Here is a 288,358-nt window from a genome sequence, read left to right on the forward strand (position 1 = left end):
TGCTAAATATCCTTTGTTTCAGAGTTTAAGTATTGAGTTTAGTCTCCAGATTTTGCACTGTGACTTTACAGAACAACTGATTTCAGAGTAACAGCCGTGTTAGTCTGTATTCGCAAAAAGAAAAGGAGTACTAGTGGCACCTTAGAGACTAACCAATTTATTTGAGCATAAGCTTTCGTGAGCTACAGCTCACTTCATTGGATGCAGTTTTTCTGGGGGAAAATATGGAGTAGCTTTTGCAGTGGAAACATTTTTAAATTCTCCCTTTCTGAAATTTTGCACGGCTTTCCTCATAATCTCTTTAGAACATGTCAGTGTTGCAAAGGCTTCGCATTTCACCCAGTGAGTCGTCTTTACTATCTCTCAAACACTGGCTACTGGTAGGTATATGAACATGAAAATCACATTTAAAAGTTATAGCTATAATCTGTCACGGCCAAAATGAGTTTTGCCATGACATGTGAAATCTGGGCCTCATCAAAGTTAATGAGAGTTTTGCTATTGACTTTGGTTGGGGAAAGTGGGGCGGGGCAGGAAGAGGAGGCATTATTTCACACCAGAAGTTTAGTTCAGTATTAATATTCTCCAATGCCACTAGCTGGAGTAGTTCTGCAGTCTTACAAAACTTTACTGTTACATCAGACTGTTTTAACTAGTGTTGGTGGTAAGATTATTTGTTATGCGTATGATTACAGGAGAACAATGCGGGGTGTGTGTGTGGGGGGGGTCACATGCTGAAATAGTTCAGTTTTCTCGCAACAAAGTAGGAAGGAGCTGTTGACAGTTCGTCAGGAATGTGAATCTTCCTGTCCTAGGAAATTAGAAGTCTACGTAAATGTGACCATAGATACAAAGGTGTAAGTTCCACTGCTAGGCTAGGAATAGAGAGAGCATGAAGAGACACATCAGATATTTCTAAAAACAATTTTAATATGGAGTACGGATTTTAAAAGGCAAATGGAAGACGTGTCACAGAGTAATATGAACCAAACCCCAAAGCTATGAACATTAATGCATTAGTGTGTGTCTGCTGTTAATTACAAGAACATAACAGTAAAAAGTAATAGCAGAAACATTTATGTAGGCTCCTTTGATTCTTTAATTTCATCTGAACAGTATCACGGCATATAACCACCTTTTGACTTAAAATAGCAACTGGCAGAACTATATTAGATAAGAGCTCCTGGACTTTCAGTAGTCTGCTGGTCCCTGTGGTAGTGGGATGTATTATGGATACAGGCAGACAGTTACTCAGGCACATAATAAAACAATAATTCTCTGTTCCCTCTAAATAGATACTTCCTATTCTTTGCGGTAACTTCCAGAAGTTACTAGGCTAACATTCTCTGTATTGTCTCTGCTGTGCCACAGGGATGATTCTGATGTTGTAGCCACGCTTTCTAATCTGACTTCATTTGGATGCAGCCCCTTCCTCGATCAGATCCACTTGCCTCGTTATCTTTTCTTTCTTCTGAGTTTGGTGCAAATTTAACTCGACCCCTGAACGTTATCCACCAATGTCCAAACGCCACTAATTTTAAAGCATATTTTTCGCAAGCATCAAAACCCCGCTTATTTGTCAACTTCTGTGTAGTCTGCAAACCTAGCTACATAGATTTTCACAAAGCAAACATTACATCGTTATTTTACCAAATTATACAACTGCTTCAGAACAAATATAGAACACCGAGCCAAGAATGTTAAAGATCACAGTATTATAGAAAAATAACTTCACATGTTTATACTGATGAGAAAAAAAAATCAAAGAGCTTAGCACCAATATTCTTCTTTCTTTAATGCCCGCTGTCAGTGTTAACAATGCGCATTTGCGGGAGAGAGTCACAGAAGACGCATGTGTGTTGTGACAGTGACAGTTGAGTATACCTAAGACAAATAACAGATGTAATGTAAAGGTAGCAGGAGGAGGAACTTAACAGGTGATCTCCTTGATTTTTTTTAGAAATGATAGTCCCTGTAACAGTTCCTCCCAATTTCCAACCCCCTTGTCTGCACTCTACCATTAATTGCTCTCTGCCGGGAGTGTCATGTCATAATTCTAAGCCTCTGAGCAGCTTCAAACAGCTGCCATTTTAAAAAAATACGCCCCCCCCCCCCCTCCCTCCTCACCTCTGGCATGGAATGTCTTCCCAGTTCACACTGATCCAAGGTTCTGGTTGAGCATCATTCAGTTGTGGACTCGTGGCAGGTTTATGGTCCAATATATTGCAATCTAAGAGAACTAGAAAGCCAATCCTTGTAAAGTGTGATATCTCAGACCTTGTTATTGGGACACCATCAAATATTTTAGGCCATTTTTTAAACAGGGACTTCTAAAATGTATGGGTTACATTAAGGCCTGTGCAGTTGCACTCCTGGGAGGAGCTGGGCTTTAGATTTGGGAGTAGCAGAGGAGGACAGTCATTCCAACAACATTTTTAAAAAATTCTACACATTTTTATATAGTTTCAAGTGAAATGTCACACAAACAAGAAACAAATACCATACGTATTTTTTTTTTTAAATTCACATTTGGGATGACTTCCATACCTAGCTCATGAGTAACGCAACCAGCCCCAACCCATACTAGTAACATTTTGTATACCACACCACAGCATTATGAATTCTCTCTCTACATTGGAGTCACTCTCAAACCAGTCATTTTATCCATAGGCTGAAACTTGCCATCACTTAGTCCAATACCTCAGAAAGCACTCATTGAATTAACTCACCAAAGGAATAACTATATTATTTTGCATTGTACTCCAATAGACGCAACAGACATCCAGTAACTTCAAATGCAGGGTGGTTTTATTTCACGATCCTCTTACCTGTTAGAGCAACAGAAGTTTGAGTGGCATTCCTGGTTTCCATTCCATCTTTTAGAAGCAGTCACATTCCTGAGGCTGTTAGATTCCTTCTCTAGCATTTAGACCTGTTTCTTTTTCCCTTCTTGGGATCTGAGAATCCTAACTACTAGAAGAAGGTCACTTAATAGCTACTCTGTGACAGTACAATCATCCCAGTATTTGCCTAATTTTTCATACAGATTTTTGTTGAGCTGGTTACAAGAAATCTTCCTTCTCAATATGGAGCACTGATTAATGCTTAGCGCATGGGAGCCAGGCGTTCTGTGATCTATTTCCAGGTCTTCCACTGTGTGATCTTGGCAGCTGAACATGGCTGTGACTTTCCCTCATCTGTATGATGGGAATAATACCTACTTCCCAGGGGATCCGTTAATTAGTATCTATAAAATGCTTTAAGAGCTTCCTGGGAAAGTCATTATATAAATCCAAAAACATTATGCTACATTTTTTTTGTGTTGTGCTATTGTTGTGTTGTGGTAGTGTTTTGTTTTTTGTTTTGTTAATTAATGGTCAGGAAAATATCAAGGATTTTTCTGGACTCTCCTGGGCTTCTGTCTAGACCTGGTATGGGTACAGCTATTTTGTCTCCCCTCTTTAACATGACCAACATTTTCAATCTGATGTTACGCCATAATTCTTTCCGCTTGCTCTTGATCAGTACATGCAAGATTTCTATGTGTGGGGGGTTAGAGAGGTAAGCGCCTTTGTACCCAAATGCCAAACACAATTAGACAGAAAAGCACCAAAACTGCCAGAAGGCCTCTCCGGGTACAGTATTGTTGTTCTTTGTCCAAAAGAAGAAACTGGTAAAGGAAAGGTTTAAACAAAAAAACCCACGGGGCCTTGTTTTAATTTTTTAAGCTGATTTGGCCTCAGTCCAATCTTCTTTGGCAAGGAGTTCCACGGCTGAGATCACACTTTTCCCTGCACCTGAGAGTCTTTACACCCTGGGCCTGCCTCACTCCATTTCTCTCTGGGAAGCACAGCAGATGGTTGTGTTTTGAAATAGCCTGTTTTCAATCCATCAATGACATCTCAGATTAGACCAGCACTTTGAATAGTGTGGAAATGAATGGGGAGCAAGCAGAGTTTGGTGAGCACCCATCTAATGAGCTCACAGGGAGCTGTCTAGTGCATAAGATGAGCTGAGTGGTGTCCCAGATACAGTCTCTATTTGGTGGTTTACATTCAACCACAAGTAGAATGATTAGCAGGAGTCCAGCCTGGAGGTGACAAAAGTATGAGTGACAGTCCATGTCTCGGAGGAAAGGGTGCAGTCTCCTGGCCAGAAGAAGTTTGAAGCCAGCTTTCCTCTTCTGTTTGTCCAGGAGCAGTGAGGAATTCAGCATGAGCCCTGGGCTTTATACCACTTTGACACTCTGTGGTCTGATGCTGTTGGATGATGGGGAGGTTAGAATATGGCCATGGTCCTCTAAGCATTTCCCCTTCCTCACCAATATCACCCTTATCTTTCCCGGACTGAACACGAGCCAACTGCTTTTCAGTGATCTGCTCACGCCATCCAGGTATTGGGGAATCTTAGCGACAGCAGAGGCTGCGTTAGCAGGGAGCGATGGGTAGTTGAGTGTGATCTGCATACTGATGGTGCAGGGGTACATGGCATTTCATGATTTCTGAATGGATAGATCAGCATTGAAGAAGGATGAGTACTGAGCCCTATTGAACGGCACAGGACAGGGATTTAGATGCAGCCATAGGAAATCTCTTGGATCTATCTGAAGGGAATGATCCTCTCAGGATCAAATGGATCATTTTATAATACAAGTATTGGGGGTAGCCGTGTTAGTCTGTATCCACAAAAATAACAAGGAGGCTGGTGGCACCTTAAAGATTAACAGAGTTATTTGGGCATAAGCTTTCGTGGATAAAAAAAACCCCACTTCTTCAGATGCATGGAGTGAAAATTACAGATGCAGGCATTATGTAATGACACATGAAGAGAAGGGAGTTACCTCACAAGTGGAGAACCAGTGTTGACAGGTTCTGTCAGTGTCAGTGTCACTGTCAGAACCAGTGTTACCTCACAAGTGGAGAACCAGTGTTAACCAATTCGATCAGGGGGATGTAGTCCACTCCCAATAATAGATGAGGAGGTGTCAATTCCAGGAGCAGCAAAGCTGCTTTTGTAGCGAGCCAGCCACTCCCAGTCCTTATACAAGCCCAAGTTAAGGGTGTTAAATTTGCAAACGAATTTTAGTTCTGCTGTTTCTCTTTGAAGTCTGTTTCTGAAGTTTTTTGTTCAAGTATAGCTACTTTTAAATCTGTTATAGAACGTCCAGGAAGATTGAAGTGTTCTCCCACTGGCTTTCACGTGTTACCGTTCCTGATGTCCGATTTGTGTCCATTTATTCTTTTACGTAGGGATTGTCCAGTTTGGCAAATGTACGTGGCCGAGGGGCATTGCTGGCACATGGCATATATCACATTAGTAGATGTGCAGGTGAACGAGTCTCTGATAGTGTGGCTGAGGTGGTTGGGTGCTCTGATGGAGGATAGAATAGGTATGGGGACAGAATAGGCAGTGAGGTTTGCTACAGGGATTGGTTCCTGGGTTAGTGTTTCTGTGGTGTTGTATGTAGTTGCTGGTGAGTATTTGCTTCAGGTTGTGGGGCTGTCTGTAAGCTAGGACTGGCCTGGCCCCCTCCCCCCAAGGTCTGTGAGAGTGAGGGATCGTTTTCCAGGATAGGTTGTAGATAGTTGATAATGTGTTGGAGAGGTTTTAGTTGGGGGCTGTATGTGATGGCCAGGGGTGTTCGATTATTTTTCTTGTTGGGCCTGTCCTGTAGTAGGTGATTTCTGGTACCTGTCTCGCTCTGTCAATCTGTTTCCTCACTTCCCCAGGTGGGTATTGTAGTTTTAAGAACGCTTGATAAAGATCTTGTAGGTGTTTGTCTCTGTCTGAGGGATTGGAGCAAATTCGGTTGTATTTTAGGACTTGGCTGTAGACAATGGATCATGTGATGTGTCCTGGGTGGAAGCTGGAGGCATGGAGGTTAGTATAGCGGTCAGTAGTTTCCGGTATTGAAACCTCCTCATCTATTATTGGGAGTGGACTACATCCACCCTGATCGAATTGGCCCTGTCAACACTGGTTCTCCACTTGTGAGGTAACTCCCTTCTCTTCATGTGTCATTATATAATGCCTGCATCTGTAATTTTCACTCCATGTATCTGAAGAAGTGGTTTTTTACCCACAAAAGCTTATGCCCAAATAAATCTGTTAGTCTTTAAGGTGCCACCGGACTCCTTATTGTTTTTATAATACAAGAATCACTACTCTGTAGTTTGACCAATTGCCCAATTTCATATATAGCTGTTGAGGCACCCTGGTTTTAATCACAATCTTATTCAGTCACTCGCCCTCCAAAGTTAAATAGTCATTTGATTAGCTGGACATTTCAACCATTTGATCAAATAGCTTGTTTGAGAAAACTGCTAACCTGTATATGCACACACAATTGCATTCAATGAGATCTTGTTCTGCTTCTTTCCCTACTCCAGTTCGCCACCTAAAGGAAACATCTCTATATACATTCCACCGCCACTGATGCTTGAAGAAAACAGATGTAATCAGACGTTTTCTAGGTGCCCCTAAATGCCATCAGTGGCCACACAAATATATTGCTGAAGTGATATTCATGTGATTGGGGGTAGGGGAAGGACTCAAAAGAAAGACTGTCCACCTAATGTACATTAATCTGAATTGGAGCTGTTGCCTGTACACAATACACTTCCATTCCAACCGCTTTATTTTTCTGCATTATTAAATGAAAGACTTTCCTTTTGGAGTAGGTGGCCGAACGCATCCTCTGAATTGCTAATGAGCAATTTAGAAGATCACGGATTAAACCTGAAACTTCTTCAGCGGAAAGGAGGAGCGAACAGTCCATGCCACCTTCTGTTTAAATACCGACAGCTATCTACTAACCATGGCTTTTTACAGAATAATTTGCCTGGAAAGACAATTATATGTACAATTGTTGGGCTGCTATTGGCAAGTGTTTCAATTAGTCACATCTAATTATTATGAATTTGTAACAAATTGATGGTTTCTCTCCTACTGTACATTGCTCCCAGACCTAACAGCGAATACTATGCTGTTCTATTCAGGTTTTGACACCACGCCCATCACCAGAGTATCTGAGTGCTTTCCAGTAGTGCATTCATGTGACTAAACACCTGCCACATGTTGTTTCTCATCCTCTCTCCAGTGGGAGAAAAGTGTGCAGTGGAATGTCCTGTGCTGGTAATTTTTTTAAAAACATACCTGTTGCTGTATGCTCATGCTAGAGAAGGCAAGGTCAAAGAAATGCACCTTCTTCTTGGAAGGGAAAATGGTGAGGTTTGTAACGGCCTTCTCTGCATTGCACAGCATCTGTGTCCTCCTTGCGAGTGTCTTGAGGAACTTTCCACCTCTTTTTGCACAAAGGGAACATTGTCTACCCACTGATCAACCTGGAAGGATTTTACCTCTCTACTTACGTGGTCCCACAAATGTTTGTCTCTGCCTGAGCTGCATTGCCTGCTCCTCTTAACACTCACTTCCAATGTCGTATTTAGCGCCATTCTCTTAGGAGTAATGCAGTTTTTAGAAAACACAAAGTAGGTGAGTAGTGTATGCTCAAAGAAGGTCAACAATCCATAAGAAACATGCCACAACAGAAAATTTGAGACTTGTTTGAAAAAAAAAAAAAAAGAATTGGAAGACACCTGTAAAATTGAATATGTAACATGAACGTAGACCTCACTGGCCCACATGTACATTGGATCGCTGGCCTGAGTAGTGATGCAAGGATCTGAGCTGTGGTATTCCATCATTACAACACAAATATCCCAGATGAGAAAGAGATCACCCAGAATCCAGGTGAGTTTGTGGGGCTTGAAGTTAGAAAAATCACCTTTTTACTTACAAATGGAGCAAATGGAATACAGAAAATCAGCCACACAGAGTGACTATAGTACCTCACAATCTGTTTTTTCAATCATTTTTTAGGGTAGAACCACACTAAGTAAGAGGGGCTTCTGTATGGGAACTGACCCTGAGTTAGAAGAAGTCTGTGGCTACTAATTTATTGCCATTAATGCACAAATGTTAGATATGAGCTCCTGTGAACTCCAAATGCCTGAAAACCAGAACCCGTTGGAAGCAATATGAAATCTAGTCACGCGCGTCGCTCGTGTGTGTGTGTGTGTGTGTATGTGTATATATCTGGGCCATTGCTCTCAACTAGCTGAAATTATTTTGTGGTTGTCACTTTCTAGTGGTTGACTCTCAAAGAACATTAACCCACTGTGACGGAGCTGGTCAAAAGCTGAACAAAATTATTAGTGAAATTGCATCATTATTTCCGATTCTTCCAGGGTTAGAAATTGACCTGTTTTTCATTTTTTTCAAAATTATTGAGTCTTTTTAGAACAACTATTTTTGAAAAAAAAAAATCCATGAAAAAAGTTTGAAAAAATTCAGCCAGTTTTAGTGCTGTAACTAAAGCTTGGAGCTTTCCTTTAGCTCCGAGTGGTTGAAGTTGGGGTTTGGAAGAGAGGGTCCCCAAGTTCTACCCATGCTGATGATTGAAGCCTATGTTACTACAATTTGAAGATCTCTGATATTTCCTTAGAATAAAAAAAAAAAAATTCTAATGTTCTTTCCAGAGTTTACATGTGTTTCCTTTTTGTATGGTCTCAGCTTGGAAAGTGAAGCCAGTCCTGTTTACTCAGATTCACTTTCTGGGTTTCATATAGAAGCACCAGGCTGTTGTGCTGGGATTTCCAACACTGCAAGGGAATACTTTAAAAGTTTTATTTAAAACATTTGTTTTAAGATTTTGTAAATCTATTAACCAAACAAATTGGAGCCTAATTACTTGACTATCTCTTTAAGCAACCAGGAAAAATTTCACTCACCTATAAATGGTGTTTCTCCAGTGAAGCAAGCTCAGTCCACAACTTAATGTGTTTTTGCTTAAGTCATACTTGATCAGGCACATGCAGCAAATGAAATGGCAGAATTACTCAGCTGTCCTCTGCCATCTCAAGTGCCCAGACATAGCATTCAATTAGCACACTTACAATCTGTGAAGGAGACAAAACGACTGGATGAACATTAAAGATCAGCCAAGGAAGAACTCCACCCTAAGCAAACAAGCACAAAAGTGAGCATTATACGCCATAGTAAGCAGGGACACATATACATATAAAGGATAAAGCTGAAACTAGGAAAAGTAAAATAGATGTATGTGCTTATGTGGGTCCCTCACCAGAGTATTTTAGCACTTTAAAAATATTAATGCATTTATCTTCTGAGGTAGTTGGCTTTGTCCTGTTTCAGATAGGAAATTGGTGCTCAGAGAGATTAAGGCCCAGATCTTCCAAGTATTTAGGTGCCTAACTCTCACTGAAGAGAATGGAGCATCTGGGCTTAAGTGACTAACCCAAGATCACAAAAATTCTGTGGTGAGCTAGGAACTGGATCCCATAACCACAAGTCCCAGTCCAGTGGCGTAACCAGAAATGTATCCTTCTTGTCTGCAAATAAATCAGTGATGTGCTACCAATATCCTACATGGAATCTCCACAATGTTTTTCTACATTAGCCTGTGATAAAGTCAGGATCCGAGGGCTGCTCTTGTTGCAAAGAGGAAGGCAGAGGCTATTACATTGTCTTTGCATTTCAGCAAAATCTCTCAACCCATAGCTAAGGTGGAAACCAGTACCACTTGGCACGTTTGCAGGAAATGTTTATAATTTGCTCCCCAAATCATATTGAGTATTGCTAGCGTAGAAAAGTTTGGGAAACCTGAAGTACAGGCTGGGGAGTGAGGCACTTGGGGTGTTGGGTAGCATCCTCTAGGCCAGTGGTTTCCAAACGTTTTGGCTCGTGCACCCCCAGGGTGACCTGCAGCAGACGTGCCGCCGACGGAAGACCGGAAGACCTGCCGCAGGCGGGCCGCCGGAGGGGAACACCAGCCCAGGCCGTGCAGAGTTGCCGCCAAAGAAAAAAAACAGTGGAGTGCCGTCCGGCCGCGCTACTGCTGCCGGGCACCCCCCGGGGTCATCTCGTGCACCCCCGGGGTGCGCACCCCCCTGTTTGGAGACCACTGCTCTAGGCCAGGGGTGGGCAAACTTTTTGGCCCGAGGGTCACATCTGGGAATAGAAATTGTATGGCGGGCCCTGAATGCTCACAAAATTGGGGTTGGGGTGCAGGTGGGGGTGCGTGCTCTGGTTGGGGGTGCAGGCTCCAGGGCGGGGCCAGAAATGAGTTCAGGGTGCAGCAGGGGGCTCCAGCCTGGGATTGTGGGGGTGAGGGCTCTGGGGGGGGGAATGGGGGGGGCTGGGGATGAGGAATTTGGGGTGTAGGAGGGTGCTCTGGGCTGGGACCAAGGGGTTTGGAGGGTGGGAGGGGGATGAGGGCTTTGGGGTACAGGAGGATACTCTGGGCTGGGACTGAGGGGTTCGGAGGATGGGAGAGGGATCAGGGCTGGGGCAGGGGTGGGGGCTCCGGCTGGAGGTGCAGGCTCTGGGGTGGAGCTGGGGATGAGAGGTTTGGGGTGCAGGAGGGTGCTCTGGGCTTGGACCAAGGGGTTTGGAGGGTGTCAGGGGGTTGGGACGTGAGGGGAGGTTCAGGGATGCTCCTGTATGGAGGCACAGCCAGGAGGCTCTGCGCACTGCCCCATCCACAGGCACCGCCCCTGCAGCTCCCATTGGGCGCGGTTCCCGGCCAATGGGAGCTGTGGGGGCGGTGCTTGGGGCAGGAGCAGCATGCAGAGCAGAGCCCCCTGACTACCCCTATGTGTAGGAGCTGGAGGAGGGCCATGCTGCTGCTTCCGGGAGCCACATAGAGCAACCCCAAACCCCGCTCCCCAGCAGGAGATCAAGCGCTGCATTAAAATAGCTGTCAAGCCGTAGTTTTCCCACCCCTGTTCTAGGCTCTGAAAACAACCATCCTTCCACTGTTATCAACTGCTCTATGCCAAAACCCAAATGTGCTCTTCAGCAGTATTTGATGAGCCACAGGGATAAGTCCTCTCTGAAAAAGGAATGCTTCAACAGTAGCCAAAGGAAGGAGTAAACGCCATCCAGTATGAGGCAAATTACTCGAGAGCTCCCATCCATTTAGTGATAAGATTTTCAACCAGAGGCTCCTGGGAGCAGCCAAAAGATTCCTCCAGCTCATACCTGAACTATGTTTTTTGTCACCATTGCAACTGTGCATTCGATTTCACTAGCCTCCTTCTAGGCTTTAGCTGCTACAAAGATTAGAGCTAGCATGCTTGGAAAAGTTAACAGAAAAGCAGGAAGAACAGGAGCCCCTAAGGCAACTGCACCTCAGGTATCATCTTGGCCTACTTACCACAGGCAAACTAAAAAGGTGGGCTCCCTCATAAAACCATGTGCTGGAGAGAAGCCAGCCTTTTCACTACCTCAGACCACTAAGGATGGCAGTTCAGAGGTATGGCATAATAGGTGAAGACGGCAGAGAACTAGAGTTGTATTGCCTTGCCACTACAGGAACATCTGAGTTTTCCTCCTGGCTTTTTCACATTTGTCAGCAAATAGTCTTCATGATACTTCTCCAAAACCACCTCCCCCTCTGGAGGCCCCCTGGGAGAATTTAACCTAGAGCAATCTCTGAAACAAGAAGAGAAAGCTCAGTGCCATACAAGGGGACGGGGGGGAGGAGAAGACAGGTGCTTAGGCCACCTGGTGTGCTGCGAAGCTTCTGTGATTTCATTGGTCATCCGAGCTGAAGTGGGTAAAGAGGACCACCTGTTGAGCAGCGGCCTGTGCTGTCTCACTTGGATAAAGTTATTTAGTCCATAGCTTTGCCAAGGACTGCGCAAATCAAATAATCGTGGGAATAATGTTGGTTCCAGAACCATCAGGTGTTTGTCTCACTCTGTTCAAATCATTCAAAAGTTTTGGGGAAGAAAAAAAAATAAAAATATCTTTTCTGCACTCTAAATACTGCCCCTCAAGTCATTTTCACAGAGCATGTCAAACACTGGCATATAAGCCAGACTTCTAAAAAGAATGTTTTGATCTGCAACTAGTTAAAGGAGTAGGAGAAGATGCCAAGAGCCACAGCTGAATATTTCATGAGAGGAATGGCAGTGCTGCGTTTGGAGAAAAACAGTAAGAGGCAACACTGCAGAAGCACTCAACGCTCAGACTTCACACACACAGGGATAACACACCCCATGGCTGGCTTCAGTCAGCAGACTCAGGCTTGCAGGATCTGGGGCTGAAAAAATTCTGTAGCTGTTTGGGCTCAGGTGGAACCCAAGTTCTGGGACCCTGCCAGGGTAGGGGGGCCTGAGCCCCAACATCTATGCAGAAATGTTTAGCTCCACAGTCTGAGCCCAGTGTGCAAAAGGGGCAGCAGGCCCCGGCAATTTAAAAGGGCCCGTGGCAGCAGCCGGAGCCCTGGGTGGCGCAGGCCAGCCAGCGCAGAAGGGCTGGCTGGGGGAGGCTGATGCCCATCCCCGGTACATCTTCTATGTTACTTTCACCCCTGAATATTTCACATGGGAAACAACTAGGCAGAGCAATCGATTACCTAGGATGCATAACTAAAGACCTTGGACATCAAAGAAGATTTCTATATTGGATTGCTTAATTTATCAGTTGAAGATATGGGAGGGAACCACAAATTTGTAATCTAGTTATTCCCAGATTCAGACCCAGGAAGTTTTTCTAATTAGATTAAATACAACTGGATAAAATTAAAGTATTAACTAATAGCACAGGCCACGTCATATACTGCAACAAAACTTGCAGCTATAAACAAACATCTACCAGCCGTTTCAACACAATTCCCTCCCACCTCCCAGTTTGATAGATTTATTTAGCTGGATGTTGAGTAAGATTCCCAGACTTAAGTTTAGGAGAAGGCTGGTTGTAAGTTCAAATTTAAATTTTAAACCAAATGATTTTATAAGTTAAAAAAAATCAATTGAAATAAACAATCTGAATAAAAACCAGTTTTTAAAAGCTGTTTTACAATGAATAAAGAGCCAAACACTTTAGCCACTGATGGGATCTGCTGACTTCTTATAAAGAATGGGGAAAATATTATGAAAAGCTATCTAGTGTTCAGAATTCCTCAATAATACTTTATTATATTGTTTCTGAGTAAGTGTGGCAAAAGTTAATGGCATGCCAATCAGTAAAACAAGATGCGTGTCCAGTGCCACAAAAAACCTGCTCTATTTTAAATGAGTTTACTTGTTCTGAAGTTGTTAATAAATAAAATGGATAGTTTTAATATAAACTAAATAATTCAAAATATTACAATGTATTTAATGAAAAGCCACATCTAGTACTAGATATTGAAGAAATTTGCTCCTGATAGGCAAAGAAGAATATCAGCATATGGTGTACCAGACTAGAATCTCCAACTTTTGGTCAAACCATACCCATTTTGGGAAAGTTGCAGGACAAGTTTAGACACATGTATTAACCCATACTTTTGGAAAGATAGCAATTGGAACTGGTTGAAAATTTTCCAGTGGAACAGTTTTCTTTTGGAAAATGCTGATTTGACAGATTGAAGAGCTTTGTTTCATCTTTATAATGTAGTCAACACAAAACACTTCAATACGTTTGTTTTATCATTTCCTAAATGATTTTTGCACAAATTTCATTTTTGCGGGATATGATTTTCTTTCCGATTCGGGACAAAAGGAAATGTTCAAATGTTGGAATTTCCCAGCAGCTGACTAGCTTTAAGAGCAATATTCAAACAGAGCAACAGTCAGTCAAAGTTACTAGTCCTCTATAATTCAGATAATTATTCTTTTTTTTTTTTTTTTTGGCAATACACGCATCAGAAGAGGCTCATGTTCTACAAAGTGTGTCTTGGGGGAAAAATTGGGACAGCATGAAGAAGCTTTACATGTATTACAATACAAAGGGTCTTGCAATTCAGATTGCTTAAAGGAAAGCTACACCCATTTTGCAGAGAACAGGATTCTAAATGTTAACATTGCAAGAAGTCACGTGTCATGTTCAAAGTGAATGATAAAAATAACTCAAATTCAAATGGATTCTTGAGCCCTGTTCTGGGTGTGGCTGAGTGAGTGCCACTGACACCAAGAAAAGGGAAATCCTGTGCAAAACCAAACTGGAATAGAAGGCAAAATGACTACTGGATAATACAAGTGACCTTTGTGCAAGCAATTAACATGAATAAATAAAAATTTATTAAATCAATACAATAAACTGGAAATTGGTTTACCAGTCTCATTGCTGGCTACACATGTTCATTTTCAGTAAAATGCATGGAAGTCAAATTGGAGGCAAAAGGTCAGTTGTAATTAAACCATTTGCAAATACATTTCAGTGTGTGTGTCATGAGTTTTCTAATCATTCTGGTTAAGAGGAATGCAGTAGTCAGAATGTCACATGAAAAAATACTCTTAGTGAGGCTCTGCAGCTAACAATGGAAAACTTCTTATCCCAAATCAGGACTAAAATCATTTCACAGTAACGTGTCTGGTTAAGCAAATTGTCTTTAGGATTCTCTTCCCTCATTAAAAAAGTCCCTTCAGGTAACACCTGTTTCCTGCAATGTAGAATAATTTGGGAAATATGCTGCCATTTTGTTTTTGTTTTTTTTTTAAATGTCAACACAAATCTTTCAATTCTTTTGCTTCTATAATGGCAAATAAAGCTTAGTACACTCTCCTGTGTAAAGTTCAAGCATTTTACAAGCTACATGCCACCTTCCCAGCTACCAAGTTCAGTTTTCAGTTTGACTTGCTTTCATTTTTAACAAACAGAGGAGAAATCCCAGAGGCTACAGCCATCTCATAGTACCATTAATAACCATGAACACTTCAAACTTCTGGATGGAGTAATGGAGACTACCCATGGAAAATATCAGAAAAGGTGTCTGAACACCTTACTATTTTGGACCATACAAAAAATGCATGAAAAGTTGGTGCCCTCTTCTGGATAAGAAGCTTTTAGTTTGCAGTTTCAGGGCACAATCAATCATGTATAGTACTCAGCAACCTAAATGTGATTTATTAGGTCAATAACCCACAGATTGAATGCACTTGTCCACCCCTTAAACTGGGAACCTGATATCTAGACAGACTAAATGCAAAGTTAATTTTTATATCTAAGCATGGTTACACTGAAATATTTCCCATAGTGAGTACTTTGTTATACAATTCCTTGAAAGCGTATCACACATCAGCAGGTTACATCACAACATTGTTTATTATGTGACTTTTTACAATACAAACAAAAATACAGAAATGCAGTATATGAATACAGCTAAATGCAAAATGGTGACTTTTTCTCAAGAGGCCATGATTCCCATTTCTAGTAAAATAAAGAAAGACTGCACACAGGTAGAAACAGGTTGGTAGTTAACTCCACAATTTTGCCTAAAAATGACCTATAAATGCATTTTCCTGCTACTTACCATAAAATGTAAAAAGGGAGTTAAAGGAAAGATTTACTCACTGGTTCCTACCGTATGAAAGAAGCTACATTCTATTTAGCAGGGCCAATATATGGAAAAATATCTAAATTAAATGTTATTACAAAAATGAAGCAGTAATGAAATTCTTCTGGCTAAAGAAGTTAGTAAATGAGGATAGTATATATTTAAAGAATCCAAAACAAAGAAGGGTTGTTATAAAAAGCTTTAGGTGCACTGTAAGCCTATAAGTTTGTTTTTCCATGTGTATTTTTAAACAATGGAAGTGTCAAAAAATAGGGTCAACTGTGTTAGACTAAATTACATTATTGTATATGCTGCACTGAATGGAATTCTTGTATTATAATAGAGAAGCATAGTTTGTATCATATTATGGCAATTTATCCTCACTGAAAACCTTCCAGAGTCCTTGTATTTTGGAATATCCTGTAAACAAAAAACCACCAGAACATGATTGTACAACAGTAAAATGTTTTCTTTTGCGTTAAATGACATCTGTTTTAAAAAGAAAAAAAGGAAAGGGTACTTAGAGCTGTTATTTTTCCAAGTACACAACATCCTAGACAATTCAAGGCATCTCAATCTCCATCAAAATTAACAAAAAATTTGTCATGCTGTTAAATCCATCGTTATGGATACAACTGGTGCAAAATTGGTCAAACGGATCCAACGAACACTGATGTCCAGGCTGGCATATTGGCAACTAATACAGAACTGGTGGTCAATAGATGTATTTAAAAGATCTTCCCTTTCTTCTTGTTCTTTTCCAAGGTTCTGAGAAAATAAAAACATTTTAAAATAAAAACATTTTATGGACGAACAATTCAGCACATTATGTATATATTTTTAAAATATGCAATTTTCAGCTGTCCTAGTTTAGACACAGGAAGGAGTTTTCCTTGGCATACTATGCGCACAGCACTGACATAGCGATAATTTTGTCATTACACTCCTACTTCCAGGAAATGGAAGATCTGATCGCTTTCAGTCAGATGTTTGTGTTCCCAGCCCTTAAATAAAAGCCGAAGAAATGTAAGTAAAATTAAATCAGCCTTCAAATTCTAATAAAGTTTTCCTACAGTGATGAATGGTACCTGTTGAGGTTAGTTGTCTTTAGGAAGTACTGAACATGTGTGCCTGCTATGGAAGCTAGGGTTCTCCCCGTTTCCAAAATATGCTCATATATACCAAAAAGCAGTGTGACATTTTGAGCTGGCCAAGCAAAAATTTTGATGGTCAAGCTGTGTAGAGATGTATTAAGATGATCAAATTTTCTTTTAATAATTATTATTACAGAACATGTGGAACATTAGATACAAACAACTTTAGCAAAAATCCTACTTACCTGGAAGAATTCTGTTGTTCCAAAATACGCTGTTGAGTTTCCCAGTTTGCTTTCTCATCCTCAAACTGGCGGCGCTTTTCCTCTAATTCTTTGTGCTGCGCCTCCAAATTCTTTTTCATTTGCTCATGGCGTCGTTGGAGCTAAGAAATTGAGGCACAGTATATAGTCAAAAACTGCACAAACACCGCAACATTAGAAACAAGATTAGGAGTTGTACTGTACAGTGTGCCACATCAGCTACTGTAACAAAGCGAGGACCCGGGTTAGAGACCAAAACTGTTGATTCCACTCTTTACCGCTTCTAACCCATCTTCCCTCCAAACTTCTTGAGCATGTGGACGCTACCTCCTGCCTTTATAATCTATAATGCTCTAATGCCTCAAAGCCATAATCCTATTATACAATCATAAAAGTGATGGTCCCTGGCACAGAGAGTTTACAATCCAAGCAGAAGACTAGAAACAAACAGCTGGAGACAACAGACAGGAGGAGCACAACGCAACAAGAGGATTAGAACAGCATTAAGCATTGATCATAGCCAACCAGCCACCTAGCCAATCACAATCAATAGAAGAGTCTCTTCAGTTTCATGCTAGATCTACAGCTTTTGAAGCAGACCACTCCCCTCCTCAGGATTTTCTGACTGATCACCTGTTCTATAATGTCCCTCTGGAGGTGGGGAAAGCATAGGGTCAAGGTGTTAAAACCTCTCTCTACTAGCTGCCATGTGGTATTTAAAAACCATGTTAAAACGTGTTAGCTAACATGTTGTAAAACACCACTTTTCCACCTAGTTTAAATAGGGCCTAAATGACTGACATCCTCTGGACACGTCACTGGCAATAGCTGTTCATCTTCCCTTTCCCTCCACTCCCCTCTCAATTAAAAAGTCCACCATACTCCCCCGCATACTAACCCCACAGTGCAGACTGAGCCTACACGCAAAACAGGGGTTTCTCAATCGCTGTAGAAACTCCACCTCCTCCAGTGACATTGGCTATGTCAACAAACATTTTTCCATTCACCTAGCTGTGTTTACACTGGGGACTAGGTTGGCAAAGCTATGGGTCTCAGAGGTGAGAATTTTTCACACCTCTGAGCACTGTAGCTATGTCAACCTAAATAATAAGTGTAGACCAGGCCTGACTCCCTTCACTGGTTTCCGCTCCCCTTTGGTATCAGATACAAGCTTTTAATTCTTACTTTCAAAGCTGTGCACAACCCAATCTATATTTACATTGCTGCTCTTATTTTCTCCTACCCTTCACCTGCTGTCTGTGCTCCTCTCAAGCCTCCTTCCTGAATGCCCCTTGCATTTGTCTCGTCTTGCCTTCACACTTGATTTCATTTCAGAACTCCCTTCCTCTATTTGTTTGCCAAACAATCTCTCAGCATTCAATCTCACTGAAAACAGAGGCGCTTCAGAACTTCATTTAAATAAAGCATTGCAGCCTTGATCTTTAAGCTATATTATATCCCACATACAACACTTGAACAAAGTTATGGTTGCTAATGTACTATCAACAGAGCCATCTAGAGTGCACACGCCTCTCACAATTCACAATCTTTAAGTTAAGATATCTTTGCTGACCGAATGTAAAAGCATATCTAAGTACATAACATGAATTCTTCCCAAACTGAAATAAAAGTTAAGGTTAAGGCTGTGTTTTGAACATGCCTATTAGGAATTAGACACGTGTGTTGTGGGCAGCTGTATGTAAAACAGAGGCCAGGAACATCTGGATATTATGGTATAGGTGGTAAAATGCAAACTGTGGTTGGTTTACATATCAATACTGATGTAACAGGTGATTTTCTTGATTCTACATGACAAGCAACCATAACTATGTTAAAAATGTTGTGGGGGGGATTTCCAGGACTATTAGCAAAAGTTAAAATGTAACTGTGATATAATAATATATGTTCTGATAAGGCCTTTGAAAGTCCAACATAGTAAAACAGCCAATCTCTGCAGGGCTCTCTCCTCTGAAGACTTTGTGGTGATCTGTAGGAGGGTCTGTGCTTTTATCCATGTTGAAAGTGTAACAATGTGTGAAAAGTTTAACATGAATAAAGCATACACCCCTTGTCACTCTTATGTTTGTCTCCTTTTACGTCAGCCCATGTTCTCTGTAACCCTCCAACCTCTTCCACACACGTCCAGTACAGTTTTCTTCATGCTCCAGTTCTTCTACACCCCTTCCCTCCATGACCTGTGTCCTGAAAGACATGTTTTCATGCACCAGACCCATAGCACACTCATCCTAAAGTACTCAGACATACTCCCTGAACCCAATTCAAATCTCCCTGTCTATACCCCCTCTGCTGTCTTTGAACTTGTACAACTTAATTTTGTAGATGTTTACAACTTCAATAGGGAGCAGAACGCATACACTGGGAAGGCAATATGGTTCAAGAGAGGTTATGGAAGCAGACTTTAGTAGACTGGTTATGTAGTAGAAGAGAGTTTAGGTAATGGGGGAGAGCAGCAGGGCTGGACAGTGAAGAGTAGCAGGGTATCACTGTTCACTTCTCTCCCATTGTCCCGCCTGCCTCCATGGCTCCTCCCAGAGTGACTGGCAGGGGTTCTGTTAGTGCTTCTATTATTCCAAGCTTCCTGTAGGTGTGCAAAGATTTTTTTAATTTGCAGCCATGGTTGTTGCACCAGGCCTCTTTTGAGAAGCTGCCTCCCTAGCAGAGCTACAAAATCCACTTGTTTGATTTGTTTTACAATTGTGCCCATAGGTCCCAACCAGGATCAGAACCCCACTGTGTTAAAAACTGAATAAACTGTAATGGCCCAGGTCTACACTACAAAGTTTTGCCAGCATAGCTGTGTCAGTAAGCTGTGTGGTTAAAAAAAAACATGTCCCCTCACAGACAGATAGCTATATCGGCAAAAACATCTGTGTAGGCACAGCTTATACTGGCAAAACAGTCAGTATGCCAATATATGCTGTCTCTCCAGGAGCTGGATTTGCTGGTATAGCTATATTGGCAAAGCCGTTGTACGACAGACTAGCCCAACCTGCTCTGAAGAGTTTACAATCCAAGACAACTGACATACAAAGGGACATGAGAGGTGAGTCAAATTATACAATTTTTATAGAGCTTTGCAATTTTTAAAAGTTACAAAACTTGAAACAGTTGCAAGCCATACCTGTCTACTCCTTAAGCTAACCATCATGAACTGGTTGATTTGTTACAGGCATTACAGGCAGAGTAGTTGAAGGATTTCAAGAAAGGGCTTTATTATTGTTAACAGATTCACATTAGCTAATTTATGCACTATATAAAGTCTAAAGCAGTGGTTCCCAAACTTTAGCAGCCCACGAAGCCCTTTCACTAAATTGTGAAATCTTGTGAACCCCCTCCTAAAAATGAATATTTCCAGGGATTTAAGTTTAAATTTCCTCCCCACTCCATGGGGCTCCTGCTGCTGGACCCTGTTGATTGCCCTGGTCAACTGAGCTCAGGCTGCAGGTCCCGCTGACTGCCGGGGCTCAGGCTGCCAGCCCCAACTGCCTGGTCCCACTCTCCCTGGGGCTTGGGCTGCCAGCTCCCCTGCTCACAGGGACAGGTCTCGGGCTGCCAGCCCCAATTGCCCAGCCCTGCTCTCCCTGGGGCTCGGACTGTCTGCCCTGCAACCGGGTCCACCTGCTGCCTCCAATGCCCGGGGTCCTCTGGCGCCATTAGTGACATTTTTCTGGCGAACCCCCTGTAACGTTCTGCAAACCCCCAGGGGTTCGGGAACCCCAGTTTGGGAACCACGGGTCTAAAGTAACATTTTAGGGCATCAAAGAAAGACATGAGACTAGAAGAGAGATTTTTAGCATGCCATGATTACGGAAGTAAAATTAGGGGACGTTTAAATGTGAAAGTTACCTTGAAAATACATGCTTGCCTCCTTTATTTAAATAGTGTAACTTGGGTAATTATTAGTGAGAGTTTCATTTAAATTCTAATGTAAGGTTATATTCTTAACTATGGAGCCATGAGGGAACCTCCAGAACACGTGTATGTTACAGTGTCCTTGAGGAAAGGACTCCCTCCCCATTGGTCAGCACTGAGCACGTTATTGGCACTTAATACACATTTTGGTTACCTCAGCTTCAGAGTCCTTCAGTTTCTGAACTTTTTCTTTGACCTTCATCTCAAAGACCTGCTCCATTTCCATCTCCATTTTTTTCATTTTGGCCACATGCTCTCTTCTCTCTTCTTCCATCTGTGCCAGAGGGCTCCTGCCATAAACCCAGAGCAGGTTAATCAATCTTTTTTGCAATACAAGATGACATTGAAAAGCAAGGCAAGCAAAAAAAAAAAAAAAAAAAAAAGGACTAATGTGTCTGCATGTGCCTTTATCTTACATTAAATTTTCATAATTTCAGAAAACTGCATATGTTCGATCAAACCAATGTTAAACTATGGAAAGAGAATTTATTTCATAGTGTAAACATCTTACATTTTTTATATTTAAATTTAAGTTAAATATAATGCAGTCATATGTTGAGAATTCTTTACTTTCTACCTTGAACAGAACCGCTAGGGCAGTGATTCTAAACCTGTGGGCCACGGGCTGCTTTCAGCCCAATCAGCACAGAGCTGCGGCCCATGTGACATCTTCAGGGCAACAGAGGTAGTACTGGATGCAGCCCACAGTGGTAACTAGGTTGAGAACCACAGTGTTTGGGGAAAGTCAAATCATGGAAAATTCAGTAACAAAAACTCAAAAATAAAAGTGGCATTTTCCTAGTGATCTTCCAACACTACAGCCCGTCCAATCACCAAAATACTCGTGCACACAAAAATGGAAAGATGGCCTTAAACTAGAACAGAGCAAGAGAAAAAGAAAGTGTTGCAGGTAGAGAGAAACTGATTTTTAAATATTAATTTCTAAGGGAATTATCAAATAAATCTAAGTTCATAATTTCAGCTTTGTGGTAAATACAATCTTTTCCTATGCTGATTCTTCTGAACACACAGCAATTTTGAGAGGTTTTTGAGCAGCTGGACTTCAGATATAGTTGTGAAAGTGTTATTAGCATGGGATATTTTGCTTTGTAAAATGTTCCTAATTCAAATAAATGTTTTTAATTTTTTCCAGACACTTTCAGGCAACTGATTTACTAATCTTGCTATTCAGTTTAAAATATCATTTTAGAAATGTTATAGTCTTCGATGTTCTGTAAAATCCAGCATAGACTCATCATATATCCCACTCATTTTACTCTTTTATGGTTAATGGTTAGATAATGTATACAGTCAGTCCCTTGAAAGAGTAATATTTTTGGTACTCAAACATTAAGAACAACTGGAACAAATTAATTTCAGCCTGAACGTGTAAGTTTTTCAAAAACATTTGAAAAAAATGAGCTCTAACTAGCATATGGATGTAATAATGCAAACAGATGTATGCATATATTTATTATATCATCACTCTCGGATATTTACATACACACAAAACAAAAATGATAAACGAGCAGGGAATGTCTATCCATCTAAGATGGTCCAACCTTCATCTAAGAAAGCAAACTATTTGGAGTTGCTAGGTGTGATTACATCAAAAATAAAGTATTTGCTTTTTGTGCTTGAATGTGTTTTATGCTTTCAGAATTCTCCTAAAAGTATCTGAGGTAGAGTAAAGCATTTCTAATATGCAGTGCCCCTTTCAATTCAAAACTTGCAACTCATTCTTTTAGAAGAGGGAAACCAGGTTTAAAATGTGTAGTCAGTGCAATGGAGTGTGTGTCAAATATGTCAGAATTATTTTGACTATTCATAGCTCATTTTATACATAACTCAGCTATATGAAATTGCCACTAATGAAGTGAAAATGAAATGCATCCTATGAAATCAAGGCCAACTGAACAGTTTTTATATTCCATTATTTTCAAATATGTGCTTCAAAAGGTGACAATTTTAGGTATTTTTGAGATGTATCTGAACTGATTTGCAAAATTTAGAGCAGCAGACCAAATGTTAGCAGAATACTAGATTTCAAATGGAAACTGATCCTACTCTAAATGCAGGATTTACTTTTACTGTGCAAAGGTTGATTGTTAGCATCTGTACCTTTTGTTGATGAAAATAGCATGTAAGTTGGTGTATTGTTCGATTACAAGCCCAGTACCATAATACATAAAACCAATTTATGAGAGGAGTGTGCAACATCAGTTGTAATGTTTTAGAGAATTTGAGTAGTAGTGTTTCTGTGTAAACAAACACATTGTCAAAACATTACAAAATTTAACTTCCTGAAGATATTAACATACCTCTCTTTGAGAGATATGCAAAGTTTTAAAGTGTCAATTCTATGTAAAGAACTATTGACCTAGAGGCCTAGGTCCTACTGCCACTGAAGTCACTGCCAAGACCCCCATTGACTTCAAATGGGAACAGAACTGGCTCCCCAACAGCACCAGAACCTAAGAATTTAGATAGGTCTACCAAGTCATATTTTCAAGGAAATTCTTCAGATTTCCCCCAAAATGTCAAGTTTTAGCTTCCCTGGAGAGTTCAGTAAGTTAGCAGGCTAATATCCACTATGGAGTTCTTTACGAGTGGATCGGTACACAGTTCTCATTCTGATAAGCAATGTCTAGAGAAATCAATGAGGTTTAAGCACGAAGGAAAAGGGAAGTCCAAGAAAGCATCAGGAACACTCCCACTCTCCCCATATAAAATAATATACATGTGTAACGTTAAGCTCTCTCTAAACCTTAGAGTTATGTTATTCTATGTATACAAAAAGTAGAACCTCTGCAAGCCATTTGTATGATAAAACCATAGTCAAATGAATTTGACTACACTAACAAGTTTGCCAGTTTAACCCCTCCTTAAACAGCTGTAAATCTAGAGACAAGTTATGAAAATTCCACAAATTCTCAATAAGCACTAATATAACTATTACTCTGGAACTAATGAGAAACTGCAGAGCCAATCTGGGTGAATTACATAATTTACATATATCTTCAACCATTATAGTGCTCTTGTAGTCTGTTATTCTCATGGAATTTGACTAAAATCTTTCAAAAGTAAGTGGGAGTGTTCTATGAAGAATATTTGTCACTGAAAATATTTATAACTTTTAATCTAAAATGTTAGAGCAGTTTTAGAACAAAAAGCACTAAAGTAAAAACAGATGCCAGAAGCTGAACAACAGGAAAACTTAAATTTTGAAACACTTAACATTAAAGGTCTTATGTGTTTTGTCTGAAGTCTTTGGAAAAATTTAAACAACCACTTACATGCCTTCAACTGTGTCAAATCTAAAAAACAAAAAATACAGAGGCTTAGCATGCTTAAATAAAACCACAAAAACTAAAAAGCAGTAATTAAAAAAGCAAATTCATTATAGATTCCTAAAGCTAATTAAAATTTGTCGTCCCCCCCCCAAAAAAACAAATTTTCCACAGTAAAATGAAAGACTGTTAGTTAAAGCTGGTTATGTTTATTTCAAAACTCAGTTAGTCAATCACTACACCATGTAAATATTAATGCAGATTTGATGTGCAGAGGTATTTCAGAGACAGTTTTTACCTACAGTGGTGTGACTAAAGCGCGCCCGCTTTTAAAGTGATTTTACATATTTTAGTGACATTAACTTAACTACTTGCTCTAAGTAAGCTTTCTGAAACCACACCAATCCATCTCTGGGCTTATTTGCCTTATAAAATTTGTCACCTAATGAAGGTCACTATATTCGAAGTGAATGACGGATGTTATATTTAAAGAGAAAGACTGTTCAGGTGCTATAGAAACAGCACTTAACTTTACTGGCCAGCAGAGGTCTCACAGGAGGCTATGCTCAACAGCACTAAAAAGCACACAATGTAATTAAGTTTACATGGAGTATGGCATCTTAATTTGAGCTTGTGTTGTGTTAGCATCTCACTGACAGTAGTAAAATCAGAAGAAAAGATCAGCCTTCAGGAACTGGTATTTTTACATTAAATAATTTGCAACAAAGTATGAAGCCATTCATACTATTAGGACTGCTCCCTAGAATTTCCTGTTCTGTCTATAGGAAGCGTAGAATCTTGAGTGTGTGGCAAGGTTATTAGGAACACAGTCAAAAGGAGTTAGAAGCAGTCTATGCTACGAAGCAGTTAAAAGGATCTACACGTTGCATATTTTGTTACTCTGTGTGACAGTTTATTGAACATATCTGCAGCCAGATAAGGCTTATCTTTATGTCATTTATACAAATATATTCCTTTTGATAATAAAAACATGGTTTATTTTTAACCTCACTGAAAATGTTTATTTCACATCAAAAAGTGAATATAGGACTTCTCAAATTAAGAATTTTTGGTTTCAATTTTAATATATGCCACACAGTGCACGTGTACAGTTACACTATTTGCATAGTGTGAAGAGACAAGTTATCCATATACCTGAAAGTTACCCTTTGACATAATATTTTTTAGAGATGGGATGATGTTGAAAATGTGAAGGAATCAGACACTAAACCTAAAATACAAAAAGGCTACGTAATCATGGAAAAAACATGCTTTGGATTTCTCTTAAGCTAATGTGTTATTTGTAGAACAGCTGATTATAATATCAGCCAAGCAAGGAAGGAATTCAAGGGAGTCAAAAGGCAAGAAAAATTTTGTTTTGGTGCATTTGGACAATACAGAATATATCTTGTAGCACACATTACTAATTCTGTTTTCATAGTCAATCACTGTATTTTGTTCAAAGAAATGAGCTAACATTTACTCAAGGAACAGAGCTGCAAAGGTTAATTAATATGTTGACATTACCACCAGGAGCAGAGAGAGAGAGAGAGTGTGTGTCCGTGTCCCTGTGTGTGTGTCCGTGTCCCGAATAAACAACATTTAATACAAAATATTTGACATCTAACAGAGTAAGAGGTTAGTGTGCAATATGGATATAGAACATACATTTTGGTCAGCTAGTAAAATGCAAGAGAAAATGGTCAAACCAAATGTTGCAAACCCACTCTCTTTCTCTTGGAGCACATTTAAATGTTTTTGGACAAACTTGTCTACCTAAAACAGAGCCGGAATCAGAGGCTAACTACATTCCCACCTTACCAGGCTCAATCATGGCAACTTAGACAATGGTTTCCCTCCTCACTTACTTGGTCCTACAGGAAAGATGACATTCACTATGCAAGATTTTCCTGCTCTCTAGGAGTTCCCTCTTGAGCCCTGCTGTGGGACTGGGATCCCATGGGTCCTGCAGGACCTGCTGTCATAATAGCGGGAGTAGGTGTGGGTATTGGAGGATGAGACAGGAGCAAGATTAAAAATAGTCCCGCATAGGGCTCTAGTTCCCTTGTCTATTTCTCCAGTCTGATTCTCACCTAATCTGAGAGAAATCCATTAGCCTACTCTAACTTGCTCAAACAGACAAGCTTCTTGTCAAGACCAGAGCTTAGTAAGGCAGAAATCGCTGTGGTCTTCAAAGCCACAGAAGAGAGAGATTAGACAGTAAATGAGAATAAAATGCCTATGACTCAGAATGCAGCTTCACACACTGAATTCTGTATAGTAGTAGCCTATGAGAAGACTGTCTAGGGAGGAAGAACAAGATACTCTAGGATCCTGAAAGAGAGGGAAGAGATAGAAGGAGAACTTCTCACTATCTTATGGAAGCACTGCTCTCAGCAGTTTACTGTCAAAGGCTGCATTCGCAGACACCTGCGCATTTAACTGACATAGCACGTTAAAGAGTGCACGGAATGCCATATGGAACTTTGCAAAGCATGCCAACTGACATCTCCTTGACCCAGGCCAGGAGTTAGCCATGCTGTAGTTGAGAGAGCATTAAGTCTCAATGGATAGGCAACCTGAGGCTTCGTATGCTTCCTGGACACAGGACCTGATAATTTGGTCAGGACAAAAATCCCTTCCAGTGCATCACAGTCTGGGTCAGGTCACCCTATTGGAGATGCCTAAATTCATGACTGCCCTAATGTAAACCAATTATGGACCACGTGGGAGTCTGGAGGCATTACTGGGCCCTGCTGACGGTGGTCTTGATTTTAACAGAGGAATTGTTAGCACTTGGGCGAGCATCAGCAGGTCTGTATGCCTCCTATCATCTTGCCCAATCAGAGCAATTAACACTAAAAGTGTCTTATGGAGAGCAGTTTTTTTCTTTCAGACCCTCCATATGAGGGGGAGGAAATGATAAAGCCATTGAAACGTGTATGGTACACACAACATTAATAGGTCTAGGTACCTGCTCCCCAAAACAGGAAACTTAATTTTGTTTTGGACAAGTCTACAGTGAGGATTCCCCAATTCTTGAAGAATCTGCTGGAATACATCTGCTTTTTCAACTCTCTCCTGGAAGAATCCAATTGGCTTAACCAACTGTATTTTAACCAAAAGTACCGTCTGTACTTTAAGATGATCTGAATACATTTCTTGTGCCACCCAGGTGGTTCAAGTATACAACTACCACTATGCCATCATATTTAGGATGGGCTTTTCCCAAATGTGTCCTCTGAATGCTAAATTGGCTAATCAGATGGCCCACAGTTTCCTGGGTGCTTATGTGAACTTTACTTTCCCTTGTGGACTAAGTTCTTTGAGCTGGGAAGGCATCTATATGAGTGCCCCACCCTGGCAGACTTGAATACATATGAGTTCTGGAGATGGAATTAGAGTGCTTTTATGACTCTATATGGTTCTCTTCAATCTAGTGAATCTAACAAGTGTTTCCCATACCACTTGGGTGCCTGGTGCTGAGAGTATGCCCAAGCAAACCAGCTGTCCAAAGAAATCACCACCAAATTTTGGAAGCCTGCTGCCGTGACCATTTATATAAATGGGTACAGCAGCCCTCCAAAGTGTGTGTGTAACTATTATTTCTGTTTCTATCTACCTATCTATATAAATGAAATGAGAACACATGCTAGCCTTAGGATAGAGGCCAGGCCAAATTGACAGCTGTCAAATATGACCCATAGGTACTTTTGATAGAGATGCTCCATTGATGTCAGTAAATCTCTGATTAATCACTAGCAAGGTGAATGCAAGGTTTCTGAAGTTTTATGAATGGGCTCACCCACTTCAAGTCCTTTCCTAGACAGCCACAAAAGTTCTGAAGTAAGCCAGAACCACAAACTCTAGGTGTCAGACACTTTGCAGAAAGAAGGGACTGCTCTTGTTGGTCACAGCACAAGAAAAATGGCTCAAGCATTGCCTCAGTCCACTCCTGCCTTTACCTTCACTGGTGAGCTATTATCCCACCCTTAGGAAATCTGAAAGGTTGGTTTTGTCTGTCACAGCCCCAGAAATCACATCAGCCACAGAGAGTAGAGGTTTCTTGGTGAGAGCAAAAATAAGTCTAAGACTCCTGAGGGGAGGCACAAATGAAGTGTATTTGTTTTCTTTCCCCCCTTTCTATGAAAGAATACACATGGCAGCCAGATGTGGCTACAGAGATCATCTTCCTATATGTTGCTCTAAATCTGGCAGGAATCAAAACTAGAGAAGCACAGTGAGGCAGCTCTAGAGTGGGAGAATGTGGGTGGTGACCGGTTATCCTGCCTGTGAGAATGAGCAAGGAATCCAATGTCTGCGCTGTCAGAGTCAAACAGGAGTTATGCTGTAAACCCAAGTAGCTCCAGAAAGTTAATCTGCATTAAACAGCTGTGTTGCATTAATTACATTCTTTTCAAATCAATCCCTTGGAATGTATGGTTACTGCTCTAACCTACAAATCTATACATCTTGTACTCTTATTGATGACTGTCCATAATTCTAAAAGTGCCCCAAAATAAAGGAAAATACTCTATTAAAACTGTTACTGAAGTGTACAGTTTCATAAAAACTGTATATAATTTGACTCCATTCTCTTTGCTCTTCTTTTCCTTTATTAAAGAGTTATTGGATACAAATATAGACCCTTAAAGATGGTCAGTGTTTCAATTTGTAGCATGACAATACTTATAACACAGATGCTGTGGCTCAAAAGTTCATATGGTTGAGGCAACTGTTCAGTGAGAACAGTGACAGCCGATTTTTAATTAATATAAAAATCTGAAATGTTTGTGTTTTTCAAAAAAGGGCAAGGTAAGAATTTACAACAGGAGCAAACAATTTGATGCGAAGTAGTGGTGTGTGTGTACTTATAAGATACTGGAGAGGTAGGAGGCAAAATGACAGTAAGCAAACTCAGTTTTCTCTATTTGAAAAAGGAGGCAGGAATCTGAGTGAGACTAAAACTTAATAAGGAAGGAACTGGGGTGCTGAAAGGTTATGGGCCTCTAGTCTAGGATCTGGGTTCAATCATTAGTTCTTTCAAAATCTGCAAGAAAATCTTTTTGGTTGTCTCCAAGGACTGAATCAGATATTTGTAGATAACAGTAGCTCCATGATGAATGGAACCGAGGGCTCAAGCTGCCAACTAGCATATAAATTTACTCTTTATTTACCTCAGCTATGCACTAATGAAGTGCTATGAGTCTTAACAGGATCCTAAACTGAAGAGATTTGCTACAGAGAAATATGTTCAGAAGGGCATCTTTTACTTTAACAAATACATCCAGCCCCAAAGGCCAAACCAGGTGGGACTGTAGTAAAGTTACTCGGATGGTTTTGGTGGCAGGAGGTAAAATAATGAGCTATGCTTCTGAAAGAGAAGACCACAACATCAGTACTAATCCAGACACTCATGAGAACTAAAAGCACAGGCAACACTTGCTCTGAATACAAAAGTCTTAGTGATAAATAAGGCTATGTTTTAGTCATGGGTATTTTTAGTAAAAGTCATGGACAGGTCATGGGCAGTAAACAAAAATTCACGGCCCGCGACCAGCCCATGACTTGTTGCTGGGGGGTGCGTGGTGTGCGCACCTGGGACCCCTGCTGCTTCTGGGAGGGAGGTGGCAGCTGGCAGGCTCCTTACCTGGCTTTGTGCGGTTCCCAGAAGCAGCTGGCACGTCCCCCCGGAGATAAGCGCTGCCCAGAGCCATCACCCCATCCCGTACCCCAACCCCCTGCCTCAGCCCTGAGCACCCTCCCACACTCAAACTCCTGCTGCTGTTGGGGGTGGTGGCCTGAGACTGCCCCAGCCGCACCTGCCACTGTAGAAGTCCTGGAAAGTCACGGAATTCGCAACAGACTCGCAGCCTTAGTGATAAATGATAAGTGCAGGAAATGTAACATTGGTTTTGGAACCTCTGAATATTGTACACAAAATCGGTATCAAGCAGCACACAAAGTTTTCAATATTAAGAACAAAGAATGCAATTGTATATTGCATTTTAAGGATTTACAGTGTTCGGACTACATAACATATGAAAGAGTTTGGGTTTGGAGGCACAGACAAGTAGAAATCTGCTGATGAGGGACAAAATTGAAGTAAGGGTAAAGGTGTGAGATCAACAAAAGTAAAACTTTGGAAGTCAAAGCACATGTAGTGTTTTCCCCTTACTTGACCCTTATTGTAAAAGCAATGGTATTAACTCCAAAATTACGTAACAAAATAAGTGTGATCAGTTTCTTTTGTTTTTGTTGCAACTTTACATGTCATCCACAATCTAACGAGCTTTATAAATCCCATGGAGAAGGCAGAATTTATCAGTCCAGGATATTATTACCACTTCAAAGAGAAAGCACCCTCAAGATTTTGCACTTAACTATATTCTTTTCTCCTCTCACCCTGCTACATGCCCAATTCAAATATCAAATCAAACTTTTACATCTCTCCCTTCTTCCCCAATTCTCTTCATAATCACTCTACCCCATGAGGTATTTTCTCACTAAAATTACCTGAGGGATCTGAGGGATGAGAAGAGGAGGTATTATTGGACTCTTGTCTGCACAATCAATCATGCTATGCTATTGTCAGCAATGCAGAGAAACTTTAAAAAGAAATTTTAAATCTCTCTCTGTGAGCACTCAAGAGCCTCAAAGGATGTGGAGCAGGATGTTGTGACAACAGGTTGGGCAAGGTGAGAAACTCTGTCGTGTGTGTAACAACGTGACTAGTCAAAGTACAGATGCAGTTCTACTTTGGAATTCTCTTCACTCCAAAATTTTACTGTGTTTGAACTTGGTTGTGAAAAGCTGATTTGGTGACATGATTCTATTACATGGCAGTCAATGTAGCAGGGGGCACAAGTTTAGCATTGTGCCAGCTAACTCATTCCTTCAGAACCATATTCAAACAGTAAAAATTTTTAGTGTGGACAAGCCCTTAGTGTGAAACAGCCATACCATTCAGACTGCGACCTGCCCCTGCCAGAGATCAGGGATACCACTCGCTGAGAAATAGCTGTACAATTGCGAGACAGTCACTGTATAGCACCCCTGCACTCGGATACTATATTGGAATGCTGTTCTCAGTCTATCAAGGAAATAATTATACCATTCATGACTAACTTGCCTCAAGAATAATTTTTTAAAACAAATACCTGAATATAATTTGACACTAGCTCCCTCAGACACATTATGTCTTCACTATTACATAGATGAATATACAAAATTTTAAAATGTGAACTGATATCTAACAATTCTTGAAAATAGCCAACTTATTTGTTATATAAACAGAATAGGAAGAATAAACAGAATTTATATTTTATGCTTCCATAATTTAAAATTAACTAGAATAGCATGCAAAGTGCAACCATAAAAGGGGACCAAAGTTTTTAGTTCTTTGTTCCTGCACCAGCTGGGGTTGAAATACTGCCCTAGCAGCTTCCCTCTCACAAAGGTATGGAGATGGAAAGATTGCTATGTGTTACTAACAAGCTTTCTACCACGATGAGAGGCTTTGAAAAATACTGAGCAGAGTCCACTGAAGATGGGGAAGAGAATGTGTGATTTTATTCTTAAAGTTACTAAACACAAAGATAATTAAATCCACTCTTCCGCAAAAACAAAGCACTGAGCACCGTCAGCAAGAGAAACCACAAAAGCCAAGAGCAAGTTGTGCCCAGAAATAGAAACCTTGATGTCCAAAAACTCTCAAAATGATTAATATGCTTTGAAGAATCACAATGAACATTAAACTTCTTGCTTGTTTACACACAGCAATTGTATAGGTTTAGCAAACATGTTGACTAAATAATTTTAGTGCTCTATTGTGTTTAGATGAGGCCTTCATAACTTGAGGTAAATGACTGAAATTAAGTAGAAAATATAGAATGGTGACATCAAATGTTGATACAAATTTAACAAGCACTTACTTAGTTAGCTGCCCTTTGTTTTTGTTGTTGTCAACTCCATTGTACGTAACAGCTGCCAGTTTTCTGCTCCTGTAGTTCTCATAGTGTACGTTGTTAGTGACATCCTTCAGGTCCTGCATGTGAGTTCTGTCAATAGAAGTACAGGCTATCAGCAGAGTTCATTCTTCATGAATATCAAACATGATCTGAAAATCAGATTAGATCACCTTCATTTTGCAGATTTAATAATCCAATCAAATTTATTCTGTCCTATCGAAACAATGAGAATTGGAGAACTTTTTTTTTTTTTTAATATTCTTGTTCCTGGGAGCAACAATATAAATGCCTTCATTTCAAACTTAATGAATGATGGTAGGGTCACAGAAAGGACAGCATATTTTGCACAGAATAGCATTTCAAAATCGAGAGCTTACTCACCTGCTAAAGTAACTAGAGTTCTTCGAAATGCATCACCTGATGGGTGCTCCAGTTCTGGTGTGCCTGTGCCTTTGAATATAGATTTTTGATAGCAGAGATTTTGGGCCAGCAGCAGCAGTTTGGGTGTGTGGTACGGTGCTCAGGGCTAGGGGCAGGGGATTGGGGGTGCTTACCTTGGGATGGGGGGCTCCCACTAGCATCATCCTGCAGCTCCTAGGCGGTGGAGGGGTTGGGGAGGCTCCGCCATGAGCTACCCACAGGCTCCGCCCCTGCAGCTCCCATTGGCTGCGGTTCTGTGGGGAGCACGAGGATGTGTGGGGCACATGTGCAGGCTGGACACTTCTACCAAAAATCTCCAATCAAAGGCACTGGCACACCTGAAGTGGAGCACCCACAGGAACACTACTCCAAGAACTGCAGCATTCCAAACGTTAATATTACAAGTTTTACAAATATAATATATTTTGTAGGTGAACTTGTAAATGAGGAGGACCAATATGAAATATAGCTCTATAGTCTTGTAATAATGCTACATTAGTCCCATCTAAACATTTGTCAGGCAATAAGTTAGAGTTCCAAGCACAAACTTGACTTGAGCTTCCACATTTCAAGCTTAGAAGTAGTACTTCTTGTGTGTCCAAGGTAAAGGTCAAGTACCAACTATTCACAATATCCATTCAGCAGCTCAAAGAAAATCCTCTGGAGTGAAGCTAAGCTGCCAAACAGCAATTGTTATAAGAGATTGGGAAATAAATCTAAAATTGCCCATGATAAAAAAGGCAGAGAGACTCAATCACCTTTTAACACAGGGAATACATCAAATCCTACTTTGGAAAACACCCATCCTGGAAGTACGAAACTAAATGCCTAGACAGCATTACATCAGTACGAACAGAACTTCAATTGTCTGTTGGTTTATCAATTTTCAGGAAAAAATAACCACACACAGGGTGGGCAGGCAATACATCAACATTGCCACTCGCTCAGGATTTGTTTAAACAAAATTATGCCCAAGAGTATGTCTACGTATGTTACATACAATAAAAAAAAAACAACAAAACAAAAACACACACCCCACAGGAATTAGAAAAAACTACCTAATCTAGCCCTCTCCATTACAAGATCTTTGTGTTAAATGTAGCTAATACTTTGCCGAGCCTTTTTGAGTCGATCCCTTTACATATCTTCCATTATTTCCCCTGAAAATTTTATAATCAGTGTTTGGTTTACTGTCAAGTCTAAATTTTCCTTTGCTCAACTTCATGCTAATTAAACTTTGTTCTTCTAGGACAGCATGGTTGAATTTGTATTGTACTGGGTTTTGTTGGGTTAGAAGAAATTTGGGAGTGGCCTACTTTTTTTAAATTATTCCTTGTCATATTGCATAACTAAGGTTTTACTTTGGAACAAAGGACTAATATGTTAAAAAGCAACCAGTTTATTCCACAAGTACTCTCTGTAGTAAGACAGTATAGAAGTATTAAGCAATTATCAAACTCTTGTTCAAGCCTAACTTACTATGATTCAAAGTCTGCCCTCACACACATCCACAATTTCTAGTAACTTCAGCAGGAGTTGCATATTTTGAGTCACAGGTGACAGAACTTAGGCCTTGTACTTTAATTGGAAAAAAAAACTGAAAAGCAATAGAAAAGCTTGCTTTTAATCCAAATTTCCCTTACTGCCATTCTTTCCCATAGGCTTGTTACATTTTAGCAAACTTTTAAAAAGTTGAAAAGTATTATGTACTAAGAGGGCTTCTATTTTGTCCCTCTGCATTTCTGTTTTCATTTCCTGCATATTTCACTGTCATTGATGTTAGGATAGAAACAAGGTTATTGGTCCAGCAAGTTCTAATCCATACTATTTAATGTCAGGAGCACTAGCTGCTCAATCTTTACCTATTCAAATAAATCTTATAAATATGTAAGGGACAAAGACAAAACTTCCATTGCCAATTAGAGAGGAAAAAATATATTCTGGAGGCTGTGTCAGATAGCCGCATTTCATTGATTGTGATTGATGAACAAGTTATGACATGTTATGAGACTATTATTCTTGTATAATGAAGCAAGAGGTCTTGGAATTATAAAGTAAATATTCTGCACTTTTACTTGAAGTAGAAAGCAGATCAATATTCAACATTTGCAGAGGAGTGAAAGATGTCCTTAAAAAAGAATATACAATATAAGGAGGTAGAGAACATAAGTTTCCTTCTCTTATATTCAACTGAACTCCTTTCACAATAGGTGTGCAATGTTCCACATAAACTACTTACCTTATCAACATGTTCCTTAGAATTGTGAAGTCACAGTGTTCACCATTTTCAACTGTGGGGAAGAAGGTAAAATGTAAGTTAAGACAGTGTAACCAAAACTTGTGCCATACATAAGGTAGAGGGAGATGTTGAGATTGAATATATTTGAGTATTAATGTTTTCCTATGTATAAACCTCCTGTTTCTCTACATGTGCCCCCATATTTTTTTCCCAGAGCGAATTTTATACTTTTCATTCCAGATTACATAAAAAAGCTTAACAGACACATATGCAAAACATATCACTCAACCTACCACTGAAATGTAGTAGCTGTTGGACAGTACATAACAATTCAAAAGCTCAGGGCAGAGAGTGAAGAATAATTTCCAAATGAAACAGGTGAATTTAAAGTGACACCAAATTTTAAAGAAGTGTGTTAATTTTTTCAACTATATTGTTACAAATAGCATCTAAGATTACTATAACAAAGACGAGAGAGTTCTAAATTTTAGTGTACACTCAAATGAAACTAACTAAATAATGGCTGTTTAATGTACTGCTTCCTCTACATGGCGAAGTCTCCCAACTTGTGTAAATCTCAGTGCAACAGAGAGAAAAACATTTAAGATATATCATAACAAAATATGATTGTAAAATAAATTAGTAGGGGAATTCAGGGACAAATGTAGTACTTTAAATTACACTTAAAAAGCTGATTAGATTTCAAGTTGACAGTGTCTCCATGCAACTAGAAAGCAATAATCCCAATTGCATTTAATCACGATTCTGGAAGAGACATCTATATATATATGTTTGCAAAGAGCCACTGAACTCTATACTATATATCTGAGACAAATTCCATATAGGATATGTTATAAATTTTGGATTGCCATGTTACCACATAAAAATACAAAATCAATTTTACAAGTGAAGTGACATCAAATTTGGTACCAGGTAAATTCTACCAATTGAACAGATACAGTAGTTAATTTTTGGAAGCTAAAATACCTGAACTTCATAGTACTGGAAGCAGACACAAATGAACAGTTTTATTCATCAACTTTTAAAATATTTACATACGAGTAAAGGTATTTGAACAATCCAGGAACTTTAAGACTATATGTTGACTTCGCCAGAGAGCAAGGGTAAGGCAATCAGCACATAACTGACTAAACTCATTTTCCTAGTCCCCAGTGTCCTGATTTGCCAACTTCTTCCCCAAATAAGGCTCCAACACACCAAGCCAGGTGCCATCACACCCACCAAGTTAGCTCTCCTGAGAACAAAGTCTACCAGGATCAGGAAAATCCTGTTTTTAAAATGTTGGGTGTATTATGTATATTTACTTCAGAAAGACCAAATCAATTTTTAATTACACCCAATTAATCAAAAGTTCTTGAATTAAAAAGGAACTATGTAATCAGACAAAGAATCCTACAGTAAAAGAAAAATGTAGTACAATATATTGACAGCAAATCCCCTTTCAAAAATTTGCCAGTTTACTAAAATCCCAAATATACCAATGCACTCCTGATTTCCAAAGAGAAATTAAATCAAAGTGCACAAATACCCACTGAATTTCATGCTAAAATTGATGGTTCTATTTTAATTGCTAATTTACACAGAGTTTGAAAATCAGGAGCCTGTTAACTATTTATAGACATTTATATAGATGAACACTAACCCAGAAGATGTAGGCCATTACATCACTGCTCAAGTGTATGAGACTGATAAGTGACTAAAATGGAAATTACATGTAGTTCTTTGCTTGTGAATCTGAAGTGTAGCTTTATTTACAGAATACAATATCTGGTGAGTTTGTGTTTATAGATGGGATGGCAATGTAAACCATGGGAGAATTCCAACAGGACTGGAATTCCAGCAGATCTACATAATGACCTTAGTGTCCACTGTTAATGGTCCCAGAATCATTAGCAAACACTGAATCAGATCAGAGTTGTTATTGATGCTCACCCTCTTCCCCCCACCCCCCAAACCACCACTCGGATCTGCACATTTAATGGATTCAGGTTAATTCTACACTTGCACTGTGGTCAGACTAACTGAGCAGACAATATTATCAAAGACCAGGACATAAACATAACTTTACTGAGAACAGTTCACTGCAAAAGAATATTCTGCAAAATTGCACCCCACTGATGATCTTTGTAAGACATCAAGTTCCTTGTTTCACCTTTATTTAGTATGTATTTAAATACACAGTGGCTGAGCAAATCGAGGCCATGCACTCGACCCAATGTATTTGCTTATAGATCAAAGAACTGTGAAAGACACCGTGAATGATTTCTCCACCAGACTGAAAGATAAGTAGTAAGAATAGTAGGAGGAATGGGGGAAGAATGGGAGACAATGGTATGGAGAAGGGGACATGGCAGACAGAGCCCCTGGCATATGGGGAGACAAAGACTCTGGCATCTGGGAAAGGGGATCACAGAGTCCTGGCATTGGGAGGATGTGAACAGGGAGCTTGCGGAGGGGAATGGAGGAATGCAAGGAGCCCCTGGTGTGTGCTATCTAAGCTCAGCCTAGAAAAGCAACAAGGCTTGTGACCCTCTAATACAAATTCATGCAACAGCTATACTCTGCAGTTATTTTACTCCAAATAATTTTAATTTCTGCTTTGACATTCCATTTATATAACATGTGAAATCATACTCCCAATAAAGTATGATTTCTCTGATCATTCTATCAATAGGTGGTATATTCTCATGAGATAGATCAAGGAGACAAGTCTCAAATGAGAGTTATAAAAGTTTGTTTTTAAAGTAAAAACGGTAGCACCATTTAATATTTCAAATGTCTAAACCAAGAGCCTGCCCCCTCCCCCCTCCCAATGTTCTACTGCAGCTGGTTTATACTCTACACCAAAACCCATTTCCTGTCAGACATGCACTTCAAAGAACTACAGCACTTCCTTTAACATATTTGTAAAATATGCTGTTTTGTTTAGTGTTGCATTAACTTGGTTCACAGTTAAGCTGCTTTAAAAAAAATTTGCTTCATAAAGTTTATAGATAAGAATTATTGTGGTAAACACAATGTAAAACAATCTATGGTGGTCACTCCAACGTATGTTGCAGTTGGGTGCATACATATGCAAACCAAAGATAGAATAAAACTTCACTTCGCAAAGGCAGCTGTTGAAGGCTCGGTGTTTGGGTTTTCATGTACCATATTTATCACGCATGCAAAGAGGTAATGAATGGTATGTAGCAGGCAAATAATATTAAATAATAATCGTTATCTCATAAAAACAGTTATCTTCAAATCTATACTAAAGCAGCAAACTACACCTATTTCCACTTACAACGGGTACAAAAAGCAAATATCAAACTTTAATTAGACTTTACATATCGGAGAATGGCATTTGGGTTGTTAAATGAAAATGTATCTTTGAACTCAATGCGAGACGAAAACTTTCAGTATGCTCAACTCTAAGGTCAATGGCTTTAGGAAAAACAACAATTTATTATAGTCTAGTGAAAATAAGATGATCTCCCAGGAATTTTAAATTGTATTTATTCTAGCCTAGATGATCAAACAAACATCCCTAATGCGAAAGCCCCTGGAAACAAGAGACAAGGAAACTGATCGTTTATGTAATAAACCATATGGACATTTCTGCAACACTGAAGTGGAAATATTATGAGCACTAGTAAACAGCTGAACATCAAGCATAATCTTGTTTATGTAATGAAGTATGAACTGAAATTAAAGTAAGATACTGCAGTTTAATTACAGTTCACTGGAAGATACCTCCATGGGTCTTGACCAGATGATTCACAAGCAAAAAACTTAAGTATATCTTTTATAGAACATTTAACTTTGGCAAGACTGCATTTGTTCTGAGGCTGGAAAAAGGATGCTTTACACAAATTGTAGCATTGCTGAACAAAATCTGCAGGTTTTATTAAGTTTTCAGTTGCAAATACTTTAATGTAAGTTCAAATGTTTGAAGCAAAGACTGCAGATTTATTTATAACCCAATGCACTTACATTACAATAGAAAAGCTACAAATACTGAAAAAAGTTTACCTTCTGCAACACCCCAAGGATATTGCCTTCCTCTGACTCTCTTGCCATTGACTTCAATGATCGTATTACTTCCTACCACAGCAAGAGGTAAACGGTCCTAAAAGATAAAAAACAGTATGATTTTTCAATACCAATGTGTGTCTTCTGCCTAAAGATATTGAAATAAAGCATAAGTATAAACTTAATACAAAACAAAGTAGGGTTTTATTATTCTGTAATCCAGCTCACCAAAAGTTCAGGGAAGCTTGTACTATTACTGATATGTACCAGTTACAGGAGATTTATCCAGCTTTGAAATTCCCTGTATTCTGACTGGTCTGTAAGTCTGATTTAAAAATAACCACACAGTTATTTTATAGGCCATAGAGCATGCAAACCATGTACTGACTAACAAGGACTGTCAGCCAGTCCGAATACAGGCTTTTGATCACTGGTTATTTCTCAACCTTTACAGTGATTATGCAATTAACTATTCTTAATGGCTACTATAATGTTTGCTTTGACTGAATCTTGTACTCATAACTTTTGAGTTTATTGCCATCAAAAATGGCTGCCTTGGCTGATGCAGAACTCAATTTTACACACAAGAAAAGCTGTCAATTACTTGAAAGCAACATCTTACAAAGTTAACCCCATCTCTCCCCTATCTCTATTCTGCTTTTCACTCTACAGCAGAGGTGGGCAAACTACAGCCCGCAGGCCACATCCGGCCTGCGGGACTGTCCTGCCTGGCCCCTGAGCTCCCAACCGGGGAGGCTTGCCCCTGCTGTTCCCCTCCCCTGTAGCCTCACCTTGCCATGCCACCAGCGCTCTGGCCCGCTACTCCTGCCGGGCAGTGCGGCGGTGTGGCTGCAAGCTCCTGCTGCTCTGAGTGGCATGGTAAAGGGGCGGGGGGCAGTTGGATAGACGTGGGAGTCCCGGGGGGGGGGGGGGTTGGGGGTGCAGTTAGGGGACAGGGAATGGGGGTGTTGGATAGGGGTGGGAGTCCCGAGGGGTGGACAGGGGTCGGAGCAGTCAGGGGACAGGGAGCAGGGGAGACTGGATAGGAGGCAGGGTCCCAGGGGGCAGTTAGGGGCGGGGGGTCCCAGGAGGGGGCCGTCAGGGGACAAGGAGCGGGGGGGGGGGCGGGGGGAATTGGATGGGTCGGGAGTTCTGAGGGGGGCAATCAGGGGGCAGGAAGTGAGAGGGGACAGATGGGGGCGGGGGCCAGGCTGTTTGGGGAGGCACAGCCTTCCCTTTCCTGCCCTCCATACAGTTTTGGAATCCCGATGTAGCCCTTGGGCCAAAAAGTTTGCCCACCCCTGCTCTACAGGCTAGCAAGATTCATCACCAGATCAACTCCTATATCTGTTTGTGTTTATGCTGGGAGAACCCTAGGTCTTCCCCATTCCAATTCTTTTCAATACACAACGCAAACAAAAATATTACATCTTTTCTAGGAAAAAGAACCTTGTTAAACCATTGGGAATAAAAAGAAATACAGCTGGGGAAAGTGACCGAGGGAAACAAAATATGATGGAATGAAGTATGAGAGAAGGACCAAGGGTTTTCAATTGTTTAAAAGTTTGAGCTTTTCACACTTTGAGGGCCCTTTTCGGTTTTCTGCTGCTTTTCTCCTCAATTGCAGTTTTAGCATACCAATCACGAGAGGGTGCTTCTATTTAACTCTGTAGTAAGCATACCCTGTGCTGTTGCATACCTATGCTTCGGGCCTCCAAGTTTATTCCTTATTTAAAAAAACCAAAACCCTATCAATTATTCTACAGCACTGGTTCAAAACACAAGAGTGTTACTGAAGTGTTCTCTACCACTGATTAATATTTTTAAAGAAGGGATTGAGCACAGGATATAGTTACTACATTCTATAGGAAATGCTTTTAAATAAATTATTTGTATTATGGCAGCACTCAGGACCCCCAAACAAAGTTCAAGGACCCACTATGCTACGCACAGTACAGACAAGATAGAATACAGCCATAGTTCACAAATGTACAGGTGGATGACATGAACAATGGTGACAGATTGGAAGGATAAGGAGGTAATAAACCATCATATAAGAGTTAAATGTATATTGACTATAGTTTTCATTCTAAAATTTATTTTTAAGTAGGGTTGTTGATTAATTGCAGTAATTCACATGATTAACTAAAAAATTAATCGCGATTAAAAAAATTACTCATGATGAATTGCTGTTTTAATTACACTGTTAAAGAATAGAATACCAATTGAAATTTATTAAATATTTTGAATGTTTTTCTACATTTTCAAATATATTGATTTCAATTACAACACAGAATAGAAAGTGTACAGTCACTTTATATTATTGTTATTAAAATATCTGCACTGTAAAAGTTAAACAAAACAGTATTTTTCAATTCACCTCATAAAAGTACTGTAGTGCAATCTCTTTATTGTGAAAGTGCAAATGTAGATTTTTTTTTTGTTACATAACTGCACTCAAAAACAAAACAATGTAAAACTTTAGAGCCTACAAGTCCACTCAGTCCTACTTCTTTTTCAGCCAATCGCTAAGACAAACAAGTCTGTTTACATTTCCATGCTGATGATGCTCATTAAAAAAATAATGTGTCATTTAAATTTGTGACTGAACTCCTTGGGGGAGAACTGTATGTCCCCTGCTCTGTGTTTTACCCACATTCTGCCATATATTTCATCTTAAAGCAGTCTTGGATGATGACCCAGCATGTTGTTTGTTTGAAGAACACTTTCACTGCAGATTTGACAAAATGCAAAGAATGTACTAATGTGAGATTTCTAAAGATAGCTGCAGCACTTGACCCAAGGTTTAAGAATCGGAAGTGCCTTCCAAAATCTGAGAGGGACGAGGTGTGAAGCATGCTTTCAGAAGTCTTAAAAGAGCAACAGTCCAATGCAGGAACTACAGAACCCGAACCACCAAAACAGAAAATCAACCTTCTGCTGGTGACAGCTGACTCAGATGGAGAAAATGAACATGCGTCAGTCTGCACCATTTTAGATGGTTATCGAGCAGAACCCATCATCATCATGGATGCATGTCCTCTGGAATGGTGGTTGAAGCATGAAGGGACATACAAATCTTTAGCACATCTGGCATGTAAATATCTTGCGACACCGGCTCCAACAGTGCCATGAGAACATTTGTCCTCACTTTCAGGTGACATTGTAAACAAGAAGCGGGCAGTATTGTTTCCAGCACATGTAAACAAATTTGTTCGAGCGACTGGCTAAACACGAAATAGGACTGAGTGGACATGTAGGTTCTAAAGTTTGATGTTTTATTTTTGAATGCAGTAATTTTTGTGCATAATTCTAAATTTGTAAGTTCAACTTTCATTATAAAGAGATTGCACTACAGTACTCATATTAAGTGAATTGAAAAATACTGTTTTATTTTTACAGTGCAAATATTTAAAAATAAAGTGAGCACTGTGCACTTTGTATTCTGCATTGAAATTGAAATCAATATATTTGAAAATGTGGAAAACATCCAAAAAATTTTAAATAAATGGTATTCTATTATAGTTTAACAGCACGATTAATTTTTTTAATCACTTGACAGCCCTACTTTTAAGCAGGGTGTTAGATTATTCAAAAGCTCATTAAAATGGTCTCTAAAAAAAGGAAAAAGTCATTAATTCCAACAAAATTGCCATCTGCAGGCTTGAGTGAAGTTTCTGTGTGGTCTATTTGGGGAGGATGGGGCCTGAGTTTAGTGGCCTGCTAAGCAAGGGTAAGAATTTCCTAACAAGGCTCTAGCCAGCCATCCTTCGTTCCCTACTACCTTTAGCATCCCTTGACAAGGAGGTGGGTCTAATTTAGGGAGAACAGAAGTTTAAAAAGCCAGCTCGCAAGCAGAGGAGCTAGTGAACAGGAGCAGCAAACAGGGGAGTTCAGTGAGGGAGTTCTCCAGGTGAAGGAGGAGTGAGTACGTGATCCTTGGGGTGAGTTTGTTGTGTGCTTGCTTGCCATATGCCTGCTTGATTGAAGTTTATAGTTTGGTCTGTGTGTTGAGCCTAGGCTGAGAGTTTCCTAAAAAGTTTCTAGCCTGCTATCCTTTTATACTTAGAATCTCTTGACAAGGGGGCAGGGCTAACTCAAGGAGAACAGGGGTTTAAAAAGCCAGCTTGTAATTGACCAGATGAGCTAGTGAACAGGGGACTTTTGCTAGAGAGTTCAGAGAGGGAGCGAGAGAGCCAGAGACACCTAATAAATATTCTCTAACTTAGGCCAATAATCACCCCACTCAAAAAAAATATACACACAGAGAACAAACAAACAACCCTGCAAGATTAAAAATAATCAAGGCAGAAGTCGAGCAACAGAGTTGGGGGCTATCCAGTTTATTGCACTGAATGCAGCATATATGTTTACCTGCCTTGTGGGGAGGTGGCATGTTTGTGCATTTGGTGCAAGCAACTCATGGCCCTCAGAGACAGAGTACGGGCTCTTGAAACCAGAGTGACTGAACTGGAGATAGAGAGAGACAAAGTGGTAGACAGACGAGACTTTCCGGGACACAGCAGAACAGTCCCATCCCAGTCTGACAGCCTTTATGCTGCTGAGGAGGATGGAAGTCTTGAGGAAGGAGAACATCAAGCTGGAGTGGAGAAAAATGATCCCTTAGTTGGAACCCTTCTTCCAGATGATGCCATGGCATCCTCTCGCACTGAGGATACCTCTCCAGGGGAGGGGATCCCTGTTATTAGGAAGGGACAGGCAATAGTAATGGGGGATTTGATTATTATAAACATAGAGCTGGGTTTATGATGTCCAGGAGAAGTGCATGGTGAATTGCCTGATGAGCGTGAAGGTTATAGATCTCAAGACATGTAGACAGACTTATGTGCAGTACTGGGGAGGAGCTGGTGGTCGTGGTACATGTAGGTGGTACACTCGTTGAGGGTGGATTAAATTATGTTGACAGGAGGGCTCTCTCCTGTCAGCACAGAGCAGCTATACAAGAGATCTTACAGTGGTGCAGCTGCATCAGTACAGATGTGACACCATATGTTCTCTAGTGTAGACATAGCCTTAGGCTTCTTGGTAGCAGTCTCGGTAGCGCTTTCAGTTCCACACGCAGAGACAGACAGACAGGCTGAACTGCAGGGTATCAATGAACGGATGAGATAGTGTTCAGAGGAGGGGTTTAGGTTTATCAGGAACTGGGGAACCTTTTGGGAAAGGAGGAGCCTACATAGGAAAGATGGGCTATACCTAAACCACCACAGAACCAGACTTTTTAAAGCATATAAAATTTAAAAAGTCAAGGGAGTTTTTAAACTAAGGATCGGAGGAATGATCACAGGTGCAGAGAAGCACATGGTTCAGACAGACACATCCTGTAGTGGAGGATTTATTAAAGGGGATACTCTATATTCTAATAAAGAGGAGAGGATATAACTTACTAAATACAGGTAGGAACTGAAGAGAAGCAGTCAAACAAAGAAGTCCCATTCCATCACATCACATGAAGGCAGACAACTAAAGACTGACAAATTTATAAGTGCTATGGTTGAAGTCTAAATACTAAGATAGGTGAACTTGAATGCCTGGTATTAAATGAGAATATTGACATAACAGGCAACACAGGAACTTGGTGCAATGATGATAACCAATGGGACACAGTAATACCAGGCTACAAAATATACAGGAATGGCAGAGTAGGTCGGGGAGTGGCAGTATACATGCAAGTCAGCAGAGTAAATATCTTAAATGAATCAAACAGTATCACAGAATTTCTATGGATAGAAATTCCACGATTGAATAATAAGAGTATAGCAGTAGGAGTATGCTACCAGTCACTCTACTGGTGACTGTGAAATGCTCAGGGAAATTAGAGAGGCTACAAAAACAGAAAACCTAATAATAATGGTGACTTTCAGCTATCCCCATGTTGTCTGAGAACATGTGGGCTCAGGATGGGATGCAGAGATAAAATTCCTAGACACCATTAATGTCTGCTTCTTGGAGCAGCTAGTCCTGGAGCCCTCAAAAAGGGCAAGATCTTCCCTTGCCCCTAAAATGAAATTATCTAGTGGTGAACAATATGTTGCAAAATGCAAAAATTATCTACCTTTATCTTTTTAACCAGCTTATTCTCTTCTTCATCATCTGTTTCTGGAAATTCGTATATTTTAATTTTGTGTTCTTGGATTTCTTTCATAATCTAAAAGAGAAAACATTGAGTTACTAACAGTCAAACAATCAGTAAAATTATTACTGAAGCATGCATTATTTACTTGCTGTTACCTGGTCATTCTACTCCCTCCATTTGGCATTGGGGAATTCTCTTTTTTAAACTGACTTCTGCAATGAAGTTAATGCCTCAGATGACTGCTAGTGTATGTGAAAGATAGGTGTAGTATGCTCAGCAAATCCCCCAATAATCTAATTTTTGGAAACTTGCCTGAAATTTAACCTTGGAATTTTCCATTTATTGCACATAATCTAAACAAACTGTTCTTTCAATAAAACTTTTTTTTTTCACAAAAGTTTAAATGATTTTCAAGCATAGCTAAATAATACAAGTTCCTACTGTAGTTACTGTTGTCACTCCTACTTCTGTTCACCTCCAGCTCAGCTGAATTGGCACTGCTTGAAGCAGTGTCACCTGCCTGTCCCTCCCAGCAGAATTTGAGGCAGGTGGACTGACTCCAGTGGCAAGCATAGAACAAAAATGAAAATGTTAGTGAAAATTTAAGAGCAGCTGAGTGTCTTAAAAAATTAAGACACTCACTCTCCTAATTTCTAAATTACCTATTTGCAAGTTATTTTTAATAAATCTGATTTCAGTTGTCCAGAATTTTGGAATAGGAAAGGGCTATACCATTTAAAGACAGACATTGCTGTGGCTAGAGGATGTAGTGTTTGGTATATCATTTTGCAGCTTGAGAGAGGTTTCTAGTATGCAACTCTAGTGCAAGGTTTTATTTTCAAGAGAAATTGAAGAATGGCAACAAAAATATACAACATATTAAACAAGTTGCATACTTATTACCAATAAGCAACAACATTCTGCCACCTTCCTCCTATCCTTGTACATGAAGTTTTACATCAGAAAAATATCACAAAATGGAGTTCATGTCTGCTCTCCCATCGAGACCAGGAGTTGCATTCCCTTTATAGTCCCAAACCCAATTTTTTCACCATGCTGTCTACCTAACTTATATTACAACTGTCTTTTCAGAAGCTGGATCCTCTAGAAACTTGCACTAGAAACAGTACAAAAAAAAAACTTGCCTCTTCACTTTCCCATCCTGTCTCCCCACACTCCCCCAAAAAGAACAAATTATGCCACTGCGATTATTCACTCTGTAGCCACTGAGGAGATGAATCTTAAGCCCACTCTACAAATCTAATGCATTTAGAACAATTTTGCAGCCACACCTATATTACAATATCACTACCTTTAAAATTTAAATACTGGAGTTCTGATAAGAAGCTTAAGATTAACTGTCACATATAATGTCCTTTAGCTAGCTACTTGCTCTTCTTTAGTCTTGATGGTTTCATGCACTTAATTTGTTACCATTTCCATACAACTAATGAGACTGGTAAAACAGGCATTATTTCACACTCCGTTCTATAACTCTCTCAACTTTGAAAGCTCTCTTTCATGCTGTCACTGTTAAAAGACAAATTCAGTGAACATATTTTACTCATCAAGAATCCCACAGCACTTTTAATATTTCTCCCCCAAGGATAAGATCATTCCACCAATATATTCAAAACTAGTGGTATATGTTACTCAGTTTTGCAGCTTTGAGGTACTGCTTCGGGGTTTAATCTTAACTGTATGAAAAATTAAAACTAGCCACATGGAAACCAAAGCGCTAAATCAGGCTATGTTGTAAACATAGATGAATCTTTCAACTCACCTGTTTTTTAAATTGTTGGCATTCCTCAGGTGTAAGTGTGTCTGCTTTGGCAATAAGTGGAATGATATTGACTTTTTCATGCAGGCGCTTCATAAACTCAATATCCAAAGGCTTAAGTCTGAAAAACAACATTAAGGTCTTGTAATTTAAATTCTTTAAGCACTGAACATTAGATCCCCTAAAAAAATATGCTGTTTTCCACAGCATTTATCAAACTTAAGACTGTAAGAACAGCCATACTGGGTCAGACAAAAGGTCCATCTAGTCCAGTATCCTGTCTTCCGACAGTGGCCAATGCCAGGTGCCCCAGAGGGAATGAACAGAACAGGTATTCATCAAGTGATCCATCCCCTGTCGCCCATTCTTTTGAAAACTCCCCTCCTTGAGGAAAATGCAACCAATTTTAATCCACTTCAACTCTCATGTAGTGTTTAAGGCTAAACTCTTTCAATGTACAGCTCATATGCGCCCGACAGGCAGTCCTGCCTGCGCTTTGGAAACGCTGACTTACTGGAAGTAAAATGGATGAGTGCACTTGTTACTGCATAAGTCTCTTTAATAGTAGCAATAGGATATTGTTCACTTTAATGATATGACGCTTGAAAGAAAGTTCTGGAGACAAGAAGAAGGTGGAATACCACTGAACATTTATATAATGTGGGCTATAGGTTTCTTGATAATGCTACAGGAGAGTGATTAACTGGAGCATGAACTCCAGGTCTGTCAATTTTAAAGTGTTCAATTTTATTCTTTGCAAAATAATTTTCAAGTTATTTCTCCTGACAGACTGAGAAGCCACAGGGCTGACTAAAATAAAAAGCAAGCTTCCTTACATAGCACTACCAAAAATCTTCACATGTGACATTCAGAAATACCCTTGTTTATTCCAAGCCTGGGCCCCTCAAACAGGGAGACCACCAACTATGGTTACGTAATATGGACAAGTATCCACTAGGATGATATCAAACTCATTTTCATTTGTTTCTCCATGCCTGATGGTAAGACCATCATCAAGACTACAGTCATGGGAAGAGATGATCTTGTTAGTGATGGACATGGGACACTTCAGACATGATTCACAACTTTGTCTAGCATTTCTGTCTGCTCAGGTTAAAGCAGTTCTATTGTACAAAAGCTGTAAGTTTTTCCCCAGAGCTCTAAAAATTGGCAGTCTCCCTACACTTCATTCTCGTGCATTTTTTCCTAATTTTATCATGGCAGGAATTCATTAATGCCATCCACCATTCTTTAAACCAAAAGACCTAAATAATCTAAATACTCAAACTTCTTAAACCTTGCCTACCATAAGGATGCACAATTAGATAATTTGCTGTATAGTGCTAAACCTTCCATCAATCCTGTGAAACAACCGGACGTTCCCAATACAGTTTGTTGTAAAAGCACTTAAGTAGTGTTCTGAACCATCATAATGTGAGAGAAATTCAGATGCAGCTGACCCGTGAAGCAGCTAACCTTGTTAAGCATACTTTTCCAACTTCCTAAGCCCTGAGATTATGACTCTCCATGCAGTAAATCAGCCTTTGTGGTTGCCACATCTCAAAAAAAGATATATTGGAATTGGAAAGGTTCAAAAAAAGAAACAAAAATAATTAGGGATTTGGAACAGCTTCCATATTAGGAGAGATTAATAAGACTAGGACTTTTCAGCTTGGAAAAGAGATGACTAAGGGGGGATATGACAGAGGTCTATAAAATCATGACTGGTATGGAGGAAGTAAATAAGGAAGTGTTATTTATTCCCTCTCATAACACAAGAACTAGGGGTCACCAAATGAAATTAATAGGCAGCAGGTTTAAAACAAAGGGAAGTATTTCTTCACACAACAGACAGTCAAAAAAGGACTAGATAAATTCATGGAGGATAGCTCCGACAATGGCTATTAGCCAGGATGGGCAGGGATGGTGTCCCTAGCCTCTGATTGCCAGAAGCTCAGAATGGGCAACGGAATGGATCACTTGATGATTACCTGTTCTTTTCATTCCCTCTGGTGTTGGCCACTGTCAGAAGATAGGATATTGGGCTAGATGGACCTTTGGTCTGACCCAGTATGGCCATTCCTATGTTATGTTTGATATGACCCATCAAGAACATGATCTGAAAAGAAAGCCAATTCCTATCTCTATACAAATAAACTTCATGGTGCAGCAGTTTCCCATGGAGCTGACCTCTGTTCAGAACTTGTCAAGGCCACCCCTATAGTCTAAGGCAGTGGTTCCCAAAATTTTCGGGGTCACACCCCCCCTTACCCTTGTCCGACCCTCCCCCACCAAAGCTGGAGTCAGGAGCAGGGTGGGCGGCTCCTGGGGGATGGGTAGGAGAACATGGACAAGGTTAAAGGGGGGCAAGGCTGGGGCCACACCTGTGGCCAGGGCCTCAACGAGGCCGCAATCAGGGACCGAGGCTGGTTATGGAGCTGTGGTCAGGGTCCAAGGCTGGGGCCAGTTGCAGAGCCGGGGCCATGGCCAGAGCTGAGCGGGGCTGGGTTGTGCTCCCCCCCCGTCCCCCATGAGGGCTAGCTCGGGCCCCCCCAAATGTTCCTCCACACTCCCCATAGTTTGGGGACCTCTGGTGTAAGGGCTAAGTTTGATAAGAAAGCAACAGAAGTGAATCTATCTCCCCTTTGACAAGAGATACCTAGCAGTGTGGTCAACCCCCTTTTGCTTAGAGAATAATAGCTCAAATTCAGAGTCTGTTCTCTTGCCTGCCAATAACAACACTAGGCCACTTGAATGGTTCTCTCCTCTTATTTATTTGGAACAGAGCACAAATTGCAAGATTTAATTAAAATGTACTCTACAGTTACAACTGTTTCCCAGTTTAAACTGAAACTGACCTACATTTAATTCAATATTCTGAAAAGAGCGAAGAACTTTGAGTGTCAAATGTCAACAGTACAGTGGCACATTCTTCACCTAGATGATTGTTCGATAAAGTAGAATAACCATTTGGGTATCAATAAGGAATAAAGTTTGTTACTTTCATTTGTTTCTTAGATTCTGTGCTTTGATATTCTAATATTTTAAATGTAAGATGTATTAGACAAATATAGAGTTGAGGCATTATGACAAAACAGCTAGACCTCCAAGACTAATAGTCCAGGAATGTATCTTGGAAACGTGCTACTCTGATATAACATGTACAGATATGACTTCAATAAAAAGCTACATTATAAAAAAAAAGTTTATACTGGGATTAGATCAGGCCACTGTCAACAGATTTGACTTTGTTTATATTTATACTAGCTTCTCATTTAAATTTCTCCCCCACACTTGAATTTAGTACAGGACTGTTCAGGCCAGATTGCCAGAACTGGAGGTTTTTCGCCTTCCTCTGTAGCATGGGTCATGGGTCACTTGCTGGAGGATTCTCTTCTCCTTGAAGTCTTTAAACCATGATTTGAGGACTTCAATAGCTCAGATATAGGTGAGAGGTTTATCGCAGGAATGGGTGGGTGAGATTCTGTGGCCTGCATTATGCAGGAGGTCAGACTAGATGATCATAATGGTCCCTTCTGACCTTAATATCTATGAATGGATACTACATTTGCAGGGGCAACACAAGCTTCCGCATTCCACCAAAATAACCTACTCCTGGTCTAAAGGACAAACCCTATGGCTGAGAATTCTGTTCAGCTTCCATGCTGATTAAGTTATCTGAAGGGCCAAGACAGTTAACAAGACTGGCAATTGCATGAAGAGGTCCACCATGAGTGGATTTATTCAGTTTATTTCACTTAAGCAGCTGGGAAACTGGATTCAAATCAGCAAAAGGCGGTGTACACTTCAACTCATCTTGTACTTTTAAAATCTATGAGAAATAGAGATTGTTTGTTCCCATAGACAAATACTGGAATCTTATTTATACAGTGCTATCGAACCCAGACGGGCTGGCAAAGGCTAAAATTTTCTAAAATGCTACATGCACCTGAATTTCTTTAAATAATATTTATAAGGATTCAAAGCTGTAATCCAATAAAACCTTGTGGAAAGATACTTAATTCCACATATACAGTAGCTAGTGGTAAGTGTTAACTTTTCAACTATAGTTAAAAATCAAAACTTCCATTAAGCATCAAAAACAATGCATATTAAATTTGTTAAGAAAATCTGTTTGGCGATGTGATCCCATTTTACCATGTCCAGGCCAAAAGCTTCAAAAATTAACACAAATCGGAGGGGGGGAAATACTGAAGCAGAGAAGTATTTCACAATGTCATCTGCTGTTGTAAACAGAAGTACTGGAGCTAACAGCCTCATAAATAAAAAGGGAGGGGATAATGCCAGGGAGTTTTCCGTGAGAGATCCAATCCTGGAACTCAATCCCAATTCTGGGTGACTACAACCCAGTTTGTTAATCTACTGGGCATGCTATCAGGTTCACTTAATTTCTCAAGCTATTGCTGAGGGTGTGCATGGTCTTCAGTGGAAAGGAGTTTGCTGTCCTTATGTGTATTTTTCAGTGGTTGGGGCAGTCTTTCTGGATTTAATGTGATTATTTTTCATGAACATACAAGTGCTAACACTTCAGTTCAATTTTATTTTATGAAAATATTTAAGAATTTTAAAACCAAGAGGGCAAAGAAAAGACACCTACTCTACACATATTTTTGCCCATTGTAAATGGAGTTTTATTTTATTCAGAATAGAGAGAAAGATGTGTTTCACTTGACAATGACAATTATATAGGCCACAGTGAGCCCTGGAGACAAGATCAGACCATGTAACACCATAAAAAACAGGTAGGAAATGAGTAATATTCTTTACAGATAAGGCAACATCTTTAAGAGAAAAAAAACGAAAAAATGGTAACTAGGCCTCGGTCACTTTATGTTCCCTGAGTACACTTAAGTGTTCGTGATTCAATGGTATTTTGGGGCAGTGTCACATTCTGGGGTGCGATCCAGACCAGCAAAGGGCTGTGTCATAACCCTGCCCCATAACCATGGGTGCCTCACAATGCTTTGCTATTGGAGCTTCCAATCTAAGGTACTCACAACTAGCCTGCCAGTATGCAAGTCACACCCTGAGTATCCGTGTGCTAGACAACACTGGTTCAGCAGCTCTGACTTCAGCAGCCTACCTACAGCCCTACCCTGGCTTCCACCAGCCTTGGTTACTACTTTGCAGGGTGGCCCTTGCTTTCCATTTCTAGTTTTTAAGGTACAAATGTAACAAGCAGAGAAAGTCACTCACAAATTAATCAAAGTTGTAATACCACAATAAACTGCTGTACACCTCCAATATCAGATCAACATGGCCCAAGATCAAGTACTTCAAAAGTGCAATTTTCTGTCTCCCCCACTAGAGAGAAGTCTGACCAAGTTAAAAGTGAGATGGAGTGGAAAGTGGAAAGTTTGCATAATAGTGAAATCTGTGAATTAAAGTAGAATTTCAGTATCAGGAGTTTTCAATTCACTGAACGAAAGCCATGCTAAGTTCCAATATGAATTTATGGCAAATGAGCTACTTAAATATATAGGTACATTTCCCCTCCCTTTTGAGTTATCATTTGAGTTCAAAGAAAGTTTAAAATTTGTTGGCTGAGTTCTGGGAGCATCTTCTACAGTTCAAATTTTTAATAAATTGCGTGATAATTAATACAGAAGTGGCATTAGGGGAATGAAAGACATACGAATGTTCACAAATGGGATAAACTGACAATTTTTTTCTTGGTAACTAATCCTATTTCTTGGTATTCTGATTTATTACAGGTCTGGTTTGTTAGTGTTTGAGAAGCCAAATTAAATTATCCCATGAAATTAACCATAGCCTGAGTCTATAGGTTGAATAATCCTGACCTGGAATTTTGCATATTTTAGGAATGCAAAAGTTTGAAGGTGCATTTGAGATAGAATTAGGGGGGAAAGGCACATTAAAGTATTAAGATACTAACCCATGTCCTGAAGGAGCAATGAAGTACAAACAACACTGCACCCTATTATCTGGCATCTGACGTCGATTCACACGAGATTCTGCATTCAGGTAGTCTTCAAACTTACTGTCAATGTAGTCAATAACAGGTTGCCAACTACAGAGTGTACATAAATAAAAACCTGTAAGACCAGTTATACATATCACATATGCATTAAACATCAATTTATGAGATACACATACTGTTTGTCTGTTTTCAGCAGTCAGTGTATGTACAGTATTGCTAGAGTATCTAGTTTAAAAATACTGAGATATTTAAATGTAGGAGGAGAGATGGACAAATTATAGTCTAAACCACTTAAAATAACAAAACTTTATTTTTAACTTGAAATGTTAACCAATACATTCCTAAATCCTAGAAACTTAGATTAAGAGCTGCTCTTATAGTCAACAGAATTTTGAACTGTAATTATGTGCATTGCAAGTAAATATGAATTGTTATTACAATATAAACTCAAATATGCTAAGTAGTGCACAAAGTAAAAGGGAAAGAATAAAGGATTAAATGTTAAAAAAAGACAAATAGCACCATAGCTTTAAGACAACAGTCCACATGCCCACTGAAAAGCCCTTTAAACACAACTATCCACTGTAATGGTATTAAACTGAACACTTACGAACAGTAACTAAAGGAATACTCTTTGCAGGATATCAAAGGATTCTAATCCTGTGATATCATAGAAATAATTAGTTTCAGCTTCTTGGGAGCAATGATAATGCACAAAAGGCTGAAGATTCTGTTCACATTCGAGCTAGTTAGAGAGAAGCTGAAAGCATTTTAACCAAATTAAAATAGCAATAGGCAAATCAGCTTTTAAAATAAAATTTCTGGCTAATAGAGAAATATTGCCCATACAAATGTATAAAAGTTTAAAGAAGTAAACCTTATGATTTAAAAGAAAAACTGGCATCTTTAAAAATGAGTTTTGATACTAAATGATCACAAGGACAATATTATGCAAATTTACTTTGGGAGATAAGAAAGTAATTTCTTACCAATTGCTATTATCCACTGCATCTCCAAATCCTGGTGTGTCAACTATTGTGAGTAGTAACTGAACACCACCTTCTTTGATTAAAACTTTTGACTGTTCAACCTATAAGATTAAAAGGATTTAAATTCTCATATAGTAATTATAAAAACAACAATGATTTTATGTCACTTATTTCAATGCAAAAAACCCACAGACTCAATGTGTCTAGACAGCCATTAGAATACAAATCATATATCAACAATTACAGACTTGGGGAACTTCACAGTTCAGAATGGAAGCTGCAAAGACTCATTCTGCCTATGTCATCTGACTTTTTATTTAAGCTTTAAGACAAAGTGAGGAAAACTGGATACTATCAATGTTAGAAAATCTATTTGTAAAGTATGTGGAGAGGAGCTTAATATTTTCAATAGCTGATAGTACTATCTAATATTTTCACTGGTCGGCAGCATTATTTTAATAAGTTCCAATTTTATGCAGTTTTAGAACTCACTTATTTAGAAAAACAAAGTGACCAATACTGATAGAAATTTAGCAAAAAGATCCCAAAGCTTGCACAGTCCATGCAACAAGATGTAGTAAGTCAGTATACATATTCCTATATCCATACATGTCGAAGATCATACTAAGAAATTACTCCACTTTATTCCCTTTAAAGGAAGTGACTATCCTTTTTAAAAAAATTGAATAAAGCCTATGATCCCTACTATTTCTATACATTTTGTTTAAAAGTATAATTGTTTTAGAAAATTTAGTGTTTGGTAAAAATCAGTCCCAGAACGCAAAGTCTTCCACTATAAGTGTTTAGGATTTTATTTCTCAGTTTTAAAAGCAAATAAGCTTCCCCACTTTCCTTTCCCTAAACATATACTGATCCTTATGAATAGTTAGCAACATTAGTGTTGGTTTCTTGGGCAGAGACAACATATAGCTTTTTAAAAACCCAGCTGGAGCTAGTTTTGCCAATATCTGTACTACATCATCATCCAATCAGGTTTTGGTTATGTACGCAAAGTCCCTCATCCCACCACGACGTTATCTGTACTAGCCACCAACTTTGCATTAAATTTGAAGCTAAAATGTGGACCCCCTTCTTCATGAAGGCTTATCACGGTTAGACAAAACCAAAGGAAACAAGATTATTAATTTTGGCCTTTGTCTCTGTCTTTTGCAGTAGTCTATGCAGATTGTTTTTATACCCTATGGTAGAATGAGAGGCTCAAGTCCTCACAACCACCTTTCCTTGGGGCATCAATCATATTCCAAGAATGCAGCAGCACTGTTCAATCCTAGGCCACCTTAAGGTGGCAACTGAAGGAATGCACATAATATGCACAGTACTTTCCAAAGAGTAATGTTCCCTACTTCATGGAGTAGCATGGCTAGCAGGACTTTGCTCCAGGACTTATTTAGCTATGTAAGATCAGTGACTAACTATAGGAATGAAAGCTTTTTCACGCACGTTAACTCTTTAGCCTCTCAAAGTGCCAAGAAGTTTGGTGGTGGTTTTCCTGATGTTGACTAAGACAACCAATTAAGATCTAGCAAGTTAAATGATCACTGTTTCCTAGACCTAGACTCAAAGAGATGTCCTAACGTTAAGAAGCTCAGTACCTTATTACTAATCTTGTAAACCATGCAGTCCTGCAGTCATGTTCATTTGAGTGAGCACATAAAGGCTACAGTTTTAGAACACTATTCCTATATATCTGTTTTCTGTATAAAATACTCCCCAGTCTGGGGCCCTTTCAATTTTAGTTCTTATGACAACTTTCAAGTGGAGTACCACTTTCACAAAAGCCTCAATGACAGACATGACTAAAAGCCCTAACTTTTACAAACAATTTCAGTTATTTGGATGGACTTCCTGACCAATCACGATATAATACAATTTTGCTATTTTAGGGTACAGAGTATGTCAGTGATGCAAAGCTGTTTCTTACACATACATAGCTAATTGCAGAACACAGTGAAATCACCACACTTGAAGTCAGCTGCAAGACACTTGCAACCATTTGCCACATGATCCAACTTAAAGTGAGTCACTAACAAATGGATAAGCACCTTTAATAAAACAATAAATCTAGAATATAAACTTTGTAGAAATAATGAGAAAATGAAACAGTCTTGCTGAGACAAGACACTGAACATCATTCAAATAAGAGCAAAGAAAGCCAAGTTGCTGAGGAAGATTCAATGTTTAATCCTAAGAATGACTTTTTAGTCTCCTCTGCACCTTCAAAAATATCAGAAAAAGTGTGAATTAATGTATGCAATAAACATAACCTTCTCCACACCTGAATCATATTGGCTACCAAAAGGACGGATTTTAGATACCCTCACCTGTGCTTAAACTGAAAAAAATATCACTGGCATGGCTAGCCTTAAGTGTAAGCAACAAACACTATTGCTTGGAACCTTACATAGATTCCACAATGTATGGTCTGATACCCTGACAAATGAATTAAGAGAGGAGGTACACAAACCTGGATTCTCCCACCCCACCCTCCAAAGGTGGAACTAGACAACGCCCAATCACCGAGTGCTTGCTTAGGACCCTGCAGACTGTGCACATATTTTGCAAATGGTTCTGGATTAGTTGGGATTTATCTTCAGAACACTATTAAATGTTACATGAAAATCAGTGTACAATCGTTCACTCTTCACTTGTCTGAGGTTTCCTGTTGCTTAAAAAGAGTAGCTTTTGTTGATGGGGTGAATTATACATTTCCCTTCCAATACTGAAAAGGATTTTCAAACTAAAATCCTGAGTAGGCTTAACGAACATCTTTGCAAACATGATGAGTGGCCCTAACAATATCCACAGTGCTTAAGTTACCTATTTTCCAAATCCACTTCTGCAGCAGCCAGTGCCTATCCAAAAGTAAATTTTACACTTACTACTAGTATATAAGCCTTCCGAGTTCTATTTCGAAATTGGACATGTGTATCTTTTGTACATCCTGCCTTACACAATTTTCGAAACCTTGGAATATTGAAATTCTATACACAGGTGGGATACTCAAACCTTGTCCTCCACAGCACAATAAATCAGATTACTTTTCTTAATGTCAATTAGAGATCGATATTAAGAACTTGTGCCATGCAGCCTGTTTAAGTTATTTTTCTTTTGTGAACTAAGTGAATTTGTGTCCATACATGGCCAAAATCTCAGAACGCAGCTACATCTGGAACCGATCCAGACAACTGTAAACTAGTGTCATTCACAGTTAGAATCCAACTGTATCCTATCATCTGGTTTTACAAGTATTCCCGAGAGATTCACGGAAAACAAATTAGTTCAAGTCCTGGAATTTAAAACTTTTCTTAACAAATCCATTCCAAATGACCATTTTCCCATGCACTTTAGTTAAGCAGGTCAGATTGGTCTATTTTACATTATTACACTGGATCCTATCAAACTGAGTACAAGTCTTAGTCTCACTACAGTAGATGCTTATTTGCGGCAACACTTTGTAAGAGCAACCACTGCTTACGAGAAGCATTTGCCCTGGGAACACTTTCCCTACTGTGAATTGTCAACACTCCCCATAACAGCAACAGCCACTGAGGCCTGGTCTACACTGGGGGCGGGGCGGGGCGGGGCGGGGGGGGGGGGGGGAAATCAATCTAAGATACGCAACTTCAGCTACGAGAATAGCATAGCTGAAGTCGACGTATCTTAGATCGACTTAGAACCACTTACTTAGCGTCCTTGCAGCGCGGGATCCACGGCCACTGCTCCCCCGTCGACTCCGCTGCCGCCTCTCACCCTGGTGGAGTTCCGGAGTCGACAGCAGAGCGATCGGGGATTGATCGCTACCCGCCAATCGGTGGGTATTGTAGACGTGGTCTTAGGAGCAACATAGCAAAAGGGCACTGATATGTTGCTACTAATGAGCGTCTACTGTTTTACTATTGGATCAAGCATTCCTATATCATACACAGCATTTAAAATATTTAACTGATGATCAAATGAAGTGTATTTCACATAAGATCACTTACTTTATAGCTTCTTTTGAATTCACCTACCTGAAAACACTCTGCATAATCTTTGAAAAACATTGCCAAAGTCCTGACTGATGTAAGTTGCAAAGTGGAAACTGGAAATCTTTGTGTTTGTTTAAAAGAATCCTTAGTTTTATTTTAAAAAAAAATGAAAAATAAGTTTCATTCTATCACCCATAATCTGCCTCATGATTATCAAGCACTGCCAAAATTACAGTTCATACTTATGCAGTTAAACTTCTCTATTTTAATCACCTTAACTCCTACTCAATAAATGTTTTTTACATGATACAGAGGAGCAGGAAAAAAAGTATAATTTCTATTAAGAATGTTTCAATCCACATGAACAAGGCTCAGGTATAGGTATTAACTGGGAATGATAAACCGTAGAGCCCCTAAACATGCTGAATTTCAATTCACTATTTAAATCTACCCCAAGAGCACCCAGCATAAGCATGAATATGGACACATGCTGGTGACATGATATTAATAGATCAAGAACCTTCTCTACCTAGATATAATATTTGAATTGGAATCACAATTAAATATCAGCCACAGGAGTCTCTAATACATAGAACATTTAAGGTTACAATTCTAATATTTTCCACTATTTACCTACATGACATTTGAATTAAGAGACAATACTTGTTGATTTTTCAGCCATCACAAGATAGTTGTACATGAAAAAGCAGACTGCCAGATAAGGGTAGCAATGACTCCTAAATGGATGAATGCCCTTCATACCAATACAATATAAATTTGTCATCCTAATGACTCCTAATTTAAATGTATGAACAGAGACTGAACAAAGTTAAACAAGTGTGGTACTGTAGTGAGGAGGACTAATTACTTCCAAACCATATCCAGTTTCCATTTGTGTTTCAATTTGTATGAACATAAATCAAGTTAGAACCCTCTTCAACCACAAGATACTTGATTTCACTGAATTCTTATTGGTGGAGCAAGGAAGCAGCATAGTTTTCATGTATAAGGTTAGCAGATTTTAAGGCCAAAAGGGACCATTTTGATAATCTAGTCTGACCTCCTGCATAACAGGACAAAAGAACCTCATCCAGTAATTTCTGTATCAAGCCCATAAATTCTGTTTTGCGCTACAGCACATCTTTTAGAAAGATATCCAATCTTGATTTAAAGACTTGAAGTGATTGAGAATCCACCTTGCCACGTTCCAATAGTTAATTACCCTCACTGTTACAAATTTGCACCTTATTTTGTCTGAATTTATCTAGCTTCTGTTTCCAACCACAGGATTTCATTATAATTTGTTCTGCTAGATTAAAAGCCATATACGAAAATCTGTACTCCATGTATGTACTTGTAGACAGTGACAAAGTCATCTTAGTCTTCTCTTGAAAAAAATAAAATTGGACTTCAGTCTCATTATAAATATATGTTTTCCAGATCCTGAATCATTCTTTTTTAAACCCTTTCCAGTGTGTCAACATCCTTTATGAAGCATGAACACCAGACCGGGCTACTGTATTCCAATAACTGTCTCACTAATGCTGTATTCAGAGGTAATACCACCTCCCTACCCATCCTTCATATTCCTCTGTTTATACATTCAAGGATTGTGTTTGCCCTCTTAGGTACAGCTTTGCAATGGGAGCTCGTGTTCAGTTGACTATCCATGATTAACTCAGAGTCCTTTTCATTGCCACTGCATTCCAGCATACTGTTTCCCATCTTGTAAGCATAACCTATTTTGGTTCCTAAATGCATGACATTGCATTTGGCTGTACAGGTGAGTCGCATCATAAGTGCATTTAACTTACGCAAATTCAACTATACACGCTTGGCAAAAAACACCACCACCATCTGTAAATAGTGAGGGTGATTCCGCCGACAATTCCACTCAATGAGTGTGAATGAGTGTGAGATGGGAGATGTGAATCTGCTGTTCTCTCAGTTGGTCTCAGTTCCCGCGTGCCTCTCATAGTGTGAGCATCTCACTGTGCTGAGTGTGATTCTAGTGTTTAAAGATAAGTATTTTTCATACAACATGGCCCCTAAACGCAAGCCAACTACTTCATCTGGTGCTTAACAGAAGAAACAGCGATCTGTTCCAACGCTGGAGGAAAAACTGGCTGTGTTGGACTTGAGAGATGGTATGTCGGTCTCCAACGTGGCGCGTAAATATGGCCGCAACGAATCTAGCATCAGTGCCATCAAGATTCGAGAGAGAGAAATTCGTCAAGCTGTGGTATTAAGTGCTCCAATAACTGCTAAGGGTGACGAGCCAGATGCATGATAAGATTTTAGTGAAGACTGAAAAGGCATTAAATTTATGGCTGGAAGACATGAACCGTAAACGTGTGCCTATCTATGGCAACACACTGCGAGAAAAGGCTCTTAGCCTCTATGCGCTGTTCAAACCTCCCACCGAAGAGGGACAGCCTTCTGATGAGAAGGAATTCAAAGCCAGCCAAGGTTAGCTTAACGGTTTTAGAAACAGTTGTTTTGTGGCAATGCGGCTGGGCATTTAATAAAGCTGGGCTTGCTCTACAGGGCTGCAAATCCCTGAGCCCTAAAAAGAAAGAACAAAAATCTCCTGCCTGTGTTCTGGCAATCAAAAACGCTTGGGTGACGGCAGCATTATTTCTGGATTGGTTCCACAAGTGTTTTATTCCGAAGGTCAAGCGATACCTCGAAGAGAAAGGACTTGACTTTAAAGTGTTGCTGATTGTAGACAATGCTCCTGGCCACGCCGAGGCACTCCGGTTTGCGCATAATGATGGTGAAGTCTTCCTTCCCCCCCTCAATACCACCTCCATCCTCCAACCTCTCAACCAAGGTGTGATTCACTGTTTCAAGGCCACGTACACGAGGCTTACATTCTCCCGGATATGTAGCGCTATGGATGCTGATCCCAATCTTAATGTGATTGAGTGTTGGAAGTCCTCCAACATTGCTGATTGCATCACTTATATCATTGGATGCAAACAAGCCTGAAACAGTCAATGCATTTTGGCGAAACCTATGGAAAGAATGTGTGAATTATTTTAAGGGTTTCCCAACCATTGACAAAGAAGTGAAACGTACTGTTCAGGTGGCCAGGCAAGTGGGTGGTGATGGCTTCGTCGACATCCTTAAGGAAGAAATTGAACATTTAATTGAGAGCCATAGAGAACACCGACTAACGAAGTGTTAGAGGAACTGATAAAATCGTCTACAGAAGACGAAGATGATGAAGACGAACAGGAAGAACTAGCAAGTTGGAATCTTCATAAATTTGCTGAAGTGTTCCAAACAGCGAAACACTTGAATGATTTAATTTCTGAATATGATCCCTCTATGGAACGAGGCCTCAAAATCACACATAGTATTACGGACGATTTGAGACCGTATCAATAAATGTTTGCGCAGCTCAAGAGACAACAGTGACAGTTGCCAATCACCATGTTTTTCAAGGAAAAACAAGCAGCAGCAGATGAGCCTATGCAATCAACTTCCTGAGCTGAACCAGAGCCAACCACTTAGTCTATGACTCGCTCTCCATCACCCAAGCTCTCCGTCACCTCCGTCTCCTGGATCAATATCAAGCCCTGACGACCCCCTGTAATTACCCCCATAATTAAAAATACAGTACTGTAAAATTATATTTTACATATATACTCTATTATATACTGTACATTACTGTATATATTAATACATATTACTGTACAGGGTTGTACAGTGTACACAAAACCATGTATAGTATACTGTACTTTAAGGGCAATTTAAGGGATTTTCAACAGTAATTTTGACTACACGAGATTTTCGCTTTACACTCTGACTTTAGAACCTAACCCCCGCGTAAGATGCGACTCCATTATATTAACATGTACACTGTTCAAGTGAGCCCACTTTACCAGCTGATCAAGATGTATTTTAATAACTGACCTGTCCTCATTATTCACCACTGAGCCAATTTGTGCATTAATTTCTGGCAAAATTTGCAGCTTTTTTATACTAATTTTCCACACTGCTGATAAATATACCGAATAACCTTGGTCCCAGAAACACGTCCATTTACAATTACTTTAAGGTGAGCTAATCAGTATTTAATCCATTTAATATGGGATACATTGATTTTGTATAGTGCTTTTTACGCAGAATATCCTAGGGGACTAAGGGCTTGTCTACATGGTGGGGTAACATGCCATATGAAGGTATAATTTTGGAAACACATTAACATGTTTCACATTAATTGGTCCATGTAGACCGTGCTGTGCACACTAAAGGTTCACTAGTGCTCTTTAACATAGTGCTGTTTCAAACATGGGCATGTTAGCGTGCTTTAAAAATTACATGCTTGCAGGCTGCATTGCTACTCTGTGTAGACAAGCCTGAAGTCTTTACAGAATTCTAGATATATTATGTCAACAGTATCTTTACCAACCAGATTTGTGATCTCAAGGAATAATATCTAGTCTGACAAGATCTATTTTCCAAGGTCACCTTGACTGGCATAAATTATACTACCCTCCTTTAATTCCTTACGAATTGCATCATAAGAATGGCCCTACTGGGTCAGACCAAAGGTCCATCCAGCCCAGTATCCTGTCTTCCAACTGGCCAGTGCCAGGTGCCCCAGAGGGAATGAACAGAACAGGGAAACATCAAGTGATCCATCCCTTCATTCACTGTCAGCTTCTGGCAAACACAGGCTAGGGATACCGTTCCTGCCCATCCGGGCTAATAGCCCTTGATGGACCTATCCTTCATTAATTTATCTAGTTCTTTTTTGAACCCTGTTATGGTCTTGGCCTTCACAATATCCTCTGGAAAGGAGTTCCACAGGTTGACTGTGCATTGTGTGAAGAAATACTTCCTTCTATTTGTTTTAAACCTGCTTCCTATTAATTTCATTTGGTGACCCCCTTGTTCTTGTGTTATGAGAAGTATTAAACACCACTTTCTCTACACCAGTCATGGTTTTATAGACCTAAATCATATCTCCCCTTAGCTGTCTCTTTTCCAAGCTGAAAAGTCCCAGTCTTATTAATCTCTCCTCATACAGAAGCCATTCCATACCTCTAATCATTTTTGTTGCCCTTTTCTAAATCGTTTCCAATATATTTTTTTTGAGATGGGGCGACCACTACTTCACACAGTATTCAAGATGTGGGCATACCATGGATTTATATAGAGGCAACATGATATTTTCTGTCCTATTATCTATCCCTTTCTTAATTATTCTCAGCATTCTGTTTGTTTTTTTGACTGCCGCTGCACATTGAGTGGATGTTTTCAGAGAATTAACAGCTAATTTAGACCCCATCATTTTACATGTGTAGTTGGGATTATGCTTTCCAATGTGCATTACTTGGCATTTATCAACATTAAATTTCATCTACCATTTTGTTGCCCAGTCACCCAGTTTTGAGAGATCCTTTTATAGCTCTTCGCAGTCTGCCTGGGTCTTAACTATCTTTAGTAATTTTGTATCATCTGCAAATTTTGCTACCTCACTGTTTACCCCTTTTTCCAGATCATTTAGGAATATGTTAAATAGGACTGGTGCCAGAACAGACCCCTGGGGGACACCACTATTTACCTCTCTCCATTCTGAAAAGTGACCAGTTATACCTACCCTTTGTTTCCTATCTTTTAACCAGTTACCAATCCACAAGAGCACCTTCCTTCTTATCCTGTGGCAGCTTACTTTGCGTAAGAGCCTTTGATGTGGGACCTTGTCAAAGGCTTTCTGAAAATTTAAGTTCACTATATCCACTGGGTCCCTTTGGTCCACATGCTTGTTGACCCCCCGCAAAGAATTCTAGTAGATTGGTGAGGCATGATTTCCCTTTACTAAAACCATGTTGACTCTTCCTCAACAAATTATGTTCATCTATATGTCTGACAAACCACTGATGACATACTTTCTCTAAGGGAGGAGGAAGCAGCTGCACTGCTCTCTTTACAGTAACTGCTGGTTGATTTACAAAGCCATCCTAGAATTCAGAATAAAAGACTGGCAAAAAATCCTAGAAGTAATATTGCAAGTAAAAAGCTATTACCAATAACCTGCCTCATGATTGTCAAGCACTATTAGCTTTTCCAAGATATTTTCCTAAGATTGGGGTCATGCTAACTGGCCTAAAATTACTGGGGTCATCTCATTTACATGTCTCCTTTTAAATACTGGCATAACATGAACTTTTCTCCCAATCCTCTGGAACTTCCCCAGTGTTCCAAGATTTGTTAAGTCAAAATTAGTGGATCAGAGAGCTACTCTTGTTAGCGTTAAGTTATCCAGTCCTCCTATCCTAATCTTTTTTTTTAAATCAGAAGTCACTGTTTAACATCCTCCCTAGTTATTGAGGGAATAGAAAGGTTTTAATTTTATTAATTAGCACTATAAGATATGCATACATCATCCTGTTTCTTTTCAAGACTACTATTAGCCAATCATGGTTTTAAGCATATTCTTATATTGCACACATTACATAATTTAAATTCATGTTACATCATTCGAATTTGATTATTGGTGTAAACACACTAGCTGACATTTGCCTTGCATTAGTCTTTCAGATTTAGTAAACCTAAATGTTATTTTTAAGAGTTGATAAAATTCAAAGACAAATGTGATTTAAATTATGGTATCACTTTAAAGCATGATCAATCACTAGCAATATAATACAAAGAAAATAGCATACAAAAATTAGGAATTTTTGGTCATCATCTTTGGTCTGAAATATTTAAATTTACTCACTCACTGGTAACATTTCTTCTGCCTGAATATAACTTCCCAGTTTTTAAATTTGCTAACTGCACTTTGTTATCTGGGATTCTATTACAGCATGACACAAGCCCTTAAACAAAACAGTATGAAACCCTACACAATTTATATGGCCAAAACTATTACAAGAAAGGATATAAATTGAAGAACGGGACTGTATAACTTAATTCAATGCAATGCATTTGAAGAAGCGTTCAGTTCCCCTTAAAAAGGCTCCGACTATCCTGCCTTGGTCAGTTAGATCTTTTGGCATATATTTAACTTTTTCCACAACAATGCAAAAAGTCTTAGTTACTGTTAAAAGGGTGTCTTGCTTTTCAACATGTATGCCTATCATGTTTTGTACACTGCACCTGAATTCTGCAACAAGTGTTTCACCCCAGCTCCCACATTTCAACAACACTAAATTCTACAGCACTGTAACATTTTGATGTAATAAGATACAGAGGAACATAGCTTCTTGAATAGTTTTATAAGAATGACTGCAATTTCAGTTTGTCCAAGATTATCATCTTAACAAGACAACAGCACTCTGATGGCACAAAGAGGAGAAAAGGATTGGGCTGGATGGTTTGGAATTTGGAATGCGGAGAGGTCAGAAGACAGAGAGGGCTTTTTAAAAAAGCAACTGGAAAAGAGGAAAGGCATTTAGGACATTTAACTTTGGAGATTAATAAAAACATGAACCTAAAGCGTTTATTGAATCTATACTGAAAAAGCCATGTATTTACAAAGCAATAGCTTCACTTCTACAGAGATTTTCCTGCCTCTGAACAGAAACAACTGGAATGACTGAAGGATCAGGGACCTACAGTGAGATTGGTGGCCACCAGTCAGATAACAGAGATTTAAACCACATCACTGGCAATGGCGGCAACCACACAATAGAAAAATAGCTTATTTATACATGCAAGTTATTGATTGTAAAGAAAAAATATAGACAGAAATATGAACAAAGCTTATTGTACGAGCCAGGCTTCTCTTTGGGACACTAACTTCAAAACACTATCTTAAACTATTGTCAGTTTGCAAATTACAAGACAAAAAAACAAGCTACACACATACCTGTACAGTCTTTTTAATTCTATGTGAAGGACCTGGATAGTCTGGGGAATACAAGTCTGTTAAGAATAATGAGTTGATTAATGTTGATTTTCCCAATCCAGATTCACCTAGAAGAAAGGGTAAAGTATTAGGCCATACAATTAAAATCATCACATACAGTACGCACTTTTTATACTCTCACATTTTAAAATTTGGTATGTAAAAAAACCTTTCCTAGCTACAAACATATGCTCAGAGGAAACAAACAGCTATTTTACACTGCAAAATGAGACTTCCATTGCTAAGTTTACAAGCATCTACTTTTCACATTGAATCCCATGACAGTCATTAAGTGCTGAATGCACTTTGCTACTTTTCCTCCCCAGTCTTTGCCCCGGTCACAAAATACACACACACAAGTCGTTGCCATGTAAAATTCTAAACAGGCTACCTATTCAGAACTGGAAGTATTGTGTACTAGTGGAAATACCTTATTTAAAGTTTTATGCAATGGGTTTATTATAACAAAAGATTGTTATTTTGGTGTAGCTCTTGCGGTTCTAAGTAATTAGAGTGGAGTTCCAAATGTACAGGGTTTGCATGGGAATTATTTTTGCAATTTGCTCATAAGTGACAATAATGCAGGCACTACTAACCTATTTTAGAATTAATTGCCAATTCAAATGAAATTACAAACCCCATAAAAATTCTGCCTATTTATAGATCCACAGAAGCAGGGTATGAGGTACATCAACCACTAAAACATTTTATAAATTAAGTCCTTGTCTTTACAACAGCCAAAAAATTAAAACTAACCACTTAAGAAACTATTACAACATTCACTCACTGGTATGTGAACAGAAAAAAAAGCGTGTTAGTCAGGTTTGCGGCATGCTTCAAGTCTTGTTACACTGTGCTACTCAAGGGGGGTACTGAAGCAAAGGTGATGACAGAGAAATTTGCTCCTAAGCCAATAAAGACTGGATTCAAACCACTGATGACTTTCAAACCACTTTCTCTAAGGGAGGAGTAACCAGCTGCACTTCTCTCTTTACAGTAACTGCTGGTTGATTTACAAAGCCATCCTAGAAAAATTTCAGAGTAAAATATTCTTGGCAAAAAATCCTAGAATATTCCAAGTAACTGAGTATGAAAATCATCAAAACAAAAGCTCACATTGCTTATTACTATTATGAATTGCAGCAGACAAGGGCTTGTCTTCACAGCAAGTTAGGCTAGTCTGAGTGGAGTAGCCAGAGATCCAGGGCCAGATTATGACGTTCTGAGGCCTTAACCTATGTCAAGTGTAAGAGGCCCCATACCATTAAAAAAATTAATTATTTTCACAAAAAGGACATTGAATATATAAACATGAAAGCTTTAGATCTGCATATATACAAAGGCAAAGAATAATAATCTAACTAAAACACGTCTTGCAATATGCCTGTTTGAAATTAACATTTTCATCTATGATTTCTTAATTAGTAGATATGAAAACTTTATATCTACAGCAACACAAAAGCAGTTACAATTACACAGATCAGCTTACTTAATGGAAGTAAAGACAACCTGCAGTATGTCTGTTTTCACATCACATTAATTTTAACACTGAAATTTAAAACATTTTCTTTGGTGATTTTTGGAAAGTAGAGTAATTGATGATGTCCTCAAATGATAAACTACAGAGTTTGTCACTTTTGATTCACAGAATGCTCAGGGCAGATAGTTTGTCTTGCAGCATTTTCTAGGCAGACATGTCTCTTCGCATTTGCTTCTCTCTCCCCCAGGGCCACTAATTATTCTCGAGTAAACACCTCAGACACACAGAGCGACAACAAGCTATATGCGTGGAAGAGAGAAAGAATTTACCAGAAAACAGACTGGTAATCTCTAGACAGGCATTGAGAAAGTGAGAAAAACTAGCCTATATTCAAGCAAATATAATGACTATTATAGGCTTTAATAGCCTATATATCATATGTGCACATAGTCTGAAATAACTTGCTCACCAAGTACTCAGAATATTTTGGTGTATATATACATACATACATACACACACACACACACACACCTTCCTTCCTTTATCTCAAAACCCTCTATCTTTTCATCAGCACTCTGATATTTACTGTGAAGGTTCCCGAAACTGAAGGGAGGGAAGCCGCCACAAATTTATCCTTATCAAGTTCCACTTGACCCCAGCCCATAGGATGATCACCTGCAAACTCAGTCACGTGAAGCCTGGATAGCGCATGAAGCAGAAAGCAGCATGCACACTAAAATACACAATTGTACATATGTACGGATCAAAAGAAGAATGAACCCACTAACACTTAAGAAAATGAAAAAAATCAGGAGTGAAGGCACTATACGACTTAGCATGCTGGACCATAAAGAAAAGATGGCTGCCTTCTGGCTATTACCAGCCAAGGGGGATGCTATACATGACATCACTCCTGGGACAAGTCCCATATGAGTATAAGCTTGGCAGGATTGCTTCACAACACTGCTGTCTCCGACCTCACATTTTACCCAATGTCATCGGCAGTGAGATTATTTATTTAAATAAGTTACGAAGGCATGGTCAGAATTTTACCAGTAGCAACTGGCCAACAAAACGCTGCCTTAGAAGCCTGACAGACTTACTTGTAGAAATACTAATTTTACAACTACAATTTTCCTTTTTCCCCCCCTCAGCCCTGGCCTCCTGCCTATCAATGATCAACAATTAGTGAAGGGTAAGGATATGGTAAGGGTATTTGTGTAGCCAGATGTATATACTTTTGTCATATCTGAATGAAAATGTCTGTTTAGAATCTTTTTTCCCCATATCTCCTTTATTTTTATCAACCGATTTTGATAAAATTTGAAATGGAGTCAGTTTTTTCTTTTTTAGAGGCCCCTCATATTGTGAGGCCCTAAACTGTAGTTTAGTTAGTTTATGCCTTAATCTGGCCCTGCAGAGCTCACTATTTTAAGCTAACTTGAGTGAGCACTTGCCTTTACAGAGCAGCAATGTGCCCTATGGGGTGTGATTTCTAAAGCACACCTACATGTTATGCATGAGTTGATCCATATAGACCGGGGTAGTCAACAGGCAGACTGTGGGCCAAATCCAGACTGCCAATTTTGAATGGCCCCTGACATTTTTTTAATTTAATTATCATTGGTTCTTTGTTTTTCTTCCTCAGGACTCTGGACCTTGACAACAAATAATTGATTATCCCTGGTATAGACCCTACTGGTGTGTACTACAGGTTCCCTAGCGTGCATTAAAGTACTACTGTTTGAAATAGCATTGAGAGCACACTCGGGAATATTTAGTGTGCACCAGCAGGGTCTATACAGACCAATTAATGTCCAACCCTTTTGTGCCCTTTAGAAATCACAACCCGTATAGGTCACATTATCTCACCACAGACAGGCCACACAAATTACAGATCAGCCACACTGAACCTACAGTCGTGCTACCCAGTAACTGGATTAGCAGCTGAGAAGTAGTAACTTGAGCTTCAACCCACAGCCCCTGATGGATCAACTAGCTCAAGTTTATTAAAGCACCACTTAATTTGAGCTATAGATCTGTGTGTGGAGACAGGAGTTGGGTTAGGGGCAAAACTCAGGTTCTATTTAGAGCTAACATTGCAGTGAAGTTCGTAAACTATCCATAAAAACTGAAGTCTGGCAGGCAAAGCAAGTCTTAATGATAGGCTAAATCACTGAAGATAGCGATGAGACAGGGTTTTTTTGGGTTGGGGGGGGGGGTGGTCAAGTTTGTTGTGCATGCAGCACTGTTCTGGTAACTACTGTGCTTGCAAATAAGTATTTTCTACTAGACACGTACTTGTACCCTTCCACTTACAAGGTTTTTAGTACAAGAATAAGTTGCTCAAATTCTTTCTTACTCATTTTGCAACAAACAGGTGGGCTTTGATCGCCAGATCTGAAGCTGTGATCAAAATCTGAGCTGAAGTCAGAATGTTGCTCATTGTATAACATACAATCAGGTATACAAGGAAAGTTGAGGAGTTCTGTTCTCCCTTTTGGCTTCTCTCTACAAAAGAACACCACTTCACCTTCTGACGTATAACTACTTTGAATGTTATACCTCTAGGTCACTGGAAGAATCTCAAAATGCTTTGTTCTTTAACAAATAGAGATTGCATGGGTTGCAGAAAGATGTTGGTATGCTATATTCTGGGATCCCTTCAGAGTCAATCATATTTTTTTTTAAGGTTAGTCAAAATGTACTGCTGTTCTAAATGCCTCAACAGCTTTTTTTTAAATGGGAACATTCAACAGAAATCTTTGCTAAACTATTTGCCTTGGCTTGCCAGGTCAACGTGAGACTGAACATGTGGAAATAAGATTCTGAAGTTTTAAGGGATCTGATGGGACACCACAAGCTCACCCTATATATGGTAACGTTCTCTGAACTTCCGCTCCTCAGTTACTAAAGCTTTAGGTCCCTGCAGGTCTGGTCTTTCCATTACTGGAGCAGGGCTGAGGAAAAGGTTTCTTGAGTTGAAGCTGCTGGAAAAATAAGTCGGCTGACATCATTTGTGCACCACCCAGTTTTTCTATATACCTTTGTTCTTCACTAGATGGTAGACTTGGGTAGAGAGAGGAGCCAGGGAAAGGCGTGAATAATAGAGTTAGCTAGCCCTGGCCACAAAGCAGAATGGATAAAGACAAAAAATAAAAATAAAAAAAATAATAATGGGATAAATTAGGAAGAGATTACAAGAATACATGATAAAGTAAGATCATTAACATCTGACAACTTTGTCACAGGCTTGGAATCACTGACAATTGTATTTCTGACTGCTTACTTCCTCGTACCACCCCTTTCATTTAGGGATTCTGATTACATCATCAGCACCTCTCTGGGATGAGAAAAAGTACAGTAGACCACCCTGCTTCCCCAGCAATTAAAGAGAATCAATACAAGAGTTAGAAGCATGTTTAGTCTGCAAGCTACCAGCTAGCCCACCCATAATATATACTCTCCCGCTCACCACTCGCCTTCTTCAATACTGCTCATTGAGAAGCCCCTCCGTGAAAGGGAAGCAACATTGTTTTTCTAAGTAGAAAACAAAGGATCCAAGAATATGAAAGTGTAGTAAAAAGTGAAACTACAACGATGTCAGGAAAGAGGTTATACAGTTAAGATGTGAAATTTCAACCAGAATTTTTTATTCTGGAAGGGGTTTTTTGTTTTCATTAAAATCAAGACAGATCAGTTAAGGTGCAATGGTTTTTGCCATGGCTAGCTGATGCTCTGCTACATTAGTGGCTAGAAACAAGGTAATATTCTTTTTATGACTTAAATCTTGAATATTCTAGGTTACACTAAAAATGCTGGCTGGGATTTTCAAATGCATACAGGGCTGGTCTACACTAACACTGTAAATCGATCTCAGTTATGTTAGTTCCATTATGCAAGTTACGCAACTGAAGTTGATGTACCTTAGGTCGACTTACAGCGATGTCTACACTGCACTGTGTCAACAAGAGACGCCTTCCCATCGACTTAGCGAATCTTCACCAGACCCACTAAATCGACACCGATGCATCTATCGCAGCGGTGCCAATTTAGCCGGTAGTTTAGACATGGCCTTGGTGTTGTCCTAACTATGCCTCTATTTTAGTCAGTGGTAAAACTCCCATTGCCTTCAATGGGATCAGTTAGTTCAGCTCCTAGCACTACTGAGAATTCCAGCCGTTATTTCCCTACTTTACCAAATAGCTTCAGTACACCTTGGAATTTTATTCAGTATTGCAGCCTTTCATGAAAGCCAGTCTCAGTCCAATTTCTAGTAAAACTTAGAACAGAACATTTGTTATAGCCTGTCAAGGTTCCTTCCCCACTCTGAACTCTAGGGTACAGATGTGGGGACCTGCATGAAAGACCCCCTAAGCATATTCTTACCAGCTAAGGTTAAAAACTTCCCCAGGGTACAAACTTTGCCTTGTCCTTGAACCGTATGCTGCCACCACTAAGCGTGTTAAACAAAGAACAGGGAAAAGAGCCCACTTGGAGACGTCTTCCTCCAAAATATCCCCCCAAGCCCTACACTCCCTTTCCTGGGGAAGGCTTGATAAGAGTCCTCACCAATTTGTACAGGTGAACACAGACCCAAACCCTTGGATTTTAAGAACAATGAAAAAGCAATCAGGTTCTTCAAAGAAGAATTTTAATTAAAGTAAAGAATCACTTCTGTAAAATCAGGATGGTAAATACCTTACAGGGTAATCAGATTCAAAACAGAGAATCCCTCTAGACAAAACCTTAAGTTACAAAAAAGACAAAAAAACAGGTACATACATTCCATCCAGCACAGCTTATTTTACCAGCCATTAACAAAAAGGAAATGTAACGCATTTCTAGCTAGATTACTTACTAACTTAACAGGAGTTGTAAGCTGCATTCCTGATCTGTTCTCGGCAAAAGCATCACACAGACCGACCGACCAACACTTTGTTCCCCCCCTTCAAGATGTGAAAGTATCTTGTCCTCTCATTGGTCATTTTGGGTCAGGTGCCAGCTAGGCTACCTTAGATTCTTAACCCTTTACGGGTGAAAGGGTTTTGCCTCTGGCCAGGAGGGATTTTATAGCACTGTATATAGAAAGGTGGTTACCCTTCCCTTTATATTTATGACATAGCCACTCACTGTTTACTACCGGATTAGTGCTATTGACTTTTTTTTTTTAAATGACTGACGTAAACTCAATGTCACACTTCAGAAAGATTCAGTTTTGCATACAGAAGGGAGTACAACTTAAGTTTGACAAAACAGGAGTCACTATTGAGATTTTTGAAATTGTGTTCTAAGACTTTTCAATGGTCTTCAAATACCTCAATCATAGTAAACAAGGGGTTCTCTAACTGGGGATTGGGACCCCTCAGGGGGTCGCAGGCTGTCAGCCTCCACCCCAAACCCTGCTTTGCCTCCAGCATTTATAATGGTGTTAAATATATTAAAAGGTGTTTTTAACTTATAAGTGTGGGGGGCAGGGTGTCACACTCAGAGGCTTGTTATGTGAAAGCGGTCACCGGTACAAAAGTTTGAGAACTACTGTAGTAAACCAAGAGAACTTAGATCACTATAACTTAAAGAAAGTTAATCCTTAATATAACTTAATCCTCCTTTGGGGATTATTACTGAATGAAAGCATCTTAAGGGAGAGAGGGAGAAGAGTTTACACGCTTTAATTTATGCTCACTGACTTTAACAGATTCATCTTAACTTTGAGTGCTCATGTAGACATGCCCTTAGAAATTTCAAGTGGAGAATACACCACATCTACTGGTACATAGTTCCAATGAGTACGCTGTTGTGTGTGTATATAAATTCACATTTGAATGTCAGCTTCAACTTCCAGCCTTTGAATTTTTGTTTTGCCTTGATCTGCTATATTACAGATCTCTCCTACTATATCTTCTCCTTCGGTAGGTCCCTATAGATTAATCAAGTAATTTTTAAAGTTTCCCTTCAAAAAGTTAAACTGATTGCACACTTTAAGTCTCATTGTGAAGTCATTTTTATGACTTCTCTGAACTCTCCCCAATTTTTCAACATTCTTGTGGCAGCATGGATACAAGAACTGGACACAATACTTCAGTAGGGTTCCCACCAGTGGTGCAGTATACAGCAGTAATATAACCTCCGTACCTTAGTTTATACATCACATAAGGCCTTTTGGCTACAGTATCACATAGGGAATATATGTTCTGTTGGTTAATCACCATCACTCCTAAGACCTTCATATGAGTCACTGCTTTCTATAGTTCCCTGTCCTGTAAGTATGGCCTATATTCTTTATGCTCAGATATAAGACCTTGAATTTGACCATAATAAAACACATTTGATTGCATCCACCTTATAAAGTGAAGCAGATCACTAAGGCCTGGTCTACACTAGAGGGGGGGGGGGATCGATCTAAGTAATGCAACTTCAGCTACGTGAATAATGTAGCTGAAGTTGATGTACTTAGACCTACTCACCGCAGTGTTTTCACTGCGGTTAGTCGACTGCTACCACTCCCCCGTCAACTCTGCCTGCGCCTCTCGCATCAGCGGAGTACAGGAGTCGACGGGAGAGCGCTCAGGGGTCAATTTATCGCGTCTACACTAGACGCGATAAATCGACCCCCACTGGAGTGATCGATTGCTACCTGCCGATCCGGCGGGTAGTACAGACATACCCTAAGTGACGTATCATTAACCCCACTCCAATGTGTCATCTGCCAACTATTAGCAAATATACATTTTTTAACCATATCATTCGTATTAAATAGTGTTGGGTCAAAGAACTGAATCCCGCAAATTCCATGAGAAATTCATTTAATGATTCCCCACTAAAAGTTATTGTTTGAGATCAGGTAACCAGTTTAATTCATAGACTATATGCTATACTGATTTTGTATGACATTACTTGCTGTACAGCTGGTCTTAAAATTCTAATATATGAATGACATTAAAATTGCTTTTTCAGTTCCAAGTAGTACTAGAAAATTGGCTAGGAGCTACTCATCCCCATAAAAAGGGTGTTTTGTTTTGTTTTTGCAAGCACTGGCATTTAAGCTTCTATAATCAAAATATAAAATAAGTTAGGGTTTGATTTTTTTAAAAAGGTATAAATTAGGTAGTCCCACTAAAAATAGCGACTAATTTGAACCACACTGTCCAATCTAGAATGATTGGAAATACAGGTTCAAAAACATTTAAATTCCTCCTGTCCATTGCAGTATTTAACGTTTAACTTATTAGCTTTTATTTCACAATGGCCACCATTTTGTAATACTAACCTACTGGAGATAAAAGTTTATTATGAATGCTACAGAGCAATGTTATACTCATTTTCCACAAAATGTGCAATTTTATCAAAGCACACCACCACATTTTGAGCAGAGAACTGTATTTAGACCTAGCTGAATTTTAGTTAGATTGTTTTTTAGTAAAATGCTTTAAAATTATAGGGATGGTAGGAGCAGCTCACTTTCATAAATCTCTTTTCTCAATGCTGTAAAGCAGATAATTTTGCTTAGTGCATTTCATAATTTTGGTATGGTGTGTATTTGGTGCTATTACGAAGCAATACAAATCCACCGAATATACTTTCTGCTAACGTGTCTTTAAAATCAGCTGTATGTGTTCCATTTTTGGCAGGTGTCACTATATTTTCTTAGTTTTTTGTGGATAAGTTTTCCATTAGACAATGTTTTTACATGAGAGATTCCCCATCAATATAAAACTGGTACTTATAAGCCACAGGAAAAAAAAATTTTATCAGCCTGTCAGACTGTATAAAAAATTATGTATTTCGTGTCTTTTCATCCTTACGCAACTCACCGTACATGTATGCACACAGTACCTGCAGCTGTATGGAAATGCCTGATGTCTTGAATAATGGCTCTGACACAGCTGCAGCACACAGCAGGTAGTTTTACACAGGAATGAAGCTGCACGCATAGGTAAAAGTTCAGTAGGAGATGCTACATTAATTTTTTGGTGTAGGTTCTAAAGCAGATGAGAAGCAGAAGAGACTGAATAGGTACCAAAAGATAGGATAGAACAAGCCACCTCAAATAGGTGGTAAATGGTGCTATGGTAAGCAAACCAAGCCACTATAGGGGACGGCAGGGTAAGACTGCAAGACCCTTTCCATTCCAAGACTTATTCTGGAACCTCTCCACAGAGATTCATTCATGTTCACAAATACATTTTAAAAGACACAGGAATACATACGTTGATGTCACTGTACTGGTAAATTTGAGTAAGATAATTTGGACTTAAATAATGTGACTACAAACAACAAAGGATCAGGCAGTGCCACATTTTAGAGTTTCCCCCATACATAGTTCCATACAGAACACAGGGCCTTGTAAAAAGCCTTGCAGCATTTTAGATTAACATTCTATAAAAATATATAAAAAGGGCAAGAACAATCTAAACCTTCATTTAGTGATCTTTGTTCTTAAATTAACAGTTTCAGAGAAATCACTTCACCTGGAGCCAGGATTCCATGAACAATTTTCTGGTACAACACAACAGCAGGGAAGCCTACGGCAGATGAACTTTGCTTTTGCCTATGGGCAGCCACATTGCCAACATCAAGGTTCTGACATTCAGTGCACACTGAACACTTCTATCAACCTCTTCCAGAGCACAAAACTTAACTTCAAATTCAAAGCAAGGCTGCTGTTAGACACTTGGAAGTCACTGTAACCATAAATACCATTTAAATAATTCAGAGAATCCATGAAGCGGTGAGGGTTGGTTAGCGAAATCTCTTTAGCAGCCATTAGGATAGCGTTTTAAAAACGGATATTGCTCTCTCCATAGTAAAGATTGAAACAGGACTTTCATTTTACAGACCAATTTTGACATATACCTTTGCCAAACTAACCAATCTGTCTGAAGTTTTGCAGATGTAATCTTAGGCTGGAATAGAATATTTTATGTAACAGCTGAGGCAAACCAGACAAGGCTTTTCCATACAGAAAACTTCAGTCTTCCAAAGAAGAAGGGAAACTGAAGCCTTAGGTGATTTCTCTTTACCTTATTCTTGGCTCAAGTGCCAGGTTTCAACGGCATATGAACACTATTTGTCTAGTGCACAAAAAAGGTGTCAATGCTAACCTGTAAGCAAGTAAAAACTAAAAAAAACCCCCAAAACTTACCTGTGAAGTATTTTAGGTTTTAAACTGGATATGGGATAATCACTATCTTAGCATTCTGCATTATCTATATAGAAAAATCCCTTAGTAAGCATTGTCCCTACGATCCTACTCTTGGCTTTTCACCAGCAGTAATGCAGAGAGAATAAATTCAATAGAAGCTTACCTATGGGAGTTGGAAAAGAGAAGGGAATGGGCCAAAAGGAAAAAGAGTAAATCAATCCAGAAAAGGGTAAAAATACAGAAGGAAGGGCCCTTCCCAGAGGTTTAAGAGCTTATCTGATCTGGGACAACTGCTGCCTGAGTTGAAGGAATTAGGAACCTAAAAAGAGTAAGCAGCAGAGTTCAAACTTCCTTTTCCCTGTGCAAATGGTAGTATTGAATGCAGATACTTTAACTGCCTGCACAGAGTGAATTAGAGAGAAAAAAAGCGACAAGAAATGTGGTCACAAAATCCTCCTCAATTCTAGGGCACCCTTCTTATGTTTCCTGGTTACAGGGATGTAAAAATATTAAAAAAAAAGACTAGAATTTACAATAACTTTACAGTCTTTCCCGTACATTCAGTCATTCCGAAAGAATGCAGAAAGATTCAAGATGGCTGTACCTGAATTTACAATTTGTAAATCAAATGAAATTATAAGTCATAGATGGAGGTCCATATTGTCCACTCAACACTACTACTGTCTGACAGCTGTGAAAACCTGAAGAAATACAGGTCCATGAATACTATGTCCTTTCGGTTATTCGTGACGTTAAAGAGGAAGCAGCAGTAAAACTTAGACTTTGTCTAACTTTCCCATGTTTACAGTCTCTTGCTATAATTATACAGATATAACAGAATGTATCCAGGCTACTTTGCCATGCTTTGGCTACTTCCCTTGTGAATCACAGCATTCACACAGCACTGGACTCTTTCACAATAAGAACGTAGCATTCTGGGCAAGTATCCCAAAATGTAATATTCTGGTGCTAGGCTCAATGCATTATGAGTTTATTGTTGTGGATTGTGGGATACCTACTGGAATTCTGGGACTTGGGGGTCAAAATCCCATGGATATATGGGATATAGGTATATATGTACGTATGTTAGCCAGCACCATTTTCAAGGGAGTGCTGCCAATCCAAGGTGACCAGCAGTGACTGCAGAACTTCAGGATGTGGAAGGCCACTTTCCTGGAAATCTGCAGAGCTCACCCTGGAGCTGCAATACGGCCCATCATGGGACACCCCCTCAAAGTGGAGAAGCATGTGGATGCTGCCATCTGGTAGCTTACCACCCTGCATGGCTACCACCAGTAGCAGTTTAGTTTGGTGTTGGTAGATCAACTGTTGGGGCTGTTACCCCAGATCCTCAAACTCAGTTACTGACTTCTGTGAACACCTGTTTTCCCCAAATTGTATAGGGGCAATTGTTTGTCACCATCCGCTGCAGGTCTGAGCTAGCCAAAACAAACAAGTATTTCTCCATTGTCATGCAAGTCCTGGTTGATCAGGTTCACTAAAACTAACGTGCACTGGTTTGGTAAGGTGCACGATGCCAGGATCATTCCATTTTGTGCAACAACAAAAAAAATGTTAGTTTTGTTCACAAAACTAACCATAGACAATGGTGTGGTTCCAGCTGTTATTCTGGAAGGCCCAGGTTACCATCTGCTTCCTAGCATATTAAACCTTACTTGAAGCTTGGATAAAAGATGGGAGCTGTTTAACTATACCTTGTGTAGTTGCAGGAGGACTGCAGCAGGTATATTTGCAAAACAAAGAAAAGTGGAGTTGTCTCCTGACAAGACTGGAGGCTTCCGAGAGATCTTCCTGGTGCTATTGGCACTTGCTGTGTTTTGCAAGACATCAGAATGCAAAGGAGAGAACCTCAGCACTGGGTGGGAATTGGAGGTGAAGAGACCCTGGAGCACTGACAGCCAGAAATAGGGACATTTAATAGAGGCACCATGGGACAGGAAACCAGAGTTAGGAAAGCATTTTGCTTGTACTAAGAGCATGATATAGGAAAGGGAAATGAATATACTGTAACGAATTAAATGAATTTAGATGAATACAACATAATACACATGCTTGGTGAGTTGAATTTTTTTTTAGGAATGTGTTAGAGCTGTAAATGAAATTTTTCAACCATGTGCAGTTGTAAATAATGTATTTGACAAGCTAGTGCAAACTTAAAACTAAAATGGTGAAGAAATACCCGAAGTATAGCATGAACAAGTTTGTGCAAATGGGGGGGCACAAAAACATGCAGGTGGGAATGTAGCTGTTCTTGTCTTGGGGGTGAAATGGCATGGGAACTGTCTGTCCCTTGCAGTTAGGGGAGAGAAAGGGGGTTCCCAGTATCCTATGGTCTCAAGAGGCTGCAGGACAGAGTTAGGTTGGGGTGTTAGACATAAGCACTACTCTTTCTACATTACGTCAAACATCCTTTCCTGCATGCGCCATTCTCTGTCCAATCAGTCCTTACACTCCCTTAACTTCTCAGCATGCTCCCGGTCTTCTCTCATTCTTGCCTAGAGGGCCCCAATCAGGATTTGGCCTTGTTGTGCTAGATACTCCACAGACTTAGACATGAAAACTCATCCCTTTAAAAAAAAAAAAAAAAAAAAAAAGCATGGAGTCCTAGCACTTTCTACACCAAGGGTTAGGCTGACTTAACTACATTGCTCAGGGGGCTGTGGACTTTTCACCCCCCTCAGCAACGTAGCTGTATTGACTGAACTTTACTGTAGGCCTGGTCTAAGACATGCAACAGACAATTGACAGTGCTCTAAATTGGTTGTTACACACAGAGTAGCACTACTTATCTTGGTATACAACTATGCTAAGGTTAAATGATCCCATAGAAAATCAATTGGAATACTGTGGAAAAAGGTTTTAGGCAAAATGTTTTCCTCTCAGCTACATTAAATTGACATTATAAAATACATCAATAAGCCTTTTGACTTCTCTAGAATAACCCTTCCAAAAATATACTCGCCATAAATCTGAATCCTAATGCTATGTGGCCTCCTTTAAACGTACATTTTAAGTCAACGTAAACTACATGTGACTCTGAATTGAGAGTTTCATGCGCACCTATAGTATTGACTTTAGTTACATGCTAAGCTTGATTTTCTGTTACCTTAGAAACCATTGCTACTGGACAGAAAGAAAAGAAAATGGTTCCTCTATTTGGAACTAAACAAGTTGCATCTAAATTGCTTCAGATGTGGTTCAGGTAATAAAGTAAGAATGATTTACAGATGTAAGAAAGTAAATTGGTCATTTTTAAAAATCCTGCTGAATGATGCTTATTAGCCAGAGACAGATTAAGTAGAATAGGAGTCTTCCACTAGAAGGTCACAGGGCAACACACTGATGAGAAGCCTATCCACAATATAACAATCTGCTAGGGAGAGCTGCAGTTTCTACCGCAGTGCTACATTAATATCTTGCTTGGGAGTGCTGTGTTTCAATCAAACAGCTGGCTATCAGGTGTGATAAATTTGAGAAATACCTAGCCACACCCACACTCCCAATCCTTTTAACTGCTGGAAGACAAAGAGGAGCTCTTTCCTTCAGAGTCACCTGACTGCTATAATTTCCTCCCCAGCCTTTATTTTAGAGTGTAACTAAGGGCATGGCTACACTTGCAGATGTAGAGCGCTTTTGAGTTAAACCAGCCTTCGTAGAGCACAGTAGGGAAAGCGCTGCAGTCTGTCCACACGGACAGCTTCAAGCGTACCGGTGTGGCCACATTTGCGGCACTTGCAGCGGCACCGGGAGCGGTGCATTATGGGCAGCTATCCCAGCATGCAAGTAGCTGCAATGTGCTTTTCAAATGGGGGGTGAGGTGGAGTGTGACAGGGAGTGTGTTGTATGTACGTGGGGGGAGAGAGGGTGAGTTTTTGGGGGGCTCAGAGCATGTCAGCATGCTGTCCTGTAAGTTCAGATAGCCGCAGACCTCCCTTCTTCCTCCCCCCGCCTCTTGCTCTCTCACACACAGCATTTCACACGAATGGTTGTTTTATCTCGGAGCAGATAAGCAGCCGGCTGTCAGAAACGGAGCTTTCAAAGCGCATTTCCGCATTCCTACAGCCAATTCCAAACAATGTCAAGAGTGACCACTTGACTTAAGGGGATTATGGGACGTTTCTGGAGGCTGATCAGAGCGCAGTAAAGCAACACCTCGTCCACAGTGGCGCCATGGTGCTCCAGCGAGGGCGCAGCAAACGTTATTCCACTCGGCGAGGTGGAGTACCAGCAGCGCTGTAGCTGCGGAGTCAGAGCGCTCTATGTGCCTTGCCAGTGTGGACGGGTAGTGACCTAGTGTGCCCGGGGCTCCTTTATTGCGCTGTAACTCGCAAGTGTAGCCAAGCCCTAACACCCTATCACCATCATTGCCTTCCTCTACGTGTAAAAGCTTTCCTAAACAGCAGTATGTAATTAACATGCTTATTGACTGACCAATCTTGCTAAATGCACATTATTTAAAAGAATGTTTATCAGAAATTGTCAAGAGTAGTCAATTTAAGATTTAAATTCAGTGTCCCTTTAAATCCAGTCTTTCCACTACCATTAGCACTGAAGTTCAGCTCCTGTATGACATTCCTTCTATAGTCCCAGTCACAATACCGGGCTGACTGCATTTCCAGAAAATACATGTGGAGACACTTTGGAGTTTTTGTTTAAGAAAAAACCATCCGTCTATTTTGCTGCTGCAAAAAGCTTTACCAAAGTAGGGTAACATCATGCCAAATTTGCCCTTAGTCATACAAATGCTACGATACTGAAGTAAATGAATTTGTACAAGTAAAAATGAGGGCACAGTTTCGCTTTTTCTTCAAGTCACTAATCTTTTGTACTGGTTAGACTTAAACTATGAATTTCATATACACTCATTCTTGTGAGGACCAATTTATTTGTCTTGCATACCATGGGGTTCTATTCCCATACTGGTCTGTAATGAGCGAACATTTGGAACAGTTGCAGATTCTATTCTGGATTTTCCATATTTCCCAAGAGAACTCACTGTGCTACAATGGCCATCTTTAATGGCATGAACAGGAACAAATAGGGAAGATTAAAGACCCACAACCCACAGTGAGGAAAAAGCAGAAGTACTGCTGGTTTTGCATAAGGAAAAAGCAAACAAAACACCTATCTACACTACATGCCTGAATGCTATTGTGTAGCAAGTGTTTCCATATGAAAACTATAATTGTATTACCGGTTTAATTAAGAGCCGAAAGAGCTGCTGCCTGTTACTGCTGACAGACCTGTGAGAATTCTAATTGACAAGCTAATGAATTATTCACTGAGAAATGCTCAAGGAACTATTTTAATCAAGTTCAATCTAGCAGTTTATGTCAGTTACATGAAACTATGGGATACTCAGACTAGTTATCTCCCTCAAACTAAATAGTTTAAGTGGTTTATCCTACAGTTATCATTTAGTGTTGTGACCTCTTGAGAGCTTACAAGACAAGCAGGAATCAGGCCAAGTCAATACTTGGGTGGGACAACTTTAAGAGCCAGAGGAAGAGGTTCAGTAAATGACACTTCCTCTGAAGTTGACACGAAACCAGTGACCATCTTGGCCTTGGGGGTTTGGGGATACTGGGAGGCTGAGTCAATCATAAGAGACTGGTAGAGGTCTTGAATCATTGAAATCATTAATAATTCAAGAGAAAGAAGGTTAACTCATATCCAGCCCACTTTCCAGTTAAGGTAACTGCTCTATCCTCATAAAATTCCTCCTTTTGGTTTCAAAAGATTACTATAGCTAATCATCTTGATTTCCTATGTAGTGTTGCGCATTACTATTGAAATGGTATTTTACTCCCAAGATAGCTGAATGACTGCATGCAGTTAATTACATTGGTAAGGCACTTTGGGATTTTAAGAATTAGAATCACTCTACAAATGGAAGATTCTGAAGTCTGTTTACCAGAACTCACATTCTTTTTAACTTTTCAAGGAGTTAAATATTGACAAACATGGTCTTGCGACAAGTTATAGATTACTTGCTATATGCAAAACATGACAGAAATGGCAAAACTTTGCTCTTACAGTATTATTTCCTATTTAAGAAAAGTTGACAACTATCACTAAGGTCCTATCTACACGAACTGGAACCTTGCTTGTTCAGAATATTGTTCTTGCTAGCAGGATGCTAACATGGGCTTCATGGCAAGTACAAACAGGTATAAAAAGGCTTCTAATAGTTTTACAACTACGTGTGACAAGGTGGAAGACTGAGCTCTCAGTTCCTAATGGAAAGGGGGCAGGAGGGAGAGTGGAATCTTTAGAGACATTTTTTTATCCTGTTTCAGTTACTTGTGTTCAACAGGTGTTAACTAGAAAAGACCACCTTTTAAAGAGTTAAAATAATAATTTTTCATCCCTAATGGGGTCTACTTGCATGATCACTGATTCACTATTCCTACAGTTCTCCAATCATCTGAAGAGTCTTTCAAGATAGAGTAGAAAGGACCTGAATTTTTAATATTAATAGTAAGATCTTTAAGTCTCCAATAGATCACAGAGACGAAAAAATAATGAACTCATCTCATTAGAAAGCTTTAATGCCCTTTTTTGACCAAGGGACAGTGGATCTCTGCACAACCCTCACCCACCAACTCCCCAAAGTTTGCTCTGTCCATCTTTTCCCCAGCCCACATTAACTGTTTGAGGCTCCTATCCCCTTGTACATGTCTCCTATTGCTAGTCTTTGTATTCCTGCTCTCTTTGACCTGCTGCAGCATCTTTGTTTCAGCAACAGCGGAGTAGGGCTTCCAAGCCAATACTTTTCCCTCAGACTGTCTGAAGCTGCTCTCACTAGCCAGAGCCAAGGCAAGGGCGGTCAGCAGACTCTCCTCTCCACTAAAAATTATGTTGCTATAAGTCAATGAAGGAGGCAGACTTTGAAACCTTGGACTCCCAACACAGGGATCAGATCATATCAGCTAAAAAGTTCTACTTAAATTGAAAAATACACAAGTGTTAAACTGGTAACATTCTTAATTCTCAAACAAAAGCACCAAGAAAAAATATTTATGCAATAAGAAATTGCTTGTATTCCACATACTATTCACAATATGCACAGCTGCAATTTATAAAATACTGAAAAGCAGACATTTTATTACATTGTTTTACCTCCTGATAAGCTCTGAGAAAAAGATGTGCTGGGAATTCTATTCTGAAAGGTGAACCAAAATTGTTAGAGCAAGTTTCTCTTGCTGAATCAGTTAGACAAGTCACAGCTACATTCTATAAATGCATATAGTACTCACACAGTCAGTTTTAAGCTCAGTGTAGAAAATGGAAAAAACTTATTCTAAATAGCTTATTGTAACAACCTAGTCATTGTAAATAAAATTCCATTTCTTTGTAATTTAGTGTACCTTGTACTGCATTTCTTTGAATATTCAAACTATCAAATTTAGCCACCAAAGTAGCAGAGTTTCTGACTTACCCAGCAGTAGTCAAAGCACATGCTCACAAGGTTTTATATGTCAAGCCAAGTTTTGTTTACATGAAAGGTCTGGGTCCATTTTTTGTACGGTTATGTAGATAACTGGATACAATAAGAGAATACACAAATTTAAACTAACTGCCAGGAACACATGGGTTTAGAAACTATTGTGTATGTTGCTACAGTAATCAGTTCTTTCCAGTGGTTCTTAACTTGGACTGACTTGAGAAGGAGGAGGAAGAGAACAACATTATGTTCTGCTCTTTCAGAGGATGGATAACTTAAGTCTTTCCCACCTAATTAATATGATAATTTGATCTGAACTGAAAGAGTTTGACTATCTTTTATTCATGTTAGGCCAACATCCTTGCAGGTGTGTCAAATTTAAAAACTGACCCAACTGTCTCAACATGCCAGAAGGCAAGTGTGAGAAAAGTCTTTAGAATAATTGTGCTCAGATATGCTGTGGAGGAATTATAAATGTATCAGAATATTATGGCTCTGCATAACTAAATTTTGTACATATTTTATGGAATCCTCCTTTGGTTGATACGAATCTCAGAAAACATGTTTGACAAAATTACCAATTGAATGGCAGAATCTACCTATATAGTAAATTATGACCAAGGTTAGGGTGGGACAAGGAGGTGCACTTAAGCCTTCAAGATCATACACTCAATAACTTAAGGTGTAGTTCACAGAAGGGAGAAAACCACTAATCTAAAAGTTCTAAAGAAGAGGTTTATAAAGGCAGAACATCCACCCTGCAGGATTTTGCCTAATTTCAAAAGGCCAAGCAGGATATAGACAACTGAATAGAAGTCACAAGGGAAAACTTCTATTTACAAAAACTTCTCCTGCACAAGACTTAACAGATCTGTTTTATGAGAGATGAAGACATCCCTCCTCCCCAAGGCAGGATACCTTGACAAGGACAGAATACTTAGGAGCGAACTACAAATAAAATGTTGCTTTTGCCTTTTAGATATTCCATTTTCCACTCCAATGTTTATGTCTCTGCCTTTTAACATCAGCAGGTCCTCACTTTCCAAAGACAACTTAAAAATCATAACCAAACATTTTAAGAAATGAGCAACTGCATAAATTAGGAACAAAGCTTTTAATATATACATTAACATGCATGTTGCCTTACACCATTTAGTGAAAATATTTAAGAAAGTTACTAGATAATGTTTACAAGTATGTGACAGATTTCAGAGTATCCTTCGATATGAACTAGACAGCTAGCTCCTGGGAGTTTAAGTGACAATGCCAACATGAAATACAATCTGATAATATTTATTAAGGCAGCAATATCAGAGACGTAGCCAGAAATAGAAACAAGAGCACTCTCTCTCTACATCTTATTAGTTATGAAACAGCGTGAGACGTACATGCACTTGAAAGTTGACAAATTCATCTCCCCTCCCCAGAGCACAGTAGTTAAGCTAACTGAACTCCCAGGGCAAATGTGGCTATGTTAACAGAAGAATTTTTCCATCAACCTAGCTGTCACTGTTTGGGGAGGTGGATTACTTACATCGATGGAAACCCCCCTTCCATTGCTGGAGAAAATGGAAGCAGCAGCACCGTAGTTGTTTCCACAGTCGTGCCTATAGTGCAGTTATGTCCTCAGACTCTGATCCTGCAAGCTGAGCCACATGGGTGGAAGTTTGCACCTGTGAGAAGTCTCAGTAGGGATCTGTACAGGAGCAAGGGTCTATTTGCACAGATCAGGGACTAAGCCGGGGCGGGGGGGGGGGGGGGGGGGGGGGGGGGAATAGTTTTACTAAAGAGCATCTGTGGAAATACCACAGACTCTGCATTTCTGGCTGTGACACTGATTTTCCAGTCTGGATACATGTAAGCAACCAGGCAATATGGATGCTTTGTTGCTTCATATTTATATTCATAAGGAATTTTAGTTTAGTAACTGTACACAGAATCAAGAGAAAATAGAAGCTATTATATTCCACTGCAATTTTACTTTAACGGTAGACTATAAATCCTAGGACAGAATTTAAGTTGAATCACAAGTATTGCCACAGTTAAAAGTTCATCAAACAAAACATCTGAATTAGAAGGAATATGCCTGAAGATTCAGTTTAAGAAAGGTGAATGGGTGTATAAAAAAAAGTAAAATCTTATGGCAAGTCTGCAATTAAAATGCTACAGCTGTGCTGCTGCAGTTCTTCAGTGTAGACACTCACTACAGAGATGGCAGAGGTTCTCCTGTTGCTGTACTTAATCCATCTCAGAGATGCAGTACCTAGTGCGGTCTACACTGGGAGTTAGGTCAGCATAGCTGTGTTGTCTCAGGCTTGTGGATTTTTCCACACCCTGAAAGATGTAGCTATGCTGATGTAAGTTTTCAGTATAGACCAGACCTTATTTTATTATAGATAGAATTAGTGAAGTGTTCAGCGTAATATGTGAGTTTACTGGGAAATTGACTTTTTATAGCAGGTATGCCATAAACAAATATTGTGCATGAAAGAAGGCTAGCACTATTCCCAAACTATTCTAGAAACTTTAAAAATTGCAGGAGAGGGGAAAAGAATGAAAAACTGCATTAATTCTAGCATGCCAACTTAAATGTAGTGTTGGCATCACTGTGTGCAGTTTTTCCACCTTTCTGTTGGAGCTACGACTTCAGAACTTTCCTTTTCTGTGCTACTGAAAGGTCTCAGCTCATGACCGGGGGAGTGCTAAGAGCTCAAACTTTTACAATCACATGCCAATTAGAGGATCTCTATAGTAATTTCAGTTTACTGAGTTGAGAGCTCTGCAGAATTTCTTTTTAAAAAAAAAATCTCCTTTCTAGAAACAGCAGTGGCCCAATTTCATAGTATAGCTCCAGAAATTCTGGTTGCCTATAGCTACCAAATCAACAGACAGCCTTATTCTTCTGGAAATAAAAGGTATTTTACACACAAAAAATAGAGGCTGCTGTCTTACAACTTCTCACTGTACAACTGAAGTTCTACAACTAAGAACATATATTCTAATATCCTAGTTTCTAGGTATGAGATCTGAGAGTTAAAGTATTTAATCATTCAGGGAAAAACAAAGTTCTAAAAAGATAAATGAAATTTTATGCACAATAGTGAAGAACTTCACATTCACTGAACTTGTTCTGTAGATTCCCTTCCAAAAGAACAAAGACTAAAACAGAAGAGGATAACTCAGGAAGAGACTGAAGAAGGGATAGAAGGAAAGGAAATAATTTTGCACTCACTTGAGACACTAGTGCATCTATTGTTTTGATTCAGTGAGTTAGGGCATGGCTACACTTGCAGATGTAGAGCGCTTTGAGTTAAACCAGCCTTCGTAGAGCACAGTAGGGAAAGCGCTGCAGTCTGTCCACACGGACAGCTTCAAGCGTACTGGTGTGGCCACATTTGCAGCACTTGCAGCAGCACTGGGAGCAGTGCATTATGGGCAGCTATCCCAGCATGCAAGTGGCTGCAATGTGCTTTTCAGGTGGGGGAGGGGTGGAGTGTGTTGTGTGTATGTGGGGGGAGAGAGGGTGAGTTTCTGGGGGGCTCAGAGCATGTCAGCATGCTGTCCTGTAAGTTCAAACAGCAGCAGACCCCCCTCGCCTTTTGCTCTCTCTCACACAGCATTCCACATGAATGGTTGGTTTGTCTCAGAGCAGATAAGCAGCTGGCTGTCAGAAACGGAGCTTTCAAAGGGCATTTCCGCATTCCTACAACCGACTCCAAACAAGCCACTTGACTTAAGGGGATTATGGGACATTTCTGGAGGCCGATCAGAGTGCAGTAAAGCAACACCTCGTCCACACTGGTGCCGCGGCGCTCCAGCGAGGGCGCAGCAAACGTTATTCCACTCGCCGAGGTGGGGTACCAGCAGAGCGCTCTACATGCCTTGCCAGTGTGGTCAGGTAGTGAGCTAGTGTGCCCGGGGCTCCTTTATTGCGCTGTAACTCACAAGTGTAGCCATGCCCTTAGTTTATAAAGATTTCAAGGCAGGAAAATTTTATCCAGTTCTTACTAGCCTAAGGACTAACTGCAGCTAGCAAGGAATAAAAACACCAGTGCTATCAGAGCTGCTATACCTCCTTTCTACCCCACCCCAAAGCCACAACCCCTTGCTGTACTACCTCATTTCTTTAAATTGAAACTATTTATTGCACATCAGCTTTTTATTTAACACATTTTTAAAATGCTACTTCATAAGGCTGGTCAAATTACAGAAAAGTACTGGCTCAATATATTTGACTAATTCTGCTATTAATGTAATATATTTGCTGATTAATACTGGTTGGCTAGGCAGTTGGTTGAACACCACAAAGCAGTCTTGAGTAAATTTTATAAATATCTGTAAAATATTTGTCAAGTATTTTACCAAGCTACTTTATCCTTTGCCTCTGTAACTTTCTCTTCCTGTCTTCACTCCCTTTCCCAGTAAGATCATTATTTTTCCTCCCAGAGTTTTCAACTGAGCTTCCTCTCTCCATGCTCCCTCTTCCATCTATGTCCACCCTTATTTTCTCTCTTCTATCCTCCGCCCCGCCCCCGCAAAAAAACCCCTTTTCTATAGCATAGCTTTAACTTGACCCTTCAATCATTCCCTCCCTGCCACTGGACCCAACCAAAGGCTTGGGAGTTGCAGCAGATTTCTAATCATCAGAAGGTTAAGAATTAACTACAGACTATGGAAGACAAAGTCTCTACTGCCAAATGTACAGTCAAGCCGTTCCAGCTGCACATATTCTTATTAGGGACCTATTCAGTGGTTCCAGTGTCCATGTCTTTCCTGGCCAGGTTGGATAAATAGAATTAAAAAGATAAATCTGGATTTATTTAAATCAGTTAATACATCTTGCTTTAAAATACAGCTATTTCAAATTAAATTTGAAAGTATGACAAATCATGTTAAGACCTATGTTTACTATAATTTATTAAAATCAGTTAAATTACATAATATTCAAGCAGTACATGTTTGCTGCCAAAGTTTTAAAGAAAGTCAAACCACTGAAATAGTGGGAAGTCATTAACCAACAAACCATGTGAAACCAGGAGTTTGCTGAAGGGCTAAACCAGCTTTTGGACAGCAGTAGCCTCTTCCGCAGGTACAGAAGAAAATATTTTCTTCATTTGTTTACTCAACTGGTTTAGTTCAATGATTTTCATTCAAATTTGAGAAACCAGCTAGGAGTTGGAAAAGGAAGAGCTTTCCTGCTTTTCTCTATGAATAAAAATGCGGTGCAAAGATGAGATCTACTTCTTGTAAAATCTTGAAGATCATAGTGACCAGAAACAATCAGTTCAATTCACTAACTACAGATAACACTTCAATTATTTTTAAATGCAAAACATATTGTGACTTACGCAAGGAAAAAAGTATCCAGCACATTTAAGGTACATTTAATTTTTTTATTTGTTGTCTGTGCATTAATTGAACTCCAATTTTCATTCAAATGCAGTAAATTTCAGTTAATTTACTGAAGAAAATCATTCATCATTTTCTAAAATGTAAAAATTAAGAATCTGACCAGTATATGATAGGCTACAATTGCTTTAAAAAAATGGGTAGTGATAATGTATCTTCCTGGTTATCAACAAGCAGTACCAACTTATATAAACCATTGAGTATCAACCTTTCTTTAGGGAAGCGGTTCTCAACCTTTTTCTTTCTGAGGCCCCCCAACATGCTATAAAAACTCCACAGCCCAGTTGGGCCACAACAACTGTTTTTCTGCACATAAAAACCAGGGCTGGTGTTAGGGGGGTAGTAAGAAGGGCAATTGCCCAGGACCCCCTCACACCACAGGGAACACTGCAAAGCTAACTTGCTCAGGCCCTGGGTGGTGGGGCTTGGGGCCCCAGGCTGCAGTCCCATGTGGTGGGACTTCCACTTTCTGCCCTGGGCCCTAGCAAGTCTAATGCCAGCCATGCTTGGCGGACCCTCTGAAACCAGCTCACGGCCCCCCCGGACCCCTGGTTGAGAACCACTACTTTAGGGAAATAACTAAAAAGTACAAACGCAAAAGAAAATTAAAATAGACCATTTAAACCAAGGTTTTCTGCTTGCTCATTTAAAACATGATTAAAATCACTGTTTTAAATTCAATCCACCCCTGTATCTGGCTAGGTTTCTGATTTACTTGAAGTTCTTGAGACTAGCTGTCCAAAAAGCAAGAAGAAAAACCCAAACCCCAAAAAACGCTGAACTGCATTGATGTTTTCCAGCCTGTTGGTTCAGGAATATTTTAGCATTCTTTACAAACCGTTAGAGTTGGAACATAATGTCTTGTGCTCTTTGAAAGTTTTGATTCCAAGCTTATACCTCTAGAATTTCTTGAAAGGGAAATTGACAAGTCAGAAATTTCACATGGTCAAGAGAAAGCTACACAACGAAATTACTAAAGTCCAACATCTCAAACAGTTAATGAAGTCCCAGTTTTCAAATGGTGTAAATTATTTCTAGTCCAGGTAGTTCATGAGATATTTAGATTACAAAAATCAAAATACCCTTTTGCTGGCACATCAGTCTAGTTGTGCTTTTTTGGCACAAGTTCAGGATTCATACAAGTACCAGACTACAGCAAACAATATTTTTTCTTCTTGCAATAGATAGGTACACTGGACAAAAATATTGCATGTCCATGAGCAATAAAGAAATGGTGTAAATGTAATACAAAGTATGTGTCAAGTGAGCTTCAAGAAAACATTAAATGAGCTACCCTGGAGATTTTCAGACTGATCTATGGCACAGTTACTGAGGACTCATGGAGAGCTGGTTGTTCATGTAATGACAGCTTATTTACAACTACCAAATCATTAAAAAACCTAATATAATTCTACTACTTTTCCACAGAAATGCTGATGTAATTACAAAACAAATGTTATATTGTGAGGAAAATGGGGGTCCATGAAACAGCCAGCAGAAAATGTGGTCTGTACTAGTAAAAGTAGCAATTTGGTTGAACAAAGCTACTATGTAAACAATGCAAAAGGTCTGACTGCCCAAGTTAGTACCATTCACATGACAATGAACATTATTTTTCCTTTAAAATTTACTTACCAAAAAACAGATCCCATTTCAAACCATTATCTAGTACCAGTTTGTTTACACTGTACAAAGTTTTAGGCCAGCACTGGTCAATACAGGGTGGATAAATCTGATTTTTAAAAGATCAGTTATTTTAAATCAGTTTATTTAAATTAAAATTAGGTTTAATTTTTAAAAATTAAGTCTATTTAAAATTAAAATTGAAATTATGACAATGTTAAGCCCTAAACTTACTCTCATCTTTTAGACCTTTTAAATTGAAGAATAAAATATTTAACAGTGTATGTTTGTTGCCAAAGTTTTAAAGTCAAACCACTGAACTGGTGGAAGCCACTGGCTAAGCACCTGGAACCAGAATTTGTTGAAGTGTTGAACCTGATATTGATAGCAGTAGCCTCTTCTGCATATACAGAGAGAATATTTTCTTCATTTCAGTTTATTCAACTATTTCAGTTTAATGACTAATTCATTCAAAGTTAAGAAGCCAATGGGGAGCTCAACAAGCTGAAAATCTTTGAATAAAAGCTGGGTGTGAGAGGATGAGATCTATTAGTTCTAAAATCTTGAGGGACACTGTGGCCAGAAATAATCCATTCACTAATTACAGATAAGGCGGCGAATCTTTCCCAGAGGTCACGGATTCCATGACTTTCCAGGACCTCCATGACTTCCACAGCTGCAGCGGCTGACCCCAGGGCCACCCCGGCAGCTGGGATGGCCCCAAGCAACTAGTCCCGGGCACTTCCCCGGAGCAACGGTCCAGGAACAGTGGTGGGGCCCCGGACTGCTCCCCCGGCTCGGAGCAGTCGTAGCAGGGCCGCGCCTCCCCCTACCCTCCCCCAGGAAGCAGCAGTGGTGGCAGGACCCCAGGCACCCCCACACCCGAGCAGCAGTGTCCACTGGAGCACTGTACATCCCCCCCCCCGCCCCTCCCCCCACGTAAGATTTAGTTAGGGGTATTTTTAGTAAACGTCACGGACAGGCCACTGGCCACGACTTTCTGGTTACTGTCCGTGACGTTTACTAAAAATATCCGTGACTAAATCATAGCCTTAATTACAGATAATGCTTCCATAACTTAATAAGATTTAAATGTAAAATATTGATAAACATACTTGTGTGCAACACATTTGCCAGTTATTTAATAACTAAAATGCTTTGTGAATTTTTAATTGTTTGACTATCCATCCAATTATAGCTTTACACAAATAAAAATTAAAGAAATGCAGCATTCACTATCACTAAAAGTAAAAATCTGAATAATGTAAGTTACATAATTGCTTAAATGTGCATAAATGTATTCTCCTGGTTAGCAAAAAAGCACCAGATTTAGTGCAAAGGCTATATTTGGTGGAAAATCATCATGCGTTAATGGTTACCAACCAGTGAAAATCAACCTTTCTTTAGGAAAATAACTAAAACATCTGAATGCAAAACACGATTAAAATAGATGTAAATCAAAGTTTACTGCTTGTTGAATTATCCAGAAAAGCCACTAACAGTAGTACATCTCCAGGGCGCAGGGATACACAATGGAAGCTGCCTAGGAGCACAATGCCCACACTTCTTCAGCTATTCACAAGTTTATATTACTTTTTTTTATAACCTTAAAGTTGGTCCTCTCCTGGATTTCTGGACTTTCCTTTTTATTTTTTCTACTTTTAATGCCACTTCCCTTCCCATAGCATTCTCTATTTGTTGGGGTTTTTTTCTTCAATTCTGCTAGATGCTTCACTCATTTGCCCTGCCTACCTCTCTACTTGGATTTTCCTTTTGAATCTTGTATCCAACATATTAAAGTTCAAAATAAAGGCTCTTGAACTTGCATAAAAACACTGTACAGGAAACATACAATTAATCCCAAATTTTTTGCTAGAGTTCTTAGGCACATCTGACACACCCTGTATCTTATATTAAAGTAGTAATAATGGGTATGGAAATGTCACACCTCTGCAGACTGGCACCAATAGACAAATATGAATCAAAGCTACAAGATGAGAATCAGGAGTGCTGCTATTTTTCTAGCATTCCTCCCTCTCTTCCATGTTACTTTAGCTATTAATCGGCTAAGTGGATATAGCAAAAAAAATAGGATTTCATTTTCTTTCCAAATACAGTATAAAGGATAATCACGTCTACCATATCTCAAAACACACTGATAAGCACATATGCTTTCAAGAGTAGTTGCAACAACATTTTAAACAGGCTCTAAGAGTATCTTACTTCTAACAAACTCTGCAGATAACAAGTATCTTTCTAGCAAAAAGCCATATAAATACAGATCTTTAAAAAGATGTATCACTTTGTCTAGCTAGTATATGCAAAGCCTTTGTGGCAGAGTTGGCTTACTGTCAGAAGCAAATTGGTTACATAGTTTTCTGTGTTTTAGACAGGTACACTTTCATCTTCTCTAATTGTACAGTGGTATAAGATGCATTGTAATTACTCTAATCAACTATGCTTATGCAGACACTTTACAACTTTCTATTACGTGTACTTCTAAAATTAGTTTCTTCTAGTAAGTTACAAGTTAAGCCTTAAGACTCCTTTTTAAAAAAAAGTATGCTTAGCAACAGTTGCAAAATGCCCTCCTGAGCCAACTCTCCTCAATTATCTTAACATTTGAATTTAATTGCTTCTGAGGGCTTATGTCAGACGACAGAGTTGAGGATAAAAACCTCAGCAGACGCTATCCTTAATTCACACCACAGTGCAATAGCACATATGGTACACAGGATCACATACACAGATCCCTGTACTAAGTAGGAAAAACTGTGATAATTTAAGACTGGATTATCAGACCAGATTTTAGCCTCAACTCCAAATTTCCTTGCTTTTGTGGGTTCACCATATGCACAGCTATTTTTAGTAACTTTATTAAAGATACACAACTGTTGACATTGTGAATACATACAGTGAGCAGTAAAAAGAAATCTAAATTCAACTGCATAAAAGTTACACATTACAGAAAGCATAGCCTAATGAATTATGTTAATGATTTATTTTCAACCATTTCACCCCATTTGGTCCATCTTTAATCAAATGAATCAGTTAATCTCATTATGAAGGAAAATATAATAATGGATGTAATGTGTACGGAAAAGTAATAAATTCAATTTTAAATTCTTGTCAAATGTATTGATAAAATTCATCACTGGCTGCCGTCACTAGAACAGATATTTTTGTTCAGCTTCAGCTAATTAGAACATTTCTCTACCCTGAGAAGGGAGAAGAGAGAACATATCCTTGAAATAATTCTGTTTCAATCCAGAAGTTTAACAGTCTTGGGCATTCCCAAGACATGAGCCCCTTTATCATAGTGTTTCCTTGAGCATTTTGCATTTATCATTTTGAGACTGCCATGTGACAATAGTTTTCCATTTGTATTCTATCCATTCGCAAGAGGCAGTAGGAGAAGAGAGAGACAGAGATGCTTACTATAGTCTACACTAGGTTTACTTTAGTTGACCGTCTGTTACTTTAAGTTAGCTAACATTTGTACGTGCTGGTCTGAACACTCCACAAATCATTGTGGCAGGACACAAATTGTGTTTCTAGATTGAGTTCTGCATTTGCTAAATTGTGTTAGCTGGCAAAGTTTTATACTCAGTGGTTAGCATTGTTTCAAGCTGTATTTCTTTCAATATAGAGAAGATCATACTATGTGAATTGTCCTTGGGACTTTCAGAATGATGAATAATGAAAAATTTGATGTGTCAATAGAAAAACTTCATAATTCAGAGCTGTGAGCAAGGAAAGGGAAGAGAGGTTATTCAAAAGCTAAAACAATTCACAGAAAAATGGAACACAATGGAAATTCTTAACACTTTAGGTCAGGGTTAGTCAATAGGTGGATCACAGGCCAAATCTGGACTGCCAGATGCTTTTGAATGGACCAAGAAATTTTTATTTACTTATAATTATTGTTATTGCAGTACGAAAAATGTTTTTCTGGAGTCTGGACCTTGACTATACATTGACCAAGAAATCTGGACCTTAACAAAATACAATTGACTATCCCTGTTTTAGGCAAATCTGGAGATGTTCTGAGATTATGTTCTGCCACTGTGATTCTAAGGGCTTGTCCACACTTACACGGCTGCAGCAGCGCAGCTGCATCAGGGCAGCTGTGCCATTGTAGCACTTAGTGAAGACCCTACCCATGCTGATGGGAGCGCTTCCCCAAAGGGGGGGGGGTTAGTTATGTCAATGGGAGACACCATCCCCTTGACATAACACTGTCTACAGAGGTGGTAGGACAGTAAATCTGTATCACTCAGGAGTATGGATTTACCACATTCCTGAGCGACAGAGTTATACCAATACAAGTTGGTAGCGTAGACCAAGCCTTAAAAGCTTAACAATGAAGTCTCCTTAAAAAGAGTTTCATTACAGTTTATCGTAAGTCGGTGAGCTGAGGAGAGGAGGAAAATATACACTAAGATAAAGGGTAGATGGCATTATTTAAAAAACAAAACAAAAAAACAAACACAAACCACACCAAAAAAACCCACCAAAAACTAAAGTGACAGTCTCAGTGAAGATTTTAAAAAGCAAACTCAATTTAAAGTTCCTCTTCAAATCCTTATTTGTAGAATCTATCATAATGGCCAATGAAAACTTTTGACTTTCAAGTCTGCTGTTTATACTTCAGGATAATAGCTGACGTGGTCAAAGGGCATTGGGAGTGGGCTGCTTAATGTCTTCTGGAAAAACAGCTCCACACCTATGAACATCGAATGCAACTGCTGAATCAGGAATATACTGACAAAAGATAAGAGATGTGAGTAACAGGAAACGTGCTGCAACATTCTGGTTCAGTTCTGTAAAACTAGTAGAAGGGTGAGAAAGCACTGACTTCCAAGTCAAATTCAAGATGAACACTTGGCTAGTTTGATGTAAATTACCAATGATACTCTGAATCCAAACCAACCCCCTTTTTATTTCAGGTAGTTTTTCATTGAAGTCTTACAAACTCCACTCTTAACTCTCTTCTCTAGGGAGGTGAAGTGTCTGTATTGCAGTTGAAATACTTTGAACACCGGTTCATTTGACAGTTTACCACTTGAAAGTGGTACTTGAAAGCTGAATAAGACACTACCAAGTCTTGTTCTATAAGCATGTCTGTGAATGTTTTCAAAAAGTCTTTTGAAAAAAACAATAACTCTGTTGAAGTTCATGTCATCAGGACTAGAAAGAGAGCCTCAACTCCAGCACTGGTACACAAATTTAAAATATTCCTGTCTACCCATGTATTCGTTTCATGATTGGAGATTGCAACTATTTTTAAAAAGCATTTCAGTTCACAATTAGAGAGTGTAGATCTGGGAATGCTTCAGATTCTTTTCAAATAAGTAGGTTGTCACCAGATACGAAACACAGCCCTGTTCCACGTGCACACGGAAGTAAAAACCACAAGCATGCAAATGTACCTCCTATGACTAGCACATGCTCTTAAAATGAATTACCATACTTTCTGTAAAAAGAAAAGGAGGACTTGTGGCACCTTAGAGACTAACAAATTTGAGCATAAGCTTTCGCGAGCTACAGCTCACTTCATCGGATGCATTCATTTTCCACTGAATGCATCCGATGAAGTGAGCTGTAGCTCGCGAAAGCTTATGCTCAAATAAATTTGTTAGTCTCTAAAGTGCCACAAGTCCTCCTTTTCTTTTTGCGTATACAGACTAACACAGCTGCTACTCTGAAACCATACTTTGTGTTTTACTTGTTTAATTCTATCCTATAATTTGTCTTTCTGAAAAGTTCTGATGGTTTAATAAATTGTCCCAGGTCCTATGCTTTTTTCACTCTTCTGAAGAACAGTCTGTCCTTGTGAAGTCTGCAGTGTTGCTGCAGCCATGTTCGTTCGTCCCATGATGTTAGAGAGAGAAGGTGGGTGAGGTAACATCTTTTACTGGACCAACTTCTGTTGCTGAAAGAGACAAGCTTTTGAGCTACACCTGGGAAGGTACCTTTCCTTTCCCAGACCTGAAAATAACCTCTGTGTAGCTCGAAAGCTTGTCTTTCCATCACCAGTAGTTGGTCCAATACCAGATATTCCCTCACCCAGATTGTCTCTCTAATAGCCTTGCGAAGAGCATTCAGTCATGTGCCTCACAGCACAATTTTATCAAAATCATGACAGATGGATATTTAGGATCAGATCCTTAATTATGTAAATTGGAACAGTGTTAGTGACTCCTTCGGAGCTATGCTGACATACAGCAAGTGAATTTGGCCCATGAAATATTGTCAAAGTAAGGAGGAAGGTTAAACTTTAAATTCACCAAAAGAAGCCAAACTGACTTACTACATTCAAACTCACAAATTATTAGAAATCTTGTTTCCAGTAACCTAAAATTAAGACACTATTACACATGGAGTAACTTCACCCAATAAAGCGTATATATACACACTCCTATTTATCAAGGGATGAGTCAGGAGATATTTGCAAGAATTCTTTTAAAAAGAACTGTCAAGGATACAAGTGTTGCAGAATTATCTGCTGCAAAGAAGATGGGCCAAGGGGTAGGTCGGCAAGAGATGAACATGGAGAAAGGAGATGTCGAGAAAAGCAAGAAAGCAGCCAGCAGCTATAGCGAGACTGGAGCAAGGTTCTTCCCAACTGCTGGGAAATCTGCATGTTTTGAGAGAATGTTTTCTCCCTCTGCATAATGCAACCAAAGAGACAGAGGGGGTCATGAAGGGAAATGGAAAAATTACTAAAATTAAAGTTGACATGCATATTCTTCTAAAAAAGGATTTAAGACTAAAAACTTGTCGCGTTTCCCAGGACTTATCTGGGATATTCCTTAATGTAGATATCAGACTTCCTACTGTAATCTAAGGTGCCAGTATTTATGCTCAAACCCCAATATATTGAGAAGACTATCCAGAAGCACTGAAATGAGAAAAATTCATGTTCCTGCAGCATATTGAAGGGACACCAAGATAGAGATATTAGTTTCTTTTTGTGTGAGCTAACCTATGTAGGAGAGAAGAGAAAGCAGGGCAGATGAGCGATATTCAACGAGAGCACTGAATGGATTCACAGTTTAGATCAATTTGCACTGCCAGTGTTACATAGGGGAGAAGCATCTGCTTATTGAATCAGAGGCATCGGTCATATTTAAGAGGTCAACGTGACTTTACTACAACAGAAAGGTTAGATCACAAACAGTCCCTCCATGAATATCAAACCAGGATACAGAATAATCTATTCTACGGGTTGGCAACCTTTCAGAAGTGGTGTGCCGAGTCTTCATTTATTCGCTCTAATTTAAGGTTTCGCGTGCTAGTAATACATTTTAATGTTTTTAGGTCTCTTTCTGTAAATCTTTAATATATAAAACTAAACTATTGTTGTATGTAAAGTAAATAAGGTTTTTAAAATGTTTAAGAAGCTTCATTTAAAATTAAATTAAAATGCAGAGCCCCCCGGACTGGTGGCCAGGACCTGGGCAGTGAGAGTGCCACTGAAAATCAGCTCGTGTGCTGCCTTTGGCACATGTGCCATAGGTTGCCTACCCCTGATCTATTCTAACTATGCAGTTTTGTTTATTAACATTCCTTGACACTGTTTCTATCAAATCTGCAACAAGCTTGTTTCCTAGCACTTTAAGAAAGGGGACTACAAAATCGGCTTTCAGACCCATGAATGTTTGTGGGTAAAATGTGACAGCAACATCAGACTCTGGAGTTCGGCAAATAGGAACAAGAAGCACAAGAATGTTTCTGGTGTGCAACCAGCCAGCAAGTTGCACAAACAGAAAATAAACACATAAAAGACACCTCCTAGTTAAGCATCTGCTTTAAGATGTATGTTGTTTATAGACTAGTGGTTCTCAAAAACTTTCCAGACCACTGTACCCCTTCCAGGAATCTGAAGCCTGAGCCCCCCAGCTGAAGCATGTAACTTAGCTTCATGGGGCCCTGGACAACTGCCTTGCTTGCCACCCCCTAATGCCAGACCTGCACTTGCAACCCCCCCGGGGGGGAGGGGGGGGATGGAGGGGAGGGGGAAGGTCACAACACCCAGGTTGACTGATCTAGATGAGTTCATGTACCCCCCCCGGAAAATCTCTGTGTACCCCTAGGGGTACTCATATCCCAGTGGTTCTCAAGCAGGGATACGGCATTAAAAACATAAGAACGGCCCTACTGGGTCAGACCAAAGGTCCATCTAGCCCAGTATCCTGTCTCGACAGTGGCCAGTGCCAGGTGCCCCAGAGGGAATGAACAGGTAATCAAGTGATCCATCCCTGTTGCTCATTCCCAGCTTCTGGCAAACAGAGGCTAGGGACACCATCCCTGCCTATCCTGGCTAATAGCCATTGATGGACCTATCCACCATGAATTTATCTAGTTCTTTTTTGAACCCTGTTATGGTCTTGGCCTTCACAACTTCCTCTGGAAAGGAGTTCCACAGGTTGACTGTGCATGGTGTGAAGAAATACTTCCTTCTATTTGTTTTAAACCTGCCGCCTATTCACTTCACTTGGTGATCCCTAGTTCTTGTGTTATGAGAAGTAGTAAACACCACTTTCTCTACACCAGTCATGATTTTATAGACCTCAAACATATCTCCCCTTAGGTGTCTCTTTTCCAAGCTGAAAAGTCCCAGTCTTATTAATCTCTCCTCAGACGGAAGCTGTTCCATACCCCTAATCATTTTTGTTGTCCTTTTCTGAACCTTTTCCAATTCCAATAAATATATCTTTTTTGAGATGAGACCACATCTGCACACAGTATTCCAGATTAATCAATTTGGTGTCTGAGTACCTCCCATTGATGCTTGAAATGATGTGATCAATCGGTTACATATGGGGAATGGCTTTCCATTAGATATTATTATGTCTGGCTGTGCTATAGTTACTTGGTAGGTTGTTCAGTTTTGGAAAAGAGAAACGTGAAAAAAATCTTTAAAACAATTTGGAAAGAATCCTTGGCCTTCAGTCATGGAGCTGTACAGTATGAAATGCATTAGCTAGTCACTAGCCAAACGTGGATCAAAAAAACACACCGTGGCTGTTGACATTTTTAACGGACATTGAAATAAAGCATCTGTAACCATGTATCCAAAAGGAACTGATGCCAGATTCAAATAATTGTTTTATCATAGCAACCAAAAGCACACTGTGTGTTCATTACCAACCAGTATAGACAACACATCCTCCTTTCTTGTGTTATTTCATCTAACAGTTCACTCAACGATTCATTAGTGAGCTAGCTCAGGAGGACCATGTAGGAAATCATATACTTACACAGGGGAAAGTGGTACAGTATAAACTACTGCACTGAAGACAGCAGGTATTGTTTAGTAACATTGCTGATGTTCAAACTACAATTTTATAGGTAAAAGTACAAAACTAGTTGTGTTAAATATTGGGGCGCGTGGAGAAGGATAATAAACACCACCTAACCACATTATGTAGGGTTTAATATTTTATGACATCGCTTTCTGTGACTCTCCCTGAATCAGTTCTCCAATTCAAAATCTGCAAAAAGGTGAGGCAATTTATGCTGCTTCTCATGAGGCCAGTGAGAATGAATGCAGTCAGAGTTGACAAGTCAAGTGGACAAAGCAACAAAACGGGTTTTAAAAAGGAGAACATTTTCACTTGTTTTCCACCTGAACTGAAAACCAAGTGAATTACAAGTAGCTTGCTGCCAACATTTCAATTAACTACCGTTAGTTTGCAGCCATGGAGGTTAGTGTCAATTTATGTATTGCAAACCCATTGCTAAGAAGCCTGACAAAAAGGTATATTTAAAATTTAGAAAACTGGAAATACTGTATGATCTCAAAAGAAGTTATATTAAAAAAGTAGTAGTTATATCAATTAGGGGGAGTTTAATATCAACCCAAACTTTTAAAACCCCTTTTTCATCTTCCCCTTAAGTTATCCATACAATATTTATATACAATACTTACACACAGCTATATACTTCAAGTTCACTGTAGTTATCTAGAATTAGGACATAGGATACATAAATTTGCGTCCAGATGACAGGGAGTTTACCACAGATTTTTGCCTCCTTACTCTGATGATGTGTTAGCAAGAAGAGATACTGTAGTTCACTCTTTATATACACTTCCTTATAAGTCTGATATCCGTATAAAAGTTAAAAATGCATGTCTATTAAAGAAAGTTTTGAGAAAGCACTAAAGCCCAACTATAACATTTATAGGAAGTTACCTGAAAGTAATGAAACACTGAGCATTGAAATCAAATCTATTTCAAGCCACACTAAAGCCAATTTTTAAAACTTCCATCTTAAAATGGAGAGTTAAAAAAATTGGGTTTTGGAACTAAAGAAAAATGTCTCATTCCCTCGAAACTACAAAATCTAAATGAATGTTATTTTCTCCTATGCAGGCTAAACATTTTCTCCTTAGGCACAGCTGTTAGAGTAGATTCACTTCATTTATTCAATTTTTTTGCCTACATCTGGATGACTGAAAATGCAGGAAGTTTCCACCCACACCAGAGAAGCCTAAAAAGATAAGAACCAAGAAAAACTACTAACTATTGAATGAATGTGAATTAACAGTTTTTACCTAAACGAATCTCAATCAAGGCAAGGGGACGATAGAAGTCAGATTAAGTCTGACATGAAGAGGCAGGAAGTCTTGACTTTTCTGTGTAAGTAGTAAACATAAGTTAAAGGACCAAATATACATGCACAGATCCAGAAGATAACTGTGGGCAGAATGAGGCTGTTTATTTTTATAATTAGGAGGTATACCTAATCCTTTACTGCAGCAGCATATAGAAAGCCAGCATGTATTTTAGTGATGCTATGAAATATAAAACCTCAGTTTAGAAAACAGTAAAAGATTACTCATTTCTTCTGTTAGGAAAATATTTTATGTATGTATTTTTAAATGCCTTTGTTATATTGTTAACGTATACCTTTTGTTTTCAGTCTTTAAATATTTCTGAATTTGAATACTGAAATTTTTGCATTAGGGTATGTCTAAGCTTTCGCAGATGTAGCGACAGAGCTGCAGTGTAGGTGGTGACAGGGAAGTGAGCTTGAATTTTAAAATAGAACACGGTGGAACAAAGTGAAAAGGGAAGTCCATTCTTTCAAGTGGCACATTCACTTTTTAAAATAGAGTCAGCCTGGCAAGAAGAAATGGAGACAATCTTGAGTTTATATGGACTACTAATCCAATTAACTAGGACATTTGACTGACATCTGAAAACTCAAACACCCATCCTAAAATTCTCTTCTTGCACCATCCTTTGGATTTTGCACAATTCTCTTTCCCCAGAACTCCCAAACAGAATGAAAGAGGACTTAAGGAAAAATTCACAGTAGCAGAAAGGAGGCTAAGTCCCTTACTGCTTCCTTTTTCAGATAGGGATGTCTTCCAAGTTCATTTGTTCTTCCCCCTCAGAGAATCTATACCACAGCACTACCTCCTGCAAAAAGGCAACGGTGTTCCTTTAGTCAGATGTAACTAAAGCAAAACAGGGTCCTTCCAAGGGTATGTGGTACCTCCACAGTCCTCCCAAGCACAGAGAGAAGACTAAACTGCGTCTCTACTAGTCAATATAGTAGAGTCACTACTGTAAGTCTATTTTGGACTCTAGCTTCCTCCTGTCTCCCTTCCCTTTGCAAAAAGAAAAGGAGTACTTGTGGCACCTTAGAGACTAACCAATTTATTTGAGCATACGCTTTCGTGAGCTACAGCTCACTTCATCGGATGCATACTGTGGAAAGTACAGAAGATCTTTTTATATACACACAAAGCATGAAAAAATACCTCCTCCCACCCCACTCTCCTGCTGGTAATAGCTTATCTAAAGCGATCACTCTCCTTACAATGTGTATGATAATCAAGGTGGGCCATTTCCAGCACAAATCCAGGGTTTAACAAGAACGTTGGGGGGGGGGGGGGAGGGGGTAGGAAAAAACAAGGGGAAATAGGTTACCTTGCATAATGACTTAGCCACTCCCAGTCTCTATTCAAGCCTAAGTTAATTGTATCCAATTTGCAAATTCCAATTCAGTTTCTCGCTGGAGTCTGGATTTGAAGTTTTTTTGTTGTAATATAGCAACTTTCATGTCTGTAATCGCGTGACCAGAGAGATTGAAGTGTTCTCCGACTGGTTTATGAATGTTATAATTCTTGACATCTGATTTGTGTCCATTTATTCTTTTACGTAGAGACTGTCCAGTTTGACCAAATGTACATGGCAGAGGGGCATTGCTGGCACATGATGGCATATATCACATTGGTGGATGTGCAGGTGAACGAGCCTCTGATAGTGTGGCTGATGTTATTAGGCCCTGTGATGGTGTCCAGGATCTACAACTTATCCAGAAGGATGACCCAACACTCTCACAAATCTTGGGAGACAGGCCAGTCCTTGCCTACAGACAGCCCCCCAACCTGAAGCAAATACTCACCAGCAACCACATACCACACAACAGAACCACTAACCCAGGAACCTATCCTTGCAACAAAGCCCGTTGCCAACTGTGCCCACATATCTATTCAGGGGACACCATCACAGGGCCTAATAACATCAGTAGCAAGAGTCAGAAGTGGAATATGAAGAGAGCAATGAACATCTCTCCCTCAAAAGCCAGGATCTCTTTGGGATTAAGGACAGCGAGAAACCCAGCTCAGGATTTAGGAAGCAGATCCTATCAAGGGAACCTCAGTGTGCAAGTATCTAACTTTACTATTTACTGTGCTAACTTCTCTTCCAGGTGCCCCACTACTGCAGCCATCTTTGGCAGATATGAGCTTGGAGACTAAGGGGTTGTCTACACTTGAAACGCTACAGCGGTGCTGCCCTCGCGCCTCAGGGTGTAGACACCCACTATGGCAGGGTTCTCAGACTGGGGGTCGGGACCCCTCAGTGGGTCGCGAAGTTTTACAGGGGGTGTCACGAGCCTCCACCCCAAACCATGCTTTGCCTCCAGTATTTATAATGGTGTTAAGTGTGTGTTTAATTTATATGGGGGGGGGGGGGGGGGGTCGCAATCAGAGGCTTTCTATGTGAAAGGGGTCACCAGTACAAAAGTTTGAGAACCACTGCACTATGATGACAGGAGGGGTTCTTCCACTACCATCGCTAGTGCGGTCTGTGCCGGGGGTTCGGTCACTCAGGAGCGCGCGTTTTTCAGCCACAGCCGGCTTGGCTTAACTTGAGTATAGACCTAGGAAAGGTCCCCAATTCCTGCCTCCCTTGGGTCCATGCTGTCCCACCTTGATTCACTTCCTGCCCCCAGCAGATATTTTCACAATGGTGTCTTGAACAGCTGGGCAATCAGCTTCTGTCTCATGCTAAAGCCCCAACCATCAATTGTTTATAAGCCCCTGCCATGGAGGACAAACACCCATCTATGTACCTATTTCCCTTTCACCTCCCTGCATCTCTCCAGCTTGCCAAATGTCATCCCCACGTCCCAAAAAATTATTCACCTGCTCAAGAGGGTATACGGCACCAAGGCACAGCTGCAACCTCTACCCCACCTGCCCACTCGCAGCACATTTGAATAATGAAAAAACATTTAGTTGCGCTAAATTCAATTGTTTATTGAGGCAGTAGTTACAGGAAAAGTTTGGTTAGTATTCTCAGTTTATATGAAGTAGACATGGACATTGATTGCCCATAAAGAGACTAAGGCTACAGCTGAAGCATACATGCCCTGTAGCACCCATTTGTACATGAAAAGATGTTCACTTTAAGGATAGAAGAGCCATACAGCTCTTAATGGCTTTTCAGAGACTTACACAGAAAAACTGGGTGCAGTTAAGGCTTTAAATAACCAGTGCAGAACCCTATCTTTCTCTGCACTTTCAGCACATCTGCAGAGAAGATAAAGAACGTAAGACTGAGAAATTGCTTGATTTTGGTATAAACATTATGTGGGATAGCTGCACAGTCACTGCCCTAGTATAGCTCACAATTCACTCCTGCTGCATTTCAGGGAGTACCAGCTTGATGAATAACTTCACAGCATCTCTCGTCTGCAGTTTGCCTTTTTAAATAAGGCCATTCTCCACCTCCTAGTCACTTGCATCAATGTAATGTCATCGAAAGTCAGGACGGCGCAAAGTGGATGTTGAGGGGATTACTTTACAGCTCACCCCAGGTGCCTTCCACTAACCTCTCCAACCTCATATAAGTACATTCCAAGGCACATCAAAACTGCAAAGGCAGACCAGTAACACAATTCCCAGCACCAGACAGTCTGCCAGGCACCACTGCACACCCAAACAGCATAAAGTACACACAGAGTGCCCTAATGCAATTTATGGCCTCCCTGCATGCAAAAAATCAATAGCAACCTTTAAAACTCAGTGCAACAGTACCTAATGCAGGGGTTCTAAGGAAAAAAAATTTGGTGGCCACACTTTACAGCCACCAACTCTTGTTAGTGGCTGCTCTCACACTTTTCCCTAAAATATGTAATTAGCTTTAGGAAAAACAAATAAATGTGCATATATACATGTCCAAATCATTGTAATTCATTTGTTGCTAACTAGTAAGTCTGCTGTGAAAAGTGATATTAAACATACAAGTATCACTTTTCACAGCAGACTTACTCAGCCCTGACAAGCCTGGGGACAAATTAAGCTCTGGATGGTGGATCTGGGGAGTCAGCAGAGGGCTGGAGCCTGGAGCCCCGCGGCTAGAGCCCAAAGCCTTGCATCCAGAGCCTGGGGCCTGCCGCTGCACAGCTGATGCCTGGGGATGAAGTCTGAAGTCCCTCGGCCAGAGCCTCCCACCCCAGAGCTGAAGCCCAAAGCCTGAGCCCCACTGCCCCTGGGAAGGCGGGGAACTCCCACTTTGTGCCCCAGGTGTCTCCAGAGGTGGGCAGGACCCAACCCTTGCTGGTGGTCCCAGCAACCAACACCAAGGCAGTGCATCCAGGAACAGGGAGAGGGAAGGGCTGCTACTTTGTCCCCTTCCCCCAATCACAGCCCAGAAGGTTGTGGCCACAAGAAAAGCCTCTGGTGGCCTCATGCGGCCATGGTAGCCACATCTGAGGAACACAGAGTCCTAATACATGGCATCACACATGGGCATGGCTACAGACCAGTAACATTCGGGAGTGGCCAGCTTCCAGATGGCAAGGATGACCCACTTCTCCACAGATATGGGGCACTGCATGTTGGCATGCTACCATTACAGCTCCAGGGCTAGTTCAGCACACATCTCAAGAAAGGTTGTCTTCACCTTCCTGAAGTTCTCTCGCAACAGCTGATCACCCCAGGTCTGCAGAATGATCCTTTCCCACCAATTAATGCTAATTTTCTGAGCCCAGAAACAGTGCTGCACTGTTTGAAGCTGATACACGAATAGCTCCTGCAGTAGCAGTTGCATGGTATTATCCTCCTTTTCCTCCCTCTGCTGCTGCTGCCTCATCTGCTTGGTGGTGCAGTGGGTGAAGTTCAAAACCAAAGGCACTTGGCTCCAAGAACTCAAAGCCCAAACAGACTCTGCTTATTTACAGTTGCAAAACACAGCAGCGCAGAGCATTGTTGGGTCCATGCTGGCTGATAGCAATTTAAAAAATGGCAGTAGTTCCCCTCTCCCCGCAAAAAGAGAAGGATAAGCGTGGTCACACTGGATCAGACCAATGGTGCATCTAGCCCACTCTCCTGTCTTCCAACATTGGTTGTGCCTCATGCTTCAAAGATCATGAACAGAACAGAGCAGTTATCAAATGATTCCTTTCTTATCATTCAGTCACAGCTTCTGGCAGTCAGAGGTTTAGGGACACCTGGAGCATAGGGTTGTGTCCCTGACCAGCATGGGATGGAGAGAGCAGAGTCATGGGATTTTTAAAATATAAAAATTGACCAAGATCTAGAATTCCACTAGCTTCCATCTGACTTCCACTATATATGCCACAGCATGCAGTGAGAAAAAAATCCAGAATACACACTGTTCAGTATCAAAGCAAAGGCCCATAGGATACGGTCCCAGAATGACATGTGCCTAGTGTGCCCCAGCTCTATTGTGTACACACGAGGGCACAGCTGAGTCATGTGCATGCAATTATTACAACTTAATACTGTGCACCAACTAGTGGGTGTCACAGTGCAAATTTAATGCCCTACGTAGACAGGGGGCAAGGTAACAACACATTGGTGCAGGGACTAATGTAACTAAAATAAAGTGTTCTCAAGCAAGAAAATATGGAATCAGTTCTGATACCTTCCTTATATATTCAATAAAACTTGTATGTAAATATTTAAATTTTTGCTTTTATTTTTATTGCAGTAGGGTCCAGAGGCCTCCAAACAAGAGTCCCATTGTGTTAGGCATGTACATATACTAAGAATCCCTGCCCTAAAGAGTCTAAACCAGTCTAGACCAAAAAGCCTAAACTTTACAGTCTAAACCAGAGGTGAGCAAACTACGGCCCGTGGGACCGTTCTGCCAGGCCCCTGAGCTCCTGAGGCTTGCCCCCGGCCCCTCCCCTGCTGTTCCCTTTCCCTGCAGCCTCAGCTCACCGCGCTGGTGCAATGTTCTGGGCGGTGGGGCTGTGAGCTCCTGGGGCAGCGCAGTTGCAGCGCCCAGCCTGGACCCAGTGCTCTGACCTGTACAGTGGCATGGCTGGCTCCAGCCGGGCGGTGCAGCTGTAGCACCGCTAGCCACCAGTGCTCCAGGGAGCGCAATAAGGGGGCAGGGAGCGGGGGGGGGGGGGGGGGGGGGTGTTGGATAGAGGACAGGGGAGTTCGGGGGGGTGGTCAGGGGTATGGATAGGTGTCGGTCAGAGGGCAGGGAACAAGGGGGTTGAATGGGTCTGGGGGGAGGAGTCAGGAAGGAGGGGGGGTTGGATGGGGTGGCAGGGGGTACTCGGGGCAGAGGTTCTGGGGACAGGGAGAAGGGGCGGTTGGATGGGGCAGGGGTCCTGCGGGGGCAGTCAGGGGACAGGGAGCAGGGGGGCAAGAAGCGGGGCAGGAGCCGGGCCACGCCTGGCTGTTTGGGGAGGCACAGCCTCCCCTAACCAGCTCTCCATACAATTTCTGAAACCCGATGCAGCCCTCAGGCCGAGAACTTTGCCCGCCCCTAGTCTACACCAGAAAAACAGAGAAAGGATGGGAGGGGAGAAGAGCATGGAGGGATGCTCAGATACTATAGTGATGGGTGGTGTCAAGGTTCCTCCCCCACTCTGAACTCTAGGGTACAGATGTGGGGACCTGCATGAAAAACCTCCTAAGCTTATCTTTACCAGCTTAGGTCAAAACTTCCCCAAGGTACAAAATATTCCACCCTTTGTCCTTGGATTGGCCGCTACCACCACCAAACTAATACTGGTTACTGGGGAAGAGTTGTTTGGACACGTCTTTCCCCCCAAAATACTTCCCAAAACCTTGCACCCCACTTCCTGGACAAGGTTTGGTAAAAAGCCTCACCAGTTTGCCTAGGTGACTACAGACCCAGACCCTTGGATCTTAAGAACAATGAACAATCCTCCCAACACTTGCACCCCCCCTTTCCTGGGAAATGTTGGATAAAAAGCCTCACCAATTTGCATAGGTGACCACAGACCCAAACCCTTGGATCTGAAAACAATGAAAAAGCATTCAGTTTTCTTACAAGAAGACTTAATAAAAATAGAAGTAAATAGAGATAAAGAAATCCCCCCTGTAAAATCAGGATGGTAGATACCTTACAGGGTAATTAGATTCAAAACATAGAGAACCCCTCCAGGCAAAACCTTAAGTTACAAAAAAGATACACAGACAGAAATAGTTATTCTATTCAGCACAGTTCTTTTCTCAGCCATTTAAAGAAATCATAATCTAACACGTACCTAGCTAGATTACTTACTAAAAGTTCTAAGACTCCATTCCTGGTCTATCCCCGGCAAAGACAGAATATAGACAGACACACAGACCCTTTGTTTCTCTCCCTCCTCCCAGCTTTTGAAAGTATCTTGTCTCCTCATTGGTCATTTTGGTCAGGTGTCAGCGAGGTTACCTTTAGCTTCTTAACCCTTTACAGGTGAGAGGAGCTTTCCCCTGGCCAGGAGGGATTTCAAAGGGGTTTACCCTTCCCTTTATATTTATGACAGGTGGCGACACAAACCCCAAGGAAGACAGAAGTGGAGTGACTTGCCCAAAGTCACAGCAGGTCAGTGGCAGAGGTGGGAACAGAACCCCCAATCCAGTGCCCTGTCCACTACTATCCTCTTCATAGACTATTTTCCCACATGATTAATCCCCCTGACCATCCCCAGAAATGTTTTTAATGGTTTTGTTTCTAGATTTAGAATTATTCTATGTGGGCATCAACAACACAACAGTAGCAGAAAACCAGCAGAAGCATCTCAATCCTCCATTTCTTCCAGCTCTGATGTATCAAGCAGAAGTCCCGATCACATGAGCCTAGATGTAGGCTGTGGCAGTGACTGTCTTTGTTGTGTGCGTTTGTAAAGCACCTACCACAACAGGATCCTGCCCCAGGACTAAAGCTGCTACAACAGCACAAATAGGAAGACCAAAAACTTTCAGTCCTAGATAACTATTTCCCATCCACTTATTCCCAAACAAGCTCAATTAAGCTCTTCACACTGGGCCTTTAACACAGTTAGCAGAACCATTTTAAAACCTGGTTTTTAAAAGTATTTTAAAGTGGTCAAGTGTTAGAGATTTGGTGTAGACAGGCATGGAAAGTGAATTAATTTCAATGTAAATTTTTTAAAATACTATGAAATGAATAATCAACAGCTACTTTTAAAAGAATATTTCAGCAATTTAAAGATGTTTTATTTAAAACACCCTGAAGGTGACTAGCCAAGCTAAAGCCTGATCAGTGTTGAAATGACAAGCTGAACCAAATTTAAATAGACAAGTTAAAATTTAAAATTCTTATTAACTGGGCTTAGCTTAAGACCTTTGTTATACTCATCTCTTGGTATAATATTATTGCTCCTTTGATACACTTGCTGCCTTCCATTAAGAAATTGTTCACCTTGGTGTGTAGCTTCAAGAGGGCAATTCTAACCAAAATATGGACAGGTACCAGAAGAACCTAACTAAATTTACAGCAACTTTATGCATCTTCCATTAAAAAGACACTTTAAATTACAAGTGTGCTGTTTTAAAAATCAAGACTGTACTTTGGCTCTTTTCAAGCCTTATACAAAAGAACATGTGCAGAGTCCAAGCCTAAAATAGTCAAATTTAAGTTTGTGACTTTGAACTTCATTTAATTTTTAAGTATATTCAATACCCACAGTATGGGGTACATCATCTTTCCCACAAGCTGGAACCCAAAAATTATCTACAGAGCTAGGATAAACACAAATGCAAAGTAATACAAGAGGCAGATACATAGGATGAGATTTGAAGTGAGTGTTCAGAGTCATTAGACAAAAGCTACAGAAAACCTATTCAGGAAACAGGAACTGCAGAGAAAGCACTTGCAGCAAGTCACATGACTGTACGCAGAAAGCAATTTACAACACATATGCTGGTAGCTGCAAAGATATGTAAGAGCCCTAGCCACAAGCCATCCAAACTCACCAAGTCTGAACATCTAACATTTACAATTGTACATATAACTAAACCAGAGGACAAGACAAAAGTCATAATGAAACTAAGCAAAAGGTTTCAGAGTAGCAGCCGTGTAAGGTGCCACAAGTACTCCTTTTCTTTCTAAGCAAAAGGTGTTTCTAGCACTGGAAAGAACTATGAAGCCAAGATTTTGTTGCTCATCATAGGTACAACTAAAAGGAAAATATACTGCAATTAGGGCTGTCGATTAATCGCAGTTAACTCATGCGATCAATCAGGATTAATTTTTTTGAGTTAAAAAAATTATGTACTGTTAAACAATAGAATACCAATTGAAATTTATTAAATATTTTGGATGTTTTTCTACATTTTCAAATATATTGATTTCTATTACAACACAGAATACAAAGTGTACAGTGCTCACTTTATATTTTTATTACAAGTATTTTCACTGTAAAGAACAAAAGATAGTATTTTTCAATTCACCTAATACAAGTACTGTAGTGCAATCTCTATCATGAAAATTGAACTTACAAATGTAGAATTATGTACAAAAAGTAATTGTATTCAAAAATAAAACAATGTAAAAAACTTTAGAACCTACATGTCCACTCAGATCTACTTTAGCCATTGGGAGGAAAAAGAAATCTTGCTACAAACAAACAGTCAGAGAAAACTGGAAGCAGAATTCAGTAACAGCCTGTAGATTATATTAGATAATGGCAAACTTGTGGTGATACCAGACAACCGGTCTAAGGCCATGTCTACACTACCCGTCGGATAGCGATCTGTCTATTGGAGATCGCTCTGCCGTCGACTCTGGAACTCCACCACGGCGAGAGGCGGAAGCGGAGTCAATGGGGGAGCGGCGGCCATCGATCCCACGCCGCGAGGACGCGAAGTAAGTGATTCTAAGTCTATCTAAGATACATCGACTTCAGTTACGCTATTCTTGTAGCTGAAGTTGCGTATCTTAGATCGATCCCTCCCCCACCATGTAGACCAGGCCTAAGGCAATGCTAGTCTCAGAGAATCTAAGAATGGTCTTTGAGCTGGATACACTTTTCTCAGAAGACCGTGATCAGGTCTTGAAGCCATGTGCCATGGTTATTGGTCAAATCTGAAAATATCCAAAAATGATCCACCATGGCCTCCACAACCAGAGAGGCTTGAAAATGATTACACCCCAATGCCAGAATATCACAGACTTCAAAATGGATTTAACAGGGAACACAAAAGAGCACACCATGTTCATAAATTCAAAGACTCATCCCGTCCTTTCCCCTAAGATTATATATATATGCCGTTGGTGGAGGTGTGCAGAAACCTGCCAAGCAAACCGTCACCAGGGTAAGTGAAATACCTCACAGGCAACGAGATACTTAACCAACTAGGTTATGGGATATCCTATAGTTTGCTGGAGGAAAATGGACATTGCCATTCGTCTACAGAAATTGGCTAATGAGGACAAGGCAGATGTGGCAATACCATCCAATGTTCTGTCCTGCATCCCCACCTTTGGAATATAACATCAACAGACTTGGAGACACTCAGTAGTGCAGGGACATCACACAGAATAAATGGTATTGCAGTGCAGACTCAGGTACCAACTACTGGACAACCCAATAAGCTTACACATGCAGAGAAAGTATAAAACAAAACAAAAACAAAAATCACAGCATCACTCCCTCCACCACTAATGCTTCCTCCTGATAACATCTGTAACCAAGCTGGCCCTCCTGGGATGGAACCAGTGGGCACAAACTATGAAGAGCCCATTCACAATGCTCAAATTAAGAACCAAGTATGGTCTCTGGTCAGGCAAACAAATGTAAGTGACCAGATGGTCAGCTCCTGGACTGGCTTAACATCCATGCATGCGCAGTGAGACTCAGTTCAGTGTTGGTTATTTGAGAACCAGTAATGTGCCAGCAATGGAGATGTCTATGGTGTATGAAATCCTGAAGACTGAAAACACTGGAAAAATTTGACTTGAAAGATATAAACGTGTGCCTCACCAGGCACTGTATGCCAGGGCTGCAGAAATACTGTGGAAGGATGACAAACTCAAGTCCATAATCAGAATGGGAACATTTCACACATATGCAATATGTCTCTGATCATTGGGAAAAGATTTCAGGATGTTGGTGCCACAGTTGAGTGCAGTATTACTGCTGAAGGTTCCATCAGCAGTGTACTGGAGGGACAAAAGTACAATTGAGCTGTCAGACTACATAAATCAGTGTACGAGGCCCTGCTTTTATATCTGTATGAACACCACCTGGTTCACTTAAAGCCTCAATGACAATAATCCAGATGGAGAAGTTGTGCAGCAACACTACACGGCAACAGCTGAATGATGTCCAAACACAGGACAGATGTTTGATCATCTTTCAGCTTTCAACACACACCTGAACTTCTTGAAGCATGAAAATGGCAAGATATTAGCATTTTGGATGAACTACACTGATACGGTTGAGGTGGCTCTTGGGCCTATTTGTGCATCCAGAGAAGGTGACTGGCTTCTTCACCTAGCAATGGTAAGAGCAATGACACCCTAGTGCTTTGCTTAAGACAAGCAGAATTATGCAAGATATCTGTTAGTATACTACATAGAAATGACATGGCTGAAATAGAACATCCTGACGTGTATGATAATTTTTTAAAAATGGAGGCTTCTCGATACAGATGAGGTTATCAAACCACTGTGGATCAAGCAATTGAAGAGACTGTCAATAAGTGCACACAGACAGTGGGCGAAACCAAAGGATTCAGTCTTACACCTGGGGCAGGGTGCAGAAGTACTTGTCTGAGGAAACTAAGACAAATGATCAAGGTCTAGACACCTGGCATATCTCATGCAAAACCATCAGGCATACAGAGAAATGAAAAAGATGTGCAGTCACGGACGGATACACTGGAGAAGACTGGGTCAATCCCTGTTCAGAGACAAATGAATCAGGCTGTCTCCACTGATAACTGTAGCTCCTGCAGCCATTTGAGAGGATCTGTTACATGCAAACGAGAAAGGAGAAGGTGCATACACAGCATTGACATGTAACTGGCTAGAAACAGTGCAGCCAACCCAGAACATCTATGACAGTCTGCCAAAGCAAAAACTGAAGACATGCAATGATACAGAAATACAGTAAAACAAAAACCTCAGAGAAGGTTATATTAAAGGCGGATCACATGGGTTTTTTGGCCATATGCTTTTGGTAGCAGCAAGGAGAAATCTGGACACGAGGGAAGTGTTGCAACACCCCTTAGGACAACTGCCCTGGGCTCTCCAACTTTGACAGCACCATGAGGAAGACAAAGCAACCTTGGCAAGGAATCTTGAGGCGGAAAAAAGAGTAACAGCTGACAATAACTAGTCATTCTGCCTGCATCATAAATGGAATGGCTCTTGTACAGAAAATAAATGTTGAGAACAAAACATACAGTGATCTGTCAGAGCAAGTCTGTCAGTCTTGAAGACTGGAAGTGACAACAACAGCATAGATATTATCTTTGATGTGTACAATAACAACTCCATTAAAAATTCAGGGAGGAAAAACAAAAGGTCTGGCCCTGGAGGACTACTGAACAACATTATATCTGGTTACAAGATCCAACAACGGAGGCACAGCATCCTTGGAAGTTATACCAGCAAGACTGCTCTCATCAAGTTCTTATGTGATGAACTGAAAAAGCCCCATTTCCTGGAGAAACTAGATGAGAAAACAGTGTGACATGCAAGAAAGATTGTAACAAGTTTAACCAGAGAAGGGGCAGCAAACCTTCTGAATTTATAGTCTTCACTAGAAGAGAGAGACACTGATTATGTTACATGCAAAGTGTTCATCAAAGAATCATGAATGAGTTGTTATTGTATCTGAGGACACTGATGTGGTAATTCTTACTCTTCCTCTCTTCAGGGACATCAGCAAAATCTACATAAGATGTGGTATCAAAAAAAGTGCATGAAGTATATAGAAGCAAGCAACCTAGACACACTAGAATGTCTGAACACCCATGTTAGGAATGCATGCATTCACTGGATGTGATTCCGTTAGCACATTTTGCAGAATGTGGGGGAGGTGACTGGCCTAGAGCTGATCACCAGAGAAGAGACTCTTTCAGAGAGCACTGGCAGAGCTAGGGCAACACTGGGTCTTGTCTGCAGATCTCTCTCTTCTTCAAAAATTCACCTACAGAACATATGCAGCTTGGTCAAATATCACAGAGGGGAATGAGTTAAGATACCAGCTGTTCCATACTCAGAAGGGAGATGCTGAATCCGGCTAGCTACCTCCATGGAAAGACTTCCACTAACTTCACGTTTTATGTGCCAATTACCAGGCTGCTGTCTGGTGCAGGAGCTAGAGAAGTATCCTGTCATACCCAGCCCTGAAACAGGGCATGGCTGGGTCATGGAGGAGTGTGAACTGATAACAGAATGGATGAAAGACCCACCTGCCCCAAGGCAGTGTTGCAGCTGATAGCTTGTAAATGCAATATAGAATACAAACTCCCTGTTTTCCAGTGCCTTGCAAATAGACTCAAATGCTCTCCAGCATGTAGGCTACAAATAAATGAGAACATGAATGAGAAGGATACGAAAGTTAGTATGGAGGACAACTGAGATGATGACATTCCAGTCAGATGTGGAACACTGGATTGTTAATAGGTTACCCATTTTGTAGGCTTGATATGTCACTCAATGTTATGGTAGAACATACAACGTTAGTAGCACTGAAAAAGCTTTAAAAAACCATTGTGTGGCATTTAGATGGCAGAAGTGGTTTAATTATATATTTTGTAGATTTAGATTTGAAATTAATGTCTAACATGATACCAAAATACTTTTTCTTATTAATGAACAATGCGTCAAATAAAATATAATCAAAGTAAGTTTCCTTTCATTTAAATTATATAACAAAAATTTGCATATAAGGAATTTTTCCAACAAAAAAAATAGGCTCAGTTCTATCACTAATCTACTCTGCAGCAAGCTCCACCGTAATTTTATCATCTATTGACATGGAACTATCCAAAACTCAGGATGAGATTTTGCCCACCTAGTGATACCAATGGACTTTTTTTTTTTAGGGTTTAGCTTGTGGACTATTGAAAGCATATGGGACTTCTGAAGATTGGGGTCTGCAGAGACGGCGGGTATTGTTCAGATTTTTACACTTGTGTGCCTCAGTTTGTGGAATGCTTTTATTCCTGACATTAGACGTAACCCTTCTGAAACAGTATTTATAAACCTTGATTTCAAAGACATCCAGCACAGAACATTAATTTGATTATGAGTTTACATTTCTGTTTTTAATATGCTTTAAGTCTTAGGCCTAAGGGATAAATGATGGATGTCTAATTACTTTTGTTGTTCCACACTGAACTGAAATGTAACATCATTTCAGTTACATAACCTTGCAGGATTGGAACAGGATAGCACAGAGATCACCTCAATTTTTTTTTTTCTAGTTTTCCATGCAGATGCTTTAACTTCAGAAAAAATTTCAAATGCAAGTGGTAAATTAAGGAGAACAATTTGGCTTACTTTTGTCTAGCTTACAGTTAAATGTTTTTAGAGCTACTCTAAAAGGAAACAAATGCAATTGTACTTACTGGGAAAATACAGGTAAGTTTCAAATAACTTGTCAACCACCTAGATATTAATGTTAAAGGCCAAATACAATTTAAAAAATTAGTGACTTCCTGAAAGTATATAATAATTCTACTTTAATTTTAAAATGTTACTAAAAACAGTAGAATATGAAAAGCTTACACAGACCCTACTTTCTAATCATATATACTTCATAGTAAAAATTACCATTTGTGGGATGAAGTTATTCTCAGTTACTGCACAGTTACATATTTTAATGCAATATTTTCTGTAACCTTAAAGAAACTGATTCCACACTTACAGAGTTTGAAATTTTTTTTAACACCAAGATGCCCAATGATTAAACCCACTCTCCTAGCTGAAATACACCAGTGTCCTAAGTCACGTCCCTCCCAATTTACATCTACCCAGTCAAGTATGTCCTGCTGATTGGGCCTAAAGCCCTCACTCTCCTGTCATTAGACACTCAAGGTTTGTAAGCCCCAAACGACCTACTTTATATCCTTGTGTCTGTTTGGCAAGTCCACACTGCGTTTTTCACTCAAGAACAAATGGATAATACACTGACTTTTAAGCACCTATAAATAAAATATAGCCAGCAGGCCAGCACTTATGTGCAACCCCACTGTAACAAATCAGCATGCATTCATGAGGGAGGAAAAAATTAGGAAATATTTTAGTTAAGCTTCCAAAGGGCCATTCTAAACAATAAGACAACATTATGCAGCATATAGAATATCTTTTCCAAATGTATCAGCTAACACTTGGCCACAAACGAATCTAAATATATGCGAGTTGCTCAAGTTTCAGAATCTCATATTAGTCCAACATATTCCATGGATAGATTTTCTTCTTTACTAGTAATCATTTACAGTGTGGTAGTGACTAGATGCTTCAAATAAAGTCAGTGCTCCCCTGTACTAGACAATCCGTATTTCAAGATTATTGGAGTCTGTCATAGTTGAGTTATAAAACAAAATGAGATGTTGCAATGGATTCATAATCATCTTTATGTTTAAAACAGATACTTGGAATCCTTCATATTTGGAAGATCCAGAGGAATTTCTCTCAAATCAAAAGCTTTCCAAATGCATTGCTTGGAAATCTCAGAATGAATTCCTCTCCACCTCATATTCTATTTAAAAGGCTTAATACATTTCATAATTGTTACTATACTTCTTAAAGCAGTTAAGTATTCCTAATTTTATTTGTGACTAGAACTGTTTGCGGGGGGGGGGGGGGGGGGGGAGCTTTACCTTTCTACTACCACTTGTCTAAAAACCTCCTATTCTATTATTAAAAAAATTAAAACACATTCTGTTTCAGCAGTCTCTCTTTTAAAAGGCTCTAATGGTCTTCTACTACACTGAGTCAAACATGGCAGGAAAAGTGGAAAATATGTTGTAGCTGTGACATACGGATGTGTGTACTATTACACATTAAATACTGACCTAGTGTTATAAGGAATACGTTCATCCAATCAAAGACTAACTTCTGACATTCAGACTAAATTAAGTCTATGAAACAACTGGTAATTTTTTTAAAATGACCTCTCATCAAGGAAATAATTCAAATGTTCAGAGAGTACTTATGCTCTGTGTACAATAATGTATTAACTTCCTGCCAATGGAAGTTCTGATCATTTGCCAGAAAGGAATGTGAGTCCATACTAGGAAGTACTAAGATTTGATACTAAAAACAAAGCCAGTAATTGCAAGGCTTCACTTCTTAGTTTTCAGGTCAACCTCCAATTGCAAATCCAATTTTTAGATTAAAGTTTCCTAACTAACCACCAATATTTTTTTTAGCACTCCTCTGAATGCATCTGCACTGAAAACTGCTTTAGATGAAGATTTCGAGACATGAGGAACAGACAGATACTAACAAAGTACAGCTTGCGGTTCTTAGAGATTTGTTTTCCATGAGATTTAAAAGTTATAGTTTTAAAATAGTGACTACAGAATAAGCATATCCCATTTTGTTAAATGAATTTGCCAATTTTCACCTCTCAGCAACTACAAACTTATGAAGACAGTCTCTGTATAGCGTGATTATTTTCTGAACTCGTCCTCGTTTAAGGACAGCATGATTCCTAACTTTACATGTTGAAAAATGAATAATTTTTGGTTGGTAAAAGGTTAAGACCAAATGGGGTTTTGTGCTTCATGACAAGTTATGCAGCTGAGTGCATATTTATAATGGAACTTTTAAATAAGCCCCAAACTCAAATTATTTTATTCCAACTCACATTCTTCATTTCCCTGAACAGTGATTTGTAATGAGTTAGACCCAATTTGATCTAGATTTGTAACTCAACCAATGGGTACTATACTTGTGCATAGTCTCTTGTAGGGACACAATGATTACACAACCTATCAGTTCAATTGATTACATAATACTTAGACACTTATTGGTTAATCAAGCTACAAGTTAGATAGAAGTATTGATGAACAAGGACAGTTGACTATTACAGGATGTGCCTATTTGAAAATTTCTAATCATTACATTGTTCATCACAAAGTTACAAAAACATGAGCAAAATTCAAGCAAGCTAAGTAGTTTTTGATCCACTTCAGGATTTCAAGTTCAAGGAATGAGGGCAGGACTGAACAGCTAGCTGTCACTAAAGCATACTTTTTTTTTTTTTTTTTTTAAATGTACCTGCCCTGTTAACTCAGTTAAGAGAGCAATTTAATTCAAATCTAAACAGCAAAAAAGTAACACTATCTTCCATCAAATTAACAAAGGAAGGGGGCCTGGCCAATGGTTTCTGTAGAAAACCACCTGTTGTGAGACAGCTTCATTTAAATTCACAAGCTGGGATTTTTATATAAACATTAAAATATAATCAGTACAGAACTCCTGGTTTTATTTATTTTGATAATTAAAAAAAACAAAAAAAAACCCCGCTTTACACTAGCCCAGAGGTGGGCAAACAATGGCCCGCGGGACCATCCTGCCTGGCCATTGAGCTCCCAGCCAGGGAGGCTAGCCCCCGGCTCCTCCCCTGCTGTCGCCCCTCCCCCGCAGCCTCAGCACACCATACCACCAGCACAAGAGGGTGCTGCACTGCGTGGGCAGGGGAGAGCAGGAAGGGAGGCTCACCTGCAGCCTCAGGGGAGAAGGTGGGCGGTGCGGGTGGCAGGAGTGCGGCGAACGACCCAGGAGGAGCACCGGGCAGCCGCGCAGCTGGCCAGAGAGAAGCGGCGCTTTGAAGGGGAAACCGCCGCTTCTCTCCAGCTGCGCAGCTGCCCCTCCTGAGTCCTCTGCTCATGTTCGCAGGGCCACATTCCGAAAGGGGCTTTAGAGGGTGGGTTGGATAGGGGGTGGGGTCCCGGGGGGGCCTGTCAGGGGTGGGAGTGTGGATAGGGGTCAGAGCAGTCAGGGAGCAGGGGGGATTGGATAGGGGGTGGAGTCCCAGGGGGACAGTTAGTGGCAGGGGGTCCCAAGAGGGGTGGTCAGGGGTTCTGAGGGGGGCAGTCAGGGGGCGGGAAGTGGGAGGGGGCAGATAGGGTTAGGGTTTGGGGAGGCGCAGCCTTCCCTACCCGGCCCTCCATACAGTTTTTGAACCCCAATGAGGCCCTCAGGCCAAAAAGTTTGCAGACCCCTACACTAGCCTCATATTTAGTTTCCAAGAAACTGCAGATTTTTCACTTTGATCACACAGCTACATCATACATGTAGTCAGGGGGAAAATGAAAGTTTGACACCCAAACAGCATGGATAGTAATTTAGCATTATGGGATAAACTCATTAGCAGAAACATTCATCTAAAAGTGACCAACACAAAGTTAACTCGTATGCCTAACAACCACCATTAATTTTAACATCCCAGTGTAATGAGCAGGATTAGTCACACATCTGTGGTTGTTTCAAGATCTCTGAAGTCACTGGAAAAAACACTACATCTGCTTATACAGTATTTGTTTTTGTTTGCCATCATACAAACTATAAATGTTTCTTTACATGAAGGCTTGGATTCTGTAGCAAAATTTTGGTGCCACAAACACACGATACACAGGGTCCTGATTACTGATGTGCAAGAAGGAAAAATCCAACTAGACCAGGGATTGGCAAACTTTGGCATGCAGCCCGCCACGGTAAGCCCCCTGGCAGGCCGAGCCAGTTTGTTTACCTGCCACGTCCGCAGGTTCGGCTGATTACCTGCGAACCACGGCCATTGGGACTGCAAACAAACCGGCCCGGCTCGCCAGGGGGCCTACCCTGGCAGGCTGCGTGCCAAACGTTGCTGATCCCTGAACTAGACTTTCAGATCCCCAGCTGAAACTGTTCCATTGACAACTACAAAACATTTTTACTTGTAGACTGAACACGATGCTGAGCTCTAGACCTCAATGACTTCCACTACATCATTTTTGCAGTCACTTTTCAGTAGATCTACATTAATGTTTCTTCATGGCCTAGCACAACACCCCCTCTCTGCTGAAGGCTCTTTATCTTCCCCATTTTCTATCCCTATTCATCCGCCTATGTAACAGAAGACAAAAAATGAATGTCCAACTGAACTGTATGCCCTAAAAACACACTTTAGAATTATATAACATTTTAAAAAACAAAAATGGTAAGTAAATATATGTTCTTACTAGCTTACACAAATGAGGCAAACACATTAAAAGCTAAAACTTCAGTTACTCCAAATTCTTTTAGCGAAGGTGAATCACCAATTAAATGCATAAAGAAAAACAACTCACCTACTACCATGAGTGTGAATTCAAACCCTCTCTTCACTGACTTTCTGTAAACTTGATTTGGGAGATTTGCAAACCCCACATATCCTTCAAGGTTCTTCTGTTGCTAATACAAAAACAAAAAGACATTTAAATAGTCAAAAGAAATGCTTGTAATTTTCTAATACACTTCAGACTAATCTTTGTTAGCTTTTAACATCTGTACAACTGTTATGCCACTCCTGATTAAGTCAAGATGTTTATTCATTAAATTGTAGACAATTTAGTAAACTGCAGCAACAGGCAGAAAACTGGAGTGGGGGATAGCCAGCCATTGTCTACAATGGGATTTTGCATAAGTATAGTTGTACCATTGTGGTGGTATTGGTGCAAACTCCAAGTATGCATGGCATTGCAACAATGTAAAAAGTGACTTAGGCCACGTCAGCACTATAGACTTCTGCCAGCACGCTATGTTGACAGAGTGTGAAGAGGTGTGATCCCTGACTGAAATAACTTTGTCAACAGAAGTCCCTACTGTGGATGCAGTTATACCAGAAAAGATGCACTTTTAATGGTACAAAATATTTGCTTGCGGGGGGTGGTTTGATACTGGCAAAACTGCACTTTGCATCAGTATATCTGCATCCATAATACCAGCACTTTGCTGATATACTTTACCTGTATTCCTATAAACAAGGAAAGCACTCCTAGTATAGACATGCCTTGTGCTGGCACAACTTAACCCAATCTGAAACGGAGGCAAGTCACACAAATGCACCACTTCTACATGGAATTGTCACTAGTGCAGCTAGTTCAGTGTGAGTATACTGGTACAAAAAAAACCTACCGTAGAAGTGACATGAGTCTCCTTTTCCTCACTAATAGTTCAGAAGGATGCCTTTTGTGGGGAGAGTTGGGAAGGATGTGGGTTTTGTCAGTGCCTATTTTGTCACTCATTAATAAAGGCTTTTGCAGGTGCTTAATCCTACCCCTTCTTCAAACTAGAACAGTGGTTTTCAATCCACAGGCCACTTGCAGCCCAATCAGCACACAGCTGTGGCCCATGAGACATCCTCAGTGCCATACAGGTAATATATATATTGTATGGATGCGGCCCACGTAACAGAGAGAGCTGCACAGGAGGCCCACAATGGTAAAAAGGTTGAGAACCACTGATCTAGACCCAGTAATACCCACATTGCTGGTAAGCAGTGGCATCATGTGCTACCTCCTGCTATTGCTTTAAGGGAACCTTAGGCTTGTCCACTTCAGATGCGTGCGGGGTGGGGCTTGTTTTTAAATGGATAGAAAGTTTAGTTTATTCCTTTATGGCAATGGTTTTAAACTGTTTCTCTCATTGGGGGGGTTGAGGGGAGGTGCACGCAGGCTGAGAGCCTGTTTCATCACTCTGTGCTGGGGTATTACACTTTGATGGTAAGCTGCTGCGTCCACCCCTATGGTATACTGTAGAGGAGAAGTTGCTTGATCCCCACTCCCACTGGGACCAGGGTAAATATAGCTTCTACATGCCACACAGTGGAAAAAGTCTTTGACAGCCCTGTTGCTATGAAGAAACCCTAGGTGGAACAGTAATTTCCCATAGAGAGTGGAGGAATCCTGTGCTGCCCCAAAATAATTAAGAAAAATTAAAAACCAACCTATACTCGACTATTACCGACTACCACTTTTCTGAATCACCAGTGGGTCAGAGAGTAATATTGTCTTCAATACCTGAGAACAACAACAACTAGTAAAGTGAATATGTGCAGTGTTTCAGAGTATTCAAGCACAGAACTTCCAGATTTAAATGGGAAGAAGCTCGTGATGGATTTTTCAGTGACAAGTCCTCAAATACTGGATCCCACTTCCCCATTTGATCCAAGGGAACCCAGATCTGTTGATTTCAGGTCATGCTGCAAGGGTTATTTTTTCAGTTTCCCTTTCCCCTTTTGAGCCATAAATCCACAATTAAATTGCGTGAAACAATAGGATCTAGCCCAAATCTACATTATCTTGCAAGTATACTGTGCACAATATTTTTTACCAACAGTTGCAAATTAATGTAGTTCAGAACAGTTCTAGGTTATTAGCGTTGCCATGCTTTTGCAGTAAGACCCTAGGCTAAAAATCTTTAGTTGCTGGAAGAATGCCTCAGTGCATGTGCTGCAGACATTTTGTAAAACAACATTATGGGTGTGTTTTGGTTTTTGTAAACTGAAGTGGTTAAAGCAGTAGGCATTATCATCAGTTTTTATTTTAGGAAAATGCTTTTTATAGATATATTTTAAAGAGAACATAAGTTAAAAGCTTTGCTATAGTGCATTTCACACTTGTATCTTTTCATTAGTACTGTCTATACTCAGTAAAAGTGTTGCTGTGATAATCATTCCTGTAACAAGAAACAAAAAAAACTTACCTCATACACATCCTGAACCTCTGGAGGAATAAATTACTTTAAAAAGCCAGTTACTCTACAAGCTTTGCTTAGATGCTGTGTTGTCTTTTTAATTAGGGTGGATAAAGAGTTTTTTAAAAATAAACCTGTTCATAACCTATTACAATCATTTAAAGATATGCTGCATCAATGAAACCTCTCTTTTTAATGAATTAAACAGCTTTTAATGAATGAATTAAATTATGAATTAAATGCTGCTTTTTTCATTACACAAAGAATGGAGGGAAGGGAATGCCTAACTTTTGAGGTTAACTCAAGCTTTATAGGTATAGCACACCATCATTGGCTGCATTAAATATTATTTTCAGTCTTTAAAATGGAGTGAATGTCGATATTTATATTTTTCCAAATGTAAATACTTTGTTAGTTGTGTAGTAAAGCTTTTGCATTCATTATTTTTGGTTTCAAATTAGTTGGAGATGCAAAGAATATTTCCTTCACCTCAACTATTTCAAAGTTGAGAAGTTTTCCTCTTCCAAACTATGAATTAAAAACTAGGTGAGAGGATGAGATCTACCCCTTCTAAAAACCTAACTGATACAGGACCAGATTTGCGAAGGTATATAGGTATCTAATGGCATTTCCAAAACTGCCCAAGCAGATTAGGCGCCTAAACAGAGCACTAATATCTATAAATGTAGTGCGTTTTAAATGCAAAACATGTCTTGGTACTTTTTTCCTAAATTTCTTATGTGTCCTGTACATTAAGGTAGTTTTATTTAACAAAAACTTTAAAATGCTGGTTTTGTGTATTTTTGTTGAATTCCAATTTCAATCCAAATGCAGTATGACAAATGCTGAGTAAAAATTATTAAAGAAATGCATCATTCACCATTTTCTAACATAATAAAACAAAAATAATTATCTGAATAAATGCATGTTAAGCTATATAACTGATTGAGGCGCAATGACTGAGTGGTTAAGGTGCTCAACTACAATCCTCAACGTCATGGATTCGCATATTGCTCGTTCTCACACTGGAAGGTCACTTCCAGTTCACCCAGTTGTAAAATGGGCACCTGACCATCGGGTTAGGGCAATCAAAGGCGATGAGGCTGGCCACATCACTGTCTTGTGTACCGCTGGCTATGAAACTGACGTGCCTTAAACTGCATCAGCCTGATGAGCCACTGGCTTGGAGGAACTTTGATTTCATTATATAATTGCTTAAATAAGTGTACAGATGCAGCATATACTCCTGGTTAGCAAATTTAGTACAATGTTCATTATAAATCAACATCTTAATGGTTACACACATTAATGAGAATGAACCACTCTTCAGGAAAATAACCAAATGTTAAGTGATAAAAATCAAACTTAAATCAAGGTTTTCTGCTTGCTGATTTAAATCATGATTAATCCCATTCTGCTTTTTATGACTTTCTATTTTCCAGCAATTTACTAAATTCTTAGCTTTTAAATTCCTCAAATGGTTTTTAAAAGCTGTTTTTGCTATTATTTCACTGATTTACTTCCACACTGTGAATCATTATACCAGCTCAGAACATCAAGTTTTAAATACCTACAGTAGCTTAACTTTTTTATCCTTAGCTTGATTTTCATCCAACTGTATTCTGTAAAGTTTTTTCAACACTTACTCTAACAAACCAACACTGTTTTTTAGTCTAAGAGTAATTGTAAAAGTAATGATACTCACAGCTACTTTGTAAACAACATATTTCCATCATTCCAGTGTTCCAGATATTGAGAGAGTACATCCAAGGGTAACAGTAAAAAGTGATGAATTCCAAGCATTGCAATGACAGGTCCAGCAGCATGCAGCAGAACACAAAGGAAGGGGAGGAAAAATATAAAGTTACTTACATTTGATCAACAATCATTTTAATAGTCTACAGAATTGCTTATAATTTGATTTTAAAAAAACCCAGATGTTTATTCCTTCATAGTACAGACTATACTAATTTTGTACAACCACAATTTGGCTTCCTGGAGCCTATGATTACAATGCAGTCTTAGTCCATGATCACATAATACTTTTTCCAACACTACCAATACCTCTTTGAGTGAACAGGATAGATGGGCTCTTCAAATTTGTTTCTCATTCAATGTGCGACCCAGGCCTTTTTAGCAAACACCATCCAAACCATGGATACAACATTATTAATTTCCCCATGATCTTTTCTGTGGTACTCTGACTAGTAACCAAGTGCTATACAAACAATATCTTCACAAAATCCCTGAAAGATGAATTGATACCACCGCATTTTACAGTGGGAGAACAGAGGCATAGTGATTAAGGCTAAAATTATCAAAAGTGCCCATTACTTTTGAGTTCCCAATTTAAGATACCTATGGCCTGATTTTTCAGAATACTTAGTATTTTTCTCATATTTCTTATGTTCAATGAATAGCTCCAATTAACTCCATCTGCAGTTTGTGCACTCAGCACTTCTGTAAATCTAGCCCCAGGGGTCTTGAATTAGGTGCCCAGAAAATGAAGAACACAATTAGTGGCCACAAGTGAAAATTTTGGCAAGTGTCCTAACTAGCATCACATAGCAACTCTGTGGCAGAGGCACAAATAGAATCCATTTCTCCAGGGTGGCATTTAAGTACCTTGACCACAAGAGCATCCTTTCTCTTCCTGCCATTCCTTGCCCTGTCCACAGCACACCTCTGCAAAAAATGAGGTAGGGGTCCTACAGACAACACCTTTATTCACTACAAAAGCCTAAATTAAATCATGCTCAGTGCACCAGCTATGCCATTCACTGTATGAGGAAACAATAGTATTTGATCATATAATTAAAGACGATCGGAATACACATTTACGTGGAGGCCAAACTGAAGCTGCATGAGCAACCACAATTCTGGTATTTCCTAACCTTTGAGGACTTGGCTTGGCTACTGTAATTTTTTTTTTAAATGCAGTTTTTATATTTCTTCATTTTTTTAAAAAATAAAGTAGGCAAAAACACCTATCGTGCAGAACCATTCTGACTCCCACATGAATTAAGCAGCAGGTTTGGGACTACTTGAACTAAATGAGTAACTTGTAGCACCCTCCAAGTGAGCCAGTGACTAGAGGGGGGATGAGACACACTTTGCTAGTGGCTTTCCCAGACACCTGCCGACATGACGAACCTGGATTCAACTGCACTTTCTGGAGAGAAGTGTTCTTTACTGGTTATATACTCTTTTGTACCATCCCTCAAGCCTGTCTGTACCTCTCTGCTCCTATCCACCCACTGCCAGTTGTGTTTCAGCCACCCCACCCGCCTTCTCACACACAATTCATTCATGGTCAGCTGCTTCCTCTTCCACACTGCCTGGCGACCAGCAGCAGGAGCAAAGGAGAAAGTCTTCCTTGCTCTCAGTTCTGCTGCCTGGTACCACAATGGTCCCCATACCTCCCAGCTGCTAAAAGGAGAAATTGCAGATAAAGTCCTGCTCAGCTCCTGCTGCCCCAAAACAAAGCACACTGCGTCGCTCTGTAGGTGTTAGTAAATGTACAGTCTGATTGACACACAGCAGCTGTTTGGAGAGGTAGCATGCGCAGTGCTGAGAATCTTTTGAGACTTTAGCTGCCAGTCTCTAACACATCTCCATTGAGCATTGCGAACTTCATATTTTTCAGAGGCTTGCAACTTGGCATGTAGGCATTCATGGGATTAGCAAAAGGAACATCTTTAGCACCCTGGTGACCCCCAATGCCCTTCCCAAAATGTGGAAGAATTTTTTTTTTTCTTTTTTAAAAAGTCTTATTCTGTCACTAATGTGGGCAAAAAAATTTCCTTGGCTTTAGTCTAAGAAATGGCTGTACTGTACCATTTTTACAGAAACTTTCCCAAAAAGTTCAGCCTGAGTCAGACACCTATCACGGAAAATTCAGCCCAAACAGTTGACATTTGGCATAGTTATAAGCAGCTGAAAGCAGGGTTTGAAAATAGAAAGCATTAGGCAACCTTATGCACATTTGGGAACATTTTATAGAATGTAATGTGCCAAACTGGTAACTTGCTCTTGTAAGAAATCCAGATAAATGGAATGCAGACTTTTCTTTGTATAAAAAAAACCTGTGTAGTTTGGCACTTTAAGGAACTGCACTTGCTGTTATCTATTTTTCCCCCAGTAAAGAAGTTTAAACAGCGCCCCCTCAGAACCCTATCCCACATTCAGTTTATTTGCCTCTACGTTTTTACTCAGCTGGCTACTGGCCCAAGATGCTGTGAATAGGGTCAATAAGTAGAATTTCTAGTTTTAGGTTAAAAGTGACTTCTGCCGGCATGCTATGTTAGGTTAAATCAATAAACCACAATTGAAACAAGTAGTTTGTTAACTTATGGTATATTTAAAGAGTTACAATTTTTACAGTGTTCAAAGATTTTGGTGGACCCTTGAAGTCTCCCACACTTGCTGGAATCTCAAGGCTTCATTGGGGATTAAGTTTCTGACAAAAGTCAAAACACCTCTGAAGACTATTAATAAAGAGTTTTTACTCTAAAATTTGTTATAATTTTCCTAAACATTAAAAACTAGAAAAATATACTGCTGTTAATAGGGTGTATAATACTGTTTCTTCCTGTCACTATCATCCTACACTCCTGAGACATCCCAGAAGCAAAATGACCAGGTAAATACCTGCACACATGCTCTGCAACTGGCAATTTCTGTTATAGTGATATTAGGTATGGAGTACTCGAATGGGGTCATTTAATACCAAGGTGTATAACAGGCCTGTGCAAGGCCCTAGCATCTGCTTTTAGACAGCACTATCAATCTTGTTTTTATGAGAACTACAAAAATTGGCCAAATTCACATAACAAAACTCACCCTGAACAAGTGTATAGTAGAAATAGCATAAAAGGGAAAATAATTTATTCCGTTTTATCAAATTATGCTTATCCAAAACTTCTGCAAACAGGAAGAATTTTTCCTTTCAATATTCAGAGTTGAAGGTAGAAACATCTGCTAAGTCAATAATGAATAACTGTTATGAACAGGGTAGCAAAGGTTTAGCACCGACAGAAAGGAAACCAGTACAGCTACTCTCACCAGTGGGAGTCAGCTGCAGCCAGCAGAAATAAGACTTTTAAGAAAGTAGGATAATTTGGCCTTAAAAAAGGAAAATTTAAAGCTCTATCCACACAAGAAAATTAAGCTAACTTTTCCACCTGAACTGATTGAAAGCACCTCTGAAGAGAACAACTGCAGATTTCTACTGAAATTTCTACAGTATGCCCGGAGTCCAGCTGACTGAGTCTCAAACCTACACATCTCATGCACTGTCAACTCAACTGTCATCTATGCCCAGTTAAATTTGGAAGGAGAGCTGGAAACCCGGAAGCTGTGAAGAGCATAGCGACTCACTGCTGCTCCTCTTGCTGCAATGCCAGACAATGATCATCCATGGGTATTGCTCACCAATACTGATAAACCAGCTGTTGTCTGTCAAAATAAATTAATAAAGGAAACTAAGTTGGAACAGAAGTTTCTCTCTTTATTAGAAGTGGATAAATTGAGTTTGGTACAAAACTGCTCACTGAAGCAATATTCAACAGCTTTAAAAAAATCAAACCCCTCCAAATATTTCATGCACGTCTTAGAGATTCCTGTTCTCGTGTTGTGTCTTCCACCCTTGTACACATGCAGACAAGTGGATGTTACAAGAACACCTCTCTCTGAGGAGATAGAAGAATAATTTAAAGATTCTAGAATAAATCATTTTACTTACTTCTCCGTAAAAAAGAGTGAAAACGTTGAAGTATCAAAAGCAGACCAACAAGAGAACAGAAAAGCAGCATGATATTGGGAGAGAGCTCAGTACAGAAACAGGGAAGAATACAAGGAGAGTGAGGCAAAGTAGTATGTTTGTCAACATTCGAAACAGCGCAAGTCTGTAAATATTAATTGTATTTCAAATAGTTTATCCAATAGACATTTGCATTTTATTCCTTCTTCCCACCTCTTCACCTACAGCAGATATTCTGGCAGACGGTCAGGCAACTACCAGCATTAAGCTGAAGCTGCAAAAGCTAGCTAATTATTTTACCCCTAAAATTAACAAAAAAGAAATCAACTTTAAAATGTGAAAAGTGGAAGAGAAGTGACATCTCAAACTACTATAACTGAAAGATAAGTTTCTCACGGGTTCAGTTGGTGCATACACAGAAGTACTGTCAAATTCAGTTTCTTCAGGTTGTGTGGAACATGTGATTAGAACAAAAACAGATGTGGCGATTTGGGAGCAAACAGTATATGCAAATGCTTTCAACTCCTTTTATGACATCAACTGGATTATAAGCCAACAATCCCTTCAAAAAGAAAAAGGTGATTTTTCCCCGAATAAGATCGTTTGTCCCAAAGTTCACCTAGGCCGTTTTTAAATATATTTTCCATATCTACACAAGGTGAGTAGAAAAATATTTTCCCCTCAGAATATGCAGTTTGATTAACTCATCCTTTATAGCAAGTGTCATCAGATAGTGTTATTACCTTACGAATTCTTAAGGCTGTAAGCAAGTTTTAGTCTTGGACGAATATGTGACTGTCTCTTGCAAATTTCTAGGAAGAGCTGTGGCAAGCAGTAAGAGTGTTTTCCATCTTAAACTCTCTAATTAGAGAGAATTCTTGAGGAAGAGAAGCTCGCTGTAAGCCAGGCAATGGTGTCTGAGTTGAAAGGGAGGAATTGCATGCGTGCTGCTTGTGACCACTGCTGTTCCAAGACTGTATGTTAGTGTAAAAAAACCAAACAAACTTCACTGACAATATACCCAGACTCCATGTTGTGTATTTCTCTTCCGACTGGAAGCCACCATACAAGGCCCTGACATCTACTACAGCTCAGCAGAGGAGCAGTATCTTTCTTAAAAAATATTCCTGTACTCTGTAGCCTCTCTAAAGGCTTTATCCACTAAAATAAAGACCAAATGTTTCAAATATAGGCACAACTGACATATTGGCAGACCTTCAAATTCCTTCTGCAAACATTTAACTCTGGGAGAAGCTACTGTTAGAGAGTTCAGCCCACTTACTCTTGAACATTATTTTGCTTTTGATATTTAAAGTAGTCCTAATTTTCTTTTCTATAATTTTAAGAATGGATCATTTTTATACTTGCTGTAAACATGATGAATTCTCATTTTAGATCACTAAAGATGGAAGAGCTCTTTAAAGAGGTCTATTTATTCTGACCCCCTCCCCCATGTTTTGGGCACCAGTGGTTCCCAAAGATGAAAACACCTAATCCTTTATCTTTCCTCTTATTTTCCCCATACCAGTTCTGGGTGCTTTTAACATTGTGGCTTATAATGAACTAATCCTACCTGAGTTTAACTAAGAAACTCTGTTTGAGGCAGGCTGCATTTCCAACAACCCCTATTCTTCACTATGTACAACACATTTTAGATACTAAAGCTAAAGCCAAAAATCACAACCTTCTGAACATTTAGTTTTTACTTTTAAATATTGCTTTAAAAAACTGTTTCCGTTAGAATATCTATTTGTCAGGATCTGCTATAAAAAAATGCTTTGTTACATGTCAATTGGATTAGCAGCATTTTGAAAGTTTCTACATTTACTGGAAAGTAATCTAGACTTAATTCTGAGTTCGACTGGAAGCTATCCCCTGAACATCTGAAGACTTCCAGTTTTATCAAAATATTTGGTGGATGGTTATTAGAAGAAAGGAGAGATTGTGAATTAGTAATAATTTTAAGAGTGATGTCAATTAAAAACACCGAAGTTAAGCAATGAATTGGAAAAGTTTGACCAAATGCACTTGAACTATGGTCTGTGGACCACTAATGGTCTCGAGCACAGAGCTGGCTGGTCACATCATGTTGGTACTTCTTGTTTTCCACTGGAGAATTACAAGACAGCTAAATAAGAAATTTTAGTGAACATAACATTTTCAACATAAACAACTGCTGTAGATGTCAAAGATGTTTGCCAGTATAAATGGGAGGGAAGTAGTCTACAAGATTCAACGGATGCATAATCCACACTAACAACCCAAACTAGACTAAACTAAATGATAAAATATACTGTTAGACAATGACTGCAAATGTAGTGATCATAAAACTACATAATTTATGTACTGGAAGCTGCAAACCACTAAAATTTAGCCCATTTCTGATGCTGTTCACTCTGGGGCTAAAAATTGACTTTAGTTGCAATTGTTACTACTCCAGATGGTGAGAAAAAAGAATTCATCCAACAGTGTACTGATTACTAGCAGCTCAATTGCTCCAGATGGAAAAGCTGAACAGAGTGAGAGGACTAAAGCTGCAATACTACAAAAAGAACCATTCAGGTAGACCAAAGCATCAGCCTGCCAACTGCGGTTTTCTCTACAGGATCATCACTGCAGTCATTTTCAAAGCTTGCCCAAGACCAACTCATAGCTGTGAACCATTCGTTTGGATAATAAAAATTTAAGAACTCTGTAATGACCAAAACCACCCAAACATTAGAACAGTCTACTTTAAAGTTAAATAACCAAATAGTAGTGCGTACAGATCACTTACTGAGCATTTCAGATGTGTAAAGATTTGCTGCTTTTAGAATTCTAGCAGAACATCTCAAAACAACTGTTTACGTGAATAATAAATAAAATCACCAGATACCTAACCCAGTACCTGTAGGTAAATACAAAGACAAGAAAAGGAGGCACTACACAAGCAAAGTCCTGGGGCAACTCCCTGATCAACAGCCCAGCTCTTTTGCCATTAGCTACTAGGAACTGGGAGAATGCTGGGATTTCTGTTGCTCACTCCCACTTGGGAGTCTCCAGTCAAACCACCCTAACTAACAGATGGCAAGTTTGAAGATGACTCTTCTTGAGCTGTATGAAAGAAGACAGCTTCCTGTCTCTTCTGAGAAGAGACTGGAGAGATTTCTACTATACTCCCTCCCCCAGTGATAAAATGTATTGCTTGCCTCTGCTTTACGTATCAGTAACAGCAGCTTGAAACTTACAAATTCTTGACACTTTTGCGGATGCCAGAAGATTCTGAATAGTAATAGTGAAACCCAGTACTTGGTACAACTAAAAACAAAAGCCATCACCAGAACTATCTGCTGGCAATTTAGGAAGATGTTTCTTCATTAATGTACAAATTGTTCTTGTAAGGTTTTCCTCAACCATAAATGCAGAGATACATATTTTTAAATGCAAGCTTATATCCGGCAGAGGTTAATTGTGTAGTTTCTCTCATTTTCCAGGGAATAAATCTCACTTGCCTAGTGACAGTAGATTTTTCAAATCCTGATTTCACATTCCTTGGCAAAGCCTCCGAAAGGCAACAAATATAAATCTCAGTGTTTTTTTCCCTTTGCTTTATTAAAGAGTATCTGAATTTAGCTCCTAAATTAATAAGTATTATTTGCATTTTCAGAGACAGAAAAATCAAGATGGGTTTCCTAGCCCCTTTCCACTTCGGAAATTTCCAGTGTTCCAATTAAAAATTAGTTCTATTTAAGCCTGCATTTGGAGCCCAAATGTTTGAGCCTTAACTCAGAATTCTACCATACCCTATTACTTTAAAAATCAAAAATTAAATATACATTTACAGAATCTTTCATTCCAGAGGCTCTCCAAATGATTTAAGCTTTATCCCTCACTGAAAAGCACTAACTTCTGTAGCAGCTATTTAACAGTAGACAAAACTACACAAAAAATTTAGGACAGATCAACTACAACTACAAGGTGAATTTACCTAGGCAAACTGCCCAGGATTAACACTCCACTTATGAAAAATGCAGGGGAATGTTTAGTAGATGCCAGTTTGTCAGGATCTCAGTTTTACATCTTATTCAAAAAACAGCATCTCCAGTAGCATACTGCCATGTCATGCTAGGCCACAGGTTCAATACTGCCAGACCGAAGAGTGTTACCTGCTTAACCACCAACAGTACTGACTGAAGCTTGTGAGAGTATATTTTGTCTTTCAAAATGCTTAGGCTATGTATACACTACAGAGCTTACAGTGGTACACCTGTACTGCTGCGCCAGTGTAAGATCTCCCATATAGCCACTCTATGCCAACAGAAGAAAGCTCTCCTATCAGCATAATTAAACTGCCCCCAAGAACTGAGAGTAGCTATGTCAGTGGGAAAGCATCTCCCGCCCACAGCACTGTCCACACTGACAGCTCTGTTCACATCGGTGAAGCTTATGTCGGTCAGGGACAGTTGGGTATTTTTTTTTTTTTTTAAAACATCTCAGCCAACAAAAGTTTTACCAACAAAAGTGCTGGTGTAGACATAGCCTTAATGTTTAACATTAGAGAGACAAGGTGGGCGAGCTAATATCTTTTATTGACCCAACTACTGTTGGTGAGAGAGAAGCTTTTGTGCTTACACAGAGCTCTTCTTCAGGTCTGGGAAACATACTCAGTGTCACAGATAAATACAAGGTGAAAGAATATTTAGCGTAAGTGGTTAACACATATTTCACTCAAGGTGAAGTTAACACCCCTCCAGTCATGGGAGGAAAGGAAGGCAGGGGAAAGCAGCTGGGGGGGAGAAGACAGTTAGTGGATTATAGATTGTTGTAATAAGCCATAAATCCAGTGCCTATTCAATCCATGACTCGGTGTCCAGCGAAGTTATGAATTTAAGCTCCCAATCTTATCTTTTGAAAATGCTGTGCAGGTTCCTTTGAGGATGAGGATCGATATGTCAAATATACAGTGATTGTTTTGTGAAAAGCATTCACCCACTTTTAACACGGTGGAATGAAAGTGAAGTTTTGTGACTACACCAACAGCAAAAACCTCTTTTGCCCAGAGCCTTCTGCCAAGGCAATTAATTATTCTGCCCCTGGGGGACTATGGGTCAAAGACACTCACTCCTGAAATCCCCAGACTGCTACCAATTTTTAGGCTTATTAATGTATAGGAAAGTGTATATATTCAGCAGTGTGGCAGCCCAAAATAGGACTTTATTTCACTGTTGCTTATTATATTGCACTCATGTGGCTTAAAGGGGGCCAACTGAACTTCAGTTTTTGGTTTTATAATGCCTCCCAAAAAAAGAAACAGATAAGACCCAAAAAGTCCAAGTACTAAGTACTTAAGTCATTTGTTGCACTCCAAGTAACCACCTCTCTTAGTAGCTGCAGTTTGTGAGATCACTTTGCAGATGGACCACAAACTCCAAAAGCTGTTTGTTGCAACCCCCAAGTTTCTCTGGATTCCACTGTGGAACCCATTTCTGTAATTATTCAGGATTAGAATTAATGTTAGGTACTTAGGGTGGAATCTCCTAGAGGTTAAGAGTGGAAAAAATGGAAAACAAATATAGCTGATTTGAAAGTTCAGGAAGAGAATACTAAAACTTTCTGAAAGTCCTTGTAGAAGGACAGAAAGATAGATGCTAGAAGGTCACATTAAATCAAACACTGGTACATTAGGTCTTCTTCTGATGCCCTACAGGGACTTTAGTGTTGTTCTTGAATGCTCTTGATAATTGTGACCCATTACGTCAGATATTTTTAATTATTAAAAATGTTTACTTCTGTGTCTGTATCAATTACTTTTTAAAAAGCTATAAATAAGGACGGACTAGCGAAAGCAGCATGGGAAAAAGGTAATATTTCATACATTTTAAGGTCAGAGGTGACTATTAGATCATCTAGTCTGACCTTCTGTATAACAAGCCATAAAATTTCATCATGACTAAAAAATACTTTCCAGAAAGGCATCCAGTCTTGATTTGACAATTTCAAAATGAAGAATCCACTCTTCCACTGGGAGTTTGTTCCAATAGCTCAATCACGCTCAAAAATTTGTGGCTTATTTCTAGTTTGTCTCTCTTTTCCATGTACTGGTTCTCATTATGCCTTTCTCTACCAGACTGAAGAGCGCTTTAGTACCCAGTATTTTTTCTCCATCAAGGTACTTAAACACTAATTAAGTGACCTTGATCTCTTTGATAAAGAGACTGAGCTCCCTGTAGTCTGATTGTGGGGCATTTTTTCCAGCCCTTGAATCATTTTGGGCTCTTCCCTGAATACTCTTCAATTTTTCAACATCCTTTTATAAATGTTGACAGCAAAACTGGATGTAGTATTCCAGTATTGGTCTCACCAAAGCACATTTTTATTGTTTAGATGCAAAACTTTCCCCATCTAGATATAAATCATTCCCCATGGTACCTGAGGCCATTATCTGTTTTACGACAATATTTTTCAAAACTGGTTGCAATCATCTATACACTAAACTTTTGCCCCTAACATTTTGTCACTTTAAGAAACAACAGTGCCATTTTCCTCAGGAGAAAATTTAGAAAAAGAAACTTAAAATGAGTCAAAACTAAACCACTAGGAAACAAACTCAAGTCTGTATTCTCATTCCCTTCCTCCCCCCATGTGAATAAAGTGATTTACAGAGACTAAAATATGCAGAGTACTGGTCTTCCTGACAGCACCAACGTGTTCTGTCAAGCATGTGATCTGAATGTTAGTCTTCCAGTATCCAGGGACCTCAAGCTGATTCTATCAGACTTTCAAATGGGATATAGTAGTGACAGCCAAGAAGAGAATGTGTCAGTATGAAAAAACTGGGCGATGGTGGCACGATAAAAACTATGTTGTATGCAGGGTAATCTGGTTCTAGAATGAAATCTAAGTGCCAGGATGTGAGTCAGAACAAGGTTCATTCTTTTATATACTACAGACAAACTGGCCACTTTCCTCTTGAGAAGTGCTATTTTCTATGTTTAGCAGCATGGTATCTACATGCTCTATTCTTAGGGATAGCTAAGAGTACCCTAAACAGCAATTTTTCTCCTATCCATACTTGATCAATGCAGTAAAATAGGTTTTGCAAAGCAGCTGCACTTATCTCTGAAAGTGAAGCTACAAAACACAGAAACGCATCCAATGAAGTGAGCTGTAGCTCACGAAAGCTTATGCTCAAATAAATTTGTTAGTCTCTAAGGTGCCACAAGTCCTCCTTTTCTTTTTGCGGATACAGACTAACACGGCTGCTACTCTGAAACCAGAAAAAATTTGATTAGTAATGGAAAAAATCCCCTACCAAAAAAAAAAAAGCTTCCCCCATCCTGGTACAAGACATTAAAAACAGTACTCTTAAAACCGTGATTAAAACAGGGGTTAAAAAAATTTACTGATCAACTCACCATTGGCAAATGGGAAGTTCTCCAGAAGAGTTGGAAGAAGAGGAGAGATCACCAAAACTATCAGATTCTACAGAATTTAAGCTTTCATTAAAATTAAGTTTCTAGTCCTGCCATTGTGAAAAAGCTTCACATCACCTATGCTAACACTCCTCCTCACCCACAACACCTTTTTGTAGTCACATCTGGCTAGGTATCCACAGACCAATAGGTAAGTACAATTTACACAGTAACCCACAGTTGAACACCACTCAAAATTCAATTACTAATTTAAACACTGCTCAGGCAAGCTACTCAAGTCATGACTAAAATACCACTACTTACAGAGAAAACACTTGCAGATAGCTTGTGTTATTCATGAGTGAATAAACCAAATTTCAAAGTCAGGAACATCTGTAACATGCACATGACTGTGTAGTCTCAATGGGTTAAGTGGACATAAGCCCTACAATAAATTTAAATAAAAAAAATGTATACCAGAATAACTACTATCCCAATCACATCAAGCTACAAGCCTCATCCTATAGTTAGTTCTGTGAGTAGGCACTTGCAGGAGTGATTACAACAAAACTTTCTAAATGTCTATCATCCCATTCAGACCTCACAGGTACAGTAACCATGGAACTGCTGCTCCTTTTGAACGAAAACATCCAATTATTTCTGTAACATTATGACCATATGGTTTACATAACCTCAGTTACTCTATTAATAACCTGCCCACCCGACAAAGGACAAGTCTGACCCCAACCACAGCAGGTAATAGAAACTATCAATTTAACAGCTGTACGCCAGTTTTAAAGATAACACACAACTTTTTTCCTACAATGCATGATCCGAACAAAGTTTTCAGATGTATACAATCAAAATCCAAATTCGGGACTACCAGGAAAACACTTGTTTTTCTTTATTTAGAATTTAATGTCTGATGGATGTTTTTGTATACTCTTTGAAGATGGTCCATTAAAATCATTTGAAGAACACATCTAAAGCACCATTTTAAGTGAGATAAGTTCTAAAAGAAGACAAGTTATTTGGTTTTGTGGGTAAACTGAAGGAAATGCTGTGGTGTTTTATCAGAACATAGTTTAGAGTTCTGCTGTGTCCGTCTCAGTCCCAAGAGGATGAACTCCCAGTCTTCTTTTTTACAGTAGCAGATATAAATCTAACAATTTTGTTTTATATTAACAAGCAATATTAAGCATATTACATGCTTGAATCTTATCACAGAACACCTGCATGTTTACAGTAGCAGTGCATAAATTGAGTAACAAGTTACATGCATCCAAAAATGAAGTTACCTTTGGGGACACCTATATAGGGTGATCAGTTTAAAGTGACCAATCCAAAAATTACTGATCTATTTCAATTTGATCAAAAGAAGACAGCATGCCTACAGTTACCCCAATAACAGGATGAGCTAAAAGGTAGTTAATTTGTCCGTTTCAGGGATTATAAAGATTCACTCAGGCAGAAGCAATAAATTCTGACATGGTCTAAGTGGATACTGATATTTCAAAGTGAGGTCCTAAAATATCCTATCAATCCCTAAATGCAACATCTGGATGATTCTGTAACTGTTATTTTTTAGCCACTTTTCAAAGCCTGTATTCACACAGAACTTTCATTTATTGGTGCTGGTTGTTAAAGTGTCTGCTACAAAAATGCAGATAATATTGCTTTAAGCTAGAAAACAAATGCTGCTCTGCTTTGGATTTCAATGCTATCAGCCCCAATCTGCTTATCAATTTTATACTAAAGTGTGATGCAAAAGTGTTACAGGATAAGGAGATATGGAAAAGTTACTCCAAAAATGCTTAACACAGTACTTCACATATGCACAAAAAAAGTGCAAAAGACAACTATCCCATTCATTCACTAATACTTTCAGCAAGTAAATGCTGTAAATCCCACCTACATATGTTTTAAGGGAGAGAGAGAAGTTCCAAGTTACAGGGAAGTGTTACGTTTCCCTTCTTCCCTAGAATAAAGTACTATGTCTGCACTTAAAAAAAAGCCACCTCACTACGATAACAGTTAATCTAATATATGGTCTCTCTCATCTGACAATTTACTGATTTTCTTTAACTTAAATATTATACTCCAGCTAGACTCTAATTCAGGGTTAACTGGGAAGAGAGAGGAAATGTAGGGAGAAAAGGGCTGAATATCAAACAGGCTAAGTTAAGATACCTTAAAAATAAATTTAAATCTCCTTCAACAAGTACTGTCATCTAGGAACCACCACAGTGATCCAATTGGTGTCTGTTATTCTTATGATAATCCTAGCTTCAGAGCCCCCAGTGAAAAAAAATCCGTTTATATAATTCAGCCAACATTCTGGTACTTTAGTACCAATAAGGCATTGTTACAGAGTTTAAAGAGGTATTAACTACCTTCAGTGAAATGAAGAGGTGTATCCAATTTTCAAAGGTGCTGAGTACACATATATACACAGCCAATACTGATATTTCAGGCTTGTTTTTTGTTTTAATTGGACAGGGTTTTCACTAAACATTAATACAGAGCTTAGACTTTTCAATGTACAAAAGCATATATCTCCTCTGTGAACTTAACTTTTCGGGTATAAAGCATTACATAATTGAGAACCTATATATCACAGTGCCTCTCAGATGGAGATTATAAAGGACAGTAATAAAAAACAAATTATAAACAAGTATTCTCAGATAAGACATTACTCCCCTGAGCCTCTGCTGTGTTATTGGGTCTTCACAAGGAAACATGCCCAAAGCTACATCCAAAGATATGTAAATGTTACACTTTATATATTTTTACCTTACTTTCCTATGGACTGAAGTCCTATTGCAACATAAAGTCACAGTATCTTAAAGTAACTAATGCTTCCCCCAAAGTTGCCTATTAAGTTTTGAATATCCTGTCACAACAATTATTTGGTCAGCTGTCTTAGAAAATTAGTTAAGGCTTAGTCCCAAGCTCTTCTGTAGGTTTCTTTTTAAAAAATTAATAAAATAGAAGTTGTGTGTCTTACATTTATTTTAAAAAAATCTTCCAAGGGACAAAAGGTACATAGGTGGACCAGTTGTAAATGAATACCGAGCAACTCATTTACTGTCACTTCAATTACAATGAAAAATCAAATACATCATGAGACCCAGAAGTCTAACAATACCGCAAGCTCTTTTGGGGTGTGACTGGATAACTCAAGTGAAACTGAGCTCTCCTTCACAATACAGGAGTGGGGCTTTGGGGGCGGGGTGGGAAGAAAGAGGTTAAAAACGTGTATATACATCTACTATGAAAAAGCTTTATAAAACACTCACAGCTCACAGTAACTAAGAGGGGAAACATGCTGCAATTTCTCTCGTATCTCACGCTACCAAACACACTTTCATTTCCTCCCCCCCCCCGCTCTATGATTTCAGTCCCACCCGCTTCTCTCCTGCATATTTCTCCTGCTTTAATTCCTGCTGCAAATTCCTCCCTCCCAAATTTGGGCGCAAACTAGAGGGGAGGGGGTAAAAAAAAAAAATCTCTCGAGCATTTCCGATTTTGCACCGGTTTAAAAAAAAATTACAATGCAGGAAGTGGGGGGGTGGGCGCGTTGGAGCCAGTCCGGGGAGTGGGGGGGGGGGGGGGGGCTGGAGCCAGGCCCACGTTCGGGGAAGTGGGGGGGCTGGAGCCATCAGCTCTGAGGATGCAGCGGGGCGGGGTCCCGCGGCGAGCTGCGCCTGGAGCGCTGGCTGCGAGCGAAGTCTCTGGGGCGGGGTGGCTCCGGCGCCTCGGACTGGAAGGGGGCGGCGGCTGGGCCATGCCCGGCGTTACAGCCTCCCGGGCGGCAGAGAGACCCACCGTCCCCCCTGCCCGTCATGGAGACCCCGAGCCGCCGCCGCCGCCCCCCCGCTCCAACTGTCACAGTCCCGGCTCCGAGCGCAGGGCGGGCCCCGGGCTGGACACTCACCCATGGCGCTGGCGGCGGATCTGCTGCTGTTGACGTTCCTCCACCTCAGCCGCGGCGGCACTGACCGAGCTTCCCCCTCCCCCCACCAGCCAACCCCCAGCTACTGCTGCTGCCGCTGCCTCCGCCCCGCCGATTCGTTAACGTCCCCTACGCCGATTCCGCAGCGTAGCCACCCTGCACCACGCCGCCCCTACGCACGCGAACAGGCGGACTTGCGCTTTCCCCACGCCTCTCCTCGTACGCAGCAGCTTCCGGCCTTGCGGCCTGAGATCCCGGACACTCTCGAGAGATTTGACTATTGCCCCGCCCCGTGGACGTGCCCGGGGGCCATTTTGAATCCGGGCAAATGCGGCCGATGAGACGCTGCACTGTATTGTATCTGCGGCGTTCGCTGGGCTCAGCGTCAGGAGGAAATCCCCCTCCCTCCGGACTGAGACACGGTGATAGCAAGGCATGGGGGATGGGGGGTGTTGCCCAAATCAAAGATGGCTGATAAGCAGGGCTGCGCAAGGCGGCTACTCCAACGCTTTCCACGGGTATTCTGGTAGGGTCGTTACTCTCTACGCCGTATAGAAGCTAACGAACGCTGTGCTGCGATACGTTTTCGAGTCCCCCCACAAGCCCCGTAAACTGATGTCACCGATTTACGGAATTAGCGCAAAAGAGGCCGAGGCTGCGGAAAAGCGCGGGCAGCGAGGAGGAGGCGGGAGGGTGGACGGGACGGGGAGGTGAAGTAGGCGGCTGCCGGGCGGCGTTGGCGGGACGGGCTCCTGGCGCAGCAGCCACACACTCGCCTTCGCACCTGCGCTTGCCCTGCCCAGCGCGGACTGGCTCAGGCTGCTGCTGCGCGGGGAGTGTCAAGGAGCGAGCGGCTCCCTCTCTGTGCTGTGTGTGACTTTCTTCAAGGAGATGTTTGGGCCCAGGGGTAATCTCTTGCTCACCCGTGCCCGTCCCCAGTCTGGGGAGACTTTCGCTTTAGTATCAAAGTGCAAACACGCCAGCCTGCCCCCAACCATGTGGCCCAATAACAAGCTATCGGCTCCTGTACACGCCTTGCTCCACACTGTGTATTTTACATTCATGTAGAGCGCTTCTTGCACTCTACAAACTGAACATACTGCCCTGCTGGAAAGCAGCTGCTTCTGGGGTGGAGAGCTGCAATCGAATACACAGCTAGAGCACCCCACACTGTGAGGGGTAGGAAGTGGGAATCTTGCCAAGAACATTTGGGCAAACCCCTCATCTTATGAAAAGTGTCATGAGAAACTAAGTTATTGTCCGGCTATTTTATTTTTTGTCAAAATGACTTTCCTAATTAAGTCCACGTGAACTTCTTCAACTATAATTGTAAATACAAACAAAAGAGATTTGAAAGAACTAAATGAAGCTGTCTAAGAAGTGGAGGTTGTGGATATTTAATTATCAATCTTCCTCTGTCAAATTCCTAAAGTGTAAATAATGGCCAACCTTTCCTGCTGTCAGCAAGTATTAATTTGAATCCTGTGTCCCAGGAGTGAATGAAATCTTTGAAAAACAAAGTAAAACCATGCTTGTATGTGGCAATTTTCAGAAGGAAGATAAAACCTTTGCAGGAGACTCAAGGTTTATTCCATCCGCCCCTTTGGAACTGTTCTGATAATATGTGCTGTTTAGTTCAGTCTGGTGCATTCCAAAGACAGTAAATTGGCTCTTCAGAAATACCATTATGAGTCAGAGGTAAATGCCATCACTTGCAAGGACGGAGTAGCAGTATCTGAGAAGAATGAACACCAGTAAAGGCACACAAACTAATTCCATATCTCATTCAAACACTAAGCTCAGAGTTGAGAATATTGCATTTTTTATATTTGGGCCAAAAAAGCCTTGGAACCTTTCAAAATCGTGTCTTTCAGTGCCAACGCTGAAGGCTTGAAGGCCCAGATCCTCAAAGGTATTTAGGCTTATAACTTCCATTGATTTCATGGAAGTTAGGAACATACGCTGCTTTGAAAATCTGGGCCTAGAAGTTTATATGTGTGGTGTGCCATTGCAAACTATTATATTATTATTGTGCCAGACGGTGTACAAACATGGACTAAAAAGATGGTCTCTGCCCTAAGGAGTTTACAATCTAAGTGCTTTCTTTGTGCTTCACATAATGTTATAGAGGTCTGTGCTTTCCAGTTCTCATCACGTTAATTATCAGTACTCTACTGTAGCGGGGAAAGAGCTAGCAGAAAAGAGGGAATATTCATAGTTTTAACAAGTCTTATGGTTTTATGTCTGAATGCAATTGATTTCCTGCCATTTTGAGAATGAATTTTTAAGTGCAGAACTGTTACTGTTGGTATAGAAGGAGCTAGTTTGATGTCTAGTAGTGATGTCTCAGTATCATACATTGTTGTAGAAGGCATAGGGATACTTATGGGTATTCTCTGATTAGTAATGTTGTTAGAAGGTATAAATGAGCAATGAGAGAGAGAGACATAGATGAAACATATTGTCTACCCAATTTTATGTCTTTCCTAAACTCTGTATAAAAATACATCTAGTTGGTAGTTAGTTACTTTTATTATGATAACATAGAGAGCAAACACTTCTTGTGAAAGCACTGAAGGCACATACTCTTTAGACTTATATTAGAGAAGATATGCATCACCATTCTTTGTGGTTCTATCCTGCTTCAAGAGCTGGAACAGTTACAATATAATGTGGTTCTGAGATGCCCAAGAAAGAGAGAGACTTTTATTATCTTTGGCCACAAGGCTGCCCAATATTGTCTACCGTAAGTTTGTATCTTTCTTAACAGATGAGAAGAAACAATCCTTTTCACTGTAGTTGTTTTGGATGGCAATGTCCATGACATTAAATTATAAGTACATGGCTTTTGTGGTCAATTGATAAAATAAATAAATAAATAAAAAACATTTGATAGTCATAATAGTTGTTTATTGCACACACAGTATACACCAACAACTAATCCATAAAAAGTACAACACAGTGGAACAAACAATAAGACAAAACAAGAAAAATAAAATTATTTTTCTCTTGTAAGGGTTTCAAGCTGTTGTGCTTCATTTTTCCATGGTCTTTTCAGTAATATCACATTGCATACCATATCTAAAATAGGTAATTTATTGGGAGATGTTCTAAAAAGAGAATAAATTGTTTCAGAGTAGGTCTTTTAAGTGAGAAATTGCTTGATAGATTAACTGGTGAAAAAAAAGTAGTGGAATGGATACATCATCCTGCTCTCTCTGAAATCAAAGGCAAAATTGCCACTGACTTAATCTGAAGCAAGACTGAACCTAATTTCATTAAATCTCATTTGGTTTTTGTGAGAGGTTAATGACAGGTTCTTAAGGGCTGCAAATAGCAATTTTTTTCTCTTTTCATACAATAATTAGGAGCGTAATTAGGAAGGTCGGTAAAAATAAATAGTACATTTTGAGAAGAAAGAACAAAAAATGCTGATGTCTGAGGCATTCTGTGTCCAGTATAATAAATGCTGTAATTTTAATTTTTAGGGCAATTTACTCTTTTTTTCTCAGGGTAAGGACTTTGGCCTGGATCCACAAAGGGACTTAGGCATTGCAACACAGTGTTGTAATGACTAACTCTGTGGATCACAAACAACTCTGAGATCCACAAAACTTGAGTTAGGCTCATAGGCTCCATAAACAATGAACTGAGGAGAGACAGGCTACGAAGAATGTGATCAACAAAGCCAGTATGCTGGGGGGGAGCCACATAAGCATGGGTAGTGAGTGAAGCTTCCCCTGCTGGAGGCTAGCTCACAACCCCGACTCTTCTGCCTGCGGCCCCACCCACACTCCACTCCTGCTCTGCCACAGGTCCCACCCCACTCCAGCTTGGCTCTCTCCCCTCTCAGCCCCCCTCCCTCCGCAGCTCAGAGTGTTCCTCCTCTCCTCCCTCCCTCCCCCACGAGGCCCTCACCGCCTGCCACTCCCTGTGTCCCTCCTCTCCTCCACCCCCACAAGGCCTTCACCACCCACCACTCCCGGAATTCCTCCATCTCCCCTCCCCTGTGAGGACCCTGTCACTTGCGCTCTCCCTGTCCCTCCTCTCCTCCACGTCCCTCCCCCCCCCCCACTGCTCACTGCATCCCTCCTCTTCTCCACACACTCCCTCCATGAGGCCTGCACGGGAAAGGAGGGACGTAGGGGGTGGGGGACACCTCACAGGGAGAGGTTGGAGAAGAGGAGGGACTTGAAGAGGGGGCGTGGAGGACAGGAGGAACACAGTGAGCGGCAGGGACCTCCAGAGAGGGAGGGTGGAGTGGAGGAGAGGAGGGACTCAGCCAGGCAGTGGTGGATGGTGGGGGCCTCAGGGAAGGGGTGGAGCAGGGTCGGGAAAAGGCAGAGCGCAGGCAGGGCCACCATGGCCCAGGCATCTGGTGTCAGGGAGGCAGCAGCTGCGCCAGGAGAGGTTTAGCCTATTGTATCTGCCACCTGTTCACATATGGGAGAGGCTGACAAAAGGCGTGTCCTAAACCCCGAGTCCTAAACCCTGCCCCTCTCCAGGAGATAGGTATTTGAGTCAAGGCTGCAGGGAGGCCGCTCTCTCTGCTTGGGAACCGTAGCGGGAAACCCCTCTCCTGGAGTTAGGCACTTCAGTCATTTCTTGTGAGGTGGGAGACCTAGGGTCCAGTCTGTCTGCTCCAATGACTCTTAATTATTTAATCCAAAAAGGAACAGCTGCAGCCTGAGAGATTGAAGGAGCCCCATCTCAGAATATCCCACAGGCTTGTGGGAAGTGCACTCTCCTGAGAGCTGGGGAACCCTTGTTCAAATCCTTTCTCTCCCTGTGGCTGAGGGGGGATTTGAATGTCGGTCTCCCACATCCCAGGTGAGTGCTCTAACCCCTGGCTTAAAAGTTATAAGGTGGGCAATGGCATCACCAACTCCTCCTCCAGTGGCTGTTTTGTGTGGAGGGAGGCAGGTGCCTAATTCATTCCCACAAGAAACACCTTTGGTACCTAACCCATATGACTCCATATGGCAGGTTCCCAGTTGTGGATCGCTAAGCAGAGATAGACACCTCCCTGCTGCCCAGACTTAGTCACCTAGTCTGTGAGAGGGATGGGGTTTAGGACATCCCCCATTCACTGGTCTCTCCCTTTGGCTAGTTTAGGCAGCTCCCCACCTAGTATTCTGGCTTTTGTGGATCATATTCTAAGGCGCCTATGTCTTCCCATTGATTGTATAGGAACTTAGGTGCCTAATTCAGGCTTTGTGGATTGCAGGGTTATTCCTATGATTTCTAGTTATGTGCTGCAATGCTCAGTGTTGCAACACCTTTGTGGATCTGGCCTAAGTACCTTTGTGGATCTGGGCCTTCACTACTACACTACTAGAATTAGGAAAAATTAACTTGGGAAGGAAATTTCAAGGCTGCTGTATAAATTGAATAATTTAAAGAAAAACTGCAATTTGTTTGTAAAGTGACCAGCACCTCTTGCTAGAAGCTGGGTTGAGAATGCTCAGCACCTAAATAGGAGGCACATTGTCCTCCTCCAAATCCTTCCTTAAACCTCTCATTTGCTGTGATGCCTACAAAAAACATCTTGACAACAGTTAGGCTACTGGGGTACTGAGACCACAACCTATCATGCTGATCAATATTGTCTCATAGTTTCCTTGCACTTTCCCATCTATTTGTCTGTATCCATCTGTTGTCTCTTGTCTTATACAGTAAAAGCTGTGTTATCTGGCACTTTACCTACAGGAAAGCTCTAGAAACCGGCATTTCTGATACCCATTAAAAGTCCAGTTGGTGCGGGGCCGACAGGTTCCATACCTGGCTCCACATGTCTCCCTGAAAGCGGTGACATGTCCCTGCTGCTCCTAGGCAGAGGAACAGCCAAGGGGGATCTGTGAATTGCCCCTGCCCTGCTCCGCCACAAGCGCTGGCTCCGCAGCTCCCATTGGCCACTAACCATGGCCAATGGGAGCTGTGAGGGTGGTGCCTGAAGGTGGAGGCAGTGCGCAGAGTCGCGTGGCTATACCTCCGCCTAGGAGCATCAGGGACATGTTGCTGCTTCCAGGGAGCCGCTCGAGGCGAGCGCCGCCCGTATCTGGCACCCCGAGCCCCCTCCTACACCCCAACCCCCTGCCCCAAGCTCCCTCCCTCACCCAAACTCCCTCCCAGAGCCCACGCCCCGCACTCCCTCCCACGCCTCAACCCCCAGCCCTGAGCCCCCTCTGTGATGGGTTGGATCACAGAAACCCCCTGGGGGCTGCCAACTGATGTGCCAAGACTACTTCTGCCCCTGCCTTCCTTGCCAGCTTGGGACTCCAGAACCCTGCCTGGCTGTGCCAGACAGGCTTGCTGTCCACAAACACAGACCCAGGTCTGAACCATGTCCCCTAACAGCTGTAGGCTTAACTAAAAGCAGCTTAAGAAGTGTTCCTGTCTTTAACACTCAGATGCCCAACTCCCAATGGGGTCCAAACCCCAAATAAATCCGTTTTACCTTGTATAAAGCTTATACAGGGTAAACGCATAAATTGTTTGCCCTCTATAACACTGATAGATATATATGCACAGCTGTTTGCCCCCCCCCCCCGCCCCAGGTATTAATACATACTCTGGGTTAATTAATAAGTTAAAAAGTGATTTTATTAAATACAGAAAGTGGTTCCAAGTAGTCACAGACAGAACAAAGTGAATTACCAAGTAAAATAAAACCTGGAAGTCTATGCCTAATACAGTAAGAAAACTGAATACAGATAAAACCTCACCCTCAGAGGAGTTCCAGTAAGCTTCCTTTTACAGACTAGTCTTCTTCTAGTCTGGGTCCAGCAATCACTCACACCCCCTGCAGCTACTATCCTTTGGGGTGGAGACGCTATCTCTTGAGCCAGCTGAAGACCAAATGGAGGGGTCTCCCAGGGGTTTAAATAGATTTCCTCTTGTGGGTGGATACTCTCCCTTCCCCTGTGTAGAATTCCAGCTATAAGATGGAGTTTTGGAGTCACAAGTCCATGTCCATGCATGATTCAGAACTTACAGGGAGCAGCCATGGTTCACATGCTACCTTGAACGTCCTCATGTAGACTTCTTATGTGGATTGGAGCCTTCCAAGATCCATTGTCCGTTAAGTGCTTCTTGATTGGGCACTTAACTTGCAAATTCCTTTCTAAAGACACTGACCAAATGCCTTACTAAGGCTATTTAAAATCAAACAAGTAAACAGTCAATATTCATAACTTCAAATATAACATTTACACATGCATACAAATAGGATGAATATATTCAGTAGATCATAATCTTTACATAGATATGTTACATGGCATATGTAGCATAAAACATTCCAGTTATGTCATATATACATTCATAAGCATATTTCCATAAAGTCTTATGGGGTGCAACGTCACACCCTCCCACACCCAAACTCCCTCCCTCTTAGTTAACCGGAATTTTTGACTTACTGGCACCCCCCATTCCTCCAGCATGCCGGATAACAAAGCTTTTACTGCACTTAGATTTTAAGCTTTTTGGAGCAGGGTCCATCTTTTTGTTCTGCTTCTGTACAGTGCCTAGCACAATAGGGTCCTGATCCATAACTAAGGCTCCTAGATACTGCAGTATTACAAACAAATGAATCATAATAATAAAAGGTAATTTGAACCATTCATGATTGGGCCCCTGGTGCCCAATCCTTCATATCCTGCCTCTAGTGAGTAGTCCCATTAAATCAATAGGACCACTTGTGTGAATAAGGGTTTGCAGGATCAGGGTTTATGTTTGTATAGCTTTTCTGTTTCAGTTGATGCTGTTGAGGTCAATAGAGCAGTCATGAAATGGCAAATAAGCTACAAACTCGAAAGCAACAGAGTAAATAAGTATACAATGTCCTTCATATACTTGTCACCACCGTCCCTGCAGGCTCCTGGCATTGGGTACCGCTCATAACACTATTCTAGAAATATGCAAATTAGTTAAGATGTCATATGCTTCTCAGAGCCTTTTTAAAAATCTCACCATATGTTGTGTTTCCAAAAATATGAATGCAATGCTAAAAACAGTGAGATGCCATATATGTCAACAAATACTTTTAAAATATTGAAAAAATACATTAACACAAGCTTCCATTGAATAATAGCCATTGGAAAAATACAGCATCTCTTGTTTTGTAGTGTTTACTGTATTGTACTGGTATACATCCATTACTTCAATTATCTAAAGAAAGAGGCTTTGATAGATTATGACCCAATGATGCGATTTTTGTGAGGGGCGTACACATACACTTATTGTCTGGGAGAGGAAAATGTGTGCTTTGTGTAGTAGTGGAGAATACATATCAGTAGAATCTAGAAAAGAGTTTAACCCTTGGTCTTGTATCCTTAGAAATAATGTGTACTTCATTAAATGAGATGAGATATAGCCTTCATGGCAGTAATTCATTACTTTACGCTATTTTGCTCCTTGTGAAGAACATGTGGTTTGGGAAATGTGGTAGAATGCTTGTTTTATAGTAACAATAAACTATTTGCAAAATGCAACTAATACTTACTTACAAAGTGCCAGATACTTTGTTGACTAATAATATGACAAATTCTACACCCAAAGGGGAGTTAGAATCTAAAAAAGCAATATTCAGGCCAGGGAGTGAGGGTGTAGAAGAGTGACAAAAAGCAATGTGATTGAGATTTGGCGAGGGAGCACATCTCCTGTAGTTCCAGTTTTGTGTTTGTTTATTTGTGAATCAGTAAATCCCACTCAGGATGGTCAATCTTAAATAAAACCTTAAGAGGCTCTCAGGGTACCCAGATATGTAATCATTAATACTCAGTCCTACAAGTCAGTCTGCACATATGAACCCTTATCCCTGCACAGTCTCACAGGGCATGTGGGTCTTTCCATACTGATCATTTTGCAAGATCAAGGCCTGAGGAGAGTAGAAGCTTAGTGAATCGTTGAATTAGAGAACACTTAGCACCCTAATAAGGGTGCACTGCATCTTGTAGAATAAAAACAATTAAAATACACATGGATAGATGGCCACTTCTTTATTGTTCAACATTTGTTATTTAAAAAAGAGCCCAGCTTCCCAGAACAGAAAAGGCTTTCTTACATTTTTCTTTTTTTCTGTGCAAATTTTAGACAGTTTTTTACCCCATTTAAAAAGAAAAAGTTGTAGAACAAAGTGTGTTAATTATTTACAGTCTCTGACTCTTCCTGCTAATTTGTCACGAGGTGGCTTGTCTGTATGCATTGCCTGTCCCTCTGCGCTGCTTTCGTAACAGCATACTATTAAATCAAACAAACCTATGTCATTCAGCTCCCAATGCTCTATAGCTACCATGTATCCCTTATAGCAATCATATACAATATAAAAATCGAGAGAGCCACCACATCCTTCATACCATATGTATATATTGTTGTAGGCTTGTTCAACAGAAATCTAGGTTTATTTTAATCCAATCTGTTGAAGTCAGTGTGAGTTTTGATTTGGTTTCAGTGGGAGCACTATCTCTCAGTTCATAGTCACCTTTGCTTATTATTAGCAAACATCTGCACAAAACTGGGTTTGCATTTACTTAGAACACAGTGAATAGCTAAATACATGAATCTAGTATGCAAAAAGTAAATCATTACACCTGAATTAAATTAGAAAAACTATAGGTACATAACACATGGAAGAACATATTAGAAAATTAAATATTTATCAAACAGGAGATTGAAATTTACACTCAGATTAATTCTCTGTATTCATACTGTGGATTGCAATGCTTTGACTACTATTCTGCATAATAAAAATAACACCTAGTAATATTGCCGTGATGACTGAGCACTATTTGAAGTAGAAACACAACTTAAAAGGAAAGGAGTACTTGTGGCACCTTAGAGACTAACAAATTTATTTGAGCATAAGCTTTCGTGAGCTACAGCTCACTTCATCAGATGCATGCAGTGGAAAATACAGTTGGGAGATTTTATATACACAGAGAACATGAAACAATGGGTGTTACCATACACACTGTAACGAGAATGATTACCAGCAAGAGAGAAAAAAAACCTTTTGTAGTGATAATCAACGTGGGCCATTTCCAGCAGTTGACAAGAACGTGTGAGGAACAGTCGGGGGGGGGGGGGGGGGGATAAACATGGGGAAATAGTTTTACTTTGTGTAATGACCCATCCACTCCCAGTCTTTATTCAAGCCTAATGTAATGGTGTCCACTTTGCAAATTAATTCCAGTTCAGCAGTCTCTTGTTGGAGTCTGTTTTTGAAGTTTTTTTGTTGAAGAATTGCCACTTTTAGGTTTGTAATCGATGACTAGAGAGATTGAAGTGTTTTCCGACTGGTTTTTGAATGTTATAATTCTTGACGTCTGATTTGTGTCCATTTATTCTTTTACGTAGAGACTGTCCAGTTTGACCAATGTACATGGCAGAGGGGCATTGCTGGCACATGATGGCATATATCACATTGGTAGGTATGCAGGTGAACGAGCCTCTGATAGTGTGGCTGATGTGATTAGACCCTGTGATGGTGTCCCCTGAATAGATATGTGGAAACAGTTGGCAACGGGCTTTGTTGCAAGGATAGGTTCCTGGGTTAGTGGTTTTGTTGTGTGGTGTGTGGTTGCTGGTGAGTATTTGCTTCAGGTTGGGGGGCTGTCTGTAAGCAAGGACTGGCCTGTCTCCCAAGATATGTGAGAGCGTCTTTCAGGATAGGTTGCAGATCCTTGATGATGCGCTGGAGAGGTTTTAGTTGGGGGCTGAAGGTGATGGCTAGTGGCGTTCTGTTATTTTCTTTGTTGGGCCTGTCCTGTAGTAGGTGACTTCTGGGTACTCTTCTGGCTCTGTCAATCTGTTTCTTCACTTAGCAGGTGGGTATTGTAGTTGTAAGAACGCGTGATAGAGATCTTGTAGGTGTTTGTCTCTGTCTGAGGGGTTGGAACAAATGCGGTTGTATCATACAGCTTGGCTGTAGACAATGGATCGTGTGGTGTGGTCTGGATGAAAGCTGGAGGCATGTAGGTAAGTATAGCAGTCAGCAGGTTTCCGGTATAGGGTGTTGTTTATGTGACCATCGCTTATTAGCACTGTAGTGTCCAGGAAGTGGATTTCTTGTGTGGACTCGTCCAGGCTCAGGTTGATGGTGGGATGGAAATTGTTGAAATCATGGTGGAATTCCTCAAGGGCTTCTTTTCCATGGGTCCAGATGATGAAGATGTCATCAGTGTAGCACGAGTAGAGTAGGGGCATTAGGTGATGAGAGCTGAGGAAGCGTTGTTCTAAGTCAGCCGTAAAAATGTTGGCATACTGTGGGGCCATGCGAGTACCCATAGCAGTGCTGCTGATTTGAAGGTATACATTGTCCCCAAATGTGAAATAGTTAAGGGTGAGGACAAAGTCACAAAGTTCAGTCACCAGGTTTGCCGTGACATTATCAGGGATACTGTTCCTGACAGCTTGTAGTCCATCTTTGTGTGAATGTTGGGGTAGAGGGCTTCTACATCCGTAGTGGCTAGGATGGTGTTTTCAGGAAGATCACCAATGGATTGTAGTTTCCTCAGGAAGTCAGTGGTGTCTCGAAGGTAGCTGGGAGTGTTGGTAGCGTAGGGCCTGAGGAGGGAGTCTACATAGCCAGACAATCCTGCTGTCAGTGTGCTAATGCCTGAGATGATGGGGCGTCCAGGATTTCCAGGTTTATGGATCTTGGGTAGCAGATAGAATCCCTGCTCGGGGTTCTAGGGGTGTGTCTGTGCGGATTTGTTCCTGTGCTTTTTCAGGGAGTTTCTTGAGCAGAGGGTGCAGTTTCTTTTGATAACCCTCCGTGGGATCAGAGGGTAATGGCTTGTAGAATGTGGTGTTGGAGAGCTGCCTAAAAGCCTCTTGTTCATATTCTGACCTATTCATGATGATGACAGCACCTCCTTTGTCAGCCTTTTTGATTATGATGTCAGAGTTGTTTCTGAGGCTGTGGATGGCATTGTGTTCTGCACGGCTGAGGTTATGGGGCAAGTGCTCAAATAAATTTGTTAGTCTCTAAGGTGCCACAAGTACTCCTTTTCTTTTTGCGGATACAGACTAACACGGCTGCTACTCTGAAACTTAAAAGGAATTAGTTAAGCAGACTTTGGAATTCTTGATCTTTTTGATGATTTATCCTACCTATAAACCTGGCATATTTCAAGAGCCAGTTTTCATAGCAGGTTTCAGAGTAGCAGCCATGTAGTCTGTATCCGCAAAAAGAAAAGGAATACTTGTGGCACTTAGAGACTAACGTATTTATTTGAGCACAAGCTTTTGTGAGCTACAGCTCACTTCATCGGATGCATGTAGTGGATGAAGTAAGCTGTAGCTCATGAAAGCTTATGCTCAGATAAATTTGTTAGTCTCTAAGGTGCCACAAGTGCTCCTTTTCTTTTTGCAGTTTTCATAGCAGATACATCAGAAAAACCCAAGACACCTTCTTAGCCTTCCAAATAAAAATTTTACATATTAACACAAACCTACAGTGTAAGACAGTTTTTGAAGAAATTACATACTCTTTATAGTGACAAGCTTCTGCATCATTTTTTTTCAACTCTTGTTGAGGTATAAAATACATTTTTTGTGTTTTGGTTTAAAAAATGCATGGTTTTGGTTCATTTTTATTTATATGGTGCTATAAATAAACATGAGCTTTACAAAAGAACAGTTTCACATTGTTTTCTCTACTTCTCTGGGTCAAAAGATTGTTATATGTTATTTAGGGGTTAATTGACAACATGCTCTTCCTACACGTGTGATGTTTATATTAAATGTTATACATCCTAGCCAACATTCCATCTTTCAGTAAAACGGTTTGTAATGTGATGCCCAATGCTCTGTGCAAGCTATGTATGAAGCCTGCTATGTTTGGTTATATATTGACAGCGTTATTAGTAGCTAACTCACTACTTTATAAAGTGCTTTAGAATACCTTCATTGTAAAAGCTGCTAAACAAAACCAATTCTTTTTTCTACTAAAATGAGTGAATAGTTGCATGATTTTCAGTGTCATGGGTTTTGAAGCTAGTGTTGTGGTATCCATATCATTTTTGAGACTTCAGTTATCTTAACTGAATGAGTGTGACAGGAATAAATGAATGGATATCACACTTTATTACTGAATTTAGATGTGTCTTCTACTTTCTGAAAATATCTTTGGTTTGAGTTGTTGCACTAGCTCTTCTTGAAAATGGAACCCTAATTAAAGATAGGGCTAGTTGTGCAGAAAGCAAATATTCATGTAAGCAGCTTTTCTTTTGAAAATTTGTTTTGATTATTTTTAATGTCGAAAAGAATTGCAGCATAGTTCTACCTGTAATTCAAAATTATATTGTTTTATTTGTTGTCATATCTATTAGCTGTTCAAGAAGTTCAGTATTGATAATTCCACTTTGAAAGTCAATGAGCTTCCATTTCATATCAAAGTTATTTCTGACTGTTTACTATATTTGTCTATAATATTTAAAATTTCTGTAAATATCCCCACTGCAATGGAATTGTCTTGGCAGCAATATACTGGTATATGAATCATAACTACATACGTAAATAAATGGCTTATGGGATAACTAAATACTGAAGGGAAGCTAAGATGTTTGGTAACAGCAGAAGTTGTTTACTGTGAATGAAAATCAACACCATGAGCATTGTTCCTGTTGTGTGATGGACAAGACAAACCATAATATTAAAAAAATTCTTGTCCTGTGAGAATTTGAAAATTGGGTGATGCTGCTTTAGTGGACTTTCTGTGGTCCCTTTTGGGGTGGGACATAGAGTTAATAAATAGGCTTTGTTGCTGGGTGGGAACCGTGCTGTTGCTGAGAAGAGGGGGGACAGAATTCATTCCCCTACCAACTGGTGGATTACACCACCACCCCAGTGTGATTGGGCTGATAGAGTAGCTATGGCCTTTATAAATCCCTATGAAGGGATTTTGGACTATTCGAGCTATATGACCAAAGATCGAGTAGCCCACCACAGGCCCCCTATGTGGCAAGTAGATAGAGAAGAAGCCCTCCTATAGGGTCATTATACATGACCTCCACCTTACTTGCCCCGTGAAGGTCCAAAGCAGTGCTTGCACAATGTGGAGGGTCTTTTAAAGGCCCTATATGTGCGTGGATTTTACTTTCAGTAAGGGACTGGTTTGTATAGCAATGGAATGATATGACTGTACTGTCAGTAAAAAATTCTGTGTTATTTGCAAGAGAACAGCATTTGATTTTTCTAGGCTGTGATTGGCTAAAAACCTTTCCATATTATTCATAATTACCACAGCTATAAAGAAAGTGTCTGTTCAGGTTAATGTCTGGCAAATGCATTAGCTACTGATGTCTTGTTGCATAAATGCATGCTGCTGCAAAAATGACAGTTTTTAACATAATGGAGTGTAATCTGTTGTGATAGTAGTGCGTGGCCTCTTACAATGAACATGGAGCTGAGGCTCTACACTTGAATTTTTTTCTGTATCCAAATGCAATACATTCTACAGTGAATTTGAAAATGCGACCATTCTAAGACTTTATTGAATCACAATGTGTTATATCATATCAAACAACAAATTGAAAACATTTGTTTTATTTAGGCATTGTACCTACTAGAAGTGTGGGATACAACAATTCCTAACCAAAGAATACATTTGTCCAGTTGGATATTGCTCATAGTTTATTTACAAAATCAGTAATTTTTGATAACATTTCAGCATGACAAGGTGCCTAGACTCTAGGGCACCATGGGAAGGAATTTATTAAGCCTGCACCACCATTTCCCTACTTTTATCGGGCAGAAGCATGAACAGCTGTGAGGAGTTGCAGGATTATTAGTCTGTTGACTCACCCCGCCATACCAGGTGGGTCTCATTAGCTCACACTCAACAGAGATAAGACAGAATCCATCTAAAAAGGGAAGAACAGGAAGTTTTGATAGGAAGTCAAGCTCATACTGAGATTTTTGACCTCTTTTGACAAAAGTACAGCCCTTTGAGTTTAGTCACTGAGGGTAGGATCCATTAAGGTCCTTAGACACCTGAACTCTAGACTTAGAGAGAATGACTGTTGCTTGGTGGTTAGGGCACCTTTGTGGTAACTCCAGGCTCCAGTTTACTTATTCCAGTTGCTCTTTAATTAGTTAGCCACAGTGGAACAACTTCAACAAGAGAGGTTGAGAGGAAGCACTGTGTCAGAATGTTCCATAGCTCAGTGGTTAGTACACTCCTGAGAAGTGAGAGGCCCCTGTTCAAATCCCTTTTCCCCCTCTGCCAGAGGGGGAATTGAAATGGGGTCTCCCATATTCCAGATGTGTGCTTTACTCACTAGGCTAAATGTTATAAGGGGGGAAGCAGTGACATCTCTTCCTCTGGCTATTTTGTGTGGCACCTAAAGATTGTCTACACTTGAAATACTGCAGCTGTACTACTGTAGTGCTTCAATATAGACACTACCTATGTCAACAGGAGGAGTTCTCCCAATTCCCTGAGAGGTGGTAGCTAGGCTGATGGTAGAATTCTTCTGTCAGCCTAGTGCTGTCTACACCTGGGGTTAGGGTGGCTGAACTATGTTGCTGGAGAATGGAATTTTCACACCTCTGAGCAACATAGTTATGCCAGTGTAAGTTTCCAGTGTAAACCAGCCCTAAGTCATTCCTGTAAGATATTACTTAAGTGCCTAAGCTGCCTGACAACAGGAGACAGGTTCCTCTGGATTGTCAAGCAGAGATAGGCACCTCCCTGCAGCCTGGACATGGTGTCAACCTCTGTGAGAGGGGAGAGGCTTAGCACACACCCCTCTTGTCAGCATCTCATATTGATTAGCTTAGACTTTTGTGATTCACATTTTAAGGTGCTTCTCTCTCCCCATTCATTGTATAGGGAGTCTAGGTCCCTAACTCAGGCTGTATGGATCACAGTGTTGTTCCAGTGATTTTTCTAGGTGCCTAAAAGTTAGACACTGCAATCCTGAGCATTGCAATGCCTAAGTCCTTTTGTGGATCTGGGCCTGAGGAAATGAAATAAAAGATCCACTAAAAAGGGGATAAGCTATATAGGGAACTACCTTGTGTGTGCTGTGGTGGTTTGGGTTGTGAACCTCTCCTTCTGACACTCAGCATGAAAGTAATGCTTATTAAAATTCTGCATTTTTCTATGTTTACTTGATTGGAAAACTTGTTACAAAATAATCTAATGTTTGTACTGACCATGGAACAAGTAAAGTGCCAAATGAGTGCAAAGTAGTAATAAGATACTTATAGGTAAAGCACAGACCTAGACTGAAATAAAATTCTTAAGAAATGAATCTTTATATACATAAATTCCACTTGTTGTGTATCACTGATGGATTTACAATAGTAAAAACAGATTAGGCCACAAAATGTTTTTCTCCAACAGTAATGACCAAAAATACACTTTTGATACTGAAAAAATAACAAGTTAGTCATTTTGTCTGACAAGCTTTATCACTTCCTGACTTACTATCAAAAAAGTCGGGGAAGTTTTGGCCAGTAATAAGTATGTTTACATAAGGGAATTTCTTGCTCGTTTCTCAGTAAAAGTGCAGCTATGATGGTGTTGCTAATCAAGGCTTTTCCACCTCTATTTCATTTCTGCTCGATGCACTGGCTTCATCATCTCTCAGTCTTCCTGCTCTCTCATCAATTCAGTGATAGGCTCCAGTTCTACAGTTAACTCCATTGCATGCAAGGGTTTTCTTATGCAGAGCTCATTGTAGGATCAGGGCCTTAGACTGCAAGCTCTTAGTTACACTGTAAACTGTTTGCGTCAGGGACTATAATTTGTTTGAATAGTGTCAAGTTTGAATAGTCCCAGCACAATGGGACCCCAATACTGATTTGGGACTTTGAACGATACTCTAATACAAATAGTTTAAAAAGAGGAAGATGAGAGGTTGGCCTGCTCTCTGTTCCACCTGCTGCCCGCCTCCCTACTGTGAGCAGGTCCAAGAGCAGCTGAGGAGATATTTTGCTACCCTTGGCTCTGCTGTGCATCCCGCCTCGTTCTCTCCGCACTTAATAAAGCAGAACTCAGAGCATCTTCTTGAAAAATAAATGTTTAACTTTGTACAGTAAAACATTTTTTATCTAACAGTAAGTTGCATTTATTTAACAAGGAATTTTGAGACCGTTCTCCACCCATACCCTTTGGGCTTCACCTGCTCCTGTTAATTAAAAGATACAATAGAAAGGCTGTAAGCACACATTAATATTAAGTAAATAACATTAAACCAATTAATACAGACACTTACTTTGCTGATGGTTGGTATCAATGCAAGGCAGCTGATATAGCCTTCATTCAGGAATCACTTGGTGAAATTTTATGGTATGTGTTATGCAGGAGGTCACAGAGGATAATCATACCTGTCCTTTCTATCCTCAAAATCTATTAAGGTATAGACACTTACAGGCCTGTTCCTAGTGCTCTTGCTTCTGGAGTCATCTAATTACATTACCAGCTCAGATTTCCTTTAAGAAAGAAAAGTTTCTAGCTCTCACAGTTGCAAAGAAAAGCCTGAAAAATGTGACCTGAGTGTAACTAATGCAGACGTCTGCAGACAGCCTGAAACAGTAGCTCTGAGAGAGGTGAACTGCCGCAGGCATCACCATCAGGCCCATCCAGAGAAATGTGGGGCTACAGTTCTTCATGTTAGCTGGATCCCCATCCCCTCCCATTTTACTTTATTTACACAGACATTACAGATGTTCTGAGGGCCCACCTCAGCATGGGGCCCTGGTACAATTGTTCCCCACTCTTACCTCTCTCTCATCAGCCCTAAATGGGATGTTAAAATCAAGGCCCTCTGCTCTTGGAGGGCCTGCCAGCCTCACCCCAGCAGAGGACTCTGTGTGTAGTAGGAGAAAAGTGTAGTGGGTTCGGCCCACCATTCCACGGAGCTGTACCCTGGATGCTTGGCTAAGTACTGGGAGGGCTGCCGGCTGCCACCTACACCTTCTGAAGATGAGAAAGCGCCCCTGCTGAGGCTTCTGGGGGAAAAAAAGAGGCCCTATGCTGTTTCCCCTGCCTCTTTGGAAAGGGATGGGCTCCCTACCACTGCCTCTCCAAGTGGGGGTTGGAACCGTGGGGTTAGGGGCTGGGCTGTGTGATTGCAATCAACCAGGATCCCCATGTTGTGTACGTAGGGCCGCAGATTGCCTTAACCTGGCCCTGCACATGTCATGTCCTCACTCTTTACTTATCTTCCATGGCTTTCCAGCCCCCGCTACTCATTTCCTATTTCTCCTCTTGAGGACCTGATATTCCTTCCCCCTTCCCCGCCCCTCCCCCCCATATCCTCTGTGGGGCTTACGAAATGAAGTGTGTACTGTTTGAAGTATGGGACAAACAGGTCTAGACCCTTCCAAAAGTAAAGGGCCTCACCCTGAACTAAGGGAAGGAACCACTAAGGCCAGGATCCAGTTGTTTACAGGGGATAACAAAAGAGAAAAAACAGGAACAGGAATTAAGCAAAGGTAAAAAATCAGGGAACCAGAAGTGGACACCGAGCAGAGAACCCCAGACAGCACCCAGCACTCTTCAAAGACGTCTAAAGAGTCAGTGGTTATTGCCTTAAGGAAGTCTGCCCAGAGGTGTAAGCAGACAAGGGACTAGAAATAGACCGCAGAGTCATAGAGTACCCCGCATCCAGCTTCCTACTGCTGGAGTGATGGCTGGCCATCTTGGCCAGTGCCAGGAAGCTGACAAGGAGGTCTGTGACTTTGCAGAGCCATGGATGGGGTGTGTAAAAATCAGGAGGTGCAGGGAAAAGTGCTGGAATGGGGGCTGCAACCTCTATAGATGTGAACCAGGGTCTCCCTCTTGCAGCAGAAAGGGTAGGTATTGGGGGAGTTAGTGAACTGCGGCAGGTATACGTCCATGCTTACGGCTCCGGGGAGGAGCCGCCAACTGATATTCCCTGTTGGCCGTGGAACCACAGCAGAGTACAGACTGGCCCAGTGGGGTTCCTTGCCCTCCGCTGGTCACAGCAGATTCTGCCACTTAACACTGGGGTGGAACACGAGGGAAAAGAAGTGGATGGTGTGAAGCACGAGTGTATACAGATATTCTCTGGGCGTGGTTCAGAGACAGACTGGCTGGATGTTATTCAGCCAGTTCAGATGATATGTCGGGGGCGGTAGAGGAACCTAATGACAAGTTCCAGAGGGCCAGGAGTGAGGGTTGGATGGGGAGCACCCTCCCTCCCCTTCAGGACCTGTTTGTGGAAAGTGAGAGAAGCAGGAGGCAAGGCTGCCCTCATCTCCTTGAACACACAACAAGTGACACATAGGGTGGCAGCCCCATGCACTGGCTGAGCACCACTGGCTCCACACAGTCCCTCTGATTATAGTCCAGGAGGTCTCCCAAGTCTGGTGGAACCAACCAGGACCATCCTCAGGTGCACCAAGGGGAACTTCACCACTGGCACACAGAGATGGGGGATGTGTAGTGTCCTCCACCCAGATATAAGTGAAGGTGGTGGAGGCCTGCTGGTGCTTGTGCCAGATATCCATCAGGGAGTGATGATTAACAGTCTCCCTTAGGACTTTCGTGGTGGCCTGCTACTTCTCTATCCCAAGGCAGTCCTGTGTGTCCAGGGCGGTGGTAAAATTCTCACCCAAGGCCACTGCATGAAATGTGTATGGGAAGGGGCAGTGAGATTTCTCTGAAATCAAAGCAGGAAGGTTATAAATATTCCAGTGAGGCTTAATTTTTAAAGCTTTGAATCAGGATGATAATGAAATAACTATAGTTAGGAGATGAAAAACCTCACGTATTACATAGGGAAGTTTCTCCTCAGGAAATCCTTGTAGTTCATTGCTTCTTTCAAGCAGGGGAATGTGCCTGTTAACTTCGCTCAACAGAAAACATCTTCCCACCAGCTGCACCAGAAAATGATAAAGCGACCAAATTGTGGAAGAATGACTCATCAGCTAGGCGTCTGCCTTCCAGTGCTCCCTCAGGGATTGCCAGCAAAGGTAATTGTTTGCTCGGCCAAAGTTTAAGGCTACAAGATGGATGGGATCATTCATAAATTTAGTATATAACAAAGATGCTGACGTCTAAATTTAAATCAAACATAGCAAGAAAATGAAAAGTCAGCAGTAAGATCTGTCTTTATGGTAATCAGATACAGTTTTAAATCAAAGACTTGGTTTTTGGCAGCTGCAGGAACATGTTGTTTTTGGTAGAAAGTCAGAGGACAATATACATCCAGAACCATCCCCTCTTCACCCTCTGAAATCCATTTTATTGGCTATAGTAGGATCCAACTGTATAAGGACTACATGCTACCTTTAGGATCCCCTTAATTAGTTTACCAGGTGCTTTCAGTTTTCTTTCCCATCATTCTGTGATTTTAGGCAGAATTCTAGATTTAAAAAAAAGCAAAAATCAGAATCCAAATTCTGCCTATGTATATAGGACATAATACAATATTCTTCACTTGGACACTGCGGGGCCAAATCCTGTGGGCGGGGAGGGAGTTGGGGGGAAGTCACTTTATCCACATAAGTATCTCCATGGCCTTGCCTAAAGTAGACTTTTCTCCCTGAAACTTCCCACGGTAGCTATTAGTGGGGCAGCTCCACTGGTGGCAGCAATATTTTGCTTTAAGATAAAGCACCAGCATTTTACCACTACGCAGTCTAACCCTGTTTAGAGCAAGTCTAGTTGACACAGTAGCTCACTGTTTCCAGTGCTAGGAAATTTGAAGAGAAAATTGGCTGGTACAAATGTGGCCATTGAATTCAATGACACTGTTTGTACAGAAAAGATGAGAAAAACTTGGCCCTTGATTTCATTTCTATTTTGTTCATATCTTCCCATAATATTCCAATGAGAATAATAGAACAGGTCACACTAATCAAATATTAGCACCTTCCTGAGCTTTAGCTAGAGAATTTATGGCTTTCACTGAAATCCCCCTTGCATCTTTTTAGAGACAATGGGGATAGTATTTCATTTCTGTGGAATGACCTTATAATTAGCAGTAACTTCCCCAAGAAAAGCAATAGAACTGTAGGCTATGTTATATTACAGCTTCTTCTCTGAAATTGTCAAGACCAGCTGCATACCCCAACTAAATTATTTTACTCTGTCTTGAGGGAATTTCTGATCTTCATATAAACTTTGTTTTCATTGCATATTATATATGCCTTATTTCTAAAGACTGATGTTATCTGTGTATGGTACTGGATAAAGTACTCTTAAAAAATTCTCTTATATGTTCAATAGGAAAACATACATTTGGATATTATTTTTCTTTCTTTCCACTGTATTTCAATACTTCAATTAGATGCATATGTCTTGTATTAGAGAAGCTTATCAGGCTCAGAATATGTATATTCCCATTTCCTCTAGTCCAGTAAAGCCACATTACAACCAAAGCTCGGTAAAGTATCTTTACTGAGTTACAACATGCAAGTCCTGTTCTTCGCTCAAATCAGCAACCACTCTACTGAGTTTTTCTCCCACAACCAGTTTCTTTACAGAAATAGGATCCTTGCCTTCTCTGGCCTCTAGATTATATTACTCTGCCTGGAATCTAATTCACCAGCCACCTTAAAAGGCTATTAATTTGGAATTTAAGGGAGCAGCACACTTTCGGTGATTCATCTCAAGATGAGAAACACATGGAGAATAGGGGGAAAGGATTTCATAGGATAAGGAGCATTAATCATTTAAATATTGAAGTGAATTAACCACTCCCAAAGAGTTATAGCCCTGGTCTACACTACGAGTTCAGGTCGAATTTAGCAGCGTTAGGTTGATTTAACCCTGCACCCGTCCACACGACCAAGCCTGTTTTGTCGATTTAAAGGGCTCTTAAAGTCGATTTTTGTACTCCTCCCTGGCTAGGGGATTAGCGCTAAAATCGACCTCACTCGGTCGAATTTGGGGTAGTGTGGACGCAATTCGACATTATTGGCCTCCGGGAGCTATCCCAGAGTGCTCCATAGTGACCACTCTGGACAGCACTTTGAACTCCGATGCACTAGCCAGGTACACAGGAAAAGCCCCGGGAACTTTTGAATTTCATTTTCTGTTTGGTCAGCATGGTGAACTCAGCAGCAGTCAGCAACACAGGTGACCATGCAGTCCCCCCAGAATCATAGAGCGTAGAATGTTTCTATGTTTCATCTCCATCCCTGAGGTTATCGCAGATTAGAAGGTGAAAAAACCACACTTGCAATGACATGTTTTCCGAGCTCATGCAGTCCTCCTGCACTGATAGGGCACAGCTTAATGCAGGGATTGGCAATCTTTGGTGGGCCGGGCTGGTTTGTTTACCTGCCACGTCCGCAGGTTCGGCCTATCGCGGCTCCCACTGGCCGCGGTTTTCCCGCTACAGGCCAATGGGGGCTGCGGGAAGCAGCGGTCAGCACATCCCTCAGCCCACGCCGCTTCCCGCAGCCCCCATTGGCCTGGAATGGCGAACTGAGGCCAGTGGGAGCTGCGATCGGCCGAACCTGAGACCGGCAGGTAAACAAACAGGCCCGGCCCGCCAGGCGGCTTACCCTGGCGTTCCACATGCCAAAGGTTGCCGATCCCTGGTAATGCATGGAGGCATTCAGTGGCAGAGGCCAGGAAAGAATTAAGTGAGCGCAAAAAGCAGAGGCAGGATGCGATGCTGAGGCTAATGGGGGAGCAAACAGACATGATGAAGCATCTGTTGGTGAAGCCAATGGACATGATGAAGCGTCTGTTGGAGCTGCAGGAAAGCCAACAAGAGCACAGACCCCTGCTGCATCCACTGTATAACCACCTACCCTCCTCCTCATGTTCCATAGCCTCCTCACCCAGACGCCCAAGAACGCATGGGGGAGAGGCTCCAGGCATCCAGCCACTCCACTCCAGAGGATGGCCCAAGCAACAGAAGGCTGTCATTCAAACATTTTGATTTTTAGTGTGGCTACAATAAGCAATGTGGCCTTGTCCTTCCCTCCTCCCCCACCCCACCCGGGCTATCTTGTCCATTATCTCATTTTTTTAGATTAATAAAGAAAGAATGCATGGTTTCAAAACAATAGTTACTTTATTTTGAAGGGGGGAGGGTGGTTGGCTTACAAGGAATTAAAATCAACAAAGGGGGCGGGTTTGCATCAAGGAGAAACACAACTGTCACACCGTATCTTGGCCAATCATGAAACTGGTTTTCAAAGCCTCTCTGATGCGCAGCGTGCCTTGATGTCACCCTGGTGTCTGGCTGCTCAAAAATGGATGCCAAGTGATTTGCCTCAACCTCCCACCCCTCCATAAACGTCTCCCCCTTACTCTCACAGATATTATGGAGCACACAGCAAGCAGCAATAACAATGGGAATGTTGGTTGCGCTGAGGTCTGACCAACTGCGCCAGTGAGCTTTTAAATGTCCAAAGGCACATTCTACCAGCATTCTGCGTTTGCTCAGCCTATAGTTGAACTGCTTCTTACTACTGTTCAGGCTTCATGAGCCATGGGAGCAAGGGGTAGGCTGGGGTAGGTGCGACCGCGTGGTGCTCCCAGCTTGGAGAGCAGCCTGAGGCAGAAGCCTCCAGCTCGCAGGAGAGCAGAGTTGCAGCGGAAGCAGTGGAGCCGTACACCATGCCCTGGAGGTTGCTAGGAGCCGGGCAGGGAAGACATTCTCAGAACCGCCGGCCAAGCTACATGTCCAAAAAGGACTGCTCCCAGTCCTACTGCACCGTCTGCTGCAGAGTACCAGGAGAGCAGAGTTGCAGCGGAAGCTAGCCATGGTATGGCATGGTAGCCATGGTATGGCATTTGCATGGGTAACCCAGGAAAAAAGGCGTGAAATGATTGTCTGCCATTGCTTTCACGGAGAGAGGGGCGACTGACAACATGTACCCAAAACCACCCACAACAATGTTTTTGCCCCATCAGGCATTGGGAGCTTAATCCAGAATTCCAATGTGCAGCGGAGACTGCGGGAACTACCCACAGTGCACTCCTCTGTAAGTCGATGCTAGCATGGTAGTGAGGACACACTCCGCCGACTTAATGCGCTTAGTGTGGACATGTGCTATCGACTGTATAAAATCGAATTCTAAAAATCAATTTCTATAAAATTGACTTAATTTTGTCATGTAGACATACCCATAGTTGCCTCTTTATTAGGTATAACTATACAAAACGATATATCTGGTACATTCTTTCCTAGGCCCAAAGCAAAGTGCAGAAAAAAGTAGAACAAACTCTGTCAGGGTGCAGATTCAGCTTTCTTTATTAGCTAATTAAAGAGCTCAAAGGAGAAAGATGTAAAATTAAAGACAGGTACAAGTGTGGTTGTAATGCCTCTCCTACATATCTCATTCCCAGATTACAAAGACAGCAGGCAAAATCTTTCAGAATTACAACAGGGGTGGAGGCTAAAACAAAGGTCAGTATACAATAGGTTATCAAAAGAACAGTTTCTGTGTAGATTGCTCTTAATGAAATCTACATGTCTATTGGCTAAGTCTATTTGAGACTTTTTTCTTCTCACATTTCCCTCTGGCAATAGCAAGAGTATAGAAAAGACACACCTGTGGCAGATGGCATTTTAACCAGCATTACCTAGACCTGCTCTGTGCAGGATTAGACAGCACAGTAGTTAAAATGCTAGCACCCATGCTAGTGTTTTTATTATTACTACCACTGGTGAAGTTGCAAGAAAGGGAATTTGAGCATGAAAAGTCAAATGTAGATACAGCATATTGAGATTCCTTTTTTGAAGTAAAAATAATTGGATCATTCTGCTTTCAAATGTTGATTGTTTATTAAGAAGTTTTGATATCTAGTTTTTATGACCAAAATTGTCAAATTGAAATTTGGTTTCCCTATATGTTCCCCTAAAGGTGTGTGTTTTGTCCTGTTTTATGATGAACAATAATCATTTTGTTTTCAATTTCTGGCTAGTTTTACTGAAGTAATATATGTCCATTTATTTCTTCCATTGTGCACTGTCCTCCTTGTTGCAAGGACAAATAAAGTGACCTGTGGATTTGGAATATTTTAATTTAAATGCTTGAGATTATTTATTTGTAATATTTAGATAATCCACTTAAGGTCAGGGCCCCATTGTGCTAGGTGTTGTACATACACATAATAAGAGACAGCTACTGCCCCCAAAAGAATTTACAGTACAAATAGACAAGATAAAAAACGCTTGGGGAAAAGAAGGAATTATTATCCACATTTTCTAGATGGAGAAACTAAGGCAGAGAAAGATCAAGTGACTTGCCTAAGGTCACATAGGGAGTCTGTGGCAGAGCTAGGAACTAAACCCAAATTTATGGGGTCTCAGTCCAGTGCTTTAACCACCAGACCTTCCATTCTCCTTTAATGTCCTTGATATGCCCTTTATTTGTAGGACAAGTGTTTTGCAAAAAGTTGATTCCTACAGTACCTTGTTAGTTTTTTGTTGCTGATATTCCAGTTGGTGTTTGCTTTTTACCAATTTTTGTCTGAGATTTGTAGCTGTGCTTATAAGCGGGGCTGGTAGCACTGCCTATTATTAAGATTATAAAACCCCGTTTTCAGTTGTCCATAACTTTGTTGAACTTTAACTGTTTTGGGCCAAATTTTCCTTGCTAGGAGTCTGCACCAGGCTGAGGTTTGTTTACAAACTGTTCATCTTTTTACAGTGCTTAATTTGTAATGAAAGCGGTGCCAGGGCTTAAGCAATTCTTTACATTCATAACTGATGCAGCAAGGCAAGCCTAGAGGTGCCGGGGCTCAGGCTTGGCAAGCCCTGTCATAAATTAAACACTGGCTGTTTACAAGAATGAGGCTAGGAAACATACATGGGCATGGCTACACTTACAAATGTAGAGCGCTTTGGGTTAAACCAGCCTTCGTAGAGCGCAGCAGGGAAAGCGCTGCAGTCTGTCCACACTGACAGCTGCAAGCACGCTGGCGTGTCCACATTTGCGGCACTTGCAGTGGTATTGGGAGCAGTGCATTGTGGGTAGCTTTCCCACAGAGCACCTCTTCCCATTCTGGTGCTGTGGTTTGTGGGAAGGGTGCCTGGGATGCAGGGCATTCTGGGTCCTGTCCCAATGCCCTGTGATGCATCGGTTCCCATCCCAGCCATCCCTCTGCTTCCATCCACAACATTTTTTTTACTGTGCGCTCTGTCTTCCCTTTCGGTCTGCAGGAATGGAGCCCGAACCTCTGAGGAATATGCTAACGAGCCTCGCCAGCACATCAGGTTTGGCAGTCGAGTTATTCCTTATGATCCAAAGTGACAGTTAGGACTCTGACGATGATACAGACACGAGTAATGCATACGACACGAGATTGCTTGTGGCATTCACAGATATGCTCACCACCGTAGAACGGCACTTTTGTGCTCGGGGAAACAAGCGCTGAGTGGTGGGATCACATCGTCATGCAAGTCTGGGGTGACGAGCAGTGGCTGCAGAACTTTCAGATGAGAAAAGTCACTTTCATGGGACTGTGTGAGGAGCTCGCCCCCACCCTGAGGCACAAGGACATGAGATTGAGAGCTGCCCTGACGGTGGAGAAGCGGGTGGCTATTGCAGTCTGGAAGCTGGCAACTCCAGACAGCTACCGATTGGTCGCTAACCAGTTTTGAGTGGGGAAGTTGACTGCTGGAATCATGTTGATGCAAGTTTGCAGGGCCATTAATCCCATCCTGCTCAGAAGAACCGTGACTTCGGATAACGTGCATGACGTTGTGGCTGGCTTTGCAAAAATGGGTTTCCCTAACTGTGGAGGGGCGATAGATGGGATGCATATTCCAATTCTGGCACCAGCCCACCTAGCCTCCGAGTACGTTAATTGAAAGGGCTATTTCTCTATGGTTCTCCAGGCGCTTGTGGATCACTGTGGGCGTTTCATTGACATTAACGTAGGCTGGCCTGGAAAGGAGCATGACACATGCATCTTTTGGAACACTGGCCTGTTCAGAAATCTGGAAGCCGGGACTTTTTTCCCAGACCAGAAGATCACGTAGGGGAAGTCAAAATGCCCATTGTGATCCTTGGAGACCCCGCTTACCCTTTAATGCCGTGGCTCATGGAACCCTACACAAGGAGCCTTGACAGCAGGAAGCAGCGGTTCAACAACAGGCTGAGCCAGTGCAGAATGACTGTGGAGTGTGCTTTTGGCCGTTTAAAGGGCCACTGGTGCTCTCTGTATGGGAAGCTGGACCTGGCCGATAACAGCATCACTGCGGTTATATCTGCGTGCTGTACCCTCCATAACATTTGTGTGGGAAGGGTGAAAGATTCACTCAGGCATGAAACGTGGAGATTCAACATGTGGAGGCTGAATTTGAAGAGCCAGAGAGCAGGGCTATTAGAGGGGCCTAGTGCGGGGCTGCAAGGATTAGGGATGCCTTGAGGGAGCAATTTGATGCTGAAAGCCACCAGTAATGTGTGGTGCCCTGCACGGGAGTGAAGTGCAGTGGTTCCAATGTTAGTAGGAATCTGTGTTTGCTGTGTATGATACACTGACTTGCAGTGCCTGTTGCTTTCCTGGGCTAAGGTATCTTTTACATTATGCAATAATAAAAAATGTTTTCAAAGCAAAAAAATCCATGTAACGAAAAGAAAATGCACTTATTGAAAAGAAACACAACTGCTTGAGAAACACAAAGAGGTGGGGTGGGGAACGGTACAACCACAGGTTTGCGTATGTCCTGTTATCATACTCAGTCTTCCTGTTTGGAGTGCTGTGCAATGAGTACTGCACTTCAGGATGGCTATACTGCATGGTGATGGGGGGTTGAGTGCAGTGGGTAAGGGTCGTAGTTTTCAGGGCTGGGGGGGTGAAGCTACAGCTGGTGGCAATAAGAACCCAGATGTTGGGGAAAGTGGGTTGGAGGTGAAATAGAGGCACAAGGGAAAGAGTTTTGGGACAAGGGCTGCAGTGGGTGGGCGGGTGCGGTAGTGCTCTGCCTGCATGGCTACGAGCGCCTGGATTGAGTCCGCTTGGCGCTCCATGATGCTTGTCAGCCGCTCTGTGCTTTGGTGCCAGCAAGCCGCATTCTGCTGGCGGACCCTCCTTTCACTCTCCCGCCACTCCTGCACTTTTTGATTTTCATTAAGGGAGTGCTGCATGACTTCATGCAGCATGTCCTCTTTGCTTCTATGTGGCCTCTTCCTGATTCTTTGCTGCTCCTCGGCTGGTGATAACACGGACAGCTGAGATCTCAGGGTTGCATCTGTAAAGGCAAAATGCAACACTTAACAGAGGCAGCATTGTTCACCCAGACAGAGCAATGATTCCCCCATACTTAAGGGCAAGCACAGTCTACACAATAGCATAATTTGCCCATCCCAAAGGGAGCGTACATAACCCACAGGATCCCCAAAATGGTGAGTAAGCACAGGGTCAAGGGGGACTGATTCTTTCATGGCTGTCCTCTGGGTTTCTGTGTTTTGGGGAGAGCCAACAGCTGCAGGGGGCTCCTATACTGAACACTGTCCCCACATTTTCCACAGGAGTTCGTCCTGGAAGAAATCTTGCTGCTGAGGGTGACCTGGGAAGCAAGGGAGGGTCTTCTACTACAATGTGGCTTCCGCCCTGGCCTATATGCAGCTTGCCTGTGTGCAGCAGTGGTCCCCGCACCCCTCACGGCACGGTGGCGTGGACATGTTAGCCTGACTGGGACAAGGACCACAGTGGCTCTCCCACGAAACCTGCGCAAGCGCATTGCCCAAGTTCTGAATGAGACCTTTGAAGAGATCACTGAAGCCGATTACCACGATGTGAGAGAGCACATCAATGCCCTATTCCACATCTAGGCATGCATGCAGCCCTAAACGTCCTTGCCCCAAGAGCCCGCACCGAATAACTTCCCAAAATAAAAGCTGCTTACCAGGAGCCTCCTCCAGTGTTTGTCCTTCCCCAAGCACCAGCCGCCGCAACTGACTACCTTCCTCCTGGCTTGAGAACAGCTCCTGGCTGCGTGCATCTAGGGATGCCATGGTGTCTTCCTCCTCCTCAGCATGCTCACTCCCACTTTGCTCCTCCTCCTCCTGCCTTGTTGGACTGTACTTTGAAGTGTCCATGGTGGTACTCGGAGTGGAGGTGGGGTCGCCCCCAAGTGTCACGTCCAGCTCTTTGTAAAAACAGCAGGTTGTGGGGGCAGCACTGGAGCGGCTGTTTGCCTCGCGGGCTTTTCAGAAGGCATTCCGCACCTCCTTCACTTGAACCCTGCACTGCAGAGCATCCCAGTCATGGTCCTTTTCCATCATGTCCCTTGATATCTACCTGAAGATATTGTAATTCCTGTGGCTGGAGTGCAGCTGGGACTAGACAACTTTCTCCCTGCAAACACTAATGAGGTCCAGCACCTCGCCATTGCTCCATACTGGGGATTGCGTGGAGGCATGGTCACCTGGAAAGATTCGCTGAGAGCACTCCACGCCTGGCTGAGCAACAGGAAGGGGATTTTCAAAATTCCCAGAGCATTTAAAGGGGGGGTCTGACGGTTGGTCACCTGAGGGCAGGGCAGTAGAGTTCAAAGTGATGACCAGAGTGGCTAGAACAGGCATTGTGGGACACTTCTGGAGGCCGATCAAAGCGCATTAACAGACCAGGGCGTCTACACTGGTGCCGCAGCGCTCCAGCGGAGGCACATCAAACATTATTCCACTCGGCGAGGTGGAGTACCAGGAGCGCTCTAGCCGCGGAGTCAGAGTGCTCTACATGCCTTGCCAGTGTGGACGCATCATGAGTTAGGGTGCCCGGGGCTGCTTTCATGCGCTCTAACTCACAAGTGTTGCCATGCCCATTGTTTTGGCCACGTTAAAAATTCTGTCAGCCTTTTCTTTGAAAAGCTCTAGTGCCCCCATGCTTTGGAGGAGGGACTTGAAATGTGGCAGGATGGTGGCCTTTGTGCCAGGCATATGCCTTTTACCATCCCCTTTAAATCAGCCCGAATGTGGCGAAGTTATAAACCTTTGATAAATCTCAGACACTTCTTATATTTTAACAGCTAGATTCCTTGAAGAGTGTGTCCACACTGAGCATTGTTCCAGCCTGGGGCTAAGCATAACTCCCTGCAATTGCGGTTCAGGGTTGCTGTGAGCCATGCTGGGCCTGGAGTTGAGTACAGGTCTGAGCACTTGCACGGAGAACAAGGAGCTTGCAGTGAACGCCCTTCTGCCCCTCTCTCCCCCCAGGTGGGCCTAGGTAGCATGGAGGATGAAGCTGCCTGATTCAAATGCAGAGGGGACCAGAACTTGACATACAAGGGGGAAGTGAGGGGAGTAGATTGGGACAAGGAGCCTGGAACTGGAAGCTGGTAGGGATAGTGGGACTTGCTTGTCAAAGAGACTGGGACTGGGAACCTGTAGGTAGAGGGAGACTGAGACTGGGTGAGGTGTCAAGGGGTGACTGGGAATGAGAGCCAGTCGGTGTGGGGAGAAGGAGGTGAGGAGGAAGGGGAAACATTTGAGAAGGATCCAGGGTGTGGGGGAAGAACTGGGACTGGCTGGGCAAAGAGAGTGGGACAAGGAACTGGGGCTGTGGAGAGAACAACTCTGAGATTGGATAAGGAGTTGGGGAGGGAGATTGGAACTGGGAGCCAGAGGGGATGGGGAATGTGAGGGGGGTGACTGGAGGCCAAGGCTGGGGAGAGACATATTGGATGAAGAGCCAGGAAGGAGGGGAACTGGCATAGGTTGGGTAGGGAGATTGGGGATGTCATAAATATAAAGGGAAGGGTAAACACCTTTAAATCCCTCCTGGCCAGAGGAAAAGCCCTTTCACCTGTAAAGGGTTAAGAAGCTAAGATAACCCCGCTGGCATCTGACCAAAATGACCAATGAGGAGACAAGATACTTTCAAAGCCAGAGGGGGGGAAACAAAGGGTTCTCTCTGTCTGTGTGATGCTTTTGCGGGGACCAGAGCAGGAATGCAGGTCAGAACTCCTGTAAAAAGTCAGTAAGCAATCTAGTTAGATATGCGTTAGATTCTGTTTTGTTTTAATGGCAGATAAAATAAGTTGTGCTGAATGGAATATATATTCATATTCTTGTGTCTTTTTGTAACTTAAGGTTTTGCCTAGAGGGATTCTCTATGTTTTGAATCTGATTACCCTGTAAGGTATTTACCATCCTGATTTTACAGAGGTGATTCTTTTACTTCTTCTTTAATTAAAATTCTTCTTTTAGGAACCTGATTGCTTTTTCATTGTTCTTAAGATCCAAGGGTTTGGGTCTGTGTTCACCTATGCAAATTGGTGAGGATTTTTATCAAGCCTTCCCCAGGAAAGGGGGTGTAGGGCTTGGGGGGATTTTGGGGGGTAAGATGTTTCCAAGTGGGCTCTTTCCCTGTTATGTATTTGTTAGACGTTTGGTGGTGGCAGCAATAAGGTCCAGGGACAAAAGGTAAAATAGTTTGTACCTTGAGGAAGTTTTAACCTAAGCTGGTAAAAATAAGCTTAGCGGGTTTTCATGCAGGTCCCCATATTTGTACCCTAGAGTTCAGAGTGGGGAAGGAACCTTGACAGGGGACAAAGAATTGGGGGTGGGGAATGGCAATGGCTGGGCAAGGAAAGTGGGATTGGACTGGAGAATGGGACTAGGATGGGGGGCATGCAGAGGGTTGAGACTAGGATTTACAGAGCAAGGAGGTTGGGACGGGGAAGCCTGAGGAATGGAAACTGGAACTGGCTAGATGAGGAGATTGGGACAAGTGGAGAAGAGACAGAATTGGGATGGGGAAAGGGCAGAAGGAATCATGCTTGTGAAGGGAATGGACAGAAGAGCACACTCCCGTCCAGAGCCTGGACTGGAACCCAAGATTTGTGAGTCTCACCATTCCTTTGTTGTCAACAAATATCTGTGAAACCCATCCCCCTCTAATGCTATTCAACATAGATGTTGACAACCTGCTAATGCCATCAATTATTCTGTTAGCTTGAGTGACAGAAGTCTGTGTGGTGAATCAAAAGATTCCAGCTCTGGTGATGACCTATGAGGGTGTCAGTATGATGCCACATGATGGAATTTCTATTTTTTCAATTTGCTTTTTTAAAAACTGAGGAAACTGCACACACATAACCACATTAAAAGAACATTTTTAAGGTTACATGTGATCATGAAATTAAAGTCGTATCAAAATGCATACACACAAGAGGACCGTGTTAAGGTTACACAGGCAACCTTAATTCTAGCATCTCCTAACTTTTAAGTACTTGTCTTTGTTAATGTAATAATGTTCTTTTAACTGAGATTTTTTTTAGGGGGGAGGGTAGTGTAGAAAAGATATTTTCAACTTCCTTTCATGTGGTAGTTTTAAGCAGTGTAACTTACAAAGGAAAAACATTCTTAACTTGAGAACCATTTTCTTGTTCCTTCTAGGAAGTGTAAGAAATGTTCAGCTCCATTAGTGGTAGCAATCATCTTGAAAGAGAGGAGGGTTTGTTCTGATTTGACTTAGTCCTACCAGGGGCACTGGAACAGAGCGGGCCAGGGGGCCATGGCCTCATTATTTTTTACTGGCCATAAGGGTGAGTGATTTGGGGGTGGGGGTCAAGGGGAGGAGAGGAGCAAGTTGGGGACAGGGACTCAGGGGGAATGGGCGGGGTGAGGGTGGAGACTCGGGGAAGGGGTGGCACATGGTGTGGGGCCATGGTTCGGGTGACTGTGGCACCCCCACTTTTAATGACCTTCTGTCGCCCCTGAGTCCTATAAAATGTTTTTGTACAACTTTGTGTTCTTGTTGTCTGTGTTTGTGTTCGTGTTCTTTCTTTTCTTTAACACAATTACCACTTCTACATCTTGCTTATTTACACAAATCATAGAATCATAGAATTATCAACTATTATTATTAATTGTTTGTGCTGTTACAGTCAGGATTGCAGTGCCATTGTGCTAGGTGCTGTACAATAGCTCACCCTCTACAATTTGGTCTTGCTCCTAACAGGTACTAAAGATCCTGCAATATAGAAGTGCTAATATACTCTGGTGTTTCCATTAAATTGCAAACTGTAACAACTGTGAAGTATTGTTTTATTCCACAAAAACAAACACTATGGTGGTATTTTCTGAAGCAGTTTTGCAACAGCTGTCACTAAAGTGAAAGAGTCTGTAATTACTGGGAGTGTTTCCTCCCATCCACAACAGTTTTATCCAGAAATGTCCCCCATCATTAGAAATCCATCCTATAATTAAAGATTAAAACCAGAACATAAGGTAATAATTTGCCACTTTCAATTTGTCTTTTAGAAGTTTATATTTTCTAGCTGAGGCGTTTGTTGTGTTTGAATCTTTCCACCCCTTGGCAAGAACTTGAACTACATTTCACTTTACCTCATTTGCCTGCCCCAACCCCACTGGTTAAAATGATGTGAGAGCTGGGTGTGAGACATTTTGCCTTCAAGAAATGGAAGCCTCTGATTCTCTGACGACATCACATCACATTACAGAATTATTTTTGCACCAGCCAGCATAATGTTTTTTTGCTATATATAGGAACTATGCCACCTTCCCTTTAAGTTGCTCTGGCACTGAAAATGAGGACATGAGTGTTGAAGGTGGTGTGAAACAGGTTTATCCAGCTCCCCATTTCCAATAACTCTTTATCATTCTCTGGAGCCAGTAGCAAGGCACATAAAGGATTTGCCACTGGAAAAGTCCTCTTTTTTTTTTTTCTGTCTCCCAAAATTACAGTTTCTTTCTTGTGCAATGTAGAAAATATAAAATATGAGAGAATTGCTTTCTCAAGTTAAAAATAGTCAGAATGATTCACTGTTGCATCCTTGTAAAAATTGGATGGGACTGTGACAGAGGATGTAGCTCTCTGCATTCTGAATCTCCTCTCCCCCACTTCTTCCATTACTGGTTCCCTCTGAAAAACTCATTGTTTTAGGGTAGTGAGATTGTAACAGCATACATATCCTACAAATGTGCCAGTTATTGCCCCTTCTCCCGGAACTGAACGTTATTTCAGTTTCAACGTACAAAACATAAACAATTGCTCCTCCCGGACACAGCACTTTTGACAAATGATTAAAAACACAATCCAAATTGACCACAAATAGCATCAACAAACTGTCTTCCTCACCCCTCCAAAAAAATCCATAGTATAAGATGGAAATTTCCTTACCTGAGATCCCATAAAACCCTAGTTCCCCTCCAAAAAAATCCCAAATTTACTCTTTAGTTGCCAAATATTTTTCCAGTCATAGGATTTTCAGCCACTTTATTATAAAAGTGTCACCTAGTAAGTGGAAACAGTATGAGAATGCTGCATGCTTCCCAATCACTGCACTCTTTGTCTTAATACTCACTGCTGATCAATGATGTGTACACTGAATGTTGCTGGGATGATGCCAAAAAGTGTGTTTTTTCACTGTCCTCCACATCCTATAACAATAAAAAATTTGCCAGAGGTATCACCACCTTCATTCCCACAACTCATTGTTGAGTTAATGCTCAAAAGTCTGCATTTGTGTGATAAATGGAGTGGGGGAGGGGGTAGCTCCCTTTTATGGACACCCACCCAACCAGTTAGCTATAAAATCCCTGTTGTTCTCTACTTGCTTTACCTGTAAAGGGTTAAAAAAGCCCATAGGTAAAAGGAATGGAGGGGCCACCTGACCAAAAAAGCCAATGGGAGGGCTAGAACTTTTTAAAATTGGGGAAAAAACTTTCCCTTTGTCTGTCTGTGGTTGTTCTCCCGGAGAGCAGGGACAGGGCTGAAACTATGCTGTAAGAAGCTTTAAGCCAGGTATGAAAAACCATCAAATCATACCTAGAACTACTTATTTGAAACCCCAGATATGTAAGTAGATCAGGAAATGTCTAGGAAGACGCGATTAGGTTTATCTCTTTTATTTCTTTATGGATTATGGACTCCTCTGTGCTAACCCAAGGTGCTTTTGTTTTGCTTACAACCTTTAAGCTGGACTTCAAGAAAACCATTCTTGATTGCTTAATTATTATATTTCCTCTTTTTAAATCAGCAATAGCCTAAGTTCCAGATGTATTTTCTTTCTTTGTTTTTTAATAAAATTCGCCTTTTTTAAGAACAGGATTGTCCTAAGAGGTTTGTGCATATGTTGTTTAATTAGCTGGTGGCAACAGCTGATTTCCTTTGTTTTCTTTCTCAGCTCTTCCCTGGAGGAGGGGTGGGGTGAAAGGGCTTGAGGGTACCCCACAGGGAGGAATTCCCAAGTGTGCCTTCCTGGGTCCGAAGGGGTTTTTTTGTACTTGAGTGGTGGCAGCATTTACCCACCCAAGGTCAGAGAAAAGCTGTAACCTTGGGAGTTTAATACCAGCCTGAAGTAGCTAGTATTAATTTTTAGAATCCTTGCGAGCCCCCACCTTCTGCACTCAAAGTGCCAGAGTGGGGAATCAGCCTTGACAATTTGTTTAACACAGTTCTTTTGAAATTGCTTTGCATTTCTGAGAAACTCAAAGTGCTTTATGCCTATTAAGGAATTAAGATTTACAGCACTCCTACAAAGTAGGTAAATATCATCCCCATTTTACAGGTGAGGAAATGAAGCCCAGATAAGTTAAGTGCCTTGCCCAGGAACACACAGGAAGTTTGCAGTAAGTCAAGAATTGAATCCAGATCTCCTGAGTTCCAATCCCTTCTTATTCTTATTTATTATTTATCTGACCATAGTTCCTATGAGCCCTAGTTATGCACCAGTACCCTACTGTGCTAGGCACTGTACAAACACAGAATAAAAAGATGGTCCCTGTTCCAAAGAGCTTACAATCTAAGTACTGGGGGTCCCTGGTAAACGTCTCCCCCTTACATGTTGTTTCAGATATCAGTCGCTCATCAATAGGGGAATGTGTTCTGATTCACTTTGGTCCTGATCCGCATATCCATCGTTTGCACGGACCAGGACTGACCTGAATTGGAACACGTTCCCCTAATGTACAATACTTTACTTGCGTCCGCCAGCAGCCCACAGGGCCTCCAATCAACTCCTTCCCCTCCCTCCCAGTGCCTACTGCTTGCCGCGATCAGCTGTTAGGCAGCGTTCAGGAGGCATGGTGGGGAGAGGGAGGAGCGCGGATGGGGCGCTTAGTGGGGAACTGGGTGGGAAGATGCAGGGTGTGGATGGAGGGGGGTGGGAAGAGGCGGGGCAGCCCTGAATACAGTACTATTCTGTACCAATCATGAGTGCAAAATGTGTTCAAACTGCTAAGAGTGGGCCTGTATCTATGAGGCAACGTAAGAGTGTAACATTAGAAGTGAAATTAGATGTTATAAAGCGTATTGAAAGAGGTGAGCGTGCAGCTGATGTTGCTCGTATTCTTGGTTTGCCTGCTTCGACAGTACGCTCAATTTTTAAGAGTGCTGATCGAATTTGTAAAAGCACAGAAGTGCTACAAAATTGTCATCAATGAAGATAACGAAACAGAGAAGCAGTACGATGGAGAAGATGGAATGTTTGCTGGCTGATTGGATTGATGACCTCCATGAAAAGAAAACGTCTGTGAGTTTAAGCTTGATTCAGGAGAAGGCCAAAAGCCTGTATAACAATTTAAAGGAAAGAGACGGAGAGAGCCCAACAGCAGAAAAGGAGACCTTCAATGCTAGCCGTGGGTGGTTCCACAGATTTCAGAAACGTGCCAATCTACATAATGTAAGACTCTCAGGAGACGTGGCTAGTGCAGATGAAGAGGCAGCTGAAATGTTTCCTACGCAGCTAAACACAATTGTTTCAGAAGGTGGCTACTCTCCAAAACAAGTTTTTTAACATCAACGAGATGGGCCTTTACTGGAAGAAAATGCCAACGAGGACTTATATTTCTCATGACGAGAAGACTGCTCCTGGATTCAAAGCCTCAAAAATAGCTTGGGGGAAATGCAGAAGCGATTACAAGTTGAAGACCTTAGTCTACCACAGTGAAAACCCAAGATCAGTAAGAGGCTACGTCAAGTCTTGTCTCTCCATAATTTGGAAGTAGAACAGAAAGGCCTGCATGACACACAGTGTTTTCCATGAGTGGTTTGTAGACCATGCTGTCCCTGAATTTAAGGCTTACTGTCAGAAGGAAAATTTGGCCTTTAAGATTCTCCTTCTGCTGGATAACACAAGTGCCCACGAACTGGACTACAAAGCCCTCTGCCCGAACGTCAAGGTCCTATTTTTGCCACCCAATACTACATTGTTGCTGCAGCCTATGGACCAGGGTGTAATGGCCACATTCAAGGCTTATTACCTACGGAGGATGTTCTCCATGCTGATTAAGGAAATGGCAGGTGAAGGAAAGCCCAGTGTAAAGGAGTTTTGGAAGTCCTACAACATCTTGAACGTCGTTGAAAATATTAACGTGTCGTGGGAAGAGGTCACTTCACAATGTATGAACGGCGTTTGGCGCCATGCATGGCCAGAGGCTGTCCACAGCTTCATGGGATTTGATGCCGTTCCTGCTCTCAAGCAAGAAATTGTCAAGTTGGCAAAGGATGTCGGCTTCGAGGGGGTGGAGGAGGAGGATGTATAGGAGTTGTTGGAGTCTCACGCTGAGCAACTGACAAATGAGGAACTGATTGAGCTGGACCAACAAAGGATATCCAAAGAAAGCAAGGACAATGATGATGTAGGGCAGGAAGCCAGGACTCTGACGACAAAGAATCTCTCCCGTTTCTTTGAATTGCTGGATATGATGACGGAAATCATACAAAGCGGTGATCCTTTTCATGAACAGTCTGCCAAAGTCTCCAGAGCTCTCAATGATGTAGTCATTTGCTACAGGGAGATCTGTCATTCAAAGATTCATGCAGGAGAGCAGATATCGATAACATCTTTTTTTAAGACTTCTGCAACCAAAAAGCCAGCCACAGAAAAGCCAGCCCAGGAAAAACCAGCCACCACCCCTACCTAAGTTTAGCGTAATTGACACTGTTTTATACTGTATTACTGTACTGTATTTACTTTATTAAAATGTTCTATATGTTAGTAGGGTTCTACATTATTTTATTCAATTTTTATGTATAAAATATATACTATATAATCTGTCATGGTAAAAAGGTACACTGTTTAGGTGAAACATTGGCCAGTGTGGTGAAGTTGTGAACACATCCCCCTTCCCCCTTATTCCATTATTTCTTATGGGGAAATATTCCCCAGTATATTTGTTTCGGTATCCATTGCCCTTTTCAAGAATGCAACCCCACTGTATACAGGGGACCCCCTGTATAAGACAAGAGACAACAGATGGAGACAGGCAGGTGAGGGAGTACAAGGAAGCCATCAGAAAATATTGGTCAGCATGGTAGGCTAAATTCCCTCTAAGCCGCGCGGCCTCTCCCCCGACCCTGGCCCAGCCCCACCCCAGACCTGCCACGGCTGGGGGACAGGTGTCCCGGTCCCGACCCAGCCCAGCCCCGAGCCTGCTGCGGCCGGGGTACAGGCGCCCCCCCGGCCCCGAACCAGCCTGGCCCCGAACCTGCCACGGCCAGGGGGCAGGCGCCTCTTCCCCAGCCCCGACCCAGCCGAGCCCTGCTGCAGCTGTGGGGAGAGATGTTCCAGCCCTGACCCAGTCCATCCCCGAACCTGCCGCAGCCGGGGGACAGGTGCCCCTCCCCCAGACCCGACCTTGCCTGGCCCCGAACCTGCTGTGGCCGGGGGAGAGGCACCTTTTCCCCCCAGCCCGGGGAAAGCCTGAAGGTGCTTGTTTGCATATTTAACAAGTGGGTAATACAGACTGGCATCATTGGCCAATTGGAGGTAGGAGCCAATATCTCAGTAGTGAATGAGACATGCTTGGGTGGGGATAGACTGTGAAGAGCCTTGAAAATGAAGACAAGCAGTGTATGTTTGATACAATAAAGAATAAGAGGGATGCAAAGAAAGGGGTAACATGGTCAAAGGGATGAGTAAGGTTAAGATTTTGTCATGGGTATTTTTAATAAAAGTCATGGGCAGCTAGTAGGCAATAAACAATAAATTACAGAAGCCTGGTCCCTGCGGCATGGGGCTGAAGCCTGAGCCCCCCAGCCGCCCAGGGCTGACACCTAGAGAGAGATCCAAGTTGAAGATGGTGCCTGGGGTACAGGCGTGAGTGACAGGCAAGATGGTGATGGTGTTTGCAGTGATCAAGAAAGGAGATTGGAGGGAGAGCTTGGGTTGTAGGGAAAGATTAAAAACTCTGCTCTAGCCATGCTGAGCTTGAGCTGATGGCTAGACATCCATGAGGAGATATCAGAGAGACAGGCCGAGATTTTAGTTTGGCCAGAAACAGACAGTAGAGAGGTAGATCTGAGAGTTGTCAGCATATAGATGGTAGTCTCTGCTGTGCTTTCAGGCAGTCACAGTAGGTTTCTGGTTATGGGTGTGTGGTGCTAATGTTCTGTTCCCCCGCCTCTCTCCCACATAGGCTGTGCAACTGCTTCTGTGCAAGGCCATACTCACTGGCCTGTGGAGTGAGGAACGAAGTGACAATTCTTCATAAGATTTACAAAAAATTGAGATCTCAAATCAGTAGTGGATATAAAATGATACAAACTATAATTAAACTTCTTTGAAATGTACTCTGTTACTCATTTGAGATCTTAGTTTATTATAACAAAAGTGTTGCAGTTCACCTTTAAAATGCCTGTTGCTCCAGATATATATAGATATAGATATATAATCAGTATTGGATGCTATGTTTTGGTCAGTGATCTTTTCACTGTATTAACTATTGCTTATTTACTGTGTGCAGTTTTTACCCCTCTGAGTTGCAGGCATAAAAGATGTTAAGCATTTATGTGGTCTACAACTTTCTCCTTCCAATTAGCCCTGGTAAGAATGTACATTACCTCAGCAGAGAAAATGTTAAAACAAACTTCAAGGTAAGTGTTGATTTGATTGGGGACGCTGAGTGTAACGGCTTTTAAAAAGCACACTGATTGTAAATGAGAGGAAGAAAATTCTATTCTGAAAGACGATTCTGGAGATAAAAAATACACTAAGTAACTTTTAAAACTGCATTTTGCACATGTTGATTTCTCACATGTGTTTTCAATAAGTGTGGATGGCCACAGCCTGACATTTCCTTTCTGATTATATTTAGTGCATGTTTACTTTTCTTGTAAGTTGTGTTTTGAATGTTTATTTTGCTCTTCTCACAGCATTTGTCGTACTGATGTCTTTGTTCTCATTCTTCAGAGTTTACTGCATATTTTATTTACCTCTCTGAATTTGCAATCTGCTTAGCTTTACTCAGCTGTTTTTAACATGCTTATTGCGTGATGATGTGTTTTTAGTTGTTTTTTTTTAATCTGTCCATGGATAGTGCTCTTTGGAAGAAAAATGGCAGAATGGAAAATCCAGGAATTTAAATTGAACATAAGATTCTTATGAAAAGAAGGGAGAAATATAAAGCAGCAAAATAACTACTAGTATATGAGGAGAAGTAGTAAAATAGTCATGGAATAAAAAAGAAGCAGTGTCCTTTTTTCCCACAGAGATAGTCTAGATGATACTCAAAACATTAATGGACCCCCAAGAATTTCTCTGATATTTTTCAGAGTATTCAAAATAGAGTAGCTAACTAGCTCCAGCAACACTTGTCTTTAGACTTTCACCATTATCCTGAATCCTTCCTAGTTGGGCTTTGGACCACTGTGTGGTGTATACAGACACAGATGAAGTAGTGGATGATCTCCTCGAACCTACTACACAGTAAACAAACATCCATCCTGATTCTGCTAGATCTGTCTGCAGCTTTTGACACAGTTGACCATGAGTTGCTGTTATCTTCTCTATGGAAACTAAGTAGGATCAATAGAACCACTCTAAGATGATAACTTCATACATTCCTTTTAGACATATCAAGGGGTCATAATTAAGGCTCTGTGTTTGTCACGGAAGTCAGGGATTCAGTGACTTTCCGTGACCTCCTTGACTTCTCCAGGTTTCAGAGTAGCAGCCGTGTTAGTCTGTATCCGTAAAAAGAAAAGGACTACTTGTGGCACCTTCTGTAAGGTGCCACAAGTACTCCTTTTCTTTTGACTTCTCCAGTGGCTGGTGCACCTGGTCCGGGGGCTGCCTGAGCAACTGAGCCAGGCGTACCAGCCGCTACTGGGGCAGTCTCGCCACCTCCCCCATCACCCAGCAGCAGGAGTTTTGGTGTTGGGGTACGGGGTAGTGCTTACTGGGGGAGGGGCTCCCAGGAAGGGCAACAGGAACTCCCCTCCCTCAGCTCCTGGCTCCATGTGCTGCCTCCACCCACAGGCACCATGGTTCCCAGCCAATGGGAGCTGCAGAACCGGGACTTAGGGTGGAGCAGAGGCAGCATGTGGAGCTAGGAGTTGGGGTTGCCGCTTCCCAGGAGCCTGGTAGGGAGACAGCCCCCCCAACACTCCTCCCCCAAGCACTCGTGACGCCCCCCTCCCCCCCGCTGTGCTTCCACTTCCAGCACCCGCGATGCCCCCCGGGCCGTGCCTCCACCCCCAGCACCTGCGATGCCCCCAGGGCCGCCTCCCAAGCCCTCCTCCCCTCCAAGTTTTAGTCAGGGGTATATAGTAAAAGTCATGGACACGTCACGTGCCGTGAATTTCTGTTTACTGCTCGTGACTGTCCATGACTTTTACTAAAAATACCCGTGACTAAAACGTAGCCGTAGTCATAATGGACAGCTACTTCACATCACCTACAGCTTTGTCTCCCACCCTGTATTTTTGTATCTGCTGTAGTCTTCTAGCACAATGTTTCTCAACCTTTTTGATATCAGGGACCGGCTTGCTGCCTTCCTAAACTGTGTCAGGGAGATCTCAGGGACCGGCGCTGGTCCACGGACCGGTCGTTCAAAATCACTGCTCTAGGGGATTTGATGTGGTGATATGGGCTCAAATTTCAATAACACACAGATATGAGAATCCTTATCACTTATACCAGACAACTCAGTCCCCCAGCTACTTCAATGTCTGGGAATAATGAACATCTGAATAAAAAATAGCCAGATCAGGCTGAACCTTAGTGAGGTGTAGATAACTCTGATAAGCAGAAGGAAACATTTAGGAAATCTATCAGAAATCATGACTGGTCCCTCCATCCGTCAGTTGTTAAGGTGTGTGCAGTCTTCACTTACACTTGATTCAGCCCTGTGCCCAGATACCCAGGTTACAGTACTTGCCAGTTACTCTTTTCCATCTTAATCTAGCCGGAAGATTTCACCTGCTCCTCTTGGATGCAGAACTGCCCACACCAATTCATGCCTTTATTTCTGTGATGGAACGCTGAAATGCATTATACCTAGGACTGATCATGGAAGCTGCTCCAGTACACAGCTGCTCATCTGTTATGTGAACAGGCAAGCAGGAGTGTATCACAACATTGCTTCTTGCACTGCAGTGTCTCCCCATTCAGCACCTGATCTAAATTAGGATCATGATACTCCTTTTCACAGCTTGAGTTAGATACTGTATTTCCCTCTACTGCACTCCAAGAATACTGTGATCAAAGGGGGTAATGGAATTGGCAGTATCCAGGATGAAGCTCACATGAGCAGAGGACAAGCCATTTTTGGTGAAGAGCATTTGGCTATGGAAACCCTTACTGCAGAAGAATAGGATCACTTTATTCCTTGCCTCTTTCAGTTCAAGACACATACTTTTTACATAGGCCTTCCCTCAATAGGAGGAGTGACATGTTGACTGATAGATATCTCCTCTGTTAGAACTATCCTAACCAGTTATTCCTCCACAGAAAAGACCTACGCAATTCAATCCCACTGAGGGTGGAGCAGTAGTGTCCTACCAGGATGATGCTGAAAATGTATATTTCTATTTGGTTCCTAGATGCCATGATGACTGGAGCAACAGAACTGCATATGAAATGACACTGAGCCCTGTTATTCTACTTCCGAAACTGTGCTAACAGTGTTTTGTCATTGCTAGCAAGTTTCTAGGATGGTTTAGGAACATAAAAACGGCCATACTAGATCAGAACAAAGGTCCATCTAGCCCAGTATCCTGTCTTCCAACAATGGCCAATGCCAGGTGCTTCAGAGGTGTAGCCTTTTATTCTATTTAATGTTAATTATACTTCTGTGGGTTCAGCTCTGGCGGCTACAGTCTCAAGTTCAACAGAGGGTATGTCTACATGACGAAATTAGGTCGATTTTATAGAAGTCGATTTTTAGAAACCGATTTTATACAGTCGATTGCATATGTCCACACTAAGCGCATTAAGTCGGCGGAGTGCGTCCTCACTACCGTGGCTAGCATCGACTTACAGAGCGGTGCACTGTGGGTAGCTATCCCACAGTTCCTGCAGTCTCCACTGCCCATTGGAATTCTGGGTTAAGCTCCCAATGCCTGATGGGGCAAAAACATTGTTGCGGGTGGTTTTGGGTACATGTCGTCAGTCTCCCCTTCCTCCCTTCCTCTGTGAAAGCAATTGCAGACAATTGTTTCGTGCCTTTTTTTCTGGGTTACCCCTGCAGACGCCATACCATGGCAAGCATGGAGCCCGCTCAGCTCACCGTCACCGTACATCTCCTGGGTGCTGCTGGCAGATGCGGTACTGCATTGCTACACAGCAGCAGCTCCTTGTCTTCGTGGCAGATGGTGCAGTAGGACTGATAGCCGTTGTATGTCTCCTGGGTGCTCCTGGCAGACCTCGGTGAGATCAATCGGGGCGCCTGGACAGACATGGCTATTCTCCTCTTAGAGCACCGAATGGGAGCCAGAGACTCCAGGTCATTCTCTTCTTTAAGTTTCATCTCATGGAAATTCAGTCCTGCCTGGAATATCATGCGAGCTGGAAGCTTCTGCCTCAGGCTACTCTCCCAGCCGGCAGCACCATGTGGTCACACCTACCCCAGCCTACCCCTTGCTCCCATGGCTCATGAAGCCTGGACAGTAGTAAGGAGCAGTTCAACTATAGGCTGAGCAAGTGCAGAATGGTGGTAGAATGTGCATTTGGATGTTTAAAAGCTCGCTGGCGCTGTTTGCTGACTAGGTCAGACCTCAGCGCAACCAACATTCCTATTGTTATTGCTGCTTGCTGTGTGCTCCATAATATCTGTGAGAGTAAGGGGGAGACGTTTATGGCAGGGTGGGAGGTTGAGGCAAATTGCCTGGCATCCGATTTTGAGCAGCCAGACACCAGGGCGATTAGAAGACCACAGCAAGGCGCGCTGCGTATCAGAAAGTTTCATGACTGGCCAGACTACGGTGTGACAGTTGTTCGTGTTTCTTCTTGATGCAAACCCACCCCCTTTGTTGATTTTAATTCCCTGTAAGCCAACCACCCTCCCCTCCTTTGAAATAAAGTAACTATTGTTTTGAAACCATGCATTCTTTATTAATTAAGAAAAAAATGAGATAATGGACAAGGTAGCCCGGGTGGGGTGGGGGAGGAGGGAAGGACAAGGCCACATTGCTTATTGTAGCCACACTAAAAATCAAACTGTTTGAATGACAGCCTTCTGTTGCTTGGGCCATCCTCTGGAGCGGAATGGCTGGGTGCCTGGAGCCTCCCCCTCCACGTTCTTGGGCATCTGGGTGAGGAGACCATGAAACATGGGAAGGAGGGTAGGTGGTTATACAGTGGACGCAGCAGGGGTCTATGCTCTTGTTGGCTTTCCTGCAGCTCCAACGGATGCTTCATCATGTCCATTTGCTCCCCCAACAGATGCTTCATCATGTCTGTTTGCTCCCCCATTAGCCTCAGCATCGCGTCCTACCTCCGCTCTTCACGCTCACTTAATTCTTTCCTGGCCTCTGCCACTGAATGCCTCCATGCATTAAGCTGTGCCTTATCAGTGCGGGAGGACTGCATGAGCTCGGAAAACATGTCATCGTGAGTGCGGTTTTTTTCGCCTTCTAATCTGCGATAACCTCAGGGATGGAGATGATAGGAGGAAGATTCTGGGGGGACTGCATGGTCACCTGTGCTGCTGAGTGCTACGGAGTTTGCCACGCTTACCAAACAGGAAATGAAATTCAAAAGTTCCTGGGGCTTTTCCTGTGTACCTGGCGAGTGCATCGGAGTATAAAGTGCTGTCCAGAGCAGTCACAATGGAGCACTGTGGGATAGGTCCTGGAGGCCAATACCGTCGATTTTCGTCCTCACTACCCCAAATTCGACCCAGCAAGGTCGATTTTAGTGCTATTCCTCCTCATCGGGGAGGAATACAGAAGTCGATTTTAAGAGCCCTTTAGGTCGACAGAACAGGGTTGGTTGTGTGGATGCAGTCATTTTTAAATCGACCTAACACAGCTAAATTCGACCTAACCCTGTAGTGTAGACCAGGCCAGAATTATTCTGTTTGTTCTGGATCTAGAACCCATTGGAACACCAATGAAACCATAGACAAAAAACACATACAATTACAAGAGCATCTATCTCTTAGCAGTTTTATTAAGTTTACCAACAAAGTTATAAATGTCACAGCATATACAATTCCTAAAGATAAGTACCATGTACCTACAGACATACTCACATCCTCCTAGATGATGTTGGAGTCTGTTGGCCTTCTCATGGATTGATCATCCATACAGGAGTGATTCCTGCTGAAGTTTCTCATAGGAAGCTCAATTTTCCTGCTCTGGGCACCTTTTTTTATACTGTGAGTCTGTCTATACCTACATTCTGTGCATGTGCATGAAAATGTCTTATTGATCTATGTCCACTAGAAATACAAGGGACCCCGAATTCTATAGGCTGTGTAGGTTTTCATTAACATTGAGGTACCACCTTTATCTTGTGGTTAAGGCACGTGTTGGAGACAATATTTACTGTCACGGCATTTTATAATTGAAATTTAATCTTCCCAGCTATACTTTCACAATATTACCATTTGGTACCTCTTTTCCCATAATCTTTCAGGTTATTTCTCGGTCACTGATTTACACCATCATTTCTTGTCTCCAAGGCCCAAAATAGCTAAGCTAAAGCCTTGCAGGCCTCAGCTTACAGGTTCTTGCATTTCACCTTATTTTACTCATGTCTACTACTTGGTTCTCCAAAATATTGATCTATCTTATACTTTTATAACTACAAATTAACTCTAATTAACATACAATGAATATATATGGTATAACATGTTGATTAATCATAACATCACACACTAAATGGATAATAAACTAAAATAATTGGCTACAGAGGGAATGAACAGAACAGGTAATCGTCAAGTAATCCATCCCTTGTTGCCCATTCCCAGCTTCTGGCAAACACTCTAACAAGTGATCTGATCGCCATATTTGGGGTCGGGAAGGAATTTTCCTCCAGGGCAGATTGGAAGAGGCCCTGGAGGTTTTTCGCCTTCCTCTGTAGCATGGGGCACAGGTCACTTGCTGGAGGATTCTCTGCTACTTGAAGTCTTTAAACCACGATTTGAGGACTTCAGTAGCTCAGACATAGGTGAGAGGTTTTTCGCAGGAGTGGGTGGGTGAGATTCTGTGGCCTGTGTTGTGCAGGAGATCGGATTAGATGATCATAATGGTCCCTTCTGACCTTAGTATTTATGAATCTATAAGTGTGGACAGATTTTTTTTCTGAGAACACTGCTAGCAAATACTTGCTGTAGATGGCTCTCATAGATAGTCTGTAGTATGGCTGTCAGAAAAAAGTCCATGTTAGTCAAGTCCATGCTTGTCCATGTTAGTCAAGAAGAACACATTAGAAATCAATGGTAGTGTGGATGAGGTTTGAGTGGGTATGCCTGATAAAATGCGTAATAATGTTACTGAACAGCATGTGTTAACTGACATGGAAAAAGTGGAAGGCATGTGTGACTGTTCTTGGGGTAGACAGGCCTGAGTCACCTTGTTATCATCCTGTCTCCAGCAAGATGGAGACTTGCTTGTGCTTAACTGGGTGTTATCTCCTAACACTGCCAGCTTGTTTGCCACCCAAGCATTCTCTTCTGGGCTACGCCAGCCCTTACTTTGCTTTTCAGGTTAACAATAGGGGTACCTTTGAGTCCCTTTGAAACATTCCCTTGCAGTGTCCAGCCCTTTATCCACTGAACACTCACAGAAATACCAGATTGGCTGTCCCCAAGGGAACAGTGTACACACCAGCTTGCATGATTCAACTCAGGATCAGTACCTTGCTTAATATCACAGCACTTAAACTTATCTTTGTTTCACTGTAAATATATCTATTTACCAGAGATTCAAAAGATGGTGAGTAAGGATAATGGAAACAAAAATATATAAAACAAAATCATAGCATGCTTTCTGGAGACTAAATTTAAATTTCTTTCGGCAGGAGGTTAACCTGTTATCTCATCCAAAGCCTTTTGCAGTATCGTCAACCATGGCTGATTGTGATCCTGTTTTCATGAATGTAAATACACTGGCCATTTACTTCCTAGGTGCCAGATAATGGTGTGCCTTCTTTGTTTCCCAGATATAGTCCAGAAACCCTTTGAAATGTATCTCAAAATAAGGTTCTCTTCCCTTGCTGTGTTTCTATACTTGCTCATTCCTTGCTGAAATTCTTACAATCCTTCATCTGCGTTCATCTTAGATGGGTGATGAAAGACCCATTGTGAATGAGACAATACTTAATTTACATTTCAACAGAGACAGGTGAATAAACATCCCTTGTCTGACAGAAAACCGGTTTGCCAACTCTGTGCTTGATACAGACTTTAAAACATATTTTCTGTTTATATACACATCTCCTCCCACAGTATCTGTATGTACATTTCACAATGGTATTAATGACTAGTGTGACCCGGCTTTGATTTAAGACCTCATGTGACATTTGTTGCTGAGCCAGAATCTTCATACCAAAATCAGGACATTCCTGTAATCTTCTTGCCAATTGGCTTTGAGGAATTCTTGGGTCATAGCATGGAAGAAGAAGAAGAGACTGTAAAACTTGGAAGGAGGAGAGGGCCAATGGTAGTTAGTGGTTATTTCATAAATCTTGCAGATAGGTTGGAAGGTAAATAACAAGGAACAAAGATCTTAGAAGTGGCTAATAAAGTCAAGATCAGTAAGGAGAATGGCTACTACTGAGTCTGAGAAGGAGCTGACAATATTTGTGGGTATTAATTGTTACTACTAGATCAGGATTATGGGTGTCGCAGTTCAGGGCAACTGCACCTGTATTCCCCCTCTGTGGTACATCAAGGGCACCCACTCTAGGTTCCCGGCTTCTCAGCCATCACTTCTCTTTGGGAGATACCCACATTTCTCTCTGTCCATATCTCTTGACTGGGGTTTTTCCAGGCGGCACAGTTTCCTGCCTCCACGGTGATGTCCCCAGCAAGCCAGACTGCCTAAAAGGCCAGCATCTGCACTTTGCTTTCTCTCCAGAGGCTCTGAACAGTGAATTGCCTTCAGTTATATGTTACCACATAACTCTTTATAAGCAAGCACCTTTATTGTTAAGGTGACAACATTATAGAGAAAACATATTAAAAACACTAAAAGAATCTGCATGCTTACCAGACATCATCATCATCATCATCATCATCATCCCAACTCCATCCTTGGGCTATCAGAAGGTATGCACCCATACAACCAGTGTATTGCTATAGTAAGCAATTTGTAGATACATGTGTTGGGTAGGAAAACAATTGGCTAAGAAGAGATGTTCATAGCCACTAGCAATGTTAGGTGGACTTCTACAATTAACAATGCGAACTAATCATATTTTCTGCCTCCCCAGCAGCAGCCCATGCTCATTCAATTCTCTCTTCTTTGTGCTTCCATTGTCTCGTTCTACTCTTAACTTTATACCTTTTTCACACCATCCTCCAAGCTTGGCACTGTCTCCCTTATTCTGTGTATCAACCAACCACCTCCGTAAACCCCACCACTCTGCTTGATATTTCACAGTGACTTCCACTCAGGCACTATAATGACTCATTCTTGCACTTGATCTTGTGCCATTTGAACTGTATTTTTCTGATTTAGATTTCAAGCTCTTTAGTGTAGGAGCTTTGTCTTTCTAAGTGTTTGTGAAGTGCTCTCTACATATGCATGGTGCTATATAAATAGTTATGATTATTTATAAAGCACATAATACTGCATAAAGCATATCTATGGTGCTATATGAATAATAATATACAAAACTGTAAAAATGCATTAAATAATAAATGGGAAGCTGCTAACAGGAAGAGGATATAAAATTACTTGTGGAGAACCTGTTGGGAAGCAGATTTTGTTGAAATACTCTAATAATAGTCTGAAAAAACAAAGTAGTAAAAAGAGAAATAATTTTAATTTTAAAGCCCAGTGGGTGTTTTTTTTATATAAAATTTATGAGCATTCCTCACAGCAATATAATATACTATAAACTGAGGTGTCTGAGAACTGGTTAAGTCAAGAAGCAGACAAGAATGTTAAATGCCAGGATATGTAGTTTATAAAAAGGATAAACTCAACCACACAGGAGGAAACATGTCCATTAGGTTAGGGAGGGACATACTGTCTAAACAAAGAAATGTCATAGTCAGGCTTGTCACCAGTGTACAAACAAGTTGGACTCAAGTAAAAGAAACAGTAAAAAATTATAATCGGAAGCCATTATTGGGCTCTGGGGGAGGATGAGAAAGCAGAACAGGAAATGTTTATGTAGATAAAGGAAGCCTGCAAAACAGCTAGTATAGTGATCATAGGGATTTCAGTCTGCTTGCTACTGAGTAGAATTGTAATTAGGAAATATTAAATGAGTGTGTATGTTTAGATTTAACATAGCACTGAACTGTCCCCATAGTTTATTAAAGTACAGTTAATGCTTGAAAAGTGAATGTCTAAAACTCACATCATGAGGTTCCAAGTTTGTCTATCTGACTCCAAAATAGCCCAGGTCTCTAATAGTCAGAGTTTGTTGACCTTCAGGGTTATGCTACAGAGTTCATCTGTTTTCTCAGGCTTTTCAGAGATGGCTGGGGAATGGTATGCTCAGGGAGGATGTTTTGTTTTGTTTTTTAAATTGTAGAGGTTGATTGTCAAATTTTAGGAGAGGATAAGCTGTAAATTGTGTGTGTGAGAGGGGGATAAGTTTGTAAATTGTGACGGGGTTGATTCTTTCTTATTTTTGGAGGGGGATGAACTGCTGAGTTTGTATATGCACTTCATTATCCGCATTTCTCTAAAAGGCACTTTGAGTGCAGGATAGGCATTAAATTATTTTATAAATTGGATATTATTATTTTAACGTTTATTATAATTTCAATTTGCTCAATTTACAAGTTAAAAATAATTAATGTTACTGCCAGCACTACAAATTCAGCCTTGGTTCTAGGAATTTAAATGCTCTGTCATAATTTTGCAGTGAACATTGTTTTTTGCACAGTTTCCTTGCCTTAGTTTTAAGAGAAAAGTGAAAGTTTTATTGGTGCAGTCTTTTGCTATTAACCAGTTGGTCTGGTCTCACTCTTTGTTCTGCTCCTTCATACTGTCTGTCTTCTCCTCTGGCAGTCTTTGCATCCTGCACTGCAGCAGACATACTGTGCCCCAGGGTTCCTGCTGGTACACTTGCAGTTGCCATCCAAATATCCCTGATGCTTGCCTCGCCCACAGAAATATGTTTTATAATGGAGCCAGCATAAAACAGGTGGATGTCCACTCTGACTGTACACTTGAATAGTCTTACAGCATGTGTCCCCCCCATGTTACAGGGCCCAAAGCCAGGAATTATGAACTTCTCTGTTGAGAACAGGGCAACAACCAAATATTTATGAGCAGCAAGTCTGTGCACGTTCTTCTGAACAACTGCTATCTGAAGAGCAGTAAGTATTAATATCGTAAACTTCACTAGTTCTAAGATGCACCTGGGAATTTGTCCAGTCTGTTAAGATTCATAGCACTCTGTGACATCCGGCTTGGGGTACCCAGAATTGTGAGCTCCTGTGTTACTCCTCTCAGCTTCAGCAAGTGAAGGTTTTGCTGCTGCTAAGTCATGTCAGCTCCCTTATACACCAGCTTGTCTGCCTTGCCAGCAAACTCTGGAGGACTCTGTCCAAACCTTGCCTTGCAGGTAACAGTCAGTTCCCAAGTTCCCCAGAGATGCCTCTCTGCAGTGTCCGGCCCCTCTCACCAGACACATACCTTTGTCTAGGTCAGGCTGGGTTCATGCTCTGTCTTCCAAACACATTTTAAGAACATATTTCCAGCAAACATCTATAATTCTTTGTATATGTTCTATACATACATCATACAATGATTTTTGGGACCAGCGTGTCACCACTTTACTTATGATATCTTACATGACACCATTGAGATATATATTATGACAACAGTTTGTTGGGGGCAGTGAGTGTGTCAGGCCAGATGTGAATCACAGTATGGGGGGACCCTTCTGCTGCTTGGCATTGAAGGACGGGCTGGGGTCACACACACATGATTGCAAAGTATTGATCTTCTATGTTAATAATAACTAATGAAAGAAGAATCCTGTATTTGATATTACCTTACATTAGGTGCACTTTATTCTTAGACATGCTAAAATTAATATGAAGTCATGACCATTTTCTCTTCTGTTATTGCTTTATTTGTACTGGTGAAAGATGGTCCTGTTTGATATTTCTCAACAAATAATTTTTGTGTCTGAATTCATAGTACCGGTAGTTTGTTGTATGTTAGTAATTGACTTGAGAGTCTTGAAGTGAATTAGAATGAGAGCTTACATTAATAAGAGACAAAGATTAATCTGAGTTTCATTTAAACTGCAGGAGCAAACTATAGATAGTTAATTCCAGTTCTGACTGGTTCCATGTAAACTCCACGTGCCAAAACTCTGCAGTCAGGGTTTCAAGAACAAACTCTCACTGGTTAATCAAACCTTTCGCTACATCTGTTGTTAGCTGCTTGTGGATGTAGCAGTCTTATTTTAGTTGTGTGAGTGTCATACCCTGGTTTTCAGCATTGCACAGCTCTTAAATAGCTGTGACAGTCAAACCAGTTATGCTCCCATGGACCAATTTTTAGTTGTTTTTGGTCTGCTTCCAATAAAAACATATTTTAGGGCTCTTTGTTAGTTGAAATGTTGTCTGGAATTCAATGCTCTGTAGTCCTCTAATTATCCTTTTAACTTACTTTTGCTTATTTTCACAAATGTCCCAATCTTTCTCCTTACCAGCTTATTTATACTACATTATTTATATTTTTAAAAGCTTACTGCTTACTGCTTTTACTAACCTTTGCATCCCTTAACCAGAGGGGCTGTGGTGCCTCTTTCTGCTTTAGATTTCAAGAGGATGAGTTTCAGTGTTTCCAACTGCTTCTTAAATATTTCCTTGCCAAAAATTCCCTCTGTGATATAAATACCTGAATTATCCACCCCTAGCACACATACACTCCTGTGTTAAAATGGCAGCAGGAGAGGAATGATACTTCTGGCAGCCTTTCTGCTGAACCCCAGAACCTGCTACTTCAAACAATATATGATTTTTGTGATGCAGTGTGCTCTGGAACACACACCTGGAATGACTATAATCTTTTAACCAAAGGACAAGGGACTGCATGGGCAGCAGTCCTCCAAGATTCTACCTCCTAGTAACATGCCTCTACTTTACCCACAGAGGTGAACTATTCAGGATAAGAGAGCAAGTTGTTCATTCTCCATGTTCCTTGATTCGTTGGCCTCTGTTCTGGCACTGCTAGCAAGGGCTACTTGTGATTGGTGGATTTTGTGACATTGGCACCTTTTTACTAAAAACTGTGCTGAGACACAGACAGCTAAACAGCTGTTAGATGTTAACACCTTTTGATCACTACTTATCTGAACCTTATTTGAGCCAGTGATTTGGATGAGCAAGGATTATACTGTTATCAATTCCTGGCCAGTGCCCCAACAAGATTATCTTAATTAACTGAAATCAATAACTTAAATTTTAAAATAAGAATAAAGGTGTTCTCCCCCCCACCCCAACTAGGTAAGCATCAAAGCATGAGAAACTGGTCTTACATTATAGCTTTAGATGCTGATACTACAAATTATATTAGTTTTCTGGAATACGGTGGCTTCCAGAAGCAGGTTCAGACATTCTGTTTCCAACTGTATTTTCAAATACAGGCCATCATTTACACAGGGCATGAAATACGTCTCCATGTGAGCTATCAGAATGTCTTACACAGCAAAATGGGTCATGCTTTCTTTTAAGCATCTCTCCTTACAAGTTCTCTAATACCATTTATTCAAGCATGCACAGCTCTGAGAGGCTGAATTTCCCTCTTGGCTCCTCATTTCGTTTGAGTTACAAACCTTCTGTGCTCTCATCACTCTTAAATGTTGCCCTTTGAAGACAAATTCTTGTCTCATTAGCTCAGTCCTTTTACAGAAATTACTATCCACAGAGCCCAGTGTGGAGTCTTCATAGTATAAATCCTTCTCTGTTTCTCTCTTGTTCCACAGCTTGGTCATTCATTTCTTTGAGCTGTGCAGTCATATTTTTGTAGTCATCTTCAGTGACATGGAAAATTTGAAAACTGTTTAGATGCTACAGTTCCTTTGATCCTTTTATTACTGCTCTTTTCCTTATACCCACTGTGGGCTTGAGCCATAGCTGCCAAGTAATTTAATGAACTAATGTGCATATTTGCAAACAATTTGCATATAACCAAAAACTTCAGCTTATGAACAATACACTCTACTCCAAGCAGTGGGAGGGGCAGGGCAGAGAGCAGCACAAAACATTGGAGCACTGGCTGGGCTGGGTGGGTTGGTGTGCCAGGTGCCTGAGAGAGGGTAGCTGGGTGGGTATTTGCTGGGGCTGTTGGTACTGTGGGTGGTGTAGGTGAGTACTAGGGCTGCTGGGTGGCAGAGGACTTATGGGTGGTGGTGGAGGGTGCTGCAGGTACTGAGGGAAAAGGGCTCTTGGGCGTAGAGATGCTAGTGGCAGGGGAGTGCTGGGGAGGAACAGAGGGTGCTGTAACTATTGGGGAACAGAAGATGCTGGGGGCTGTTTGGGTAGCTAGGGTTGCTGGGTGTTTGCTGTGAGGAGTTTGGTGCAGCTGGCTACAAGGGTGGTAGCTTGGGGCCTCCCGCTGCTGCAGAGGCCTGGCCCTCCTCCAGCAGGGAGAGTTGAGTTACATGCTCAAGGGTGCAGCAGCTGCCTCTAGCGATCAAAAGACAAAACTACAGGCAAATCCCTTCCTGCAGCTCAACTGGATGCTGAGGGTCTGGCTGAAGATCCAGGCAAGCATGACGGGGCTATCCATTGTATGATTATTGTGATATGTGACAGTTAGGAACCCTGCTCATCCAAAGCCCACTGAAGCCAATGAAAACACTCCCACTGTCTTCAATGGGCTGTGGATCAGGTCTTACATGCTGCTTCCCCTGTATTGAGTCCACAGTCCAATATCCTCTAATTCACCCTTCCTGTCATTCCTTCTGAATATAAACCCACTCATATATGGTCAGTGAGCCTCTGGCAAGGTTAAATAATTCTTAGCACATAAATCTGCTACACATTCTCATACTACAAATAATTGATATCAATTGCAAAAATAAAGCAATCTTTCTTTCTTCATTACATCTAGTACATTTATTTGTACTTATTACAAATTAATCAACTACTGTGCTCTTCTTGCATCATATTGGCCTGTATTTTTAGGATATACATTTTTGTGTGCATTTAATGCTTGTGAGAGCTGCTGAATGGACTACCGTGGTAATAGAAGTTCTTCATTTATGTGCAGGCTAGATACAACATAACATGGCAAGCTTCCCCAGGCTGCCTTGACAACATCTCTCAACCCCAATTTGGTGTGACTATTTCTTGGAAGGAGAGAATAATTTACTCTCAAAATGCCCATTCAGTTCTCACCCTTTCTGTTGAGGCTAATGAAGGAAACAATTGTAGTGGCAGTTTTTGTGATGTGGACACTTGTGCACTGCAAATTGGACTGAGACCACCAAACTCATTTTACACCGACCACCAGACAAGAATCAGCAGTAACCACTTACAGTGACTACTGACTTGGGCTGGATCTGAGCTCGCAACATAGAGATGGAAGGCCTCATAGCCCATTCCTAATTCATTGAGACAGCCAGTTCGCTCCATAATGGCTTATTTACGTTTTCACAACTCGTTGCTTTGAAAATTATGATGATATCAAGAATAAATTATAATTGCAGGTGAGGAATATTCAGGAGAAGCAGATGACCTACTCACCAAAAGTCCTGAATTCTTGCAAATATTCTCTGCAATAAAGAATAAGGGAAGGAAAAATACAGAAATAATCTTCAGTATAAGCAGAACTGTTTCTAAATCTTAAAATTCAAGGGTTTTCATGAGATGTCAATTGCTGTTTAAGCTGTGAGAAACCTCTCTCTTCCCTTCCTGGCAATAAAAATATTTGAAGGAAATTTTCTCCTCCAAATATTGTGAAGCAATAGAGACATCTAGCGGATAACACGATTAAGCCCAGCAAGTTTATGGATTTATCATTTATTTCAATCTCCGTTTCCTGTCTAAAGTTGTAGCCAATGAAACGTTGATTTTCAGTACTCTGATTCTGCATCTCTATATGAAAACAGTTTTTTAAAAAACCTGATCTGATATTAAAATACAGTGTCATTCACAGTAGTTGTGATATCTTGCTCAGGTTGCCCGGAACCGAGAGTCACTGTGTTACTTCTCTGCCTCAGCAGGAGTGAACTTTGCTGCTGCTAAGCTATGTGCCAGCATCCTGACACACCAGCTTGTCTGTCCTGCCCTGCCAGAAAACTCTTCAGGACACTGCCAGTCTAAACCTTGCCTTGTAGGTAACAATCAGTGAACCCCAATTCCCCAGTTCCCTAGCAGATGTCTTTCTGCAGTATCCAGTCCTCCTCCCTGGATACTCACAGAAGTTATTAAGTTCACTGCCTCCAAAGAGATAGTCTGTTAGTTTAGCTGAGGACATCATACATCAGTTTAATACACAGCACTAAGATGGTTTTGTAGTAAAGCAATTGAGTTTATTAATAAAAAACCGAGTTTTAAGTGATAGGTTACAAGTAAAACAAAACACGCTTTCTAGTGACTAAAATTTAAATTCAGCAAGTTAAAATCTTTGTCTGAGCAGGTTTCTCACCTATAGTCAGTTGCAGTTACTCTTGGTTTTCAGGCCAAGAGGATCCACTTTTCTTTAGCTCAGTGGGCGCTCCTCTGCCTCTGTCCCCTAGGTGATGGATGCCAAGATGGCTTTCTCTTTCTGCTTATATTTCCCAAAGTCTGTCTCTTTTGAAGAACCAGGAAGGCTTCCTGAAGATACAGGCTCCATCCCCGGTCATGAGCATTAAGCAGTCTTCCCCCCGCTTGTTTAGCATGGTGGCTTTGTTTAATTCCTATGCAGATGTACATTTCATTGTCCCCTGACGTATTACTTGGCTCACTTTACACTGGAGACACAGGAAAACACGCAAAATAACATTCCTTTGTCTAGGACAGGCTGGGTTTATGCACTGCTTGAAAAACATCTTTCAAAAACATATTTCCAGCACACACCTATAATTCTTTATATACCACCCGTACATAATATTAATGACCAGTTACCGGTTTGTATCCGACACCTTATGTAACACCTTTTAAATACAGATTATGATCACAGTGAGTTGGGGTCAATGAGTGTGTCAGGCCTGATGTACATTTTGCAGGGAGGGACTCCCCAGGTCACACCATCTTAAATCAGGCAGAGAAAAGAGAATTAAGGAAAAATGTACAGAAAATGAAACTGGTTCTGAATCCAGTGGTTCAAAGATCGAATGATTCAGATAATGGTTAAAATCCAATTTGGATTCTAATGACTGAAATTCAGCACTACCTTACTGTTCTAGATATGAAAAGAAGCTAGCAGTCTTGTTCCTATACTAGTAAACTGAGATCACCATATTCATGTGTCATAGGGTGGCTTACCCTAGAAAGCAGTCTGGGCTCTGCCCTGCCCACAACTTAGCAATTACCCCTCAGCCTTGCCCATGATCTAGCCATTTATGGGAAATTAGTGATCCCCAGCTAGGTGTAATGGAGTTAATTAGAGTGACTGACCCCAGCTGCGGATGACTACTTAAACAGAGCTGAACACAACTGAGTGAAGACTGTACAGGAGGCAGGATTCCCCTGCAGGGGGAAGGCCCAGTAGTTCAGAGCTGGTGAGCTGAGCTCCAGGAGTAGAACTAACTCCTGGGGTGGGCTCCAGGACTAAGGAGACAGGTGTCCAGGGAGTCACTTCTGGGGCTAATGTTGTGGAAGGTGAACAAGGAATAGAAGAGACCCACAGGGTAGCGTGACCAGGTGTCCGGTTTTTGACCGGAACACCCAGTCAAGAAGAGATCCTGGCGGCTCTGGTCAGCAGTGCTGACTGGGCTGTTGACTGTCCAGCTGGCGGCACCGCACAGCGGGGCTGGTAGACTCCCTGCTAACCTCTGCGTGGCTCCTGGGAAGCAGCTGTCATGTCCCCACTCCAGCTCCTATGTGTAAGGGCACCCAGGGGTCTCTGCATGCTGCCCCCGCCCCAAGCACCGCGGCCAGTGGGAACTGCAGGAGCAGCGCCTATGAATGGGGCAGCGCGCAGAGCTACCTGGCCACGCCTCCATGTAGGAGCCAGAGGGGGGACATGCTGCTGCTTCCGGGGGCTGCTTGAGGTAAGCACCGCCTGGAGCCTGCACCCCTGGGGCCCCCTCCCTGTGCCCCAATCCCCTGCCCCAGCCGTGATCCCACCCTCCCACCCTTCGAACCCCTAGTCCCAGCCCGGAGCACCCTCCTATGCCCCAAACCCCTCATCCCCAGCCCCACCCCAGAGCCCGCACCCCCAACCGGAGCCCTCATCCGCCGTGCCCCTACCCCAGCCCCGGTCCCCCTCTGAATTCCTCGGTCCCAGCCCGGAGCACTCTCCTACACCCCAAACCCCTCATCGCCAGCCCCACCCCAGAGCCCGCACCCCCCAGCCGGAGCCCTCACACCCCCCCACACCCTGCCTCAACCCAGAGCTCCCTCCTGCACTCCGAAACCCTCAGTCCCAGCCTGGAGTCCCCTTCTGCATCCCAAATCTCTCATCCCTGGCCCCACATCAGAGCCTGCACCCCCATCTGGAGTCCTCACCCTGTGCACCCCTGCCCCAGCCTGGAGCCCCCTTCCATACTCCGAACCCCTCAGCTCAACCCCCACCTTTAACATCATTGCCCCTTTTGCCCCCTCACCTCCAGGCTGCTGACAGGAGCGGGCAAAACGGGCAGCTGCCCCGGGGCTGGCTATTTAAAAGGGCCCGGGGCTCCCGGCTGCCACTACTGCAGAAGCGGCTGGAGCCCCGGGCCCTTTTAAATTGCCTTCAGAGCCCTGGGTGGGGTGGGCTAGGCAGCGCAGATGGGCTGGCTGGGGGAGGCTGACCGCCCGCCCTGCCCCTTCCGCCCAAGGCCCCGCCCCTTACGTGGCCCCAGAGCTGGGCCCCCATACCGATAAGCGTTTGATAATCTTTCACCCCTGTTTGCGAACATACCATTGTCTGGATAGCTGCACATTAAAAGCTCCTAAGCAACCACAACTCCCACCTGTTGACAGTGGAAAAGCTGAAACAAATGGTCCAAAGAGGAGATTCAGATTCAGCCAGATACAATCAAAGGTATGTCATGAAGTGCATAATCAGCTGAACTGTTGTGTAGTCCATGGAAGTGCAATACCATAAAGTGAAGGACTTAAACAAGGTTTCCTGAAATCAGTGGCTAGTCTGTTCCTTTCTTGAAAGTGCTAGACTGGATGCTTGCATCTAGACTCACCACTGAACCAGTTCATCTTGTGGACAGCAGGGAAGCCAAACTGGATGAGCTGATGGAGAACAAGAGTAAAGATAAGCCGACTAAGCAGTGTGGCAACATGAGGCCTGACTCAGGAATTGTGCAAGATTTTTTACTGTGTTTGTTTGAGAGCTGTTCGTAGCATGAATGGGGATGAGAGTGGTAGTTATGAATGGAGCATTGATTCCAGGTTCAACACGGCCCATATATTCTCTGCTATAGAATTTGCCATGGGATGCACCTGTTGCCACAGATCTGTTCTGCAGAATCTTTCATTTAAAAATAAAGTTTCTAGTCCTTAAGCGTATGAAGAGAGCCTTAAAAATGTGAAGAGAGTGTACACTGATGAACTATTGTAGTTTTTATTACAGCAGCCCCTAGAAGCTGGAGAATGTCAGGAAGGTCTCCATAATACTAAATGGTTACTAAAAATCACGTACTGCTAGGCAGAAACTGTGTGGATTTGGGCTCTGAAAAAAATATCCCCCTAGTTCTTAATTCAGACAGTTGTATTCCAGAATGCATTCCTGAAAACAGGCCGAATGCTAGGTATGGATGCAAAAACACAGTTGTGCTGTTAGAAAAACTGCTAAGTGGATACAAACTGTCCAGAGTAACCAATTAAGCTGAATGCACCTTCTAACTGGTTACAGAATCATGGTTTTAACTGTATGGTGCATGGAGCCTAATGTACCTTCTCAGTTCTAGACCGTTCGTGTTGGGAAACCTGCTGTACTGTGTGTGCTGTAACTACGCTGTAGATAGACTGCAGCTGCTAGTGCTGTCACTTTAGATTGCAGATGTTACTACATTTTAAGAGACCTAAATTCACTTGTAAAAGAAAAAGAACTTCACTGGAATTGGGGCATCCAAATTATATGCTTGACATTTGACTTTGAAGTGTCGCTGTCAGAAAATTGCATCTTTCTTTGTGACAACTTTGGCAGAGATTGGGTTTCCTTTTTACGGTGTGTGATCTCCATCGCTTACAGAAAATATATTGAAGCCTTTCTAAAATTTTGAAAAGCAAAGATATTCATAGCTAACATATCTTATCATGCCCTGGTGTTGCAGATGACCATGAGCCTCCGTCAGGGGTTCTCAGAATACTGTGTGATCTTCCATACCATATGAGCAACAGTTGTAATATGATTAAAAGTTTGATGAAACTCACTTCATTGTTAATGCTTTAATCTTTGAGGACTTTTTAAACTGACTTGAAAGTAAGTGTTGAATACTAAAGACAAATAACATGCTATTCTAAAAGGCTACAGCAGGGGTCGGCAACCTTTCAGAAGTGGTGTGCCGAGTCTTCATTTATTCGCTCTAATTTAAGGTTTCGCATGCCAGTAATACATTTTAATGTTTTTAGAAGGTCTCTTTCTATAAGTCTATAATATATAACTAAACTATTGTTGTATGTAAAGTAAATAAGATTTTTTCAAATGTTTAAGAAGCTTCATTTAAAATTAAATTAAAATGCAGAGCCCCCCGGACCGGTGGCCAGGACCTGGGCAGCGTGAAAATCAGCTCGTGTGCCGCCTTTGGCACATGTGCCATAGGTTGCCTATCCCTGGGCTACAGGAATATCCTCACACGCTGGGGAGTTCACGTATCTACCACAGTGTATGTGCTGGGCTGACACAGGTTTCTGTCCTAGAAAAATATCAGACAGAAGTAGTCAGGAGCAGGATATAAACTTGATCAGTAAAAGTAGTTTATTTCCACTCAAAAATGGCACCACAACAGCCAGATATAATTTTTAGGCTATTGTGTTAAAACCACAGATTATAACTACACAAGAATATATCTGTTTCCAGACCTGTCAGGTGCTGATCCTGCAAACACTTATATGCAAGTGGACCCATTGAACTCAGTGGGACTGTTCATGTGTGAAGTTACCGCTTTGAGTCAAGTGGGGCTCCACACAGGCACAATGGCACGCTCACACTTGCAGAAACAGGGCTTCAGACTATAAACTCTTCTGTACAGAGACATGTCTGTTCTGTCTATATGGAACTCAGCAATCTTCCGGGGGGCAGTCGTATAAATAATAATAAATAGGAGTGTAAAACTCAGCTCTAAAAAGAGAAGCTAGACAGTGTCTACCTTTTCACAATCACTCTCTAGTCTGGAAAGGCATCAGACCTAACACCTACAATCGGAATGGTGCTATTCTGAAAAAATTTATATTTCTTTTTCTCAATACATGGTAAGCCCAAAGGCCAAACGTAGGCTATTACTATGCAAATGCATTATTAAGAATCATGCATTGTGATGTAAGTGCTCAAGTGGGTCCATAGGAATTACTATAATGCAATAGACCATTTAGTCCAGAATCTTGCTCTGACAATGTCCAGCTTCGAAAGAAGGGGCAAGAAACTCCATACTAGACAATTATGGAATAACCTGCTGTGATGGAGCATCTGCCCCACACTAGCCCACAAAGAGAGGCTGCACAACAGGTAGCCATTTGGGGAGGACACTAGGGAGACTGTGCAGGAGACAGCCAGTTGGAGAGGGCTACGAGGAGCAGCCAATCAGGGCCGGACAGGCCCATATAAGAAGAGCCGCAGGGCAGAACAGGTCAGTCACTCCCTGGAGTTTGAGGAGGGTGGAGGACTAGCTGCCTTGCAGGCAGAGGGCAGCTAGCAACTTGGACAGAGCTTGCGCAGGGGGAGCGAGAGCAAGCTCATGACTGATTGTGGGCATGCTGAAGCCCTGAGATAAGGGCAGAGAAGGTGCTGGGGCTGTGGGGAAGTGGCCCAGAGAAGTAGACTATGAGGTTGGAGAGAATGCAGCACGTGGCTGTCATCTTCAGAGTCCCTGGGCTGGGACAGGGAATAGTGGGCGGGCCTGGGACCCTGCCCCCATTCGCCACTGAGGAAGTGGCTGAACAGTGGACTGCCATTGCCCTGGAAGGGGGGGAGAACAGAGTGTGACAAGGGATTTCTGTAACCCTTCTGTATCCCTGTGCTGTTAGCCAGATGGCATGAAGTCCTTGGGCACAAAGATTATGATTTCAATCCTTCTCCATATGATGCATTTTTTTTCTAGTGAGACTTACTTTTTAAATTTTGCAAAAACTTGTTGCAGAGCATCAGTGTAACTACTCATGGTAGTAAGTGCTACATCCAATACTAGGTGTCTTAAGGATTGGACCCCAAAGCAGTAAAAGTGTCTTCATGCGCAGTAAGAGACTATAGTCCTGATCCTGCAATGTTTAGCACTTGGGTGGAATGTTGCAACCACACGAAGCCCCTTGTACCCAGCTGGAACTCCACATGTGTGCTGCAGTCTGTCTTCATGCTACCTATTGCAGAATTGGGGCCTTAATAATTTTCTTAAAGGTGATCTGAAAATGAAAAATATGGGGATTTGTCCTTTTTTAGCTTTCTTATTGAAGGACTGAGAGAGTCTTTTCTTAACATTTGTTTAAATAAGGGTTCATTTCAGCTTGTTTTTTTGTTTGTATTCTGTTTTATCATAGAAAGATCAGGATTGTCAAGTTTTATTTCCTCTGGGCATGTTGGTGGATTCAGATAAGTAGCCAAACTTGTTAGTCAATCCTACTAATGTGGTGATAAAAACACTGGAAGCCACCAGAGCTTTTTCTACCCAAGGGCTCTGACTTAAATGTGACCTGCATGGATGGAAAAATTGCTTTGTGTACTTTTTGTTGCTGCTTTATGTTGGATAAACAAGGCCTGAAAGGCTTTTATTTTAAAAAAGAAAATCAGGTGTTGTCTGCTCTGGACGGGTCTACAGCCTTGCTTACAGTAGGGAATTCTTGTATGCACGTGTGTAAAATTCCTTACTGTAGGCAATGCTATAGACCAGAGGTTCTCAAACTGAGGGGGGGGAGGGGGTGGAAAATGTATTCTGGGTGGATATGAGAAGCTTAAGGGGTAAAAACCTTACTGCACACATTTTACTCCCAGCAGTGAATAACTAGCAAAGCTATTCCTCCAGACACATCAGGTCCTTAGATGGCGCTGTGCATTTTGATGGATTTCTGTTAAGCTTGAATAGGATAAAACAAAGTCGTTGCCCTCTGTACATTAATCTGTTTGCTACAATGCAGTGTGAACATTTAATTGTAAGCATGGACCACAATCGCAGTTTTGCTTTGTCTCTTATTACAATGGATTGTTGGCTCATTCATGCAATTTGTGGAATTGTTCTGCTCCACACAACAGTGTGATGCCAGTAAGCAGTATCTCACTTAAATGTACATGACTATATACTTAAATAGCTCTGTTTGAGTCAATGCCTTACTATTTTTAATATTTAGAGTTGCATGATTTTTGTTGTTTGTATATATACCTGTGTGGCGGAGCGGAAAGGGGCAAATTACTTAAGCCAAAAAGAAGGGGGGAGCAATCAAATAAGATTGAGAACCACTGCTATAGACCCTTTCTGAGCAGATGAGACCTGAATTTATAAAACCCAGCAGAACACCACCTTTCACTTTTTTTTATTTTTTTTAAAGCCTAAACCTTTCAGTCTTTCCTTATTCAACGTAAAGAAGCAAAAAAGGATAGTCATTTTTCCACCCAAGGAAGCCACCTTTAGTTTTTTCCAATTACTAACCAAAATGTAAATTCCTTGATCTGTTACTCAAAGTGTCCTGGAGAGAATCAAGTGTCTCATGTATGAGATCAAGATTAGAACACAAATTCCTTCAGTGATTTTTGACCCTTATTTTCACAACCCATTTGCTGTGAGGTAGGTGCAGGAGCGTCCTTGTTGTCGTTGCCTGTGGTCTGGGTTTTTAAAAAGTCCTCTTGAGAGAAACCTGACTTACTCTAAGGTACGGTAATAAAGCCACAACATGGTCCACAAATTGTCAGAATGTGAAATCTATGAGAGGGGTATAAAGAAACATGGAATAGAAAAGAGACTCAATCTGGAATAACTTCTTGATTTTCTCATTTTGTGCAAATGGATATGTTGTAATTTAGTTAATGTAGAAATTCTCTATTCTCTATTTAAAAAGAAAAGTGTTTACATTATCCATTTAAGATTTTAAAAGTGTTTTAAATGGATACGTTTCCCTTTGGACCACAGTAATGTCATAAGACATTACATATTTACCCAAAAGTTCAACATGACTTTAGATTTGTCAAGTACAAATCCATATTAAGAACAATTATGTAAATCCAAATAGCCTTTTGACATATACCTTCATAATACTACATCATGTATATTGGTAGCATGTTGCCTGGCATGTACATTCATATTTAGGCTATTTTATTGACTGATCTCCTATGCCCCAGTCCTCCACTGAGTTCTCCATAAGTGGACCCTGATCCAGTGGGGCTCTGTGCTGTCAGAGGTCTGCCAGCACTCAGCTCTCTGAAGGATTGGGCAATCAAAGTGTACAATTTCCAGGGGAGTTATGTGGAGAGTTTCCTGTTCTCTAGTAGTGGCTCAGAAGGCATTTTAACCACCCTAAATCTCAAGTTCTCAGCCTGTAATATGTATGTGGAGTGGCCAATCTTCAAACAACGTGTCCATATTAAAAAAGGTTTAAGCCAAAATTTGCCTTTTATTTTTGTGCATGCATCTTTGCGCATACATAACTAGCAAGTGGTCTTTGCGTACTATACCTTTTGTGCACAAATGCTTGAGTGGTGCTTGTAAATTGCATTCACTGGTGATAGTATATTTAAAATTGCAAGTACAAATGATTGCGGATGTACAAATAAAGGTCATGCTTTGAAAATATTTAAAATTGAAAATGCCATTAAGATATCTTATGGCCCCCATTATGACCCAATGAGCTGCATGATAAATGAAGACAAGGTCAATGTGCGCTATAGACAACAAATTTCAAATCCATATGAAACACTATATTAAACATTAAGATTGTACTAATAAATAGTCAGAAGTCAATAAATGTCAAAAATAAGGTTGTATATGTATTTGCTTTTCTTTGGCAAAACTTCAAAGCCATGGTGGTTTGATCCTGGTTTGATTTCAATGGGAGAATTGGGCCTTTAGTGTTTTGCATTATTTGATGAGGTCCTTTCTCACCTCTTTCTGTATGCACTGTAGTTTCTGAAGCTCACCTCTATGCTAGCAAACCTTTCTGTGTTACAGTCCTTGTTTATACTGTTGAGATTCATCAAAGGTGTAATTCCTTTGCATTAAAGTGACACTGCCAATTAAAAATATTGGTTGAAAATTTTGGACCTTCTATAGTTACAGTGAAGGTTACTATAATTGCAAAAAGTTAACAAAACTCTTTTTTTTCCTTAGTTTGTTTATAATATGTATTTGACAGCACTTTTGTCTATAGACAATTTACTGTTTTCCTGTCTAGTCAGTCAGGTTGTCTCTTACTGTAGAGTTCCTTTACAACAGTAACAGGTGGTCATAAAAACTATTCCATTTTTAATTTTTTTATAATCAGGACATACTATTTAAAAGGATGTTCTCTCAGAAACTGAAATGGAGAAAAGATGGTCCAGTTGTTATGACACTAGGCTGGGACTAGGCAAATGAGGGTTAAAGTCCCTGCTGTACCATACATTTCCTGTGAGACCTCTGGCAAGTCACCCTCTGTCTGCCTCCGTTCTGCATCAGTAAAGGGATGATAGTTATCCCCCCCTCACAGAGATGCGATGAAGCTAAATATATTAGACTGTGAACTGATCACATGTGTTACAGTGATGGGAGCTGTACAAGTCTGTGTGACATACCAGGATACAATCTAGACTAATGAGCAGCTATGTCACCCCTGCCCTGTAACCTTGGGTGCCATATGATGCTTTCCTGAAGGAGTTCCCACCTGGGCCATTCACAAACAACCTTCCACCATGCAAGCCATACCCTGAGCGTCTGTGTGTAACTGCAGCTTGCCGGCCACACTTGGATTGCACTCTGGCTCTCTCCAGCCTTGGTTATACTGCAGGGTGACCCCAACATCCCCCCCAAAATGTATGTCCTGTACTGCCAAGCCCTCTCCTGGACAAGTTTATATAAAGTCCATTATTTCTTTAATAGAAATAATATGTACACAACTTGCCACCCCAAATGGAGTTTCCAAAACACTTAAATTTAAACACACTGGACTAAATAAAACAAGTTTATTAACTACAGAGAGATTTCAAGTGAATATAAGTAATGAGGCATCAGTGTCAGAAATGTTTACAAGGAAAATAAAGAAAAAACGCAACTTGTGCCTAACTTAACAAACTATGTAAAAGTCAAAGCAAAGCTTTCTCAGCATATGCTTTCAGCAGTCTTACTAACCATACTTGTTAGGTCAGGATCCCTTCTTCCAAGATCCAAAGAATGTTTCTTTGTCGCTTCAGGTACTATGAATGCAATGGGCAGAGTGGGGGTGCACTGGGGTGTTTGTCCCTCCTTTTTTGTATTTTCAGTGCCCTTCTTGAAAAACGTTTCCAGCTAGGTACTAGGAGACAAAGGAAGTTCTCTGCTGCTTTTTCCACACAAGGTTGAGCTTCCTTTGTTTCCCTTTCTGCTTGATGACTCAGTTTACTGCTTAAATGCAACTTAAGCAGCGCACGCATTCCTTTCCTTGTTTGAGACAGACCTGTTTGCCAACCTCAGTTTAGAACATGTGTTAATAACACCATAGAGTGGAATCTTATAACTTCAACTACAATATTGTCACATACATTTTACCAGGAAAATAATGACGAGCAAATTATGAGTTTTCAAATAATACCTCAAAAGGCATACTTTGTACAAAGATTATTACAATAGGGGGTAGGCTGTGGACATGGGTACATTGTATCACACTATGACAGGTAAAATTATTTTAATTTATTTGAAAAATACACCCTTTAATATAGTCAAGGGCTTCTCAAACTGTGGGTCAGGACCTTAAAGTGGGTTGGGACCCCATTTTAGTGGGGTCACCAGGCCTGGTGTTAGACTTGCCTGGGCCCAGGACTGAAGCCCGAGCCCCACTGCCCAGGGCCAAAGCCTGATGGCTTCAGCTCTGGGTGGCAAGGCTCAGGTTACAGGCCCCACCTCCTGGGGCTGAAGCCCTTGGGCTTTGGGTTTGGCCCTCCCACTCAGGGTGGTGGGGCTTGGACTTTACACCTCCCCCCGGCCTGGGGTGGCAGGACTCAAGTGGGCTTAGGCTTTGGACCCGCTCCTGGGATTGTGTAGTAATTTGTGTTGTCAAAAGGGGATTGTGGTGCAAGGAAGTTTGAGAACCCCTCATATAGTCTATTCTTGAAGTTTTTTTGTTCAATGGCATACTGACAATGAGGTTTGCTGACCACTCGCATCGTGTCACAAACCCTGTATACATGAGCAAAATGTGCAATGGTATAACTACATCAAGGTAGTCACAAGGATGCAAAGCAAGGTTTCAACTAATGTAATAGGGACCCTGGTAAACTTTCATTTGATACATTGGTCATATTAGCACAGCCTGCCCACTGTGCCTTAGAGAAATTTGCATTGGCATAATAATTAGGTGGACACAACTTTGCTGGTGCAAATGTCTCTGGAGCACACAGAGCTGCAGTTTGCTCCCCTGACACACAGTCCGTTGTATTTGACGTCTTTGCTGTTGTTTGTATGATGACAGTACCTAGCCGTCCCCCGGCGCGGAGCACTAGCCAAAGGCCAAACACTTATTGCAGACGCTATGGAGCTCTGGGGGCTGGAGCGAGCGGGGGCTTTTCCCTCATCCCCGTCCCAGAGCAGATACCACTTCAGAAAGCTCCAGCGAAGGTGCCCCGCTGCTCGTTCTCAGTTCTCAGAGGCCTTGGATGCAGCCTGTGTGAACAGCCCCTCTGAGGCCCTGCTGCCACCCAGCAGCAGGGGGCGCCCGTCTCCGTGGCGCCAAGACGCAGTGACCGGGTTTCCCTGGCCCCAACAGGGCTGGTGCGGCCGCGGCTTGGACAAGAGCAGGCCTGCAGGACTGCCGGGGTCTCTCCGTGCGGGGGGAGTGCGCACGCTCCGTTCGCCGCCACCCCCCAGCGCCCCCTGGCGCCGCGCACGGGGCGCCGCAGGCGAAGGGAGGCGAACCACTTCCGGTCTCCATTTTACGCCAGCGGAACAGCTCCGGGACGAGCCGAGCCGCCGCCGGGCTCGGTACGGGCGGGTCAGGGCCCTTCTGCCGCCGGCGGGGTGCGGGCCTCGGGGGTCGTTGAGTGTGACCAGGCCTCGCCCGAGGGTTGGGCTCCCAGTCACTGGGCTCCCCGCTCTGCTCCGGTTACCGGCCCCCGGGGGGGGAGGGTCGCGGCCCTTGTTGCGTGGGGGAGGGGGGTCGGTGTGTGACGCCCCTAACTCGCCCCCTCTTTCCCCCTCCGCAGGCGGACACCGCCCTGGCGTGGCTCGTCGGGGTCCCGTCTACTTCCCGCCTCCCTGTACTGCCGGGGCGGCTCCCACCGAGACCGCGGGGATGGGCGGCCGAAGCCTCCTTGTGAAACTCGCCCCCGGACACTGATCCTCCGGCCCCGGCCGTCGAGCTTCAGCGGCTTCGCCCCGCGGGGAGAGAGAGCGAGCCCGTGCGAGCAGCATGGACCAAAGCCTGGTGGGTCACCCGGTGACCCTCATCATCAAAGCGCCCAACCAGAAATACACCGACCAGACCATCAGCTGCTTCCTGGACTGGACCGTGGGCAAACTGAAAACTCACCTCTCCAAAGTCTACCCCAGTAAGCCGGTAAGTCGCTGCCTGCCCCGGTCCTATGGGTTTTATATTGCAGCAACTTCTAGGGGCCGTGATCAGGGCCCCATCGTCCTTGGTATGGCACACATACAAAAAGTCCCTGCCCTGAAGAATTGGCAAGCCAAGTAATGTTTGCAGTTGTTTTTATGTTTTGGGGAAACGGGAAGCATATTCAGTATCTTCCTCCTTTTTCATGGTCTAAGCAGAGCACAGTGCATTTAGTTAGTTAGATCTCTAGGCTAACTAGAGCAGTATATGTTTTTGGCTAAACTTCTGTAAACGGAAGGCCTCTGAGGTGGGTTTTTTTTTGAGGGGGGAGGGTACTACTAAGTTTCACATAAGATATAGTATATTTATGGAAGGGATGGGCTGCAGGAATGCTTAAACGATGTGAAGACAAAGCTTAAAAAGAGCGTAAAACTTCTCTCCCCTTTCCTCCAATCTTAGTTTAGAAATCCACTCTTCTGAACACTGAAGACCATTGCTATGTTCGCTGTTCTTGCAAATACTGTTGGGCAAAAGTGGATGATGGTTGTCCTGATAGTAAAAATGGAAAGTATTATAACTAAGAATTATTTATTGTTGTCTTCTGAAGAAATTTTGTGACTTGTAGATTGAAAGAACCTGGAACGTTATTAGATTCCAAATTTTGCGCAATGAAAGAACTGTAGCGCCTATAAGGTTAAGGAAAAAACAAAAATTGGTGGTTCAAATACATTAAGTGCATTCTTAATACGTCCAGAATGATTCTTGTTTGCTATTCAGTTTCCATTTAAAATGTGCAGGAAGTCGTGTATTTGGTTCTTAGGCACATTGAGATGTGAATTGATTACACTGTATAAGTATTTTCCTGGGGCGAAAAGTACAGGATACTGAAGGGCTCTTTTTATCTAGCAGAGAAAAGCATAAGAAGAACCAGATAAATTCAAATTAGAAATAAGGCATACATATTTTTTAAGTGAGGATGATTAAATGAGTGAAAAAAATACAAAGGGAAGTTTTGGATTCATGATTTCAGATCAAGACTGGATGCTGTAGAAAACAGGTTAAAGGATTCAGTACTGGGTGAAATTTAAGGGCCTGTTATATATACACGAGATCAGACTAGATGATCTGATGGTCCCTTCTGGCCTTAAACTCTGTGAATATATGAAACTTATATAGATTAAATTCTCTGAGGCATGAACAGTTTTATTTCATCTTTGTATAGCACCAGCACAATGGGGCCCTAGGCCTGATTGGAGCATCTGGGTGCTACTGTAATACTGGGGAAAGAATAGAACAAAGAATGAGTGTGTATTGCAAATGGCTAGCATAGAGCTAGTATAATAAAATGGTCAGCTGCTTTATCAGTCTCCTTTAAAAAGTGCAATTGTAGGATTTTGCTTTAGTGGTAAAATTGTTGTAGTTTCATGTTTGAAAAGAGGGTCTAAATTTTTTGAGAAGGAATTAAAGTTGGAAGGAAAATAGAACTGTTGTATATGCTTTGTCAGGCATGTGCAGATCATTTTTTATCTAGCTTACAACATGATTATATTGTAACTGATAAAGCTGTACTTACATCTGTTGGAGTAGTAAATACCCTGAGGGCAAAACTTGTGAAAGTATAATTAATAGATAAAATGTATGAAAGGAGCATGTCCATTTTAAAGGAAATGAAAAAATACCTTTGATTGGTTACAACTTTTTCATCAATAGAAAACACTTTCCTAAAATGTGTATTCACGCACCAGATCTTCCCCAGATCTCATATAGGCAGAGACTTGAATTAGTCTTTAGGAAACAACTCTAATGCATAAGAGAATGTATATGCATTGCATCATTACTTTTTTAGGGGACTGAGCAAATTAGTGAAAAACATTTATTCTAGTTGAGTAATAAATTCCTTCTCAATGGGTCTCTGGTTACCCGGAGACTTAAGCTATGTCTGCTCTACAGCTGCAGCTATGTCATTGTAGCATTGTATGTGAATAACGTAGCTGGAGTCAATGTACCTTAGGTCAAGTTACTGCAGGGTCTACACCGTGGGGGGTCGACAGGGGAAAAGCTGTCAATTTACCTTAGTCTTCTCCTCGGGGGTAGGGGTCGACTGGAGAGCGATCTGCAGTCGATTTGGCGGGTCTTTACTAGACCTGCTAAATCAACCACCGGTGGATCAATCTCAGAGCGTCCATCACCGTAGTGTAGACCTGCCCTAAATGTAGACACTTCCTCCAGCCACAGAAGAGGTTTTTCTGTTATGTAGATAATCCACCTCTTAGAGAGGTGGTATAGCTAGATTGATGGAAGAATCCTTCCATTGATCTAACCACATCTGCACCACCAGAGGTTAGGCTGACCTGACGATGGTGCTCAAGGTGTGAAATTTTTCACAGCCCTGGAGGACATAGCTAGGTCAACCTAATTTTTAAGTGTAGACCCGGCCTTAGCACAGGGATGAAAGGGCTTTTTCTGTTTCTGTAGTAAGTTCACTGCCTCAAGATGCAGCAGCTAGGTTAATCAAAGAATTCTGTCAACTTAGCGGTGTTTACACCAGGGCTTAGGTTGGCTTAGCTACATCTCAGGGCTTTGATGATTTTTTTACTCCCATGAGTGGCATATCTAGGTCAACCTAAGTTTTAGGTGTAGACCAGGCCTAAATTTTACCTGACCTATTAAATATGTTTCCCTGCTGGGTTGAAGAGGATGGGAAGAATGCTAATTTAATCAGTTTTGCTTTTTTGTGTTGAGAATTTCATTGTACCTTATATACAGTTACTGTTAACTAATTCAGCAAGTTCAAGTGTCAGAGTGGGATTTACTGCATATGTTTTTGGTTGTGATTGATGGTCACAGATTAAAGGAGACTTTAAAAAAAAAAAAAAAATCTGTGGTGTCCTATAAAACATCATGGAAAGTATTCGGGTTTTAGAGGCTGTTTCTCTTCTCCACCCCCCTAATAAAAGTTGGGTAAAACTGTTCAAACTTATCATAGCTATATGTAGGCTTGGAAAGGTTTAATTTACTAATGAGTTCTAGAAATTAATTTTTTTTTCCAAGTTCAATTTAAATTTTTGCACTACTAAAACTTTGTAAAATAAAAATGCTTGATACTGTTTTCTTGGTCTTTAGTGACTGTAGAAGTTTGAAAAACAAGATTTAGAAATAAAATAATTTAATGTTTGTAATAATGCACCAGTTCACAAGTGCTGCTTTTCGGCATAACATTTTCCTCTCTAAATTTCAGTTAGTGATGGAAAGGAGAAATCAATTGCCATCACTTACTCATTAACTATAAACTTTTCAAGATGTTTTATATGACCCTCGTAGGTCATTGTTATACCACTAGTTAATTCATACACTTATTTATGGCATATTAAAAATGATAAATGTGTTGCCCCCTGCTTAGGTTTACCAGCCATTGAAAGAAATTTTATTTATGAAATTATTACAAAATAAAAGTAACATGTGAGACTAACCAACATTGATTCACAATCAAGAGTGTTGCCTCTTGTCATAAGTTTAATATATCATTTCTAATTCATGTTTTAACTTTTGGGTATTTTTTCATGTGGTAGCATAATGGGAAGCGAAGAGCAAGAGATTGTCAGTAACCCACTTATGATGCAAAGGACCCAGAATTTTGAAGACTCAGGTGTTGTCTGTATTAGAACAGTTGTACTAATTTATAGTATTATAAAAAGGTCCCAGTTAAATCAGTGCAAACTCCTAATTTAAGTGCTCTTAAACCAGTTAAACGGTTGCTAAAATCAGTCTAGACTGCATTGTTAATTCACTGAATTAAGATAAATGGATTTAAGTGAGGATTAAATTGATTTGTGAGTGTACATTTTAAACAGATTTAAACTAGTACAGTTTTTATAGGCAAGTCACTTGAATTACAACTTCCTAAATAGATAAGTTTACTTGTAGGTGTAAATACTTTGAAAAAAACTGAATTGTGCTTTCAAAAGGTTATTCTAGCATCGTAGATCCTAGGTTCAAACCATCACAGTGCATGCATCTATCTTCTTTTGTATTTGAGTACTGATATCTTGTGTATGAAAAAGGTTATTTCTATTCATGAAAGAATCCAAACTTGGCATCTTCTTTTTTTAGTGTTTATTTAGGAATGGATGTTAACAACCTTAACTTCATGTTAATGCAGTTTTTGAGTGAAGTAACCTTGTTTTTGGAGTAAATGATTTATGAGCATATGGGGCAAAGCTTAAATTAGGTTGATGACAATATTTTCTTAATAGTCACACTTGAAGGACTTTAATTTAAATTTTTGTGGAAAAATGGGATGGGAAAAACCATAGTTGTGGGTCAAAAACATGAATTTCTACCACCCACAAAAGAGATGCTCAACGAGAAACAGAGGAATTTCCTTTAGAAAACTTAATCCATTACCAAATTCTGTATAGACGTTATCCTCAGAATTGTCTCTACTCTTAGCCATAAATAACTCTGACCATATAGTGCAGAAATGGTTTTGCCGTATGTTACTTATATAAAGTAGACAGTAGTGTTGAGAAATTGAGCTCTGTAATAGTGCTCCAGATATTACTTTTTGTTAGTATAAATAAACTCAGCAAAAATATTTGCATGTCTTTTGGAGAAGCAAAACTAGAAAGGAATAAACCACACTAGGAATTACTGAACTAGAGACTTCAGATTAGCAAATATTCATGTCATTCTCAACATGTAAATGTTTTTTACTGTCATAGGCTGATTAGAAGTGCAGTTACGTGTTTAAGTTTGTGCATGGGGATTTATTGGATTTTTATTAGACAGAAATATTCTAGGTGTGTCTCAAGAATCTACTCAGTTTAAGGATTATGTCAGAGAATTATTGTTTGTTAATTATATAGCTTTTGAGCAGGCAGTTGATAACTAGATGATGTAAAACAAATTTTCATGTATTAGAACTTCTTATATAAAGTTACCAAAGCAGGGCACCTGTATTTGATCGTGCAGGAGAGACTACCTCATAGAAAAAAAAAAAACATAGAAAGCAACTTGTACTGGCTTGCTATCCATTTTAAGGGATTTCAGCCCCCTCACCCCCCAAGCTATATACTGTATACTTCGGACAAACTATTTTTTTAAATGTTGCATTATAATCTTATGAGGTAAGCCCTCTGGGTTCTTTAAAAATCCTCTGTGGTATTTTTCTTGTGACATGATTTTTGTCTGTTTCCAAAGAACTTTTAAATCTTGTAAGTACAAAAATATGGTCTCTTGTACTATCTTTGCTGTGGTAGTTAACTCTGTTCCTGTGATGCTTGTTTCTGTGATGTGGAAAGCCGAAGTTTTGTAACAATAGGATGCTATGTTCACTGAAGTTCTTATACAACAAACACCTTTCTTTCAGCTGTATTTAAAACAATGTTAATTAAATAAGATGGGCCAAGGGCACTGTAAGCATGGAGAGTAAAACTAACAAATTATGAATGTTTTCTGGAAAGAAATTAGTCTTAGCAGTGAAATGTGGAAAGAATGTAGTCAGTGTGCTACAATACAGGAAAAAGTTGCTCATGTTTGCCAATAACCAACTGGGCAATATAACTTACTGTCTTCTGCTAGTAACCTAAAGTGGACTCTACAATGTGAAGAGGGCACTTAGGACTTGTTTTGTCATTATTTTTCAGTACAGTTTCCACGTTTGGGTTGTACTTCTAAGTAGCACTAGGACATAACTAGTTTTGTACATTTATGTCTAATGTTCTCCACCCATAGCCCCTACAGTAAACTTTGCCTTTCTTCTCTGTCACCGATGGGTTTCTTTTTTTGAGGCAGCTTATATTTGATATGCTGCTGTGACCTTCTAGTGTGACTGTATTGAATTTGGTACATCAGAAATTGGAGTTGGAAGGAAACTTTTTTTTTAAGGTAATATAGGGCAGGACTGTACACTGCAGTACATTTTCTAATTCTTTGCCCAGTGTTCTTCTAAATGTTTGTTGTGATGTGGCTTATTCCAGAAGAAAAATTGTACCAGTGTAGTATCCGGGGTTCAGTTTGCTAAATTACAGGGGAGACTATAAAAGGTAATTGCACACAAACAAACAAAAAAAGTGTATTGCCTTCTGCTGCACTGTGACATATAAAGATGGTCTCAAAGGATTTAAAATATTATTTTGCATTAGAAATCTGGATCTCAGCAGGATCTTTGGTCCTGTATATGAGACTGTATACTTAGCTGCATATTAAGGGGGAAAGAAATGCAGAATCTTAAGCAATGTTTACACTGATAACAGGTTCAGTCGATGGGAAGGGGTGGTTTATATCAAGCATCATGTCAGCAAGGCTTGGTCCAAATTGAGTTAGATGTGCTGAAAAACTTTGCCAGTTATAAACTTTTCAACCCCAGGATTCTTAATGTTGCTTGTGCTTGTTCAAGTGAAGTTAGCAAAGGTGGGGAATTTAAAAAAAAAAAAACCCCACTGTAGATAAGGCTTCAGGGCCCATCTAAACTAGAAAAGCTGTTCAGGGATGTAGTGGTATCCTGAAACTTTTAAAACTAGTTGCGTTTTGCCCTTGTAAATGGAACCATACTGTGAACTTCACCAAGGCTATAGCATGATTTTAGTAATTCAGTTAAAACAGTTTGATCCTACCAGCAAAGGTAAGACCAAAGGGTGTCTTTTTCTGCATAAAGTGCCTGATACCAATGGTGACATATAAAAATCACATTGGGTGCTGTAGTAGTGTAACTTGGTTTCCCACATATACTTTCTACTCCTGGGAAAATTCTGCACGTGCACAGAATTTGTCCCCCACAGATTTCTTTGTTTCCCAGTCAGAAAGTCATTTTTCTGCAGGGAAACAAAGGGAAGGCACAAGAGCGGTCATGCTACCATCCCCAGCAGTATGTTTCAGGTGCCCAGGGCAGCCGGCAGAGAGAGAAATCACTGTGGGGAAGGGCACAGGACTGGGAAAGACCTGGGTGGTGGCTCCTACCCTCTGCCAGGCTCAGCTGCTAGTCCCAGCTGGGCTGGGGAGGATGGGACTCCCTCTTCCCCTGCACGGCATCTGGGGCTGTGTCATACCCACCCTCAGATTTCTCCCCCAGCTGTAGGAAACTCTGCAAACCTCCCCACCAACCCACCCCGGTGCTTCCTGCACCCATCGCTCCTCAGCTGCAGGGGGAGCGATCCCTATAGAGGGAGCTGCTCCCCATCCGCCTGACCTCTGTGCATCCAGATCCTCTCATATCCAAACTCTCCTGCTGAGCCTCACACCCGTGCACTTAGAACCCCCTGATGAGCCTCACTCCCCCTGCACCTGGACCACCCCAATGAGCCACCCCGATCCCCAACCAGCTGCACCTGGATCCCCACCCCACTGAGCCCAAACCAGCTGCACCAGATCCTTCACTGAGCTCCCCATACCTGGACCCCCCTGCTGAGCCCCACCCACTTTCACCTGGACCCTCCTGCAGAGTACCATTACCATTGCAGGTAGAAACCCCCCCCCCCCCAAGCCCCTGTGCATCCAGATCTCCCTCACACCCAGATCCCCTCACTGAGCCACCCACACCCAGATTGCCCAACACAGAACCCTCTCATCCCACACCTGGATCCCCCCACCTTTTGTTATGCACTACCAGCAATTTTCCATAACAGCTGAAATTACAAAACCACTGAAATGTGTTTTGCAGACTAACAGTAGGTGGTGGGAATTTGCAAGGGATTTTTTTTCATCTACAAATGTTTCCAGCTGTAAATCTGTACAGCTGGAAAAAAAGCTAAATTCCTCTCTTTGTCCCATCTTGTAGTCTACAAAGGATCAGAGACTGGTGTATTCTGGCAGACTGCTTCCTGATCATCTGCAGCTGAAAGATATTCTCAGAAAAGTAAGCTTTACATCAACACCATATGATATTTTAAGTAAAACCATTGTTTGGGGAAATAGGACTCTAAACTTGCATTGTTTAACTTTCAACTTTTCATTCTTATATTGAGATTGAGCATTTTATTACACGTAGTCTAAATGTGTTCAGGGAAATTAATTTGAAAATTCATGTCCCTCTGCAGGGAAGTAGAGCTTTTTGAAGGACTGCGAGAGGTTTGGTGGGAGAGGGTAGAATATTTTGCATTAATTCTCAGCTAGTAGCATGAGGAATAGAATGATTGTTTTTTGACAGCTGGCCCAAGTGCTAACTTCGCTGTTGTGTGATGGCATAAGTTTAATTGCAGCAATTTTGAAGCATGGATCCTGCATACGTTCACCACAATGCTGAGTTTTGTATTGATCTGAAAGCAATTATATTTATAGGGTCATATGCTTCCCTCAATCCACAGCAGAACTCTTGGACAAAAATGGGAGTTCTTTGTTTAAATTGACAGTAGTACATGGCTGTTCATATGTAGAAATGTGTATCTGCACCTTTTAACAAGTCTTTCTGCATAGTATCCTGACTCCTATCCTGGTTTTAACCTTTAAACATTTTTAACTGCTGCTGGCTATGTTTTGCATGTGATGGCTTGATAGTACTAAATTGGTTGGTGCACCTTTTTCTCTCTCTGCTGGTTCACCTTACAGATTGATTTAGTTTTACTAGTTTAATTTTAGGCTACTCTGGCTAAACTGAATTTGAACTCAGGCCTCAAAGAGAAAAAACATAGTGTGTCTTAGTCCTTAGTATCTAAACATAGAAAATTTGTAGTCCTTGGTCTGGAGAGAATAGCCTGTTTCAGTACCATCAGGCAGGAGGAACTTGATCAAATGCGAATAGTGTAGGATTAGTGCACTGAGCAGAATGATGTGCTGGAGAGATTATTTTGTACCAGGAACTCTAAATAAAATCTCTGAATTTTGCCTGTGGTAGAAACCGTAATACATTTAGTTTAGTCTCATTCCTGAGGTTAGGATGCATAGAAAGCAGTAAAGATTTCACTTGAAGATATTTTGTTGGGATAAAGGAATAGACTGTTGTGTAATAAAAACATGCAAACCATTTAATAGGCAATACCTGAACATCAGTGAGGATGAACTAACTTCTGTTCCTGGAATTCTTTAAAGTATTGAATCAATGTATTTATCAACCCTTGCAGTTTAAAAGGATATGCCTGATATGCAGAAAAAAAGTTTCTCTGTCTGACAGGGATAATAATGCTTACCTCATTTGTAAAATTCCTTGATCTACTGATAAGAAGCGCTATGAAAATGCAACCGAAGAGCCATTCAGTCGGTTTGAAGCTGGTTTTTAAAATACAAAACAAAACAAACAAACTGGTCATTGAATAGTCAAATAATGTGTGTTCAACTGTTAAACCTTTAAATCAGTGTGATGTCATATTACTTGAAGATGAGATGGAAAACCATGAGGCAGCTTGGGTAGCATGGATAGGAATCCTGAAATACTGGAGATATGATCATTAGCATAGCTTTAAGGTGAAATATCTATTGACAAATATCCTTTTGAAAAAAATTTCTATCAATATAATTTAAACCTCAACAGCTTCATAGTGTTGTTTCTCTCCTGATTTAAGGTAATTTTTGAAATGCACACATCACTTGTATCTGATCCAATACCACCAAACTTAAGTAGATTATGACTAGGATCAGTGGAAAACTGTATGTGTGTATGTATTTTTACTGGCAATAAATCTTCTATTCCATTTTTTTCTCATTTCATAAAATTTGTAGCATCTACTCTTTGTGCAAAAACCTTATTTTCTGTGATTGCTGACTAGTAACAACTAAAGGTCTGAATCAGTTTAGACAAATACAATTCTTTCCGTGCCCTGAAAATCTACAGTAGCTCCATGGCTTATGGATTACGGATAAGCATAGATGAGTTTATATATCCTGTTTTCTCTGATACACAAATTCAAGCCATGCTTATCTACTGGAGGAAGAGCCCATATAAATAAACCCCGCTCACCCTGTGGACCTGATTCTACAAAGGTTTTCATAACTGTCTTCAGCTACTGTACATCAAATGGTTTTACTTAAAGAATTTTGTATCCCTGTATGACCCCAGAACTGAGTTGGGGGCATCTTTATCAGTCTAATTAAGAAAAGATTGTAATGCGAGGGGGTGGAGGGGAAGGAAGGGAAATAAAAGCTGTGATAGACGGTAAGTGAAATATTCTTTATTGTTCACCATATTCTTCTTCCCAAAATCTTTGTGCCATCAATTGCTTTAGATTTTGAAGAAACGAATCTTTAGCTCATGGTCTCTAATACTTTGTCTGACTAGCCATCTGTTCTGATATCAGCTAAGGATTTGATGAATATCTACAGAAATTTTTGTCTGACATTTTGCTCTCTTGACATGGAGTGTCATCAGTTGTCCAAAATAGTACTTACGCACATGTTGAGATATCTAGGAACTTCTTGAGCATGTACACTGAAAACCTGTGTACAGTTGTGTATAAGTATAACACGTGATGGCAGTGCCATTGGTCAGTGCCACACAGATACTAAGCTTGAAAGAACATGCTATAATGTCAAGCATTCTGTAAGTTGCACCTGTATGGGAGGAACCTTATTAGTCAATGTGGAGATTATTTTTGTAAGTTGGTCAAGTTCCACTGCTCTTTGAATGTGACACATCTGAATAGCAGGGGAAGGAACCTACCTGCTAGGGAGTAGAAGCAAGAGAGGAGCCTGGGGCTAGGAATGGAGCTGACTAGAGTGGGAGTATGCAGTGGTGTTGTAGCTGTGTCAGGCCCAGGATATTAGAGAGACAAGGTGGGTGAGTTAATATCTCTTTATTGGACCAACTTCTGTTGGTGAGGGAGACAAGCTTTCAAGCTTACACAGAGCTCTCCTTCAGGTCAAAAAGAGCTCTGTGTAAGGTTGAAAGCTTGTCTCCCTCACCAACAGAAGTTGGTCCAATAAAAAGATATTATCTCACCAACCTTGTCTCTCTAGAGCGGGAGTGGTGTTTGTTGGGGTTTAGCATCAGGGTGGTAATGTTTGCTTGATTGGGAAGGAAAAAAAAAGGTGGTAATGGAGAATGTGATGCAAAAGCAACCTTTCTGTTGGCTGTTTTGAAGAATTAAATGTGGCTATTTAGGGTTAACGTTCTAAGCTTTAGCCTTGTCTAAAAAATAAAATATTTCTAAACTTATCCTGATAACTATTATAATAATGGCACATTTTATTTGTGCCATGGTGTGCGCTGCAGCATGACTTCAGAATTGTGGCAGGCTATTGTATGTGAATACTGAGAGAACCCCACAGTGCAATTTGAATCTAGTCACAGCACATCTGAAATAGCCATGGCCATATCCATTTAAGCTATTTATTTCTAGTGGTTTCTTTCATATGGAATAAAATAGATACCTGCAAATTGAGCAGTCTTTATCACATCCGTGTTTGAGAAACAGCATGTTCTTGGAGAATCCAACTCTGTGCTCAAATCAAGAACTGGTGATTTCCAAGTCTGACTCTGCCAGTGACTCATGGTTTTTGGGCAAGTCACTATAGCTCTTTTCCTCAGTTTCCCCAAATAAAATGGAGATACTTTCTGTACCTCATGTAGGTCAGAACTAAGGTTTGTATAGCACTTTGAACAATACTACGTAAGTACTGAGTATTTGCTGTTTGACTGCAATAATTATACTTAGCACTCATTCACACATCTCAAAGCCACTTAAGAGCATATTTTCTATTTTACAGATGGGAAAACTAAGGCACAGAACAGTAAATGACTTGTCACCATGAGTTAGTGGCAAAGCTAGAAACAAAATGCGGTCTCTTGTTTCCGAGTTTGGTATCATACCCATTGTACCATGCTGTAGTTCTAGAGGCAGGGACAAGAGACATTTATATGCCAGAACGTACGCTATTGTGCATAGTGATACAGTGAATTGGTAAGAAAATACTTTATCCAAAACGTGGAACTCTGTCATAGTGGACTTAAGTTTTAGATGTGTATGGCTAGTAGATTCTGCATCATGCTGCCCTATTAATTGTGAGTTTACTTTGAAAGTAGGTTTTTAATCCCATTTAACCTAGAAACTTCCGAAATACTGTTGTTTAAACTCTTCAATTTCTTTAATTTTAGCAAGATGAATATCATATGGTTCATCTAGTATGTACTTCACGGACCCCCCCAAGTTCTCCAAAACCAAGCACCAGTTCTGTGTGTCATGGAGCATCGACATCCAGCAGCAGCTCAGTGAGTTGTTTTTTGAGATATGGAGTGGAGATTCTCATTTGATCATGGTCTTTTTTGTCAGCACTTCCCATTAGTTTTTAAAACCTGGTAGCAATACAATGAAAGTGCAAAATATTGTGTAAAAACAACCTTATGTAAACTGTTTTGTACAGTTAAACTCAAAGGCAGTGCTTCAAATATTAAAATTGTAATAGAAAAAAACATGAACCCTGTTCTGGTAACTGTAACAATGCTGAAATCTCTGTAGTCTTCATTAGAAGATGAAATTTGTGACTTCAAAACTGCTATGTATTTTATATTTAAAAAATCCTTCCCTGGAGCCTGAAAGTGGGGGTTTTCTTAACTGTATTTGGCTGTGATAGAATAGCAGGTAAAAATGGTTCTAAGAGTCGTCTTTTCCTTCATTATGGTGAGCCTCCTGCCTCCTCTCCTTAGGTGGGAATGTGACTCTTTTCCAGGAGGGTTGAGGGTTAGCTGGGACATATGCACATGTCACCTGTGTTCTGTTGATTGACTATCAGTAAGCAAAAACAGCACTTTGGCAGTGACCAGCTGTCTGATTTATTCTCACCTCACTGGAAGGCCAAGTTTGTCCCCTCTTTGACACACCTGCACTAGACAGCGTACAGATTGGGACTTCCTCATGTAGCTGAATACCTTAAGCCAACCTCTGGGCAATACTTGAGTGCAATGAATTTTTCAGAGGGATTTTGTAAATATTTCTTTTCAAAAAGTCTAGGTTTATATTATAGTTTTTGAAATAATTGGCTTCCACTCTTATTGCTTTGCTTTATAAGCTACCTGTATGCTTGTCTGCAGAGTAATTATTTTAAATCATGTTAGTACACAGTGCCAGATTCCTAATCTAGTAGAAAAAGTATCCATCAGAAAGCAGAGGGACTTTATCCATCATTCTTTCTTTCTTCCGTTCTTCAGTTGTCACTCTAGTAGGTAAAACTATCTCTTGCATGCTTTTTGTTGCGGACAGATGGGGTTGCACAGATGTTTGTTTCCATACTGACATCTGTGGCATGTTGACCTTGTTCTAATTTCTGTTCTTCAGAGCTAGTTTAGTTTGGATGGGTTTTTCTAATATTTAAACACTGTACTTTAAAAGCTAATATTAGGAGTTGGAGTTTATGAAAGTTAATATAATTATGTACGTATTAGCCAAATTCTAGTCCAGGAGGCTGGTTATACTAGAAAACTTGCCACCCTGCATTCTGATCTTCATTTCTGAAAGTGTCAGGGTGACTGGCTGGCCTGCTGTAATTAATTAGTTGCTTCCCAGCCTGAGAGGGCAGGAATAAGGGGTCAGGTGATAGCTTAATGGACAGCTGGGCCTCATAAGAGGACAGAGAGAGATCACTCTGGTGTAGAATCACAGGGAGCAGGCAGGCTCCTGTGGAAGGCTCTGAGTTAGCATCTGTGGAAGATTGCATACTCCAGGGAACTTGGGGGCCAACTGCTCTATCCTAGAGCCAGAAGGTCTTTCAGAAGTAGCCCTGGAAGGGGCTAGGAACTAGAGCCCAGGGAGCAGGCTGAAGAGAATCCCCCAAATGGTAAAAGAATCTTCTTCTTCGTTGGCTCTCTTCAGTTGGACTTTTGATACCCCAGAAGGGTTTACACTTGTTTGTGACTTTGCCAGAGGGCTAAGCCACATCACTAGAACTCATGGTCAGCAGATAGAGCCCCCGCTTGGGGGAAGCTAGCCTCCGGCTCCACCCCTTCCACCCATGTCTCCCCCGCTCCCCCAACAGGAGCATCAAGCCTCCCTCCCCCCACCCAGAGGAGCCCCGAGTATCTTCCCCTTCCCCTCCCTCCCCCCTCCAGCTGGAGAAGTTCTGGGCTGGCCGGAGGCCTGAGCGCACCCTCCCCTCGGCTGGAGAAGCCAGCCCCCCACTTGCCTGGAGGAGTCCTGGGCCCGCCACGCCTCCCCTCCCCTCCCCTTCCCCAGACCCCAAGCTGCTCGGGAAAAGCTGCAGCATCTCTTCCTGAAGAAGAACCAGAGCTTTAGATATGCCCCATTCAGATTTCGGGGCGGCTGAGGAGGCAGTATGTGCTACTCAGCTTCCTGGGTTCATCAGCAGTCTCTCTGGAGTCCAGGGAGATTACTGATGAACCCAGGAAGTTGAATAGCAGATACTGCTTTCTCAGCCGCCCTGGAACCTGAATGGGGCATAATAAAGCAAAAACTTCCCCCACCAAATCTGCAGCTGGGCATCAGCATCAGTGCTCCACTGGCCTGTTATACCTGCCACCCATGCCAGAACTGACTGGTGTCTTTGTGTGGAGTTAGTGAGGTGTCTGCAGGAAGGAAATTGAGGCAGAGAACTCCTACAGTGCCCTGCTCAGCCATCAGGGGGCACTTAAAGGACAGGCATGACCTGCAAAATTGGGTTGTGCAATTGTTTTTAAACAATGAGAGACACTGACAACAACTACTTCTGTTAGTGATGTCCGCTAGTTTCTCCTTTCGCTGTTAAACATTTGATTAGAATCGTTAAGTGCTGATTTATTATGAGCCAGGCCAAACAAAAAAAAGCGCTCATTACCCATCATCTCCCATTTAATTTTTTTTTCTTTGGGAGCTGCTGGATGCTGAGCATTTTTGTAAACCTGGCTTCCTACTTCTGTGCCTGGATGGGCAGTTGCATGCTTTTTTTGAAAATCTGGCCTACTGATGGCTCCTATTTTTAAAAGGAGAAAGTTTCTTGTTGCATTGTATACACCATATATAATTAATGAGACTTCAGACAGCACACTTAAGAACATGCCTTTAATGCAAATATAGAAATACTGAGTCCCTCATAAGTATGGTGAAAATATTAAAGGAAACTATTTTATTTTAAGAATTCAGAACATTCTGGATCGACAACTCCGTCACCCACAAGCCAAGAATCTTTATCTACGTCTATAAACTCTAGCTCAGATGGAGTGAGGCATCGTAACCTTCCACAAGCACAAAGCAATCCTGTGCAAAGTCACCAGTTCCCATATTTAATGCAAGGGTAAGTGAATTTGAAGTAATCCTCAAAATCATGTTATAGTGCTGTTTAAAATATATATTTTTTGCTGTAGATACCTCCTTTTCACTTTTTAGGTTTTTAGTTGAAATTATGATTACTCCATAGTCTATGATGGAATGACTTGTAATTAATATTATGATTTTCAGAATTCCTGTAATCAATCTTATGTATTTTCTTTGTTTATCTAAGAGTAAGTCCCTGGGTAAGCATTATCAATGCTGCCTTCCATGCTATTTCCTTTTCTGTCCTGCCCTCGTATACTTTGCCTCTTCTGCTGATGCTCTCTTACTTTTGGGTGGTGTGACTGATATCCCCTTTGTGGTTGAAACACAAGCAAATAAATCCACTAAGCATCCGCTGATGTTTTTTCCTCATTGCTGGTATTTTAATCAACAAGATTACCTAACGTTAAATTCATACAAGAACAATGTTGACTCTTAATTTTTTTATGGCATACACACATCCAGAAAAGCAGTTTGACACCTCGCTCCTGGTCCACATTGGATTGAACTGTAGAAGTAATTCACAAGTATCCTGGATAATAGATATAAGAGGCTGTCTTGTATTGGTGTGCAACATAACCTAACAGACTATTTGCAGGTTCTGCTAGGAAGAAAAAGATCTGCTTTGTTATTTGGTAGGAAAATTTATGTATTATGTTGCACTGTGAACATTTATTCCTTGGGTAAATAGTGACACACTTGCCTTTGAAGAAACTGGATCAGGCTAGCTTGACTGTCAGGGAAACTGCTCAATATAGAGCAATAAGCTCATTCTCAAGGTAACTTGTGGTATGTTCATCATACATAGGGGATTGTCTTATAAATCTTTTTTTTTTGGACGAGGGGAGGAGTCTGTGGGAAGGTTGGATAAATTCAGCTTTTCACATGAACTTGCCATACAGAGCATAAACATTTCACCAGCGTGCAATCTAAATAAATGATGAACTGGATCATTTGTCCCTCTCACCTGCAGACTGACACTGAAGTCCTTATACCAAAGTCCAGGTGACTTGGAATGCTTACACCTAGAGGCATGGCTAAGGGGTCAGTCAAAGTGAACTGTAAAAAGTTATTTGATGTTTTCTCTAAAGAATAATTTAATGGAACATTGTCAAGTTGATCCATATTTTTAAAAAAATCTTTAGCTGTGGGTTACTGGACACCAGACCCACTAATTGCTGAGGGATTATTCCATGCCAGTACCAATCCTATCTGCTGTCTTTTTGCAGACAGAAGCCCTCTTCATGACCCTCTTAATGTCTTGAGCTACTTTGCAGCCGTTAGCCCCTCTGTTTTTTTACTAGAGAGAGCAGAGTCTAAGATTGTACATTGATTGATTACAGTTCTGAGTGACAGGAAGGATGATGATGTCCACAGTGACTGAGGGAGGAGGGACTGAGGAAGGTGAGAGCGGTTAAAAGCTCTGTTCTATCCCTTTTGTGGATGCCAAGCATCAGCTTATATTCATGTCAGGAAGACAGGCAGAGATGTTAGTTTGGACAGAAGGAGAGCGAAGAGGGAGATCTGCGTCATCAGCATAGATAACTATGTACATGTAGCAGTAGCATGTTATCAAAGACCGGTTACGATTAGGCTAGGCCCTCTCACCTATAATCCCTTATTTCTGTGGCTCTGTAGTCACAAAATAAATTGACAATAAAATAGTCATATTGCTCTTTAATAATTCAAAACAACTGGTTTAGGTAAATGGAGCAACATATCTTTAAAAATAAGAGTACCCTGTACACTTATTACAAAAGGACTATGTTGGAAATCTTAAGATTTCTTACCAGTTGCTTACTTAAAATGAGACTGTTTGGTTTCTTGAATAAACAATATTTTGCTCCACTGCAAAATCCCCTTCCAAACTATGCAGACACAAACTACATGGACAACACAATGGTCATCTTTCAGACACACACAGACAGGCCAAGGAAATCCAACTTAGAAATAAAGTGCGTTCTGATGTTTATCATAGTAGGACACGAGCAGCCTGTTACAAAACTTACTAAGAAATCCAAATTCTTCCCAAAGAAAAGAATCTTTCTAGTTTCATTCATCTGAGGCACACCCTCTCTTTGAAGCCATTCTCAGCCTAAGTGATGGAGTTCAGATTATGTCCGCACCGTGCTGCAGTTTGGACTACAGGGATGTGAATTGCAGTGTCGTCCCCCCCAACCCACCCTCCCACCCAAGTGCTGTGCTGTAACTGCCCATGTGAATGGTGTTGACATAAACATGGGGCAGTTACAGTGGGTGTGTGCTGCAGTTTGCACTCCTGCAGTCTGAAGTGTAGGGCTATGTAGACAAACCCCCAGATAATGTGTGTAAGTTTAGGTAGGGGTGTGGCTTTTTCAAAGCAACTTTTGAGGTTAGGTCAGGAATGTGTAAATAGTTACACATCTTGCATCCTCTCCCTTTGCAACTTGCTTTCCTGGTTTGTAGGGATTTTATATGATGGGAGAAAACTCCCATCTTGTACAGAAATTTTTTTTCCAAAAAGCAAAATATAGAATATATACAAAAGGACCAGAGGAGATAATTTTAAATTTGTCATTTTGATATCCAAGCACGTTAGAAGATTAGAGGTGACACTGACAACATTGGGGAGGTGGTTTTGCTTCCTGTTAGTTTGGGGAGGAGACAGTTTGGCTGAATAATGTAGGAGACGAAATGGTGTGGGGGAGGCTGGGGAACCCCATAAATCTGAGCCAAAGGATACTGTATAGATGTGCACCCCCGGTGTAGAAAAGGATTGTCAAACTCCTTGCTAGTGTGATGTATTTAACTGGCCTTCATGATGCTCGGACTCTGCAAAGTGTAAAAATGACCTGGTGCATTGCTGTCTTAGTCTGAAACAGCTCTGCAAGTTGTGAACTGAACCAATTTACTGCAATGAGGTTTGAGCTCTGAAGACAGTGACAGCAGCAGGAATCACATTGCCAAATAACTTTAGGCACACATTTGCATGTGCAAATGGTTAAATAAACAGAAGGCAGATAAATGCTCTCTACCATTTTACTTCAATTGATAATACTGACTATCACAGTTAGTTAACTAAAAATTGAGTTGCTGTATAAGGATCACATACTGTTTGTGCTAACCTTCCATTGCCACTTTGAAGTTAACCTGTTGAGGCTGATATATTGCCCGAACCTATGGATAATAAATAATTCAGCAGTCTCCACAAAACAAGTTTTAACAGCTCTGTGGTAGAACCCCCTTATATCCAGGACAACCATTGCTGCTCACCAATTGCTTCAACCGAAATGAAATATTGGGAAGATAGTGGGTATTTGCAAAACATAATTATCCTTCCCAAACCACTGTTAACCAAATACCATGTTCTGAATAAAAGAGTTACACAGGGCTCGAAAAATATTTGATGATGTAGCCGAAGACTAAACCTACTAGCCAGAGTGAAAACTACCTGTGCCATTTCCCCACCAAAGGTATTCCTATTGCCACATACTCATTCCCGCACCAGTAAATCAACAGTGCCACTCCTCTATGCACCATTCACTAATCTTATTCTCCCCTGCAAAAAATATACCTTTTCCAAAACCTTATTCCCAGACATAGCTCATTTAGTACATTTTGGGTTTTTCCTTTACACCCAAAATTTAAACCTGGGTCCCTCCAAACTAATGAATTCTGGGCTCTCTTCCCACCCTCAACCACTTAAGAAGTATTGGGCTTCTTGTCTCTTTGGAGGGATGTTCTGAGGCTGCGGTCACTCTTGGGTATGCTGGTGCTCCTTGGCCTCATACAACTCCATTCTTCTGTGGCTGCTTCTGTTCTGCTTGCTTTTCCTCTGCTGTGGGAATAGCAGCAGAGGCAGTTCCAGCTTGTTCTGCTCTGCTTTCATGCTCTTCCACTGCTTCCAAACTCCTGGACTACTCTGCTTCCTGCCTCTTCTCCCTTCCATTCTGAGGGAAAAATGGAAGCTTCTCATGCTCCCTCTTTTCCTCTCCCTTCCAGAGAGAATGCACTAATTCTTTACTTGGGAGGGACTGTCACTTTTTTGGTTAAATATTGTTTTTCCATTCTGCCATGCAGCGTATTTGAGTTCTAAGCATTGCCCATGTATTTTCCCCAAATGTCCCTGTTGATAGCTTTCAAATGTGTTGGCTGTGTACTTATTTTTATACTAGCATCTGCTGAGTTTTCCAAGTATATCAAATATAGCTTGACAAGTTAGCACTGCAGAGTGCTTCTCTGAAGCCAAGATTTCTTCGAGTGATAAGAAATGAGAAACTCAGTGGGCCTCCAAGTTTGACATTATTAGGTATGAAAGTGCATCTTGCCTCTCAGAAAATGTAGTCTCCAGTAATCAATAGTAAAGCATGCAAATTGTTTTGGTGTGAGAGAAGCAGAAATAGCTTAGGACACTGTATTATTAAAGTCTCTAGTAGTTTTGGCTTAACTGTGACCATCTTCTTTTTCTGTTCCTTCCTCTCCCTTCAAGATTTTTTTTTTTTTAAGACTGTCATAAATTTTTGAATGTGGTATGAAGTGGAGTGTCAAATTCCAAACACCACTTCCAAGCAGCACCGCTGTGGGGGAGGAAAAAAAGATTATTTTTTTTACAACTGTAAATAAGCTTGGTTTCTTGGAATGTGCTCCAGATCACAAAAATGAAGAACTTGCTAGAGTAAATTCAGAGCTTATTACTGGAGAGTGGAGCACAACTAAAAGAAAACTAAACTATACCAAATATTAAAAAAAAGGGACTTGCTAAACTCCTACAAATTGTCTCAGCATAATACCAAGGAAGCACTGATATCCAGGGGTTCAATTGAGGAGCCATACATGAACTATACATAGAAAACGATGGGGTCGAAATTAGCTGTTACCTCTCAAAGAGATCTTGGAGTCATTGTGGATAATTCTCTGAAAATATCCACTCAATGTGCAGCGGCAGCCAAAAAAACGAACGGAATGCTGGGAATAATTAAGACAGGGATAGATAATAGGACCGAAAATATCATGTTGCTTCTATATAAATCCATGGTACGCCCACATCTTGAATACTGTGTGCAGATGTGGTCGCCTCATCTCAAAAAAGATATATTTATTGGAATTGGAAAAGGTTCAGAAAAGGACAACAAAAATGATTAGGGATATGGAACGGCTTCTGTATGAGGAGAGATTAATAAGACTGGGACTTTTCAGCTTGGAAAAGAGACTGCTAAGGGGAGATATGATTGAAGTCTAAAAAATCATGACTTGTGTAGAGAAAGTAGATAAGGAAGTGTTGATTTACTACTTCTCATAACACAAGAACTAGGGGTCACCAAATGAAATTAATAGGCAGCAGGTTTAAAACAAATAAAACAAAGTATTTCTTCACACAACACACAGTCTACCTGTGGAGCTCCTTGCCAGAGGATGTTGTGAAAGCCAAGACCATAACTAGGTTCCAAAAAGAACTCGATAAATTCACGGAGGATAGGTCCGTCAATGGCTGTTAGCCAGGATGGGCAGGGATGATGTCCCTAGCCTCTGTTTGCCAGAAGCTGGGAATGAACCACAGGGGATGGATCACTTGATGATTACCTGTTCTGTTCATTCCCTCTGGGGCACCTGGCACTGGCCACTGTCAGAAGATGGGATACTGGGCTGGATGGACCTTTGGTCTGATACTGTAGGGCCGTTCTTCTGAAGAAGGGGGGAGTAATGACACTCTCCCAAGTTTACTTCCTGTGCCAAACTCATCCCACTTGGGATTTCAAAAGGAGACGCCACTCTGTACATTTTCATAGTATGATCATTTCTCTTCTTTCTTGAGTGCTTTGGGCAGTGAACAAAGATGAAAAATTCCTTCAAAAATATTGATAGCTTATGCTCCTTTCAGAAATATGGTTTTCATTTATTTGCATTCTCAGTGGACACAACCTTAAAAATGTGGAACTTATCTTTGCGTTCATAAAGGTAAATATTTACTTTACCCTTAAATGACAGCTTATTTGTCAGGACACAAGATGACATCCTTAGAAAAAAGTACTGATTTGCTAAGCCATTGTCACAGGCCCAACTTGACCCTGCTGATGTCACAAAGCCTGCCAGTTCAATTTCTGGAATTTATAAAGAAACAAAAAAGCTATTTTCAGTTTTGTGTGAATGTTAATTCGGTTAATGGGAACATTTGTATATATTTCTGATCTCTGTGCAGTATTTGCTTTTTGTTGTTCACTCTGGGTAAATTAGATAATAGCGTAAAGAACTTGATACAATTCTATCAGATGGTCTATGTGGTAGGATGAGGGAATTGCATGATGACTTGCGCTCAGATTAACAGCAAATCAGTTCACACGGGTACCCTCCCTCTCATATCAGGGAAGAAAAATGTTTTTAGCATCTTCCACTCCTCCTTCCTCTCATTTGACTTTCCTTGCCTATCTGAATACCTGGGTGGGCTAGTGAGATCTCTTGGTGTAACACTTTTCCAACCAGTGATCTACCCAGGACAGAATTGTAGCCTGCCGTATATTTGCGGTATTTTCTACTGTTGCTAACTGCAATATGAATAAACTTTTTAAAACTATTGCTTTATGCTATAATACTGTCCTGAAAAATCGATTGAAAGATGCCATAAGAAACCCCAGAGTTTTTTGGGAAGACTTTGGAATCTAGGAGTTTCCATTTAGGAGTTTATTTTTTGCATATGAATTTAATGCATGGGAAAGGTTCCCTAGGGCAGTGGTTTCCAAACTTTTTGAATCGCGCACCCCCAAGGCCAGCTCTAGGGAAGCAAAAAAAAAAAAAAGAGAGAGATTTGCCGCCGGTGTGCCACCTGAGACGGAGCAGGGAGAGCCGAGGTGCCACCGAAGAATCGAAGGTCCAGGAGCGCTCCTCCTGCTGCGCACCCACAAGGATGGTATTGCTCACACCCCACTTTGGAGACCGCTGCCCTAGGGAACAAAGTTCTTTTATCCACCAAAGAGACTGCATGAGCAGTGTTAGAGTAAGGTTACCCACCATGCTCGTCCAGCATCTTGCAACCAGGATGCAAAGGGGCCACCTCTGGGGGTGAGAGGGTAGCTTGCTTTCTATGTCCAGTCAATCCTTGCTGATTCGGTGGTTGTGAATGGTGATATTTCTATCATTGCTTCCAAAAGAGAAAGCTATAATAGAGTTAAAGTACATTTTAATCAATTCCCTGCCATTGCAGGGGCCTTGGATATTTGCGCACCTCAGTCCCTTTTGTTTTCTGCCTGTGGCACGTAACAGTATCACTGTAATACTTTGGTCTAATTTCAGTTGTTGGGTTTAGTGTGCATGTGGTGTTGGTGGACTGTCATATGCAGGAGCTCAGGATATATGATCTCGTAGTCCTTTCTGGCTTTAAACACTGATAGTTCCTTGCATTGCCTGTAGTAGTGGGTTCTGAACATGTGAAGTCTTCTGGGGCAGATAATCCCTCCCTATAATATATACACAATGTTTGATCAGCAGCTCTGATTTAAGAAGTTTTTCTAATAATGAAATAACTAACAATGATTATTTGGCCATAAACCCCATTAGTCAATGTAGGTAATGATAGAGTTTCTAGATGCAACAAATGTTTTTTAGAATGGAAATAATGGTACATTCAAATGAGGATTGATCACATAATTGTGGTGACCTTTTATCTCTGACAAAGAGCTCTTCATTTTGCACAGTAATGGATGATGGAATCAGGTATTTATCCAAAGGATGTCTTCACAATTTTATTGATATTGAATTGTCTCATGGAGCACATGAAGAAAAAAGTACCCAGTGTAATCTATATTTTAGAATAATAAATGCATTTGTAATTATTAATAGCCAAAGTCTGAATGGTGGTTGTTTTGGTTTTTTTTGCTTTTAATTCACTGTAGCAACATAGGCAACCAGTTTCCAGGTCAAGGTGTTTCTACTGGATTTCCAATGTACCCTGCATTCAGCCCATTACAGATGATATGGTGGCAACAAATGTATGCACGTCAGTACTACATGCAATAGTAAGTTATTTCATGTATCGTCTTAGTACACCTACCACGATGACAACCTGCCATAAAAAAACTAGATAGCTGCTGTTTGTGTGACTGAAATGTCTGTGCCTTGCCTTTTTTATTAATCTGGTTTTACTGTTTTATACTTAATTTGGCTATTAAATTAAAAATGACTTAGCCTGCTTCTAAAAATGTATTCCTTTTAAAGTTTTATGATTGAGAGTGGAATTCTTCTGTTTGTTTGAAAGTATCTTTATTAACATTCACCTTTGGAATTGTTGTGATACAAACATTAGACTCGTTGGGCTCTTGTACTGCCCAGGCAACACTTCTGTGAGATGGGGTTAGCTATTAAAAGGCTCAAATCACAATTATCAGTAAAAAATTTTTATCTTCAAGTAGAGGTTAGCAAGACCCAGAAAAAATCTCTCGTGCCAAGTAAAATGGATTCCGTTGGTTTTTAAGCCAAAAAGCAAGGGAAGTAGCCCTGTTGCATGTCAGTGCATCATGCTGAATGAGAATTTGGGTCCCAGAGGTAGATCATCTCCTCTCTCCCACCTTACTCAGTTGGCGGTGGGGCTTGGAACATTATGGCGACAGCACACAACTGCTGACTGAGGGGTAATGCCACGTGTCACTCTAATAATCTCTGCTACTGAGTGCATGGAGTGGGCATAGTCTTTGTCCAACAGAAGCAGTGTCCTCAGCTGGGAAGAGGGTTATAATAAAGGCCAAATCTCCCCTACTTTCACCTTGTTGTGTCCAGATACTGCAGCTTTGATTCTGTACTAGATCACACAATCATCTGAGACCCTGGTGAAGACCTACTTATTACCGGATAACAAAAAGGTTCTTAAAGATGAAATTTTGTATTTTCCAAACTTTGATGTTTTACTCAAAAAGTAAAGAGCTTTTACTTAAACTAATGCTGTGTGTCTCTTTCTGGAGGAAGAGGGAAAATTTAGTTGAATTAATTTTGGGGTTTTTTTGCTTGTATGTATCTAAATTTATTGCAGAATGTTTATATTTGGTATAAAATGAAGGGAAAAGATGAGTGAGAGCTGCCAGGTCTCTGTACAGAGGTACTATCGAAAGAAGAGGAATTTGGCATATATTTTATATACTGTAGTTAAGATCTCAAGTTTCGTAGGTGCTTCAGCTGGCATTTTTCTCTATACAAAAGAGCTGGAAGGAAGCTTTGGTTTAAATATTACTTCTGAGACAAAGCTGGCTTTTCAGAAAACATATTTTTAAATTTCAGTCAAGCTGCAGTTTCAGCCCAGGCGACATCCAGCACTGAGTCAGTCAGATCAGCCGTCGCGCAGCCTGTAAATTCAGAGCATGTTCCTGCAAATGAGCCCCCAGCAGTGCCAAACGTAGCAGCACAGGAGAACAGGCCTGTAAACCAGAATGTTCAAATGAATGCACAAGGAGGTCCAGTGGTGAATGAGGAGGACTTCAATCGAGACTGGTTAGACTGGATGTACACGTTCTCTAGAGCAGCTATTCTCCTCAGCATTGTATACTTTTATTCTTCCTTCAGTCGGTTTGTCATGGTGATGGGAGCCATGCTACTGGTTTATTTGTGAGTAAAAAATATTCAGTTATGAATAGCTAGCTGTAGTTTGATTATCAGTGTATGACTATCATTGTAAGTTAACTTTTAAAGGTGTGAAATTGGATCACTTTACAGAATTCCAACTTAAACGTGAACTCTAAAGAATTTGTAAAAGAGAAGAATTAACGATAATCATTAACAGGGCACATACAGAAACTTAGCTTTCAAACAGATGTTCAGATGTAGTCTCAAAATATAGAATTCTTGAGTTCTGGATTCTCTTTTTCCCTGTAAGAACTGACGGGCATCACACCTAGAACATGCTGCTTTTTGGGTATTGGTGATGTCAACTTATCAGCTGTTGCAGGGAAAATAGAGAATTATGGGAACAGAACTTGAGGTGAGTGAAGGAAGAATTGAATTTCATTCAGTTGATTTCCAAAGCATGTGTTTGCATTGGCATAAATTACATATTGTTATTGGTTGAAGATCTTAAAGGTGAACTGTACAGCTGAACTCAGTTTTGAATTAAGCACAGATATAATTACTAAATGCTCCCAGTAACTTGTATGGGCTCAGTGAAGACACTCCAGAATACAACATTCAGGGGCATTGTAGATACCGGAAAAGAAAAGCTTTACTATACAGATTTTTTTTTTTAAAATGGAAGCTACTGACTTTTGCTACCAAATTTCATTAACAATGACACTGAGGTTTAATGAATTTAAAAATACCATCTCAGCCAGGGTGAAGGCATTTAGTGTGATCTGGATGGAAGTGGAAAGTGCCAGAAATACTTTAATGATTACATAGCACATTCATCTTGGGCTACTTTCAAGAGGTAATTTTTAAGGAACTAAACTTGAAAAGATCTGCATTTAAGATTTTTGAATTCTCAACTTAAGATATGGTTGATTCTGCTACGTCATTGTGCTAACAGCTATTGATTAAATTTTCAGTCGGCTTTTCCCCCACAAGGATAGCCTTAATTATAATGACTTAAAACTGCCTGTCAGAAACATCATTAAAACTGAGTAGCTCATGAACAAAATATTCACTTGCACATTATATTGCACAAAATATTGTGGTGGTGGTTGCGGTTGTTGTTTTTATTTTGGACAGGCAAGTAGGAAAAAAAAAAACTGAGTAGAATTTTTCAGTGCTTACCTAAAATAACATAGGTATTAGCTGTTCTAAGAAGCATTTTATTCGATATTTGGGTTAACAGGGATCTGTTCAGTTAGTTTTGTTACTTAGAAATAATGCTCAGACTCCAGTATTCCCCCAACAGTCTAATCAAGATGAAGAATGGATTATCTGTTCTTAATCTGCAAGTAAGTTTACTGAGACTTGGTCATGTTGATAGCAGTTATTTTCCCATTGTAGAAATTTCATAAGCAAGTTTACAATTTAGAGAGACAAGGCTTTTAATTGTTCATTTTATTAAATAGACACCAAGCTGGATGGTTCCCCTTTAGGCAAGAGGGAGGCCAGCAACAGGCAGCCAATAACAATGCAGAAGTGAACCGTGATGAACAAAATGTAAATAACCCTGACCTTGAGGAGATGGTAGGTGAATGTCAACTTGGATGTTTCATGTTTTCCTGTATTCGCTCACCTTCAGATAATCTGTATTTATAACTGAATAGTAGTACAAAATTCAGCTTGAATCAGAAGGGAATGAGGATAGAAATGCACTTCGCTTTTTTTTTAACAAAAAAGTAACCTTAATATGTGGGATGGGCAGAAAGGAAATGAGTTTGTTTTTAAATGTTTAATGATTAAAGCCTTATTATGAAAAACCAGATCAATACTGCCCTCATCTTCGTCTGTAGTATTTAATAGAGAATTGCTAGTTATTTACTCCACTGTTGAATGGGTTGTATGTTTATGCTAGTAGATCCTTCACAGGGAATTGCCCTGTTAATAGGGTTACTTTATGTAGGAAAATATTTCCATTAATATATTCTGCCTCTTTATTAAAGCAATTAAACCATTTAGACAACTTCTGTTTTAAAAGGAGCGTCTTATGGATGATGGGATTGATGAAGAGAGTGGAGAAGATGCAGGTGAAGATGGCAATACAGAGCAGCATCCTGGATTCATGGCTTCAGCTTGGTCCTTCATCACCACCTTCTTCACATCGCTTATCCCTGAAGGACCTCCACAGGTTGGCAATTAGGCTCAAGAGGAACTGTGCCAGGCAGCATAAGCAGCTGTACATAGAAGAGAGAGCTGAATCTAGGGGGTATTTTAAATACAGTGCAATTTCAAAAGATTTATAATAACTTTTTGATCATGGTGTACAAAAATGTGTATTTTTTTCCCTTTTGGCTTTCTCATGCATATGAATATTTTAAGCACAAGTGGACTACTAATTTTTTTTTAAGTTCTTCTTTTTTCTAAAGAAGATTAAATGTAAAAATACTGGTCTTCCATGTTTTATCTTAATTTTAGTTGTACATTACACTGAGACAAGAAGTTTGTAGGTTGTGTGCACGATTATTCCTTTGAAGAGCTGTTAAAGTATAAATGTCAACAACGAAAACCTTTTTAAAAATGAGATTTATCCTCCTGGTAAATTTAACTTAACTGCGAGTCTTCCTAATAGTCTTAATCACTATATAAATCCTTGTCTGAGTTTTGGGTTTATGGCATCCCCAAAAGAATTATATTCGGACAAAGCATTACCTGCTAATGGTATGTTTTTTCTTACGCCATAAAGTACTAAACCTCTCATTTAAGAAGCTAGAAAGTTTAAATATCTTGAGGCTATATAGCCAGTTTCAATACATTTTGGGGTGATTTTCTTTTTTTGACAGCTCTTCAAAGAAAATTAACAGTGATAAAGTACATCATCAATGTTTGATACATACAGTACTTTTTTAAAAAAAAGATGTACTGGAAAACAGACATATGTAATTAGTTTTTTTAATAAAAACCAAGTTACAGTAACCCTTATGGATGCTTATTCCTGTAAATACAACCTTTTATCTTAAGTGCAAAAACCCTACATGTACACATCATTAAGGATGAGAACACATGAATCACAAAATTGAAATTATATGGTTACAACAGCCATATTGCACATAGTGAATAAAGGTATATATTTATAATGGCAGAGGTAATGTGGTAGATAGTTTATAATTTTATGATTCTGTACTTTTAAGCTATTTTTGTTTCTGCTATATTGAAATAATGTTTTGCATTCTTTTTGGGATAAAACTAAAGATCGTAAGTAGCCTTTAAATGAGAGAAATAATGCATTACACATCCGTGGCACAATCCCTTACTGTATGCACTAAAGTCAGGAAGTAACTCTTTCCTTACCCAATTAATAGTTGAACTACACAGTTAAATTTAACACTTTATTTTTGGATTCCCACAACTCATGTATGTTTTGTACTTGATTACTTCAGAAATGGCTGAACAGATGATGCTCACTTAATAATAAAATAAAATAAGGAATTCATATCTTGGCTCTCCCCAAACATGAAGTTTCAACCCAAAGGACAAAGTTAGGAGAATTTATGAACAAGTGAAAAACAAGGCTTTAAAATGGCCTGCCCTTATCAGTATTAACTATTGAAAGCTCTTCAGTAAGGAAGTATTTAAGCCTTAAAATAACTTTTATATTTATTTGGATTTATACAATACATAAAGTGCCTGTCTAAGGTTCAAGACCCTTCTGACATGTTAAAACCAGCCTAACTGATACAAACGAGTAAAAAGGAGCTGCCCGTAAACTAGAAAATAGCCAGCCATGAATATCAGCCCTCAGTACATAAATACCCATATGTTCTTAATGCTGTAGCATTTGTAATGCACTCTTAAAGGCTTCAAAATATTTCTCTTACTGCCTGTTGTAGAAATAATAGGTTGACTTTTAAGTAGGCTGTTTTGTTCCCTTGTTTTCAATGGGACAGAAGTCATAACTCCCTTTGGTTTACATCCTTGTTATGCAATAGCATAGAGGTGTCCAAACTCTCTACCCAAGCGATGGCTGCCTTGGCAAGTTGACAGGTACCTGAATCTCACCTAATGGATATAAAATTAATGTTTGCAAGCACACTGATCTTGAATACAATGATAGGACTCTCAGTGGCAACCCTAGACATTGTAGGACTAATTTGTGATAGCCTACAGCACTACATTACAGAGGCATCCAAATCTCCAGCTTGTACCCTCCTTACCTGTTGCCCCTGCAGTTAGTCTTCCCTGCTGTCTTACAAGCTCTGTCTAACATCTGCAGTGCTTACAACATGGTGGCATGCCAACAGTAGTAGCTGCTCCCTGCTTGGAGACCTTTTTCTTGCTGCAGCAAGCAAGTGCTGGCAGCTCTCTGCTGCTGACAGATGGGATTGAGAGGACCACTCCCACAGTGATTCTGGCCCTGTGCTAGTAATAGTGGCAGCCAGTACAGAAGAGTCCGTTTGATTGTAGCCGGACAAGCTAAGAAGAGATTTGAATGTGGGGAAGGTAAGAACACTGGAGACTGGCAAATGAAGCAGGAGAATCTGATGATGAGTGAGGTGGATCATGGAAAGGAGCAACTTTTTAGGGTTACATCCAGTTCCATATGTTTGGAGGAGTGGGATGGTCAGTCCTGAAGAAACCGTGCTCCTAGGAGCATATCTATCAGAACACTGATCCTTGAAACTCCTGCCCTTACTGGTTTCAGAGTAGCAGCCGTGTTAGTCTGTATTCGCAAAAAGAAAAGGAGTACCAGTGGCACCTTAGAGACTAACCAATTTATTTGAGCATAAGCTTTCGTGAGCTACAGCTCACTTCATCGGATGCATTCAGTGGGTTTTCCACTGAATGCATCCGATGAAGTGAGCTGTAGCTCACGAAAGCTTATGCTCAAATAAATTGGTTAGTCTCTAAGGTGTCACTGGTACTCCTTTTCTTTTTGCCCTTACTGGGTTTTGCGGGGAAAAGGAGGGGAGGAAGAAAAACTAACTTGGAGGGTGACAGGAGACAAGGGAGGGAAATAGATATGAGAGGGAAAATGAAAGCCAGAGGGGTACTGGAAAGAGGAGGAGGAGAGTTGGGAAAGAAGTGTGGAGAGCTAGAGGGAAGTGCACAAAGAAGGTAAAAGATGGGGAGCTGAGGGTGAGGTAAAGGGGAGGAAAATAAAGGGGATAGAGACAAGAAAGAGAATGGGCAAGTGATTGGGGAGATACGCACAACAGAAAATTTTCAAGACCAGTTGAGAGGAGAGAACCATTGGCAATGACTATAGTCAATGAAGGATCAATTACCTGGTGTTGGTGGGTTGCAGGACACATTTGAAAAAGGAGGAAGAGGAGGGGAAAGAATAAACAGAAAATGGAATATAAATAAATAGTGGGGAATGGCAGAATGGAATAGAGAAATGGAAATAATAGAAAAACTGAAGACTAATAAACTACTTAATTATTCACATTTCTTATAGTCTATTCTGTTTTAGGAGCTGGTCTCAAAAACACAAAATACACGGCATCACCAAGTTTTGCACTAATTTACATCGCAAACAACCTCATTGAAGTCAAAGGATATGTTGTAAGGCAGCACAGAATTTTATCCCAATATCAGTGTGTACATACTGTTTAACACTTACATGCATTACACACCAATGTTTTATATAATAGACAAAATGTCCGTCCGTCCCCCCCCCCCCCCAATTTTTCAGGTCGGCTGACAGGATGGAACACTTAAGGTATGTTGACACAGCAAAGAAAACCTTGTGGCTGGCCCATGCCAGACAACTCAGGCTCATGGGGCTCAGGCTGTCGGGCTGTTTCATTGCTGGGTAGACTTCCAGGCTTGGGCTGGAGCCTGAGCTCTAGGGCCCTCCCACCCCACAGTCCCAGCCTGTGAGCCCAAGTTAGCTGCCACGGGCGAGCCACAGGGTTTTCTTTGGTATGTAGACGTACCCTGAGAGGACACCGTTACACCTCTTAAAGCCAACCCTACTTGACAGTGTCATGTACCACTGCTCGAGAAAATAAAATTCTGGCTAAAATGTTTGAGGCAGTAGCACAAGACTATGCCATCTTAAATATCTTTGGACTCTGTGAGGACATTAGCAAGAACAATCACCACTAGTAATCTGGCAGATGCAAGCCACCAGCATCATTGAACATCATTGCCCCTCCCTTTGAAGACCAATGTGTGCAGTCTAAATAAATACTTTGTGTTCACTTTCCCAGGGTATAATCTGTGGAAACATTTCAGCTGGGCATTTTAGTTCATTCAGCAATAACTAAATTATGTTATCAATTGACTTAAAAGAAGGCCAGTGCACAGGAACATGGAGATCTCGCTCTTCCTCCTCCATTTTAAATATCTGCATGAACAAAATATACAGTGTATCCCTTTTCATGTTCACCTAGATAGCATGATCAGTAATAGTCAATGAGCTCCCAGTTGGCTGGGGAAATGGGCCTTGTCCAGCCTGAGCACCCCATTGCTCTATGCAGTGCTGTCTCCTCAGATAACACATTCTGACACACAACAAGCAGCAATGGCTGTAGAGTGTACTTCATGTATATATTACCTTCAATGGAGATCTCCTTCAGTCTCACAAAAGCATACTCAAACACCATTGTAGATGGATAGATGCCAACGTTAATGCAGGGGTCATTGTGATTATCTTGTTTCTAGTCTGTCCTGTATAACACAGACCATAGAACTTCTTCAAAATAATTTCAGAAAATAACATCCAAGTTCTTTGCTAGTGATGGAGACTCCACCAAGACCATAACTTGTTCCAATAGTTAATTTTTTAACAGTGAAGGTAATTATGCCTTATTTCCAATCTGAATTTGTCTGGCTTCAACTTCTAGCCATTGGCTCTTTATACCTTGTCTGCTAGATTGAAGAGCCCATTATCAAATGTTTGTTCCTCATGTGGCTGCATATAGACTGTAATCAAGTCACCCCTTAACCTTCTTCCTGTTAAGATAAATAGATTGAGTTCTTTTGAGTCCATCCCTGTAAGGCATATTTTCTAATCCTTATCAGTCTTGTGTTGCTTCTTCTGAATCATCTCCAGTTTATCAACATCCTTCCTGAATTGTGGAAACTGGAGCTGGACAGGGTATTCCAGCAGCGATTACACCAGTGCCAAATACTGAGGTAAAATAACCTTTCTGCTTCTACTTGAGATTCTCTTGTTTATGCATCCAAGGATGGTGTTAGTCCTTTTGGCCACAGCATTGCCATGGGAGCTCGTGTTCAACTGATTATCCACCTTCATCCTCAAATCTTTTTCAGTCACAGTATCCCAGGATTGAGTCCCCCATCCTGTAAGAATGGCCTGTAATTCCACATTTACATTAAAGTGTATTAAAACACACACTGCTTGCACCCTGTGACCTGTCCTCTTCATTATCTGCCATTCCCCCAATTATTGTGTTACCTGCAAACTTTATCAGTTGTGATTTTGTTTTCTTCTAGGTGATTAACAACGTTAGTGTAGGGCCAAGAACTGATCTTTGTGGGAACCCATTAGAAACGCATGTGCTTGATGCTGATTCCCCATTTACAGTTACATTTTGAGATTTTTTTTTAAGACCTTATTCGCTATTAGCTTTCTCAAACACACTTCTAATCTTATTTAAAAAACAGGTATCAGGTTAATTTGACAGGATCTATTTTCCATATACTATGTTGATTGTCATTAATTATATTGTCCTCCTTTAATTCTTTATTAATTGAGTCTCATATCAGCCGCTCCATTAACTTGCCTGGGATTAATGTCAGGCTGGCAGGCCTATAATTACCTTATATCCTTTTAAAATATTGACACATGAGCTTTCTTCCACTCTTCTGGAACTTTCCCAGTGTTTCAAGACTTACTGAAAACAACAGTAGCGATCTAGTGAGCTCCTCAGCCATCACCGCTTCAGTAGGGAAACTGCTGTTTGTATGCAAAGTTCCTAAGAACTGCAGTTGTCATAGAAATCACTCTTTATTTTCCTGCTATGTTGAAGAAATGGTATCTGCCCCTGCTTTCCTAGAAAGCTAGAATTTTAGAGTGTTCTGGCATGAACCATGCCTGATCAGTAAGGAAGAAGCTGCTGCAGTCCACCACAGCAGAGTGAGAAATCAGTTCTAAAACTCTGAGCTGGGGGGGTATGTGGGACGCAAGTTCTGTCACTTACACTAGCATCATTCAAAACCCCTAGCTATTTCAGGGATACTACTAGCCTTGATCACGTCATTGGTACATGCTTTATTCGAGTACATTGCAGCGCACCTCCAATACAATGGGCAATAAAATGTCTCCAATTGTGATCTCTGTGCCAAAAAGTTCTGTTGCACAGCACTATTCTGTATTAGCAGCCAGCCTCTAGATGCTGTTATTTCTCTTGTCCAACCATTGTCATCTGAGTGGTTTTCAGTTTTAAGGCAGTTTACTGCTCATCACGGGATTTGTTCATTTGCAGAATCTCAGCCAGTCACTGCTCCTGAAAGATGCTGGTTGGACCATTCTGGAGGCTGACATACTTTATTTATCCATCCACAAAACTAATATGTAATAGCAAGGACTCTAGTAGTGTGAGCTTCCCCATATGTCTCATCGGGCTGAGATGGATTAAACTTGAAATTTTTTTTTTTTTTTTTTTTTTTTTTTTTTGGAAACTAGTATGAAGATATGGAGGTCAAACACAGTAGTGTCCAGGAAGAAAACGGCCTAGAAATAAAAAATATAGACAACCTTGTGTGATTTTTGGACTTGTAAAAGAGAAAATACTTAACGGTTGTTCTTCCTTCCTAAAGCATCAACTTACACTTATTTCAAAGCTTTGCACTTTGTTGAAATGTCATTAGTCAACACAGTCAAACATCTCTATTACGTGTAAACGTGCACATTTTAAAAAAGATGTAGTTACGTGGGGATCAATCAAAATCTGGTCCTGGGCAGCTAGTGTACTTTTGCTACTACAAATTGGAATCAGTGTGTTGAATCATGAAGCTGAGACTTATAGAGGTTATTTATGCCGAACTTTGCTTGGATTTTCATCTTACACTGTGGTCACCGTTGGGTGGGAAGTATAGGCACAGTTGATAGCTGCTATCTTTTTCCCAGATAAGCCAGGTTTGCCCGCAAACCGTTAAAAAGGGTGCTGGAGGAGTAAAAGGGAGGAAGGATGGTAGACGTAGAATTCCATTAAGACTAGCTGAAATATAAACTCATAGACTTTGTCTACACTGGGTTTTTGCCAGAGGTGTAAACTCCTAGAAAAGGCGTAATTTATATGAGTGCAGCATGATTTGTACTGGAGCAGCTTAATCTGGTTTCTAATAGTAGTAAGCTTCGCTGATACAAATCATGCTTATGTTGTGGGTTTTACCAGGCTGTCTCAACCAGTGGCCTAAAATGTAGTGGAGACAAGTGCATGTATGAAATTCAGCAAACTTCATTCACTGAAAGAATGTAAATATGAATTCCATCTGGTGGAACTGAATGAGGGCAGTAGCATTTCTCATATCTCCCACTAGATGGTACTACAACTGCACCCAAGTCTAGATCGCACAAATTCCATTTTACACTCTCATATGAGAATGCTTGCTCTTGAGAGAGAGAGAGAGAGAGAATGTGTGTCTAAATTACAGCTGGGGAGGATAGTGCTTGTTTAAATACCAACAGAATGCGATGAAGGAAGGTGTGAGGGGGTAGGGCTGGATGATTTTTGTTTTTTGCCAGGCATGCTAAAAATCTAGTTTGGGCTCTGTGTGCCTTCAGCAATATGTCATTTTAAATTTTAGCTCTATTACACAAAGTCTTGTCCAGGACAGTTCAGTTTTGTGTTACCAAGTTATTTCCATTCTTGGACTGCCTGTAAACTGAAGGCTTGGAACAAATTGATAAATTAAACAGTTCTAAGTTACCAGGTCCAGATGGTATTCACCCAAGAGTTCTGAAGGAACTCCAGTGTGAAATTGCAGAACTTCTGACCTCTGGTATGTAACCTATTGTTTAAATCTGCCTCCGTACCAGATGTCTGGAGGATAGATAATATAATGCTGACTTTTTTTTTTTAAAGGATCCAGAAGTGATCCTGGCAATTACAAGCCAGTAAACCTAACTTCTGTAGCAGGCAAATTGGTTGAAACTATAGTAAAGAACAAAATTGTCAGACACATAAATGAACATGATATGCAGGAGAAGAGTCAACATGGCTTTTGTAAAGAGAAATCATGGCTTACGAATCTATTAGAATTCTTTGAAGGTGTCAATAAGCATGTGGACCAGAGTGATCTGGTCACCATAGTGTACTTGGACTTTCAGAAAGCCTTTGACAAAGGTCCCTTGCCAAAAAGTCTTAATCAAACCAAGCTGTCATGATCAATGGGAAAGTCCTCTCATATATCAGTAACTGAGTAAGATATGAAGCAGAGGATAGGAGTAAGCGGTCAGTTTTCACAATGGAGAGAGGTAAATAGCAGGGGGGGTCCCCTAAGTATCTGTACTAGGACCTGTGCTTTCATCATATTCATAAATGATCTGGAAAGGGGGTGAACAGTGAGATGGCAAAATTTGCAAATGATAAAAAAACGACTCAAGATGGTTAAATCCAAAGGTGACTGTGAAGAGTTACAAAGGCATCTCACAAAACTGGGTGACAAAATGACAGATAAAATTCTGACTTGATAAATGCAAAGTGTAATGCACTTTGGAAAAAATAATCCCAGCTAATAATGGGGTCTAAATTAACTGTTACCATGCAAGAAAGATCTCTGAGTCATTATGGCTAGCTCTCTGAAAATATCTGCTTAATGTGCAGTGGCTGTTAAAAAAGCTAACACTATTAGGAAAGGGAGGGATGATGAAACAGAAAATATCATAATGCCCCGATATAAATCCATGCAATGCCCACACCTTGAGTATACTGTGTTCAGTTCTGGTCACCCCACCTCAAAAAAGATGTGTTAGAATTGGAAAAGGTGCTGAGAAGGGCAATGAAAATGATTAGGGGTATAGAACAGCTTCCATATGAAGAGAGATTTTAAAAGACCGGGACTGTTCAGTTTAGAAGAGGGATGACTAAGGAAGGTTATGATAGTCTATACAATCATGAAGGGTGTGGAGAAAGTGACAAATTCTGTTTATCTCTTAGCAACACAAGAATAGAAGTAACCCAATTAAATTAATAGCAAGTTTAAAACAAATAGGAAGTATTTCACACTATGCACAGTCAACCTGTGGAACTCATTGACTTGGGATATTGTGAAGGCCAAAAGTATAACTGGGTTTAAAAAAGAATCAGATAAGTTCATGGAGGCTAAGATCATCAATGGCTCTTAGTCAAGATGGTCAGGGAGTCAATCTCATGCTCCGGTTGTCCTTAAACCTCCAACTGCCAGAAGCTAGGACTTAGATGACTGGGATTGGATCACTTACAGTTGCCCTGTTCACTCCCTTTGAAGCATCTGGCACTGGCCACTGTGTGAAGATGAAATACTGGGCTAGATGGACCACTGGTCTGACTCAGTATCGCCTTTCCTATGTTCTTATTCAAGTCCAGGATCATGTCTCGGGCCACTGCCTTCATCATAAATGTTTTTGGTAATAGAGCGGTGGGGATTGACATGTAGAAGTTTGTCCCTAGCTCAATGGTTTATATCCCTTTCCTAAGTAGGTATGCATTTTATACAATGTCATTATGGATCGTCTGATCCATATAAATGTATGTATAAACTGTTGGCAGCTCTCTCTTGTGGCAATGAGTTCATCAGGTTAATTATGTCTGAGTAAAACATTTTCAGGCAGTGCACAGAGACCCACTGTCCCCCTCCCTCGAAGGGGTGCGCAAAGACGTGCAAGCAGCAGGGCTAAAGCAGCTCCCTGCCTGTATTGCCTCCCTCCCTCTGTGCCGCACCTGGAAGCGGCCGGCATGTCCCTGGGGCCCCTCGGGGGGGATCTCTGTGCTTTGCCCCCACCCCGAGCACCGACTCCGCAGCTCCCATTGGCTGGGAACTGCAGCGCCTCCCAAGGTAAGCGCTGGCCCCCTGACCCCTTTCATACCCCAACCTCCTGCCCCAGCCCAGATCCCGCACCTAAATGCCCTCCCAGAGCCTGAGCCCTCACATCCCAACCCCCTACCCCAATCAAGGTACCTCACTTTATTTTCATTTACTTCCTATTACTTATAATATAGGACGATGAGGAAGAAAAAAAGAATGAAAAATCAGGGGTAGGAGATGAGAGAGAATGGAATTTTTCTTGGCTGAGTCCCGAGGGGGGGCCCAAAAAATGAAGCTGCGCAAAGGGCCCCACTAACTCTAAATCCACCACTGGGAAGGACAGATTTGGGGAGGCTCTGGGACTGGAAGGGCTTTTGGGGGCACCCTCTAAAGAGTAACCAGCCTGGTAGAAGCCAGGGTGAGACCTAGTGCTTTTGAGAGGCTACTGGTGTCATGGCTCTGAACCAAAGCTGCATAGCATAAGGGCACTCAAGGTTACAGGACAGGTGCTGACAGAACCCCTTCCTGGTCTGGGTGATCCCCAAAAGGTCACAACTTGATTTAAACATGGTAAAGAACGGTAGGGTAGATGAGGCCTAACAGTGTTCTCATCACCAGGTTATAGCCTTCAACCATGCAAGATAGTCCAATGGAGTTGCTGTTTTTTACTGTGACAATGAGCTGAGGAATGGAGGACCACTGAAATGATTCAACCCCCTTGAGCAACTGTTATTACCTCAGTCTTTCAGAAGAGACATAAAATTGAAGTCCTGATCACTGACACCCATTAAAAATCTAATGGGACTTTTCACAAGAGTAGGGAGTTATTTTCTGGATCCTGAACGTATTCCATCTTTGGAAATTGTTTTGCCTTTTTAAATTTCACCTGTGGTTTCAGTTACAAATTCTTTGTAGTGTTGCGGTGCACTTTTAAGCCACAGGCCTTGCAAAGCACTGAAACACAGACTTAGCTTTAAGCAGATGAGTAGATCCATTGGCTCAAACAGCTGCTATGTTTGGGTTTGTTTGGTTTTTAAAGTGAAACTGCATGACATCAATGAGTCAAGGATTTCTCATATATATAGTTTATATATAGAACACTTCATAATCCTCTGTAGTTGACATAAATCAATGGAAAAACTTGAAAGAACCCATTAAAATCAAAACTATATTGGTTTGAGACATCATCATTCATGATTCCAATGACAGTTAATGTTTTAGCATTGGAAATTTAACACAAACTAATTAAAATAAACTCACGGATTTGAATTAAACCAAAGAAATTCACTATAATGACTCCTCAAGCTAGCCTCACACATTTGTGTTTAAGTAGAGCAGGGTTCAGAGAACAGTGACTAAATGCACATATATGTACATTAGTACCAAGGCACCTCGGTGTAAGCTTCAGGACAAAGGGTTACATTCACCACAGTGAATTAGTATTGCGCAAGGATTTATGTGCCATTTAAGGGTTTAAGTGGTGAGTACAGCCGCACACAAGGTTGGTGCAGTGTGAGGTGGAATTTCACTATTTCCTGGGGTTTGTGGATTCAAGCAAATCTCTTTGAGATACATTTTAAGTCAATGGGACTATTCGTGTGCTTAAGTACCTTGTTGAATCAGGACAAGTGGATAAAAATCAACACTCATCTGGGATCATAGACAGAGTTTGATGTTTTATGTGATGCGGTTTTATTAGCCCCAGCTCCGGCAGTAGCATTCCATCTTACCAAATCCCTAACAATAAAATTCAGGACAATGTGGAAACATCCGTGAGCCCAGCTCAGGAGAGGCCTAGCACTCAAACTGCTGTGCTACTAAATGCGGGGGAAGAAAACAGGGGCAGAGATTTCCCCAGGTCACAATCCATTGCATTCATGGAACTTGGATATACATCCTGATACCTAGCTCTGATATAGTGCTTTTCAGCAGTCTTTCTCAATGCACTTTACAAAGGTGGGCAGTATCATTATCCACGTTAAGTCAATATGAGTGCACCAATAGGAGCTAGGTGTGCCATAGTCTTGTTCTAGGCAAAGAAAGAAATGCCACAACTAGGCAGCTGGAATGAAAGAACAGAAGGTAATTCTTACCCTATAAAAATTATTCAAGGGGAAAATGGCTAGACTATTGCAGAGTGACCTAGCTACATTTCTTCAACTTGACTGAAAAGAAAAAAGCAAAAGAAAACAAGACACACTTCCCTTTTCCCCAGAAACACTAAATTGTATTTGTTCCTGTGCAGATATCAGACATGTCAGAATGCTTGTATACAGGCAATAAAGTGGGACAAATAAAGCCTAAAGAAAATGCCTCCATCCCCCAAAAGTTCCCCTAAAGTATCATCATCAAAATAATCTGAACCTGTTTCTATAACTGCCTACCTTCATACTGTACCAATCAGCCTAGCAGAGACCAAACAGGGATGCTTAGTATAGTGGAGGAGGGAGGAAATTAGAAACACAAGCATTAGTAGCGTCATGAGCATTAATCAATGCAGCAATAATTCAGGTTTTCAAATTTAACACATAAGAGGTTATTAAATTACAGTAACAAGAAGGGAGGAGGTATCAGGACACTGAAGGATGGAAGGAAATTTGGATCTATTTCTCATAATGTGTGTTTGACCTCTCATAAATCAGATGTAACAGGATACAGTGGAAACACAGTCTAGCCACAGAAACGGTCCCACATAGTCAGAGACAGCCGAGAGATAACAGTATATACCTTTAACAGGCATATGGATAGATGACTGTGTGCCAGATCTTTGGCTGGTCGTAATCGACAAAACTATGCCCACTGGACCAGCTGAGGATCAGACCCTCATTCGGTTTGGTTTGGTTTTTGTTGTTCATTTTTATAGTTCTGCCTACCCTTGCCCGTTGTCCACACAAATTTCCTCTGAAATGGACAGAAACATAGGATATTATACAGAACAGTTTAAAGTCTAGAAACTACACCCTCCAAGTTCCTGAACTGAACTTTGGAACTATAAGAGAAGAAACAGCCTCTAAGGAAATCATCCCATGATTTTTATTGAAATACTGTGTGGGAGGCATATAGTCATGTCCCTTAATGCATTTCCGGAAAGCGCTCAGACACTGTGAAGATGAGAGCAGTATAAGAACCTGAATACAATAGAATATATGAATTCCCCCCTTCACCAGTGAAATGCAGCCAACAATATGGGCGGGAAGGGGGTGTGTGTGAAATCCATCAGTTATTCTACATGCGCAACACCACACACCACTTTGTTTAGGGGGAGAAGTTACTTGGATGATAAAGTAAACATTGATATTAAGAGTTATCAAATAAAAAGGGAAATACATTTGCTCTCAAGAACCATGCACAACCTTCTTCTTTCCTAGTTGAACCCATGCTGCTCTTTGTCCTATACTTAAGCTGCAGTTCAGAATAATACAAAACATACAAGGGTCCAAGTCCGGCATGAACATCTAACTCCTGAAAGATGTTTGCACAGTAGCTACAATTCCATGTGGCTGCAGGAAAAAGAAAGAGGCAGAGAAATTGAATAGACAGTAATAAAATGATGAATCCCTGATTCCCAGCACCAATACTATGTTACATAAAGTTGAAGTTATGTGCCAGGGGCACATACCCCCTTAGGCTGCTTGGAAAATCCCAGCCTCAGTGCTTGAGCAAGTTGAAATATTACCAAATATTTCTGAGAGAGAGAGAATCTAGTTTGTGAAAGTTCCTGGATTCACAGCCTTGAAAGGTGAAGATCTTAGTCCACAGAACAGGCATAGCAGTGGCAGCAGCAATGCAAGCTTCCCCAATATGCCCTGAGTTTGAGCTCAAGGGGCCACTTCTAGAAGTGAGAGGGAGGTCCAGTTTTTACCCCAATTAAATCACTAGTATCTCTGCTAAGACAACTAGCAAGGGCTTGAATTGTGATTTTTTTCCCCCTCTTGATGTGGAAACCTGCCAACTGGGAACCAGACTGACAGCACCAAACGCATCTCACGTAGATCACTACAAGTGAAAGGCAACAGCAGAGGGTTCCGCCAGCTGGGACTCAGGGGCAGGTTGTCAGATGAGATTTGTCCTGCATTTTGGGGGCCCCCCCGTCATTGGGGGCCCCATGCCACCGTCCTGTTTGTTTCATGGTAAGTCCACCTTTGGTCCTACCTGAGTTATTAACTACTCAGACTTTTCCATTCTGGTTCATCACCCCCGAAGAAGTGAAACCAGCACCTCAACTGTCCGGTCACTTTGGCACACACACTTCACACGGTTTGCGCAACAGAGACCTGCTTGGGGTAAAAATAAAAGGGTTATGTAATAGGCAAATCACAGGTTCAAAGATAAAATAGTAAGGAATAGAAAACCTGAACACATGACACAGAAAACAAACAAAGACACAACTTCAGGCTTTACACTTTCAAATTAGATAAAATCCCTTTTCTAATACAAGTGACCTATAGCCTCCGAACAGTTTCCTAGAATACCCCCTACCACAGAGGGGATCCATCATTTCACAGACACAACCTGCCACGTCACTGTCCCTCCATTGCTGGATGCCTTTCACTTTAAACCCCTTCCATTTTAAATAGGATTTTGAGTTTTTTTTCCCCTTCAGTCGCCATAGCTATTGAAAGGGGGGGATATCCCTAGTTCCCTCAAGAGAGAGGACCGGTACCTGCTGATAGTGGTGGGGCACAATTTAAAGATTTGGCTGCCCTGGAACAGCATGAGTCACACCCTCTTGCCCCCTGGAAAGCAGCGGTCCCTCCCTGCAGCTCCCAGCTGTTGCTCCCGCCTTTCCCCATGAGGTGCAGCTCGCAGGTTCCAGCAGCTGCTGAGCAGGGAGGGGGCCCAGCTGCACCATGTGACCGAGCAGGGCTGGCAAACCCTGGTAGAAATCTGGGGTGGGGGAGGACACGTGAGCCTGCATCCCCCCATGTTGCCTCTTGTTCCTCAATGTTTAGCCATTAACTTTAATTGTCCACTGTTGCCTTTTCCTGGATTGTAAAATGGATCATTTCTTATGTCTGGTTTTGTGTAAACACCTAGCTTGGGAGGGTCCCCTCCCTGCTGTGAGGTGTATTTGAAAGTGTAGTACAGGTTATGAGCACAGTTTTCTCTATAAACAAATACATAAATTCATAACCAGTCTATACATATCTCATAATGATCAAGTTCAGAACATTACAAGCTTTCATAAAGACTTTACTCAATGTATTTTTATATACAAAAACATTGTATACAATCAGTTGATTCAATTGCTTATTCGTTAGTGTTTGCACCCCTGTTCTCCCCTCCGAGTGTCTGGACCCTGATTGTGACACTGGTCTTTTGCTTAGACAGGGACTAATGACCTATCATGTCAATTATGAGGGATGCTCTATCTGTCAGCTAATGCTACCGCAGACCAAAACAGGTTCCTCAGCCTGTGAGCAAAATCCAGCTCCGGTCTAAGCAGAGGCAGATCCCACTGCCTTTGGAGTTGTGCCCGTTTCTTTGGGGGTGATCCTCCATCCTTAACTTGACTACTATAAATGGCATCAATATTATCAGTGAGAATCTGTGTGAATAATATGGAAATATGCACAAAAAACTGAATATTAAACTTTACTTTTTTGCACTCCTGTAACTTAAAAATACTTAAGCTCATTTCAACAAAATTTGGCATAAAACTAAAAACATCACTCCCCAAGCTGATATATGGCAAATTTATAAGAGTTTCCAGAGGTTTGAAACGAGTTGATTGTGAAATACCTACAAAGCCAGACAGAAAGAAGTACCAGTGGCCTCTGACAGCTATACCACCTGGTGTTTAGAGTCCTTGCCCTGAAAATATAGCCAGTTCCACAGAGGAAAAAGCCATCAGCTGAAGTGCAGTTTCTCAAAGATCGCCAAACTGGGCATGTGCACCTCTTCTTGGAGGGTTGTAGGAGTGATGGAATCCTTGATCTCAGACATAGATAAGAAAAGACAAAGAAACATAGGAGACAAGAAGGATGTATAAATGCCATAATGAACTCGTGTGTCTTGAGAAAACCTCTAACCTAATGAGAATGGATTTTGTTTGGAAGATTGTACAAGTACAATTAATTATTCATGGCAGCGACATCATTAGGATTTCATTTTGTTTAAAGGCCTCTAAGTGACTTAGAAAATTGGGTTAAGCTGAAGAGGAGTTTCAGGAGAGAGACAGGGGAAAGCTTTTCATTATATTGACTTTGTTTAATATTTTCTAGATAGATATAAAATACACACATTACACTCAAGCTCTAAAATTCCTATATTAAACTTGGACACAATTTTTATACTGCATGGGTCAAGAGGTTCAGGCAGAATTGGATTGTGCTGGATATGGAAATCACTTAACCTGCTGTCATTGGTTTTGGGTGTTTTCCCTATTTTGTAGCCGCGGTAGGCTTTGCATTTCTTCATCTCTGTTAATTAATATCAGGGCACTTTCATCAAAAGTTCATCATCAAAAGTTTTCAAATTTGGGCACTTAAAATTAGATACCTAGGAGGAGATTTCCAAAGTCTCAAAGGGCAGCTAAGCCCAACATACTGGGCTCAGGGCTGTTACAGTGGGGGCCCTCAAGGCCTCTCGCCCATCCCTGCCGCAGTATGTAGTGCAGGTGCTTACAGACAACACCGCAGTAATGTACTACATCAACAAGCTCCCAGTCCTTATCTGTTGAGTTAAGAAAATTTTGGCTCTGATGCATCCAGAACCAAATCCACCCAGTAGCTCTTCACCTTGCTGGGGAAGAGAATGTTAAGGCAAACTCGCTCAGCAGGAGGTCTCAGGATCAACACCAGCAGTGTCCAATGCACTATTTCCCAAGTGGGGCCATCCAGTAATAGACCTATTTGTGGCTGAATAAAACACCAGATGGCAAGTTAGTCAAGAGCATTCAAACCAAAGCCATCTCAGATGTTTTACTGCTGGACTGGAGGTAATGTCCTCTATACACCTTCCCTCCCATTCACCTGATAGCTAGGGTCATAAGGAAGATCAGATTAGAAAGAGGCAGGATTGTATTAACAGCTTCAATGTGGCTTCATCAGCACTGATAACTAGATTTCCTGCAGCTGGCCAAGGAGCCACCGTATCTGCTGTCTTTCCCCCCAGATCTCCTGTCTCAAGAGCAAGGGAGGAGAGCTAATCTGCTAACTAACGGGGACTGTTTCTGCTCTCAGAGGGTTCAGGCCATCCTAGCGCAATGCAGGAAAGGCTGCACTCTGAAATATTATAGACAAAAATGGACACTGTTTAGTATCCAGGCCCCTGGTAAAGGATTGGTAATGAAGGAGCCCATTTGTTATGACACTCTGCAGCACTGCTGTTTGCTGCACGCTACTTTTTTGCCCCAGTGTGTTTCTGGCATGCTCTGCTAACTAGCTTTTCAGAGTAATTCTTTAGTGTTATCTCTTTTTCCAGTTGCAGTCCTAGAGCACCTTCAGTCTCAGGGCTTAGCCTTACCCTCCCTAAAGGTCTATATGGCAGCAGTATCTGCTCATCATAGTTACGTTGAGGACAAACTCACCTGCAGCCTTCAGGTTCAGTAAGGACAGTATAAATGCATTTCCACCCCATGGAGCGCTCCATCTCCATGGGAAATAAATCTTGTCCTAATAAAGCTTATGGACCTAGCTGATGAGCCTCTTGCTCGAGCCTCTCTCAAGCATTTATCAATCAAAACAGCCTTCCTCACAGCAATTACATGGGTAGGAGGGTCAGTGGGCTTAGTGCTTTGATGACCATTCCATCTTATATTGCTATCCAAAAGAACAAAGTCACTATGAAGCTTCATCCCAGTTTCATGTCTAAACTGATCTGAGATTTCCACCTCTCTCAATGTATTTCCCTCCCTATGTTCTTCCTCAGACCCTGTTCCTGTTCAAGTGATCACAGCTACGAAAGGAGAGGGTGATCATAAAAACCTTGAATATTCCCACCCATTGGGAAACTTGTCTCCATACTTTAGATGTAAAGAGGTCACACTGTTCTTCCCGTTAAAGACCAAGTCCTTTAGAAGATCTAATTGGTTATTTGTAGCATGTGGGGAGAGATGCCTGGTAGAACCTGCTACCAAACAGAGACTCTCTTACTGGATTAGGAGCTATATAGAACATTGTTACATCTAAGCTGGAAAGCCAGTACCCTGCGGTTTAAAGACCCACTCCTCAACAGCTATTACAACTTCTATGACATGCATCAGGAGGGTTCCCCGGTGAAGATATGCAAAGCAGTGACTTGGAGGACAGTGCACACTTCCATCAGGCACAGCTCCTTGACCTTAGCATCATGCTCTGAAGCTCAGTTTAGCAGAGAGGCGCTACAGTCCATATTTAGTGAAGAACCCCTCCCCCCTCATCCTTCTGGTGGAGCACTGCCTGCTATTCTCTACAAGTGGGCATGTCCACTTTCTCCCATATCTCAGAGTTTTAGATCAGGACCCTTCAATTTAGGGAGAAAAAACTGAGGTGATTTGGATTGAACTCCCTTAAGCAATGATGTCACTGTCACATGAGATCTCTCATGTGGACACAGCATTTCAAGGCAGTTGTGCAGCTTTTCACCAAGGGTATCCTGTCCCACAGGAGTGAATGCACAGAAGAGACTCACTAAGGACAAAAGGTACTGGTAAGTAACCTCTCTGCAACTGTTTAGATGCCATATATATATGGAGAGAGAATTTCAAAGACTACACTATGCAGTTTCCAGCCAGCTCTGCTATTTTGCCTTCTGGACAGTTGGGCCTGGCCAGTGAAATAAGACCTATTGCTAATGGCAGCTAAAGCTCAAGTGTTGGAGTTCTGGGGTATTTGGTTTTCGTTTATTGGAAGTTCTGGTTCCAGTATTGCATGTCTGCAATTAGCTGATGCTGCAGTATTTGTGTCTTCATTCATGGACATGTTACACTTCTTTGAATTGCTAACTGTGGTATGCTCACGAAGAGAATATTTTAATGTATGTATGCTAGCCTGGGAACCGTCTAGGAGTCTGATTGTTTAAAATGTCTGGTTTTCTTTTTATTTTTACTTCTCTTCTTGTTTATTTGTTCCTTTCCTTGTAATTCTCCCTGCTAACTCATGGACATCATTCAGGGACAGATTTAAATGGAAGCAGACAGTCTCCAGTTCTGCTCTGTCCCTTGAATAGTTAGATTTGTTTAAATGTGCTTTTGGGAGAATGCTTGGTATGAATGGAATGCTTGTGTCTTTATTTTTCATTTTGTATCACGTGAGGTGCCCCGGCTAAAATCTGAGATGTTCACACGTCCATGGTGGTAAAATCTCTATTATGATGGGATCAGGCTGGGTAAATTATTTACACTAGCTTACTGGTGGCAGCCAGGAACAATGGATTGGCAACCCAGATGGGGAGTGAGGCTGCCTTGTCTCATATGGACCTATACAACACAAGATCCTTTGGAGGAATGATGCCTCAATGTTGGGTCATATCCATTGAAAATGGAAGCGTGTGTCTGAAAGCAAAGATTTAATAAAACATCAAGAGGGATACAGTGTTTTATGCAAGTTAAACTGGGCTTAAAATTGAGCAACAGCCACTGTAGACTAGCTCCTGTTCTGAGAGAGTGTGCCTGTTTCGCACTCAGTACCTAACCAAATATTGGAAGTGGAAAAAGCCAGTTGAATTTATCCAAGTAAAACTGCAGGGGGGGTTTAGATCAGTGTAACTTAATTACATTTGTCCAAGATCATCAAGTTAACATCCTTCCTCTTATAAGAGCTGTCTTGTAAAAGGATCTACAACAACTACCAGTAAACATGGCCTTAGTTCTACTTTTCACCTGAAAATTGGCACCTGCAGCTACACAGTTCCTTTAGTACTGTGCTCGATTAATGGCTCAATCCTGAACCAGAGGCAAGAGAGCCAACTACTGCTGAATCACTAATCCTGCTCCTTTCAGCACAGGAGTTTCCCATGGTGCTATCCTGTGACTGTATTTTATTAATATTGTTCTCCGTTTATAATTTTTAAAGGGTGTCAGCCTGCTCCTTTGGTTGCCTTTGACATTATTTAACACAACAATGTAACGTAACCACAGCAAATCCCCAGAAAAGCTCCACCCGTGCCACAACGCACTTGGATGGACTTTCTCCACCAAAATTCTATCCTCCATCAGCAGTCTGGCCAGGCACCATCATCTTCAAATGGTGGCAGAAAGAGATGTGCTTTTCAGTGTGCAATGAACCCTGATTTTTTGGGCCAGCAGGGGAGGCTTGTTCCCCACCTGAGGGCCTCTCATATGGTATGCTCTACCACCCTCCCCCTGCCTGTTAAATGGAGGGGAGTCCACCTTCAGCATCTCTCAGTTGACCACAACTGTGGTGGGGTAGCACGGAGAGAGGAGGTCTTTCAAGCAAGCAGGTCCCAAGTCATCTAGGACTTGATCCTATGAAATGCTAAGGACCTCTAGCTCCCACTAGAGTCAAAAGAAATTAAGGGTGCTCAGTATCTATCAGGATCGAGGCCCTGTAGAATAAAACCATCACCTTATACAAATACGTACCATGACAAAACAACTGCCTTGGCCAGTAAATTATTGAGATGTGTGTAGCTTTACATGCCCTGATTACAGGATTCCCATCTGGTGGTGATCACCTAACCAGTATTATCACACATTTTGTTACATATGTAACGAGGAAGTGGCCATCTTCCATATTGTCTGATGGAACACTCAGAAGTACTCACTTCCCTTCTGCTGCAGCTGAGGTGCATTGGAAAAGTCTTCCTATCCTACAATGCCATATCTTAATCAAGGCATGTGGGGATTGTTTAGTTCTGTGAGTCTCTCCCTGAGGGCCTGTGCATGCTGTTTACCAAGGCTAGAGTTTTCACACTTTAAACGAGCAGGCTCACAACCTCCCCCAAACTCCCAATAGATGGAATGTGGCTGCTGCTTTAATGTTTATTTAGTTTTTAAGAAGCAGAAACCACAGAAGGAAAAAATGTTTTTAAATAATAAAATTTTTCTTCTGATGACTTTTTGATAACATTACCTTGGTGGCTAGACACTTGACTTTACAATATGTAAATAGTCATTTGTTTCCCATATGAAGAGAAAATTCAAGTCAAATAAATTGGTCAATTTATCACTTTCATTTCTTTTTCGCTCTCTTTTTTAAAATTCAGTTTTATATTTGCAACCAGGAAGTAATATACTTTTGGCTAATGTCTTTTTTCCATGAATGATCCTGAGTAACTACCATACATATTAAAATACGGGTGAAATGTAACTTCTTGATGTGTATTGTGCTATCCTGGGACAATACACCATTTTAGTCATGTCTGTTCTCTCATGGATGGGCAAAGTTTAGTCCTGTGCATCAGTGTCTGTAGGATCAGGCCGAACTAATTCAAATAATTTCCTTTTAAAATTCTCCCACTCGGTTAATTTGGTGGCATTTGGCTGCTGGAGAGTGCCAATATTTTTCTAATTTGTTATTATTAAATACCATAACTTAGCCCTTGATTCAGCAAGGCACATGGACCTAGAATTTTAAAGGTATTTAGACATTGCTGTGCTCAGCGTTGCAATGCCTAGCTGATTTAGGAGCCTAAATCTCATTTTTAAAAGGGATTAGGCATTTAGGAGTCTAAACTCCATTGATGCTTAAATTTCTTTTGAAAATGAGATTTAGGCTCCTCAATCAGGTAGGTATTGTAATAAAGAGCATAGCAGTGCCTAAATACCTTTAAAAATCTGGGCCTTGAGTACTAACTTTGGCCCTGCTCTTGGTCCCATTGAAGTGAATTGCAAAATTTCCATTTATTTCAGTAGTGCAGGATCAGATGCTGTTAAGCACGTGCGTAGTAGCCCTATTGAATTTATGGGCATTTTCTTAAGTATTTCCCTGAATCAGGGCCATAGTGATAAATTCTCTGTACATTTACACATGGCTTTACAAACATAGATCCTGGTTCCACATAGGCTTACATTTATACACAAGTTGTCCCGCTGGCCCCAGGGCAGCAGCACAGTTAAGCTTAAATTCCATTGACTACAGTGAGGCATAAGCACACACTTAAAGTTAATTGAATGTTTAAGTATTGTGATGATAGGGATGGACTTAAGTACATGTTTAACTTTTAAGCATGTGTTTAAGCATTTCACTGAAGGGGGCCATTGAGAGCGCAGAAGAAGGGAAAGAAAAATGGGGAGAAAGTGCTGTCTTTTGATAGATCCTCTTAATTGGATTTTGAGAAGTTTGCTATGATCCCTGGCAAGCTGGGCTGCTGGGAATGGGTTTAAGGAGAGAAGTGAAGGTAAAGAAGAGTTGACGGGGATTGGCATAAACAGCTTGAGGGGGAGGGAAGTAAAGCTGTTTTGAAAGAAAGGGCAGAATTCAGGCAGTCAAACCAGTAAGAGACCTGGCAGGAAAACATGATTTAAAAAAATAGGGCTATAGACTGAGATTTTCAAAGCCACCTGGGGGATTTGGCTGTCCAATTCCCATTCATTTTTTTTCCCTTAGGCAGCTTTGAGAATTTCAGCCACAAAGCTCAGACAAGGTGCTTAATTCATAACAAGGCTGACACATGCAGAACCTCGTGGAAATCATCAGTTCTACAGTATGTTTTGCTTCTTGAAGCAAAGGTTGTTCAAATACTTCAGTAAAACACAGAGTACTGGGGAATGATGATAATGAACTGCTGAAAATGTAGGCCTGTATTGGCTGCTGAGAAAATAAAAGATGTGAAGACTTTCTCCTAGAATCACATCCCCAGAGGGTTTGAACTCATTACTTTCGCCCTATAAAGAATATACACACTAGAGTGCACAGTCATTGGGTATTATGCTTAGGAATTCATAAACATGAAGTTAACTGCAGGAGAGCTCCCCTATTTTCCCCAGAATGCAATAGTATTAGGTTGGCAGATTGGATATTTCAAGTAAAAAATGAATACATTAATATAAAGTCCTATTGAAATCAATGGCTGTTAAGCTTCTAATTCACGTAGGCACATTTGACAATCCTATTCTGTGTCCATCTGCATCTTTAGGCTCCTAAATACTTTTAAATATCAGGCCCCAAGTGCCACCTTTGAAAATGGGATTTAGGCTCCTATGTCACTGACGTGCTTTTGAAAATTTAATCTGTGATGCTTTACAAAATGCAGAATAAAATGAGGTCCTGCCCTGAAAATCTTGCAAGACAATATAACAAATACACGTAAGATGTAATGCAGATCAAACTTAATTTCCTGAGTGTGGCTTCTGAAATTTAAAAAAAAAAAGTTTTTACATTTAAACTATTTTTTCCCCATATTTCGGGCATTGGTTAAAATCTTTTGTAAGTAACAGGGGGACTGATTCCACTTTGCACTAAAGCCCTGTTATGCTGTTCTGGCTTTGTGAAAGGGCCTTAACAGGAATGTAATTGTAACTGACTTCCCCTTTAAGGCTCCTGTAGGCTGTCAGAGAGGGGCAAAGGGGCCTTAATGGAAATGAGAATCAGGTCCAGAGTGTTCACGTTTGTAGGAAAGCAAAGAAGAAGAAGGTTTCAGTGCTCAGTAGCTTTAGGGAAGTACCTCAGATTCCAAATGGGGACTTTTGCCTGAGCAAGAAATATGCCTGCAGGCCTGAGCCGCATATTACTAGAGGGTCACTGCATTGCTTCTGTAGGCCGAGTACACTGCATGCACCAGAGGCTCCTTGCATCCCTCCAGTCCTCCCCACAAACTCCCTGTGTGCCACCTTCCTCCTCATTCCTCCTCTCCCTATTTCCCCCTTCTCCCATGCTAAGGGTTCTGTGTCCCCCCCCCCATTTCTCCCTCTCCAGATGCTCTCCATTCCCACCATGGCAGGATCTGTGTGTGTGCCACTTTCCCCCATACCATTGTCCCCCATTCCGCTCCCCATCCTAGGGACTGTCCACGCCCCTTACTCCCCCATTCTCCCCTCTTCCTCCCAGGGGCTCTGTGTCCCCACACTCTCATATCCCCTTCTCCCATACCATCGTCCCCTGCTCTCCCTCCCGTCTCCCTCCATGCTGGAGACAAACAGAAAAATGCTGTCATGTTAAGTGTAAGGCCTTGCAAACTCGACCAATTAAGGTTAATGACGTTTTCAAAATGGCTTCCCTCACCCCTGAGATTCTCAGTATTCAGATAATCTGAAACGACTTTGTACCTGGAGGCAATCTAAGAGGACACGAAAAGTAGAATATTCTCTGCTTCACTGTGCATGGAATGTGCCCAGTGCATGCAACGTGCAGTGATGCAAATGGCTATGACACATATGGCCAAGATTATCCAAAGTCACGAGTGATTTTGGATGTGTAACTTGAGACATTTTAGGCTGCGTCTACACTACATACCAGTGGCGGTGGGGCATAGGGTACGTATAGCTACAAGCCACAGTGAAAAGCAAGCTGCAGCCACACTGCGGGGTGTAGCTGCATGTGTCATTGAACGGCTTTGACGGAGGAGAGCTGCTGGAGCCTTTCCCCACTGCCTCCCCCAGCCAAAGCCTTTCTCAGCTGCTGCTGCCAGAATCTTTGCCTCTTGGAGGAGACAGTGGAATACTACATTGCTAAAAATAGCAGGGTAGAGAGCCAGGTGGGCATATACTCGGGTACATACCCACAGGCTTCAGGTGTGTCTTAACTTGCCTAAGCTGTGCCACACTGTCTACACTGCTATTTATATCCATGCTGGGGGGCTACCCAGGTGTATACTCTACATGCCACTGTAAGAAGTGTGCAGTGTAGACGTCCCTTTAAAAGGGCTTGATTTTCAGAGGGTGGGTGCTCAACGCTTTGTGAAGACCAGGCTCCTTTAAGGTTTCTCAAGTTAGGCACCCAAAAATCACAAGTCAGTTTTGTAAATCTTGGCCATATACTTTCATATCTTAGACCAGCATTAATGGGCTGGGAAGGTGGATATTTGACATGGAATGTATGTGGGTATTTTATAAATGAAATGTAAGTTAAACAGGGTACTTCAGAAGTACAGAATGTGTAAATGCTTCACAGCTGTAGCTGTTCAGTGCCAGAACATCTCCTTAATGTGTTTGTTTGGTTACGAGTCTTTTTCTTTTCAACGGGATATGTGCAACATTTCAGCAAACGCAACATTCTTGCTATAGAGCTATATTAAAAGACGGGCCTCTCTTTTTCAGTGCTAGACACTCCCTAGTGATTGTTCCCATTCCTTCTCGTCATTAATTAAAGATATGATATATATCTATATGCAGATACTGAGAAATGTTGAATGTTATTCTCTTACTTTAACACATACCACTGAATGAAGTCCTTTACACAGTTTATACATTTTACAGCTAAATGTTTAGTCCTCAAAAATAACCCTTTCTCTTGGAGCCAAATGCTGAGCTTTCAACACGGCTTCCTTCATACCAAGGCCAGGGTGGGATTCCCAGCCCCAGGCTGATTCACAGCTCGAGACTGAAACTAAATACAATGCCCTGGGACAAAGCCCGTCATTTGCAAAAGTCGGGCAATAGGAAATGTTTCTTGTGTTAGCTCAGCTTGTGGCCACACTAGGAGAATTTGTTTGCACACCAAACAGATGACTGATTTCTCTGTTTTGGGAAGGAAAAGCTATGACTGATCTTTGAGAGAAAGGATTGTACCTTGGCAGTGGCTCTCTTTAAAGGGAAGAGGCCAATAAGGAACAGTACAGTATAGTGTTATATGTACAGTACTCACTTAGCTCTCATTCACCCTCCTTTCCCTTCTCATGAAGTAGCTTAATAATTCTAATAATGAGGCTAATAATGCACCTTATATTATTCTCTGCACATGCAAAAAGAATGACTGTGTAGAGACTCAAAGGAATTACATTTACAATTTGGTATCTTTGCTTTCCAAATTGAAAGGCAAAGCAAGATGGCTCAAGCTGCAAATTTCAGATCTATATCCTCAACACCCCAAAGTTTGTGGGTGATTGAAGACAGGATTTTGGTCAGGCCTACTATAAAGGTAGGTGATAGTTGCAAAATATTGATGTGGATGTGAGTTTGCATGTAGTTCACCTCTGAGGTTCAGGGGAGCGCACATCTAGTGTTTTGGTTTGGCAACACTGAGCATATTAAGTTGATCTTAGTCAGAAGCGTTGGAATTTTGGTTCCAGTCACCTATATCTCCAGAACAACCCAATTTTATTTATTGAACTACAGTCCCAGTTTCATTTGGTTTTGACCTCCCATTGTGCAAGGAACTGAGAAGCCTTCTTCAGGTATTGGCGCTCAGCCTTGGCACAAATCTACACACTGGGTTGATCGCTGTGTGTGGCAAAGAGAATGTCGACCCAGGCTTGTAAATCACCATTGGTAAAGAAGATGAGGCTAACATTTTTGTTGTTGCAGATATTGTCAGCAATGTTTTCACTTCTCACTCATGGGTGATAAGAGATCTCATCACATGAAGCCTGGTTTAGTTTAAATGAGTTTTGGTGAAATTCATATACCTGCGGAGTAGCCAGGGTTTTGTGGGGCCCTGGGCTAGAGCAAGTGGGTACCCCTCCCCACCTCTTCCACCTGCAGTTCCCCCTGCCCTGATGCTCCTGCCAGGGAAATGGGGTCAGGGCACGGGGGCTTGTCCCACCCCTCCCCTACTCAGCACTCCTGCTGGGGAGCGGGTCAGGGCATGGGGGCTTGTCTCACTCCGCCCATCTGGCGCTCTTGCCACTCCCTAGGGTAAATCCCGCACCTCCCCGGTTGGAGAGCCAGGCGGGCAGAGCAGGTTGGGGTACAGGAGTGCCCATTTTTCTGGGGCCCCCCAATTGGCCAGAGCCCCTTAGCTAATCCGCCACTGGGAGTAGCACTTGCTGGGACTATTGTTTATCTTTTTTCCTACTAAAACAATTCTTAGGCCAGTGGTGGGCAATCTGCGGCCCATCAGGGTAATCTGCTGGCGGGCCGCGAGACAGTTTGTTTATATTGACTGTCTGCAGGCACGGCCACCCCCAGCTCCCAGTGGCTGCGGTTTGCTGTTCCCCGCCAATGAGAACTGCAGGAAGCAGCAGCCAGCATGTCCCAAACCACAGCCACTGGGAGCTGCGGGCGGCCGTGCCTGCGGACAGCCAGTGTGAACAAACGGTCTCGTGGCCCGCCAGCAGATTACCTGATGGGCTGCTGATTGCCCACCACTGATTTAGGCCATGTTAGCTAAATGGCAATAATGTCCGTTCTTTTTTTACCCGTACCTTAAGCGTAGCAGAATCTCCTAATTGTCTTCTCCAAGGTAAGCTCTTGTCCTTGGTTGCTGTGGAAAGGTATCATTGCAATGGGACAGTATTACCTGGTGATATCTGGATGAATCTGAATCAAAGTAAACTAGGCTACTTTGGAGAGATGGCAATATATGTTCATTATAATGCATAACATCTCAATCCTCACCTTCATAAAGTTACTGTTGGACAGTGATTGTATCAGACTGTTCTCACCTGGTGATCCAATTGTAGTACTGCTTACCACCGTACTCATTGCCCAGTTTGGAAAGCTTCCTCACCGCCATGGTGTAGACCTGTTAGGTGGTAGCTGTAAAGGTGTGCGTCCCATCTGGACCCCACTATCACTCCAGATCTCATGCAGGGCATTACACTGACTGCGGGCCAGCTACAACTTGATCAGAGGCTTTCATTTGGAGCAGACATTGTAAGAAACAACAGACACTGGAGTTCTGCTGTCTCCCAAGTCAATGCTGATGATCAAATGCGTAATCTGATTATGTGTAACAACTACTGGGCATTACATACCAATAGGAAATCTCTTGTTAAGTGTGACAGGGTGCTGGCTAAGAAACTCTGAGCCAGGGCTCTGTCATGCCAGCTCCAATGGAGAAAGGGGAATTGGAGCTGGCTTAGTAAGCCCAGGCCTGAATGGCAAACTGGGAACAGCTGCTGGCCTCGTTAGCCAGGGGCTAGATAAAGGCTGTCAAGAAGGAAGCCAGAGGAAGAGAAAGGGAAAGGCCAGAGGGACTGGTGGCTCTGGTCTGCTGCTTGCGAAGCCTGGCTGCAAAATCCTGTCTATAGATAGTAAGGTGGTGGTGGTGGTGGTGGGGGGGGGGAAATAGATATAAATAAAGTACACTGGTGATTGCATCAACCTGAGGCATCCCTGACTGGTTTGTAACGGCAGCAGGGGCAGAAGGAAGCGGGGCCCAGCTCCGCTTCACAGCCCACGAAAGCTTATGCCCAAATAAATTTGTTAGTCTCTAAGGTGCCCCAAGGACTCCTCGTTGTTTTTGCTGATACAGACTAACACGGCAGCCCCTCTGAAAGGTAGAACTGTCAACTGAGATAGCTGGAGCAGAAGGCACAGAGTGCTGGGGGACGTCTGGTACAGAGTGTTCACAATGCCGTGTCTCAGATAGCTTGGAATTAGGATGAACCAGCCCAGCACAAGCCTTCTCTTTCTGCTCACGCTGAGGAGCAACTGTTGCAGAGCGCAGTGCTTCAGCTAAACAAGGGCTTGTCCCAGGGAATTCTAACAGACCTAATGCATGTAAAACACCCAGGAAGGAGTTGTTTGAATGCAAGGCTCTGTACAACCGTTGTAAGCTTGAGCCCATTCCAACGAATGGTTTGTGGCACTACCTTTTCATCTAATGCAGATAGGGTCCTAGTAAAGAAAAATCTATGGACTGCAGTGTAAGATAAAGATGCAGAGGCCCCTAAAAAAAAAAAAAAAAAGCCAGGTGTCTGTGAATTGATGCTGGTTCCTTTATTGGCTTGAAATTCATGCAAGAACTGTATGAAACTCTCTTGTTTTGACATGCATGGCTTTGCGCTCACTGAACTTGTCTTTGGTTTCAAACAAATCCCATACTCAAAACCAAATTCAGATGAAACAACCAAGTTTCACCTGGTTATTCCTGGAGAGCATGTGAAACCATGAGTAACAGATGGTTTTGACGTGAAACCATAAATCATTGCAGATTTGCTCAATACTTGGCTGAGAGTCACTCAAAAGTTGATCCAGGCTTATTTGAAACTGAGGTCTGAAAATGTTAAATGAACCTGGGCTGATATTCAAGTTTGCAATGGAGCCTAAAATCAAACACGTTTTATCTGCTTTTGGGTTTCATCGAGAATATTTTGAACCAGGACCCAAGGACAAGATCCTTAAGTGAAATGCGGATAAATGGAATGAAAAATACCTGAGCATCAAATGAAAGATAGTAAAGTCAAAAAAGGGTAATATTGGATGTTAAGCCAAACTCCTAATAACGTATTCAGTCGATTCATTTAAAAATTGACATTTTTTTCCAAAGAGCGGTTATATTGTGGTAGCAGTTTGGGTGCTATTTCAGCTCTCATGTGTTACTTCTACTTTCCCTCGAAATGGCTTAGTACAGCTGTGCATGCAAGATTTTAAGTTACAAAGTGACTTGAACTCTGACCTAGGTAACAGAAGCCAAAGATAGTACTAGACAATGAACATTTCATGTATTCCTAAACTTAACTGAATCAACTTCAACCTAGATAGATAGTCAGTTCAGTGGCTCACAACAAAATGTAATAAACTGAATAACTGTAGGCTTTAATATAATCTCACACAATTGTATTACCTCCCAATTACTTTTTTGACCTTTTTAGGACCGCACTTCCCTTAAAACACACACAATCTGCAGTTTTGAATGTCCTTCACTGCATACAGGACCAAAGAAATCAATAGATCGAGCAGAATGAATATCTCACTTGTGACTTCTGTTTGCAATAATATAGTACCATGAAAGGCATAATGCACGCCTCAGAAATATAATAACCCTTCATATACTCGAGGGCTGGAGGTGCTTGCTAGCTATTGTTCCTGTTTAGGTTCCCGATTCTAGAGCGTTCAAAAGTCAGCTATTTATTTTTAAGGAGATTATTTTATTTTACTAACAATGGGTGAGGTTTTTAAAATCAGTCGGATTATCCCCAGGGTTCACCTTGCTGAACTGGGGCTTATGGACCTAACTTCACTACCAAATATAGTGGTTAGTAGTATGAGGCTATGAGGCTCACAGTGGTTAGTAGTATGAGGCTGTGAGTACTCCCATTGAGTTCAGACTGCTCATGATAGTAAGCACTAGCGCTCTGATTCAGGAAAGCACTTAAGCTTGTCCTCAAGTGCTCTGTTGAATAGGGATGCTTTCCTGAACTGAAGCTTGGTAGTGACGGGATGGAGCCCTGTGTTCAGGCAGGGATAATTTTGTCCACCACTAAAATGCAGCCACCTCCCCTTGGGTGAAGAGTGGCACCCAAGCTAGTGTGCTGCATGGTACTCATGAGTTTGGTGAGAGGAAACATTGGTCAAAGAGAGTGGGGCAATCCCCTGCTTTTATGAAAAGTGTCATGGGATCTTTGTTGTGGGGAGCTGTACGTTTAAGATGCTCTGACAACAGCCATTTGGCATGGGTTTTGTTACCTTATGTAGAGGCTCATGCTATGCAGTGCTAATCACATAGGGCAGGTCTACACTATGGCAGGGATCGACGCCCTGAGATCGATCCACCGGTGGTCGATCGAGAGGGTCTAGTGAAGACCTGCCAAATCGACTGCAGATCGCTCTACAGTCGACCCCTGTACTCCACCCGCAACGAGAAGAGTAAAGTAAGTTGGTGGGAGATTTTCTCCCTTGGACCCCCCTGGTGTAGCCCCTGCGGTATCTTGACCTAAGGAACGTCTACTCCAGCTATGTTATTCATGTAGCTGGAGTTGCGTAGCATAGGTCGACTTACCGTGGTGGTGTAGACATAGCCTTAGACTCAGACACTGAAGGAAGCAGACCTCAGTCAACCTCCTTGGTTCTGAGACCTGAAGCTACAAAGGGATTTAGGATTTGCCTAGAAAATCACTGGAACAACAATAGGATCCACAAAGCCTGGGGCAGGATGTGTAGACTTTTTATACAATGTATGGGGAGAGAGAGGTGCCAAAAATGGGATTCACAAAAACAAGCATGCTAAGTGGGGAGGCATCTAAACTAGTGAATGGAAGATGCTGACGAGAGGGGTGTGTGCTAAGCCCTGCCCCTCCACAGAGATAGATGCCTAAGGGCATGTTTACACTACAAAATGAAGTAGACCTAACTTACGTCGGCATACGACACTTCGAGGAGAGGAAAGTGATCAGGAACAGTCAGCATGGATTCACCAAGGGCAAGTCATGCCTGACTAACCTAATTGCCTTCTGTGATGAGATAACTGGCTCTGTGGATGAGGGGAAAGCAGTGGACATGTTATTCCTTGACTTTAGCAAAGCTTTTGATACGGTCTCCCACAGTATTCTTGCCAGCAAGTTAAAGAAGTATGGGCTGAATGAATGGACTATAAGGTGGATAGAAAGCTGGCTAGATCATCGAGCTCATTGGTATTGATCAATGGCTCCATGTCTAGTTGGCAGCTGGTATCAAGTGGGGTGCCCCAAGGGTCAGTCCTGGGGCCAGTTTTGTTCAATATCTTCATTAATGATCTGGAGGATGGTGCGGATTGCACTCTCAGCAAGTTTGCAGATGACACTAAACTGGGAGGAGTGGTAGGTTCTCTGGAGGGTAGGGATAGAATACAGAGGGACCTAGACAAATTAGAGGATTAGGCCAAAAGAAATCTGATGAGGTTCAACAAGGACAAGTGCAGAGTCCTGCACTTAGGACAGAAGAATCCCATATACTGCTGCAGACTAGGGACCGAGTGGCTAGGCAGCAGTTCTGCAGAAAAGGACTGAAGGGTTACAGTGGATGAGAAGCTGGATATGAATCAACAGTGTGCCCTTGTTGCCAAGAAGGCTAACAGCATTTTGAGCTGTATAAGTAGGAGCATTGCCAGCAGATATCAGGAAAAACTTTTTCACTAGGAGGGTGGTGAAGCACTGGAATGGGTTACCTAGGGAGGTGGTAGAGTCTCCTTCCTTTGAGGTTTTTAAGGTCAGGCTTGGCAAAGCCCTGGCTGGGATGATTTAGTTGGGGATTGGTCCTGCTTTGAGCAGGGGCTTGGAGTAGATGACCTTCTGAGGTCCCTTCCAACCCTGATAGTCTATGATTCTATTATCTCCTATATGACACAGGCCAGAGCATTTCATCCAGTTACTCCTGTATTGAGCTCAACAATATTGTGTATGACTAAAGCATACCTTCCAGAAATGCATGCAGTCTTGATCTGAAGACTTCAGGAGATAGAAAATCCACCACCACCTCCAATGCTTACATCTTCAGTTCTGTGCCTTTCATCTGAGATTTTCAAAGTGCTTTAAAAACATAAATTAAGCCCCATAACAGCCTGTGAGATACTCTAGGTAGGTACTACTCTAATACACTAATTCACAAATAGGCAGACTGAGAGACAGAGAGGTTCTGATTTGCCGAAGGTCACTGTGATGGGGGCGTGTATAAAACTTTTGCTTGTGGAGAACAGGGAAAGGGTTGGTACAGGCCCAGGAAGTGACAACAGGAGGAATCACCATTCCTCTATGAAGAGGTCCCTGAAGAAAGGGCTTGAGGCTATCAAGCTGAAGGACACGGCAGGTGTTCAGGTCTGGAACAGGAGGTGTTCAATGGTGATAGACTGGCTTTTTGACACTTTGGTTTGTTTCTTTGGGGGAGAGAGAGACTGGCTGGAGCAAGCCATCCCCTTGTATTCTTTTGGACTGGGCTGCAGAAAACCTCAAGGGCTCTGTGGTGAACAGAGGATCCTTGGACTAGATGGAGTCAGTTGTATGGAAGTGAACCAGTTGGAAATAGAAAGAGAAGAACAAAGATCTCCCTTTGGGATCAAAATAAGCCTGCTGAGGGAGGTGCTACTGGAGGGAGCCCTACAGCAAGTCCCCAACTCTAATGTGCCTCCCAGGGAAGTCAAGTCAGTAGGACTACATGTGTTTAAAGTTTAAGCAGGTGCTAAAGAGCTTTGCTGGACTGCGGCCGCAGAGCAGAAAGCACATAGAGTTAATAAAGCACCAAAGTGAGCCAACTGCATTTTACTGAGGGAGTTTCTTTTCCTGTATTTAACTGATTGAACTAAATGTCTCCAGTTTACCGAGCTCACGCTCCCTTGTAGTTTGTCTCCCTTCTTACAGCAAGAATACAGCCACTAACTGTATACGGAGGAAGGAAACACAATGAATATGAAAGGAAAAGAGAGAGAGGAAAGAAGGAAGAGAAAGAAAGTCCTAGAGTCAGCGATGAGTAAGGAAGATCAAAAGCAAGCAAGGACAACTGCCGAGAGAGAGAAATATCAAATTTAGTGTGGGGCTGGGGGAAAATCTTCATTTTGCAGTATTCTTTTCTGGCCTTCAGCCTGGCCCCATGAAACCACTTCTATCGAGCAGATGAAAGATTAGAGCCAGAGATTAAATTGTTTAAGAACAAAGATTTACAGCTCATGAGGTACATCAGAATCTAAAATAAGACCAGTTCTGTAGCATACAAGATCTCAACCACTTTAAAAACTATGGCAAAGAAAAAACTTCTTTAAATCTCTGAGAGCAGGATTCTATTTCTACCACAAGAAAGTGATTTTTCAATGCCACTGGAATGTGGCTTCTGAAGCGGGGTTTCTGCTTAAAGTATTCTCCTATTGTTTGCAGTGTGTTAAGAATGAATTTAATGGAGGGAATCACAGAAATGCAAAAATATTCTTTCATTTATACAAATAAAAAAGTCCTAGCCAGACGAGTAGCTTGTTGATTTAGCCAGGAAGACAGGGTGTTTTTTTTTTTTTTTTTTTTAGAGTGTCCCATTCATGCAGTGTTGCATAAATGTTGGAGTCTTCTGATTTGAAGTAGGTGACACAACACACTAGACATGTTAAGTCCTTGAAGGAAAGTGTTAGGCAGACACACCTGCCAGATCAGTCATTCCTGAGCTTTTCCCAATTGGAACACTTGGCTGCCACCACCACTGGTTTTCCCAAAAGTGTATTGCACTATTGCTTCCCTGGAAGCACTTACACGAGAGGAAAATGATCAGGAACAATCAGCATGGATTCACCAAGGGTAGGTCATGCCTGACTAATCTAATCGCCTTCTATGATGAGATTACTGGTTCTGTGGATGAAGGGAAAGCAGTGGATATATTGTTTCTTGACTTTAGCAAAGCTTTTGACACGGTCTCCCACAGTATTCTTGTCAGCAAGTTAAAGAAGTATGGGCTGGATAAATGCACTATAAGGTGGGTAGAAAGTTGGCTAGATTGTCGGGCTCAACGGGTAGTGATCAATGGCTCCATGTCTAGTTGGCAGCCGGTGTCAAGTGGAGTGCCCCAGGGGTCAGTCCTGGGGCCGGTTTTGTTCAATATCTTCATAAATGATCTGGAGGATGGTGTGGATTGCACTCTCAGCAAATTTGCGGATGATACTAAACTGGGAGGAGTGGTAGATACTCTGGAGGGCAGGGATAGGATACAGAGGGATCTAGACAAATTGGAGGATTGAGCCAAAAGAAACCTGATGAGGTTCAATAAGGATAAATGCAGGGTCCTGCACTTAGGACGGAAGAACCCAATGCACCGCTACAGACTAGGGACCGAATGGCTAGGCAGCAGTTCTGCGGAAAAGGACCTAGGGGTTACAATGGACGAGAAGCTGGATATGAGTCAGCAGTGTGCCCTTGTTGCCAAGAAGGCCAATGGCATTTTGGGATGTATAAGTAGGGGCATAGCGAGCAGATCGAGGGACGTGATCGTTCCCCTCTATTCGACATTGGTGAGGCCTCACCTGGAGTACTGTGTTCAGTTTTGGGCCCCACACTACAAGAAGGACGTGGATAAATTGGAGAGAGTCCAGCGAAGGGCAACAAAAATGATTAGGGGTCTGGAACACATGACTTATGAGGAGAGGCTGAGGGAACTGGGATTGTTTAGTCTGCAGAAGAGAAGAATGAGGGGGGATTTGATAGCTGCTTTCCTAACTACCTGAGAGGTGGTTCCAGAGAAGATGGTTCTAGACTATTCTCAGTGGTAGAAGAGGACAGGACAAGGAGTAATGGTCTCAAGTTGCAGTGGGGGAGGTTTAGGTTGGATATTAGGAAAAACTTTTTCACTAGGAGGGTGGTGAAACACTGGAATGCATTACCTAGGGAGGTGGTAGAATCTCCTTCCTTGGAAGTTTTTAAGGTCAGGCTTGACAAAGCCCTGGCTGGGATGATTTGTTTGGGGATTGGTCCTGCTCTGAGCAGGGGGTTGGACTAGATGACCTCCTGAGGTCCCTTCCAACCCTGATATTTTATGATTCTATGAAATGACGGTATTTAGACCTTTCCAAAGTACAATGCAGCAATCTGAACTAGGATTTACAAATGGCTGACTGGGCAATACTGCAAATATATTACCAACCCCGTACTCAGACCTAAGGGGGATCCTTGTTCCCAGAAAGGCAGCAAGCTGGGGAAATGAGGTGAAAAAGCAACACCTCGCCTGGCTCCCTAATTATTATTCTTTTTATTGCAGGAACCGAGAGGCCTCAACTGAAATTGGGGTTCCATTGTGCTCGGAGCTGTACAAACACACAGTAAGGGTACATATGTGCCGCAGCTGGGAGTGTGCTTCCCAGCATAGGTAGACAGACACATGCTAGCTCTGCTGGAGCTAGTGTGCTTACAATAGCAGTGTTGCCGGGATAGTGGCTTGGGTAGCCACCTGAGTACGATCCCCACCAGGGATCTGGGCAGGTGTTTACTCAGATGACTTGCTTGACCCACTGCCCATGCTATCGTGGTTTTTATTTTTAGCACACTAGCTTGAGCACAGCCAGTGCATGTCTGTCTATGCATGCTGGGAAGCACGCCTCCAGCTGCCCTGTAGACATTCCTTAGGACACAGTCCCTCAGGAGATGACAGTCTAAATGGCAAAGGCAGACATAGGTTGAGAAGGGAAACTGAGGCACAGAAAGGCAAAGTGATTTGCCCAAGGCTGCATAGCAGGTCGGGGTAGTGCCAGGGCTAGAACTCAGTTCCAGTGTCCTCAGTCCAGCACTCTGTCTACTTGGCCATGCTGCCGCCTCCTCCTTGGCTAGCTCAAGAAGAAATGCTGATGGGCTCTCGAAGGGAGCTGAATCCAGATCTCCTTGCGAAAGGGAGGAACACTACAAAGTAGACCCTTTGAAGACTTGGGGAGCGAGAAAACAAGGGACAACCAAAAGTGGGATCTACCTCAGGAAAAAAGGAATGATGGATTTGTGATTATGGTGCATTTCGATGTCTACTCTGCAAACATTTTTACACCTATCTCTCGGACTGAACACACCAGGCAGCAGATAGTCTACAGTCAGATTTCGAACACTACTTCTGAGGAGCAAAGCAGACTTAAAACATTACCCAACAGGATACATACTTCTTTGTTGCTTATTACCTGAGGTAGCAACGTCCACCACAAACAAAACTGAAGATCCATTTATCTCAGAACAAAAAGAAAATAAATACAATGGATAGAATTTTCCACAAAGTGTCCCTAGAGCTGGCTTGTGCTCTGGGGGAGTGCTTGTGCTTCCCTACTCCTTCAGGGGGCTACAGCATGCTTTCCTCTGTGCTTGGGGCCAGTTGCCTAACCTGACTAAGAAAGCACTGGGCTAAGATTACGGTTTGCTCCTAGTTCTGGTGCAAAAGGACAGGGAAGATGGATGTGCACCTTCCTCCCTTTGTGCACCCAGGGCCTCAACCAAAAGGATTGAAATAAGACAGCAGAATTTTATTCCTCAAATTGTTGCTTTGCCCTGTTCTCTAGCAGACCTATCACCCTGGTTTTCTATGAGCCAGACATTCACCCTTGTGCGTAGTACCAGCAAGATGACAATATTTCCCTGAAGAACTGGACTTTCCTTGACATCTGGAGAGTGAGGCCTCGGGGATTTTAAAGGAGGATTTGTGGAAGCGAGAAGAGGCTTGGCACGGCGGGTGTTTGCTAAAGGGGAAGCTGTCAAACCACAAAGCACTATTTCCATTCCAGAGAAATCAGGAGACCTTTCAACGGGCTGTTTCATGCCATGTTCGAGTGCCATGTTTGCATTTGATTTTACACAGAGGTTAATGGTGGGAGAGCGAATACCAAGTGCCAGATCTCCTGTTAGCCGCAGTGCGGGCTGCGTGCCTGATTCCCCAGACACCGTCCTGAACATTTGCCCGTGCCGTCCTGGCTGTGTTAAGCAGAGTAAATAAATATATATATTTAGCTGAATAAGTGGAAAGTATTTTTTTCTTGCTAAAAATATGCTGACATGAGTTCTGGCAAAAAGTAATTTCAGAGCAAACTCTGCAAATTCTTCTTAGCCGTTGTTTAAAAAAACTAAAACAACTCATTACCCTACTGGAAAGAATTGCCATTAAGATGGATACCACCCAGTTAGGGCCAAGTTCTTTTTCTTGAATACAGCTCTTTCTCTGGGGTTATTATTTTTTTTAAAGATCACCCACCAGCACATTTTTCATCAGAGGGAGGCAGTGTCGTCTAGTGCTTAGGGCACTAACCAACAAGTCAGGATACCTGGCAATGCCATTGAACAGCTGCATGACCCTGGGGAAGGCACTTTGCCTTTGTGGCCTGTGGTGTCCCTTCCCACCTTTTCTCTGATTTGTCTATTTAGAGACTGTAAGTTCTTTAGGGTGCAATTGTTCATTCTTCTGTATTTCTACAGTGCCTAGCAAAATGGGGCCATTCTGGACATTCCTATGTGTCATACTTCTTGCCGTTCACAGATCTGGTAAACAGGGAGACTTGTAGATAGACCACATCAGCCACTTTCAGTATTCACAGAGGCCAAAAACTGACAGATTCTCTTTCTCTCTCGCTCTCTCTTCAGAAGTACAAAGGCTTAGATTCTGCCTGCTCCTTGTGTAGGTGACCAATGGGTTGGGGGAAGGATGCTGGGAGATTCTCCCTTCTTGTACCCTGCATGCTGAGAGGAGGCACAGGTAAGTCCCTGCTAGTGTCTCCTGGGGTGCTGGCCAGTCCAAAGGGAGCAGGAGGGAGGTGGGCCATGACTCGCACGCACTCTGAACCAGCCAGCACAGCCTGCTGCACCCTCCTAAGCTGCAGTGCAGCAGGGACACTCTCGCTGTGCACCAGGGAGCTTTGGAGGCACTGTGCCTTTGTCTCCTTTGTCTGTGTAGTCCAGAGGTGGGCAAACTACGGCCTGCGGGACTGTCCTGCCCGGCTCTTGAGCTCCTGGCCGGGGAGGCTAGTCCCCGGCCCCTTTCCTCCTATTCCCCCTTCCCCGCAGCCTCAGCTCGCCTTGCCGCCAGTGCTCTGGGCGGCAAGCTCCTGCCGGGCAGCACGGCGGCATGGCTGGCTCTGGCCAGGCAGTGTGGCTGCCCGTCCTGGTGCTCTGAGCGGCATGGTAAGGGGATGGGGAGCGGGGGTGAGGGGGATAGAAAAGGGGCAGGGAGTCCTGGGGGGCAGTCAGGGGCAGGGGGCAGTTGGATGGGGTGGAGGTTCTGGGGGGAGGGGAGTGGTCAGGGGATGGGGAACGGGGGGGGGGGGTTGGATAGGCGTGGGAGTCCCAGGGGGCCTGTCAGGGGGTGGGGTTGTGGATAGGGGTCGGGGCAGTCAGGACAGGGAGCAGGGGGGTTGGATAGGGGGTGGAGTCCGGGGGGGTGGTTGGGGCAGGGGGTCCCGGGAGGGGGCGGTGAGGGGACAAGGAGTGGGGAGGGGGGTTGGATGGGTGGAGGGTTCTGAGGGGGGCAGTCAGGGGGCAGAAAGTGGGAGGGGGCGGATAGGGGGCAGGGGCTAGGCTGTTTGGGGAGGCGCAGCCTTCCCTACCTGGCCCTCCATACCGTTTTGGAAGCCCGATGTGGCCCTCAGGCCAAAAAGTTTGCCCTTCCCTGGTCTAGTCATTTATATGTGGTCACTGCTGTGGTCTCTGCAGTGGCACACAGCCCTCAGTAAGTGCCTGGGTCTAAATGTCAGAATCTGGCCCACACTGGATATATTCCGCATATCCACCATTACCCCGCTGACTGAGACCACTGCATGAATCTCTCAGTTTCTGCTATCACCCACCACAATAACCTAGTCACACAACCCTACACACACCTATAAGATTTCACAACAGGGACAGAAACTTGTAAACCTGGTCAAAAAGGTATCGGAGACCCAGCAAGTGCAGCGCTGTACAGCCAGAGGCACCACGCTCGGGGGGAGGCAGGCAACGTCATTTAAAGGGCAGCACATTTGTAATGCAGGAGCAAGCGGCTCTTAGAAAATGATGCCAAGGAAGAATCTGATCATCTTAAGTTTAAATTCATGCTGCCCCCTCCGTGTGGAGATGAAGAGGGAGGGAGGGAGGTAGACTCGGAGAGGCTGATGTCAGATCTGTAGCGAAAGCTGTTCAGTGGCATAGTAATAGCAACGAGGAAAAGAAACATCAAGGACATCAGAAAGCATAAGCCCAGAAGTCAATGTTCAGTAAAAGTTACAGTGAAATGCAAAAGTTAAATCTCACTAAGCTACTAACCAGAAAGCTCTAAACCTTCAGACGCCAGCTTTATCCAATACGTGACTGCTCTTCTCAGCTCAGGATATGTGAAGATGTTTGTGGAATTCAACCCAGATGTACATAGTCTTTTAAATCTAAACCCTTCTGAAGCACTAAACCAGCAAGATGAGTAGGTTTTTAAACCACCAGGTACCAGTCTGTTAATTACAAAGCAGATAGCAACAGATAAGCCTAATTGACTAAGCTAAGGGGAGAGAGACAAGCCAGGGTAATGAAAATATGAAAGGGAGAATTGTGGCTACCTGCTAAGAGCTTCCAATCTTGGGAATATTTTTCTTTTCTTTTATGTTTCACTGGTTGGTTTGAAATTGTAGTTTTCTCCCCATGAACTTGCAAGTCTCTGTGATGGGCTGTGAGGTTCATTAAGATGGTGCTGGCAGCATCTGCTGTAGCTCTGTGATGTGTGTGGTCACTACAGACATAGATCCTGGCACCACCAAGTCGAGGCAGATATACAATGAGAAGTGTTGGCTGTGTAATGGAGCCACTAAAGGTGGGCCAGTTCATTGCCTGGGTCTGATTTATCTCGAGGCCTATAGATGTGGACAAGCCAAGGAGGACCAAGCCAGTGAAAATAATTACTGTCATTATTCCTTGGCAATCACTGTGTTCTCGTGTCTCACTCAGTGTATTTTACATGCCTAGAGATAGCTTTGAAGTGCTAGCTGATGTTTGGACACGTAGAGGTGAACCAGACCGTTGGGCTTGGCTCTGCTTTCAGGTTTTATAGCTTGCCAGTGATTGTGACTGCAATGATTGGGGTCTAGATACTGTGGTGACAGATGCAATAGAAATGGATAGAGACTAGTTTCTGAATTATGGAACTTTCTTAATCCTGGAGCAGCTCATGCTTCTCTGTTGATTAAAATTGCATTGTGGCCGATGTCTATGCTATTTTAGATCAACCTCCTTATTTCAGAACCAGACATGTCTTACTTCTACTGAAGATGACATAGGATGAGCCCCTCCCTTGTATTCCTGAGGTGAAACACTGGCCCTGTTCAAGTCAATGGGAATTTTGCCACTGATTTCAGTAGGGTAATGATTTCCCCATGACCACCACACGCCATCTTTCACATGCACAGAAAGTCATGAACTTTGGTTTATATTAGGGCTGTGGCACTTTGAAGGGAAGACAAATTTAAATCTGTTTCCTTTCCTTTAGGAGGGAGGGAGAATGAATGATGAATTTTAGAGGAGACTTCCATGTGCCCAGCTGCACAAACACAACATTACTTTAAATTACTCTCTTCTCCTGTCGCCATAGCTACTGCCTCTTGGGGAGGTGGAGTACCTATGCTGATGGGGGAAACTCTCCCATCGGCGTAGGTAGAGTCTTCACTAAGTGCTACAGCTACACAGGTCCAACTGCTCTGCTGCAGCGCTGTATGTGTAGACCCACCCTTAGACGGGAACAGTTGTTTAATCGCTCTGGGTGGCTAAGGAGTAGCACTGGTGAGGCTAAAGAGAAACATGTCTGTATGACTGGAAGGACAATTGTAACATTGCAGCAGCTGGAAGGTAAGTGAGTAAGGGAGAGGATTTCCTGGGGATTCAAGACGAGCTTGGAAGACATCCTAGCAACAGGAAACTATTAGGGACTTGATTCTCCACTGCTTTGCCTCTATATAATCATGTACGCCTGTGCAGAGTGAGTGCAGTGTGTATATAAAATGCAATTGAATCAGAACGGTAGCATTCTGCACTCACTTTGCAAAGGTATAAATGACTAAATAATACAAGGTAGTGAAGAATCAGGCCCTACTTGTGAACCAGGGAAAATAAAGTGGAACAATTTTAAGGATACATCTAATAATCATCTATGAAACCTTACTACTCAGGAGAGGGGGATAAATTCATGTCTAGGGTAGCACAGTTAATATCAATGAAGTTACTCTTGGGATGAATTTGGCCCATCGTGTGTTGTTGCTATTCACTGCTATCTTAATAAGAAACAGGAGAATAAAGATATCTAAACTGACAAGTATTTCTATGCTTTGGGTATATATTACCTGGTGTTCAATGACCAACAGAAAAATGGGCGCAATTCACCCATCAGTAAGGGAAGAGAATATATTGAAGAACTGGAGAGAATTGGTACAGGCAGTTCTACATACATATGGGTACAACAGAGAGAGCTCCACATTCGGCAGAATGGGTCTGCGTGAGCTACAACACAGTTGTGAATAAAGATGGGGGAGTGCTGATAATGCACTCACTAGTGAGAACAATATCATGTTTGAGCACCATGTGTTAAACACTTGTAAACAGAGGGTCTGCATCTGCTCCCATTGATGTCAATGGCAAAGCCCCCATTGATATCAACAGAAGCAGGATAGTGCCCCCAAGGCAAATGAATCATTTGATCATATTGTAACAGACCTGCAACTGCTCTCTAAAAATTGTGAGTCTGAACATCTTGCAGATGCTATTAACACATGAGAGAATTACACAGAGGGCTGTGAATGGAAAGGCAAGAAGATGATTATGTGAGTACAGCTTAACTTTGCTAGAGTGCAAAGCCTTATCTGTAAGGCAATGAAAAGTTCGCAGTAAAAAAATGAAAACTGACTTGGGATGAGGCATAAATTGTTCTAGAAAGAACGCACATAGTATCGAATCAACAAATCAAGCTGTGAACTGAATTTTTGGATGTGAAAAAACAAAACTGGCCATTGGCCAGGTTCCAAAATGTAATCCCCCAAGAAACCACATTAAAATATCAAGGACACCTTCCTTGGGATGGGGAGATGGTCTCCAAAGGGACAGAACTAGAGATTCAAGTCCTTTATCCGCATTATTAGGGCAACATGGGCAGTGGCTATAGTACAAGCTTCCTCCCACCATTTTCCCAGCCTGTCTCAATGCTAAGAGGGTGGTTCATTCTCAATCCTTATTCATTCTCCGCTGAGGCATCCAACAAAGATGGTGCCATAATGGAGTGCTTTGCATAGGAAGAACTGGCCTGATATCTCCAAGTCATTACTTCTGGGCCACTGAACAGTAATCAGATGGGATCTACTTCTGCTCACTCCTGACATGGTTCAAATTAATACTCACCACCTAGAAAGGAGAGGATCTGTTATCCTAGTACAACCCCCTACCTCTACAGCCTCCCTTCAATAACTGTCCATTGTATCCCTTCTTGTGACCTTTGGTCTGTGTGTGCCCTGAGGTTCACATCTCCATCCATCGCGACAGAGACAGAAGAAGAGCAAATCCGAACATCATTCCATGCTCGGGTGATGGCTCAGCAGTGCCAGTGTGTGTTTAGAATATTTCAAAGGCCAAGATTTTAAAAATGCACAGTAACACGTAAACATGTTGCATTAGAAAAATCTTCTTCCTATTGACTCTTATCCAGCAAGCTGTATGAGGAATTCCCATGCTGAGCGCTTAAAGGTCTGCATTCCAAGTGCTTACAGGATTGAGTCCTGTGTTTGCACATGAGTTAATGGGTCAATGTGAGCTAGTTATAGGCCTTCGGTTTAGAGTTTGTAAAAAATAGGTCTTTTTGCAAAATCTAATATGAATAGTTATGTTTTTTAAAAATAATTCAATTAAAATAATTCTCCCTGCAGAGCTATGATCCGAGACACAATAGCGCTGCCTTGGTGCATGAGAACCAGAAAGTGAAACTGAGAGAAACAATGTAGTGAGCCTAACCTGTTCCTGTGGAAGTTTATGGGAGTTTTGCCTTTGGTTCCAATGGGATCAGGCCAGAAACATTGACTTAATTTTTTTATAGTCAAAGGTAGCATTATTAACGCAGGTGAGGAAATGCATTTTGTAAATAAGAACAGTTAGACATTAGGTTTTTTCTCCCTGACTGCTTGGAATTGTCTTCAGCTAGGCAATGGTCCTTAGCGATGACTCTGTGGTGCTGAAGAGCTCTCTGTTCAGACAGTAAGTCTCTGAGGGTATGTCTACACTACGAAATTAGGTCGAATTTATAGAAGTCGGTTTTTTAGAAATCGGTTTTATATATTCGAGTGTGTGTGTCCCCACAGAAAATGCTCTAAGTGCATTAAGTGCATTAACTCAGCGGAGTGCTTCCACAGTACCGAGGCTAGAGTCGACTTCCGGAGCGTTGCACTGTGGGTAGCTATCCCACAGTTCCCGCAGTCTCCGCTGCCCATTGGAATTCTGGGTTGAGATCCCAATGCCTGATGGGGCTAAAACATTGTCGCAGGTGGTTCTGGATACATATCGTCAGGCCCCCGTTCCCTCCCTCCCTCCGTGAAAGCAGCAGCAGACAATCGTTTCGCGCCTTTTTTCCTGAGTTACCTGTGCAGATGCCATACCACGGCAAGCATGGAGCCCGCTCAGCTCACTGTCACCGTATGTCTCCTGGGTGCTGGCAGACGCGGTACTGCATTGCTACACAGCAGCAGCAACCCATTGCCTTGTGGCAGCAGACGGTGCAATAGGACTGGTAGCCGTCATCGTCATGTCCGAGGTGCTCCTGGCCACGTCGGCCAGGAGCGCCTGGGCAGACATGGGTGCAGGGACTACATTAGAAGTGACTTGACCAGGTCATTGTCTTTAGTCCTGCAGTCAGTCCTATTGAACCATCTTATGGTGAGCAGGCAGGTGATACGGATTGCTAGCAGTCCTACTGCATCATCTTCTGCCGGGCAGGCAAGAGATGAGGATGGCTAGCAGTCCTATTGTACCATCTTCTGCCGAGCAGCCATGAGATGTCGATGGCATGCAGTCCTTCTGCACCGTCTGCTGCCAGCCAAAGATGTAAAAGATAGATGGAGTGTATCAAAACAAGAAATAGACCAGATTTGTTTTGTACTCATTTGCAACCCCCCCCCCCCCGCCCCCCGTCTAGGGGACTCATTCCTCTAGGTCACACTGCAGTCACTCACAGAGAAGGTGCAGCGAGGTAAATCTAGCCATGTATCAATTAGAGGCCAGACTAACCTCCTTCTTCCAATAAGAACAATAACTTAGGTGCACCATTTCTTATTGGAACCCTCCGTGAAGTCCTGCCTGAAATACTCCTTGATGTAAAGCCACCCCCTTTGTTGATTTTAGCTCCCTGTAAGCCAACCCTGTAAGCCGTGTCGTCAGTCGCCCCTCCCTGCGTCAGAGCAACGGCAAACAATTGTGCATCTGAGTTGAGAGTGCTGTCCAGAGCAGTCACAATGGAGCACTCTGGGATAGCTCCCGGAGGCCAATACCGTCGAATTGTGTCCACAGTACCCCAAATTCGACCCGGCAAGGCCGATTTAAACGCTAATCCACTTGTCAGGGGTGGAGTAAGGAAATCGATTTTAAGAGCCCTTTAAGTCGAAATAAAGGGCTTCATCGTGTGGACGGGTGCAGGTTTACATTGATTTAAAGCTGCTAAATTCGACCGAAAGTCCTAGTGTAGACCAGGGCTGAGTCTGATACTTCAGGCCAAGAGTGGAAGTATAGAAGCAGAGCTGTCTGTGGGGGCAAATGTACGTGTACATATAATGTAACAAACATATGTCTTTTTTGTTTTGTTTTGTTACATTTTGTGATTTCCATTGTGTTTCGTTTCCTCTTTGAGTTAGGGTTCTATTACAAATAGGGTTGTATTCATGAAAAATATAACTGAAATGCTACATCAGTGTCACTTTTTGTAATATTTTGAATGAAGGTTTATCCTTGTCTCTTCTGTATGTAAATTAAGTGTAAGAGCGTCTATATATAATTTAAGCTTTGTGGAACTCTGTGCCATCTCCCTCTTCAATAGCAAGAGCAGCATCAGTGATTAATCTGCAAATAGGACCCCAGCAATCTGCATTGTTTCCATGCATTAGCCACCTGAAAGGTCCCTAACAAATCCTTGTCCTTTCCTTTTATTGCACTAATCCCCTGAGACTGGAAGGAACCTGCTAGAGAACATTCAAAGTGGGAAAGCCCCCCCATCCCCTCTTCTTGTTAACAGCCTGCTTCTCAACATCACTTATTCCCAGGGTGTTGTTTAACTTAACATTGAGCTCCCATTAGTATTTGCAGAATGGCCAATTCAATTTACTGTCTCAAGGGCTCTACACTGACAACCAGTCCCTGGCTGCCTTGACATAAAGCAACATTGAATGGTTTGCTTTTTTGTGCTCAGGATACACTTTCTGCTAATGTACTTTCATGCACCTGCACATTGCCTTGCTGCTGGAGGTATTATTTAGGTCGCCTTCTGAATGCAAAGCAATACAAGCCTTATGCACCTTTTCTTATTAGTAATATGCCTCCATCATTGGTTTCTGGGAGCAGGCACAGGAATTAAAGTAATGGACATAGATTATTGACAAACAATAACTTTATTAAATTCTCACCTCGGGATACAAGTCTTTACATGGGCCTGATAATCTGCCTTAAATATCATCTAACTCAGGTTCTGTTGGCCTGAGGGGAGGAAAAAGGGATGAGAAGTCAGTTCCAGAACGTTGGTCCCTCTGTAGCAAACCTCCTTCCTCCAGATTCCAGACAGTCAAAGCTAGGTTCTGTAAGCAAGAGCCCTGCATCTGATCTCAGCTGTTGCAATGAGTGCATAGGAAAAGGGCAATCAGAGAGAGTTATCAGTCAATAACTGTAAGCCAGACCCTTTGCATGTGATAACAGATCTATCAATTCAGTCTGACCCCTCATGCATGGAAAATAAAAGAAGATTAGCGCTTGAAAAAAAGCTTCAGTGAACTCTAGAGTACCAGAAAACTTTCCTTGACAACACTCTGTATAATGTAAGAAAACCTCAGTAAGCACTGCTTCTCTCTTAGCTTTTCAGTCTCCTGCTATTACCTGTATTACAATGTAGAAAACACTTGGTCTATTACCATTGAGAAATTAAAAGACTTTGCCTCCCAACATGATCTGAATCCCAGATCACCAGTCGTTATTCGAAGTTCCCTGGGCCATAATTGTTCCTTAGCCGGCTCTGCACAAATCAAGGAACTAGATTTGAAGTGAGTGTCAGCCGTCCTGTTTGTCTTTATTTAGCTAACAATATTTCCAAGCTTCTGCGTTTCAGGTGCTCCTATTAAATAAACAACAACCCCTGAGCAGTTTAAGCTGCGCTGTAATCACCTGAGGAAGGAAATCTGCGTTTATTTTTGTCATGAATTTCCACATGTGATCTACATGCTTATTTTCAAGTCATTTCTTAAATTTGTTACTCGCTTTGGGTGAAATTCAGCTCAGCATGGTGGGACACTGCAAAGGCCTCTGCGCCATATGCCCCTTAGGAGGCCTGTGCTAGGTCTGCTGGTTGAGTGTATACACGGGGGTGTCTGGAACCAACTACATGTAGTAGGCAAAAAGTCTCTCCCTGAAGGGCCCGTTGTGAGTAGGTCAGGGTAGGATAAGGGAGGGGGCACGGACCCATGTTTATGGAGATCCAGTGGTACCAGTAACTTACACAACTGGGGAGTGTGCTGCGCCCAATACCTGGCCCTGCATCAGAGAGTGGATTTCACTTCCTCAGCCACTAATGCATATTAGAGCCCAAACACCAGGGTTTTATGTGATGAATTAGATTTCACTGCCGGGAACTGATTAATCAAAATAGCTCTTACTATTCATTGATCATGCACATAGTCCCCCTGGAAGTTGCGGCTGCTCAGCCCCACACAGGGCTGGGTTGAGAGTCTGTAAAGTTTAGAAAGCTGTTTCTGGGTGAAAGGCACTATGTAAATATAAGTCATTATCATTATGGTTCCTGCTCAAGTCACTGATGCACCTTCTGCGTCCAGCTGACCAAGCAGTATTTCTTGCATTATAGGATTCTGATTCCAGCTCCATTTTTACATTCATTACTTTCTCAGAGAGCTACAATTTCATTAGTAATACATCAACGTAACTGAGCACAGATTACAGAAGGGCATTCCTGAGCATTAGTAAAATACTTGTTTTAGGGGCAAAATATGCTGCTTCTGCCAAAGATAAGGTCCTTGTTGCACAAATATTTTATAGAGCCAGTTGCAAAAGTACCTGAAAAATATTAACTGCAGCTTTGAATGTTTTAAAATGAGATAGAAGATTGTAAATATTGGGTATTATTTTGTTCCAGAGAAAATCAGTGTTGCAATGCTGGATGATTGGAAGCAATGAATATTTGTCACAGCACTTTTGAAAAATAAACCTCTGTTCAACATGCTGTTTATAGGATAGCCAAAGGCTAAACACATGGCTTCTGCCTTGTTTCAGATATACAGTACACAGCTTCAGTGAGGCAACATAGCGAATCACAGCAAGGTAGGGCTGAAAGTGACCTCGCGAGGTAATCTAGTCCAGGCCCCTGTGCTGAGGTAGAACCATGTATATCTAGATCATCCCTGATAGGTGTCTGTTTAACCTGTTCTTAGGCTGACTTTTTAGACGTGTAAAAGCCAGTGTTCACTGGAACCAAGAACAGCCAAATGACTGTTCTTCTTAGCTAGATCTGGATACTTACATAGATTCCATTACAGTAATATTTGGATGCACCACAAAAGCTAATATATTTATCCTCAGAGTAGGGTGACCAGATAGCAAGGGTGAAAAATCAGGATGGTGGTGGGGGGTAATAGGCACCTATATAAGAAAAAGCCCCAAATATCGGGACTGTCCCTATAAAATCGGGACATCTGATCACCCTACCTCAGAGCAACCTGTAAGGTATGGAAGTATTATGATCTCTATTTTACAGTAGTGGAACTGAGCCAGAGATATTCTGGGTCAATACATACCAAAGCTCACTGTCTCACATATGCAATCACATACACAATCTTACATACACTTGTATTCTCACTTACACCCCTGTAACAATCACCCCGGCTCCATTCCAGCCCTGATCCAGCAAGATACTTAAGCATGTGCATAACTTTAAGCATATGAGTAGTTCCATTAAAGTCAATGAGATTAGTGAGCAGTGCTTAAGTACCTTTCTGGATCTGGGCTTTGCAGATTTCTGATGTTCTTTCAGTTAATTATTATTATTTATTATTATTTTATTTTAATTTTATTTATTTATTATAGTTTTCAGAGGCCTCAATCAAGGATCAAGGCCCCACTGTGCAAGGTGCTGTACACACATCATCATCATAAGGCTGGGCCATCCCTGCTGCAAAGGGAGTTTTTTGTGCTTTAGCGGTTTTTTTATCCATTGTCAGATTTCACCTCAAATCTTTGAAGTGTTTAGCATACCCATAAATGTGATGAGTGAGAACAGTTTCTGGACATTCAAAGAAGCATTGTTGTCTGGTTTGTCGTCGTCGTCGTCATCATCATCATCAAGTGTAGAGTGCAATTTAGGAACTTTTATAAAACCCAGGCTAGCTGCAGTATGTCCTTCACAGATACTCCCCCATCCAGTTCCCCAATCTGGATTAAATTATTTTATAAACACTAGGGTTGATGGAGCTGAAGTGCTGAGGTTCATTTTTAATCACAGGCACCAGATTAACTCGCTTTTAGTCTTTTGGAAACTCACTTACTCTTAATGAGTTTTCCATGATAGCTACTATAAGTCCACAAATTTCCTGTCTAGCTTCTTTTGGCACTCTCAGATAAAATGCCATCTGGAGGGGAGATTTATTGGTTTTGAGCTGCTGTCCCTTCCTTATCACCTAGTTTTAATGGCCCTGAGCTCATCCCAGGATTGCAGTAGTTCTATAGACAATATCAGTTTCCCTTATGCACAAACTATGGAAGAATTAATTTAACTTGACTTTTCCAACCCTTCCAAGACTGGCTTTTCCCCAGAATAAAACATATCACAAACATAAAATAAAAACGAAAATTTAACAATTTTATCTTACTACATTCCATTATGGTCCTACCATAATCTCTTACTCTTACTTTGCATCACAAGAAAACAGATTTTTGTCTCTCCATTTCTTTATTTCAGGTTGGAGCTTTGTATTTTCAATATGTGGTTTTGTTTGTGGTGGTGGCTATACCGGGCAGGAGAATTCTGTTTATTTATATAATGTCTTTCAGCCCAACACACACTTTGGAAACATTGTATGTATTATATACTGTACATAGGGGAAACGATGCAGCCACTGCTGGGGTGAAACACAGCAGCTGTTTAGTAGCTCATTACACAACAGTTTAGGCCAAAAAGGGAAGAATTCTGTATTCAGTTGAAAATAAAGAGGGAACTAAAGTAGACAAAATATAATCAGCTAATGTACAATTTGTCCAGGATGCCAGGATTAACACATTCCATGCTTACAAATGTGTCATGTGATCTTTAATGACCACCAGGGGTGAGGTACAGTTTTATGTCTCATTTCAGCAGTTAGTGCTGCCGAGTACCCAGCTTGGAGGGAAGGCTGTGGTGGTTTGGTTCGGTGCTGACTCAAGCTATGTCTACACTTCCAAAAAAGGTCTGGTGTTAACTCAGGTTCACTAACCCTGATTCATATAGCAGTGAAGACATGGCAACTTGGCTTTTAACTGGGGCTAGTAGTGTGAGTCCAATCCCAAGTGCCCTCACAGGCTTTTACTGGAGTCGCTAATGTGTGTTAAAAGTCAAGTTGCCCTGTCTTCCTTCACCGCCATTTTAACCTGAGTTGGCTAATGTAGGGTAGCTCACCTGAGTTAAGAACACACCTTCTTTTTGCAGTGGAGTCAGACCCTCAAAGAACAGATTGCCACCAACTAAATGGTCAACACCATTTCAGTGCAGCCTGATCTTTCCCTAAAGGCCAAACACTGTGAGTGTCGTGTGAGTTGTAGGTTCACAGTAGGTCAGCGTTGGCAGGATGAATGGACATCAATCTAGATGCTACTTCGGCTCAAAATCCGCGTTTCTATTTAAGGTTCCATTTAAAAAAAGACGAAAAAAAAAAGAGATGGCATTGGCTGTTACCAAGATCCTAGTTTTAGCTTTAGAGCTTTAGTGGGGTCTTCCTTTCCTAGTTCCGGGTGCCTAATTTTGTGGACCTTTGATTCCACCTCCCTGGAACATCACCTAGTTAGTCCCACTCAGCTCTTCATATCACCATCTGATTTCCCCGCATGACTCTCTTCTCCTCTGCACTCCTCATGCAGTGTGTTTGCGGGCTGTCCATAAATTACGTAGCACGTTTTTCTGGTGATTTTCGAGACCTCCCCCCTTATAACACTGAAACAAACATGCTAAATGAGGGACCCATCAATCCCCTAATGTATTATGTAATTTGTGGACAGCCCCTTGTGCATGTTTAAACTATTAACATACCCCCCACACCCCCGGCCAGGAAGAAGCAAAGGACTCTGACACCACCCATGAAGAGCTAGGATGAGACAGCAGCAGCAGTAGTATTAAAATACAGAAATAGAACAAACATGAGCTGGTTTTAGCAGTTTCCAATTCAACTCAATCGGAGTTTGCAATACCTGGTTTCTGCCACTGTGTGGTGCTACGTGAGACCGTAAATAATCATGTTTTCAAAAGGAAGTCCTCCAGCTACAGACTCAGGCTAGTGGCTTCTCTAGGGGCTCCCCCAAGAGGGGAATGCTTACCTAAAGTAAGAGAGTGCCTGCTTGTCTACATTTGGAGCGGAGAACAGAGAGGACTGACTTTGATATAAAATCTCCCCACTGTATTTTCCACTGCATGCATCTGATGAAGTGAGCTGTAGCTCACGAAAGCTTATGCTCAAATAAATTTGTTAGTCTCTAAGGTGCTACAAACCCTCCTGTTCTTTTTGACTTTGCAGTGTGCATGCACGGGGTAGGTGGTTCATCCTCCTCTCCTTCAAGGCTCCCTATTTAGCTTCAGGGAAGGAAGCTGATCTATAATTAAGGTTGATTTAGAGCGAACCCTTCTGTGGAAACCCCACTCTCTTAGGCTTTCCCTTCCTCTGCGCTGTATTTCTCCATCACAGTCTCCTTCTCCAAGTACTGGCCAAACTTTGCTTAGTTTCTAAGAGCTGGTGAGCTACCATCACTTGGTGAGATGGCTGGATATCCCCATTCGTTCCGTATTCTTTCGATTTAGGCGTATCTGATTCTCATCAGTGGCTCTGGATATTGACCTGAGTGATAAGGTGATTTTTTTTCAGACTAAAACATGTCAGTTTTGTACCTGTTGCCCTATTAATGGACGATGGGAGGGACCAAATGCCCCCCTTACCCAGCTCATGCATTCACAGGGAAATCAGCATCATGTCAAATTACAGCTCCTGAGTCCTGCCAGACAATCCTGCCTTATCTTATCTATCTACATTTTTTATAGTGTGCTCATCCCTATGGTATCTGAGTGCCTTAAACGTTTTTCATTGCGCCAGAGGAAGAGATGTTTATATACGTCTTAGTGGAAAACTTTCCCTGATCCTGAATCTGGCAATTGGCTCAATCCACATCAGCAAGGAAGACAAAGGTTAAAGTGCAGTTGTACCCAGTAAAGTACAGTGTAAAGTGACCCTTTTTATTCGACAAACCTGCTCTTTGTGGAAACTCAGTCTCATAAATATAGTTTGCTCCCATTAGTACTTTAGGAACTAGATACATTTATGGGAGCATGAGCTAGATTCACTTGTACCTCCTGTGCCTCAAAAGAATGCTAACCTAGTATCAGCTTCAGACCACATTCTGCCGAAAATGACATTTATGCAACGCAATCCTATTGTCACCAGAAGGATCACACAGATGTAAATGAATAGAGGAGTTGGTCTGCAGAATCTCTGTGTTGTTTGCTGTCCTGGAGGTGATGCGCAAATCAGAAAGAAAGCAGCTTGACTTTCAGATCCCAATGTGAGTTTGTGGTACGGGTTTTAAGAAAACACTTTTTCTTGTTAAATGAACAAATTTAATATGGAAATCATCGAGACAACATGGAACCCTGTAATGACATTTGTAGAGTCACTCGTCACAGTATAACCATAGTTTAAATATCTAATCCCATAAATACTCTGGTTTGTCATTATTATCCTACTAACTGTCTAACGATTTTTAACGAATCACAGTGATATGGATTCTGCAAGTGTCTCCAGGCACAAAGAATTCTAGGTGTTGATTAGTCCCCTGTGGCCAAAAAGCCCCTGTGATTATTCAGTCTAAAGCTACATATATATATGTGTACTATAAGTATATATATGCGCCATAGAGTTTGAACTGTCAAAGGGTCCCTAATAGCCTTACCATCCCTAACTGGTTAATATTTACTTGGTCCTTGAGATCTGGATACAGCTATTGTCTGATGCACTGGAATTGGAGGAAGCATGATTTCCCTACCTCTGCTGTTGCCTTTATTGCATCTTTGTGCATCTTTTAGTTTTCAGGTACTCTCCTCATTACTGCTAAAGTTAAGTTTGTCAATGAACAAGGTGCAGTTTTTACCATGCCTGTCTGACCTGATTATACCATTATATTGTAATGCGCATGTTTTTGTCTCTTCCCTAGCCAACCCAGGCTGGGATATGTCGTACACTGTAGAGAGAGCGCTTTGATCCTGCTCTCTGTTAGTCAAACCCTGGCTGATTCACTGAGATCATGATGAGATCTGACAGCACTGGATTTCCCCCCCAGAGCAGTGTTTTCAAAGCCAGCAGGCCAAAAGCTATCTTTGGTCTTTTATCACTCCTGGCCACTCTGCACAAGTCCATTGTCATGTGATTGCGACTTTATTTGGAGAGCTTCTCCTTTACCCTTGGCTTTGGCAGAATGATGATTCAGTGGAGATTTGTTTCGGGGTGCAGGGATAAACGGTTCAAAAGTGTGTCAAAGTAGTACCCTCCTGTTATAGGGTTCCCAAGCCCACCTGTAGAAGCAGACTCAGAGTTCCCACTGCACTGGAACAAAGATTTGGCAGTTCCTCTGCATTGCTGGATTTCTGGGGAAAAGTCAAATATGTGTTTGGTGCCAACAGCACCATTAGTTTAATTCATGTTACATTTTCTCTTAGTGGTACTACAGGCTTTTATGTATGTATTATGGGGCTGTAGCAACCTGTGAACAAGTCAAATGTTTCATCTGCAAAACTTTGCACTGTCAAAACCAACTTCTGCTGATCTGGTCAGAAAAATCACAAGTGAATCAGCAGAGAGAGAGCAACGTGGCCTATGTACTGTACACCATCCCAGTCAAACATAGTCAGTGCAAAGCAAATAAACTACAGCCTTGTGGGTTCTGCTGCAAGAGATTTGATATGAGAGAAAGTATGAGCACGTTGGCCCTGATTCAGCAAGGGACATATGCATGTGCCTATTTATGCATGAGAGTGCTCCCATTCAAGTTAATGACATTATTTACATGCTTAAATTGAAGCATGTGTTTAAATGCTTTGCTTCATTTCTAATGAGAGAGAAATTTCTATTCCTCTTTGGAAACATTGCTTAGATTTCCACTGAAGAAAG

The 288,358-nt window shown here is 41.5% G+C and overlaps 2 protein-coding genes and 1 long non-coding RNA gene across 12 annotated transcripts; 2 read left to right on the forward strand and 1 right to left on the reverse strand.

Moving 5' to 3' along the window:
* Window positions 1-15,095: 15,095 nt before the first annotated feature.
* Window positions 15,096-140,053, reverse strand: SEPTIN7 (septin 7). 8 transcript variants are annotated; one of them, XM_037890057.2, is made up of 15 exons: window positions 139,711-139,846; window positions 127,674-127,678; window positions 120,236-120,338; window positions 65,236-65,342; window positions 53,419-53,519; window positions 52,385-52,519; window positions 46,471-46,588; window positions 44,667-44,759; window positions 38,591-38,687; window positions 34,556-34,607; window positions 31,861-31,986; window positions 23,933-23,953; window positions 20,791-20,926; window positions 16,686-16,825; window positions 15,096-16,114 (listed from the first exon to the last, which is right to left on the reverse strand). In XM_037890057.2, the coding sequence occupies exons 1-15, from the start codon at window positions 139,712-139,714 to the stop codon at window positions 16,075-16,077; spliced, it is 1,278 nt and encodes a 425-aa protein (XP_037745985.1). In that variant the 5' UTR covers window positions 139,715-139,846; the 3' UTR covers window positions 15,096-16,074. The 8 variants fall into 8 exon arrangements, with proteins under 8 accessions (XP_037745985.1, XP_037745986.1, XP_037745987.1 ...); XM_037890058.2 differs by lacking the exon at window positions 127,674-127,678 and adding an exon at window positions 139,073-139,074; XM_037890059.2 differs by having other exon boundaries at window positions 120,236-120,332; window positions 139,711-139,729.
* Window positions 140,054-140,119: 66 nt separating this feature from the next.
* On the forward strand, window positions 140,120-166,488 carry LOC119565369. Its single transcript, XR_005223952.2, has 4 exons — window positions 140,120-140,254; window positions 150,082-150,151; window positions 164,018-164,078; window positions 165,837-166,488. It is a non-coding gene; the product is annotated as an uncharacterized LOC119565369 (long non-coding RNA).
* Window positions 166,489-205,386: 38,898 nt separating this feature from the next.
* Window positions 205,387-235,610, forward strand: HERPUD2 (HERPUD family member 2). Of its 3 annotated transcripts, XM_007065884.4 has the most exons (9): window positions 205,387-207,389; window positions 207,611-207,963; window positions 215,732-215,809; window positions 219,977-220,090; window positions 222,944-223,101; window positions 230,984-231,106; window positions 232,359-232,682; window positions 234,107-234,224; window positions 234,676-235,610. In XM_007065884.4, exons 2-9 carry the CDS (start codon window positions 207,817-207,819, stop codon window positions 234,835-234,837), a joined length of 1,224 nt encoding a protein of 407 aa, XP_007065946.1. In that variant the 5' UTR covers window positions 205,387-207,389; window positions 207,611-207,816; the 3' UTR covers window positions 234,838-235,610. The 3 variants fall into 3 exon arrangements, with proteins under 3 accessions (XP_007065946.1, XP_037745991.1, XP_037745990.1); XM_037890063.2 differs by lacking the exon at window positions 219,977-220,090 and having other exon boundaries at window positions 207,251-207,389; XM_037890062.2 differs by lacking the exon at window positions 215,732-215,809 and having other exon boundaries at window positions 207,251-207,389.
* Window positions 235,611-288,358: the final 52,748 nt, after the last annotated feature.

This window comes from Chelonia mydas, chromosome 2 (genome assembly GCF_015237465.2).
Source record: "Chelonia mydas isolate rCheMyd1 chromosome 2, rCheMyd1.pri.v2, whole genome shotgun sequence".
NCBI classification, from domain to species: Eukaryota; Metazoa; Chordata; order Testudines; family Cheloniidae; genus Chelonia; species Chelonia mydas.

What these genes read in the sequence shown, in the direction of transcription:
- SEPTIN7 (XM_037890057.2), bottom strand. An exon ending in GAATTAAAAAGACTGTACAG is followed by an intron (nt 53,520 to 65,235) that starts GTATGTGTGTAG and finishes TTAATCTTATAG; the next exon opens with GTTGAACAGTCAAAAGTTTT. An exon ending in CTAAGGAACATGTTGATAAG is followed by an intron (nt 31,987 to 34,555) that starts GTAAGTAGTTTA and finishes TTCTATTGACAG; the next exon opens with AACTCACATGCAGGACCTGA.
- HERPUD2 (XM_007065884.4), top strand. Translation starts at nt 207,817, where the DNA reads ATGGACCAAAGCCTGGTGGGTCACCCGGTGACCCTCATCATCAAAGCG. An exon ending in CGACATCCAGCAGCAGCTCA is followed by an intron (nt 220,091 to 222,943) that starts GTGAGTTGTTTT and finishes TTTTATTTTAAG; the next exon opens with AATTCAGAACATTCTGGATC. An exon ending in CGTCAGTACTACATGCAATA is followed by an intron (nt 231,107 to 232,358) that starts GTAAGTTATTTC and finishes TTTAAATTTCAG; the next exon opens with TCAAGCTGCAGTTTCAGCCC.